Here is a 203984-nt window from a genome sequence, read left to right as displayed (position 1 = left end):
AAACCCTTGCCCTAAAAAACCCTTACCCTAATTACCTACATTGGGGCAGAAATGGCCGGCGGCGAGGTGTCCCTTGAAAGCTAAACGGCGGCAGCTCAAAGTCTGCGGTAAAACGGTTACGTCCACTCGTCCCATTCCTCTCTCTCTCCTCTCCCCACCCCAGCATGCCTCTCTCTCTCCTCTCCCCACCCCAGCATGCCTCTCTCTCTCATCTCCCCACCCCAGCATGCCTCTCTCTCTCCTCTCCCCACCCCAGCATGCCTCTCTCTCTCATCTCCCCACCCCAGCATGCCTCTCTCTCTCCTTTTCCCCATCCCAGCATGCCTCTCTCTCTCATCTCCCCACCCCAGCATGCCTCTCTCTCTCATCTCCCCACCCCAGCATGCCTCTCTCTCTCCTCTCCCCATCCCAGCATGCCTCTCTCTCTCTCATCTCCCCACCCCAGCATGCCTCTCTCTCTCTCCTCTCCCCACCCCAGCATGCCTCTCTCTCTCTCATCTCCCCACCCCAGCATGCCTCTCTCTCTCCTCTCCCCACCCCAGCATGCCTCTCTCTCTCTCATCTCCCCACCCCAGCATGCCTCTCTCTCTCCTCTCCCCACCCCAGCATGCCTCTCTCTCTCTCATCTCCCCACTCCAGCATGCCTCTCTCTCTCCTCTCCCCATCCCAGCATGCCTCTCTCTCTCATCTCCCCACCCCAGCATGCCTCTCTCTCTCCTCTCCCCACCCCAGCATGCCTCTCTCTCTCTCATCTCCCCACCCCAGCATGCCTCTCTCTCTCTCTCATCTCCCCACCCCAGCATGCCTCTCTCTCTCATCTCCCCACCCCAGCATGCCTCTCTCTCTCCTCTCCCCACCCCAGCATGCCTCTCTCTCTCCTCTCCCCATCCCAGCATGCCTCTCTCTCTCATCTCCCCACCCCAGCATGCCTCTCTCTCTCCTCTCCCCACCCCAGCATGCCTCTCTCTCTCTCATCTCCCCACCCCAGCATGCCTCTCTCTCTCTCCTCTCCCCACCCCAGCATGCCTCTCTCTCTCTCATCTCCCCACCCCAGCATGCCTCTCTCTCTCCTCTCCCCACCCCAGCATGCCTCTCTCTCTCTCATCTCCCCACTCCAGCATGCCTCTCTCTCTCCTCTCCCCATCCCAGCATGCCTCTCTCTCTCATCTCCCCACCTCAGCATGCCTCTCTCTCTCCTCTCCCCACCCCAGCATGCCTCTCTCTCTCTCATCTCCCCACCCCAGCATGCCTCTCTCTCTCTCTCATCGCCCCACCCCAGCATGCCTCTCTCTCTCCTCTCCCCACCCCAGCATGCCTCTCTCTCTCTCATCTCCCCACCCAGCATGCCTCTCTCTCTCCTCTCCCCACCCCCTGCATGTCTCTCTCTCTCTCATCTCCCCACCCCAGCATGCCTCTTTCTCTCCTCTCCCACCCCCTGCATGTCTTTATCTCCTCCTCCCCAGGCATCCAGTATTGAAGCGGACTGTCCTGTATTTGGACACTGCGCAGTAAAAAATGAAAGGTAATACTGGAAAGGTAATACTGTGAATACCGGTATTACCTCTCTAAACATAGTGACCTGACCGGCTTGGGGGGCCGCAGGATTTCCCTGAGCGGGAAGAGAGCAAGGTTGTTGCTAGGGGGCTGGGCAGCTTCCTCCATCCTGATTGGCTACAGCTGGCCCCTGGGGGTGGGGCCAAGGAGAGGCGGAAACAGCATGGAGGAGAGATAGGTGAGAGGTGTGTGTGTGTCTTGAGCGCATCGCAACTTTCCCCATTGTTTAAAGTATTTTTGGAGAAGCCACCTGGCAACCCTATCCCCAGCATGCTTTTCTCTCCTCCCCCACAGCATGCCTTTCTCTCCTCCCCCCCAGCATGCTTTTCTCTCCTCCCCCACAGCATGCCTTTCTCTCCTCCCCCCAGCATGCTTTTCTCTCCTCCCACCCCCCAGCAAGCCATTCTCTCCTGGCCCCCAGCATGCCTTTCTCTCCTCCCCCCAGCATGCCTTTCTCTCCTCCCCCCCAGCATGCTTTTCTCTCCTCCCACCCCCCAGCAAGCCATTCTCTCCTGGCCCCCAGCATGCCTTTCTCTCCTGGCCCCCAGCATGCCTTTCTCTCCTCCCCCCAGCATGCCTTTCTCTCCAACCCCACAGCATGCCTTTTCCTCCCCCCCCCCCCAGCATCTTCCTCCTCTAACCCCCCCCACCATGACTTTTTCACCTAATGTGGCCCTGTGTTCTCAACTGCTCTCCCCACGGCTCTGCCCCTTACTGAAGTTCCACCCCCACCATGCTAGGCACAGAGGAAGGGATTTCTCTCACTGCGCTGCCTGCAGATATTGAGTGCAGGGAGGAGGCCCCTAAACCCATTGGGCCCAGTACCTTAGTACTGGCTGCCCCCCCCCCCCCCCCCCCCTCCATGTCGGCGGCCCTGCTCAGAGTCATCAAAGTCTGCGGTATTATAGGCCAAGAAACCCCCCGTTATTTTTATGGCGCAAGTCATCAACCAGCAGCCGATTAAAAAGTCAGCAGCCGATAAAAATAATGGGACTGGCAGCAGAATACCACAAATAGTAATTTTGGTGCTACTCTTCAAGTCCCGACCCGGCCCAACGCCAAAATACACCGCATTTTGTTAGCACCTGCTCCAGGCTGGTGTCCACCTTGCCTATGTATATAATGGCCATTACATAGGCAAGATGAGCTAAACCAACAAGATCCGCCGTCCCTAGGCACTTACATGTGGCAGCCGCCTCCTTGCTGCCGCCCTCTTTCTCTTTCCGAATCGCGGCGGACGTCACCTACATGACGTCGCACGGCGTCACGTTGCCATGGCGTCATTTGACGCTGCAATTCGGAAAGAGAAAGAGGGCGGCAGCAAGCAGGCAGCCGCCACATGTAAGTGCCATCCCATCAGGCCCGATAGGCCTGAGATTGCAGCATCTGTAGATGGGGGCGGACATTTTTGCCGCCCTAGGCCCGGCCTATCGGGCCTAATGGGAAATCCGCCCCTGGGAACAAGTGACAAAAACATACCATATAACACACTTAACTACTGTGAGGATTGGACCTCGGACCCGCCCCTGCGACGCATTGGGTGACGCCCCTCGCGCGTGCACTGCTTGCGAGCGGCGCAGTACTCCTGCTGGCACCGGACCTAGGCTCCGTCCCCAGCGCCACATCCCGTGACGCAACAGAGATCGACACTGTTCCCACTTCACGTCAGCGCCACAATACAAGGGGCACTCGAGGGGTTAATGCTAACTCCCTGCATTACTCCACAGCTGGGATACACTCCGCCCCGGCCTATCAGTACTCAGTCTGTGTGTGATGACTCACTGCCCGCAGCCTTCCCATTGGCTCCCTGTGCTTTATATGCTCAGCCAGCCCCTAGGCTGTTTATGTTTCTAGTGCTCGCCACTAGCATCCTGCCTTGTTTCTCAGTTACCTTTGACCTCAGCTTGGACCTGGACTTCTACCTTCTCTGACCCCTGGACTCCGGCTACGCGCTACGACCATCCGACTTCTCCAATCTCCGGAAGTAGGGGGTCCCCGGAGCTGAAATCAATGGGGTTCAGCTCTGAAGACACCCTGCTTCAATGCTGTATTAAAAAATGTTACATTGTAAAAAAAATTAGCCGGCATGGATTGCTCATTTAAAGTAATTAAAAAAACAACACATTACCATTAAAAATTTACATTTAAACATAAACCCATTGATTGTCACTGTGGCTACCTAGGCCCCCTCAATGGCAGCATAGATAGTCACATTGGCAATCAATGGCAAGCTGTAAGAAAATTGGATAACTTACCCCACCATGGCTGAAGGTAATGCTCATCTTCAGGGCTGTAGCTTCCTGCAACGGATTCCAAAAACGACTAATGCTGAACCATAAAAACAATCCAAGGCCTGATGGCCCCCAAAAAAGGAAAAAATAAAAGCCACGTAAAAAAATCAAGCCGGGTCCGATGGCCTATTTGTAAAACGTGGCCTGCGGTGGCACTCCTAAACTTGACACACATCTATGGATCCTCAGGTGATTAAAGAATCTTCATCTGGAAATATTACAAAGACTTCTGCCACCAGATGTGGCCTCCGTGATGACTTCCAGCCGCCTGCGAGGGCCCTGGCCTTTTATAGTAGCTAGGGTCGTCACAGAAAACGTGCCGCCTTCTACTGAAGGCCAACCCGGAGGGAAAAAAATCCCTTATTTGGTGGGGCGTGGCGCGACGGCGTCTCCGGCATCCTGCTGACATTCCCCCTCCAACTGCAGCGAACATGGCTGTGTTGCCATGGCAACTGGATGCAACGTGACGTCATACGTGACGCCGCGTAGCATCCGGTTGCCATGGCAATGCAGTGTCCTTTGACGCCGCGCAGCCATGTTCTCTGCAGTTGGAGGGGGAATTGCAGGAGAATAACGGAGAATGCCGGAGACACCGCAACCCGTACAGGCAACATGCAACCCGTAGTCTGGAGGTAGGTGCCCGAAACTCGGAGCCTTCGGGTCAAACCCGGAGAGGTGGCAACCCTGAAAACGTGTCATAGGGACACACAGTATTAGAGAGAGTTGGGGTTCCTTAGTAGTAAAGATTAGTCTAAAGCAGTGGTTTCCAACCTTTTTTTGGTTGAGAAAACCTATGTGAAATTCTACGTAACCCCAACCCTCTCTAATAGCGCGAGTCTGAGATCAGATGCATTGTAAGGAGCCCCAACCCTCTCTAATAGCGCGTCTGAGATCAGATGCATTGTAAGGAACCCCAACCCTCTCTAATAGCGCGTCTGAGATCAGATGCATTGTAAGGAACCCCAACCCTCTCTAATAGCGCGCCTGAGATCAGATGCATTGTAAGGAACCCCAACCCTCTCTAATAGCGCGCCTGAGATCAGATGCATTGTAAGGAACCCCAACCCTCTCTAATAGCGCGCCTGAGATCAGATGCATTGTAAGGAACCCCAACCCTCTCTAATAGCGCGCCTGAGATCAGATGCATTGTAAGGAACCCCAACCCTCTCTAATAGCGCGCCTGAGATCAGATGCATTGTAAGGAACCCCAACCCTCTCTAATAGCGCGTCTGAGATCAGATGCATTGTAAGGAACCCCAACCCTCTCTAATAGCGCGTCTGAGATCAGATGCATTGTAAGGAACACCAACCCTCTCTAATAGCGCGTCTGAGATCAGATGCATTGTAAGGAACCCCAACCCTCTCTAATAGCGCGTCTGAGATCAGATGCATTGTAAGGAACCCCAACCCTCTCTAATAGCGCGCCTGAGATCAGATGCATTGTAAGGAACCCCAACCCTCTCTAATAGCGCGCCTGAGATCAGATGCATTGTAAGGAACCCCAACCCTCTCTAATAGCGCGCCTGAGATCAGATGCATTGTAAGGAACCCCAACCCTCTCTAATAGCGCGCCTGAGATCAGATGCATTGTAAGGAACCCCAACCCTCTCTAATAGCGCGTCTGAGATCAGATGCATTGTAAGGAACCCCAACCCTCTCTAATAGCGCGTCTGAGATCAGATGCATTGTAAGGAACACCAACCCTCTCTAATAGCGCGTCTGAGATCAGATGCATTGTAAGGAACCCCAACCCTCTCTAATAGCGCGTCTGAGATCAGATGCATTGTAAGGAACACCAACCCTCTCTAATAGCGCGTCTGAGATCAGATGCATTGTAAGGAACCCCAACCCTCTCTAATAGCGCGCCTGAGATCAGATGCATTGTAAGGAACCCCACCCCTCTCTAATAGCGCGCCTGAGATCAGATGCATTGTAAGGAACCCCAACCCTCTCTAATAGCGCGCCTGAGATCAGATGCATTGTAAGGAACCCCAACCCTCTCTAATAGCGCGCCTGAGATCAGATGCATTGTAAGGAACCCCAACCCTCTCTAATAGCGCGCCTGAGATCAGATGCATTGTAAGGAACCCCAACCCTCTCTAATAGCGCGCCTGAGATCAGATGCATTGTAAGGAACCCCAACCCTCTCTAATAGCGCGCCTGAGATCAGATGCATTGTAAGGAACCCCAACCCTCTCTAATAGCGCGCCTGAGATCAGATGCATTGTAAGGAACCCCAACCCTCTCTAATAGCGCGTCTGAGATCAGATGCATTGTAAGGAACCCCAACCCTCTCTAATAGCGCGTCTGAGATCAGATGCATTGTAAGGAACCCCAACCCTCTCTAATAGCGCGCCTGAGATCAGATGCATTGTAAGGAACCCCAACCCTCTCTAATAGCGCGCCTGAGATCAGATGCATTGTAAGGAACCCCAACCCTCTCTAATAGCGCGCCTGAGATCAGATGCATTGTAAGGAACCCCAACCCTCTCTTATAGCGCGCCTGAGATCAGATGCATTGTAAGGAACCCCAACCCTCTCTAATAGCGCGCCTGAGATCAGATGCATTGTAAGGAACCCCAACCCTCTCTAATAGCGCGCCTGAGATCAGATGCATTGTAAGGAACCCCAACCCTCTAATAGCGCGCCTGAGATCAGATGCATTGTAAGGAACCCCAACCCTCTCTAATAGCGCGTCTGAGATCAGATGCATTGTAAGGAACCCCAACCCTCTCTAATAGCGCGTCTGAGATCAGATGCATTGTAAGGAACCCCAACCCTCTCTAATAGCGCGTCTGAGATCAGATGCATTGTAAGGAACCCCAACCCTCTCTAATAGCGCGTCTGAGATCAGACGCATTGTAAGGAACCCCAACCCTCTCTAATAGCGCGTCTGAGATCAGACGCATTGTAAGGAACCCCAACCCTCTCTAATAGCGCGTCTGAGATCAGACGCATTGTAAGAACCCCAACCCTCTCTAATAGCGCGTCTGAGATCAGATACATTGTAAGTTCTTCTGTATTTGATACAATTTTAAAATTACCTGAAAATTACAGGGAACACTTTAGGGGATGCTCGGGGAACCCAAGGGTACCTAGGAATCCTGGTTGAAAAAGACTGCACCAAACGATTGCCACATGCTTTACATATAAAAATAATAAAGAAAATAAAAAAAAGGGGGTGGGGGGATGTAGTATTGCTGCTGGCTGCAAATCATGGCAAAACTGGATACAAAGCGGCACCAATTATATTGAAGAAAAACAAATGCAATGACTTCTTATAGATCCATTTACTTAATACTGAATAAATCAGGTGCTGTTATTTCGCTCCAGTGTTGCCCCTTTTGTAGCCAGCAGCCTTTGATGCTTAACCCCCAGTATTGCTGCCTGTGCCCTGGCTTGGTGTGAAAGAGGCGTGTATGCTTGTGTGTGGACAGGCGTGTCTAGATGTGACCTCATGCAGCAGGAGGGGCATCTGTCACAGAGGAAGCTCAGGCACACGGATCCTGCATCTTTTCCTGCTTCCCTTCTCCCAGAGGGTCCCTTTATTGCCACTGTGAGTTGTCATTTGTAATTTGTATTTCTGCAGCACATCTCGCTGCTGCTTTAAACTGCTCCCCTTTGTTGCGGCTGCCGGGCTCGGGGATCCTAACAGCTAGGCCCATGTGTGTGCTGCAGAGCTGCAGGAGAAGCAGCGTGTGTGCAATGCCTGCTATGCCAGGTGTGGGTTTCTAAGCATTGTCTGCAGGTCATGGGGGTGCTGAGCTGCAGGTCATGGGGGTGCTGAGCTGCAGGTCATGGGGGTGCTGAGCTGCAGGTCATGGGGTGCTGAGCTGCAGGTCATGGGTTGCTGAGCTGCAGGTCATGGGGGTGCTGAGCTGCAGGTCATGGGGGTGCTGAGCTGCAGGTCATGGGGTGCTGAGCTGCAGGTCATGGGGGTGCTGAGCTGCAGGTCATGGGGGTGCTGAGCTGCAGGTCATGGGGGTGCTGAGCTGCAGGTCATGGGGGTGCTGAGCTGCAGGTCATGGGGGTGCTGAGCTGCAGGTCATGGGGGTGCTGAGCTGCAGGTCATGGGGTGCTGAGCTGCAGGTCATGGGGGTGCTGAGCTGCAGGTCATGGGGTGCTGAGCTGCAGGTCATGGGGTGCTAAGCTGCAGGTCATGGGTTGCTGAGCTGCAGGTCATGGGGGTGCTGAGCTGCAGGTCATGGGTTGCTGAGCTGCAGGTCATGGGGGTGCTGAGCTGCAGGTCATGGGGTGCTGAGCTGCAGGTCATGGGGTGCTGAGCTGCAGGTCATGGGGTGCTGAGCTGCAGGTCATGGGGTGCTGAGCTGCAGGTCATGGGGTGCTGAGCTGCAGGTCATGGGGTGCTGAGCTGCAGGTCATGGGGTGCTGAGCTGCAGGTCATGGGGGTGCTGAGCTGCAGGTCATGGGTTGCTGAGCTGCAGGTCATGGGGGTGCTGAGCTGCAGGTCATGGGGTGCTGAGCTGCAGGTCATGGGGTGCTGAGCTGCAGGTCATGGGGTGCTGAGCTGCAGGTCATGGGGTGCTGAGCTGCAGGTCATGGGGTGCTGAGCTGCAGGTCATGGGGTGCTGAGCTGCATCACCTTTGTCTACAGCTGTGTTAAATAAAAACCTTCTAGCAGGGGGAAGGTGTTTGAGGAGTGCAGGGGAAATGGGGGGGATTGCAGCAGTGTGCTGTACATCAGCTACATTTCACCTCAATTATACTGTATTCAGTGTCGCCCACATCAAATTCACTGAAACCCCGTGCACTACCAAGCGGCAAACGTTCATTTGCTGCCACCAGCCTATCTCTCCCCGTGTTGCTTCTCATAACAAACTAGTTCTCCCCTGTTATATTCCAGGCCCGTGCATCCCCTGCCACTCTTTGGCTGCGCTTATAGTGACAGCGACGTTGCGTCGCGTCAAAACAAATGCATTGCCGCCGTCGCGTGCGCTTATAGCAAGTGCGACGGAGCGACGACTTGGTCGCGATCGCTGGAAGTCATCTCAATTTGATTTTTCCAGCGACCGTAGCTTGGCGTCGCGTCGCCGGCACTATAAGCGCAGCCTTTTGCTTTGTTTAGTGGATAACTGGGGTGTCAAAAGAGCAGCCTGAAAGTACAAGAGATGCCTGACATGCAGATAAGTTGCCAGTTATGGGCGGGTAACTATGCCGAACACTGGCCTTGTCAGTACATGTGCAGTGTTAATCTGTTTGCTGCTGGAAAGCTCTGTAATAAAGGGGTCAGGACATGCCCAGGTACTCCTTATTGTTTGCCTGGAAAATATTACGAGGGATAGGCTCAGACGGTCCTGATTATGCAGCTGCTGTTCTCTAATGAAGTTGGGATAGAATATTTGGATGGGAGATGTTAAACCAGGTCTGTCTCTGTATCATGGAGAATGGTGAAGGGAGTAACGTGTAATCTTGTCTAGGATTCTTAGTAGGTTATGTATCCAATGCAAAACATTTTTATTAAATTGTTATGACGCTTTGCTCTATTTCTGCTTCCAGCTCTTTAAAATGTAAAATAATTTCTGAAATGACACACAGCCAGGTAAGTTGACGCAATTTTAAACCTGACATTTTTTTTTTGTTACACTAATTATTAAATCTGAAGCACAGTGATGCTGAATTTGATACATCTCGGTATAATATTTACATCTTGTAACCCATCCCTCCTACTGGCATACCCTTAATCACAAGCTGATGTTCACAGGGAAGAGCACCTTGATATACTGACACTGAAAGCCAAGATGAAAATGCGTTTCGAGTCAATTTTGCTCCAAAATTCCCTTGACCCATCATCCCCAAAATGTGATTGAGCGTTAAACCTTCTAATGACAACTTTTTCTTTCTCTCAGGGCTGTGCTATACCATGGAGCAGAGATGTTTTTCAAGCCCCTATACAGATTACAACCAGCTTGTTTCAACATCCTTCAACTCCAAAGGACAGGTGAGACCTAACCAGAGAGAGGACACCTTTAAATATCCCGGTTGTATGATTATTGTGCCCTGCAGCTGTGTTGTGGCTCTCTGTATGAGAGTGGTGAGAGGTATGTGTCCTTGATGTATTTGCTAAGGGGGTGTGAGAGAGATATTTCTCTGCTGCCTCTTTAGGGGGTGTCCCTGATTATTTCTGACGAATGAAATGAGGTGCGTGTATGTGCCCCTGACAGGGGTGGACCTAGTCACTGATGGGCCCTGGTGCAAGTTTGCATCTTTTTCTTTTAAAGGCCCCACTTTTACCCACCATGCCTGTGTGGTGACGGAGGGAGCACACCCAGGAGGTGATTGCAGAAGTTGGAGCTAAATACCATGTTTGGACCATCTGGGTGGGCTCCTGCCACTACTGCTACCGCTCCACAGGTAGGGCCCCGGGCTGGAGAGGGGGCCTTTAAAATCCTGAAACGCTGTTCCGGCTGCTAATATTGGTGCCGGAACAGCGTTTCAGCATGTGGACAATGGACTCCTAGAGGTGGTGGACCCTTGTTCGGCTGCTCATATGGTAGCTCCACCACTGGCCCCTGATGCTATTTTTCTAAGAAGGTGTGTGATGGACTGTATGTTTCTCTATAAAGCCACTGTATGTATCATATTTATAGCTGACTTCTGACTTCATCCACTGCCTGAACAATAAGATCAAAGAACTTCTACAGCTCATGGAGAATGGACTCAAATCTGCAGACCCAGGAGACTGCACTGCTTACACTGGCTGGGCAGGTAAAACCCCACTTAGGAACTGATTGACCCCCAACAAAAGCAATCACAAATTACCTTTCGATTTAATTTTGAAATGCGTAGATATTACTAATATTACCAAAGTTGAATCTTAAATATAATAACAATTTTTATTAAGAGGTGCTATTAAAGCACGATCCATTCATGTCAATAAGCCATAAGGTACCTTTACAGCTTAGCCTCGTTTAGTGAATCTGGGTAAAAGTAACTGGCCCAAGATTACACCAGAAATTGACCGTGGGTTTCCAGTGCGGTGACCTTACTACAGAATTATGCTCCACGTGCTTCATCTGTGCTGAAACCTCTTCCAGGTATCGCCCTGCTGTATCTGCACCTCTCCGATGTGTACGGAGATCCATCTCTCCTGCAGAAAGCGCAGGACTACGTCAGCAGGAGCCTGCGCTGTTTAACCAAACGCGATTTTACCTTCCTGTGTGGGGACGCTGGACCTTTCGCTGTGGGGGCTGCTGTATACCAGAAGCTGGGATGCTCAAAGGAAGCGGAGGATTGCGTCAGGAGGTAACAGAGCATAGGATCTAGTGCTACTGTAAGTCGCAGACCGGTCCAGAACACCCATATTTTAAGGCTGTCACATTTCCTCGCTAGCTCTTGAAATCTACTAACGGCATGATTCTGTAAGCTCAGTGTGCCTTTCCATGCGGTCAGACCGCGCGAATCGGCGATCTCGCCGGCTATAGAATATGCCCCTGTGTTTTTATGGAGCAGAACAAAGAAAAAATTGCTTTGGATCATGGGAATATTGAAAAAAAAAAATATATATATATATATATATATATATATATATATATATTTCTGCATGTGGCTGCCATAACAACTATCTTTATTCTCACATTTGAGGCAGATTTGTAGCTGCGGGAAGGTTATTTAGATCTGACGAGGGGAAAAGTAAAGGACAGTTGCAGAATTGGATACTTCCCATTTTGGCATATTGTTTTAGTTATTCGGTGTCTGAACTTACAACTTTAAGAGGTTCCGGCAGGAAATGCTGCATCCAGAGTAGGTCATTGGTCAATCTCAGGCCCTCTTTGGTTTGCTTTCTGCAGCCTGCTCCAGATGCACCCGTCGGTGTTAAAGCTGGACTCTCAACTTCCCGATGAGCTGCTCTATGGACGCATGGGGTACCTGTATGCCCTGCTCTTTGTCAACAGGCAGTTTGGGGAGGAGAAAATCCCTTCCAGCTACATCCAACAGGTGGGACACCTCAAGGCTATCACAGACACCCGTCATCACTGTCTTATTTGTGTATAAGGGATTTGAGAGTCAGCTTTGCGTTGGTTAGGTTAAGTAGCACGGGGGATTTTCAATAAAGTTAAAGTACTCAACTGGTTAATGTCTTCTATACCATTTATATAAAATATTTTATAAGTTAGGATGTGTTTAGCGTAAACTACACTTTAAGTGTATGAAAGCAGCTTTCCAGTCGAAGTCTCTTTGCAGAGGCATGTTCTGTATTGGGTGTGCCTGTGACTGCGAAGCTTAATAGTTTCTCTTGCATAAGTTCAATTCCAAATGACCGGCACCAACGGGATGTGTAAATGTTTGACAAGCATCACTGACATAGCACATCTAACACTGATACTGTAGCTTTCAGGCGAAAGGTCCAGTTCAGGCTTAAAAAAGGTCCATCGGACTTGGACAGCTGATTTTAGTTACTGGAATTTGGGAGCGTTGGGATATGGATGGAGTGGGGCGCTGAGAGTTTTGTTCTTCTGTTAGGTCTGTAACACGGTGCTGGACTCTGGGGAGCGGCTGGCAGGACGCAGAAACCTGACATCTCAGAGCCCTCTGATGTATGAGTGGTACCGGGAGTATTATGTGGGCCCAGCCCATGGACTGGCAGGCATATACTACTTCTTAATGCAGGTGGGAGAGCTGACCTGTAGAGGGTGGGGCGAGAAGCGTGAAAGGTACCTACAGCCCAATGAGTTTGTACCTTCTATCCTGAGTGACATAGGAACTTGCAACCCATTAAGTCACTTCAGTTATAGTTTGACATGGTTTGTTCCTCTCACCACAGACAGACTTGTTATTCATAAGATTATATAGTGACACAGAGGAGATGTGGTGACTTCTTTAGTGTGGTCCTCTTGCAGCAGGATGACAAAGTGACGCACAGAAGACCTTTGGCTCATCCTGTCCCACGGCAGCATAAAATACTGACACAGGGTAGTCTACATACAGTAATATGCTGCTGCAACTGCAGCGATACAAAGTGGAACAAACTTAGGACAGTATGGATAACTTGAAATGAAAAGCTTCTCCTCCTTTCTCCCGCTATCCTCAGCCTGAGTGTAACGTCAGCCGTGAGAAGCTTCAGAGTCTCGTCAGACCCAGCGTGGAATACGTTAGCCACCTGAAGTTCCCATCTGGCAACTTCCCTCCCTGCATCGGTGACCGCAGGGACGTGCTGGTGCACTGGTGCCACGGAGCTTCTGGTGTGATCTATATGCTCATCCAGGCCTACAAGGTACTCTGATAAGTCACTCTTCCTTTCAGTCCAGCACAGCAACCAGCAGTATGGAATGTGACCGCCAACGTGTGCTAATTTCTGGGGTAATGTTCATATAACTGAGGCGATCACATCCCAGAAATGTCACACAGCAGTAATAAGAAAAAGGCTCAATTATCATCTGCTAAAAAATATTCCATCTAAAAATACTGTAGTAATCCATTATAATTTACATGACAAGGAGAATGAGCAGTGAAATGTAAACAAAGCCAGTTGGTAAGAAGAGTTTATTTTTGGACTAGGTAAGTGGAACAGCAGCTGGAAGCTCTGTGCAATAAAGCAGGAATCCAAGCTGCCGTTTTTGTTTTGTCCCCAAACCCACCCCCCCCCCCACTTTAATATGTGCAATTTAATTAGTTAAGTTGCTGCTCGGTCCGTTCTGCTGTGATCGATCGGCGAAGATTTGGCTTGGGGGTGTAAAGGAATATGTTTAGTAATAAGTTGAAACACAAACAATGGAGTAATTCTTCAGCTGGTTTACTGATTAGCAGATAGGGGCCATATCCAGGGATATGCTCACATGCGTTAACAAATAAATTGCAAACCGATATATCCTGCCGGATACAGGGGCGTGGCAAACATTTGGTAACTTGTGATTGGATAGAGTGATACCTCTGTGACTCATACTAGTGTCTGATAGAGTTTTCAACTCCTAATTTCAAATAGTACCGTGTGCAAAGAATATGTATGTTAATAGAGTGGCTTGTCTTATACAAGAAACTAAATTAAGTCATCTGCCCAAGTCCTGTGCCGTGTGCAAAAATAAAATGATAGTCCAGGAAGAAGAAAATGAATAAAAAGATTTGCAGAATCTAATTTCTTAAAGGGACGGACACTAAATGGCTGTCAGTGCAGCAGAAGAGGACCAAAGATGCAAAATGCTGAGGGGAAGATCATGTGACCAGGCAGTCACTAGATACAATTGGTGCACTGCTAGAGAGAGGGAAGGGCTCAAAAAGGGGTGTGCCAGAGCCTGTTTCAGAAGATGAGGGGGTGTGGCTTTGTAAATGGTTGCTAAAGAAACAAAAAAAATGCTTGTTACATTATAATATATAAAAATGTCATTCAGAGTTGTTCACTACAGAACTGATTTATTAAAAAAACACATGTAGGATATTGCTGGGTCTGCAGCTTTAAATACCGACACCACACAAGTGCAAAGTTAAGTACAAGATAGCTCTCTTGGTGTTATCCTGTACTATCCTTCTCCGTCCCTGTTAGGTTTTTGGGGAGCAGCAGTACCTGACAGATGCCGTGCAGTGCGCCGAGGTCTCCTGGCAACGCGGGTTACTGAAGAAAGGCTATGGGCTGTGCCACGGGTCAGCAGGAAATGCCTACAGCTTCTTGGCACTGTACAACTTCACCCAAGATATGAAGTATTTGTACAGAGCGTGTAAGGTGTGTTTCTATTGTCCGGTGGATAGAACCCCAAGAGATGAGGGGAAGCCATGGCTCATTCACTCTGTCCCTCGTATGGCAAAGTGATCTTGTGATGCAGGTTTGAGGAGAGATGCTGCGTATCAAGTCTACCGCAGAAGAGGACATAGTGGTATAGTCAGCAGGGATATGTAACTCACCAAATCTATCCACAGGAGAATGAGATGGTGACACAGTCATTGAGTCTCGCTGGCAATGATAAACCAGACTTGGTGTGCACCACTCGCATTTTAGTTATGCAATGGCACCCCCACTCTGGGCGACCCGCTGACCCTCTGTTCTTCTCATTAGTTTGCAGAGTGGTGCATGGATTACGGTGAGCACGGCTGCAGGACGCCCGACACTCCCTTCTCACTCTTTGAAGGTAAACGCATTGGAATCACAGTCCTCTTCCTCCTAAGAGATCTCGGCTGTAGAGTGCAGTCCATGCTACATGCACGAGGGGCGAGGAGGTACTTTTTCATTACCACTGGCCACTGGAGTGGAAAACGCTGGGAAATAATCACTTTATTTTTCAAAATACGTTGGTTCAAAATTCTTCTAGCCGTATTGGTCCTTTTACAAATGTAGTTTTGTTGCAAATATTGGCCAGATCATTGCCAACTTATTACTCATTAGAAATTTGCCAGCACAATTGGTGCCTTTCCGAAAATTTCGCAGAATGACACTCGGTAAGGTGGCCAAAGAAAAACGCATTTTAGCTTCATTTAGCCGACACCGGGGAGAAATTGTTGTGTTTATGGCAACGTTCTGCTAAAGCCAGAGCAAATCAATTGCAGGTGAAAATTGTGAAGATAGAAGAGAAACTTCGGCGCAACTGCGCATGACTGAATCAATGAGACTCCCGGATGATCTTCAACCAACTTTATTGACACCACACACAAGGGGGAGATCGCGGTGTAGCCCTTGTGTGTGGTGTCAATAAAGTTGGTTGAAGATCATCCGGGAGTCTCATTGATTCAGTCATGCGCAGTTGCGCCGAAGTTTCTCTTCTTTCCTGGCAATTCTAGATGGCAGCACGCAGGAGAACACGAGGTGAGCCGGCCCCAGCCCGGAGATGCAGCTGAGGTAAGAACCAATTTCCCCCTGCACCGGTCAACACTGTGGCCACGCAAAGCTCCCTCACACACAGCTCCATTGACTGAGACGCCTACGGTGACCTTGCTGTTCACACAGAAGCGCAAGACAGACTTTTGGCAATTGAAAATTGTGAAGAGTTTAACAATCCAAACAACAAGAAAGTCTCACATCTATCATCGTAACTATCCCGCTCCCTTGTGTCGGTACTAAGGGTCGGCACTTTAACAAGCGTTTCGGTTCTAAAACAAATGTTGTTTTTTTTACATAGGATAGAAGCAGGGGGTCTCCGGAGCTGAACCCCATTCATTTCAGCTCTGGGGACCCCCTGCTTCTGGAGATACTTACCTCTCTGTAGGAGGTGCCGGCAGCCGCTCCGCTAGCAGGGCTCACATAATGATGGAGTTTCTAAGCTCCTGCGGCCCAATGGGAAGCTGTGACATCACCCGGTGCGGCTTCCTATTCGCCTGTATGACGCGGGAACTTTAAACTTTGCTGAGATACCGGAACCCCCTTTGGAAGTCTATCTCGGGAAGCAGGGGGTCCCCGGAGCTGAAATTAAAGAGGTCCAGCTCAGGAAACCCCACTGCTTCAAACCTAAAAACGAAAAATCATTATAAAAATTGCATTCATTTTTCCTTTAACAAAAATTGTGAAAGGAAAAAAAAATATTTTAAACTTAACTTTTGGCAATTTTTTTTTAGTAATTTAAAAAAAAAATGAAAAGAAGAAATTGAAGACAGTAAGGGTGAGAGCCTTTTGGGGTTTGGCAAGTACTGTATTTTATATTTGGATTAAACAATGAATTCCAAAGTTTTTGATAGGAACCGAACACCTAAACTCCTGAATTTCGGATTTGAAACCTGCGAACGTGGCTTCCCATTCTTACTAAGTTTATCGTCTCACCTGGAGCTAGAAACCGTATATCTGGGGCGGCTGCTCCCTGCAAGCCTCGTGCACACCGCTGCTGAGATCTGGCCTTGTCAGTACATGTAGCTTCATAAAGAAGGTGTGAGCTGCAACAAAGCGGTTTTCCGTGTCCATGTAATAACCTGCGTGCAGCCCAGTCCTTTCCCATCAATCCGCTTTGGGGCTGGAAATTAAATCTGCAGGTTTGCTGTGTTGTAGTGAAGAAAAAGAAGTGTAAGCGCTAGTAACGCTACTCAAGGTGACAAATAAAACATATACTGTCCTTTACAGAAAGTGCAGCTCCCAGAGCAGGACTCAATCCCAGTCCAGATAGCAAGTGGTGAAAACAACAAGGGCGCAAATTTCATCCAGGACATAAAAGGAAATCTAAAATACAAAATAGTGCAACACTGTATATCAAAAAGGACACAGTATGGGTTAATCTTTGAATGTTAGACTCGCGTGTTCCACGTGATAAACAGGCAGTTTGGTTACAGTATATAGAGTGACCGACTTGAATCAGTCCAGGTGAGTGCGTCACACCGTCACAGATGATATCTCAGATGATCCATAGGAGAATAGAGGGAGGGGAACCCCACATACAAGAGGAGAAAGCAAATGTAGTGTAACAATGCTTTCATTCATATAAAACACAAAGTAATGCACTTACATAAGTGTCTTTGTGGTAGGCATTCAGACCACCCTGGGTCACCAGGAGCCAGGCAGAGGACAACCCCAAAACAGCTTCAGATCCTGCTGCACGACCGATAGGCAGTCACTGGGCTGAGTAAAGAAGTCCACCAGCAGTGAATGAATGTCCCCCAAAGTCTCTGTACTGCACGACTCCGCCCTACGCGTTTCGACTGTTCATCTTCCTCGGGGGGATTAACCCATACTGTTTCACTTTGATATACAGTGTTGCACTATTTTCTGTTTTATATTTCGGTGTGTTGTAGGCCAGAGCTGTTTCAACAACGTAAGTGTACTGACCACTTGCTTAGGTGACCCAAGCACCGAACTGGATGTAACCGCACCGGGACTGCGTTATTATTGGCGTTTATTGGTGAAGCGCCACCATGTTCCCCAGCGCGGTACAATGGGGGTACAGAGAGATATATATTACATAAACGGTTCCATACAAATGAGGTGGGACATGCACAATCCGATACAAAGGTAATGAAAGCCCTGCTCGTGAGAGCTTATTCACATTATTGGTACTGTATATTCTTGTTCTTTCATGTGCATTTTAATGTGAGCTGTTACACATACAAAAAGGGCTTCATTGAATGTAATAAAATTAGGAAGAGAATGGTTATGTTAACCCCTTCTGTGCTAGAGGCATGCAACATATTGCTGGGCAGAAAGTGCACACCTGTCCTGTGCTGCTGAGAGGGTCGGGCTCCGCGGAGCTCAATATATGAAACTAATGTCAACTGCGGAGTAGCGGCTTTGTCATATAAACATCATCAACGTAAAGCACCTAAGCAGGGCGTGCTCTATAGCTGGGGTGTGCAAAGTGGGGGGCGTGCCCCCCTGACATTTTCTGGGTGGGGTGCGGCGCGCTTCCCCACAACATTTAAATAACATGCATGGGAGGCGCGCAAGGCCTCTGTGTCTTACCTTCTCTCCGGCGTCGCCATGACAACGCGGAGTCAAATGATGCTGCCGATGCCGGAGGAACGGTAAGGTGGCGAGAGCAGGCAGGGGGCGCAAACAAAGAGGTTTGCACTGCTCTATAGGGAGGCCAAGTGAATTACGCTTACCTCCTGTATTAGTCCTTGAGGACCCCTGGAGAGCCAGACCCCATGGCAATCGTCGCGTCTCGGAGCACCCAACGGGTTATATGGGAATGCCCTCAGCGCTTCTCCTTTCTTCCCTCCCCACAGGTATGGCGGGGACAATCTACTTCCTCGCTGATTTACTAGAGCCCTCAAAAGCCAAGTTCCCTGCCTTTGAAATATGAAGCATCCCCTCTCCTGATGTACAGTACCTCTTTTGGTCCCAACGCTGGCAGCTTCGCAGAGTAATGCTGGAAGGGGGAGCTAGAGACACAGACAAGAATTCCTGTTACCAATGTTCACTTTGATGCTTTGTTTAAAACCCTAAAGATGAGACGAGGTTAAGGACCCATCGCGTTCACACTCACCTGTTCTTTGTTTGAATAGTTTCATATCTAACAAGCGCCCAGAGATTAAAACAATTACAACTTCTGACTATGTAGATCCGGGGTGGCCTCAAGGGCCACCAACAGGACAGGTTTTCAGGATATCCCTGCTTCCGCACAGGTGTGGCTCAGTCATGAGGAATGGCTGAGCCACTGAGACTGATATTATGACTGAGCCACCTGTGCTAAAGCAGGCGTATCCTAAAAACCTGACCTGTTGGTAGCGCTGGAGGACGGGAGTTGCCCGCCCCTGCTGTAGATAGTTACTTACAATGTTTAGTGTTCTGGCTGCTGCATGGACTACATTTTCTTCTATTGAAAAGGTTACCTGTTTAGCTAATAAAACTGCTAGTTTACATTACATCGTCATCACATCACTAACCTCTCCACAGCAATGCATTGCTGTTTAATAACCAGTACATATAGAAATAAAAGCAAAATACACTGATAGTGGTTTCTAAGCCATAGGATAAGCGTTTATACGTTTGGTACTTGAAGTATCGGGGTATGTTCTGTTGATTTCCGCAGGTGACGAAAAACTCTTTCTAGTTTGCTGAAAAGCAAAAGGTGTCAGAATACTGATTGAGAGCACTTTTGTTTATATTCAACAATTCAGGGGTGAGACGGAGGTGTATTCAAGTGCAATGGGGATGTCATTAAGCTATGTTAAAATGTCTTTACGTTACACCATTCTATGCCCAAAGTACAGTATTGCCCCGAATATAGTCCGGGCTCGCACATATTACGACCCTAAAGTTTTTCCGGTGTTCTCCATGAAAAATAAAAGGTGTTAGTTAGGCTGCGCATATAATACAGTCTTCAGAAGGACATTTTTAGGGGGAAAAAACCAGCACTATATTCAGGCCAATACAGTATATTGGTTCTCTAATGAGAAAGGAGACTGATATATACTGTACATATCTCTACCATCTGCAACACGCATGGCACCGCGGGTATTTAACAGAACTCAATGAGACTGGCGAGCCTCTTCCGACCCCCAGCCACCCTGGGAAAGAGCCATGCGCCACATTGCCCAGCAAAAAAAGAGGCTGGGGCTGGGGAGGCTTGAGCTGTTGATCCATTTAAATGTGTTTAACTCTTTCCTGTTCATCTTCCTCCCCCACCCGTTCTTTTACGGTCCCCGTAATCTTGCCTCCATCTTTCTTTGTGTGTTCCCTTTATTCCCAGTACGTCAGCCTCTGTTTCGTCCTCTGTAATCCGTTTTCTATTTTTTGTTGATATCCGTTTTCTCATTGTGCTTAATTGAACACATCACTCCAAAATAAAAAAATATACAGATTTATTTGTATGTTGATTTAATTGCAGCGAAATGTAACTTATATTTACTTCAATTATCATGAACAGCAAATATCTATAAGTCAGAAGTACAGGAGTTAGGTGACCTCTATCAGACAACAGATTTATATATTTTACATCTGTCCATCAATTCATTTGAAAACTACCAAATACAGAAGAATTTACAATGCATCCGATCACAGACGCGCTATTAGAGAGGGTTGGTGTTCCTTACAATGCATCCGATCACAGACGCGCTATTAGAGAGGGTTGGGGTTCCTTACAATGCATCCGATCACAGACACGCTATTAGAGAGGGTTGGGGTTCCTTGCAATGCATCTGATCTCAGACGCGCTATTGGAGAGGGTTGGAGTTCCTTACAATGCATCTGATCTCAGATGCGCTTTTAGAGAGGGTTGGGGTTCCTTACAATGCATCCGATCACAGACGCGCTATTAGAGAGGGTTGGGGTTCCTTACAATGCATCCGATCACAGACACGCTATTAGAGAGGGTTGGGGTTCCTTGCAATGCATCTGATCTCAGATGCGCTATTAGAGAGGGTTGGTGTTCCTTACAATGCATCCGATCACAGACGCGCTATTAGAGAGGGTTGGGGTTCCTTACAATGCATCCGATCACAGACACGCTATTAGAGAGGGTTGGGGTTCCTTGCAATGCATCTGATCTCAGACGCGCTATTGGAGAGGGTTGGAGTTCCTTACAATGCATCTGATCTCAGGCGCGCTATTAGAGAGGGTTGGGGTTCCTTGCAATGCATCTGATCTCAGACGTGCTATTAGAGAGGGTTGGGGTTCCTTATGCATCTGATCTCGGACGCACTGTTAGAGAGGGTTGGGGTTCCTTACAATGCATCTGATCTCAGGCGCGCTATTAGAGAGGGTTGGGGTTCCTTACAGTGCATCTGATCTCAAGCGCGCTATTAGAGAGGGTTAGGGTTCCTTGCAATGCATCTGATCTCAGACACACTATTAGAGAGGGTTGGGGTTCCTTACAATACATGTGATCTCAGACATGCTATTAGAGAGGGTTGGGGTTCCTTGCAATGCATCTGATCTCAGACGCGCTATTAGAAAGGGTTGGGGTTCTTTATAATGCATCTGATCTCGGACGCACTATTAGACAGGGTTGGGGTTCCTTACAATGCATCTGATCTCAGACATGCAATTAGAGAGGGTTGGGGTTCCTTATGCATCTGATCTCGGACGCACTATTAGAGAGGGTTGGGGTTCCTTACAATGCATCTGATCTCAGACTCGCTATTAGAGAGGGTTGGGGTTCCTTACAATGCATGTGATCTCAGACATGCTATTGGAGAGGATTGGGGTTCCTTATAATGCATCTGATCTCAGTCATAGGGGCTAATTTACTAAGCTTTGATAAGTGGCTTATAGTATGATAAATGCCCTTACAGTGCGATATTGCCTGTGTTGCTATTCACAAAGCTCCGATAACAGGGCAATATCGCACTAAAAAGGCTTTTTATAGTACTATAACACTGGCAAAAAAAACAAAATCGCATTTTTTGCCAGAAACTGCTATTTACTAAGCTGTGAGAAGCATATAGTACTATAAAAACTTGCAGTATTTTGGCACCAGCTAAAGGTATTGCAAGATGCATAAAAGCAGTTTCATTTAGTTTTACTGCACAGGATTGATAACGGAGGCCGGCGGGGACCCCCCGGGAACCCCCATAGATCCATAACGGGGCCTGTATCTCGGGAGGCATGGGGTCCCCGTGGCTGAAATCAATGCAGTTCAGGTCGGGAGACCCCCTGCTCCTGTACACTATTGTTAAAATGAATATTTAAACTGCAAGATCGTCTGTAAGAACCGTACACGGAGACGCATTGTCTCCGTGCATCTCTTCCAGGCTGCAGTTTCAAACGAACAAGTTGGGCAAGTTACTTTATCTCCCTGTGCCTCAGGCACCAAAAACATAGATTGTCAGCTCCACGGGGCAAGGACTTGTGCCTGCAAAATGTCTCTGTAAAGCGCTGCGTACAACTAGCAGCGCTATACAAGAACATGCTATTAGTATTAGTGAATTCCGTTTTGACACACGTGTTTTATAGTGCGGTAAGACAATGCAAAGTCGCTCGGTAATGCACTGCTTAGTGAATAGGCCCCATAGAGTCTTAACTCGGCACTGTAAGAATAGGTGGATATCAAGTCAAATTAGAAATTGTGTATGAGAAGGGGGGTGCAGGGGTCTGCTTTTCCTGACCATACTGTGACGATGATGATAGGAGGGAGGTCCCAGCTACGGTCACAGGGATGATGCCAAAGAACATCAAGGAACAGAGGGTAGCCCCGCAGCAGGACCCCCACGGACAGGTAGAGGAGCCTGTGGACAAGATAGGCAAAAGTATGTGAGAGGCAATATAGTAACCGAAACACCATACTAAATAGTCCTCACATCAACCTAAACCTAACTTTTGCTATGGTCCTGGTTCATGGGATCTGGGTGTATCTGTTCTGTACCAGACTATACAGTAGTCACAAGACAACTTCATGTGTGGTGTCAACCAAAACACTCAAGATCCAGGTCCTAATTCATCCCATGAGGTCCTTATCCAGAATGCTTCTCTCTGCTTCTCTCTGTAATAGCATTGTCTGCCTATTTCCCCCTGTTGTGGTCTGTCTTCTACACCAGCCATGATTTGGAAGCGTAATTGGCTAATGTTATGGCCTGCGTCTACAAATTGATGTGCTACTGGGGCCTCTACAAATGGCCTTTACCACTTCCTGTACCAGGTCTGAGTTAGTGTAAATGTAATCTGGAAAAAGCGCACGAGAGGTGCCCCCAATGGTGTAGTATTAAAACCATTTTTATTATTAAGATAAAAAGTAATGCAGTCACACATAAGCGTTTAAAAACTGGCCCAGCTGTCTTGGGGTGGGGGTGGGGAGGCTCCCATTTCTCAATTCTCTCGCGTTGCACTGGAGTCCAGCGGTAAGATGCTGTCGGATTCTCCAGGAGGATAGGACTGTGGCGGTACCTGTAACCGTGCGTGTTCCCGGTGATGTCACCCAGCTCGGAAGAACCTGAGACAACTCGGTACCGGATGCCGCCTGGGAGTTAGCGCATTGAGGACGGAAAGAGGAGCTGATGGGAGCCGCTATGCTATATAATTACTCATTTCTATTTTATTACCTATGGTTTATTATTTTTTTTTATTCATTTAGTCGTCTTTTTAATCTTTATTTCTATTTATTACCTCTGAAATTGTAGGGGTCATTTCAGGTTGTTTTATGTTTTTACTCCCATACATATATTTTCTTTTACTTTCAATACAATATAGTGTGTGCATTTATTGGTATGCTGTGAAGCCCAGGAGAATATTTCAGCCCCATTCATTAGAATAGAGTTGATCTCTTCTACAGCGCAGGGATAACGTATCAATCGCGGAGTTAACACGTTTTGTCAAATTCACGCTGTTGTACCAAGAAATAAAAGAGAGAGAACTTTTGTTGATCACCCATTGACTTATAGACCTCCCAAAACACTCCTCTGCATATCATGCAGAGAGATACCTGTCGCTCTCCAGCAAAAGCTCTAAAGAGGGCCTGTTATGCATGGTCAGCAACCTCATGCAAACGTTTTGTACGGTAGAGTTTTTGCCACTTTTTTACTCACCATAATTTGTTTTGTGTCTGGTTAGACCCACTACCAGCTTCACATTGCACACTATTAACCAACCTCAAACTGATGAAAGGTCCAAACAGCTGCCTGTGATTAGGGTTATTGGCTCTGCACTTCTTTAACCCAGGCTGTGCTGAAAAGCTGTGTAATTCGGCATGCATACGCTTGTAGGAGTCCATGTTAAAATGGACATGAAGCAAAAAGTGAAACACTGTGTGCTCATTTGCATGTCATTACCCAGAACCCTTTGCTGCAGTGGAAGCATTGTATGCTAAGAGATAATGGGGAAAGACAGGGTTGCAGACCAGTCTGAGACGTGCAAACGTGCTCACAAGTGATATTTTTGTTTGTGGTACATTGTATGGTGGAGGGTTTTTGTCACTCTTTTACTCACCATAACTTAAACATATCAACTAAAACAGGGGCGCGTAAACTGGGGGCGTGAGATTTTCTGGGGGGGGGGGGGTGCAGCGATTACAGAGGTTCCGCGCTCTACCCCAAGGCATTTAAATGAAATGCTGGGGGACTGCGCGAGGCCTCTGTAACTTCTGCTGCCTGGTATTCGGCGATGTGTCGCCATGGTAATCCGGCGTCAAATTACGACGCATTGCCATGACAACGTGACGTCACATGACACCGGAGGCGGGCAGGGGAGGAGAGCAGGCAGAGGGGCGCAGGGAGAACTTTGTTCACCCCTGTACTAGATAGAAGATGCAGATACTAATTTGTGTCTTCCAGCAGAGGGCGCAACAAAACACTTGAGTTTGTCTTTGAGAAGCTGGGTACAGTATATCATAAATCAGCTTCACTTCCAGTTAGGAGACCGTGTTCCACATGGAAAAACTGCAAATAGCGCAGTGTTTTCATTTCTGTATATAACAGGGTCCCCCTGGGTCCCGCTTACCTCCGCTAGAGCGGGTTGTTGAGCGGTGCGGGCGGCCTGGCCGGCGACTGCACAGCTAGTCCCAGAGTCCGGCGGCCATTAGAGATGCTGCGCATGAGTGGGATAGGCGCGCGAGGCGGCCAATAGAGGAACAGGGTTGCGGGGACTACAAACCCCATAATGCATAGGTGCCAGGCACCAGGTGTTGCGCTACAGCCAATGGGGCTGCGGATTTCCCCTGCACTAGTGGATACATTTCGCGGGCAAAAGACACACTTGTCAGTCGGAGCTGGGACGCCATCAGGGTAGGGTGTGCATGTTCAGGTGTCTGTGGCACCTGCACTAGGCCAGAGACCCCCATTAGGCCCCAGCTATGGCCCTGACTCCCCTCAGCTTGTGGTTGCTGCAGGGACAAGCCCATAGATAGGGCAGTGCCCCTGAATTAAAGTGAGCGACACAGCCAGGACGTGGCTGTATCCTGACCTCAGGTGACCTGGCACCAGACACCTGCAACAAAGAGACATTGCATACAGTGGTACAATCCCTGCGGGACCCACCCAACGTAGAGGCGGAGGCTTCGCGGTTACCGTCACTGGATCCGTGGATCCCATCAGCATCACTGCGCGCCCGGGTGTGGACACACCCAGCAGGTATCTCACCTCATCACGTGCAGCAACTCAACACTTTAGTGGGGCAGCGCTGTCTCACCCATTTGGGTGGGTTGGCTCTTGGGGGACATTGGGACGGTCCAGTGCCTGGAGCACCTCAGTACATTGGGGCAAACCCCACCGGAGTGTGGTCACAGTGTTGGGAAGGCACGGTGAGGGGTTGCGGCCCTGTGAGGCCCAGAGTCTCTGTAGTGGGGTTATGGTTTATGACTGTTCTATGAATACAGTAAATTGCTATTGTTTCACTGCATCCGTATTTTGTTCATACATGGTCCTGCACGGGGCTATCCCACATAGTTAGGATCCCGTGCAGGTGGAGGCGCTGTCACCCATCGAATCAGGTACACCCCAGGCTCCCAGCGGCGGAGGTTCAGGCCTTCTGCGAGCCCCAGGTAACGCACCACACACACCGTAGCCGGCCTATCTCCCAGGGGGTGGGGGGAAAGTGCGCTACATGTATGAAACCTTTCAATGCAAATTGGGGAATGCTGCACACCTATAAACACAAAACAAAAAATGGATGCAACTACCAGTGCTTCTGGTCCAGGGGTATCAGTGTGGTATTCCAAATCAGTATGGATAAATAGAAGAAGCAGGGCACTGCGGATTTATATAGTGAATTTATTGCCAATAAATCGACGTTCCGGCCTCAGCAGGCTTTTTCAAGAATGAGTGGCGTAGTGACATAGCACTAACACAGTGACATAGCACTAACACAGTGACATAGCACTAACACAGTGACATAGCACTAACATAGTGACATAGCACTAACATAGTGACATAGCACTAACACAGTGACAGCACTAACACAGTGACATAGCACTAACACAGTGACATAGCACTAACATAGTGACATACTGTAGCACTAACATAGTGACATAGCACTAACACAGCGACGTAGCACTAACATAGTGACATACTGTAGCACTAACATAGTGAAATAGCACTAACACAGTGACATAGCACTAACACAGTGACATAGCACTAACACAGCGACATAGCACTAACACAGTGACATAGCACTAACACAGTGACATAGCACTAACACAGTGACATAGCACTAACACAGTGACATAGCACTAACATAGTGACATAGCACTAACACAGTGACATAGCACTAACACAGTGACATAGCACTAACACAGTGACATAGCACTAACACAGTGACATAGCACTAACATAGTGACATAGCACTAACATAGTGACATAGCACTAACACAGTGACATAGCACTAACACAGTGACATAGCACTAACACAGTGACATAGCACTAACATAGTGACATAGCACTAACACAGTGACATAGCACTAACACAGTGACATAGCACTAACACAGTGACATAGCACTAACACAGTGACATAGCACTAACACAGTGACATAGCACTAACACAGTGACATAGCACTAACACAGTGACATAGCACTAACACAGTGACATAGCACTAACATAGTGACATAGCACTAACACAGCGACATAGCACTAACATAGTGACATAGCACTAACACAGTGACATAGCACTAACACAGTGACATAGCACTAACACAGTGACATAGCACTAACACAGTGACATAGCACTAACACAGTGACATAGCACTAACACAGCGACATAGCACTAACACAGCGACATAGCACTAACACTGTGACATAGCACTAACACAGTGACATAGCACTAACACAGTGACATAGCACTAACACAGTGACATAGCACTAACACAGTGACATAGCACTAACACAGTGACATAGCACTAACACAGTGACATAGCACTAACACAGCGACATAGCACTAACACAGCGACATAGCACTAACACAGCGACATAGCACTAACACAGCGACATAGCACTAACACAGCGACATAGCACTAACACAGCGACATAGCACTAACACAGCGACATAGCACTAACACAGCGACATAGCACTAACACAGCGACATAGCACTAACACAGTGACATAGCACTAACACAGTGACATAGCACTAACACAGTGACATAGCACTAACATTAGTGACATAGCACTAACATAGTGACATAGCACTAACACAGTGACATAGCACTAACACAGTGACATAGCACTAACACAGTGACATAGCACTAACACAGTGACATAGCACTAACATAGTGACATAGCACTAACATAGTGACATAGCACTAATATAGTGACATAGCACTAACACAGTGACATAGCACTAACACAGTGACATAGCACTAAAATAGTGACATAGCACTAACACAGTGACATAGCACTAACACAGTGACATAGCACTGACACAGTGACATAGCACTAAAATAGTGACATAGCACTAACACAGCGACATAGCACTGACACAGCGACATAGCACTAACACAGTGACATAGCACTAACATAGTGACATAGCACTAACACAGTGACATAGCACTAACACAGTGACATAGCACTAACACAGCGACAGCACTAACACAGTGACATAGCACTAACACAGTGACATAGCACTAACACAGCGACATAGCACTAACATAGTGACATAGCACTAACACAGTGACATAGCACTAACACAGTGACATAGCACTAACACAGCGACATAGCACTAACATAGTGACATAGCACTAACACAGTGACATAGCACTAACACAGTGACATAGCACTAACACAGTGACATAGCACTAACACAGCGACATAGCACTAACATAGTGACATAGCACTAACATTAGTGACATAGCACTAACATAGTGACATAGCACTAACACAGTGACATAGCACTAACACAGTGACATAGCACTAACACAGTGACATAGCACTAACACAGTGACATAGCACTAACACAGTGACATAGCACTAACATAGTGACATAGCACTAACACAGCGACATAGCACTAACACAGCGACATAGCACTAACACAGCGACATAGCACTAACACAGTGACATAGCACTAATATAGTGACATAGCACTAACACAGTGACATAGCACTAACACAGTGACATAGCACTAAAATAGTGACATAGCACTAACACAGTGACATAGCACTAACACAGTGACATAGCACTGACACAGTGACATAGCACTAAAATAGTGACATAGCACTAACACAGCGACATAGCACTGACACAGCGACATAGCACTAACACAGCGACATAGCACTAACACAGCGACATAGCACTAACACAGCGACATAGCACTAACACAGTGACATAGCACTAACACAGCGACATAGCACTAACATAGTGACATAGCACTAACATAGTGACATAGCACTAACACAGTGACATAGCACTAACATAGTGACATAGCACTAACATAGTGACATAGCACTAACACAGTGACATAGCACTAACATAGTGACATAGCACTAACATAGTGACATAGCACTAACACAGTGACATAGCACTAACATAGTGACATAGCACTAAAATAGTGACATAGCACTAACACAGCGACATAGCACTAACACAGCGACATAGCACTAACACAGCGACATAGCACTAACATAGTGACATAGCACTAACATAGTGACATAGCACTAACACAGCGACATAGCACTAACACAGTGACATAGCACTAACACAGCGACATAGCACTAACACAGTGACATAGCACTAACACAGTGACATAGCACTAACACAGTGACATAGCACTACGCCACTCATTCTTGAAAAAGGCCTGCTGAGGCCGAAACGTTGATTTATTGGCAATTAAATTCACTATCTAAATCCGTAGTGCCCTGCTTCTTCTATTTATCCTGTATGAAACCTCTGTCATTTTACACACAATACAAGTTAGATTAACACAACATAAAATGCCTGGTTTGGGTCCACTTAACACATTTAGCAAAGCTTTGTGTCACACACATACCTGTCCGTGGTGTCTCCTGCGATGAGTTATCTCATTTTACGTCAAATAAGTCAAGATAATAAATATACTGTATGTCAGGGGTGCTCAATCCAGCCCTCAAGCCTCCCCTTACCCCCCAACAGGTCAGGTTTTTAGAATATCCCAGCTTCAGCACAGGTGGCTCAATCAGTGGCTCAGTCAAGGACTGAGCCTCTGATTGAGCCACCTGTGCTGAAGCGGGAACTGATTGAACCACCTGTGCTGAAGCTGGAATATCCTGAAAACCTGACCTGTTGGGGGGGGGGGGGGGGGGCTTGAGGACTGGAGTTGAGCACCTCTGCTCTACGTTGTGAAATATATGCATTCATTTTGTGATTTTTATTTTTTAGCAACAGAAAAGAAGCAGAATTCGCAACTTTATCTCCCCAGAGCGTATAAATGATAACCGAGGCGTATTGAAAACACCTTTCTGTAATGCCCTAACTGAATAGACTGTTAGAGACACTCATTAGACTGCAATAGTGCCAATTATGACACAGTAGCACGGAAACTCCTATTGAAGTAAAAGAAAGTTTCCAGTCAACAGTGCCCCGATCGGCACTATCACTTTAATGCCCTCCCCCACCCCCTCCTCCCTTATAAATGTTAATGACTGTGATTCTATCCAGAATGCCCCCGGCGTTGGCGATTTCAGAAAACAATATGAGGGAGTTGTATAACAGGAAATATAGGTAGTGATGCACAGGCACAATTTACTTAGCGGTGCTACAGCATGCCTCCTTATGTCCCACTCGCATGAATAGGCAGTGAGGTCCCCCAGCCCCGAAAGTGTCTCATTGCATTGTACCACGTACTGTAGTACATATAAGCCAACATGTCCTTTATTTGCTGTGCACTGTACGGTGGAGGCCTTTAGTCACTTCTTCTGTACCCACAATAACTTTTTTTTATGTCTGGTTATACCCACGTACCAGCTTCACGTTGCATAACCAACCTCACACTGATGAGACCCAAGAGGTCAAAATAGCTGTCTGTGAGTCGGTTTGCTGGCTCTGCACTTCTTTAACCCATGCTGTGCTGGAAAGCTGTTTAATACGGCAGGCATAAGCTTATAGGGGTCCATGTTAGAATGGATAAGAGGAGTGACTCACTGTACTCATTTGCATGTCATTACCCAGAATCCCTGGCTGCAGTGGCTGTATGCTAAGAGATAATTGGGGAAAGACAGGGACCTGTTTGAGACATGCTAATGCACCACAAGTGGTATTTTTATTTACTGTTAGAAAGACCAAAAACGTTTACATTTTAAGCAAATTGAACAAAAGACACTAAACAGCACAACATCTACAACTATGGGACGTTTGGATAAATTGTTCAAATGTTTTTATTAGCATTTTTATACAATGCTAATATAGAATTACACAACATTAATCCATGAATATAATAATAATAATAACAGCATGTTCTTGTATAGCGCTGCTAGTTGTACGCAGCGCTTTACAGAGACATTTTGCAGGCTGAGGTCCCTGCCCCGTGGAGCTTACAATTTTTTTTTTTGGCACCTGAGGCACAGGGAGATAAAGTGACTTGCCCAAGGTCACAGGGAGCCGACACCGGGAAGTGAACCAGGCTCCCCTGCTGCAATCTCAGTGTCAATCAGTGTCTTTACTCACTGAGCCGCTCTTTCTCCTTCTCCTTCTCCCTAATATAAAAGTAAACCTTTTTCGACGTGCTCTGGTGAAAAATAGAGATTGGTGAATGTGTCAAAATTCAAATTGCGTTTTTTTTTCTCTTTAAATTTTCAGAACAATTTGAAAATTCTGAAATATTTTGAATATTCAAATCATTTTTTTCCATATTCGAAATAATATCTAGATTTTGAATATTCTTTCCATATTATTCCATTTTTAACATGGTTTCTCTGGTGGGGGGAGGAGGAGGGGGGGGAGGGTCGCATATTTTTTAATATTCTCCAATTTTCTTATTTTTTATTTTTCTCAAATTTTCAAAATCTTCTTCGATTTTGAATATTAAAATTTTAGGGGAACCCCCCCCCCCCCCCCCCCCCCCACACTAGTGGCAACTTTTTTTTCCCACCAACAAATGTGCGAAAATTAAAAAATGTGAGAATTTTTTTTTTCACTTTTACGGTGAATTTTGGCAAATAATTTGCCCCTCTCTTGTGAAAACGAAAACGGTGTCATGAACGAGAGGAAGCTAATGAGTGTCTGCACAAGAAAAGATAGATGGCAATCAACAGCTCTGTTCTCACACCGATATAGTGAGATACGAGAACAAATACAGTGAAAGTAATAACAGTATAATTCATACGGTGCTGCACAATGATGAATTTTACAGGTGGTATAGACTTAAAACCTGCAAGAAGCTGTGATAATCAGTGAAACGTGTGTCGGGTCTTAGACATGGCATGTTACACGAGCTGGAGTGGGAGATATATACTCGCCTGCGCCTGTGGGGGCGCTCTGAGGCTTGGAATCACATGTACTATCTAGTATCAGATATTATTCATTACTTAGCTTATACTTGGCACTAATGTCTATTAACTTAAAGATATCGAGTGATTCGTACGTTTGAACCTCATAGTGAAACTATATCACAGGGCTACTGATTTATATTAGAATAGATATATTTCATTAGTCCATTGTATTTGTGTCTACTTTCTGTCTTATAATGTTGGGCTGATCCAGCAGCAATTTACCTAACAGGGAGAAACATACAGTAACTACAATATCTATGAGGGATATACCTTAACAATACTGGATATACACACTTTCAGCTCATTTGCCCTTAAGTATATAGCAATCAGCTGCAATTACCATTTGAGGACTCGCATACTCCAGAGCAGGGGTGCCAAACTCCAGTCCTTCCAACAGGTCAGGTTTTCAGGATATCCCAGCTTCAGCACAGGTGGCTCAATCAGAGGCTCAGTCTTTGACTGAGCCTCTGATTGAGCCACCTGTGCTGAAGCAGGGACTGATTGAGCCACCTGTGCTGAAGCTGGGATATCCTGAAAACCTGACCTGTTGGAAGGACTGGAGTGGGGCACCCCTGCTCTGGAGGCAGCTCAGATTTTATATTTTTAATTCACTATACAGTATGTTCACTTTCGCGCAGGATTCTCGGTACACCCTGTCTGTATGCATGTGCATCACCTATTAACACAGCACTTTAATGACCACAATCAGCCTCCAATGTATTTTATTTACAACTATTAAAAGTTACTTTTTATTTCATGTCATTCAACATTTATGAGGTGTGTGCCACTATAGAATGTCATTTTCTGTGCTCGCACCAATCTAGTATTCTGGATTACAATCTAACTTTTTTACGGCCAGAGTTTCAAGGAGAGAATGACTAGCCCAAGGTCACACGAGCCAAGTCCCATGTGAGAGTTTCCCCAACTGAAGAGGAAACAATGTCACCCCAAATATACTCATTAGGGCTTCTAAGATGTACTAAGCCTCGCAAACGGCTTTCTTGGCCCAAAATTGGCACACGTGAGCGTCAGGTGTCCTGCTTATACACGCGCGTAAGGGTAGCTGAGCGCGCGGCAAGTATAGGTTTTTTGTTTACCTAAGCGCTGATCGCGGCTGAGCGTGTGTGCACGAGCGCCGCGCTCACCGCGTGAGCGGGTTCTTACATATATCTATATATGTAAGTCTCCTCCGCAAGCACCGCCTGCTCAGCGCTAGCGGGGACATAGCCTCAGTCTGCGCTACATCAGCATTGAAAAAAGGTTATGGGAGGCGTACAGAAATAGACTGTGCAAAACGTACAGATGTAAATAATATGTTCTAAAAAGGAATGTTTCTGTGCACCCCAAAAAATAAATAAAAGGGCATTACATTGTCTGCAAAGATCAACTTGGCGCAAACCCTAAAAAGTCTGTTTATATTGTTATCACGGAATGAATGTGTTTGACGCTGTGCGGATATATACAGATGTAGCCGGACTTCATGTTTGCGTGGCCGCTAGCGTGCGCGATCCCGTGACCATGCTGAATAAGTCCCATTGAAATGCATGGACCCCCCCGGGCAGCGCCATTGCGGCAGACGCCTCCCTCTGCGCCTTGGTTTTTCAGCAGGTGAAACGCGTCCACACAAAGTAAGTTTGGCTGCATCTGCAGGTTAACATATTATTTTGACAATATGTCTATTAGTAAATTGAAATGATTAATGTAATATTTGTAACACTCGTTATAAATTAAAAATACATGTAAGGATGTGCATATATATTAAAGGTTCCGCGCTGTCAATTACATAGGCAGCACCATATTGTCCCTGTTTGCCAGCGAAGTTACTGCGTACCAGTTGGGCTGCGCATGCGCGAGGGAAGCGCGCGAAGGGTAATCATAAGCAGAGACTTGGAGGGGGTTTTGAACTATGAACTCTGACTGTGAGAAGGTCAGCTGAGGCTGAGGACCAATGGGATGCGAGACTGTGTATGCAGGAACCGGATGCGTGTGGGCGGTGGGTCAGAGCAGCGAGGGAGGTGAAGGAGGAGGTTGGCGGAACCTCGTGTGCGAGAGCAGAGGGTCAGTGACCCGTCTGCTTAGGTAGGGTATGCCCACAGCCCCAGGAGTCTTTTCCCTGCCATCGTAGGGTGCTGTATTTGTAAGGACGCCCATAGTCGTCAGGGACGTTTCCCTTTAGTGAGGGTTATCTGCGGAGCTGCGGAGCTGCGGCCGCCATCTTGGATTTCCCATCTGACGGTGCTGCAGAAGGGAGAGACGGCGCAAGGCTGGATTAACACCAGGACCCCCTGTGGAGTGTCAAGGTCATCGTAGTGACCGGAAGGTATCCTTATCTACAAGTGCACCTACACCGGTCACCAGGCGCTGATCCCGCCTCCCACTAACTAATTGGGTTTCCTGAGAGAATGCATATGGTACCATACTTTACTGGTTATGAGACATACTCCTAAGGAGAGTGGCAGAGCCACCTATGTACAGGACATTATCCCTAATAAGGTGTGGCCGAGCCACGTTGTGTGTGTGTATGTAAATGTTATATGATAAGTCTGCATATCATTGGTTATTCATGTGTGATATAAAAAGGTTGCTGTTGCATACTGCTGTTGTTAGGTTCTTGCTCAGGGTATAATCTCTATAATGGGGATCCTGGGTAAGTGGAGGCGCTGCACCACAAGTGATAAAGGTATACCCCCAGGCTCCCAATATGCGGAGGCTCAGAGCTCCTGAAGCCACAGGTTTATGCACCGTAGTCCCTTAGTTCAGGCGTTCACAAAAAGGGCTACATTTGGAGGCGCTGCTGAGAGCTTAGACCTGGGGTGCCCCCACATTTTTTTGTCTCTATTGTGCAACCAACCCACATCATGTCGGTGCCCTCGGCGCTCGAGGTGCGCAAGTGGGCCCAACGGCGCGGGATTCCCTTGAACCGTGTTTTCGCGCTGGGCCATGTCCCCGCCATGATCTCGTTAGGCACAGTGACCGAGCAGGTCCGAAAGCTTCCTCTCCTGGACAATGCCCAAGTACAAGACCATTTTTATGACCGCGACCAGACCTGGCGCCGGATCTTGTATGCCACTGAACAAGATATATGCCCCGAGGCTTTGCCCCGTATACTGCTGCTGCCCGAGGCCCCGGGGGTGCGCTGTCCCCTAGTCCAGGCGGACACCCCTGCGCCCCTGGCCACTTCCACCCCCCGGAGAGAGTATACCCCCACCGCTGGCGCCGCGACGGGAGGCCCCGACCACTCCCCTGACCGTGGCCTGCACCCTCACTGGCCCGCAGCCCTGAGCCTAGGCTCCTCCTCTACCCCGTCCGGCCTGCGGGCTAGCCTCAACCGACTTAGCCTATCAAGATTGGACGCTTACCCCGCTGTCGGGGATAGCTTACCGGGAGACACCTCTTTGCCCGCCTTAGCTGCCATTATCCACAATACCACCCAGTCGCTCCAGTACAGGAAGTTAAAGGCCTTCTCCGGGGAGAAACCCACGCCCCAAGGGGAAGTAGGGATAGAGGACTGGCTGGATCATACCGAACAGGTACTACCTGAATGGACCTGCACGGACGCGGTCCGTAGACAGCGCATCGTCGAGTGCTTACGGCCCCCCGCGTCCCACATGGTGCACTACTACCGAGACGACAACCCGGAAGCTGATGCGGCAGACCTCATCTACTGCCTAACCAAGGCGTATGGAGCTCCGGTGGACATGTATACTTTGATGTCGAAATTTCATGCGTTAGCCCAGAAGGAAGGGGAGATGGTATCCGATTTTCTCAGGCGACTACACCTGGATCTCTGGAATATGGTCAGGAAAGGCGTGTTGCCACGGAAAGAAGCCAACGGAATACGTACCACTCAGTTGCTGAGGGGCCTCCTACCCCTACACCCCGTGTCGGTGCGGGTCAGTAGCTGCATAACGCCCGGGCAAGCCCTGTCGTTTCACGACTTAATGGATCGGGTCCAAGCGCACGAGATGGTGTTGTTAGGGCGTGACTTAGCCACCGGGAAGAAGCCACCGCCCGGGGGTAAAGAAGCCAAGAAAGTGGACCCAAAGCCCGACGTGCCCGAACCTGGGGATCCCGATCCCGAGGATGTCCCCACCCCAGTGACACCCAGACCTCGTCCCCCGACTGGGCGAAGTCCCCCAACCAGGAGAGACGAGGCTTACCTCAGCCAAATGCAGTGTTACGCATGCGGAAAGATGGGACATTTACGGGCCCACTGCCCCACCTCGCGGAGGACGTCGTCCCGATCGGCGCAATCAATGCCGTGCCGGCCCTTGGAGGATGAAAAGGTGTTGCCATCCTCTCCGAGCCCACGAATTGGCCCCGCCTCACTTATTCGAGTGGTTATTGAGGGCATCTACGCCGCCGCATTATTGGATACGGGATCCCAAGTGACCATCGTGTATCGGCCCTTCTACGACCAACACCTACACCAACTACCGTTGCTATCTGCGGATGCCTTGCGACTACGGGGACTGAGTCATGAAGATTACCCCATAGACGGAGTAGTAAAGGTGCAGTTAGATATTCTCCAGCTGAATACTGGTAAACATCACCCCATGGAAGTGGAGGCCTTAGTGTGCCCCGAGCCGCAGGACCACCCCAGCGCCCCAATCATCTTGGGGACCAACGCTGACATTGTGCGCACGGTATTCCGCCAGTTTTTGCAGGAAGCAGGAGAAGCCCCACTGCTGGCCCTAGCGGCCTGCCCCGCCCTCCAAGAGGTCTGCGGTAGAATTGCGACTGAGGAAGAGCATGGCGTCCTCTACAGCCAAGAATGGGGACTGACCCAGAATCCCCCGGGGGAAGGACGAATGATGGTCGCCGCTTGCCATTACCCCCGCCGACGGTCGGAGGATCAGCTCTTCACCTTGGAGAGTGTGGCCCAGGACGAACAACGTTGGGGCTACAAAGTACTAACCTCGGTCAAGGAATGGCCCGGGAAGATCCCGAAGCGCACCTGGGTGTATGTGCAGAATATATCCCCGTACCCGATGACTATTGACCGGCGGCAGACGCTAGGAAGGATATACCCGGTAACTTCCGAGGAGAAGGCCTCGACGGGACTAGCTAGGAGCTCGCCTACTACCATAGCGCCGGCATTGGAATTTGACTTTGGCGACTCGCCCCTCCCGGATGAGTGGAGGAAGAGGCTGCAGGATGAGCTACACGACCGAAGGGGTGTGTTCTCCACTGGTGATATGGATGTGGGGTGCAGTCGCAGTGCCCACCATACCATCCGAATGAGCGACGCCACCCCCTTCCGGGAGCGCTCCCGCCGGCTTGCCCCCAGGGATGTTGACGAAGTGAGGGGATTAATCGACGAGATGGAAACGGCTGGCATCGTGCAGGAATCTCGGAGCCCGTACGCCTCACCCATTGTGGTAGTCCGCAAGAAGAACGGGACGGTCCGTCTATGTGTGGATTACAGAACGCTGAATAACCGTACTATCCCCGACCAGTATACACTGCCTTGAATCGAGGACCTCCTGAATGCGTTGACCGGGAGTAAATGGTTCAGTGTGCTTGACCTCAGGTCCGGGTATTATCAAGTGCCCATGGGCCAGGAAGACCAAGAAAAAACGGCCTTCATCTGTCCATTAGGGTTTTACCAGTTTACCCGCATGCCTCAAGGGATCTGCGGTGCCCCGGCCACGTTCCAGAGACTAATGGAAAAAACCCTCGGAGACCTTAACCCGCGAGAGTGCTTAGTGTACCTGGACGACATTATCGTGTTCGGGCGGACTCTAGAGGAGCATTCCGAGAGACTGATGAAGGTGCTGGATAGGCTTGAGGGGGAGGGCCTAAAACTGTCGCTAGACAAGTGCAAATTCTGTCGGGCCTCTGTAACGTATGTGGGCCACATTGTGTCAGCTGATGGGGTGTCCACCGACCCAGGGAAGATCGAGGCGGTGGTGAACTGGCCCAGACCTCAAAATGTTCAAGAGCTGCGGTCTTTCTTGGGGTTTTGTGGCTATTATCGGCGGTTCGTGGAGGGGTATTCCAGCAAGGCCAAGAGACTGAATGACCTTCTCAAGGTGTATCCGGGAGAAACCGGGAGAAAGGGGAGCTCGGCGCAGACACCCTTTGGGAAGACATGGACTCCAGAATGTGAACAGGCCTTCAAACACTTAAAGACCAGCCTCACTCAGGCCCCCGTCTTGGCCTACGCGGATCCTGAGCGAGACTATGTCCTACATGTCGATGCTAGCCTCAGCGGGCTAGGAGCGGTTTTGCATCAGAAGTATGAGACCGGGCTACGTCCAGTGGCCTACGCGAGCCGAAGTTTAACCCCTAGCGAGCAGAATTACCCGGTCCATAAGTTGGAATTTTTGGCGCTAAAATGGGCGGTGGTGGACAAGCTGCACGATTATCTATATGGAGTACCGTTCGAAGTACGCACGGACAACAATCCCATGACCTATATCAATACGTCTGCCAAATTGGACGCCACCGGACACCGTTGGTTAGCTCTAGCCAATTACCGGTTCAACCTTAAATACAAACCCGGACCCACCAACATAGGTGCCGACGCTCTGTCTCGTCGACCTGGCCTGCAATCCACCCCTGATGAGGAAGTCTGGGAGGAGATACCGGGCCCCGGGATTCGTGCTCTCTGTTCAGTAGCGGCGATAGTCGATGACAACGTAGCATTCTCGGAATTACGGGTGGTTGACTCGTTGGGATGTCATTCGCAGGCTGTTCCTCGGGCCTATCAAGGTCGAGACGGGATGAATATCAATGAAGATAATATCATAGCGTGGAAGGATCTAGTGCATTATCAGACACAAGACCCCATAGTGGAGCTAGCCCGTCAAGCTGTACAGCAAGATAATCCGTCTATACTGAAGCGGGCCCCCAAAGACTTGGTGAAGCTCCTGTTAAATGAGTTTGGGAAGTTTGAAATGGACAATTGTTTGTTATATCGGGTGATATCCTATCATAACCATCCCGATCGGCGTCAGTTGTTTTTGCCGGAACGTTTGAGAACCCTAGTCCTCAGGGCCCTTCACGATGACCATGGTCACCTGGGCATTGACAAGACGTTTGGGCTACTACAGGATAGGTTCTATTGGCCGAGAATGAGGGAGTCCGTGGAGCAACATTGTCGGAGGTGTAATCGCTGTTTACAACGAAAGACACTGCCCACCAGGGCGGCTCCTATGGCACACTTGAAAAGCTCGGGTCCAATGGATTTGGTGTGTATGGATTTTCTCTGTATCGAGCCCGACAGTCGGGGAGTTAGTAATGTTCTTGTGATCACTGACCACTACACTAGGTACGCCCAAGCGTTCCCCACGAAAGACCAGAAGGCCGTAACGGTGGCCCGAGTACTATGGGAGAAATATTTCATTCACTATGGATTACCAAATCGTCTTCACTCCGATCAGGGCAGGGACTTTGAGAGTACACTGATACGGGAGTTGCTCACTCTACTGAACATTGCCAAGTCGCGTACTACCCCGTACCACCCCGAAGGGGATGCTCTGCCTGAACGGTTCAATCGCACTCTGTTAGATATGTTAGGAACCTTGACGAGCCCGAAAAAGACGGAGTGGAGTAAACACGTCGAAGCATTGGTACATGCGTATAATTGTACCCGACCCGAGTCCACCGGGTATACTCCGTATTTCTTGATGTTCGGAAGAGAAGCCCGTTTACCGGTGGATGTGCGCCTGCGGATATCTACCGATGGGGTATCCAATAGGACGCACTTTCGATATGTCCAGCGGCTAAGGGACAGTTTACAGCTGGCCTATAAATTGGCTGAACGGACGACTGCGCAATTGAATGCGGGAAATAAAAGGCGCTACGATCACAAAGTACGTCACAAGGAAATTCACCCCGGAGATGCGGTCCTCTTACGCAACTTAGGTGTTCCTGGGAAGCATAAATTGGCCGACCGGTGGCGGGAGGGTGTGTATGAGGTGGAGTCACAGATGCCTGGTCTTCCTGTGTACCGGATCAAGGATTCTGAGGGCCGCGTAAAAGTGTGGCATAGGAATCATCTGCTTCCCATACCTCAAGTAGGGACGGACGAATTGGAAATCCCAGCCACGCCCATACATGGAGAAGTTGAACACACAGAGGATGGCCCAGAGACTGTAAAAATTGCCACCTCTGAGGATCCAATGGAAGGAACCTCTCAAAGGGGCCTTCCGGCCGTGGAGGCATCTCCCGAAGGAGCCACGGGTAAAGACCCTCTTGGCCCGAACATTGATCATTTGACTCCCGCGAGTCAGCCTCTAGACCCACAAAGCCCATGTTTCACACCCCAAAGAGACTGTACTAATGCTGAATACCCCTCAAGGGTAGAGATGGAAGTACCAGTTGAGACTGGACACTCTGCAGAAGAAGCAGAGGAGAATCAACCCCGGCGAAGTCAAAGAAACAGTCAGCCTCCCATGCGAATGGCATATGATCAGTTTGGGGCACCCCATTATGAGGCTCAGCAGTGGGCTCGGCATAGGATGCAAGCTATGATGGTACTGTTTAATGAGATGTGTAACCTAATCTAGGAAGAGAGGGTTGTGTACATAGTTAAATATATATGTGGTTAGGTAGTCCAGCGGGGACGCTGGATTCTGGAGGGGGGAGAATGTAAGGATGTGCATATATATTAAAGGTTCCGCGCTGTCAATTACATAGGCAGCGCCATATTGTCCCTGTTTGCCAGCGAAGTTACTGCGTACCAGTTGGGCTGCGCATGCGCGAGGGAAGCGCGCGAAGGGTAATCATAAGCAGAGACTTGGAGGGGGTTTTGAACTATGAACTCTGACTGTGAGAAGGTCAGCTGAGGCTGAGGACCAATGGGATGCGAGACTGTGTATGCAGGAACCGGATGCGTGTGGGCGGTGGGTCAGAGCAGCGAGGGAGGTGAAGGAGGAGGTTGGCGGAACCTCGTGTGCGAGAGCAGAGGGTCAGTGACCCGTCTGCTTAGGTAGGGTATGCCCACAGCCCCAGGAGTCTTTTCCCTGCCATCGTAGGGTGCTGTATTTGTAAGGACGCCCATAGTCGTCAGGGACGTTTCCCTTTAGTGAGGGTTATCTGCGGAGCTGCGGAGCTGCGGCCGCCATCTTGGATTTCCCATCTGACGGTGCTGCAGAAGGGAGAGACGGCGCAAGGCTGGATTAACACCAGGACCCCCTGTGGAGTGTCAAGGTCATCGTAGTGACCGGAAGGTATCCTTATCTACAAGTGCACCTACACCGGTCACCAGGCGCTGATCCCGCCTCCCACTAACTAATTGGGTTTCCTGAGAGAATGCATATGGTACCATACTTTACTGGTTATGAGACATACTCCTAAGGAGAGTGGCAGAGCCACCTATGTACAGGACATTATCCCTAATAAGGTGTGGCCGAGCCACGTTGTGTGTGTGTATGTAAATGTTATATGATAAGTCTGCATATCATTGGTTATTCATGTGTGATATAAAAAGGTTGCTGTTGCATACTGCTGTTGTTAGGTTCTTGCTCAGGGTATAATCTCTATAATGGGGATCCTGGGTAAGTGGAGGCGCTGCACCACAAGTGATAAAGGTATACCCCCAGGCTCCCAATATGCGGAGGCTCAGAGCTCCTGAAGCCACAGGTTTATGCACCGTAGTCCCTTAGTTCAGGCGTTCACAAAAAGGGCTACATACACATCATTCTTTTTGCATTTAAATTGTATCCATGAGGTATTCAACGTGACGCAATGCATCAAAATTCATTTCAAACAACGAACTGTGCATCATACTGTATATGTGAAGCCTCCATACATACAACACACATTGTATGGAGCGTTGTACCACTTTTTAGCATTACAAATGTTACTAGAAATTCTAAAATGAACTTGTGTGCTCATTTGCTTGTCATGTCCCAGAATCCCTTGCTGCAGTGGAAGCACTGTATGCTAGGAGATAATGGTGAAAAGCAGGGTTGCAGATCTGCCTAAGACGTGAATGTGCTCACAAGTGATATTTTCATTTGTAATATGATATAAGCCTTAAAGTCTCAAATTGTCTCAATTTAGCCCTCCCTATCAGTGTGGAGGTTAATTAGCTCTGTACTGAGCAAACTTTGAGCAGGAGTGGGAACCCAATACTGAGCGCAGTGTACTTGGGAGGACTTTCTGATCTGGGGGCTTCTGTGATTGGCCGTCCCTTGTCGTTGTGCAGTCAATGGGTTTTTGTCGCAGTCTTTGCAGTGGCACAGAGGGGGTTGGCAGTAACTTAATACAGGATTTGGTCATCTAGCTCAAAGACGTTTTGGAGCTGGGCCCATAAATAGCTATAAAATGCTTCTGGAGAATGCAAGAGGTGGAACAAATGGCTTGAACAAGTGAAGGCTGCCGGTGCTATAATCAGCACCTTCCAGCTACTTTAGGTTATGTTTTCCCAGCTTTCAACTCAGCGGAGTGTGGTTCTTCTGCAATAATGGTGCATACATTCCACAACTCTGCAATCTCAATCGTGCACTTTCCAGTCTTTTGGGGGTCACTTTATCTGTAATCAAAGTGCTGAAATGCACACTCCATAGAACTGGTGACAACTGTAGCTACAGTGAATTGCTGAAGGACTTGGCATTGAATTACTCAGCATTGTGTTATTGTAATTAATCTAATTCTTATTGTAATATAATGTAAGGCATACGATTGTCATATAAACCAGCAGATCTACATTCAGTTTTTCCTGTCTACTCTGGTGAAAGATAGAGATGGATGAATGTGTCAACATTTGATTTGCAGGTTTTCTTTGGATTTCATGATCAATTTGAATTCTCTAAAAAATGTAATAATCAATTAATTTTTTCATATTCAAATAATATCTAATTTTCAAATGTTTTTTTCCAGATTTTTCAAATTTCAGAATATTCTTTTTTTTGTGATTATATTCAAATATTCTCACATTTTCTTTTTTTGTGGCTAATTTGTAAGTATTCTTCAATTTTCTGGTTTTGAATACCAAATGTTTGTTTGTTTTTAAACACACTAGTGGCAACATTTTTGCCCTAGCGAACTTGCACATATATGAATACGTCAAACAATTTGAATTTTGGCAAATAATTTACCCCTCTTTAGGGAAAGCGAGGGGATGCTAATGATGGGGTTTTACACAAGGGACTGTGGTCAAGTTATGCTCTGAGGGGTGCTTAAACTGGGGGCGCTGAACCCCCCCTCCCCCCCAAGAGAGGCACAATTTTTTTGGGGGGGCGCGGCAGTTACAGGGGCCCCCAGCTCTTTCCCAATGAATTTAAATTAAATGCCAGGGGACCGTGCGTGGCCTCTGTAACTCACTTACTGTCACAGGGGGATTAGATAAACACCAACCCACAGCCACGTGGCACGTCTGGAGTGTAGATTGGTCGAGGTAGCCGGGTCAAGGTGAAGATGGAACCCCTTTGAAGGCGGTCAAAAAGTTCAGAGATTAAAGGTAATGGGTAACGATTCTTAACGGTGATCTTGTTAAGATCTCTATAATCGATGCAGGGGCAAAGGGATCCGTCCTTTTTTTTCACAAAAAAGAATCCTGCTCCGTCTGGAGAAGAAGATTTCCGAATGAATCCCCTCTTAACATTTCCTTGAATGTAGGTGCTCATGACTTTCGTCTCTGGAAGAGAGAGAGGATAAGACCTTCCCCTAGGAAGAACAGAACCGGGTAAGAGGTCTATGGGACAATCGAAGGGGCGATGCGGTGGTAGGACGTCTTACCGTGCCTTGTTGAAAACATCACGGAATTCGTTATATACCTCGGGTAGGGAACTCGTTTCATCTCCAGGCGCAGCCAATCCGCATATCCTTTGGAGGGGCACCGAGCAGTTTTCTGCACAAAGAGTGCTCCACAGAACAGGTTCTTTATCGGTCCAATCAATTCAGGGATTGTAACGTTGAAGCCAGGGGAGGTTAAGGATCACCTCGACGGAAGGGGTGTGAATCACGTCCATATGGATCTCCTCCAAATGATCGTCACCTGTCTGCAAGTGGAACGGAATAGTCTGTAAGGAAATGAAGGCTGGTTGAAGTGGACGGCCGTTGATAGCTTCCAAGCCTACCGGACACTTCTTGCGGACGAGAGGGATGTTGTTCCTCTCAGTGAAGCCTTGATCAATGAAGTTACCTCCTGAACCGGAGTCCACAAATGCCAGGGCGGTGGTATGAAAACTCTCACCGTTCAGAGATACCGGAATTAATATCCTGGTTGGCAAGTTCTTCTTAGTGATAGGGGAGGTGGTGAGTGTTCCCATTGTGATTCCCCTGGACCTCATTGGGAGTTGACTTTTCCCGACTTGTGGAGACAATGGAGTGCCTGGTGTCCGGAATTGCCACAATACAAGCAGAGGCCAGCGCTGTGTCGACGTTGCTTCTCAGTGGAAGATAATTTGTTACCACCTAGTTGCATGGGTTCAGAAGAATCGACATGGGAAGATTTTGACATACTGAAGTGGAGAGAAGATGGTCTGATAGTGAGTTGGCGATGAAGGGATCGTTCAGACCTCCTTTCTTGCAACCTTTGGTCTACACGGATACAGACGGCGATAAGTTCCTCAAGGTCAGCTGTACGCTCGTGCCAAGAGTTCATCCTTTAGTCTCGGAGAGACCCTGCCAGACCTTGCGACCAGGTGCGTCAAAGACTCTTTGGAATTCCCTGGTGAATTGTCCAATATCTTGCGTTAGGTCCGGTCTTTGTTCCCAGATGGGGGAAGCCCAGGCCAGAGCGTTGTCAGTGAGTAGCGAAATAATATATGCCACCTTAGATCTTTGAGAAGGAAAACGAGAGGGCATAATTTCTAACTGGATGAAGCATTGGTTCAAGAACCCTCAACATCCATGCGGATCTCCAGCATAGCGGTTGGGCGTCGGGATTCAGATGTCGTAGTCAATGGCATAAGGGTTGACGTAGTAGCGGAAGGACCCGAAGGAATGGTAGTAGAAGGAGGAGCTTGTGCCTGGACAGTGAGAGACAAGAGATTTTGCTGTCCATGCATCGGTCGTTCTGTTCTAGGTATTTTTCTATCCTGGAGAACGTGTGCGTGCTCAAGACTCGCCCCACCTCGGCGGGGTCCATGTTTGTAGGGCTGAGCATACTGTCACGGAGTGCTCACCACAAACAAGGCGGGACCGCGGGGCAGAAGTGGGGATTAGATAAACACCAACCAACAGCCATGTGGGAACGTCTGTAGTGTAGATTGGTCGAGGTAGCCTGGTCGGGGTTAGAGAGTTACGGATAGTCGAGATACTTGCCGGGGTCTGGATTGGAGAGGTACAGATCGTTGCAGGTACTATTAGCCGAAGTCAGGGTTGGAGAGATGAGAGTAGTCGTGGAACGTTTGCCGAGGTTAGGGTTGGAGAGATGCGGATAGTCGATGGTAGTCGGGGTTAGGAGTACAGAAGAGCGGAGTCCAAGGGATAGCCGGTTCAGGAACAGAGATCAAGGAACAGGAGCGCAAGGCAGCAGGAACAAGGAGAGCGGAGAAACACTTTGCAATGACAAAGGGTTAGGCCGTGCGTATAGTGCCCGCGACGGGCGACGTTGCCCAAAAACAAATGCATTGCCACCGCGTGCGCTTATAGTAAGCAACGTCACGTCGCGAATTTTGGTAGCTGGCAATATTTGATTTTTCAAGGGCTGTCGCCTCATGTAACAGCCCCTGAACCAATCAAATGCCAGTACGCCCGCGATGTCGCCGCAAAGCGAAATCTAACTTTTGCTAGCGGCGATGTTGATGGGTGACGTCACCCGTCCCGTCGCCCTTTGCGGGCACTATACGTGCGGCGTTATGCTCAGCCGATGAGCCAGTGGGCCGGCTGAGCGTATAACAGGGAGGAGAGCCAATGAGTGTGGAGCAGAGCGGAGGTGCTCCGTCAGCGCAGGCTGCGATTGGTTGCAGTCACGCAGGAGACAGGTGAGAGTTGTATAGCAGCTGCGGGTAGATGACGCGGATCAGGCACTTGCAGAGCGTGCGTTACATCCGTTGCGTACGTCTGCAGAAACAATTGCTACAGAGCTTATTAAGGTATTTTCATGGGTTGGTATCCCCAAGGAATTACTAACAGATCAAGGAACCAATTTTGTGTCGAGACTTATGAGGGAGGTCTGTGCCCTGTTAAAAATACAGTCACTCAGAACGTCTGTTTACCATCCGCAAACAGACGGTCTGGTGGAACGGTTCAATTCTACCCTCAAACAAATGTTACGTACGTTTATAACAACAGAAAAACACAATTGGGATAAAATGCTACCCTATTTGCTCTTTGCCAATCCTCTATGGGATTCTCCCCATTTGAATTAGTATATGGGAGACAGCCCAGGGGAATACTAGATTTGGTGAAAGAAAATTGGGAGGAGCAATCTTGCCCAAATAACAATGTCTTACAGTATGTAATACAATTAAGGGAGCAACTTGACATCGTGGGAAAATTTGCTCAGACAAATTTAAATAAGGCCCAACAGTCCCAAGCATACTATTACAACCAACGTGCACGGTCAAAGGAGTTTCAGCCAGGGGACCAAATACTGTTACTCTTACCCAGTACAGAAAGTAAGTTGTTGGCTAAATGGCAGGGTCCATATGAGGTTGTAAGAAGGGTAGGGGATGTGGATTATTAAATCTTTCAGCCTGGGCGGAGAAAAGAGAAGCAAATTTATCATGTTAACTTATTAAAACTTTGGAAAGATGGGGAGAATTTGTTCATTTCTCCTAGAACAGAGGACTTAGATTTAGGTCCCGAGGCTGGGGCCAACAGCAGAAAGAAAGACGTGCAATTGGGAGAACAGTTAACCCCTCACCAAATTAAAAAAAAGTAGAGAAGCTGTTGAAGACTTTTAGTGACGTTTTGTCTGGAGTACCTGGTAGAACACATTTGCTGGCCCATCATACAAAAACTAAGAAGGATGAAGTTGTAAGACAAAGACCCTACCCTATCTCAGAAAAAAATAGACAAATAGTACTAGAGGAGATAGAAAAAATGCTCAAGTTAGGAGTCATTGAGCCGTCATGAAGTGAATGGTGTAGCCCAATCGTTCTAGTGCCAAAACTGGATGGTTCTGTAAGGTTTTGCATTGATTTTCGGAAAGTCAATGCAGTCTTAAAATTCAATGCTTATCCCATGCCAAAAGTGGATGAGCCATTGAACATGTTGGGTAAAGCCAAATATACTACAACCCTAGATTTGACGAAGGGATATTGACAGAAACTCCTTATTCTATCCTCAAGAGAGAAAACGACATTTGCCACACCCATGGGCTTATATCAGTTTTGTACCTTACCTTTTGGTCTGCATGGTGCCCCGGCAACTTTTCAAAGGCTCATGGACCATGTCTTATAACCCCATAGAGAGTATGCATCTGCATACCTAGATTATGTGGTCATACACAGCATTGGTTGGGAAGATCATCTGGACAATGTAGCAGCAGTACTAAGGTCACTGAGAGAGGCAGGTCTCACAGCAAATCCCGCAAAATGTGCAATAGGGAAATCTGAGACACGGTACCTGGGGGTGTATTTTGGGAAATGGAGTAGTAAAACCATTGGTAGACAAGGTTGAAGCCCTGGTTAATTCCCCAATTCTCCAGACAAAAAAACAGGTTAGAGCCTTTTTTGGTTTGGTTTAGTTTTCTACAGTGGCTGCCCCGTTAACTGACCTCACTAAAAAAAGGCTGATCCTAGCCGGGTGGTTTGGACACCCTCATGTACAGAGGCCTATGTTATGCAGCCTGTTATGGAACAAGAGCCACATTTCTGACTCACCCCCCTCTTTCCTTTGCAGTTTCTGCCTGTCAGATTTTATTCCCAGCTGCATGGAGTCTGCAGACACATACTGTGCCTGTGTGGCTTGCAACAATGTTGCACACCTTGCCTGCGAGCATGACATCAGTGAGCTGCTACAGCAGTCTCTGAGATCCTCACCAGAATGGGCTAGTCTGCCCCCCCTCCTGTTTGTTCAGACATGGTCTGCCCCTAGACTATTCCTTTACCCACACTGCACCTCACTTCCTTTTACCACCCTGGAGACAGTGAGTAAAGAACCCCTTCTCTGTTTATCCCCCTTGGTGAGGCCATCTCTTTTTACCGGTTCCTAACTAACAATCACCACTACAGACCATCCACAAGCATCTGTACCCTGCTACCTTTTCCCAATAAAGTGGAGGAAATATTACAGGACTTGGAGTGATTTAAAAGGGAACTGTGTTAATGCTATCGGGAGCCATTCATACCAACGTGACCCTGGCTTCAGAATAGTAAAAAGAGGACCGTGTGCCTTGGGAAATACACACAGAGGAGCTGCTACCCACAGCCTTTATGCTAAAGAAACAAGCAAGCAGCTTACATAGCAAATAAACAGCAGTCTCTCACCACATTGCACAAGCACGTTGCTACACAGAGCCACAAGCCTCTACACAGCAACCTACCACAGCTTTATGCAAAGACAGTGAGCAGCCTTAATTTGCTAATAGTACACAGAGCAGCCTCTGCAACTGCACAGTCTGCAGCTTTCACAGACAACCAGTAGCTCAAACTGCACAGCAGCCTTGCAACAAACAGTGCTTCTCTCACAATTCCTAACTGCCTTTTTCTCTGTCTGAGTCCACCCGCTGCTCAGCCCCACAGTGAGGAGCCAACGGACACCTGTAAGTACAGCTACCCCAACGCTGCACGCTGCAGGACACCGCTCGGCATCATCTGAGACAGACGCCCATCGCTGACAAGGTAAAAGACCGCACGCCACACGCACTGGCAAAAGGCCTACACACACCTACAGCATGGCAGAACTCAGAGCCTCACCAGACATCACGCAGGAAAGCGATCTCTCAGACACAGAGACCGCTGCGCATCTGCAACAGGCGCAGGCAGGCGCAAGGCCCAAACGGACAGTCACACTGACACAAAAGGCCCGTGAAAAATACGAGACTGACATTGAAGCACACCGCGCTAAATTAGAGTTGGCCTGGAACACTACCACACTTGGGATACGCAACATCGCCGCCGCTGGCAATTCTGTACAACAGCTCGAGCAGGCAATAACTCAATTAAAGATAGACCACTTATGCTACCAAGGGCTGTCAGAGGCATACGTCACTTACCTGGCCAGGGCTAATACCGGTGAAAGCCTGCATGAAAGGGACTTACAGCACAATACTGACTCGACACGTGATAGCCGCGTGCGAACCGCCATCGCAGACGCCCAAAGCGAGAGAAAAGAGCTCCTCCTGGAGACCGCATCGCAGCGCTCGAGCACATCCAGGCACTCATCAAGGTCAGCGAGATCAGCACAATCTCACGTGTCTAGCGCAAGCACAAACGCCACCAAGGTGCGAGCCACCGCAGAGGCCGCACGTGCCAGGGCCGCATACGCTCAGAAAGAGGCAGCCATGAAACTAGAAAGGGCCCGCATAGAAGAGGAGGAGCAGACCGCGGCTGCCACCGCCGCTGCGGCCACTGCCACCGCCACTGCCACCGCCGCTGCCACCGCCGCTGCAGCCACTGCAACCGCTGCACGGAAAAAGACAGAGGTGGACGTTAGCCTAGAGGCCCTAAATCAAGAAAGAGAAGCTGCTGCCGCTATAGCCCAAGCCGAAGTCCAAGAAGCAGCCGCGCAACAGGATGGCGGGGAGCAACCGTACAGACGGATCCAGTCCAACGCACCGAAGACTACGTAAGGAGCCTCTTCAGTGCAAACACCAGTGCACCATCTCAACACGGATGGAGCGACTCCACAGATACCGGAGACCTGCTAGGCCCACGAGGAGAAGATGCCGTTCCTGCAATGGCACATGCTGCCTGGGATAGCCACAGCCACAAGAGTGATCCACACGCCAGCTCGCACACGGATGCACCACAACAGGCTCGCAATCCAGGTACACCCACGCGGGAGAAAACAGCCCCTCACACTGGCCAGCAGCCATCCCGCATCCACGCCAAGGAAGAGGCGACCGCACAGACCGTCCCAGCAACTACCTCGGAACGGGACAAATGCGCCGATGTCTCAGGTCTGACAGACATAGCCAAGTACATGATCCGGCGCGACCTGGTGCACGCAGGACTCATCAGCTTCGACGACCGCCCTGAGAACTACCGGACGTGGAAGTTCACGTTCAAAGACGCAATCGACAGCTTGGACTTCTCAGCAAGGGAAGAGCTCAACCTGTTAGTCAAGTTCCTGGGGAACGTATCCAGGGAGCAAGCGCAGAGACTTCGGGCGGCAAACGCGCACCAACCCCAAGTAGGTCTTGACTTAGTGTGGGAAAGGCTAGAAGAGTCCTATGGCAGCCCCGAAGCAGTCGAAGATTCACTCTTCAAAAGAATCGAGAGCTTCCCCAAGATCACAACTAAAGACTACTCAAAGTTACGAGATCTTGGAGACCTGCTGCAAGAACTGGAGTTCGCAAGGAAAGACCATTCCTTAATAGGTCTCAACGCCCTAGATTCAGCTCGTGGAGTGAGACCCATCCTGGAGAAGCTACCCTTCAACCTCCTTTCTGGCTTTCACAAGGTTCCAAATACAAAAGGGAGAAGCAGGTTGTCTACCCCCCATTCTCAGTTTTCTTGAGCTTCATTCGCGAAGCAGCAAAGACAAGGAACGACCCCAGCTTCATCTTAGGGGCGCAAACCACATCCAGCGCCAGCCACCCGAGGAACGAAAGGTCAACAGCAAGGTACAAGGATTCCAGAACACCCATCTCGGTCCACAGGACGGACGTGCCCCCTACGACCCACGCGAGTCCCAGCCAGACGGCCGACAGGGACAAAAAACCAAGGGATCTTAACAAGTGCTTCGGATTCAGGATGAAACCCATAGAGGAGCGAAAGAACCTACTCAGGGAATGGGGAGCCTGTTTCAAATGTTGTGCTTCCACAACTCATTTATTCAAGGACTGCAAAGAAGCTATGAAATGCACAGAGTGCGATAGCGACAGGCACATAGCCGCTCTACACCCGGAAGCTATGAAGCCCAAAGCAAGCAAAGCCCCTAACCCTCCGACAAAGCAGGGCGGGGAGGAAGAAGTGGGAGACACACCCCCCCGACGTCAGTAGCATCAAAATGCACAGAAGTATGCGGAGAAGGAAACGACGGTAGATCTTGCTCTAAAATATGTCTGGTAGCAGTGCACCCAGAAGGACAACCCCAAAGAGCCAAACGGATGTATGCAATCATCGACGACCAGAGCAACCGATCGCTGGTCAGGTCAGAATTCTTCGATATGTTCAACATACAAGACAGTACTTCTCCTTACACTCTCAGAACGTGCGCAGGGCGAATGGAGACTACAGGGAGAAGAGTGAATGGCTACACCATATGCTCAATAGACGGCAAAGTGAGCATGCCCCTTCCCACACTCATCGAGTGCAATCACATGGCAGAAGATAGGACTGAGATCCCCACGCCAGACGTGGCGCGACACCATCCCCATCTAAAAACCATTGCCGATCATATCCCACCACTAGACGAAGATGCCCAGATCCTGCTGCTACTTGGCAGAGACATCATGAGAGCACACAAGATCCGCGAACAGCGAAATGGGGACCACAACGGCCCAAGCGCCCAAAGGCTCGATCTAGGATGGGTGGTAGTTGGAGAAGTATGCATAGACAGGATACGAGGACCCGACAATGTAGGCGCCCTACGGACGAACTTGTTGGAGAATGGTCGTATATCCCACTTCAAACCTTGTCCGAACCACTTTCAGGTCCACGAGAAGCTCGAGACCAAAAGGAACTATGGAGACGCGCCTGTGGCAAGAAAATACCCCAACGACCTAGGGAGTACAGTGTTCCAGACAACAAAGGACGACGACAAACAGGCGCCATCAATGGAAGACAAAGAATTCTTGAGGTTAATGGATAAGGAGCTCTTCAAGGACGAATTGGGCAGTTGGGTGGCCCCACTACCTTTCCGCTCGCCAAGAAGACGCCTCCCAAACAACAGAGACCATGCTATGTCTAGGCTCGCTTCGCTCCGCCGTAACCTACAAAGGAAACCGGAGACCAAGGAACACTTTGTGGCCTTCATGCAAAAAATCTTCCACAGTGGCCATGCAGAGTCGGCGCCCCCACTGAAAGAAGGCGAAGAATGCTGGTACCTCCCGTCGTTTGGGGTCTACCACCCCCAGAAACCTGGCCAAATCCGAGTGGTATTCGACTCCAGCGCTCAGCATCAGGGAGTCTCCCTAAACGATGTTCTCCTCACCGGGCCGGATCTGACAAACAGTCTTCTGGGAGTGCTGATCCGCTTCCGCAAGTAACCTATCGCCGTAACCGCAGACATTCAACAGATGTTCCACTGCTTCCTTGTGCGAGAAGACAACCGTAACTACCTAAGATTCCTGTGGTACCAAGATGACGACATAGAAAAAGAAATCACGGAGTACCGCATGAAAGTACATGTCTTCGGGAACAGCCCATCACCTGCAGTGGCAGCCTACGGCCTCAGAAGAACGGCCCAAGACGGAGAAGCAGAGTTCGGGAAAGACGCCAGGAGCTTCGTCGAAAGAGACTTCTATGTGGACGACGGATTGAAATCAGTTCCCACTGAAGAAGAAGCCGTAGATCTACTCAAGAGGACACAAAAGATGTTAGCGAAGGCCAACCTAAGGTTGCACAAAATAGCTTCCAACAGTGCCACAGTGATGAAGGCGTTCCACGCAGATGATCAAGCACCAGATCTCAAGAATTTGGATCTGGGGACCGACACGCCTCCCATACAGCGGAGCCTGGGGATAAGCTGGAATCTTAAAACAGACACATTTACGTTCCAGGTAGCCATCGAAGAAAAACCCTTCACACGTCGCGGAGTCCTGTCCACCGTTAACAGTCTCTACGACCCGCTAGGATTCGTGGCTCCTGTCACTATACAAGGGAAGTCTCTCCTCAGAGAAATGTCCTTCGAAAAACAGGAACGGGACACCCCACTACCTCCAGAAAAACGGAAAGAGTGGGAAATGTGGAAACACTCCTTGAAGGCCCTCGAGTAACTTCAAATCCCACGCCCCTATTCACCTATATCTCTCACCGCCGCACACAGCAAAGAGCTTTGCGTGTTCTCAGATGCCTCCACCAAAGCTATAGCAGCGGTGGCCTACCTAAAAACCACGGACGTGGATGGAGGATGCCACATCAGGTTAATCCTCGGCAAAGCTAAGCTGGCGCCACAACCCGATCATACTATACCCAGGCTCGAGCTGTGTGGTGCAGTGTTAGCAGTAGAACTGGCGGAGCTTATCAAGAACGAGATGGACAGCAAACCAGATGCCGTCAAACTCTACACAGATAGCAAGGTGGTACTGGGATACATATACAACAAGAAAAGGAGATTCTACGTATACGTAGCTAACCGTGTAGAAAGAATCAGGAAGTCAACCCAACCAGAACAATGGCACCACGTGCCCACAGAACAAAATCCCGCAGATCACGCCACCAGATCAGTGCCCGCATCTCAACTGCAGAATACGTCGTGGCTCACAGGACCAACGTTTCTCACGCAGCCCACGGAAACGCCACCAACCCAAGTTGGCGACTTTGAACTCGTGGATCCCGAGAAGGATACGGAGATAAGGCCCCCACAAGTATCCGTGGTTCTCACCAATGTATCGCACAAAAACGCATTCGGATCACATCGATTCCAACGCTTCTCAAGATGGACGGCCCTTCTGCGAGCAGTAGCCCATCTCGGGCATATAGCCTCCTCCTTCCGCCAGACACCAGATGGTAAAACTACCGGCTGCCACGGCTGGCACATCTGTAAAGAGCTGCGCACCGTAAAGGAAATTACAAAGGCTAAGGAAACTGTTCTCAGTCATGTTCAAAGAGAAACGTATGCGGAAGAGATCAATTGCATTCGCGGAAAGAAGAGTGTTCACAAAAACAGTCCACTCTGGAAGTTGAATCCCTTCATCGACAACGACGGCCTCATGAGAGTAGGATGAGGCATACTAAAGTGGGCAGTTGATGCCCTACGTTACTATTTATTGGGACGACACTTTACCCTTATAACTGACCATTCCCCTTTATAGTGGCTTAATACCATGAAGTCAAACAATGCTAGACTTACAAGATGGTATCTAGAGCTACAAACCTATTCTTTTGAGGTTAGACCTCGGGCAGGGGTTGGCAGGATGTGGTAGAGTTGTCCCAGAGGTACACTCTAAGGGGGAAGGTATGTAATGGGATTTACAAACCCATCACTTGCAAACCAGCAGTACTAACAAAGGTTTGGCAGGCATGCTGCCTGACTGCTGGAAACTCCCCTGCTCAGAAGACAGGCAGCTAATTAAGGCAGAGGGCTAGCACCTGCAGCCAATCTCAGGAGCTATATAGTCAGGCTTCTGAGAACTGATTTATTAAGTACAACAATGCCCCCCCCCCCCCCCCCTTGTCGGCCCCCTTGATAACCAGATAGTTGTTAGCCTTCAGTGCATTGATTGCTAATCTTTCACCTTGGGTAAGATTGTCTAACTTTTGATACAATGGCATAATTGAAAAAGAGTAGCCCTTAGCTAACAGAGTTAGGTCACGTTCAATGAGTTGCTCAAATGTACTTCGCAATTACCCTTCATATGTAGAGGATAAAACACGGATTTGTTTCTAAATCCCGAAGAACGTCTACCTAGAAATGTGGACGGAATATCTGAATCATCCACATTTTCAACAATAAGATCTCTCATATCTTGTAAACAACAATTCTCATGAAAACTCAAGGACTTCATCTTAACACAATCTTCATCAACAATTTGTGAAACCACATTATCAGTATCAGCAGTAGAATTTTTTTGATGGTAAAATCTTTTCAATGTTAGTTTGCGGATGTACTTATGAAGATCGATTATAGTGTCAAACAGTTTAAAGTCACTACAGGGGGCGAACTTCAAACCTTTATCAAGAACTGATAACTCATCCTGTTTTAGTGTAAAATCAGAAAGGTTAATTACTCCTGTGTGTTCAATCAAAAGTTCTTTTTTCTCTTCTGAGGGTTTTTTATGTTTCCTTTTTTGGCCCCTCCTTGTTCGTCTGTAGTGACCCTGTTTTTTGACCCGAAGAAGGTTCTGGATTCATATTCAGACTCCCTTTGATTCGTCTGATTGGATGATTCACCTCTATCTCTTTGTCTATCGCCCCCATTTTGATAACCAACACTTTCTCTATTAGTAGATGCCATTGATCTGGGGAAAAGTTCATTTTCTGACCCCTCCGAATCTGCACTTGCTGACTGTGAGAAAGATATATTCTTTTTCAGTATGGATTTCTTTTGTTGGCCTTTAGGTTTATTTGGTTTGTGGGGAGAAGAGGAGTTAAAGTTCTTAAAGTTGGGAACCTTTTGCCAAACGTAAACCTGGTTTCGGGCATAGTCTTGCTTATTGGCCATGGCCTAATTGAACTTTGGCATTTTTGTGTATAATATGATGCCTTTCTGGGACGTCATCATCCCCTGACGAAGTCCGCAGTCGCGCACGAAACGCGTATGGCTGACGTCACCAGAATCTCGCGACATATCCGCGATACTCTCGGAGAGATTACAATTGAACTTTTAGGAGCCTACTGATTGCCTGAATTCGGGTTGAGGACCCCGCGGTTAAGTCTGGGCAGTGCCATTGACCAACGAGTGCAGGCTGTGTATGGCATGGGAGACGCCATCTGCACAGTAGAATCGCAGTGAGTTGGTTGTGCCCCCATTTCATCCTTCGGTCGGGCATCCAGGCTCTCTAAAAGAAACCTTTATGTGAACTTTGCATATTTTATTCTTGTACGTGTGCATTGCCCACCACCTATTTTTATCAATAAATATTCATCTTCCTACTGTGAAGATAATGCACTAGGAGGTGCGCTCTTTTCTTTTCTTTTTAATTTCAGTTGTGGAAGTGATTCCTCCTTGGATTCGGCTGCCCCCCGCTTAAACAATTGGCTAACAGCTTTTCTCTGAATTGAAGCCTGGACATAACTTTTTACCTGGACTAATAAGTTTGTTTACAACAATTATTATACATTTCATGTGTTTATTATTATTTTATTATAATACACATTAATCAGTGTTATGTTTATAGTTTGAGGACGGTTTGCTTATGTTATTGCGCTGTTGTGTTGTTTTTTAATATAGAAACCATTGTATATATATTTCTGTTAAGAAGTATCTTTTGTAAACCTTATGTCAAAAAGTGCTTGTCCCAAGCCTATGAAGGCCTCGGACATGGTCAAAAAGACCGCGCTGAGGCGCGCTGAGGAGAAACATTATCCCTATCAGTGCGGCTTTAGACGGCGCTTCCGCAGGCGTGCGGAGGCGTGCGGAGGCGTGCGGAGGCGTGTGGAATTTCAGCCGACAGGGAAATTTAGATTTCCCGGTGAGCGAAGCGCAGGGCCGGTCACGTGACTGCCAGAAGCCAATGGCAGTCCGTGACGTCGGCGCCGTAACGTGGTGCGTTAACCCCGCCTCCCGCTCCGCCTCCCGCCCGCCTCCCACCCGGCACACAAGCGCGCTCGCTGGCACTCATGCAGGGACAAGAAAAGTCTCCTGCTTGAGCAGGAGAGCGTCAGCGCTGCCCAGCGCCGCTCCCTGCACCATGTCCCAGGCCTAAGAGGTATTAATGGACTAGACAATAAACTACTTGCCACTTCCATGGTTGCATAAGGACTAATTTTATTTATTTATTTATTTATTTATTTATAAAATATTTTACCAGGAAGTAATACATTGAGAGTTACCTCTCGTTTTCAAGTATGTCCTGGGCACAGAGTAAAACAAATAATACATGGTTACAAATACAGTTACATAAATGAACAAGGTATACATTTATATACAAGACATTGCGTGCACAGTTAAAGAAAATATATATTATGAGCTTATGAAACAGTTACAGACCAGATTAAAGTGTGAGACAGCCTTAGATTTGAAAGAACTTAAGCTGGTGGTGGATATGAGAGTCTCTGGTAGGTTGTTCCAGTTTTGGGGTGCACGGAAGGAGAAGGAGGAACGTCCGGATACTTTGTTGAGTCTTGGGACCATGAATAGTCTTTTGGAGTCTGATCTCAGGTGATAGGTACTGCATGTGGTAGGGGTGAGGAGCTTGTTCAGGTAGCTGGGTAGCTTGCCCAGAAAGTATTTGAGGGTGAGACAGGAAAGGTGAACTTTGCGCCTAGACTCTAGTGATGACCAATCTAGTTCTTTGAGCATTTCGCAGTGATGTGTGTTGTAGTTGCATTGGAGAACAAAACGACAAATTGAATTGTAGAGGGTGTCAAGTTTGCTAAGGTGGGTTTGAGGAGCCGAGCCATATACTATGTCTCCATAGTCAATAATTGGCATTAGCATCTGCTGTGCAATACGCTTTCTGACCAGGAGACTTAGGGAGGATTTGTTCCTGTAAAGTACCCCTAGTTTGGCATAGGTCTTGGTTGTCAGGGTATCAATGTGCATCCCGAATGTTAAGTGGGAGTCAAACCATAAGCCCAGGTATTTAAAACTAGTGACAGGTGTTAGGGTGGTTTTAGCGTTGGTTCTAATCAGGAGCTCAGTCACTGGAAGCTTTACAAATTTAGTCTTGGTCCCAAATACCATTGTTACAGTCTTGTCAGTGTTTAAAAACAGTTTGTTTTGGGAAATCCAGTTTTCGAGTCTCAAAAAGTCAGACTGAAGTATGTGTTGAAGGTCAGAGAGGCTATGGCTGTGTGCATACAGGATTGTGTCATCTGCATACATGTGTATTGAGGCTTCCTTACAAGCTGTGGGAAGATCATTAATGAACACTGAGAAGAGTAGGGGCCCCAGAACAGAGCCTTGCGGGACACCACAGGTGATATCCAGGGGGTTGGAGTTAGAGCCTGAGATGGACACATGTTGGGATCTTCCTGATAGGTAGGACTGAAACCAGTTTAAAGCATGTTTCCCTATTCCAGAGCTCTGGAGTTTGTTAAGCAGGATAGCATGATCAACTGTGTCAAAAGCCTTTGCAAAATCTAGGAATACTGCACCAGTGAGTTGTCCCCGTTCCATTCCACACTGGATTTCATTGCAAACTTTTAGCAGGGTAGTTACGGTGGAGTGTTTGGGACGAAACCCAGACTGGAATTGGCTAGGGAAATTTGTCTTGGTGTAGAACTCGCTTAATTGGGAGTGGACACATTTTTCCATAACTTTGGATAGAATTGGGAGAAGTGAGATTGGCCTGTAGTTTGAGACAGTGTTTTTGTCCCCACTTTTGAAGATTGGGACAACTCTGGCAGTTTTCCAGGTCTTAGGGATATGGCCTGCAGACAGGATAGAGTTGACTATGGACGCAATTGGTTTGGCAATGGCTGGGGCACCAAGTCGTAGGAACCTAGATTGTAGTAAGTCGGGTCCACATTGGCTGCTTAGTTTTAGTTTGAGGAGCGCTTGTGTAATCTCCTCTTCAGATACTGGGCTAAATTGAAAATTGTGGGCAGTGTTGGGAGGGGGTGGGACTATAGGGGTACTCCCAGGATGAGATTCAGGTTTGGGGTTTGTGCTGCGTTTCGCTAATAGGTTAGTGGCACACCCCACAAAGTAATCATTGAATGCATTTGCAATGTCAGTGGGGTTTGTCAGAGTAATATCCCCCTTAGTGATATTACTTGGTTGTTGATGGTTAGGAGGCTGGAATATATTGTTGATAACCTTCCAGAAATTAGCTGGGTTTGATGTATTCTGGAGGAGATTGTCAGAGTAATATTGTGCTTTTGCATGCCTTGTTTGCCTTGTGCACACGTTCCGCAGGCATCTGTAGTGATTGAGATCCTTGGTAGTGCCAGTTACTTTGTAGCTTTTCCACAAGGCATCCCTGAACTGGTAGAGTGCTATAAGGTCAGGTGTAACCCATGGAAGGTGGGCCCCCCGTACCCTTATTTTGCGTAGTGGAGCATGGGTATCGCAGAGTTTTAAGAACTCGGATTGGAAATAGTCGAGCGCAGAATCAGGGTCGGGAATTAAATCGATTCTGTGCCATGGGCAGTTGGTAAGGTCATCCAGAAACTGTTGTGGGTTAAAGTTTTTAAATGTTCTAGTGAGGAGAACTTTAGGGCTTGAATGGGGCGGTTTAATTTTCCTTACACAGTACACTATTGCATGGTCACTGAAAATGTCAGGAAGGATGCCAGAGGATTGGATTCTGCTGGGGTTTGAGGAGAGAATCCAGTCTAGCAAGGAATGGTTATGCGACTTCAGGTTTATTCGTGTGGGTTGGGAAATGAGTTGCGATAGGTTAAGTGACTTGAGTTGTATCTGGATTTTGTGGTTTTTAGGGTCAAGCCAATTGAAGTTGAAATCCCCAAGAACTAGCAGCTCACTCTTCTCATTCAGAGAGGAAATGGAGGCAAGAAATTGGGTGATATCAGTCAAGGATTGTAGAAGGGCTTTAGGGGGGCGGTAGATGCCAGCAAGCAAGATGGGCTTAGAAAAGGGGAGGCAGATTTTGCCAACTAGAGTTTCAAAAGAGGGTGGACTTGGTGGGCAATGTAGCAGTGTAAATTGTAAGGTGTCTGCAATATAAAATAACACCCCTCCTCCTCTCTTTGACCTATCTCTCCTAAAAATGGAGTATCCCTGAATGGCAATATTTGCATCAGGGGTTTTAGAGGATAGCCATGTTTCTGTAAGAACGATGGCTTTGGGTTTATGCATAAGGCACCATGCCCTTAGTTCGTCTAGTTTGGGCAGCAGGCTCCGGATGTTTATATGGGCGACAGATAGCCCTTTTTGGAATTTAAAGGTGGAATTCTCAGGGGCATGGGACAGAGCTGAAATGGGAGGACCTGGGTTAGTTTCAATATCACCTGCTAGAGAGAGTAATAGTATGAGAAGAAATTTGGGTAGTTGTTTACAAGTTGTAAATTTGTGGTGTTTTCCATTAGAGTGAGCAGTGGTTGGTGTGCTGGTTTTTAGAGTTCTCCACCAACATTCAGAAGATAGTGCAAGGCTTTTGAGTAGTCCAGGGTGTATGGTGATGTTAGGTGCGGGCCAGGATGGAGGAGTTTGTAGTGGATAGAGGGAGTAACATCTCCATGAGGCCAGGAGAAAGAAAAAAGTTAGAAGACATAGCAGGTTCATGATGCCAGAGGTAGGCAGTGTTGCATGGAGCTGTTATGAGCAGAGTGAGTGTGTGCAGACTAAACAGCAGGGGTGAACCTGTACCTTGTCATGTGTTTTGCTGCATTGCAATGCTAGGGTCAATTCAGGGTTTCAGTGTTTTGTGCAATCAGTTTTGGGAGAGGCTGCAGTGAAAGAAGTTGTAAAGGGGTGGGGGGTTAAACTATGCAGGCTAACAAGCATGGGATCATAGTGTGATCTGAATAGCTTACCATTTGTTGTCTTGAGTTAAAGAGTTTGCAGAAAGAAGCAGTCCCCAGTCACCTCTAGTCAAACTGTAGTCTAACTGTATCACTTAAAAACCTCACTTTAAATGCCTCACTGCCTAATGCAGTTCCATTCCATAATTATTGAACAGACTAAGGAAAGTTTTTACAATGACCCTGTGTGCTCATTTGCATGTCATTACCCAGAATCCCTGGCTGCAGTGGAGACATTGTATGCTAGGAGATAATGGTGAAAAGCAGGGTAGCAGACTTGTCTGACGGAAAGGGGCCAGGGACCAGTACAATAAAGGTTAAGCCCATCCCTGGTCCCTGTCCTTCCTGCCCTCGGGCTCATCTGGCCACCGGACCCCGGGGCAATTTGGTTTTAATGTACTGTGCTACCCCTGCACACCCTGCACACCCTGCACGCCCTGCACACCCTGCACACCCTGCACACCCTGCACCGTGATTCTTTTATTCCTGTTGGGTAAGTGTAACAAAGTAAAAAATATGATTCGTGCAACAATAAAGTAGAGCCAGAGAGTCCCTGGACATGCAAGGCCGAGAAACCCTTTGTGCAGATGGTGGCTGCTGCTGGGTCTGGAGGGGGAGGAGAGGGCAGGGGACAAAGGCACTGGTGTGCAGGGGTGCAGATCGGGTTAGGGGGGCATCCACCCAGTGGCGAATCTCCCATTAGGCCCGTTAGGTCGCGCTCTTGGGCCTATTGGACCTAATGGGAAGTCATTTTATCTGTTGCTGCCGGCTCCTTACCTGCTGCCCTCCTCCTCCTTCTGAACCGCAGCGACATCACCAATGTGATTTCATGGCATCTCGTTGCCGTGGCAACGCGATGTCGCAGCATCAAATGACATCATGACGCAGCGTTACCATGGCAACGTGATGCCATGCGACGTCATGTTGGTGACTTTCACTGCGTCATTTGACGCTGCGGTTCAGAAGGAGGATGGCAGGTAAGGAGGCGGACGCAACAGCTGTGCCTGAAGATGCCTCGTCAGCCAGATAAATCAGAAACGTAACTCATAGAAAAATCTGTAGGAGAGAAAATCTGAATATGATTTTTGGTGGTATTTTGGAACCAAGAGCTGTTTAGCTCTGTAACTGCATGCTGATCCTCACATCCGTTCCTGTGAAACATGTTAGAAAGTGCCGAGGAGAGGGTGCAGGAGGCGAGACGTTTTCACTTTCTTGTAACTCCTGTATATCTCCTTAGCTTTCTATCGTTTTCTCTGTGATGGTAACAGCTCCCAGGGAAATATCCAAATAACAAAATGTCAGCTGCACATTCTCCTAAGATAAGAAGATGACCCTGTGCTTATATAGAAATGGAAAGCATGCAAGGGCCAGGGAGTACTCAACACTCCAAAATGTGTTCCCTATATAGGAACCCATTAGGAAGTGGAGTGGAACGGGGGAGACCTGTCAACTCTCACCGATTTGAAGTTAGTTTCGCTGATTTTTCACCTCGGCAGTCTTGTAGCCTTCAATTGAGTTTTACTGAGCAAAGCAGTATTTTTCCATCAAAATTAAATGTTTTAATCAATGATTTTGTGTATGTCATGATAACGTAGCAGATCAAGGTTTCAAGACCAGATCCTCCGTTACTTTGGGCACGTCTCTTTTTCCATGGCTCTTATAGATTTGGAAGAAGTGTGGCATAATGGTTGAGTCATTAGCTTCAAATTGACAAACTTGTTGGTTTCAACCTAGCCTGTGGCACTTCTTTCTTGTCTGGGTATAGGACTCTTGTCCCCCTGCAGCTAGTGCACCAGAAAGGTGGTAGTAAGATCACCATGAATACTTTAGACTAATGGTGGTAGCTCCATCAGTTGATAGACAACCTCCGATTAATTTGCAAATTAACTGCAGTCTAATCTCTGTTAATTCTTTCACAATTCCTAAAAACTGGTCTGGTTGAGGTTATCTGAAAACGGCTGCTTCTTAAAGCACAAACAGGAGGCAAATAAGAAACCCCTGACAAAACCTAGGGGGGTTTGTATTAAAGACTCCCTGTTGCAAAACTGGTGTGAAAAAAACAGCAACACATTCCCCCCCCCCCCCCAAAAAAAACACTTTCAGTTGTTCGGTTTCCTTGCACCACCGTTGGCCCTGTTTTGTAGCTGGAAGTGATTGAACATAACCTAACAGTCACTGTGTTGCTGTATCTCAGGAATTAAGATTGTAAACTGTGAGAGAAAAGGGACTCATTGTTGCCTCTTGGACTCTAATATGGTCAGTGATGGCATCATAGAAATCTATTGTGATTATGATTATTATTACTACTGTGCTTATTGTTATTATTATCAATAATACTCATTCTGCTGCCAAATGGGGTCTCCATCATACTGTATTGCACTGCAACGCATACAGTAGCTTACCCTTCTGGCAGCACAGGAGTTAGCAGAGTGCTGCATTGACCAGTTCTGGACAGCTCCCCAGTTGGAGTTGGAGGTACAGTGAGGTACAGAGGGATGCCTGACACTCCCCAAGCTGCCGTTGCCGGGAGACACATTTCTCGGAGACTGAATTAGAACTCCTTGAGCAAAGGAGCCATAAGTGCCAAGTCAGACATGAGCTATTATGAGCCTCACCAGTTGTTATTCCTCTCTATCTTTCTGCAGCGTCCAAATGGACAAACTCATAGAGCCACCAAAGAGGCGAGAGACCCACAGGTTGGGACAATCTGCTGCATCTTACTATATAAAATCGAAAGGTTGGTGCTAGCTGCGGTGAATCTGATTGGTCCTCAGCCTCTGGCCAATCAGATTGGTGGCTCTATGACGTCACCCAACTGCCACTCTCTTCCCCCTCGGCCACACACACACTCTCTCTCTCTCTATCCTCTCCATCACCCCCCCCCATCACACTCACCCTCACGTGCGCCGCCCTGCACTGGCTCCCGGATGGAGGGGAAGCGCGGCGCGGCCCTCCTCCCCCAGCCGCCAACGCTCACTTCTCTCCCTCCCCGGCGCTCACTTCCCTCCCGCCGCTCACTTCCCTCCCTCCCCGGCGGGGGGACAGGCAGTGGGCAGGCAGCCTCCAGAAGGACCCCCTTCCTCCTGCAGCTGCCTCCGGTAAGATGGCGCTGAGTGGGCGGGCAGCCTCCAGAAGACCCCCTTCCTCGGCGGGGGGACAAGCAGTGGGCAGGCAGCCTCCGGAAGGACCACCTTCCTCCTGCAGCTGCCTCTGGTAAGATGGCGGCGCCGAGTGGCCGGGCAGCCTCCGGAAGGACCCCCTTCCTCCTGCAGCTGCCCCCGGTAAGATGGCGGCGCACTGCGGACAGGCGGGGGGTTGGTATTCAGTCAGGAGAGAGGGAGGGGGGGATTCAGTCAGGAGAGAGGGGGGGGAGTCAGTCAGGAGAGAGGGGGGGGAGAGTCAGTCAGGAGAGAGGGGGGGGAGTCAGTAAGGAGAGGGGGGGAGTCAGTCAGGAGAGGGGGGGGGAGTCAGTAAGGAGAGGGGGGAGTCAGTCAGGAGAGAGGGGGGGAGGGAGTCGGATAGAGGGTGGGGGAGAGAGTCAGGAGAGAGGGGGGGAGAGAGGGAGTCAGGAGAGAGGGGGGAGAGAGGGAGTCGGGAGAGAGGGAGTCAGGAGAGAGGGGGGGCAGTCAGGAGAGAAGGGGGGGGAACCTGAACAGCTGTGAAGAGGGGGGGAAGGGAGTTGAGAGGGAGGATGGGGGAGCCAGAACATTACATCACGGGCAACGCCGGGTATATCAGTTAGTTTAGAATAACTGTGTAACTATAGTATAATAGACATGCAATAGGCACTTTTTTGGTTTCTAATATATCGTTGTTGCAATGTATTGGCCTTTTACACCAATGTGCCCTGCCATTAACAATACTGAAATCAACAAAAACCAAACCATAAAAAAATGAGCAATCTATCCATCATTTTGAGCCCTAAAAATGAGATTTTGTTGGGGTGCTAAAATTCCTAAGGTTCTCTTGCCCGCAGGTCATCAGTATTTCAATTTAAAAAATGGAAAAGTAACCCACACACTAAAATGTAGAATGTGTTATAAGAGCATCACGTGTTCCACAAATACATATGATATGGTATTTGTGTATCATTTTACAACTGAGTAGATTCACACCGTTCCTGGAGCAGTGACCCTTTTAGTATAGCGTGCATCTTGTAACTGATCATTGAATTATGTCCCCACGGAGTTTAAACGCTTCGGAGCACACAGTACTGTACCTCTGTTCCTGTTAAACACAGTACACTTCTGCCCTCAAGTAGTAACAATCTATTTCTTCAATAAAACTTCTTGCCCATGCCTGGAGCTAGATATTAGACAAAAGCAGGGATGAGCATACTATTAGCGCTGCACCCCCTCCCCTGCCTGCTCCCCCCGGTGCTTGAGCCCCCCTACTTTGTTTTCTGTCATGGGTCATGTGATGTCACGCCATGTTGCCATGGCGACGGGTCATGTCAAATGGTCCCACAGCGTCATCTGACGCCACGTTGTCATGGCGAAGCGTCACCACGCTTCTGAATCCCGGTAAGTTGAGAGTTGCAGAGGCCTCATGCGATCCCACGGCATTAAATGCCTTGGGGAAGAGCGTGGGGCCTCTGCAACTGCCGCGACCCCCCCCCCCCACGGATAATCTTGCGCCCCCCCCTGGGGGGCACGCACCCCAGTTTGCGTACCCCTGGACTAAAGTATACACTGTTTAGAGGCTGGTGTATAAAGCTAGTAAATAAAAGTCCACTCCTACTGCACTTGTCACTCTGACTGCAAATACTTCATGGTCCCTTCTTTCACAGCAGTTTGAGAGACACCCTTTGCATTGGAGCTACTGGGAAAGGTTAAGCTGCTGTTTCCTCTCTAAAGCCTTGGGTTTTTACGAGCTATGGCAGCCATCAAGTAATGGCATCAGTGAGCTCTTTTAGATGGCAAGTGAGTGCTGAAGTGTTTTTATGGGGATTCTACAAGAGAATTAATTATAGATCGCCGGGCATGGGCCGGGTAAAACAGCCGAGTTTGGAAATACAAAAACTTTATGACTTGGTTACTGTGGGTTGTGCCCCGATCAGCACTATCATAGTTTAATGAATAAACCCCCTTAGTGTTGCATCTATGCTGCATTAAAATGATCAACGAAGGCGAGGAGCATGTTTTACTTATTCCTGCAGCGTTTGCTCCTATTACTGCAGGAACCAGGTTAATACGTTTCATGCTTTTTTTGTTTTTTACCTTCTCTCCAGCATCAGCGGCGTCATTTGACGTTGCAACATCATGTGACGTTGCGTTGCCATTTGACACCGCACCGTCATTTGATGCCACATTGTCATGGCGACGCATCTCCACGAGCCGGCTGAGAGCAGGTAAGAGGGACATTCAGAGGCCTCGCGCACTCCCTCGACATTTAATTTAAATGTTGTGGGGAAGAGCGTGGGGCCTCTGTGAGCCCCAACCCCCTCTCCCCCCAAAAAATATCACGCCCCCCTGTTTACGTACCCCTGCTTTGAGATAAAAAACTAATTTTCAGGTAAGTAACAAACTAAATGGTAACATAGCCAGCTCTTTGAGTTCCTTATTTCAGTTAATGCCAGGGCAGTTGCTTTAAAAAAGCTTCTGAATAAACAACCAAAGCACATTTTCGAGTCTTAAAGTTTGTTTCTGCTCCTCATTTTAAAATATGTCATGCCTCTTACCAGTGTCCCTGGTCACATTTTCACTACACGTGAGTATTATTATTATAATTTATTTGTGAAGCGCCAACATATACCGCATCACGGTACAATGGGGTACAGAGTTATGTATATTACATAAACAGCTACATACAAGTGCGGACACACATGCACAAACAGATACAAAGAGGTAATGAGGGCCAGGCTGGTGAGAGCTTACTATATAGAGGGAATGAGGGACAATGTTGAAACAAGAAGGTGAGGTGGCTGCTCATTGTAGGGTAAAATGTGGCTTAGGTTGGAATAGGGCCCAGCCTGATAGCTGAAACCATTAAGGGGGGGCAGAGGGGGTATGTTACATAGGGTAGAGATTGGTCTATTACCTTGTCTGGGGGTGTGGCTGAGGGAGAGACCACCATATGAGAGTGCAGCAGGAGAGGCGGTGTCTGGGGAGGGGAAGTAAGCCAGGTTTCTGTAATGGCTAGAAGGTAGTGGTAGAAGTATTGTTCTGAGATGAATCCCACTAAAGAAGCACACACACAATTACTGTAGCAAGTGGCCACATTGTGCCAGTCCTTTCTCAATATTCTCTGTCACCCACAGTCTTTAGTGTCCTCCCCGAGGAGAGTCCTCTGCTGAATTAGAACTTAAGTCAGGGTCCCGATGCTGGCTCCAGTCACTGAGATAGAAATGATGAAACCACGTTTCTTAGAGACCTTCATAACCTCCATGAAACAGGATACTGTGCTGGCCCACTGGGTGACACATACCACACACGCTCCAGATTGCAAAATGCATATGTTCCTAAACTAACTGGCCAATCAATACGCTGATTATACATTCATCTGGGTTCAGCCTTCGCAAGAAACATAACCAGCCTAACATTTTAGTTTAATACAAAGATGTTGGTTGGGACCCATGATGTGGAGAGACATTTACAGTGACGTCAGCTGTTTGGGGTTAACCCGTTCACTATCAGAAACACACACGCTGCTCCAATCAACCGTATCACAAAAGGTAGAGGTGCTTTCAAAATTCTGACTTGGTTAGATGGATTTGATACATCACTTTCATCGTTGGGAATTAGTTATGCGTTTAGCATGGTACAAGAGGTTTTTTTTTTTTTTTACAGATAAGTGAAATGAGTGGGTAAAAGGTACGGGGTTATCTATATGAGAACCAGAAGAATGATGTTCAGTAGCATGTTAAACTTATGACCCCCTGTTCTTATATGCCATAGAATACCCATTTATTCAAGTAGAGCACTATGATACTCTGCTGTAGAGTATACATGTTTTAATGTAGGGACTGGTATAAATGATCAAAGTCATTATCACACAATGTATGGAAGCCATAATGTTTCAAACAATATATAAATAAGATGTTATATGCCACGCAAAGAAAAAACAAAGCCTTGATTTTTGGATGAGTTATATAAGTAAAATCACAGAGGATTCCAGGAACACTTCTCTTGAATATCATAAATTACTGTACACATGCATTCGTTGAGTACTAAAACAACATACAAATGTTCCTGATAAATCAGGTTGTGAACAGAAATGTTAGTATGTTAATACACTGCTGTTATTCATAATACCTATGTAAAGCATTTATGATCGTTAATAAAAGTGTTTCCAGAATCTCCTCTTTTTTATTATATCTTTAATCACACTATATTTGTCTGTGGCAACGGCATTAATCTGCAGAGAATGATTGACTCGTAAAACAAGGTCTGCCAAAGATTGCCGAAAATAATCAAAAGCCCAGCTGCGGAAACACAGGAATCTGACATTCCTTCCAACCCACACGTAGAACCATAATGTGCGTGAAGAGCTCCTACTACAAGATCAGATCATGGAGGAACTAATTTAAGGTCATGTAATACAGCCAGTTACATGATGTGATGGGTTGAACCTAATAGTCGTAAGAACCAATAGGACAGCTTAGTAGGAAGGATAGCCAATAACATGGATTAATAGACCGAATAGCCAAACGACACCATCTAATCAAAGTGGCCGAAATGTGTAGACAGAAAAAAATGTTTGTTGATTGATCTAAGAAAAGATCTGGTGGCCAAGACTAATGCTAGGTGTCACGAAAAGTGGGAATCACTTCCTAGTACGTAAGAATCTATAACAGACAAGAACATGAGCTGGACTATATCATTTATACTTTTCACTAAAATATCTGAATTTTTATTTTCAGGATCGGGTCTGTGGCTCTCATTCTTATCTCCTCGCCACCTGAATGGTCCTGACTCCTGATTCAATATTGAAAGAAGTCAGTTAGTGCATAGTTAATGATGTAGTCATCTTCATTCAAATAGACATAACAGCATCATTAACTATGCTTTAACCTGCTTCTCATTGTATTGAATAGGAGAATATCTTAAATTAAAAGCAGATCACAAACTATTTTGAGATCAGAAACACCATTTACCTATAAAAGGCTTTCCACAGAGCACAAACAGCTTCACTCAACCCGTATCCCCTAAAACGCCTCAAACATTACTCCTGTGCCTCTTTCAGACTAATATTCACTTAGTCATCTTCGAAACGCACAATACAATCCTCAGATAAATATGTCCCCAACAAACTCGCATCAATCTCCCCCAGATCACAATCTTAAACACATTTAGAAGGCCATCACAATTCCATCTTCTGATAACAAGCATGTCAACAGCCATCGTGACAAGGTGAGACCCTGTAACAAACACTGCCCTCAAAATTACAATATGCCTAGCCCTTCATCTCCCTACCTTCCTGACTCTCTTCACACACCCACATATTCCCCAAAATAAAACACCTTTACACAATCTGACACATCTGAAGAGGAAACATGCGAGATCTTGAAAACTAGTGTACAACAACATCTCCGAGAAACTTAGTTCAATAAAATGGAAACTTCACTCAACCCATGCATCTCCATGACCGATATGGATATTAAAACACCAAGCTTTACAGCGACAAATCAATCTTCTCCAAAGATAACACCCATCTCTCCCCTCACAAACATGGCCAATCATTCCCAAGACAACAAGCCCCCCCCCTCCCCCCCACCACACACACACACACACACACACACACACACACACACACACACACACACACACACACACACACACACACACACACACACACACACACACCCCTTCCAGGTAGCATCTTATTCTCTCTCCGAGACCTCTACTTGGGAAGCCGATGAATGAATGACCCTGTTATATATTTAACCGCTGAGGTAAATACTACCCTTCCTCAGGAGCTAAAATAAGCCCATGTAAGGAGCAGCAGAGTTAATACGAAGAAGCAGTGAACATGGGGTGAGGGGAGGTTAAACAGAACAAGCCAGCTGCTCGGAGGGGTATGATTTCCTCAGCTGCTGCCATTATTTTCAGAAACATGTCCAGGTTGTCATGTCACACCGGCATGAACAGGGAGGGGAACAGTCTTCAAACTGTTTGGAAGGGACATCTAAGGCATGAGATGCACCCCAACCCCCCAAAAAAGACAATTGAGCAAACTTTATATTTTCATCCGCATTCTTTGTTTATATAGTTGGAATATATATATATTAAACTTTTTATTAGTTTTTGAATAATATGAAACAATATAAATACAATAATTAAACATACATAGTAGATATAATTTTGAAGCATTTCAAAATGTGTATTTTCAAATGTGTACATCTTCTTCTTGCAGTTGATTTAATTTTTTTGTTCAATTTGCCTTTAATATCACATTTTTGTCCGATCAGATCTTGCTTTTGTTTTACAATGTGGCCATATTGAGATAGTTTAAAACTGCTTTATATCTCAGCCCTTTGCACTGCAACTTTAGAATTGCTCCAACATATTTTTTTTTGTTAAGTACAAGTCCCCTACTAAGCTCAAATAGAAGTATTGTGTATTGTTTATTCTGTGATTCTTTGTATTGTTCTTTTCACGCAGCTAAAGTATATCCAATCATTAAACCATTAAACACTTGCTATATTGTAGAGATGGTCTTCTATCGCTGAGTGCTTTCATTTTCTTGCCAAGTGGAACTGCACGTTTAGAAGACAAACAAAAATACACCGCTTGTTCCTAATGTCACCTTCCAAACTTTATACAACTACCATTATTGCTGATGTCTACTCCCACTGATTTTCTCTGAGTCTAAATGATTTGGAGTCAGATTTTTAGCAGAAGCATCTCATAGGTGTCAGTGGAGTCTCAATGATAACAATGAACACTTTTTCATTCAAATGCAAATTGTTGGTCCAGAACTACCAAATGTCGCTGAATTGGCATATCTGTTACTGTCATAAGAGCACAGCTTGGCACCATATAAAATGTACAAGACAGACAGATAGTAAGCATCATGTTCATTTTCAGACAGTGAAATCATTTTCCCTATGCAAATGAACGGCGGCTCTCAGAAAAGGTTACCAGAACAGAGGCGCCATAGTAAAAGCATCGCTTCTCTGCTCAGGGGTCCTGCAATGCATTTATGGAAGTAAATGGGTTAAAGTGCCACTTTTAGGCCAAGCCCAAGTCTGCGATAAAGACTTGTTTGCAAAGCAACCCACAGAAACACTATTCTCTGGTGCAAAGTGTTTTCAAGTGGGTCGAAAAGCTGGCCAATTCTCCCACATCACTGGTACAAAATGACAACATGGGGGCGGAAGTCTTAAGAACCTGTCTAGGCCCTTAGTGATTTCGCTCTCTACACACACTCAAATTTGTCTTGTGATCAGAGTGTGCCCCATAATAATTTATTTACCTAAAATTCTTTGGACCAGTTACAGTTCCAGCTTTTAGCAACCACACAGGGCCAAAGGCAGCAGATGTAGATAAGGTCCACTTTGCCTGCAACAGTCTTCCAATTGTTCCTAAAATACCATCTGAGCTTTATCTACATTCCATTGATGTTCCCCGTGTATCTTCCCCAATCTGATCTGAATTCCATCACTTACAGTCCTTCCGTACATGCTCTCACCCCGGGGAGACCTTTAATTCCACTGTTATGTATTTATAATTCTTCTGCAGTTATACAGTGGCCACCGAGAACATCATTGTCAGTAAGCCAATTAATGAGAGCGCCACTACAGTACTTTCTTATTACTGATTGTCTGGTGAAAGATGAACCCCGAGGCAATAACGATGACACTGTTTTAATCTTTTTTTTTGTATTAGAGATTTATTTGAGAAGCGGCCATCACCCCTTCTTTGCCCGTTCTCCTGCTTGATGTTAGTGGTGCAGAACTCACAATGCAGCTCACAAACCTCACAGCTGCAAAACGGATTCAAATTTGGGTAAAAAAAAATTGCACCAAATTTATCAAAGGAAAAATTTGCTTTTAAAGGAATTCCTTTTCTTCTATAAATATGGGTGCTGTTTTTTTTGTTTTTTTTTAACATTGTTTTTACATAGCATTTCAGCTGGGAGACTTTAGTACATAAACCCAGAGAGAAAAACATCTTTAGAAAGTTCTACCAAGACAGTTAAAGGTGCTATCTCGCATACACGGGTTGAATTTCTTAGGGCCCTCTGAATGGGGAAGTGTCTGTCCATTAAGTGTTTTCTTTCCCCTTATCCCCCCCTGTCCTTATCAGAGTGCAAATAAAGATAAGAGGTGAGAGAGAGGGGGACTGAAGCAGTACAAGCACTTGCTGAACACACAGTGACATCATACAGTGACATCACACAGAAGGGAGTAACAAAAGGAAATCAAACCCCTTCCAAGTCTAACTGTAGAAAATACATTTTAAATACTTATAGATGCCAGATTTGTGTAGAAAAAAAGGTATCAATTACTCAGATGAGACCCCAAAACATGTCACTAGAATTAGTTCACTTTGGTCAGAGGAGGGATTGCGCCTTTAAAATTAGACCCACACAATTCAGAGACCTCATTGGTGCATAGATCCTTTAATCCCCTCTACCTGTGCTTCCCCCTAAAGTGGCAATATATTAAAAATAGACAAAACAATGGATTACAGGAAGACTAGACGCAGGAGGTGGACAGGTGTTTAGGTTAGAGAAGATTCATCTTATTTTACAGTAATCAGTGATAATCCTTCATTAGGATATTTCACTGCACTGAAATAGTTGAGTGTCACAATTTAGCCATTGCAAAGGATGTTCTGTCTGCCTCCAAGTTTCCCGATTGGCTGGAACCCTAAGTGCTAATTCCACTGTGATCCAAGGATATACACTGCATGTACAGAACAGCATTGTGGTCACTGTTCGTTACAAAGTCAAGCTATGATTGTTGATTGTCATTTATAACTGCACCAACAATTAGCCTAATTAAGTCAGCTGCAGACTCATCCAGGAGTGGAAGTAAAGCCTGTAATAAGTAATAACTATCTCTAGAAGGTCATTAAAATAATTCCATTAAAAACAGTATTGTTTTGTTACCAATACTTCTGATTTATGAAATGCAGTCAACAGAGATACAGCATGAATGAGGAATGAGCTGGCATTGCAAGTGCTTTGCCTACTGGGGATTGTTACTCAAATGTCAAATGACCTCAAGCTTTTAATAATGTTGATACATCTCTGAAACCTACTCACATACATGTATAAGTCCATACAAATTGATTCTCCTCAGTTCTTTGGCTGCTACTCAGTGTAATTATGGGATGAAAGTAACCATATTGTAGATCAGGGGTGCTTATCTCCAGTCCTCACGTTTATTCGCTCATCCCACAATGCGGAATAAAATATAGTGTTTTTCTAGTTCATGTTTACCAGAACAAGCAAAACTTACTATATTCATTAGGCCTCGGGCGTGGTCAGCGCCTCCGTGCTGAGTCGCGCTGATGCTCGGCAGTGAGCCCCTGCAGCCGCAATGTGAACGGCTTTAGCAGGGGCTCGCGCACGCTTCCGCAAGCGTGCGGAAGCGTAGTCGTTCATTTCAAATTTCGTTTTTCGCGTTCACGGGCCGGTCACATGAGCGTTTCGCCCAAAGAGGCCCGCCCGCCGACACGCCCCCGGAGGGCGCATGGACTAAGGCCAGGGAAAGCACCCGCTTTCCCTCAGCCTCCTCACGGCTGAAATCTCTATGGACTCAGCATTATACAGCACTTAAATCAAATTAAAGTGGTGTGCGTTTTGAAAACATTGGTGATGCTTTAATTATAAACTTTCCTAATTGTATCTTGCAGAGTATGTTGTCAGAGTTTCCACACCGGATCAAAAAGTGAGCACTAGCAGACAGTCCACAACAACATAGGCCCCATTGGAAAAAGCTTTCTCTTATATAATACTGACAGTGTACACAGCGCTGTACGTAGAGTTTTGCCGGCCCATTGAGTACGTGCCCCGAAGAGATTACAATCTAATTTTGGCGTCTGAGCCACTTGGAGATTTGAGTGACTTGTAGAAGGTCACAGGAGAGCCGTCACTGGGATGTAAAGCAAGTTCACCCATTTCCGAGGCAGTGACTTTACAACCGAGCTTCTCCTTCAGCCTTCTTCTGTAGGGGCCTGCACTTATCGCACCTTTAAGCTTACAATATGCTGGCAGTATTTGTCCCTTGTCCATTGCAATAGGGCAGAGTACTCCACATGATAACCACGTGTTATAGGATGATCTAATGTTTTCATCACAGCAGGTAAAGCGGTAGAGAGATGCACTGTATTCCACGTTTTGATGTATCTAAACTCCAGGATAAAGGCTGCAGGATCATAACTACACACTATCTAGCTGCACTCCACCCTTTGACTTATGATCCTGGAGGACAATTTAAACTCGCTGGACAGAAGGACATCATAACCACAAGGACCCCACAATTCTTTTCAATAATAAATGCACGGGTACAGTACATGAGTTACAATACTGTTCCCTTTTAATGTGAATAATTGGCGTGGGGGATAGTGGTATGGAGCTATTGAAGGTGCTATGGAGGTGTTTTTACATGATGCACATTTTATAATGGAATGCGTTGCACCAAAATAACTGTCTGAGTTCTTGTTGACCTATCTGTGGGAAATACAGGAAAACCTACCAGATTTCCAACATTTGATGTAGCTTTAAGCAGAAAAAGATTTCAATGTATATTTCAGTGCACCTTTTTCGAGCTTGCTAGATCCCATAAGGTCTAAGAAATGAGAAAAAAAATGGTCCACCGTTTAATTATTTATCTTAAACTGATTACAGAATTGGACTACAGATTTAAGGAGATACTGTACATAACTAATCTGCTGTAGCAAAAGCCTGTTAATATTTAAGCACTGGATGAGCCTGCTATGCAATGCCACGCAATGTTTCAAGCGCCTCAAATTACAAAACCACAAAGCCATTTTCAGGGATTTTTAAATGACCATATAATGGAAGAGTTACACAAGTTCACAGGTATCCAACACCCATTGGATTCCCCAAATGTCATTACGTGAGAGTTATACAAGTTCACAGCTATCCAACACCCATTGGATTCCCCAAATGTCATTACGTGAGAGTTATATAAGTTCACATACATCCAATGTTCATTGGATCCCCCCAAATGTCATTATGTGATTGTGACTCGGAGTAGTTAGGGTTGTCAAGCTTGCAGGTGAATAACATACTGTAGTGTTTGCCTAACTCATACATGGAGCGGATTTTCGTCTGTAGACACCCCCTGCTGTAGATACTTTGTTACTGAAAACTTGTAAAGACAAGACACAAGACATAGTAGGCGCTGCTCCGGGGCTCACCCTCAGATCCGCTAAACCCGTTAAAGGTTGTGTGAGCTGGTACCTAAATCATTAACTATCTCAGTGCTTCAAATTAGATTGTGAACTTTTTGAAATATTGAAGCCTATGTACAGGTTATATTTTTGTGTGCCAAAATGTCAGTGCTACAGAGTAATACAAACCTTCATAGAATGTGCATTGTATGTATAACTTCTTACATGTGACACATAATGTGTTGTTTTCAATTAGATTTGATGTCGAGTACCTGACTGATACAATTTACATTAAAACAGAATGAAGTTCTTTTTATTTATTTAACTTATATTTTTATTATTTTTTTTTTCACACATAAATGGGAAGGATACAAAAAATAAAAAAGGGGGGGAGGGAACAACTATTTTGTATCAAATTTTTTACACACAACAACAGTCACATTACATTTCATACAACATTTGGTAAACACCATATTTTACGTTCAGCACTCCCATATCCTCTCTCCCTCCGGGAGCGCGCCTCTATACAGCATCCCATGGCTCCCAGACCCCATCATAGTTCCTAGTGGTGTGAAATGAGGTAAGTTTCTCCGTCAATTGAATATCATTAATCGTTCTAATGACCTCCTTGCTGGAGGGCGGAAGTATCTTTTTCCACACCGCTGCTACAGCGCATCTAGCCACCGTTAGAATATGTAGAATCAATTTTTGTGTATAATGATTCACGTCTTCCATAGGTTTAGCTAGGATAATCAGAGTTGTGTCTAGTGGAATTTTGATGTCAGTCACATGTTTTATTAGTTTCAAAACTGTACTCCAGTACATCTGCATTAAGTGTAATTTTTTTTTGTAAAGCTGCAGTTCAAGCTGCAATCCCATTCAATATGCGCATCAATACAATCTGCACACTGACCAGTGATTAGCTAAGCTGCAGATCGATCCGTTCTCCTTTAATCAATCGCTTGCTCAGGGGTTATTTAATTCAGTTCTTGCACAGCATTGTGGGCAATGTAGTTCCTGGAATATGATTGACTGGGCAGTTACTAGATACAAATGGTTGACTGCTAGAGAGAGAGCGGGGCTCAAGAGCCAGAGCCTATCAGAAGGGGACGGGGGCTGTCACTTCCTACATTAGAAACATTCAAAATGTCTTTCAGACATTTTTTATTTAATTTCTTAAATGCTACAAGTATTTTCTCATAGTACAGAACTGATTTATTAAAAAAAAAAAAAAACACATGTAGGATATTGCTTGAACTGCAGCTTTAATGTACTGTAACTAGTGTTAGTAAACAGCAATTATTAGTGTGATATTATTTACAAGAGCCATACTGTGAATATAATAAATTTTAGTAACCTATATAATGAAACATCACTGCTGCATCAAATACATTTTTGGTTGATACTTAGAAAATTAATTCTGCGCTAACACTACTAAATCTTTTTAGGGTTTACAGCGAGTCGAATTGGGAGGACGATTGTGACACATTTTCTCCTTTGTTTTGTGCTGCCCAGAAACATTTGTTTTTAGTTCATAACATTCACATCTGTACAACTAGCCCTGTCTATTTCTGTTCACAATAGTAAAAATAATAATACTAATAATAATAATAATAATAATGCGTTTTGACACTGCTATTGCAGATGGAGACATTTCAGGTTAGTGCTACTGTAGCGCCGACGATTATTCTAAAACAAATCTGGGGCAATAACCAACAAGACCCAGGTACATGCTGGGTACATGCCAGGTACATGCTGGGTACATGCTGCAACATTTCAGTGACATTTCTGCAGACCGACTAATGGCCCATCGGATTAACAGCGGGGGTTCCTGGCAGTCCCATTCAAATTGAATGGGACTGCAAGGGACCCCTGCTGTGTTAATCCGATGGGCCATTAGTCTCTGCAGAAATGTCACTGAAATGTTGCAGCATGTACCCAGCATGTACCCAGCATGTACCCAGCATGTACCTGGGTCTTGTTGGTGATAGCCCCAGATTTTCCAAGGCAAGTTTAAGGCAAGTTTTAGAATACTCGTCGGCGCACCTGTATGTACACAAACGCAATATGAAATGACATTTGTGATGTCATAAAAGAAAAACCTAACTAAAACATACAAGCGCTAAGACCTAAATAATCTATACCAATGAAGTAAAAAGTGCCTAATGCACAATATGTGTGTACCAAGTGAATAAATCAAATGTGAATTAAAAGTGAAATATAAGTGAAATCCCTTTTTAAAGAGATATCCAAATAGAAATGGCTGCCCAGGGGATCCGGCACACAAGAGCTCTCAGGGGAACTTGTTACAATGAACAGAAAGGGGAGAAGTGCAGTCGTGCAGTCCCCGGCACACTATTATAGTAAAGACTAGCTGAGAGATCCGGCGTTGCCTGGGATGAGAATTTTGCGTTCCCTCCTCTCTCCAATCCCGTCTCTTTCTCCGCTCCCCCTCTCTCTCCACTCCCCCCCCCCCCCCTGCGCAACTCCTGTCTCCCGCCCCCCCCTAATAATTGTTTGTTGGGGTGGTGAATGTTGAGTGGGGGGGGGGGGTGAATCTTGGAATGGGGGGTGTGAATCTTGGGAGGGTGGGTGTGAATCTTGGGTGGGTGTTTGAGGGGGGGTGAATCTTGGGTGGGTGTGTGAGGGGGGGTGAATCTTGGGTGGGTGGGACTTAGTGTGAGGGGGGGTGAATCTTGGGTGGGTGTGTGTGGGGGTGAATCTTGGGTGGGTGTGTGAGGGGGGGTGAATCTTGGGTGGGTGGGTGGGTGTGTGAGGGGTGGTGAATCTTGGGTGGGTGTGTGTGGGGGTGAATCTTGGGTGGGTGTGTGAGGGGGGGTGAATCTTGGGTGGGTGGGTGTGTGAGGGGGGTGAATCTTGGGTGGGTGTGTGAGGGGGGTGAATCTTGGGTGGGTGTGTGTGGGGGTGAATCTTGGGTGGGTGTGTGAGGGGGGGTGAATCTTGGGTGGGTGGGTGTGTGAGGGGGGGGTGAATCTTGGGTGGGTGTGTGAGGGGGGTGAATCTTGGGTGGGTGTGTGAGGGGGGTGAATCTTGGGTGGGTGTCTTTCTCCGCTTCCCCTCTCTCCGCTCCCCCCCCCCCGCGCAGCTCCGATCTCCCGCCCCCCCCCCCCCTCTGCGCAGCTCTGCCCCCCCCCCCCTGCTCAGCTCTGGCCATCCCCCCCTGCGCAGCTTTGCCCCCCCCTGCGCAGCTCTGGCCCCCCCCCCCCTGCTCAGCTCTGGTCCCCCCCCCCTGTGCAGCTCTGGTCCGCACACACACACAGTGTCACACACACACACACAGTGTCACACACACACACAGTGTCACACACACAGTGTCACACACACAAAGTGTCACACACACACACACACACACACAGTGTCACACACAACCAGTGTCACACACACACACACACCCGCGCCCATCTCCCTCCCCACGCGGGCAAGCAAGGGAGCGCCGTGGGGAAGGGGACCAGAGGGAAGGGGGAGGAGCAGCCAGGCGGGACGGGTCACTGGACCGGCACGTCACCCGTCGCTGGGGGATGTAGTCCGGCAGCGGCTGTCAGTGTGTGCGGTTCCAGGGGGGAGGCAGCCAATCAGAGACACGCAATCAGCCAGCCAGAGACACACAATCAGGGGAGGTGAGCTGGGGGGGGTGATGGGTGGGGGGAGTCGGCGGTCCATGCCGCTGGGTGAAGAGGACAGTGGCCGGTGTGCTTGTGTGTGTGGCAGTTGTGTGAGGGCCAAGGGGGAAGGTGAGCTGCGAGTGAGGAGAAGAGAGTGGCAGTTGGGTGACATCATAGAGCCACGCAGGCCAATGAGAGGCGTGCGGGGGCGGGGCAGGGATACAGACCAATCTGATTGGCCAGAGGCTGAGGGACAGACCCACAGACCAATCAGATTCACCACATCTACTATCAACCCCACAAATTTCAATTTTATATATTAAGATATTTAAGGGTACCAATTCTGTGACGTAATGTTGGAATGAAAAAGTTGTTTGTGACGCTTAGTATATAGACCACAGAACTTCTATATAAACTGGCAATAGAGACTGATACAGACGGGCCCCGCTATTAACGGCGGGTTCCGTCCTATGGCCCTGCCACAAAGTGAAAATCGCCGGAAAGCAGAACCAGCGATTTTCGGCATCCCCTGCAGGTCTGTGCATGCGTAGACCTGCAATCCCCCCTTCTGCGCATGGCGCGACCTCAGTTCCCGCGCATGCGCGACCTACGTTCTGCGCATGCGCAACCTCCGTTCTGCGCATGCGCACACCCTCCGTTCTGCGCATGCGCAACCTCGGCACACCCCCCCATTCTGTGCATGCGCGACCTCGGCAGCCCCCGTTCTGGTGCATGGCAGACATGGCGGCCCCCTTCTCGGTACCACCGTATGAGCGGAACGCCGAAAAGCGGGGGCCCTAATGCAGTAAAATAAACACACACAGAAACGGTTGAGCAGGAATAAGCAGAGAAAAAGTTTGACCCTGGGAGAAAATTAATTTCACTAAAGATCAGCAAATATTTCCTCACTATCTGGCCGTTAGTGAGGCTGGCGCTGCCTGCAAAACTGTTATCATCCCTAAAAAAAACAATCACACATATTAAAATTATTTTATTAAACTTTAAAGGTGCTATATACTTCTTTACCCTTTATGTAGGGGGGGTGGGGGGAGTAGTTTTTAGATTAAGAAGCTAATTTGCATGTCATTTCCCAGAATCCTTGGCTGTAGTGGAAGCACTAAGAGATAATAGGGGGAAAAGCAGTGTTGCAGACCAGGCTGAGTGGTGTGACTGTGCTCACAAGTGATACATTTTAGATTTTGAAACAAAGCATATTGGCTGAAGGGAAAATTCATTGAGAAGCTTCAAGTTTTCCCTTACTATGTTTTACCTAATTAGCTAAAACACTATACGTTGCATGCCCGAAGCGGGACAGCCAATAGAAATCCTGGGGCCCAGGACAAATTAAAGGAGCAGCCCCTCTCCCTCCCTCCCCCCCCCCTTTAATAATCCCCCATCTCCCTCTGGTAATCCCCACCTCTCAAGGGGAGAGAGGGAGAAGGGGAGACAAGGAGAGAGGAGTGGGGCAGGAGAAAGAGAGGGGGGACGGGGGGAGAGGGGGGAAGGAGAGAGAGGGAGGAGAGAGAGAGGGGGGAAAGGGAGAGAGAGGTGGAAGGGGGAAAGGGGAGAGAGAGGGGGAAGAGGGAGGGAAAAGGGGAGAGTGAAAAGGGGAGAGAGGGAAAGGGGAGGGAGGGAAAAGGGTGGAGAGGGAAAGGGGGAGGCAGAAGAAGAGAGATGGGGAGATGGCTAAGGGGGGAGAGAGAGAGAGAGAGAGAGAGAGAGAGAGAGAGAGAGAGAGAGAGAGAGAGAGAGAGAGAGAGAGAGAGAGAGAGAGAGAGGGAGGAGTGGGGCAGGAGAAAGAGAGGGGGACGGGGAGAGAGGGGGGAAGGAGAGAGGGAGAAGGAGAGAGAGGGGGAAAGAGAGAGAGGTGGAAGGGGGGAAGGAGAGAAGGAAAAGGGGAGAGAGAGGGGGGAAGGGGAGAGGGGGAAAAGGAGAGAGAGAGAGAAGGGAGAGAGGGATAGGGGGAGAGAGGGAGAAGGGGAGTGGGGCAGGAGAAAGAGGGGGAAGGGAAGGTAGGGGGAAGGGGAGAGAAGGGGGAAGGAGAGAAAGGGAGAAGGAGAGAAAGGGAGAAGGAGAGAGGGGGAAAGGGAGAGAGAGGTGGAAAGGGGGAAGGAGAGAGGGAAAGGGGGAGAGAGGGAAAAGGGGAGAGGGAGAAGGGGAGAGGGAGAAGGGGAGAGAGGGAGAAGGGGAGAGAGGGAGAAGGGGAGAGAGGGAGAAGAGGAAGGGGAGAGAGGGAAAAGGGGAGAGAGGGAAAAGGGGAGAGAGGGAGAAGGAGCGATAGGGGAAAGGAGGAGGGAAAAGGAGAGAGACGGGGAAAGGAGAGAGAGGTGGAAAGTGAGAGAGAGCTGGAAGGGGAAGGAGAGAGGGTGAATGGGAGACAGGGAGAACCGGAGAAGGGGAGACAGGGAGAGAGGAGTGGGGCAGGAGAAAGAAAGGGGGAAGGGGAGAGAGGGAAAAGGGGAGAGGAGGAAGGGGAGAGAGGGAAAAGGGGAGAGAGGGAAAAGGAGAGAGAGGGATAAGGGGAGAGAGGGAGAAGGGGAGAGAGGGAGAAGGGGAGTGGGGCAGGAGAAAGAGGGGGAAGGGAAGGGAAGGTAGGGGGAAGGGGAGAGAAGGGGGAAGGAGAGAAAGAGAGAAGGAGAGAAAGGGAGAAGGAGAGAGGGGAAAGGGAGAGAGAGGTGGAAAGGGGGAAGGAGAGAGGGAAAGGGGGAGAGAGGGAGAAGGGGAGAGAGGGAGAAGGGGAGAGAGGGAGAAGGGAGAGAGGGAGAAGGGGAGAGAGGAGAAGAGGAAGGGGAGAGAGGGAAAAAGGGGAGAGAGGAAAAGGGGAGAGATGGAAAAGGGGAGAGAGGGAGAAGGGGCGATAAGGGAAAGGAGAGAGAGGGAAAAGGAGAGAGACGGGGAAAGGAGAGAGAGGTGGAAAGTGAGAGAGAGCTGGAAGGGGGAAGGAGAGAGGGTGAATGGGAGACAGGGAGAACGGAGAAGGGGAGACAGGGAGAGAGGAGTGGGGCAGGAGAAAGAAAGGGGGAAGGGAGAGAGGGGGGAAGGAGAGAGAGGGAGAAGGAGAGAGAGGGGGAAAAGGGGAGAGGAGGAAGGGGAGAGAGGGAAAAGGGGAGAGAGGAGTGGGCAGGAGAAAGAGATGGGGACGGGAGAGAGAGGGGAAGGAGAGAGAGGGGAAGGAGAGAGAGGGAAAAGGGGAGAGAGGGAAAAGGGAGAGATGGGAGGGAAAAGGGGAGAGATGGGAGGGAAATGGGGAGAGAGGAAAAGGGTAGAGGAGGAGAGGAGGAAGGGAGGAGAGGGAAAGGGAGAGAGGGAGAAGGGTAGAGGAGACGAGGAGAGGGACAAGGGGAGAGAGGGACAAGGGAGAGAGGGACAAGGGGAGAGAGGGACAAGGGGAGAGAGGGACAAGGGAGAGGAGGAAAAGAGGAGAGGAGGAAGGGGAGAGAGGGACAAGGGGAGACAGGGAGAAGGGTAGAGGAGGAGAAGAGGAGAGGAGGAAGGGGAGAGAGGGAAAAGGGAAGAGAGGGAGGGAGGAAGGAGAAAGAGGGGGAAAGGAGAGAGAGGTGAAAGGAGGGAATTTGAGAGAGGGAAAATGGGAGAGAGGGAAAAGGGGAGAGAGGGAAAAGGGGAGAGAGAGGAGGAAGGGGAGAGGGGGAAGTGGAGAGAGGGGGAAGTAAAGGAATTAAAGACTTTTGAGAGTAACTACATTTGGATACTTTGCAATCTATATCTATAAGTCTCAAATAATGTTTGTGTGTGTATGTCAGCTGGACAGCTCATTGGCCTGCGGGCCAGGCAGGTAGGAGAGACACACACGCACACTCTCCTCACACCGTGACCACGTGCGCCTCTGACACCCCCCCCCCCCCACACACACACACCCCCCCCACCCCCCCCCCGTCTCTCTCCCGGTGCCCGTCACTCGCCCCCGTGGATTATCTGGCCCCGCCGGACCGCAGCTCACCCTCCCCCTTCCTGGTGCCCGTCACTCTCCCCCCTCAGGCACAAATACCACTCCCCCCCCCCCTCACCCAAACCCGGACGCTCCGCAACATCCCCACCACGTGCGCCGCCCTGCACCTGCTCCCGGGCGGAGGGGGAGCGCGGCGCGGCCCTCCTGCTCAGCAGCAAACTCCAGGCTCCTCCCCCCTGGAATGGAGGGGAAGCGCTGCGCGGGCCTCCTGCCCCAGCCTGCCACTCTTGCCCCCCGCCCCCTCCGCCAACTTCCCGAACCCACCTGCCCCAGTCAGATGCCTCGGGGATATCAGTGCCAGGAGGGGAACCGTCTGCCGCCAGGAACCACCACCCGGTCAAGGTAAGTCTCCCACCCACCGTCACCCAGTCAAAGTCACCCATTTACCCACACACCCACACACCCACCCAGTCACTCAACCACACACCCACCCAGTCACACACACACACACCCAGTCACTCAACCACACACCCACCCAGTCACTCACCCACACACCCACCCATTCACCCACACACCCACCCAGTCACCCACCCAGTCACCCACCCAGTCACTCAGTCAGTCACCCACCCAGTCAGTCACCCACCCAGTCAGTCACCCACCCAGTCACCCACCCAGGCAGTCACCCACCCAGTCAGTCACCCACCCAGTCAGTCACCCACCCAGTCACTCAGTCACCCACCCAGTCACTCAGTCACCCACCCAGTCACTCAGTCACCCACCCAGTCACTCAGTCACCCACTCAGTCACCCACTCAATCACCCACTCACTCAGTCACCCACTCACTCAGTCACCCACTCACTCAATCACCCACTCACTCAGTCACCCACTCACTCAGTCACCCACTCACCCAGTCACCCACTCACCCAGTCACCCACTCACTCAGTCACCCACTCACTCAGTCACCCACTCACTCACTCAGTCACCCACTCACTCACTCAGTCACCCACTCACAGTCAGCCAGTCACCCATCCAGTCAACCCACCCATTCAACCCACCCATTCAACCCACCCACCCAGTCAACCCACCCAGTCAACCCATTCACCCACCCAGTCAACCCACCCACCCACACATTCACCCCACCCACCCATTCACCCACCCAGTCAGTCAGTCACCCACCCAGTCAGTCACCCACCCAGTCACTCACCCAGTCAGTCACCCACCCACCCAGTCACCCACCCAGTCAGTCAGTCACCCACCCAGTCAGTCAGTCAGTCAATCACCCAGTCAGTCAGTCACCCAGTCAGTCAGTCACCCACCCAGTCAGTCAGTCACCCACCCAGTCAGTCAGTCAGTCAACCACCCATCCAGTCAGTCAACCACCCACCCAGTCAGTCAACTAACCACCCACCCAGTCAGTCAACCACCCACCCAGTCAGTCACCCACCCACCCATTCCGTCACCCACCCAGTCAGTCACCCAAAACCACCCACCCAGTCAGTCACTGACCCCACCCACTCACCGACCCACTCACCGACCAACCAAAACCCACTCAGTCACCCACCGACCCACCCACTCGCCGACCCACCCACCGACCCAAAAAAAGGCACCCAGTCACCGACCCACCCACTGACCCAAAAAAAGTCACCCAGTCACTGGCCCACCCACCAACCCAAAAAAAATCACCCAGTCACCGACCCACCCACCGACCTAAAGTCACCCAGTCACCGACCCACCCACTCAGTCAAGTGTCACCCACCCACTCAGTCACCCACACACTCAGTCAACTCAGTCACCCACCTAGCTGTCGTCAAGGGGGGGGGAAGCCCAACCCTGTCGCTCGCCCCCCCAAAATTACATCCCGGGCAACGCCGGGTATATCAGCTAGTCCTAAATATATGTATCTTACTTTGGTTATTATAAGTCAATTAGATCATATATTCCAAGTGATAGTATGGAAATTTCAACACAAAAAAAATGATACTCTCAAATCTCTTTCATTTAATTAAAAACTTCGCCATTAGAAATACAATTTCTGTGAAGAAACAGTGACAAAAAACAAAGAAGTTTCACTTAAAAAGCGCGTGCTCGGCACACACACCCTTTTTAGCACTGAAATTTTGATGCATACAATTTTTTCTTAAATATGATTTTGGTACATAGGACCTGATGTTTTTATATTGAGAAATACTGTAAATATAGATTTATTGCATTTAACCTCTTCACTGTCTGTGCTGTAGACCCATCTGTGTGCAAAGAGATTAAAGGCAGGATGTATAAGGGTTACAAAGAAGATGTATAAGGGTTACAAGCAAGATGTATAAGGGTTACAAACAAGATGTATAAGGGTTACAAACAAGATGTATAAGGGTTACAAACAAGATGTATAAGGGTTACAAACAAGATGTATAAGGGTTACAAACAAGATGTATAAGGGTTACAAACAAGATGTATAAGGGTTACAAACAAGATGTATAAGGGTTACAAACAAGATGTTGGCCTAAAGATGCCAAAAGAGTTTTCTAAATATAAAACCTTTCCCGGCATGGATTTACAAGGACATAAAATTAGAAGTATGTGATTGCCAGTGCGCATATTAGTGGCATACAATATACAGCTGGACTCAGCAATCCTATTTAAGTGTGGGATTTTGTCCCAAAGTCACCAGAAAATTCTCCATCCTGTTGGAACTAGGGAGCTTTGGTAAACCTCTTCTTTCATTTACAGGGTGGTGATCAGGCTGAATGGATTTGGCAGAAATCTTTAAACCTATAGTTCAGGAAGGGGAGGTGATTACACAAATGAGAGAGGAAATTAAGAATAGATGTTTTAGAAAACTTACTCACCTGTGGAACTAGATCTCTTAAACCGTATTTGGGGGAATTCAGTGGATGTGGCTTTTTAGAGATCTAGAGAAAGTTATTGGCTAATGACGTGAATAAAATAACATTGCATAGCTACAAAATATACTCTCGGTTTACATATTGAGAAGCCCACACAATAGACAGCTGAAGGCATCAGTGGGAGAAAAGAAAAACAGGTTAAATGTAAGCAGATATTGTAAGGTAAAGAAAAGTATGAAAAAACACCAATAAGTTAAACTCTGGGGGGGAGGGGGTGTGTGTGTGTGTGTGTGTGTGTGTGTGTGTGTGTGTGTGTGTGTGTGTGTGTGTGTGTGTGTGTGTGTGTGCGCGCGCGCGCACACACACACACAAACACCCTAACACATCAGCTAGGCATCAACTTCCCCCAACTTTTTTGTGTTAAGTTGGGGGAAGTTGATGCCTAGCTGATGTGTTAGGGTGCAGCTTTTAACTCAGCTCCCTTCTTCAGGGTTTTGCATTGTGAATCTAATAAACTCATCCTCTGTGATCGGAGACTCGAAACATATTACCTCCCTTTCGAGGTGAAATGAATATACAAAAGCAGGCGTCGGATAGGATGGGGGCTCTGTGCGTACAGTACATTCTCCCTGAAACAGGAGGAGGTGACAAGGACGACTTGCCATATACGTCTGCTTTTATTTTTAAACCCTCTGCTTGATCAACACTTTTCTGCAAGTGAACGGAAGAGAATTGGGGGAGGGCAAATAGAGATGATGTGAGAGAGGGGAGTTTAAAGGGGGAGGGAGGGGGGTGTCTCCATTAAGATTACGGTGCATCCCTACCCTTTAAGTCCAAAATTCCAGCTTGAAATAAAACCCATTGGAAGTCCTTGGAAGGGGGGTGGGGAGGGCACAATGTATGATTTACTGCTATGGAATAAGTAAAATTCCACCAAGAAAAAACAGACAGGTTGCCCCCATCTACTCCAAAATGTCAACAAGAAAACTCGAGGCTTCTTTGTGTGTCCTTTCCACTTATCCCCAAAAATGCAGGAAGGTTAAAAAAAAAAAAAAAAAAAAAAGTAGTCCCCTGGTTTGATGTAGACCTGACCCCTTATATTCCATTTATAGTCTTAGACCTCATGACATCCTCCTTGCCTGGGGAACTGTCCAATCCAGCAGCATGTATGGAGATTGTATTAGGTAGTAAGCGAAATATAAATATGCCCTTATAGTGAAAAACACACTGGGTTCCACTTCTAGGCTCTGAGGATCGTCCTGATCTTACCTCCTCCTTCGAGATACACTCGCAACTGGTTTCTTTTGGATCCTTTCTTATTTCTATCCCCCCCTGTTAAACTAAAACCACCAGCACAATGGCACCCAAGAAGGATGTGAAGAAAGCTGAACCCAAAGCTGCAGCTGCAGCTGCACCTGCCCCAGCACCTGCCCCAGAACCAGTAAAACCCAAAGAACCCGCATTTGATCCGGCCAGCATCAAGGTAATAAGGGCTGCAATAGGACGTGCTGTGTATGGTCACTGGAAAAGCAGGGAGGTGAATGAGAAGGGGGACTTGGGGACGCTGGCTTCCCTATTTCAATACAGCCATTATAACCCCACCAGAATTACATTCTGCACTCCAAATTTAGTGAGACAATTGTGCTTGTAGCAGATAACTATCTGTTATTTCAACTTTATTACAATTTTGGATTTGAATTTATTTTTTTATTAGAATGCAAATCTTGTGGGTTTTTTTTTTTACCTCGGTTTTTAGGCTTCATTTTAGGGTTAAGCACTTCATTACTGAGAGTTTCAGTAACGTATTAAGCCATGCCCACCCAGCACTAAAAGTTATAATATAATTCCTCTGTGCTAAGCAGTTTTCCTTAAAGAGAAATGTGTCACTAATATTGCCACTGCACGGTGGCAGACTAAACATGACACGCTTATTGGTCAGCAAATACCACTATATAATTGTACCTCTTTGTCTGTGTGAGGGATTTAGAAAGCCCTTTTACTTACCCCTCCTTAACAGCTACATGCAATGTTACAGTTAATAGAGCCTCATGGCCACTACATGTGCTGGTCATTTAATTAATGTTCTCCTTAACCTTAGCAGTAAATCAAAATAGTGTTGTAAATTGATTCAGCAGCAATGTAGCTTGTATATTCCAGTGACTGTACCCATCACCTTTCTATTGCAAGTGTTTGTTTGCTTTTCTAAAAATAATAATAATAATAATAATAACTGTTACAAAGTTGTGCCTGATCTTTGGAAGCTTGCTCCTTGGAGTACTAATGAGAAGATCACCAGGACTCTTTCTGAATCAGTACGGTGAGGTGCCTAGCTAGTTACAGAAACTATCAGACATTCTACCCCCGCCTTCATGAGCATCTGGTTGGTCTTTAAATGAGGATCACACAGTATCAGAAGGGGGATTGCCTAATATGGGAAATAGAGGGCGTGGTCTCCAGTGCAAGAACAAAGAACTTGTGAGACTCAGCAGAATGCATCCTCAATTGGGAGTGGGGGGCTCAAATATTGCCATATAGTGGACTGTGTTTTTGCTATCATTTTTTATTTGATGATAAAGCAGGTTTATTTTCAGTGGGACAAAAAGGAGCTGGCTTTGGTCATTCGTTTTGTTTTTATTCTATTAAAAACAAAACTAGTTTAATACACTAATATTTGGATCTGTTACTAATATTTGGATCTGTTGGTTGGCATCTTGACTTGAACTCTTTCACAGTTAGCTGTAATGAATTGCAAATGTCATGCCATTTATGTTTCAGCGTTTAAAATGATAATGCACGGTGTGTCTGGGACATTGAAAATCCTAGTGATTAGACTGGTAAATAGTTTGAACATATTTAAATATATACGAAAGCCAGACACAAGTGTAACCACATTACAAAACTTAGCATTATTTATGTATACAGAAAACATGTTAAACATGCCTGTTATGATTATTCAGGTGATCAAACACTAGAAAATGTCAAGTTATGAACCCACTGATTTCTACAACATCTGCTTCCTGATCTCAGAAATATCAGATAGCATCAGATATCAGTGTTTTGCCTGGTGACTGAGTCTGATCTTGTAGTATTTCCAGAACTGAAAGAGAACGTCTCTCTTTTCTAATTTGCTGCTCTATAATTATTAACTGTAAACTTCACATTACAGACAGTCCTCGTTTTACACAGCTTCGCTTTACAACGAATGGCTTATCCAACGCTATGCAATGCATACCTATATTCATTTTTACAACGCCAAAACGGCTTATCCAACGCTCTTACAATGCTTTGCAAAGTTGTTTATGTGTAGTTAATATATATTATATAATATTATATTATACTATATAATATATTATATTATTATGTTTTATGTTTTATTATATATATTATTATATATATATATATTACAGTATATACACTATATAATTTGTGTGTGCTGCATATCTTATTGCCTGCATAAAATATTTTGTGTATTGTTAGCATTAAAAATGCCTTCAGGAACGGAACCTTTCATTTAAACAGTGTTCCTATGGGAAAACGTGTTTTGGTTTAAGACGTTTCGCTATCCAACGCCATTTTGAGTAACGCATTGTGTCGGATAACCGAGGACTGCCTGTATTGTTGGAAAAGTTGTATTGCTGGGTGCTTTTGGCCTTCACTTGGATGTTTAGAGATCAGGAAGTTCTATACTGTATGTCCAATATGCATCTATGGTAATAGACATATTGTAATGACATTCATTCTCAAAAGCTGTACACCCTATAAAATGCTACAGTAAATTACTTATTTGGGGTGGAATTATAATACCATGCCAACAAAAACTCTTACTACAATTAGAAATGGTGATGAGTTTGTTCAACTCAAGAACAACATTGTTAGGGAGTGTACTGTAGATATCACAATATTTAAGCACATGAATGTAACAGTCTGATCAGTGTCAATAGCAAATCTGTGCCACTCTACCGGGATATACCGCATTACCATTTGTGTGTCATTAATGCAATGTCAGTCCTAATGTCAAATCATATCGCTATACTCCGGGTTGGAGTGTTTTAACCTTTTACTTAATTAGCCTAATTGCTTCTGTAGGCATCTAAAGTGCAGGGCTTATAATACACAGTGGCATATACAGTGCACTGCAATGTGCTAACACTTTTAATGAGCATAGCCCACACACACAGTCATTAAAACATTAAAGGGCAGAGATTCAGGGTAGATGCAGATTTGTACCAAACATTTTGTCCCTTCGGTTACAAATTGGATAGTTTCAGTGATAAACTAGTGAGTGTGCAACACATTGGTAACTACTGTACATTCATTTCTGTTTAGCCCCTGTTACTACTGAACTGCATATCCCCTTCTTCCACACCCAAATAGCTCAGGGATCCAAAGGGCTCTTCTCTGCACTCGCACAACATGCAGAGCGCGCCATCTGCTGGCTGTGTCCTGTAGTGCTCATATCGTTGTACTTAATTTTTTGTCAGTAAACCTTTCCACATTAATACACGGTCCTCACCTTTCTCATCCCTTTTCTTCCAGCACAGTAATAATTAGCGTGGATGTTTTTAAATCAGTGAGTTATAAAATTCAGTAAAACACACTGTATGCCCTTAAATGCTGAAACATACAGATGTAGCGAGGTCGTTGCACCCGCTTGACCCCTATAGAGGAATATTGTGTGGTATTCAGAGTGATCCATGTGATTGAATCCTATGGAAACTCTGCGATATTCTGCATTATAACGTGATCTTCTGTGTTACCAGCGGGTGCAATAACCGTAGCTATATCTGTAAATGCAAGTAGAAAATTGGACCCCAACATGTTGACATAATCCTGTAACCTATTTACATCTAATTGTATTTATCCTGGAGAAAAATAGATTATTTGTAACCCTGTATACTTTTTTTTTTGTTTGACCTACAAGAAAGACATTTAAACAGTTATCCATGAGCTTTAAATCAGCTTTCAATACTATTAAAAGTGCCTCATTGGAAGTGTATAAACAACAACTAAAATATGAATAGTTTGTCCCCTTAAAGGTAACACAAGCTACAGCACATTTCTCTGAGTGCTACATGCGAATTCCATGTCCCCACAACATGATTTCTCACTTCCCCACCTATAAACTTAAATACATTTGTATAAAAGCTAGATTTATGAGAACCAGAGCGCATTGCACTGGGAGATATAAACCATGGACAGGACTCCACATCTCATTCTGACATGGGTTTGGCAGTAGGGATAATGATGTGTACAATGTTAAGCTTGGTAGCAGAACAAAAACTAGCTTCAGATTTCATTTCTTGAAACTGTGCTGTAGCCACAGTGCCGAATTCTTCCCCTCCACCCTCTACAATCACAAAAGATAAAGTGCTGGGAGAAGGGATTAATATGTACTGCATGTGACAGAGGTGCACAACTCCAGTCCTCAGGACCCTCCAACAGGTCAGGTTTTGAGGATATCCCTGCTTCAGCATAGGCAGCGGCGGATTTCAAGATCAGCCGCTCTTAGGCACTTACATTTGGCGGCCGCTTCCTTTCTGCCGCCTCCCTTCTCCTTCCAAATCGCAGCATCAAATGACGCCGCAGACGTAACCAGCGTGATGTCACATCACATTGCCAGGGTAACGCGACGTCATTTGACGGCGCGATGTCACGTTGCCATGGTAGCGAGATGCTGTGTGGCGCCACGTTGGTGACGTCCATGGTGTCATTTGATGCTGCAATTCGGAAGGAGAAGGGGGGCAGCAGCATGGAGGCGGGCGCCACAAGTAAGTGCCTTCCCATCAGGCCAGACAGCGCGGCATCTGTATATGGGGGCGGACATTTTTGCCGCCCTCAAATGTTGCCGCCCAAGGTCCAGGCCTATCGGGCCTAATCTTAAATCCGCCACTGAGCACAGGTAGCTCAATCAGTGGCTCAGTTGAAGACTGTGCCACCTGTGCTGAAGCTGGGATAGCCTAAAACCCTGACCTGTTGGGGAGTCTTGAGGACTGGAGTTGAGCCCCCTGCTGTATGTGACAGTTACACTATGCATGGACTGAGGTCCATATAGTTTCCTATCACTAGCAAATGCTAAGGCTTTGTCCGTGCTTAGTAAAGCAAAGAGCTTGTCTCTCCCCGACAACACAGGAAACACCATCATTACTATATAGCCGTATAATGTACTATTTTGTGCATTGATGTGCATTGCTTTGAGAAAGTCTGACACTGGGTAACTCTCCCTACTTATCAGACAGATTCCATGACAATTAGAAACGCGTTTAATTTTCCTACTTTCTCCCAGACGTTTCCTATGTATGTATATCTTTATTTATATAGCGCCCACAGTGTACTCCGCGTTTTACAAAGACAATACAGTGCAGGGAATTATAATACAGTAAGCACAACCAAGTCAGTCAATAGGAAAGGACCAGTGCACCTCCTGATAGGAACATTTTCTTGTTTGCGTGTATATTCTGCCGTTTGTAAAGCATGACATGTACCAAGTGGTGCAATTAGTGTTTTTGTTAATAATTTGCAGTGTGTGGTAAAAAGCATAGCAGGATTTTATTTGATATGTGGTTTTACGTGCATGTTTTTCTTATTGAGCATGGAATGTACCTTTATCTTTTTCAACCAGTTTACTTGCCAGACAAACCTTCGCTGATGGAACACTGCAAGCCTGGTAACAAGAGAGGTATTACAGTATTAACACAATGGGGCAATGCATTGACAGAACCTGTGGAGACAGAGAGAAGAAGTTACATGTGTTACTTATCCAGACACCAGGGCAGCATCCAGGTGGGGCACAGGCTACATGCAGCGGTAGATACGGAATTCAAGCAGAAATAAGGCTACCTTTGAAGAATGACTCTGTCTAGACAGTTAGCTCCAAGTGCTCCCCTGTCATAGGTAAACTTCATATAGGGAAAATAAAAGAAAACACATTTTTGGTGCAATGATGAGAGGTAAGAAAGTAGCTAAATTATGAAACCAATAACACACACAGCTTTAGTGTTCCTCGATTCAAATTGATCAAGTTTGGGGGGGGGGGGATAATTATCAGTAGAATGGCACAGGCTCTGGAAAAACATCCCTATCAGGAAAGTACCCACTTTAAGCCTCAATTATACCCGATGCTGCAGAGCAATCCGGATGACGTCATCGTAGCGACGTAGCGGCGCTACATGTGCACATGCAAAAGCGATTTGTAGCGCTACTGCAGGGAGACATGGCCAGATATAAAAAAAAAAGTGTGTGCACACATTTTAAGTTATGGTGGGTGTAATAGGCGACAAAAAACTCCACCGTTGTTAGCATATAGCCAATAAAGAATATCACTTGTGAGCACATTCACATGTCTTAGACAGGTCTGCAACCCTGCCTTTCACCATTATCCCCAGCATACAGTGCTTCCACTGCAGCAAGGGATTCTGGGAAATGACATGCAAATGAGCACACGTGTCACCTTTTACCTGAAATCCATATAAATGAAACCCATATAAGCAAATATAAGCAAATGCTCTGCTATTCACACAGCTTTTAAGCACAGCATGGGATTAGCTAATCACGTGACGCTCCGTCGTCTCTGAAAAACAAATTCTCAGATCTCCTCATGAGACAGAAGCTTTGCAGTATGTCGCGGTGCTACAATTGGTGTGTCCGCTTTCATTGGATTCTATTGCTTTGTTTTGAAGCTGCGTGGTGTCGCGCCATGCAGTGGTGCAGCGATTTCTGGTATAATCACGACCTAAAGCAGCCATACTACAGTCCCCCCTTTTCTTCTTCTTATGTTAACATGTAAAGCATGTGACAATGTATAATTCTACTTTCTTACCTAAGCTGGCAATCGATTGGGGCTCATGTTATAAATCTGTAAAACTCCTGTTTGTGTGTCTAAGGAAAGGCCGCCTTTTCAGGTTTCTTAGCAGCTACAATGTATCCTGATATTACTAAGGTAACTGACTATTGTTATAGTTTGCAGCGCAAACTGCTGGGAATATTGGCAACAAGTGATCACAAACAGGAAAGTGTTACAAAGATCTGGCACTGCTGGGGAGGTGGGCTAAACCTGCTATAGAAATCAAAGGATGTGCAGTATATTAAAACTCATTGCATTGAGTTGAAATGGATTAAAAAAACAGTCACAATTATCTAATACTACAGAACTGATTTATTTAAAAATATATACAAGATTTCACATGTTTTGCTGCTTTAAAGTAGCAATCAATGCAATATCCTATGTGTGATTTTTTAAATGAAATCAGTTCTTTAGTATTAGATAATATGTACCACATGTTTTTTTTTATTCAACTCTTAATGACATTTTTAATGAGTTTTAATATACTGCGCATCCTTTGATTTCTTTAGCAGGTTTTACCACACTTCCCCAGCAGTGCAAGATCTTTGTAACACTTTCCTGTTTGTGATAATTTGTTGCCAATGTTCCCAGCAGTTTGAGCTGCAAATTGTAACAATAGATAATGTTACCGTAGTAATATAAAAATACATTGTAGCTGCGGAGTTATCCTGACTGAAAGATTGATTGAAACTGAAAGGCGGCCATTTAGTGAACCCTGGAAAGCAGGATTTTTGCTGATCGATCAATGGAGAACTAGTCGATTGGCAACTTAGGTACTTGGTTTTCAATAAAGGTAATCAAAGGCTGCATATCTATTTATTTTTTTTAAGTGCTGCTTGAATTGCCTTTTTAAGACCCCCCATTTTCTGTGCAGCATTTGGGCACAAGCCTCAACTGCTAACTATAAGAATGACCCTTTGGGTTGTCTGCCTGCTAAAAAAAAAACATTGATTGATTACCGTCACCAAAAATGGAAAGGTCAGGAGAGAAATGGTTAATTTAGTTGAAGTAAGTAACCCAGGACTAAAAATAGCCTTTCTCTGCAGCTATCTCTGATACATACCAGCAATTAGAGAGTAAATCTCTTAAGACCAGCGGCTTCTCCTTGCATTTTTCTGCCAGTTATCATGGCCAGTAGGTGGCACCTCCCATGCAGGACAAATCTCCCGGGAATTGTGTTAGGTGGCCCTGGCTGCAGTTAAGCATTCTCCACATGGTAGAGGGTGAAGGCAAAACAAAACTTCCTCTTATTATCTGTTTCAATAGGAATAGACTGTACATACAGAGCTGGGAGCTGGGTTGGGAAGTTCGTTGTGCATGTTTGCATCTCCCGCACTGAAGTGCTTCATCTATAACCACCAAGATATTCACAGCTAGGGCAATAGGTTTAATACTTAATGCTGCTTTATGTTCTATACTCCTCCTTAAAATAGGCAAATAGGACATAGGTGCAGCAAGTAGTTTTTTCAGGATATGTGCAAAATATAAAGCAATGTAATTTGCCTCTCCAGGAGAAAATATGAACATACTGTACAAAGACAGATTAGCACAAGCAGCTATAGACTGGTGATGCATTATCATAGAGCAGTAACTGAGTGTGTTCAACGTGGTTAAAAGCAGTCAAGTAAAGCTACATCACATTTATGTTATACTGTAAAGTTGGCAACTATATATACACATGACAAATGAAAGAAGTGTCATTATCTTGATGGCTTATGCCAGTAATTTGGACCCTATGTGCTTTGAAAACTGACCAAGCTAAAAACAGCCTGAACACACAAACCAAGCAGGTAATGTTTCCCGGAGACAGGCTTTGCGCTTTAACATTGTAAGGGGGGAGAAAAAAGGGGGTGAGCACTCCCCCAAAAACAGCCTAAAAAGTGGTAGAGATCTAGCTATTGCGATACCCTCCTTCTTGGTGCAAAAGCGCTGACAAGTTTTAAACTCATTAAAGTATGACACCCCCCTCCCCCCCACGTTCTAAAAATAGCCCCCAAAGTGGTGACTCTGGGAAGAGATCCCTCCTTTCCCTTTGCCCTAAGAAAGCTAAAAGCTCACCAGGGGGTGGGACCGCCTCCCCTTCTGACATCTGATCTGGGCAGCAGTGTCACAGCCCCCAGATAAATAAGAGGAGCAGGGCCAGAGCAGAAGGACCACACAAGCCCAGGCCATCCACCGGACGACTTCTCAACTCTCCGCTCAGCTCCCATCTCAGGCTCAACATGGTGGGTGTCAATTTACTTTTCCAGGACCCCTGCTTCACTCAGTAGCGCCTCTTTGCTACACCCAGTGGGTGGCAAACGGTTTAAGATATTGGACAAAGTACTAGTGGGAAAGAAAAATGTCCTGTGTGAGTGTGGCTGTTTATGAACATTGCTATGTTTATACATTGCTCACTGGGATTTTCTAGAAGAAAATAGGACTATTACCTTGTAGTACAGAAAGCCCTTTTAACCCCTTCAGTGTCCGATCGGTGCATTGGAACACACTTTGTGGCGATGAGGGGCTTAACTATTTCATACTTGAAAAGTGCTTACAAGTGGATTGTGTGCCTATGTTTGCACTTGATATACAGTAAGTTAAAGCATTTGCTGATGTAAAAGGCAGCTGCTGCTTGCTTACGTATTTGTTGCTGCCTCCCAAAGCGGTTAAGGAATTCAAATAGAAATAGTGTTATGCTAGAAGGCTATATATACTGTGTTTTGATTTATCACACAGTTCAGTATTGCATTGATTGAAAAGTTGTGACGTTCTCAAGACATTTATGTAGTAGCCATACTGGCCATGAGAACACTGGGTATTTTGCAGCAAATGATATGAGACTAACATGAAAGTGTCCAGAGAGGCCTTGCATATTTTAAGCTGAAACCTCTGTGATTACAAAAGCTCCTGCACAAGCACCTAAGAGATTTCACCTTGGTCTAATAAAAGATATTAAGACATTTAAGATGTTGTTCTGCAATTAATTAAAGGGGGAGGAGCTGTCAGGACACAGAAAACACATACATGCAACGCTTCTTTTTGTATAGTGCACAGCACATTCACTTTGCAGTTTCAGACAGCCATTCAGTTACAAGCTTGTATTTCTCTTCTGTCAATGCATTTGCAACCATACTAGTGGGTGTTTTTATCTTTCTTTCCCTTGCAGTCTTTCTCTGCTGAGGAGGTTTCTGGTAAGTAAAATAGAGCTCCGAGTTTATCTCAGCTGGAGTTGAAGCAATGCCTTTGCACCCATTTGGGGTTTTCATCCAATAAGGAACATATTCTTGGTCTTCGACAACCACTGAAAGGAATCACTGCCTTCCAAAATCACTGGAACCACTGCCATCCAAAATAACGAATATTGTAGCATCCAGGCACTTTCTTCATTCCATGTCTTGTCTGGGGTTCCAGCTGTTTGTGAAAATCCCATGTGCATGTTTTTTTTAGCTGGGGTTCTTCACAAAGTAAGCTGGAAACCAGAAAATCCAAACAGGCCTTTAATTGTAGTAAGCTTTTTTTTTTGTGCCCAATTTTCTTTTAACAGATCGACTTCTCCCAAGATCAGCAGGACGGTAAGTTGAGAGTGAGGCTGAGGGACCACCCCTTGTATTTCACATTCTCATTCATCAACTTGTGCTACAACCTGGTTGGTTGTCACATAGTAGATGAGGTTGAAAACAGACATATGCCCATCAAGTTCAACCTTTGCTAAATGTAGATGACAGATACTTTATCCTATATTTGGTTGGTTAATTCATTTCACCTCAAATGGATTTTTAAAAAAAAAAAGAATTCATCAAAACATTGAGGTTTTATCTACTTGTGCTTACTTATAAAGCAGCCAGACAAGTTCCAGCCAGACGTAAATGGAAGTTACAATGCATTATTTAAATGGTGGCTATATTGCTGGAATTAAAACATATATTCAAATTACATGGACAGTTTTTCTACTTTCCTAGATTCAAGGGGGGGGGGGGAGAAATGTTGGCACTAATGAATTTTAAATTATAGAATGATCTATTCTGACTTCATGTTCAAATATAATAACGTCATGTCTATATTATACATTTGCCCATATTTAATATGGTGTGAAACCACTTCTGCCTGTACCCGAGAAGCCTCTGAGTTTCATTTAAAATCAGGGGTGCTTAACTCCAGTCATCAATTGCCCCCCCCCCCCAAACAGGTCAGGTTTTCAGGATATCCCAGCTTCAGCACAGGTGGCTCAAACAGAGAGGCTAAGTCAAAGACGGAGACTGAGCCACCTGTGCTGAAGTAGGTACTGATTGTGCCACCTGAGCTGAAGCAGGGATATCCTGAAAACCCGACCTGTTGGGGTGTGGAGGGGGAGGGGGGCTTGAGGAGTGGAGTTGAGCCCCCCTGATTTAAATGATATTGAGAAGGGGCTTGACAACACGTTGAATAAAGGCCACTGAGATATAAAACGGTAAAGATCAGAATGTTAAGATTGAGTAACTGGGCATACATTAAACCATAATAATCTGGTTGAGTTAGTGTGGCAATGTGGGACACTTAACCCCATCACAATCAGCGGGACCTGCAGAGCTTTATAGAACAAGGTCTTCTTGGCAGTGTAAGGGCTAATAGGCATAACACAAAAGGCACCAATATACCTGGGCACAGATTTGGAGACTTAAATAGCTAAGGCTTCAGTTTTATAATGAAGATTGCTCCTTAGATAGTGTAAACTGCATTAGGTTATTAAATACCTATACTGAATAAGACAGTTTGGGTGTTCTGGTGCCAAGTGGTAACCCAACGCCACAGGTCCTCTCCTGCGAAGGACTGAGTGCACTGCACTAAGCATACACTTGGAAATCATTTTTTTGTTTTAATGTAATGATAAAAAGGCCAGGTAGACCTAAGTATGGGGTGAAAAAACAAATAAGATACTTAAATAATTAGCTAACACCTGTCTGGTTGTGATGTGAGAATTAGTATTTTTTTAAATTATCTAGCCATTTAGCAGGAATACAGGATTGTACCCATACCTCTACAGTCTATTACATCAGGGGGGCTCAACTCCAGTCCTCAAGCCCCCCCCCCCTCCCCAACAGGTCAGATTTTCAGGATATCCCTGCTTCAGCACAGGTGGCTCAGTTTAAGACTGAGCCTCTGATTGAGCCGCCTGTGCTGAAGCAGGGTCTGATTGAGTCACCTTTGCTGAAGCAGGGACTGATGGAGCCACCTATGCTGGAGCTGGAATATCCCGAATACCTGACCTGTTGGAGGGGGGCTTGAGGACCGGAGTTGAACACCCCTGTCTTAGACCAGAGATCATTTCATATGGCAATGGCACAAAAAGTGCACAGCCGTCAGCTATATATAGGAGTTTTAAAGCTTTGAACAGAACTGAGCTGTTAGACATATGTGGGAGCTCGTATACTTCTAAAAAAAAAGTAAATTATATCCAGTGAGTCTAAAGTGTCACAAGATAGGGTTTGATTAATTTCATTTTAAGATAGATAATGTGCTACATACAAAAGAGAAAGAAAAAGACAAACCCTAAAAAAAAGTGCAGTCTTCGATGTCTATTAGACATAATATGAAACATTAACTCTGTGTATATCAAATAGAAACTAGTCATCCAAAATACTTCTTTACAAGAGCTAACTTTTATTAAGTAATACTTCAAATAATATACCAGTCACGATGTAAAACAATATATGTAGCCGAAAACTCAGTTTATTTAAAAATGGGGGATAGAGAGGGGAAACGGAAGAAAACCCCCAAACCTGAGGGATTGTATGAGCTGTACAGCTATTGCAAACTCGAATATACTGGGATTGGTGGTCAGTTGCCTCAAGTTACTTGTATTTCCTATGCCGGGAATTTCAATACCCCAGTATGCATACGTCTAACATATATATAGTCTCTAATCTTATAGTTAACTCAGGGAGGCTCAACTCCAGTCCCCCCCCCCCCCCCCCCCAACAGATCAGCTTTTCAGGATATCCCAGCTTCAGCATAGGAGACTCAGTCGAAGACTGAGCTTCTGATTGAGCCACCTGTGTTGAAGCAGGGACTGATTGAGCTACCTGTGCTGAAGCTGGGATATCCTTAAAACCTGACCTGTTGGGGGAGGGCTTGAGGACTGGAGTTGAGCACCCCCGAGTTAAAGTATAGAATACTTCTATAAGGTATATAATATAGGATAGATACTGTACATGTATTAGACAGTTGGTTCACCCAGTGAATCAGGTTGTATAAAGTTATAACAGAGGGCCATTGGCAGCAGGGTGTTAATGTGGCTAACATTTCTAAGCATAGAACATTATTTTGGTCAGAGGTACAGTAAATGAAGCATTAACTTGCAGTGCTCCCATTATATGCTAGCCTCTCAATACTGTAACTCCATACCATAATTACCATCAGGCCTTATCCACTTTGAATATGGAGGAATGAAGGTCTGGATGTAAATGACACTGATTTGCAGTAATAATTAGATCTCTTTGAGAATGAAAGTGCCAGGTGCACCACTTTATACTAGGGGGAGCTAAATGCTGACAATATAGAGAAGTCTTCTGTAGTGACAGGTGTGTATGTTAAGTACTGGAGCTCTCTGGCAGTGGATGGGTTACAAGGCTTCACACATTGTACATCTGTGGTATTAGTACTGGGGGGGATCCTATTACAGTAGGTTTGACCCTTCTCTATCATTAGCAGTTTATACAGTGTGCTTGTAAAACCCTCTCTGGCTTGATATGGAAACCCGTAGCTGCTACCCAAAATAACCAAGTTTCAAATGTCCCTGTTTAAAAGGAGCTGGAACACGCACACAATCTCTCCTCCTTCTCCATTTTGATCTTTAATTTAATGCAAAGATGAACGCAGTCCTCTTTTGTGCCACTTTCTATATTCTAGCTTCAATCCCTTCAGTGCTGGAAGAGCTTGATTTCTGAAGCTTTAATAATAACCTTAGGTCATATAGCACTTTTCTCCCAATGGGACTCAAAGCATTTCACAATTACAGTATACTGTAGTAGTCCCTGCCCGTACAAGCTTGCATTCTACGATTTTGGTGCCTGAGGCACAGGGAGATAAGGTGACTTGCCCAAGGTTACAAGGAGCCGACACTGGGAATTGAATCAGGTTCTCCTGATTCAAACTCAGTACTATTGTTTACAGTCAGTGTGTTTACACACTGAGCCGCTCCTTCTCCTTTGCAGCCGAAGGTGGTTAACAATCTCAAGCACAAGGCCTCTGTATGACTTTAGCTGGTGTCAACATGTTATCCATTAATCTCTTCAATGCTGGAAGACTGGCAGCACATAGCTCTGGCAAAGATACACATTACAGTCCTTCCTGGAGTGAACAGGTTAATACAGAATTAGGGGGAGTGACAAACCACTTTTGTTGCTAAAGAAGCTTGCAAGTTAGGTGGTTCAAGATCCACCAAGAAAAGTGGGACTGCTGGTCAACAGTTATCATTGTATTGTGCTTCTATCTTCTGGCTTATTGTTTGACCTCCCTTCTTTTATTGTTTCTTTCTGCAGACTTCAAAGAGGCTTTCCTCCTCTTTGACAGGACAGGTGAGAGCAAGATCACCTTTGGCCAGGTCGCTGATGTCATGAGGGCTCTGGGACAGAACCCCACAAATGCTGAAGTCAAGAAGGTCCTGGGCAACCCTTCTCCTGAGGGTAAGTACAGACCACAGTAATTTGACCTTCTGCAAAGGGTAACCTTTTAGAAACCATGTATTTGATGAGATGCACCAAAGAATGTCTTTATCTGAAAGTTGTTTATCTTAGGATCATCACTTTAAACACATATGATGTGTAAGACCCAAGATGATGGTCAGGGTTAACATGTCTTGATTTTTTTGAACGGTATAGTAGGACACTTGACCTGGTTAGTCTTTCCTACGAGGCTGGTAATAAACAGCAGTAATATTCACGCTGTACACAAGCATCTATACATATGCTATTATTCCACTAACTGGGAAAGGGAATACTATGACAGACATCAGTATACTGTACACTTGGAGGTGAAGCAAAATCTGTAAATCAGCAAACGACAAAACAAATAACACTGTAATTCACAGCAGGAGAAATACAATGATGACATAAAGCAAATGACACAAATGTATGTTTGTGTCAGGCTAATTCTTCTAAGATGATGAGGAAATAATTGCCATTATTACAGAAGTGATAACAGTGATAAAGTAGCAGCAAACTTTAAAATTTGTCTTGAAGGGATGATGTTCAGTCTAATTAAGGGTTAGCACGGCAATTTTGAAGCAGTTCTCATTAATGTAATAATAATAATAGAAAATATTATACTTAAAGCTGCAGTTCAGTCTTTTTATTTTTAATTATTTTTTTTACTTCAATAGTTTCATGTGGGCAATCTCTAATTACCTAAAGAACTGTATAGCTGCCGGTCAATTCGTTCTCCATGTATTGATAGGTGAAATTTGGTGACATAATTAGAGCTGGCATATGTTTTTATTTGCTTCTTTCAGTCAGTGGAAGCTCATGAATATTCATGAGCACTCCTGCACTGACATGTGCTAGAGGGAGGGCTGGGCTGACAAAGGGGAGTGCCAGGGCTTGTGACAGGACATGAAGGGGCAGTGCCTTTGCAAATGCTTGTTAAAATAGAATACAAGAAAATTGGTCTTTCAAAGTTGTTTTTTTAAAAACAGAAAATTATAAAAGTATTTTTTCTTACTACAGAACTGATTTATTAAAAAAAACACACATGCAGGATATTGACTGAACTGCAGCTTTAAGAGAATGTACAAAGAAGACCAGCAAAAGGGGTTTATAAAACAAGCTTTATGAGGGTGTCTTTGGAGGGTACGAGGGCTAGTTATTATAAAAGATTCAAATACAGAAGTAAATACAGCAGCGGCAGCTCTTATTCGAGCAAAAGCCGCTGGCTGTATGTGGCTGGGAAGCGGGTAGCCGCGGCGCGTGGCGGCGCACTGTGACGTCACAGTCACACGCGCGCCCGGCTTCCCCGTCTTCCCCGGCTTCCCCAGGCTTCCCCGACACCCCTGGACATCAAATTAAGGTAAGCGGGGGTGCGGGGAAGCAGAGGGGCAGAGCAGAAGCCGGGCTCGGGGTCCGGAAGCATAGTAAATTGCGCGCGAGTTGGAGGGGGGGTGCGTGGGGGAAACGCGGCGGCGCGCGGTTATAACTGGCGGCAGCTGGGGTAGATCCCGGCATGCCGTCGGCATTCAGTGCGATAAAGTATGTCGCTACTGTATTTGCTTGCTGGCACAACACGTTTGCTCACAAATTGCCTTGATACATCTCCTCCAAAGAATGGCACACAAGTCTGAACACTGAGACAGAATTACCAAGAACCTTCAATCACATATACTTTTCAAATATGTAAGTAATTATGCAGAGTGGTTTCAGTTCCAGACTGAGGTACCAGCTCATTACGGTTTTCTTCCCTTACTCAGAGATGAACGCCAAGAAGATCGAGTTTGAGCAGTTCCTGCCCATGATGCAGGCTATTGCCAACAGCAAGGACCAGGGCAGCTATGAGGACTTTGTTGAGGGTCTGCGTGTCTTTGACAAGGAAGGCAACGGCACTGTTATGGGCGCTGAGCTTCGTCACGTACTGGCCACACTGGGTAAGGACTTTCTTCTCAATCTGCCATATGACCGTTTTATAAACGTTCAAGCAACAGGGAAGGGGCTAGGCCACATTTAATATTTTTTATGCTTTAGGGGCCATCAACACATTGCATAGTCCTATCTAGTAGTGAGGAGACGGACCTGCCATAATTCATTGTTATGTTCCTACAGGTGAGAAGATGAAGGAGGAGGAGGTAGAAGCCCTCCTGGCAGGACAGGAAGACTCAAACGGCTGCATCAATTATGAAGGTAAAAACGGAATATCTAAAACTCTGCAAAAATCTAATTGATTTTATGCTAATGGGAGGCAGAGCCCTTTCTGAGAATTTAATATGTGATTAGTCTTCCCCTCTAACCCTCCCAGTAACAGCTCCTCTGTGAAATGTTTATGCTGACCCAAATAGTACTGTAGTGTATTGCAACTCGGAAAGACTTGTGCTACTTGTACAGTAAATTATTGATCGAAAGACCACATTGTCATTTTAATTGCATGTCTTCCTGCCATTAGGTGTCGCAGTATGTGATTGATGATTACAAAAATATATCTGGGGAAGCTCTATCTACATTTTTTTTTGTAATTGAGTAGCTGGCAGTTTCTACAAAGTCTCTTTTATCTTTCCCTTTACAGCCTTTGTGAAGCACATCATGTCCATCTAAACGGAAATTCCAAGGTAAGTGTAATTGTTCTTCACTTCTAAAAACTTTGCCATGCAAACATTTTAATGTATTGGTATTTATTCACCACCCTCTGTTCAGTGGTTCTAATAATATCCACAGCTGCAAGTGATTCTCAATCACTCTCTTGGCTGCTGAGGCATTAGTCAATTGGATGATGGCCAACTGCAGGGTTAACATAATGGATGTAAAATATTGGTGTGATGTATGTATATATATATATATATATATATATATATATATATATATATATATATATATATATATATATACATACATCTCAAATGGAAATATTACAGTATGCTCATTTGCATGTCTTAGACAGGTCTGCAACCCCGCCTTTCACCATTATCACCCAGAGCTTCCACTGCAGCAAGGGATTCTGGGAAATGACATGCAAATGAGAACACAGTGCCACCTTTTGCTTCAAAACCATATAACATGGTCCCCTATAAGCTTATGCTTGCTGCATTTCCCAGCTTTGAGCACAGCCTGGGTTAAGATGCATAATTATATATATATATATAAATAATTATAGCCATGTGTATTAGCATGTTTATCATGTTTATCAGTCCCTCCATAACAACTTAAAAAATGCCTATTAAAATCATAAAATAATAATGTAACTGCATATACTTAATTTGTTTTACATCTGCTAGAGTAAAACCTCTCAAAATGTTGTTGTGGTGACTGCTGTTTAAAAAAACAAAAACAAATGAAATACTCAAGCTTATAATTATTCTGAATTTGCCTTTTCCCCTTTAGCACTGTCTATGTCTCGAAAGACCTGGAGGCATCCCAACCGTAAGAAGACCAGCAACTGGTTATTACCAACTCTACGGAAATGTACTGTACAATACACGCAACAATTTTTTTTATTTTCCAACACTGGAATTTCCTCGCCTCCGCCCATGAACCCTGCCGTTATTTAAAAAGAAGAATATCAAACAGGATGTACCACCCCGGCGAAGCTAGCGGTGGAAATCTACACCTTGCAGGAAAAGCCACATAAGCCTTTCCCCTGTGTATCTTGCCCTGGAGCACTGTAAAAAGACATCACAATAAAACACCTTTGTTTAGTCGGTGGCAGCAAAGTCTCTCTTTTCATTTATCTGCTCAAAGAGTTGGATCAGTGCATCAGAGAAGAATGGCACCCTTCACTGCCAGGGGCACCAGTAACCTCATGTGTAGCTGGTACCCCTGACAGTGAAGTGGTTAATTTATTATATTTCTGTATTCCATACTGTCAAAACAATAAAAATGTTATTGAAAGAAATATCATGTCTTTCGTTGCGGAAGAGGTCACATCAGAAAGGAAGGTTGGTCTGGTTCTTCTAAGACTACCACAGCCCTACATTTCCTTCTGCTTTCTTCCAAGGGAACTGTAGAATAAATATAACGTTCTTCTAATTGTTGTTCTGACACATTGAGATTCCTTCTGAATATTGTTAACATACTATATATATCTAATACACTTTGCAGATGTTTCATCCATTTTAATAATGGAACAAGCAGGTGCTCCCTTTGTAATATTTAGAATACCGCTCAATTCTTCCTCGAGGGTTTTAGATAAGGAAGCTCTTCTAAAACATTGATCTGCGCTCGCCGTTCTAAGGTAAACCAAGGAAATATGTCGCCAGTACTGCTCTATCACATGACAAAACCACTGTGACTGCAACACAATTGTGTAGCTGTTAAGATCCATGAACTAGAAAACCTGATGGGAGTGGGTTTAATGAGAAACAATCCTCTTTTGGTGTTAAACTGCAGTTGAATTTGTGACACTAAAATGAGTGAGTATGTCTGCCAGTGAGTGACATTCACTCCTAATGGAAGACACTTAATATTTTGTAACAAGTGGTACAGCTCAACCCCGTTATAGCGCGACCCATTATACCGCGATGTGAGTGCGGCTCCCAATAATATGTAGTACTCCTACCATGCCATTTTCCAGCCTCTCCTGCTATGCCCTACTGGGGTGACCAGGGCTTGCTGGCTGCCTGCGCCATCCCTCCCCCAGCGTCAAATGACGTCGCTGGGTCACGAGACGTCATGTTGCAATGGCAATGCGGCGCCACATGACACTGCGGCAGCATTTGACGCTGGTTACCATGGCGACGCGTCGCTCTGATGCTCTCATACCTCCAGCCCCTTCACTGATTTCTCCACGGCAGGAGCACACCCAGTGAGTAACAGAGTGAGTAACTCATACAGTCTTTTACATTAATTTCACCACGGACTGCAACACACACAAACACACTGGCTCTGATTTTCCTCTCCTGTCAGCCAGAAGCTGACAGCAAAAGCAGGGAGAGGAGAGAGCTGCCAGCTCAGTCCTCTGTGGGGGTCCTGCTGCAACACCGGGTCTGGGTCAGCTGGGAGAGTTTTCCCAGCTCACCCCCTCCTGGGGCCGCGGAGCCCCTGAGGGGTGCAATTCTGGGCAATTTTTTTTATGCGATACGCTTATATAGCGATGTGTTTCTTTGTACCACAAGCAACGCGCTATAACGGGGTTGAGCTGTAATTAGTTTTGCAACCATGCTCCACATGTTCTGAAGTGGCCCAGCCCCTCAAAATGGCATTGAATATATAAAAGCCCTTAATGCAGTGTTTCTCAAATCTCCCCTTGGGACACCCCACCAGATTTAATGATACTAACTGTTTAATATATCGCTTTTCTCCCAATGGGCCTCAAAGCGCTTCACAATTCCAAAATAGCACATGGTATTCAGCGCTATACATATAATATTACAGGAAGCCATGACAAGCTTACAACCTGTGGTGTCTGAGTCACAGGGAGATACGGTGACCTGCCCAAGGAGCTGACACCAGGATTTGATCCAGGTTTCCTTGCTTCAAAGTCAGTGTCATTATTTTCAGTCAGTGCCTTTACTAACTGAGCCACTACTTCAGCCCAGATTCAGGAATAATCAATTAGTCACCAAACACACCCCCTAATCTTAAACGTGTCATTAGCTGGTATTCCATAAACCATAGCCTGGTGTCCCATGGAGATGGTTGAGAAGCACTGTTTTGATGGCTAATGTTTCCCTTTTAATATGGATGGTGGCCCCACAACTATTTCAGACAGCTTGACAGTGAGGCAAATATTACAGAATTGGGACTTTAAAACCAAGGCAGGCTCTGTTGTGTCTTGGCAACTCTTATTGGACAGTTAGCTTTGCGACTAAAAATATATCCAATGCTCGAGTATTAAAAAAAAACAGAAAGTTTATAAACTGGAAGCCCTCCACCATGTTTCATTCCATTTCTACTGAAACATCTACACCTCAAGTAAAATACCCAAACCATGGCAGCTAACATTATTATCGTAACTTCTAGTGCAAAATCTCAGTCAAATAAAGCTCATCGTTAAACTCACAGAAAGACTACGTCAGTTCACTTTCCCTCACATACAAAAGAGCCAAGAAAAAAAACAGTAAGCAGTAATGAAGAAACAAATGAAATGGCATTGCTTATGTTAAATATCGTTTAGAAATAAACCACTATGAGAGAGCCAGTGGAAAAGGTGTAACCCAACTAACTGATAGCGCTCTACCTTAGAATAGTGATGAAAATATCTAGTGGATATAAAACTTTAAAAAAAAAACAATACAATGTTTACGTTGACAGTGATAATGTCCCTGGACCTTATAGTTGCTGCCTGGATCACTTGCAGACTCTCTCAAAGTCTGTATGTTGATGGAAATTGGAATGTTTAACGTTCTCCCTGGCGCACAGTCCTGGGAGTTCTCAAACCATGTAAGAGGCAAACCCTCTGTTCAGCTGTCCTCCACTCAATAAGTGCATGAGTGGGGAAAAAAACAGACACAGTGTAACAATGTAAGGACTATGTTAGGCAATTAACACAGAATCTTGCTGATTTGCAACTCACATTTGATGTGTCTTTCAGCCAGCGTGTGGTTAATATTGAGAGTGGTGCCATTCATACCACTTTCAACCTTGGATGTTGCGACTAGGCTAATTGCTTAAAGAATCTCTCCCCATATAAACAAACATGAACAGGAATCTGGTGCAATACGTCTTGATTTAAAAAATAAATAAATGTAAGCATCGATAAAAAAGTAAGTACCACACACACTTTAGGCATTCTTTTAGGCTTCAGGATGAGAGAGCCAGTACAGTCCTATGCTTTGATGAGGAAGAAAGTCCACCTGCTCAGACTCAGCTGTTCTTCCTCCCTCAATAATGAAGGCTGCCAGCTGCCGCTATTTCATTAAAATAAAAAACACAGTTGATACTGCATGGTCTATATTTAACCTATAACATAAAAGAAGAGAATGGGCACTTTGGATTTTGCAGCAATTTTGTATTTATTATGCCATAGCCAACATGAATGGCATAATAAAGAATAATTTGCTGCACAATCTGCACTGCCCCTACTCTTGTTCTACAGATACAGTACCCCACAAGATGAGAGCATTGGTCAGATGCGTTTGACTCTTAAAGCTGCAGTCCAAGCAATATCCTAGGCTTGGTCCCCGGTAGTGGCGGCAGCGGTGAGCACCGCACACCAATCACTCACCTCAATAGTGGCAGGCCCCAGTGTCTTCTTGCGTGTTGGCTCACGCAGTGCGGTGGCGCGTCAGCAAGCAGGGGATACAACAACGATTGTGTTCCCGTGTGGCGACGCGGTCACGTGGTGCGCTGGGAGCCAATACGAGGGCAGATGGCTCGGAACAATGGGTGTGCATCTACTGTTGACCAATGGCCATGCCGCTCCCCCCCCTATTTTGGCCACGCCCCAGCACCTCGCATTGCTGCCTACAAACCGCAGATCACGGTTTTAAGCTGTGCAGACGCCACCAGCCGCGCGTGCAGCAGCCTCCACCAGGAACCTAGCCCTACATGTGGTTTTTTTTTAAATAAATCAGTTCTGTACTAGGAGAAAATACTTGTGGCATTTTATAAAATAACAACAACTCTGAATTACATTTTTAATGTATTATAATGTAACAAGCACTTTTTTGTTTCTATAGCAACCTTTTTACAATGTCACATTCCCTTCCTCTTCTAAAACAGGCTGTGTCACACCCCTTTTTGAGCCCTGCCCTCTCTCTAGCAGTGCACCCATTGTATCTAGTCATTGCCTGGTCACATGATCTTCCCCACAGAACTTTGCATCTTTGGTCCTCTTCTGCTGCACTGACAGTCATTTAGTGAACCCCCGAGCCGAATCTTCACCGATCGATCACAGGAGAACGGATCGATCGGCAACTTAGCTAATTACTTATCATTGTGGGGATTGTATTGATGCACATATTAAAGGGAAGAAAGAAAACGCAGCTTGAACTGCTGCTTTAAGCTAGGTAAGGAGTGCACAAGAATATTCTATGTTTGTATTGAACCTATTTCATGCTGGAAAAAAAACATTTAAAACAACGGTGAGATTAGGCTACGGCAGTGGTGAGCAGCCCTACAGTCCCTAAGCAGTTGGGCTATGATCCTTTTTAGCCTAAATCCATGCAAATCGCCATTTATATCGCATTGTTCAGTTACTACAGTGTGGTCCAAACTCAGTCCCACACACCTCTTTAAAACTGCAATCCAAACCTGCAGATTTTTTTTGCATAGGGTGAACCCCGTTCATTTCAGCTTCGGGGTCCCCCAGCTTCCGGAGATACTTACCTCCGAATTCGATGTCGGTAACCTCTCTCCTCGGCTACCAGCAATACAAAAAAATCAGCACACACAAGGAGAGGTGCAGTAAGAGCAGGCACCCACTGTTACAGGTGCAAAATAGGGCAATATTTCAAGGCCTCCTTGCCCCTTCGTCAGCCTTCTGCTAACTTATCCTTTCCTTGTGTGTTCTGAGTGTTTCTGTGTTGCTGCTGTTTAGTTTGGATACAATAAAGAAGAAACTTGGTGAGACAAAAAGGAAAACGTACGTCTATCATTTTCTCTTATTTATTTTTTCAGTGCTGATCCAGTAGGGTATTTTTTAAATTGAGTGGCAAACTAAGGGTCAGACTCACAGGTCCCGTTTTTACCATTCTATTTTTACGATACAACAAAAGAGCTACAGATCCCTGAATGCATTGAGAAGGAAGTTAAACATATATACAGATGGCATCTGAATGGTACTACCTGTTAGTAACTCAACTCCTGCATATCTAGACGCATTACACATATATATGGGAGCACTAGGCTGAGCTGCATTTGTATTTTTCCATTTGCATGCCTACATCAAGCCCCCATATGACATTGTTGCTTCCTTCATGCTCATATGTACGTTAATTAGTGTTGATAAAGCACTGACTCCTTTTATTAAACGCATACACTGACACGCTCAAATCTGTGTGAGGAATTCGGAGACTGATCTGAATTTCCGTTGGGTTTAAATATGACTAAACAGCTGTCACTTTTCAGTAAGTGTAAGAGATGCCTGCCTTTTCCCCTAAGTCCCGCAGAGTGTAGTGCAGCTGTTGTTGCTCTGACAAATAATGTGACATGATGTTACATTAAACAATATGGTTTGCAGCAGAATTAGTAATAAGGGGAACCCTGGTTCCAAAATCACAGCCAGCCCTGGTTTAAATAAATAATCAACTCTACAGAATTCTGAGTGCAATCTTAATAATATGCTTGGGTTTATGAAAGTGTAATAGTGCTATTTAGGTAATACCACATGGAAAATCCCATTGACTTGAATGGGAGTTTACGCGTGGTAGTGTTCGATTGGCACGATCACAAATTAATCAATAACCCCCCTCTGAAGCAATCTGATCTCTCTAAATAGGGTTAGAACTGTACCTATTTGGAGCAGAAGGATCCATAATTGTAGGAATTATCAAAAACACAGCAACTTTATTGCACATTGTAACAAATATTATGTTTCAGGGATTCCCCTGTGGTGGAATCCTGGCAGATCATTTCTGGTGTTCTGGTCTCATGATGTCTCCAATGGGGAGAAAAGGAACAATGTTTTTTAATATACTTATTACAATAATTAAAATAACACTGACTGATCTAGTCCAGATCTTTACGGCTCACAATAGAATGAGAGGGCTTTAAATGACGGGGTGCTTTGAGAAAGAAATAAAAAAGCAGGAGTGGATTAACCTGCCACCCTTAGATGGATCCAGTTGGTAACGCTGGTTACTGTCCATTACCAAGATGAAATGTACGTGGAAGACCAAAGGGAAATAAAGCACGTATTCCGCACCTTATGTAGTCATTTGGAAATCCGGGTGCAACAAGACAGTCCGACTATTTTTTGACAGTTTCAAAATATATCTTCAGCATTTATCTGGTTTAGAAAAAATCCTTTATTGCATAACAAGAAACATGCAAAAAAAAACGGCGATGTTTCAGGCAATCAGCTCTTCGTCAAACCTACAGACGGGTCGGACAAAGGGCCGAAACGTCACCGTTTTTTAGTTATGCAATGGAGGATTTTTTCTTAACCAGGGAAGTGCTGAGGATATATTTTGAAATGGTTAAGATAAAATGTATATCAGGGTATGTGATTTCTAAAGTACAGTACAAACATAAGGTAAGATGATCACCTAATATTATTTGCAAGTGGCAGCTTACCCAGGTCCTAGTTTTACAGGCTACACTCTCTTTTGCACTCAGTGCAGTCGCTCTTGGATAAATCTATTTGGGTGATATATGTAACCCCCCTTTTTCCCTGTACAGTATATATTAATATGTACGTGTACGTGAGAGACTATTCAGCCTGCAAAGAACCGGATACAGTCAGACAACGCAGCGGGAGACATAGCTTATAAATAATAGTACTTTATAGGTAGGGATCACAGGAATCGCATGCAGTGGCGTTCAACTTCAGGATACCCAGAACAACAACACAAGGCAATATACATATACGGTGGTATAACCACAAACCTCATTGTGCAAATATCACAGAGTCACTTGTTCAGTCCCGTTGTCCCATGTGCTGACTAAAAGTGCCACTGTAGATGCCGGCACAGCGTTAGAGCTCGTGTAGTGTTGTGTAGTTGAAATGGTTGCAGGCCTGTTACTTTACAATGGGTGTCATTGGTAGAATCCCAGGGGGGAGATGGAGGCCGTGTTCTCCTTGTCTTTTTCATACATGGGGATCTGGTAGTAACAACTTCAAAGGTCGAGGACTGAAAACAACTTGCTCCCTGTGACGCAATCGAACGCATCTTCTATTCTGGGCATAGTATACTGGTCTGGGTAGTCTGTTTATTTAATATGCGGTAATCGATACACATTCGCACTGCTCCACTTTTCTTCCGGCCCACCAAAATTGGACAAGCATAAGGGCTCCTTGACTCTAATCTTATACCTGCTGTCAGTAACTCCTGCAGGTGACGCCTCACACCAACATCAGCTGAGGACAGCCTCCTTGACCTCTCTCTAAATGAATGGGTATCATGTATAATTTCTTCCCATCTTGCTGATACATCCCCCTAAACAGGAAGTAGAGTTCTTCTCCGCTCTCCGTGGCTCCAAAAGTACTCTTTAGGGCCTGCAGATACTCAGCAGGGGTGACAGCTTCTCCCCCCCTCCCGAACCACTAGTACTATAGCCAAAGTGGGCCCTTTAAGACTCTCAAAGACTTTCTTATCCTGCTCTGAGCCCTACCATTCTCGCACCATTTGGGTGGCCTGCTCTATCCACCTCTCAAAATAATCCTTCCCATCTGTTAAAGTCTGCAGCCGCCAATAGTAATTGTCCCCATTATGAGATTGCATGGACTTCTCCACTAGCCGTTGGAGCTCATGTAGTGGAAATGGTTGCAGGCCTATTACTTTGCAATGGGTGTTGTGCCCATGGCACATAGAAAGGATACTGATGTGTTTGCAGGAGCAATCTTCCAACTGCTTTCTGGCTTTATGACTCACAGCTTTGAACCGCAGCTTGCACAGTGTAACGCTGTGCTCACCACAAACAAGGCGGGACCCCGGTACTGACGTGGGAATGGGTATAAACACCACCCACAGCCACGGGGGCACGTCTGGAGAGTGGATGGTCAGTCAGCCGGGTCAGGATTGGAGATATTGAGTAGTCTTGATACTTGCCAAGGTCAGAGGTAGGAGCCGATAGAATGGCCAGTGTCCGATAGTCGTGGTCGGGGTTGGAGCCAGTAGGAGCATAGAAGTCTGTAAGCCATGGTCAGGATTGGAGAGGTGCGGATTGGAGAGTTAAGCCGGGGTCGCTAAGCCAGAAGTGCGGAGTCCAAGAGTAAAGCTGTGTCGGTACACAGGAGATCAATCTGAAAGCAAGGCAACGGGAGACAAGACAAGGCAGGACAAGGAACCAGGCAGTGGGAGAAAAGCGCTAACTGGAACTATGCTCAGCCAAAGTGCAAGTGGCACAGCTGAGCATATATGGGAGAGCAGGACCAATGAGAGAGAGGGGAGGAGTAGAGTTGCGGCCTCAGTGGAGGCTAGGATAGGTAGAGTGGTGCAGGAGTCAGGTGGGCGTGATGAGGATTGTTGTTGACGTGCAGCGGTAGAGCGGTGCACACGCGTCACGTGAGCGCTCTGCGCACCGTAACCGGGGGGGTGGAGCCAGACCCCGCGATGTCCATGAAGCTCCTGCGTGAGTGCGCGCGCTGTAAGGACAGCGCGGTTGCGTGAGACATCAGGTAAGGAGGAAGTGTCCTGCTCTCTACGACCTCGCTGTCTTGGCTCCTCAGGAAAGGTCCTCTCTCTTCTCTCTCTCTCAGGTCTTCTCCTCAGCTCACTCCTCCCTGCCTGTGTATCTCCACACCCCTGTTGCCATGACGTCTTCGCTTCTTGGGGTTCAATGGGCTTATCGTTTTCTCCTGCTCTCAGCCATTGGCCAGAGAGTATGTCTATCAATATACTTGGCACCATCGTATGCAGAGCAGATTTACTCCCTGTACAGGCGGTCCTCGGTTATCCAACGGAATCCGTTCTGGAAGGAGCGTTGGATAGAGAAACCATTGTAAAGTGAGTCCCATGTTAATCAGTGGTGGTGAGTGTTGAATAACGCATTCCAGCGTCGAAAAACGGCCCACAGGGTTGCATTGTAAAGCGTTGGATCTGCCATTTGTTGTAAAGTTAAACATTGGATAGCGAGGACTACCTGTATATCCACCGGGGGCCAGTGTGTATACATAAATGTATACTTAGGGGTGTTACATATACTGTATATAAAATTTGGACTACTCAAGCATTCCCCTGGAATCAAATGGTCACTGAATGCATGTGTTGTAATTTACAAAATGCCACAAATAAATATATCATGCGTGTGTATTTTTATTTAAAAAGCAGCCGTACCAAAAATAGACATTAGATTATAGGGAAATACAGTATAATAGAATAAGTGAAACCCATGTACAAATACACATCAGGGAAAGAAGCTCCTGCCTCAGAGAGCTTACAATCTAAGGACCAGATTCCCTGAAAGGTGCTAAGCTTTAGTACACATTAACTCCCAGTCATTTCAATGGGAGATAGGGTGTGCTAAAGCTGATCACCCTTTAGTGAATCTTGACCAAGTATGTAAAGTTTCCAGCAGGGCCGCAGACAGCTTTCCTGGGGCCCAGGAGAACAGTTTGCACTGGGCCCCCCACCCCCCACCTGCCCTCAATGTCGGCGGCCTTTGCAAGACTCCCCCTCTATATCTCACACTCCCATCTCTTCCCTCCCTCCACACCCACTACTCTCTCTCTCTCCCCCACACACCCCGCCCCTCTCTCCCTCATGCCCCCACCTCTCTCCCTCTAACCCCCACCTCTCTCCACATCACACACATAATACCTTTCTTGCATATCACCCCCCCTGCACATCACACACACCCCACCCCTGCACATCACACACACCCCACCCCTGCACATCACACACACCCCACCCCTGCACATCACACACATCCCCACCCCTGAGGAAGCGCACTGCGAAAAGCATTGGGCTGTCACTCACAGGCCACCATAGACCTTTTTCTCAGCGTGAGAATCAAACTTGCTTGTCTGGCACAGTCACTTGCGGACATCACCGCACAAATACGAATGCGCCCTGGAGGAGACCGCCGACCCGATCTGCTCTCGACTGTGCACGAGCCGAGGGAGGAGAGAGGAGGCAGCGAGACCTTCTCCCAGTGTTCCATCTTGGAGAGGCGAACGCCACCGGACCACGAGGCGAGCCACTGACAGAAACCCCAAAAACTACGGTAACGCGAAAGACAGGAGGAGGGGAGATTGAGATCACTCAGGATCACCTGTATGCTCGAAAGCTTTATATTCAAAATGTGCAATGAATAGAGGCATTTATTGCATCTATCTGCTGAGTCTATGCGCCAGAGGACCTCTTTTTTCTCCAGTACGACTTTTGGAGGGACGTGGAACTCCCTCTTTAGACTCTAGCAGCTGGACTTAAGTATTGAATCCAATCTTGACTTGGAATACGGGACAATTGACAGGATTGTATTTTATATTTTTTCAGGCTCTGATGATTTTCACATATTCACTTACTACTGCAAACGAATACATTTGTTGTTTAACACAAGTTTAACACATATTGTTCACTATTTTCACATAGCCCTTAATTATTATACACATTAGATAGTTAGTGGTTAGCGCTTCTTTTTCTTTTTTCACATACCCCCCTGCGCATCACACCCCCCCCCCTGCACATCCCATACATCCCCACCACTGCACATCACACACATCCCCACCCCTGCACATCACACACATCCTCACCCCTGCACATCACACACATCCCCACCCCTGCACATCACACACATCCCCACCCCTGCACATCACACACATCCCCACCCCTGCACATCACACACATCCCCACCCCTGCACATCCCATACATCCCCACCCCTGCACATCCCACACATCCCCACCCCTGCACATCCCACACACCCCACCCCTGCACATCACACACATCCCCACCCCTGCACATCACACACATACTCACCCCTGTACATGACACCCCCCTGCACATCACACACACCCCCCCCCTGCACATCACACACATCCCCACCCCTGCACATCACACACATCCCCACCCCTGCACATCACACACATCCCCACCCCTGCACATCCCATACATCCCCACCCCTGCACATCCCACACATCCCCACCCCTGCACATCCCACACACCCCACCCCTGCACATCACACACATCCCCACCCCTGCACATCACACACATACTCACCCCTGTACATCACACCCCCCTTGCACATCACACACATCCCCACCCTTCCTGCACATCATACACGATCCCCACCCTGCACATCACACATCCCCACCCTACACATCACACACATCCCCACCCCTGCACATCACACATATCCCCCCTGCACATCACACACATCCTCACCCCTGCACATCACACACATCCCCACCCCTGCACATCACACACATCCCCACCATTGCACATCACACACATCCATATCCCTGCACATCACACATATCCCCCCTGCACATCACACAACGATACACCGCTCCTGCACATAACCCCCCCTGCATATCATACACCTTCCCCCCTGCACATCACACGCATCCCCACCCCTGCACATCACACACATCCCCACCCTTGTACATCACATACATCCTGTCTGCACATCACACCCCCCCCCCCCCGGCACATCACACGCTTCAACCCCCATGCACATCACACACATAATACCCCCCTGCACCTCCCATTGTGCCCTCCCCTGCACATCACACGCACACCTTCAGTGCTGTGCCTTCAAGCTGCTGAACTTCCGGCATGGGGGTGGGGCCTACAAATGAGGCCGCAACAGCAGCGGAGAGAGGCCTGCTGCACAGGGGCGAGGGGGGTGAGGGAGGGGGGAAAGCTGGGGGCCGGCAACCAGATGCGGTGCCTCCAGGCCCGGGACAATTGTACCGGCTCTCCCCCCCCCTCCCTGTCGGAGGCCCTGGTTTACAGTTGCACACTTCTGCTATGTATACCATAATATGAGTAATGTGTATGGCAGGGTCCTCAACATTCCAGTGCCCAAGGGCACACTTGAGAGTTCACGAGAGAGTGGTGGGCACCAACCAATTAACACACACGCAAACACACACACAAAATACACTTATCTTGGGGGGAAGGCCAGTCCCGCTCGTGGATGCAGAAGTCGGGCCCCACTTCTGAGCAGGCCCGACTTCTGGAGAGGACCGGCATGAGCGAGAAACCCGCAACAGTGGGCGGCGGCACTGCGGCAAGCTACTCACTGGCAGCCGGCGAGCTACCGGTAGCTCGCGATCGACGTGTTGGAGATCCCTAATCTACGCCGTATTATTATTAACTGGTTGGCCAGTCAATCGTGGGCACCCATAAAAGGATTGGCGGGCATCATGGTGCCCGGGCACTGCGTTTGGGGACACATGGTATCCATATACCTGCAGACCATATTTTCTTGGTAGGGCTATTACACTTTTAACACCACAGTTACATTGGGTTTCTATGTTAATCAAAACCAGAAAGGACATTTGTGACAGTGTTAGAGTGCCCTCTTATGGCCCTTCCAGTGCTTCTTGTATTAATTAAAGAATGCCAGAAGCTGTCTGTAACAGGGACTTATCACTGTTGGAAAAACTTGCCTCTAATCCAGCAGTGTGCTGGTTAATTGCACACCAGCAATCAACCAGATCTGGCTGATTAGGACTGTCAGAAAAAACCTGTTCTGAGAAACAGGAAGGAGGTTTTCTTAGCCCACAACTAGGGCTGACCAGAGGAACAGATGTCTTGAGCTGCAGAAGGCTGTATGCTGATAGCAAGACAAGGGGACCAGACCTTCTATACCTGGACACAGGCATATCCATAGCACACAAGGCTGCTGACCCAGGAGAACAGAGAGGCCTTCCCCTACAGCAACAACAAACAGATAAGAGACTTTCTTCTGGGCGCGTCTAGAGTGTAGGATAATCTTGCAGGCCGTGTCAGGGTTATAGAGGACAGCGTAAACGTGGTACTTGCCGAGTCTAGGAGTGTAGAGTAGCGGATCGTTGGGGTACGTAGCCGGGGTCAGGATTGGAGAGAGTAGAGTCGTCGTATTCCAAAGCCAGGGTCAGTGCAGGAGAGAGCAAGATCGTCGTATACCAAAGCCAGGGTCAGTGCAGGAGAGTATCACAGGGTCCAAAGTCCAAAGCAGGGTCAGGCAGCAAGAGAAAGGCAGGCAAGGCAGAGTTCAGGATTGCAGTGAGATGCAGCGTCACAAACCAAGGTTATGCTCGGCAAAGACTGGAAGTTCAGACAGGGCATTTAAAGGGCCTCCCACCAATAGGAGGCATCCAGGAAGCAGTGGCACCCTCACCGATAGGCTGCTGGATCACGCAGGTGCGCCCTATTGTGCAGCCGATTAGAAGTGGAGGTGGGGCCATTAGTGACTGCGCGTGCACCGTGCGTAAGCCGCGTATCAGACTTGCGACTCGGTTGCGCGCCACCCATGCGCGCCACGACACCCGTGTCAGTGCAGGGGTGGAGACTGGAGGCGGGACACGAGGGGAGATGGGAGTCCCGCTCATGAACGCTGTGCCGTGTACCTCTGTCATCAGAGCGGAGTCGGGGGCGGAGACCACAGGGCGCCGAGGAGAGCGCAGACCGCACATGCATCCCGCGTCATTGGGACAGGAAAGCGTCCTGGGAACGGGACCCGCGGAGACAGACGGAGCCCGCGCACTGTCCACGCGCCACATATGCGAACCGCCGCTGAAATGCCCTTTCTGAGTGCCTCTGGATCCTGACGGACAGGTGAGGGTTAAGGGGTTTGAACCGCCGGAATGGCGGATCCTCACACAAAAAGAGAAAATACAAGGTTGAAAGAAGAAAATTCTGATTTAACAGACCACGTTGATGAAAAGAAGGAAAAGCTGCACAAGCTACAAAAATTAAAGAAACTATTGGAAGATGAAAACTTTGAAGCATTAGAGCAACACACAAAAGCAGAGCACCTTTTGCAGAACAAACTGCAAGGTCTGTGTACGCACCTCAAGAATACCGAGAAGCAGCGATCTCTGCAGGAAGAAAATCTGCAGGCTGCTAAAGAAGTACAAGTGCTGCAGGAACGTCTGATTACCCAGTGTGTTCCAGCAGAGCAGCATGAGAAACTGAAGGCTACCATGAGCATCAGTAGAGCAACGCTAGAGGCCAAGGTTAGAGGCCAGGTGACTCGGTACAAGAGGGAGCACAAGAAGGTCCAGAAACAGAGGCAAGCAGCTGCGGCCCTAACGAAGAAATTCACAGTGCTCCACAATATAATGAAAGATACATGGAAGCAAGCTCAGAGAAAGCACAGAGAAGAGATAAAGACCCTGAGAGGAGAATTGCAGGATGCACTCAAGAAACAGGGATCTCTCGTGGATGAATTAAACTTGCAGAAAAGACTACAAGTGGAAGAGCTTGAAAGACTGAGAAATAAGATTACAGTACTGCAGGGAAAGAGAGAGTATGCAAAGACTTTACGGTCAGTGGTTAAAACTTTGGAGTCTGAAAAGATGGTTGGAGAAAAAGGTTACAGAATTAAAACAGAGTGAGGCTCTGTGGACCAGTAAAGTACAGGTGTCTCCTCTGCAGAAAAAGGTATTGACCCTGCCCAAGCGTCGGTATCTCACAGCGACTAAAGCCCATGAAGACAAGGGTATAGTGAGAGCTGGGGACAACGCTCAACTGCAAAACGAGATTGCAAAGTTTGAACCGCCTGAGCATGCACTAGCTAAACCTTGAGCTGCCCAACAAGCAACAAACAAAGGTCTGACTGCAGAATCAAAACCAGAAGAATCCTTATCTGATGAAGCTGAAAAGATAAGACGTTCTCTGGAAATGGATGTGGAATCGAAACTCAATTCCAAAGAAGCTGAACTGACAACTGCATTGAGTGGAAAAAGAAGTGCAGAAGGACAGCTTCAAGAGCTAAAAACTCAAATAGCTATTCTTGAATACTCTTTAAGTGATACCATGAAATGGCACGAGTCTAGGATAGTAGTAAAAGATTCCGGACATCAGAAAGAATTCAAAAGAAAGCTGATTGAGGCTTTGCAAGACCTGAGCAAGGGTTACAAGGAATGGACATTTAGTGCTAAAATGGAGTCCATGGAAAAGATGGTTAGAAAGCTATTTGCGTAAACACTCTGCAACTGTCGCCATACAGTCTGGGGACGCAGGGGATATCTCATGAGCACGCGGTCAGTAGAAAGACTGTACTTGGAAAAAGTTCTCCTTGAGCGACTGAGGAGTGCTGATCTCAAGCACCTTCTGGAGGAGACACAAATAACCTGGAGAAAGGGCTCCAATCCCAGCGGGACTGAGGGTTCTCATTCTCCATCCACTCTCATTCGAGTCGCAGGAATATCTTGAGTGAGAGTGGAAGGATGGGCTTCGGCCGTGGTAAGCCGAGCTTCCCACAAACAGGGGAGGTATGTAACAGGGATTTATCACTGTTGGAAAAACGTGCCTCTAATCCAGCACTGTGCTGGTTAATTGCGCACCAGCAATCAACCAGACTCCACCTGGCTGATTAGGACTGTCAGAAAAAGCCTGTTCTGAGAAACAGGAAGGAGATTTCCTTACCCACAACTAGGGCTGAACAGAGGAACAGACGTCTTGAGCTGCAGAAGGACTGTATGCTGATAGCAAGACAATGAGACCAGACCTCTATACCTGGACACAGACATTGCCATAGCACACATGGGTGCTGACCCAGAAGAGCAGAGAGGCCTTCCCCTACAGCTATAACAAACAGATAAGAGACTTTCTTCTTGGATTGTTGTATATCTATCTATATGTATATATGTTTGGGTTTGGTAACTAGCTTAGCTACCCACCTGGTTCGAGAGGGATGGAGTAAAGGTGTAGATATTCTCCAAAGCGGAGTAGGCCTTTATTTTGTTTACCAGAAAAAGGGGTTATTGAGCCGCGCTCATCCTTCCTACAGTCTCTGGTGTAAACCAACTCCTTTCATTTGTTGCTTCTGTGCGTGGAGATATTCCCCTTCTCCACTGAAGATCCACTGAGGATTATTCCACAGGTAGACCAGTCATAGAAAACAAAAAGCACAGAGCGCACCGAGGTTGAATAGTATTACAATAAAAGTGAATACAAATAACAAGTATCAACTTACATATAATGAATCTGTTATCCAGTGAGATCTTAAGTGGTACAGTCCATGCTGCCCCGTCCGTGGGTAGAAGGGAAGCAACGTCGAGCTCGACCAGTTTATCCCGCGCGCTGGGATCAAGTAGTGTCTTACGTGGTAAGAGCACTGTGGGCACTGCGTGCAGATCAGCCCCTTGGCTAATTGCCACTTGAGAGAGAGAGACTGTGAACTTGGGAGACGTGCGCACAACAGCACATGGACCGCGCGGTTCTGTGCATACCCGGAAGTAGCAGTGCAGAGCAAGACGGAGACACTACTTGATCCCAGCGCCTGGGATAAACTGGTCGAGCTCGGCGTTGCTTCCCTTCTACCCACGGATGGGGCAGCATGGACTGTACCACTTAAGATCTCACTGGATAACAGATTCATTATATGTAAGTTGATACTTGTTATTTGTATTCACTTTTATTGTAATATTATTCAACCTCGGTGCGCTCTGTGCTTTTTGTTTTCTTTATTTTGAATGTTTTTGCCATGTTAAAGGAACAGGCGCAATAAAGCCTCATTTTAGTTTCACCTTAAAACGGTCTCCATTGTGTTCCTCTGCACACATCTCTTACACTGTCATTTAATGAAATCAGACCACGTGGCTTTCAGCTGCTTATAATACTACTGTAAAGGGTATTAAAACTTCTTTGGACACATGAAAGAGCCCTCTCCCCTTCCTTTTGTGCTGCATGACAGTCATAATGCTAGTGACATCATAAAGACACAGGAGCCCAAGTACCAAACGTCACAAATGGCATTTTAGGCATAAAATGTACACAGAAATTTCAAAGGTAATTGAACTTCCATGTGTCATGTAGCTCCTTTTCCTCAATCTGCGCCTTAAGAGTCAAAAATGGTTTTAGTCAAATATTTTGGCACACAGAAATGGAACGTGCTTCAAGATCATCTAAGTTGAACCTGGAGTACATTCTAAAAAGTACGTTTATATCGTTACCGAATAATTAACTTGCTATGTATCAACCAAAAAATTAGTTGACGCATCAGCTGTGAGGGAGAGAGGGATAGACGGGAGGGTGAGGGAGGGATAGAGGGGAGGGAGAGAGAGGGAAGAGAGGGAGAGTGATAGAGTGGGGAGAAAAAGGTGGAAAGAGATTGGAGGGGGAGATAGAGAGAAAGGTGAGGGAGGGAGAGGGGGAAGAAAGGGGAAGTGGGGGCGGAGAGGGAAGGAGAGTGGGGGACGGAGGAGAGAGGGGGGAGGGCAAAAGGTTAAAAAGAGGGAATGAGGGAATAGAGGGGGAGGAGAGAGGGGGAGAAGAACAATGGGTAGAGAGAGGGAGGAGAGGGATAGAGGGGGGAGGGATAGAGGGAAGGGGGAGGAATAGAGGGGAGAGTGTGAGAGGGATAGAAGGGAGAAAGGGAGTGAGGGGTGGGGGAGCGAGAATGAGTACAGGGGGAAGGTGGTAGAGAGGGAAGGGGATGAAGTGGGAGGGGGTTAAAGGGAAGGAGGGGAGGAGTTAGAGGGAAGGAGGGGAGGGGTTAGAGGGAAGGAGGGGAGGGATAGCTGGATGGGGGAGAGGGGAGGGTGAGAGAGGTTGGGGTGGGGAAAGAGAGGGGAGAAGGATGGTGAGAGAGGATGGGGTGAGAGAGGATGGAGGAAGAGCGGGAAGGGGGTAGATAGATAGAGGGATGTGGAGATGGAGAGGGAAGGGAGGGAGGAAAGAGAGGAGGGGGAGAGGGTGGGGGGGAGCGATATAGGGGATTGGGAGAGGGGAGAGGGAGAAAGGTAGAGAGAGAGAAGGGGGAGAGAGAGAAATGGAAGGCTGGGAGAGGGAGAGAGTGAATTAAGGGGAGGCATAGATGGAAGGAGATGTGGTAGATTGAAGGGGGATAGGTGAGTGAGAGTGATAAAGGGAAGAGAGGGATGGGGAAATAGGGTTAGAGGGAGAGAGGATGAGAGGGAAAGGGTAGAGAGGGTGGAAGAGGGAGAGAGAGAAGGGGGAGAGATATGGGGAGACTAGAGAGATATGGGGATGGGGGAGAAATATGGGGGAGGGGGGAGAGATGGGGGAGGGAAGAGAGAAGATGGGGAAAAAGAGGGATAGAGGCGAGGTGATAGGGAGAGAGGACCAGAGGGTAAAGGGGAAGGGAGGGAGAGATGGGTGAAGAGGGAAAGGAAGGGATAGATTGGTGGGAGAGGAAGAGGGGGGAATGAGGGAGAGGGACAGAGAGAGAGAGAGAGGGGGGAGGGAGAGAGGAAGGGAGGGGTGAGATTGAGACATGGAGAGAAAGGGAGGGTGGAGAGAGCATGGGGAGAGAAAAAGAGAGGTGGGTGGAGAGAGAAGGGGAAGAGAAAGAGAGAGGGGAGAGTGTGAGATAGAATGAGGGGTGAGAGTGAAGGGAGGAGTATTTGTGAGAATTAATAATACTGTACGCCGATATTGAAGATGCTGCGTTGTATAATGATGTTGATGATTAATACCTGATAACAACGGCGCTGTGTATGCTGATAATGTATCTTTACGCTGATGAGATATACACTGTAGTTTGTGTAGCTCTCACTACGCACCACGCCATAGCACAACGCAAAAGATAATAGTGAGGGAACCTGCTGTTAAAAATAGGAATATCTTCTAACTTATCTGAATTTGTTAAACCACTATGTCATTTTGGTTCTCTTCCTTTCAGGTAAATTCAGAGTTCCTCTGTTAGAAAGCATAATTGTTACGGCTTCATCATAGTGTCATCAAATATAAACTTAATATGTCATCTGAACACACTATACAATGTATCAATTTGCCTGTTACAATAAATAAAGAATTGTGGGGGAAAAAAATAACATTTGGAATATCAACCCTGTATACAAGTCTGCACAGTGACAAGAAAGTTCATTCAGCTTCTTATTGTAGTACTATCATTCTCCCAGTAGCACAAGCACGATGTCTAGGGGTCACACTCGACTACAGTGACCAGATGTCCCGGTTTAGCCGGAACAGTCCCGGTTTTTAATGAGCTGTCCCGGTGCCCCAAAAATTGTGAAAATGTCCCGGTTTTTCTGGGCAGTCCCGGTTATTAATCAGCCGGTGTCCTCCCTGGGTTGGGCAGGTGGGAGGAGTGGATGTCGCTGCGGAGCTGGTCACATTGGGACAGCTGTAGCCGGCAGGAGGGAGGAGAGCAGGCTGTCTGGCTTCTGGGCAGCAGGTGGCGCTGCAGAGCCGGTCACATGGCAGGAGGGAGGAGGAGAGCGGGCTGTCTGGCTTCTGGCAGCAAGTGGCGCTGCAGAGCCGGTCACATGGCAGGAGGGAGGAGGAGAGCGGGCTGTCTGGCTTCTGGCAGCAAGTGGCGCTGCAGAGCCGGTCACATGGCAGGAGGGAGGAGGAGAGCGGGCTGTCTGGCTTCTGGGCAGCAGGTGGCGCTGCAGAGCCGGTCACATGGCAGGAGGGAGGAGGAGAGCGGGCTGTCTGGCTTCTGGGCGCTGCCGAGCATTCCTGCTCTGAGCAGCTCCTCACTACATCTCCCTGTTCAATGTGTGTCTCTGTCAGTGCGTGTGTGTCTGTCTGTCCTGGCAAGTGTGTGCGTGTGTCTGTACTGGCAAGTGTGTGTGTGTGTGTGTGTGTGTGTGTGTGTATGTATCTGTGCTGGTAAGTGTGTGTTTGTGTGTGTGTATCTGTGCTGGTGTGTGTGTATCTGTGCTGGTAAGTGTGTGTGTGTATCTGTGCTGGTAAGTGTTTGTGTGTGTATCTGTGCTGGTAAGTGTTTGTGTGTGTATCTGTGCTGGTAAGTGTGTGTGTGTGTATCTGTGCTGGTAAGTGTGTGTGTTTGTATCTGTGCTAGTAAGTGTGTGTTTGTGTGTGTGTATCTGTGCTGGTGTGTGTGTATCTGTGCTGGTAAGTGTGTGTGTGTATCTGTGCTGGTAAGTGTTTGTGTGTGTATCTGTGCTGGTAAGTGTTTGTGTGTGTATCTGTGCTGGTAAGTGTGTGTGTGTGTGTGTGTGTATCTGTGCTGGTAAGTGTGTGTGTGTGTGTGTGTGTGTGTATGTATCTGTGCTAGTAAGTGTGTGTTTGTGTGTGTGTATCTCTGCTGGTGTGTGTATCTGTGCTGGTAAGTGTTTGTGTGTGTATCTGTGCTGGTAGGTTTGTGTGTTTGTGTGTGTATCTGTGCTGGTAAGTGTGTGTGTGGAGAGGGAGGAGGGAGAGAGGACGGAGAGGGAGTGGAGGGGAGAGAGGATGGAGTGGCAGTGGGGGGGGGAAGAAAGGATGGAGAGGGAGTGGGGGGAGAGAGGATGGAGAGGGAGTAGGGGAGAGAAAATGGAGGAGGGTAGGAAGAGAGGATGGGGAGATAAGATGGGCGAGAGAGAGGATGGGGCAGGTGAGAGAGGAGGAGGGAGGCGTGAGAGGATGGGGGGAGAGGGATGAGAGAGGATGGGGGGAGAGGGACGAGAGAGGATGGGGGGAAGGACGAGAGAGGATGGGGGGAGGGACGAGAGACGATGGGGAGAGAGGGAGGGGAGGATGGGGAGAGAGGAAGGAGAGGATGGGGGGAGAGGGAGGAGAGAATGGGCGGAGAGGGAGGAGGAGAAAGGATGGGAGGATGGGTGGGAGGAGAGAGGATGGGGGGAGAAGGAGGAGGATGGGAGGATAGAGGATGGGGGAGAGGGAGGAGGAGTCGAGAGGATGGGGGGATAGGGAGGAGGAGAGAGGATGAGGGAGAGGGAGGAGGAGAGAGGATGCGGGGATAGGGAGGAGGAGAGAGGATGGGAGCATGGGTGGGAGGAGGAGAGGATGGGGGAGAAGGAGGAGGAGAGAGGATGGGAGGATAGAGGATGGGGGAGAGGGAGGAGGAGAGAGGATGGGGGGATAGGGAGGAGGAGAGAGGATGGGGGGAGAAGGAGGAGGAGAGAAGATGGGAGGAAAGAGGATGGGGGAGAGGGAGGAGGAGGAGAGAGGATGGGGGGGATAGGGAGGAGGAGAGAGGATAAGGGAGAGGGAGGAGGAGAGAGGATGGGGTGAGGGAGGAGAAGAGAGGATGTGGGAGAGATGGAAAGGATGGTGGGGGGGGGTGGCGGGATAGAGGATGGTGGAGGGAGGATGGGGGAGAGAGAAAAAAGCAAAAAAGGGGGAGCCCCGTTTGATTTAATTTGTTTTCTAAATATTTTTTTTAGTGTGTCCCGGTTTTTACATTTGAAAATCTGGTAACCCTACACTCGACTCCTCCCTCACATTCTCCTCTCACATTCAAAAAGGTAGCTAAAACCTGTAATTTTTCCCTCCGCAATATAACAAAGATACGCCTTTTTCTCTGTTGCTCTACTGCTAAAACTCTGACTCAGGCCCTCATTCTCTCCTGTCTTGATTACTGTAACCTCCTGATGTCCGGCCTTCCTGCCTCTCACCTGTCTCCCCTACAATCTATCCTAAATGCTGCTGCCAGAATCACTCTACTCTTTCTTAAATCTGTCTCGGCGTCTCCCCTGCTGAAATCCGTCTCCTGGCTTCCTGTCAAATCCCGCATCTCGCACTCAATTCTCCTCCTCACTTTTAAAGCTTTACACTCTTCTGCCCCTCCTTACATCTCATCCCTAATTTCTCACTATGCACCATCCCGACTCTTGCGTTCTGCTCAAGGATGTCTTCTCCCTACCCCCTTTTGTATCTAATGCCCTCTCCCGCCTTAAACCTTTCTCGCTGACTGCCTCGCACCTCTGGAATGCCCTTCCCCTCAATACCCGACTAGCACCCTCTATCCACCTTTAAGACCCACCCTAAAACACACCTGCTTAAGGAAGCATACGAGTAGCTCCATGACTGATAATATACACCTCATACATAAGCTTGACTCCTTACAGACGCACTTACCAGAACTCCCTCCTACTGTCTCTGTACGTTCTTCCTACCAACCAATTAGACTGTAAGCTCTTCAGAGCAGGGACACCTTTTCCTAAATGTTACTTCTACGTCTGAAGCACTTCTTCCCATTATGTGTTATTTGTATTATTTGTTATTTATATGATTGTCATGTGTATTACTGCAGTGGAGCCTATGTACATTAATGACGCTATATAAATAAAGACATACATACATACATACAAACATACATACATAGTACTGCGAGTAAATAGTTAATTTAATTAGCCTTGTTGTCAATCAAAGAAGCAGTGTAGGGAGGCTGCCTGAGCTTCCACAGAAAGCCACTAGTGGGCGACTATTGTGTCTAGCAAAGGAAACAGGCGGTGCACAGTTAGGGCTAAAAGGCATCAGTCTCCTCCTCCTCCCTTTCTCTTTTTTTCCCCTCTTCCTGCCTTGCCTTACATACACCCTGTCACTGTTGCAGCTTTTAACAGAGCAATCTCCACCATGGCTACCAGGCTGCAGCTCCTAAGGAAAACAGCCAAACACCTTAAACGCATCTCTTCCAAGCATGTCCCTTGTGCTTCTGCAGGGACCCCTGTGTGGACTGGAGTACAAGTCAGGTGAGTCCCTGTTCCTTGTGTGGATCTCATCTCATGCATCAGAAATAGCTTATTTTCCTCTTGCCCACTGATTATAGTGCGGGGTCCCCCTCCACAGTTCCAAAAAATATCTTTCAATTCAGCAGATAACAAGCAGGACACCTTCACCACAATTCACAAGAAGAGAAAGAAGGAAAACTTTAAGCAATGTATTTACAACTCCTTGCATCCACGTCCATGTCTCTTTGTACACAGTGCTGGAGGGGTAATCTATGCTTGAACACATTGCTGTTATCCATATGTCCTAAGCTTACATGTTCCTTTTTTTTGCCTCAACTTTCAAATGCCTAATATTGGTTACTGATATTTGTTGGGTTTAATGGGTTGTTATTGGGGTTAATTTTTTAGTGTTTTGCAAGCAAAAGTAAGTGTGCTATCATCTGTGAACTGGAGTTAATGGTTGATTTAAGGGCCTCAAGTATTTAAGACTATATGTACTGTAGGCTTCCATAAGCCATCAAACACCAATGCTACATTGTTGATTCCCCCCCCCCCCCTTGTAATTAAACATCTGAGTTTAAAAGGCACGACAAAGTAAACTTTAAAAAATAAAATGTCAAATAACTACAGCAAGGGGGTCAGGGCACACTTAAGCTGCTTGGGGCCCAAACACATTTCACATTCTGTTTTTATATCTTGCTCTGTCACTGCTCTGACCTTTGTCCCACTTCTGCTGACATTGAGAGTGCCACATAGGGGAAGGCGGACAAGCTTGCTGCCGAATGGGCAGGAATGAAACTTCAGAGGATTGTGTTGGCACCTAAGCAAGAATACTGATGAACAAAATGCCCTGTGGCTGCCCCACACAATGTCCCGTATAATCTAAACTGATCAAGGATGGGTGTAACTAAGGTAGTCGTGAAACATTCACATGGAAAGGACAAAACCCTGCGCAGTGGACATCCTCCTAATAATAGACTCAAAATAATATCCAATAAAATGTTATCAAAACTCAATATAAAACCATAATTTAAAAAAAAACCTAACTGAGTGAGTCCATTATTTTGGAGGTTTTCCTTGAGTGCATTGCATAGGGTTCTGTTCTTTCCATGTGTGGCCCCTAAGCATGTCCTGCTCTTCTTCATTTAATTTGTTTTTACAATGATTTGATAAAATCTCTAGGTTCTGGAGAGAGCTCCATTTTAACCTCCCGGACAGAATGGAACACCAGATTTTACAAATAAACCCCGTTGGAAAGGGCAAAAAGAGATCTTTTAAAGTAAGTTTAAACTAAACAAGAAAATGAATTAAATGACGATCAGCGCAGATTGCTGCTTTAAAGCAGATCATGTTAAAATGGGAATTAACATGCTAATTTGTACGGTAAACAAAGTAATACTTTGCATTTCCTACCTCCCACAACCGATCGTGATCAACATGGCAATAGTGCCAAGCTGCAGATCAGCTCAAATGTTGATTTGGTGTGGTGTCTAAGGCCTTTGACATGGTGCAGGGAGCGGCGCTGGGCAGCGCTGACGCTCACCTGCTCACGCAGGAGATTTTTCTTGTCCCTGCATGAGCGTCAGCGAGCGCGCTTGTGTGCAGGGCGGGAGGCGGGGCTTGGGCGTCACGGCGCCGACGTCACGGACTGCCATTGGCTTCTGGCAGTCACGTGACAGGCCCTGCGCTTGCATGAGCGGCAAAATTTAAACTTGCCTGTCTCCTGCATTTCCACACGCCTCGGCACGCGTGCGGAAGCGCCCTCTAAAGCCGCGCTGATAGGGATAATGTTTCCCTTCAGCGCGGCTCAGCGCGGTCTTTTTGACCATGTCCAAGGCCTAACACACTATATATAGCCCAGTGTTTTATTATAATGTATCTTTCATGTTACAATATCTTAAAGCTGCAGACCAAACAATATCCTACGTGTTTTTTTTTTTTAAATCAGTTCTGTACTATGAGAAAATACATTTTTTTAAAAATAACTCTGAAATACATTTTTAATGTATTATAATGTAACAGCCTTTTTCGTTTCTATAGCAACCATTTACAAAGTCACATCCCCTTCCTCTTCTAAAACAGGCTGTGGCACACCCCTTTTTGAGTCCTGCCCTCTCTCTAGCAGTGCACCAATTGTATCTAGTTACTGCCTGGTCATATGATCATTTCCACAGAACTTTGCATCTTTGGGCCTCTTCTGCTGCACTGACAGCCATTTAGTGAATCCACAAGCTGAATCTTGATCGATCGGCAACTTCGCTAATTACTTAATCACTGTGTGGATTTTATTGATGCACATATTAAAGTGGGAAAAAAACAGCGGTTTGGACTGCTTTAATTTTCTTTAAAGCTATCACACACAGCAGGCGTGCCCTTTGTTTGGAGCGTCTTGTAGGTCAATTTATTTAACTATTTCTGGAATCGATAATTACTTTGGCACTCAAGAGGGGGAACCCGTTAGGTCTTCACAGCTCTGTACACTATAATTGAATCTATAAAGAAGTCCCCTATAAGATACCCCCAACCTGCAAGGAATATACACTTCTTCAGGACAAATGTTTATGACAACATTGAACTATAGTTGGTATTTCAACAAATAAATACAAGGTCATTTACAAGCCTGCAGTTTTCTCCAAATATTCTTATTTGAGGTTCTGATTTTTCTGAATGTGCCCAGCATTGCTACAGAGTGATGGTAAGATTCCCGGTAACGGATACAATTCTGACTTCTGATAAGCGTACTTTTTTTGATAATCTTTAGATCTTGAACAGACCTTCACCAAGTGTCTTTCCAGGTATCAGCACAGCCAGCCCCGGGCCAGCGATGAGGCGTTCCGTCAAGAGACGTCCCATGCCAAGACCTTGATGGACATCGGCACGAGACGCATCTTCTCCGGTGACCATGACATCTTCAGGCAGAGTGCCAGGAGATTCTTCCAACAGGAAGTAGTCCCTCACCACACACAGTAAGTAACGTGTGGACTGGTGGTTACCTTTCTTAATACCCCACTGCTCACTAATGGCATGGCTGGGATTTCTCCACAGACTACGTTGAATTTGATCATTAATACCTGATTTATTTGCGGGTGACATTTTTTTCCCTCTGCCCCACCCCCATATCTTTTTTATTTTTTCCTTTTTGTTTTAAACAATCACATTTACTGTACACCATAGTCCATGAACAGTATGCCTGCTGCAACAATGCACTTTGACCCTCCTGAGGTTAAAGCCCAGAACGTGAATGCTGTTTTTTATCACCTGTATCCCCGTGACAGGGTCTCAAGGTGCGGTTAAGTGATTAGTTTACTCAACAATGGCTAAAGGTTCTTTGCTCCTAGGGTAGGGTTTTCCAGTCTGTTATTCATTATTATAGGCTAAAGCTGTAAAATTCCGGGCATATTACTGAAATCCCTGCTCGCTGGTTAAAATTCCAGGCATTATTCTTTCAGTAATGCCCGGAATTTTTGGCAGCTTCAATGTTTCTATTTCCAGCCAATCAGCTTTTCCTTTTGTCAGAACAGCTCTGAGACAGGGCAGGGGATTGGCCAGGAAGCAGCAGCAGGCAGTGACTCCTCCCCCTCCCTCTGTGAACACAACTTCATTTTGAGTTGAGGAGAGAGTGTGTAGCTGCAAAGTAAGTGGCTGTCTGCAGTTTGTAGCTTGTGTGTGTGTGTGTAGTGCTGCAGTGTGTGTAGTGCTGCAGTGTGTGTAGTGCTGCAGTGTGTGTAGTGCTGCAGTGTGTGCAGTGTGTGTAGTGCTGCAGTGTGTGTAGTGCTGCAGTGTGTGTAGTGCTGCAGTGTGTGTAGTGCTGCAGTGTGTGTAGTGCTGCAGTGTGTGTAGTGCTGCAGTGTGTGTAGTGCTGCAGTGTGTGTAGTGCTGCAGTGTGTGTAGCGCTGCAGTGTGTGTGTGTAGCGCTGCAGTGTGTGTGTGTAGCGCTGCAGTGTGTGTGCGTGTGTGTGTGTGTAGCGCTGCAGTGTGTGTGTAGCGCTGCAGTGTGTGTGTAGCGCTGCAGTGTGTATGTAGCGCTGCAGTGTGTGTGTGTAGCGCTGCAGTGTGTGTGTGTAGCGCTGCAGTGTGTGTGTGTAGCGCTGCAGTGTGTGTGTGTAGCGCTGCAGTGTGTGTGTGTAGCGCTGCAGTGTGTGTGTGTAGCGCTGCAGTGTGTGTGTGTAGCGCTGCAGTGTGTGTGTGTAGCGCTGCAGTGTGTGTGTGTAGCGCTGCAGTGTGTGTGTGTAGCGCTGCAGTGTGTGTGTGTAGCGCTGCAGTGTGTGTGTAGCGCTGCAGTGTGTGTGTGTAGCGCTGCAGTGTGTGTGTGTGTGTAGCGCTGCAGTGTGTGTGTGTGTGTAGCGCTGCAGTGTGTCTGTGTGTGTGTAGCGCTGCAGTGCGTGTGTAGCGCTGCAGTGCGTGTGTAGCGCTGCAGTGCGTGTGTGTAACGCTGCAGTGCGTGTGTGTAGCGCTGCAGTGCGTGTGTGTAGCGCTGCAGTGCGTGTGTGTAGCGCTGCAGTGCGTGTGTGTAGCGCTGCAGTGCGTGTGTGTAGCGCTGCAGTGCGTGTGTGTAGCGCTGCAGTGCGTGTGTGTAGCGCTGCAGTGCGTGTGTGTAGCGCTGCAGTGCGTGTGTGTAGCGCTGCAGTGCGTGTGTGTAGCGCTGCAGTGCGTGTGTGTAGCGCTGCAGTGCGTGTGTGTAGCGCTGCAGTGCGTCTGTGTAGCGCTGCAGTGCGTGTGTGTAGCGCTGCAGTGCGTCTGTGTAGCGCTGCAGTGCGTCTGTGTAGCGCTGCAGTGCGTCTGTGTAGCGCTGCAGTGCGTGTGTGTAGCGCTGCAGTGCGTCTGTGTAGCGCTGCAGTGCGTCTGTGTGTGTGTAGCGCTGCAGTGCGTCTGTGTGTGTGTAGCGCTGCAGTGCGTCTGTGTGTGTGTAGCGCTGCAGTGCGTCTGTGTGTGTGTAGCGCTGCAGTGCGTCTGTGTGTGTAGCGCTGCAGTGCGTCTGTGTGTGTGTAGCGCTGCAGTGCGTCTGTGTGTGTGTAGCGCTGCAGTGCGTCTGTGTGTGTGTAGCGCTGCAGTGTGTCTGTGTGTGTAGCGCTGCAGTGTGTCTGTGTGTGTGTAGCGCGGCAGTGTGTGTGTGTGTGTGTGTGTAGCGCGGCAGTGTGTGTGTGTGTGTGTGTGTAGCGCGGCAGTGTGTGTGTGTGTGTGTCTGTAGCGCGGCAGTGTGTGTGTGTGTGTGTGTGTCTGTAGCGCGGCAGTGTGTGTGTGTGTGTGTGTCTGTAGCGCGGCAGTGTGTGTGTGTGTGTCTGTAGCGCGGCAGTGTGTGTGTGTGTGTCTGTAGCGCGGCAGTGTGTGTGTGTCTGTAGCGCGGCAGTGTGTGTGTGTGTGTGTCTGTAGCGCGGCAGTGTGTGTGTGTAGCGCGGCAGTGTGTGTGTGTCTGTAGCGCGGCAGTGTGTGTGTGTCTGTAGCGCGGCAGTGTGTGTCTGTAGCGCGGCTGTGTGTTTGTGTGTGTGTCTGTAGCGCGGCAGTGTGTGTGTGTCTGTAGCGCGGCAGTGTGTGTGTGTCTGTAGCGCGGCAGTGTGTGTGTGACTGTAGCACGGCAGTGTGTGTGTGTGACTGTAGCGCGGCAGTGTGTCTGTAGCGCGGCAGTGTGTGTGTAGCGCGGCAGTGTGTGTAGCGCGGCAGTGTGTGTAGCGCGGCAGTGTTTGTAGCGCGGCAGTGTGTGTGTGTGTGTGTAGCGCTGCAGTGTGTGTGTGTGTGTTTAGCGCTGCAGTGTGTGTGTAGCGCTGCAGTGTGTGTGTGTAGTGCTGCAGTGTGTGTGTGTAGCGCTGCAGTGTGTGTGTGTAGCGCTGCAGTGTGTGTGTGTAGCGCTGCAGTGTGTGTAGCTGCAGTGTGTGTGTGTAGCTGCAGTGTGTGTGTGTGTGTAGCTGCAGTGTGTGTGTGTGTAGCGCTGCAGTGTGTGTGTGTGTAGCGCTGCAGTGTGTGTGTGTGTAGCGCTGCAGTGTGTGTGTGTGTGTAGCGCTGCAGTGTGTGTGTGTGTAGCGCTGCAGTGTGTGTGTGTGTAGCGCCGCAGTGTGTGTGTGTGTGTAGCGCTGCAGTGTGTGTGTGTGTAGCGCTGCAGTGTGTGTGTGTGTGTGTGTGTGTGTGTGTGTGTAGCGCTGCAGTGTGTGTGTGTGTGTGTAGCGCTGCAGTGTGTGTGTGTGTGTGTGTGGCGCTGCAGTGTGTGTGTGTGTGTGTGGCGCTGCAGTGTGTGTGTGTGTGGCGCTGTAGTGTGTGTGTGTGTGGCGCTGTAGTGTGTGTGTGTGTAGCGCTGTAGTGTGTGTGTGTAGCGCTGTAGTGTGTGTGTGTAGCGCTGTAGTGTATGTGTGTAGCGCTGTAGTGTGTGTGTGTGTGTAGCGCTATAGTGTGTGTGTGTAGCGCTGCAGTGTGTCTGTGTGTGTGTAGCGCTGCAGTGTGTCTGTGTGTGTGTAGCGCTGCAGTGTGTCTGTGTGTGTGTAGCGCTGCAGTGTGTCTGTGTGTGTGTAGCGCGGCAGTGTGTCTGTGTGTGTGTAGCGCGGCAGTGTGTGTGTGTGTGTGTGTAGCGCGGCAGTGTGTGTGTGTGTGTGTCTGTAGCGCGGCAGTGTGTGTGTGTGTGTGTGTGTGTCTGTAGCGCGGCAGTGTGTGTGTGTGTGTGTGTGTGTGTGTGTGTGTGTCTGTAGCGCGGCAGTGTGTGTGTGTGTGTCTGTAGCGCGGCAGTGTGTGTGTCTGTAGCGCGGCAGTGTGTGTGTGTCTGTAGCGCGGCAGTGTGTGTGTGTGTGTGTGTGTGTGTGTGTGTGTCTGTAGCGCGGCAGTGTGTGTGTGTGTGTGTGTGTAGCGCGGCAGTGTGTGTGTGTCTGTAGCGCGGCAGTGTGTGTCTGTAGCGCGGCTGTGTGTTTGTGTGTGTGTCTGTAGCGCGGCAGTGTGTGTGTGTGTGTCTGTAGCGCGGCAGTGTGTGTGTGTGTCTGTAGCGCGGCAGTGTGTGTGTGACTGTAGCACGGCAGTGTGTGTGTGTGACTGTAGCGCGGCAGTGTGTCTGTAGCGCGGCAGTGTGTCTGTAGCGCGGCAGTGTGTGTAGCGCGGCAGTGTGTGTAGCGCGGCAGTGTGTGTAGCGCGGCAGTGTGTGTGTGTGTAGCGCGGCAGTGTGTGTGTGTGTGTGTTTAGCGCTGCAGTGTGTGTGTAGCGCTGCAGTGTGTGTGTGTAGTGCTGCAGTGTGTGTGTGTAGTGCTGCAGTGTGTGTGTGTAGCGCTGCAGTGTGTGTGTGTAGCGCTGCAGTGTGTGTGTGTAGCGCTGCAGTGTGTGTGTGTAGCGCTGCAGTGTTTGTAGCTGCAGTGTTTGTAGCTGCAGTGTGTGTGTAGCTGCAGTGTGTGTGTGTGTAGCTGCAGTGTGTGTGTGTGTAGCTGCAGTGTGTGTGTGTGTAGCTGCAGTGTGTGTGTGTGTGTAGCGCTGCAGTGTGTGTGTGTGTAGCGCTGCAGTGTGTGTGTGTGTAGCGCTGCAGTGTGTGTGTGTGTAGCGCTGCAGTGTGTGTGTGTAGCGCCGCAGTGTGTGTGTGTGTAGCGCCGCAGTGTGTGTGTGTGTGTGTAGCGCTGCAGTGTGTGTGTGTGTGTGTGTGTGTGTGTGTGTGTGTGTAGCGCTGCAGTGTGTGTGTGTGTGTGTGTGTAGCACTGCAGTGTGTGTGTGTGTGTGTGTGTGGCGCTGCAGTGTGTGTGTGTGTGTGTGGCGCTGCAGTGTGTGTGTGTGTGGCGCTGTAGTGTGTGTGTGTGTGGCGCTGTAGTGTGTGTGTGTGTGGCGCTGTAGTGTGTGTGTGTGTGTGGCGTTGTAGTGTGTGTGTGTGTGGCGCTGTAGTGTGTGTGTGTGTAGCGCTGTAGTGTGTGTGTGTAGCGCTGTAGTGTGTGTGTGTAGCGCTGTAGTGTGTGTGTGTAGCGCTGTAGTGTATGTGTGTAGCGCTGTAGTGTGTGTGTGTGTAGCGCTATAGTGTGTGTGTGTAGCGCTGTAGTGTGTGTGTGTAGCGCTGTAGTGTGTGTGTGTGTAGCGCTGTAGTGTGTGTGTGTAGCGCTGTAGTGTGTGTGTGTAGCGCTGTAGTGTGTGTGTGTAGCGCTGTAGTGTGTGTGTGTGTAGCGCTGTAGTGTGTGTGTGTAGCGCTGTAGTGTGTGTGTGTGTAGCGCTATAGTGTGTGTGTGTAGCGCTGCAGTGTGTCTGTGTGTAGCGCTGCAGTGTGTGTGTGTGTAGCGCTGCAGTGTGTGTGTGTGTAGCGCTGCAGTGTGTGTGTGTAGCGCCGCAGTGTGTGTGTGTGTGTGTAGCGCCGCAGTGTGTGTGTGTGTGTGTAGCGCTGCAGTGTGTGTGTGTGTGTGTGTGTGTGTGTGTGTGTAGCGCTGCAGTGTGTGTGTGTGTGTGTGTGTGTAGCACTGCAGTGTGTGTGTGTGTGTGTGTGGCGCTGCAGTGTGTGTGTGTGTGTGTGGCGCTGTAGTGTGTGTGTGTGTGGCGCTGTAGTGTGTGTGTGTGTGGCGCTGTAGTGTGTGTGTGTGTGGCGCTGTAGTGTGTGTGTGTGTAGCGCTGTAGTGTGTGTGTGTAGCGCTGTAGTGTGTGTGTGTAGCGCTGTAGTGTATGTGTGTAGCGCTGTAGTGTGTGTGTGTGTAGCGCTATAGTGTGTGTGTGTAGCGCTGTAGTGTGTGTGTGTAGCGCTGTAGTGTGTGTGTGTGTAGCGCTGTAGTGTGTGTGTGTAGCGCTGTAGTGTGTGTGTGTAGCGCTGTAGTGTGTGTGTGTGTAGCGCTGTAGTGTGTGTGTGTAGCGCTGTAGTGTGTGTGTGTAGCGCTGTAGTGTGTGTGTGTAGCGCTGTAGTGTGTATGTAGCACTGTAGTGTGTGTGTGTGTGTAGCGCTGCAGTGTGTGTGTGTGTAGCACTGCAGTGTGTGTGTGTGTGTGTGTGTGTGTGTGTGTGTGTGTACACAGAGGGGGCGGCAGTGTGTGGATATAGATAGCTGCAGTGTAAGTGTATAGAAGTGCTTTAATATATTTATCATTTTATTTTAATTAAAACAATCTACAGGCATACCCCGGTTTAAGGACACTCGCAAGTAAGGACATATCGCCCAATACGCAAATGGCAGCTCGCGCATGCGCCTGTCAGCACGTCCTGAACAGCAATACCGACTCCCTTCATGTACCAAAGCTGTGCGCAAGCGGGGAGACTATAGAGCCTGTTACAGATGCGTTATTTACATCAGTTACGCACGTATATGATGATTGCAGTACAGTACATGCATCGATAAGTGGGAAACAGTAGTGCTTCACTTTAAGTACATTTTTGCTTTACATACATGCTTCGGTCCCATTGCGTCCGTTAATGCGGGGTATGCCTGTATATAACTATACAAAAGTGTCTATTATTTATGAAAAATGCCTACATTTAGCCTATAATAGTAATAATCCCCTCAGAACAGGGCATTACTGGCCAATTATGCCCTGGCTGGGTTAAAGTCCCACGGCTTCGCCTCCGGCCTTCAACTCTTCCAGCCAGTGCATTATTGGCCAGTAATGCCCTGTTCTTTGGGGATTATTACTTAATCACATCCCTTAGGTCAAGGGTGCGCAGACTTTTTGTTGTTGTTTGTTTGCGCCCCCTGCCTGCTCTTCTCCTCTCTCCCCCACACCCCCCCCACACACACCTTTTATCCGCGTTGTCGTGGCGACACGTCACCAGAAGCCCCCGGCATTTTATTTGAATGTTATGGGGAAGAGCGCAGGGCCTCTGTAAGCACCGCACCCTCCTCCCCTCTCCCAGAAAATGTTGCGCCCCCAGCCCCCCAGTTTGTGCACCCCTGCCTTAGGTCACTATTCATTATGCTGCCATGTCAAGCTGGAGAAGGGATCAACAATGTTCAAACAAAGGAGACCAAAATCTCAAGCACGGGGAAGTGAATTAACAGCATATTCAATGGAGGTAGTTGATGAGCAGGAGTTAAGGGAGCTTTAGTTTTAGACTGAGTGGTTAAGTGTGTGATGAAAGGATTTGTCACGGCCCTGGATATTGCATGCTTATTAACCTTTGCTGCTGTACCTGCATTTTATGAGTTTAATCCATTCTGACTCTACATAGATTAATCACTGTGTATGTAGGTGCATTAACTTCTAAACACAAGCAATGAGGTGCATTGCATAGAGCAGCAAAATTACTAAATGCTTAGTTTAATTTTACTTATGTCTCTAACGCAGGGGAGCACAAACTTTTTGTGCTGCGCTTCCTGCTGCGCCTCCTGTGCCCCCCCAGGCCCTGATTATCATTGAGTTTTTTTTTTCTGGGAATAGCCAGAAAGCAATGAGTATAGGATTTAACCCTTCCATTCAAAGAGCTATATGGTAATCACCAGGGCTTGAAAAATGCGGTTGCCCGGGGCGACTGCATTGTGGCCGCTGTCGACTGCTTACCAGTGTCCCTCGGTCTTCTCCGTCTTGATCTTTAAAATCATGTTTTTCTCCTGCAGCACTATTCAAAATGGCCGTGCAGCATCATATGACGCTGTGTTGCCATAGTAACGGGACGTTGTGCGACATCACGCGGTGCCACGAGACGTCACAGCGTCCCTTTGCCATGGTCATGGCCGCGCTGTCATTTTGAATAGTGCGGCAGGAGAAAAACAACATGATTTTAAAGGCGACAAGACAGCAGAAGGCCGGGAGACGCCGTCAGGACCCCGCAACCGCACCCCGCCGCAGGTAAGTGTCGGGAGGGGGGCGAGTGACTTTTTTGTGGGGGACGAGTGGGTTTTGGCCCAGTTTGTCGGGCCCTGGTAATCACTCTTGTATGTACATATGCAATCATATAAATATCTGAAACACACTATAGTTTGTGATTAAAGTGATATGTTTGTGTGAACTAATATGGTATATAATGTAACAATTACTGTATTAAGTATGTGTTTACAATAATGTACATCCATACATACCTCAACAATATTCATTAATATTTCATTTTGATGTACAATTAAAATGAAGGACACGACAAATAATGGAAACAAAATAAGTGTTAATGTAACATCTCATTATTTGCATTGGCTTTTGATCACGCACATGAGAAATGCGTTCTTAGTGTATGCATTAATAACAGCGTTCAAGTTTGACCAATGCGCATGTGCAGTGTATTTCAAAACACGCCTCCGACATGAAGGTCCCCGTTACTAGTGCTGGTACTTTGACGACTGGACATTCATTTTTTTTTTTTGCGTCTCGCTAGCTTTGTGGATCCCCGTTAAGAAGACTAAAAATAACATCCATTCCCAATTTCGGAAACGTCACGTTTTTAGTGCAAAAGCGGTGGACTTCTGTGGATCTACCCCATAGAAGGGAGAAAAAAAACCATATCGCTTTGGGGGGAGGCGTTAAGACGCTGGTTCGAAATCCTATGTGCCAGATGAATGATTTGAAAAATGAACTATCTGTGTTATTGCTAAATACAAGTGTATGCAGATGATCTCTGACTACAAGACTATTCTGTTTTAATTCATGTGGAGGTTTTACAAAAGTTTCCACTTTTTTCCCCCCCTTAACCCTTTCATTGTTTGTGCCCGAAGCAATGAGATGCAGTCGCTTCTCACAGTGAAGGTTTTATTGTCTGTTTGTACTTGTAGATGGGAGAAAGACGGACAGGTGAGTCGGGAAGTCTGGGAGAAGGCCGGACAGCAAGGGCTTCTGGGCACCAGTATTCCAGAAGAACATGGTGGCATTGGTGGTGATATTCTGTCATCTGCCATTGTGTGGGAGGAACAGTAAGTAATAGAAAACCTTATTTTTTTGGTCACATTAAAACAACTGTAATCTATACATTCTGCAAACAATTATTTGGGTGATTAGAATTGAGTTTTAGACGTGCACTTTTGCTGCTTTCATCTCTTGCACATTACCATGTATATCTTTATTTAGCGCCCAGTGTACTCGGCACTTTACAAAGACTGCAGTAACTGCTAACACCTTGGTAAAATGTCCTTAAACCCTGTCTTCAACTGACTCTGCAGTGAAAATGTTTAGTAAATTCAACTGCTAACACCTTGGTAGGACAACAGTCTGATTAGACATACAGTACCATTTGTTTTAATGTGCCTCATGTTAACTGAGCTGTCTAGGTAGAACTTAATTCAGTCAGGTGACTTGTTAAACATGTATAACTAGAGACACACACTGGGGGAGCAGCCTGCATGTAAAGCGTGGGAGGCGGGACCAGGCTCCGTGCAGCAGCTAGAAGAGCTGCGGGTACGCGCGCGCTCTGTAATGAGAGCGGGGGAGCGCGCATGGGCAAGAACAGTGGCCACGGCAGCAGGTAAGGAGGGAACACGCTGCAAAGGACGTGTTTCCCCGATTCCTTACAAAGTACCCTCGCGAGTAAGGACATATCGCCTAATAGGCAAATGCCAGCTCGCGCATGCGTCTGTCAGCACGTCCTGAATAGCTCCCTACCTGTACCGAAGCTGTGCGCATGCGGGGAGACTATAGAGCCTGTTACAAATGCGTTATTTACATCAGTTATGCACGTATATGACGATTGCAGTACAGTACATGCATCGATAAGTGGGGAAAAGGTAGTGCTTCACTTTAAGTACATTTTCGCTTTACATACATGCTCCGGTCCCATTGTGTACGTTAATGTGGGGTATGCCTGTATTGCTGCCATGCCGCTGCTACTATTTATATTTGCTCTGACTTCATTTCTTTTCAAAACACGCGTTTCTTTCTACCAGCCTCGTTAGGTCTTTCTCTATTCATATGTCTCGATCTCTCCTTGCTTCGCCACTTCTCAGTTCCTTTCTTACCTGCGCCCTCTGACACTACACAGCTATACTCCCTGCACTAAAACATGCCCCTACAAATCATCCTCACACATTCTTTCTTTCCATGCTTCTCCTCCTTGCTTCTGGGGATATCTTTCCCAATCGTGGTACCTGCTTTATTTCTACATGTCCTCGCCTCCCACATGCAACCTCTACTCCTTCTGGTGTCAACCCCTCCAACCTCATACCCATCCCCTGCCACCCTCCCTCCTCTCTCCCTTTCTCCTGTGCCCTTTGGAATGCTCGCTCCCTTTCTAACAAGTTCCTCTCTGTGCATTACTTTTTTTTCTCCGTCTCTCTGCTCCTTTTTGCTATAACTGAGACTTGGCTCACTCAGTCTGGCTCTGCATTGGAAGCTGCCCTCTCTTATGGTGGCCTTTCTTTCTCCCACACCGCACCCTAATGGCAAGGGTGGAGGCGTGGGGCTCCTGCTCTCCTCTCTCTGCCATTACAGAACCCTTTCTCCCTCTCTTGCCTTTCCATCCTTTGAGGCTCACACTGTCCAGCTTTTCTCACCTCTCCCTATCCATGTGGCGGTAATCTATCTCCCACCTACCTCTACTCAGCCCCTTCTGCCTTTCTCTCTCACTTTGAATCCTGGCTCTCTTTCTTTCTCTCCTCAGACTCCTCTGTTCTTCTCCTTGGGGACTTCAACTGCCACATTGATGACCCCTCTCTCCCTTGGGCTTCCCGCTTTCTCTCTCTAACCTCTTCTTTTGAGCTTCAACAGTGGACTGAAGCTAGCACCCACAAGGATGGCCACTACCTAGACCTGGTTTTCACTAAAAACCTCACTCTGATTTCTCCATTTCCCCCTTACCTCTCTCTGACCATCACCTCATCTCATTTTCTCTCTCTCACTTCTCCTCTTCTCCACCTCCATCTACCCCTTATTTCTACAGAGACCTGCGCTCTATTAACCTACCAGATTTGATTCCACTTACGCTCCTCCCTCTCTCAGCTCTGTTCCAGACCCTGATAACCTGGCCAGGAACTACAACTTTGCCCTATCCTCTCCCTCGATCTACATGCTTTCTCTCTGTCATTCTCGCTCTTCTAACCCGAGACACGGACTACATTTTCACACTCTTGCAGTCTTCCTTCACTACAAATTTATGCTATCCTGATTCAACTCTGCCCTCTCTCAGGCTAAACAAACCTACTTTTCTTCACTAATCAACACGCACAAGTCTAACCCACGCAGACTCTTCTCTGTCTTCGACTCCCTACTCAGACCACCCTTTGCTGTCTGTTCTTCCTCCATCTCACCGCAGGACTTTGCTGACTATTTCAAGGAAAAGGTGGAATCCATACGTCAGGATATTCCCTCTATATCCTCTCATCCTACACCGCTTCCTATCTCTCCTCCTGCCTTCCTCGAGTATTTACGCTGTCAGAGGAGGATGTGTGTTGCTGATCTCCTCTTCTCCCTCTACCACGTGCCTGCCCTCTTGGTCCAATTCCCTCCCATCTCCTAAAAACTCTTGTTCCTACTAGAATCCCTACGCTCACACACATTTTTAACTTATCTCTCTACTCTGGTACCTTTCCCTCCTCCTTCAAACATTAACAGTTATACCATTACTCAAAAACAGTAAGCTTGACCCTACCTGTCTTTCTAACTATCGTCCTGTCTCCCTCCAGCCTTTTGCTTCTAAATTCCTTGAACGTCTTGTATTCTCTCGCTTGCTCCATTTTCTCACCACCTATTCTCTCCTAGACTCTCTACAATTTGGCTTCCGCACTGCTCACTCCATTGAAGCAGTCCTCACTAAAATAACTAATAACTAATGACCTCCATGCTGCCAAAAACAGAGGTCATTCCACTATGCTAATATTACTTGACCTTTTTGCAGCATTTGATACTGTGGACCACCCTCTACTCCTTCACATTCTCCATACTCTTGGTATTTGTAACAAAGATCTATCCTGGATCTCATCCTACCTCTCCCATCGTACTTTGTGTCTCTCTTGCGAACACCTCCTTTATGTCTGCAGCACTTCTTCCCATTATGTGTTATTTGTATTACTTGTTCTTTATATGATTGTCACATGTATTACTGCTGTGAAGCGCTATTTATTTATAAAATGTGTTACCAGGATGTAATACATTGAGAGTTACCGCTCGTTTTCAAGTATGTCCCAGGGCTATGTACATTAATGGAGCTATATATATACACACACACACACACACACACACACACACACACACACACACACACACACACACACACACACACACACACACACACACACACACACACACACACACACACACACACACACACACTTATAATAGAATAAGTGCCACAGTCAGACAATAGGAATGGAACTCCCTGCCCCGGAGAGCTTACAATCTATGTGTATATGAATCATTTCATTTTTGTAATGGTGCACAGTGGCCTTTCTGACATCTTTAAAAAAAATCATTACGACACATCAGCGGTTTATCATTGTTGGGGATACTGGCAATTTCCTGCTGTGTCTGTGTGTCTGTCTGTGTCTGTGTGTATTACAAAATGAAGATTTTCTTCTTTTCTCCAGGATGTATGTGAACTGCACAGGCCCGGGATTCAGTCTTCACTCCGACATAGTGATGCCTTATATCTCAAGATACGGGAGCAAGAGCCAGGTGCAGCGATACATTCCCGACATGAGTGCAGGCAAATGCATTGGGGCCATTGCTATGACGGAGCCAGGGGCTGGCAGGTAAAACACACACCACAAACAGTGCAAAGGCACATGCATTCCTTTCAGCTATATCAATATTGCATATGTGGACTTCTATTATGCTAGCCTATTCAGCATCATTTACAGAGTATAGTGCACAGGGCCAAGCAAACTTGAGTCCAATTTGGCAAGATGATGATGTAATCGTTCGTGTTGAGGTCTTTTCTGTGGCAAGTAAAATATTTCCCTAACGAGTTTTCTGTTTTTGAGATGTGAAGTTGAGAAACGTTGACAATCTGCAAACACTAAGGCCCAGCTCTACAACAGAGGTGCTAATCTTTAGCACGCCTCGCTTCCCATTCATAAGAATGCAAGTGAAGGCGTGCTAAAGATTAGCTCCCATTTGTGGCTCTGGGCCGAAGAGTAGCTGAATAGATGCAGCCCATCAAGTGGAAAATGGCTTTAGTCATGAGCAGGGTCGCAGACAGATTGCCCAGGACTAGAGTTACGTCCGGCCCCCATGTCACGGGAGACCGGGAGTTTATTAACACCTTTTATACCGGGATCATTTGATTGAGCAAGACAAAGCAGTAAAATTAAATTGTAATTTATTCCACGATTAGACATACACCCAATTTGCACTGAAAACACATTTACTGGGAACGGGGCTAACGAAATAAATCTTCCTTGGAACGAAATGTTAACAACCGACATCTGTAGGAGCCCTTTCCAATGACTGGGAGGTACTCACGAAAGTCCTGGAATGCAATTCCAGCCGCGACCGCTACGTCCCTGAAAAGCGGGACTTAAAAAATTACTTGAGTAAAGATCTCTGAAGCCGGCTCGCGTCTTTTTCGTAACTTGAATTTGCCGCTGATGGTTTGACGCTTGGAATCTGAGGTCCTGATTGGCTGCAGGGTTTCTTATAGGTTTTAGAGTCCCATTCAGAAACCACTACAGCCAATCAGCGCATGGGAATTCTGCCAGCCAATCACCGATTTGCCGGTATGCTGAAGCCAGGTGGGTACAAATTTGGATTCTGCTAAGGGGCATGCGCCAACATGCCTCTTAGCATATCGAGCCCACCCGCTGTCCAGGCTCCGCAAAGTCTGGGGAAGGGCAAATGGTCGCCGGATAGCCCTGTGTTAGACCCGGACAGAGGTACTCAGAGATAACTACAGTACTCCTCCTGTGCCAACACCTTGGCATCCCTGAGGCTTTCAACTCCGGGCCCCGAGCACACACAGTGGCGCCAAGCTTGGTAGCCATCTGGTGTCTCAGAATCACGGACTTGGAAATCCCACAGTCACATCTACAATGGTGCAAGCATATACATTTATTAAATAAATCAGGGTAGGATTTTGCCGGAGCACTGTGCTTCAATGTGCCCGAATATCTTGCCTGATTCCCGGGTGCATCTTTGGGGTATCCCATAACTCGGGAACTACATGGCCACAATCTGAAAGAAGTTTCTCCGCAAAACCTACCCTCAAACTCCCAGCCCCGCAATCTCTGCTTGCTAGCACTCCTGGAACGGCAAAAACACAAAAATACTGTATTGTCACATAATTCATACACAGTCTCAGTGATGCATATACGACAGTCCGGTCCAAGAGCTGACAGTCTAGGACCTTTACACACGGATCAGGGGTAACCAAGTGGGCTTAACCTTTTATTATTGAGCTCGGTTACCCCCTCACTGTCACTCCCCCGGGCCGCCAGCACAGTACCGGCCGCCGGGCCCCTCAGAGGCAGAAGACCCGGACGCTTGTCCCTTGTGCCACCCTCCCCTGTCGGCGGCCCAGGTCATGAGCGTGGTAGTAGAGAATGAAATGAAACTGAGTCCGGCTGAAGCTGCCTAAAATAACTGCTTTCTTCCTGTGTGTGTCTTCCAGTGACTTGCAAGGGGTTCGTACTAATGCCAAGAAGGATGGAAGTGACTGGATACTGAATGGCAGTAAGGTGGGGTATTGTTACTGCCACTGTTCCAATAGTCCAAACGTTGGGAGCCCTAACAAGGAAAAGGAAATATCTAATCATGTTATATTAACATTTTCACTGCCAGCAGGACTTGCATTGCTTTGAGTAATCTATTGTTCAGATTACTTAGACACAGACTCTCGCCGAATACGTATCTTTGCATCACACTTCTGAAATGATGAATTTAGCAGGTTTACAGATGAACAATTGTAGTGTTATAGTGCCAACAGCGCTTTTCCAAAAACTGCCATACAGGGGAAATAAAGTAAAAACTATTGGAGTAGAGCAGCAAGTGAATGACATTGGGCAGAGTGAGACCTTGTCCCGAAGAGCTTACAATCAAAGAGGTATATTGGGAGACTTGCAGACACGGTAGGAATTAAAAGTGAATAGACCGCCAGTCCGGGAGGTCAAGGGCATCTGGAGTCCGTACTGTAGGTGCAAACAATCTAATGAGGTACATTTTACAGCTGTGTTTTAAAAAGGGAGTACAGGTGCTTGACAAGTATGGAGTGGGAGAGTTAACTAGGTAGGGAGAGATGTGAGTGGGCTGTAGAGGGTAAACGGTGCCAAGACGAGGCGTACTTCCGTTAAGGGTAAGAAGCAAGTAGAGGTGTAACGAGAGATCGGAGTACAGATCTGTGGGGGTGCAAAGTAGAGCCTCAAAAGGGAAGGATGAGAATTTGATCATTGATACGGAGATGAATAGGAAGCCAGCAGAGATGTCAGAAGCACAGGAGATGGTTTGAATCTCCTAGAATAGCGTCTAGAATAGCAGGCGCTGATTTGAGCAGCGGCATTGTGAATGGATTGTAAAGGACAGAGGTGGGAGGCCAGATAAAAGAATATTGTTTTTAGTGCTGTTAACACAAATTGGTGCTGGGTTGACATTTCTTAATCTGCCAACCTGGATGACGAGAACATCGAGGTCATCTAATGGTTGAACCAAGATAAAGGACCTTTCATACAGAATGCATGACGGGGGAAACGGCCAGCTCTGCTTTTTATTTATTTATTTTTTAATACTGGCAACACAAACACTGTCATTAATTTTTTTTACCACTGTCTTTTGCAGGTATTCATTACTAATGGCTGGATGAGTGATGTGGTGATTGTCGTCGCCGTCACAAACCGCGAGGCCCGCACCCCCGCACATGGAATCAGCCTCTTCCTCGTGGACAATGGCACTAAAGGTTTTGTCAAGGGAGGGAAACTGGAAAAAATTGGGTTGAAGGCGCAGGTAGGTGACGTCTGCGCTACTGACTGCGTGACGTGTCAGTATGTTTTAGGCCAGAGGTGCGCAAACTCGGGGTAGCAATATTTTCCAAGGGGCGCGGCGGTTGCAGAGGGCCTGCTCTCTTCCACAAGGCATTTAAATTAAATGCTGGTGGATCGCGTGAGGCCTATGCAACTTTCCTTACCTTGTCTGCTGCAACGCGTCAAATGACGCCGCAGTCAAGTGACTTCACGTTGCCATGGCAACGTGCCATCACGTGACCCCGCAGTGTCATTTGACGCTGGAGACAAGGTAAGGAGGGGAGCTCGAGCAGAGGGCGAGCAGGGGCAAAAGTTTGCGCACCCCTGTTCTAGGCAGTGAACATTCTGTGGAGAAGTTTAAGAATAACGCTACACCTGAGGATCGACCGTAAGAGGACCTGAGATGAAATACCTTTTCTTATCTTTTAGATGTAGACAGTGTTATTAATGAATTTGATGGACGGTGATGTAGAAACATGTTAGAAAATGTAAATTAGTTCTCGTTTGCTGTTTGTTTGAAAGTATTTTTTATGACATCCTCTGGGTTTTTGTGTGGCATCAGACATTTCAAAAACTGCTGGAAATAGATTAAAAAATAAATAAAAAGTTATTCAATTAAGAGTGAATGAATTATGAAGCTGAATTATACAAGACGTATGTAAAGTTATTTATCCAAGCATAAGATTGTGTGTACTAACATATACCATTTTGAAACTACCTGTAGTTCTAATTTTTTTTTTTTTAAATATTGTAAGATGTTATATTCACCACTAGAATTATACACCATTTGAAATGTCTTTAATTATTTGATAACATCAAAAAGCATATTAAACTTTGCTTCCTGACCAGAATCATGGGATTAAAGCTTATTAAAGTGTTTTTTTTTTTTTTTTACCTATAATAAATATAACACAAATACCTGGTTGTAACCGTTTCCTCAAACATGCTTGTTCTCTTGTTCCAGGACACCGCAGAACTGTTCTTTGAAGATGTCAGGCTTCCGGCTGAAGCTTTATTGGGAGAGGAAAATAGAGGCTTCTACTATTTGATGGCAGAACTTCCCCAGGTGAGTCTACCCAAAAAAAAAAGTTTTTTTAGGTAACAAAACCAGGGCCATTCAATCTTTTGTTAAGTTAACGTGTATTTACACTTCCGTTTGGAGAATCTTTTTAACTAGTGTTTATCCTGTCTGCCGAGAGTGAAGACTGGGGCGATGTTGGAGAACAGAAAGGCGTTTAATTCGTAGAGAATTCTGCCTTACTACTTGCAGATTGGTGTTCCATCTGTTAGGCCTGTACAATAATCATACAACTTGGCATTTAGTTGGGCTCTCGCTTCCCAAATTTCACGATGCACACTCCCGTTGGGTTGGTGTGCTGAAGTTTACTTCCTGCTTCCAAGTTGCCCAAATCAGACATGGCAGTCTGTCAACTTTTCATTTGTAATGTTGTGCTTAATCATGGAATTGGACTCTTGTTTGGTTATGAATACAAGGGGGAACCACTGGTTTGCCTATGGTAAGGTTATGAGGGGAAACTACAAACCACAGTGACACTTCTCCCATCTCTTTCTTTCCAGGAAAGGTTATTGATTGCCGACATGGCCCTTGCCAGCTGTGAGTTCATGTTTGAGGAAACCAGGAACTACGTCACACAGAGGAAGGCATTTGGAAAAACCATTGCGCACTTACAGGTCATTCAGTTGGAGCCCTAACTATCCTGCTGATTACATCACTGCTGGATGCTTGTGTGAGAGGGTTACATATGAACACTGACCGTTTCACATTTTAAGCCACAAATGTGCCAACACTTAGTTTTTGGGGGGTTCAGCAAACTTAGAATAAAGCCTACTTAATTCCTGTTTAGTTGGTGCAAGTGCAGTAAGTAGGGCCAAGTGCAGGCTCACTCATGTAAATGGTATAGCCCAGGGATGGACGATCTTTTGAGTAAAAGTAAAACAAATAATGCAGTGCATATTTTGAGTGCCCAGTAACTTTACTTCTTTTGGCTGTAACCATGACAGCAGATATGACACACGCTACGCAAGAACCTCTTGCGTGATGAGAGCAAAGCAACGCTGGTGGTGGCAGCAATCCTCACCCTCTAAGCTGCTGGTATCGTACCTTACATCCAGCTGTAAAGCATGTGACGCAGTGAGCAAGTCGGATGACCGACTTTTAATGCCACTTGAGTGTCAGTCTGCAGGAGCCTTGGCGATGCTCTGTTTATTTGTTTATTTTTTAGTTATAAAAATGTTTTACCAGGAAGTAATACATTGAGATTTATCTCTCGTTTTCAAGTATGTCCTGGGCATAGAGTTATAACAATACATCTTCTAATAAGTGGAAAGAAACTAGGGCGCTCCAATAAAGCTCACTCTGGAGAGAAACGTATACTCTAATGTGTCTGATATGATATACAGACACACACAGTGGGGCAACGGAAATAAGAGATAATACTGGCCGTCGTAGGTAATGCTGCTTGACCCGAGGAGGTTCGTCCCAGCGATCCTCAGTGGATAGTAGGAAGGAGAGTAGGGGAGCGCAAAAAAAGAAATATGAAAATATAGAAAAAAATGAATAAAAAATATATTAAATAATGAATAATATTAACTAATAAACTAAAAGCAGACAACTGGTATATTATCAGCGTACAGAAAGGCTGGGGATGTGTGAGGGAATGACACACAAACCTAATGGCTATATAGCACAATACTATCCACCCTAGTGTAAGGGGAATAACCAGGGGTGGTGGGGAAATGATAGCTATAAAGTAATAAGGACTCACACGGCCATGAGTGAATCTATGCCATTCAAGGCGTCTTTAGCACTGGTGAACTGGCGTCTCGTCTTTGTACCACTGTACATTCAGCGGGACGAGACGTCAGTTCACCAGTGCTAAAGACACCTTGAATGGCATAGATTCACTCATGGCCGTGTGAGTCCTTATTACTTTATAGCTATCATTTCCCCACCACCCCTGGTTATTCCCCTTACACTAGGGTGGATAGTATTGTGCTATATAGCCATTAGGTTTGTGTGTCATTCCCTCACACATCCCCAGCCTTTCAGTACGCTGATAATATACCAGTTGTCTGCTTTTAGTTTATTAGTTAATATTATTCATTATTTAATATATTTTTTATTCATTTTTTCTATATTTTCATATTTCTTTTTTGCGCTCCCCTACTCTCCTTCCTACATCTTCTAATAAGACAGCTAATGCCAGAGAGAGGCAACATATATACCAGCAAATTTAAGTACAAAAATTAATTTAAAACCTCACCTATATATCTTAATCAATATAAGGATTTCATAAAACACAATATTGTATACATGGGATACATTGTGCACATGGGACTTTTATTTAATTAGCTGTTCTGTGTTTATACAATATTGTGTTTTATGAAATCCTTATATTGATTAAGATATATAGGTTTTAAATAAAATGCTGTACTTAAATTTGCTGTTATATATGTTGCCTTTCTCTGGCATTAGCTGTCTTATTAGAAGATGACTTTTCTCAGGTTGTCTGTGTGCCAGAGTTATTTCCTTTTCCACATTGTTCTTTGGAGCCTGGGATCCCCATTTTTAACACAGGCTGCAAGATAAACTGTTTGCCTTACTGGGCTACCTCTTATCCTATAGATACACTGTTCAGGATCACAGCAGTGCCCCTTTTTTTGTCTCTTATAAACAATACATGGCTACATTAAATGAACAGGGTTATACAGTCAATTCACAGACATTTCATGGTCAGAAAGAGTTAGAAAACTGGGTACAGGGGCTAAAAGGGCTTGTGAATTTCAGATTTGAAATAGAGAAGCTTTAACATCACCAAACTGCTCACACCCTTTCGCTGCACCAAAGGCTGTCCGCCTTTGGGGCGATACAGATGTACACTGAAGGGGTTCAGATTGAATGCAGTTTGTGTAACCATGCTGTGGCAAGCAAATGTCTTGTATGCCACGTTGGCATGGGTGCCACACAGTAAGTTTTTTCCATACGTGGCACAGCCTTTTTTTTATTTTTTTTTGTTAGGAATTAACAAAAAAATTATTTTCTTTGACTTTGTTCAAAAACTTTTTAGAAATGGGGAACATCCACAAAAAAAAAAAAATGTCATACATATACATATTTCAACTAACAGAATTCAAAAAATGAAATCTAATAAGCATGGTGCTAGTGTCAAAGGTGGGGGAACCCCCTCCCCCCTAGACCACCTATTTTATCCACAATATAAAAATACAATGACACAGCACACTCCAAATGCTTGATCAAGAAATGTACAAATGGCTTCCTACCCATGGAAGAGAGGCCCTGACGTTTCGGGGTTCCAACCCGTTCATCAGATGTCCTTATCTGATGAAGGGGCTGGTATTCTAAAAACGTCAGGGCCTCTCTTCCATGGGTTGGATGCCACAGTCCTCCTTTTTTTTTTTTTTTTTTTTTACATTTTGGGTTCTGTCTGTCTTTACTTGGGCACGTATGTCTGTATATTTTTTACATGCAGATCAAACCTTTCTTGATAATGACACTTGCACACCAATGCTTAATCGGTCGTTGTTAGTCTTATTTTATTTTATTCCCCCCCCCCCCCGTTCCTCTTAAGACGGTGCAGCACAAGCTGGCAGAGATGAAAACGCAGATCTGTGTGGGCCGCTCTTTTTTGGACAACTGTCTTCAGCTTCATGCAGAGAAACGCTTGGACTCTTCTACTGCTTCCATGGCAAAATACTGGTATGCATGAGAGGCACTTGTATTGGAGCATAAACAAGCAGGTTATCGCGGGATGCAACATGAGACGCAATATATTTCAACATTGTTCCAATACCATTAGGTATTCCTTGTGTTGGGAAGATTAAACATATCTACCAGTATTCTGACAACAGAAAACCTCATGTCTGAAGTATATTTGTTGTTTAGACTTTCAGCCTACACCTGTGGCGATCCTGTACTGCTGAATCACAGTATTATTCTGAGTAGTGTTGTCAAGCAGAAAATATGTACTTTACTAGCTAATTCTTCTAATTGTTGGACATGATCTCTGACTGATCCTTTAAAGTAAAAGGGCTAAACATCTGCTGAAATTGTAAATTATTAGCCCAGCATTACTGAGCTGACATTAAAGTGGTAAAGCAGTTTCACTGCTGTTCCTGTCTCCATGGTGCCGTCCTTCCAGCCCTTTTAAAAGTTGGGTGTTTGTTTCCACTTGATCTTTCAAAGCATTGTCTACTGAAGGGAAAGTGGATGTTAAAATTCCACTGTGATAGGCATATAAAGCAGAGTTCCATTTAACACTGAAGTATGTCTGCTGACAAATGTGGCAGACACTTTTTGAACTTTATGGGCAAATTCCTGCAATTTGTGATGGTTACTTTAGACTGCCTGGCTGTAGTCACAGAAACCCCAAAAGGTCACTTTCTGGAGTAGGGAGGTGAGATTGCCTCTCCTTTCTTTTGGCTAAACAGGATGCATACTGTATGTTAAGAAAAGTACCAATATATTTATTTAACTGCTGTTTACACTTTTTTTTTTCCATGTATAACTTCTCCAAAATATAACAAATGGTTTAAAAAACAAAACAAATCAAAACGCTGCCAAACCTTGCTGTCTGACTTTTGGTTCTTCCCCAAAATATTACACCCTCTTCACAATGTAATTGAGACTATATAGTGCTTCCCGTTGGATCCAGTGTTGTACAGGTTTTGGGTTCTTGTATTCAAGATGTGCCATGTTTTGAGACGCCCGCTGTTCTTCTGTTGCAGGGCATCTGATCTCCAGAACACGGTTGCCACACAAGGTGTCCAACTTCATGGTGGTTGGGGCTATATGTGGGAATATCCCATTGCAAAGTAAGTGTGAATTCATTTCAGTATCCCCTTTCTAACTGGATCCATTTTCATTATGTTCTTTATCATTTGAATAAAAGCCATACAAGCACTTCATTCCACATATCTTATTCTCTTGCTTTCAAATCTCTGCAATGGTTTGAAGCTAAAACGGAACATTTCTGACTGGAAGCAAATTCTCACTCTCACTGCTTTTGTGTGCAACTGGTGGCCATTTTGCTTCTGGTTGGCTGTAAATTGTAGGAAAGGCAGGACCCTAAAGTGGATCCTGGACCATGTGGCAAGGAAGTGTTGATGCCAAGTAAATAAAAATCCCACTTGTGGTGCATTAGCAGGTCTCAGACAGGTCTGCAACCCTGTCTTTCCCAATTTTTGCTTCACAAACAGTGCTTGCACTGCAGCCAGGGGTTCTGGGTAATGACATGCAAATGAGCACAGTGAGTCACTCTTTACTTCTCATCCATTTTAACATGGACCCCTATAAATGGATGCCTGCTGTATTGCACGGCTTTTCAGCACAGCCTGGGATAAAGACGTGAATAGTAAATTTACTCTCGGACAGCTGATTCGACCTTTTGCGTTTCACCAGTGAAGCTGGTACGTGGGTATAACCAGACATTCAAAAGGTTATGGTGGTAAAAAAAAGTGACACAAACCCTCCTCCGTACAGTAAATAAAGATACCACATCTGGAGCATTTTGTATGTTTCGGACAGGTTTGCGACCCCGTCGTTCCCTGTTATCGCTTAGTAAAAAGATGCCAAGTAAGAAATATATACTTCCCCTGTTTATTTTATTTTTGCAGAGCTTTTGTGGATTCCCGTGTTCAGCCAATCTACGGTGGCACCAATGAGATTATGAAGGAACTTATCGCAAGAGATATTGTAAAAGAAAAGTAATCCTTATTTGTAGAGGGAAAACTGTGCCTGTACCTTACCCTTGAATGTTTTTTGCATTTTTGTTAAGGATTCCAATTATTCATATTGGTCTCATGATTTAGGGGGGGGAGGGGGAGAAAAAGAATGTAATGCTTTATGTAAACCAAAATAAAGTCATTTAATACAATAGTCTATTTACTTTGTTTTTTTTGTTTGGTGTGTTACCTAATGATAGAAGTTTATTCCTCTGACTGACATTTGCAGTCCTTTTTATTTATTAGAGGAGATCACAGCACAAAGAATAACGGTGGAGAAAAGATGGCAAATGCCACAATTAGTGGTGAGAGCGCTGAATAACTTTGGTGTCATAGGTAAATACATTTTGACTGTAGGAATGTTGTAATCAAATGAAAGGCACAGTGGGAAGATTCAGTGATTTGGATCGCGACTGCAGAACTTTTGTGCTCCTACATCTGCATGTTTCATGGATGAGTGTGCATCCAGCATGTTCATTGCTGGTTGGTGATTTTATATTTATATATAGATCAGGATACTTGCCTAGCTTTAGTTACTGGGGGGGGGGGAAACAAACGTTTCTGACTCTCTTTAAGATGGTAAGTGAGCTTTATTACAAAAACAGTTTGCACTTGCTTTAAAAATGACCCATTTATTACCCTGCAGTTTCAGTGTTCTACCTTTTATTTGACCCCATTTGCTGCTAGAAAAAAACACCTAGAGCCTGAAGAAAAGGGGTTCTTCTTAACATCCTTTTACAGATATTTGCCGGTGTGGATTTTCCTATTGGTTAACACTTTTAGAGATGTGTACTGCTTAAAAAAAATAAAATCTCTCCAGATCTGAATTTAATGTTTTATTTTAACCCCTTCAGTGCCCTGCAGACATCATGAAAGGTGGTACCCTGACGGCCCTTATGATACACTGTCCAACAACAGGGTTTGCTCGCTTTTGATGGGGGCGGTTTGGGATCTCGCTGCAAACTAAGGCTGAGCTCAGACAGGCTGGTACACTACCGCGCGTCTGTGCCTCTCTGCTGGGCGATGTGTGCTCATCCCCAGCAGACAGAATGATGCGATTGGAGGCGGGACATTAAAAAACAAAAAAAAAGACTGTGTGTTTGTGATTGGCTGGCGAAGTACACGTAACGCGGCTGCCGCTTGAAATTACAACTTCATTTGTCTTCAAGTGCAGCGGCGTCAACGCTGTGCTTCGCCGCTGGGTGTCGTTTTCAGTTTGAAAAACTCCCACCCACCAAAGCAAAAGAGTGGCGAACGTGCGCGCGCTTATCCTGTCTGAACTCACCTGAAAGGGGGTGGGGAAAGTACGAGGCCATGGAGGTGCTTGGGCACCTGGGTTAATTTGACCAAATCCACTTGCATTTATTGAAAGTTTTTTTTTTCTTCCTTTTTTACACAACAGGTTAACTAATTTTCTATTTTAGAAGCATTGTGATGATTTAGGTACATGCTGTGTACAATGACTATTTACATGTTGTGTCTGTATATATTATTATTATAATACACTAGAATGGCTATTAGTAGAAAATTGTTCATGTCTTTTTATGTAGTACAAACTGCACTCCAGCTTGTTTTCAACATTGTAGTTCCTGGTCTGAGGAGCTTACAATTTAAATGCACCCTGTATTAGGAGTAAAATTAAATCACTACTACTACGTATGTGTCGGATTGCTGTAACAGGTCTTGTGATGGGTTTGCAGCATGCTGACGTCACACTTGTTGACTTTCCCTCCCAAGTTTCCCATTCATAATATTCAATACCCTGCTATTACCTTCAACCCCGCCCACAAAGCACTATGCGTCACTAGACAAACCCCACCCATCCCACATTCTTATTCGCCGACAGCCAACCGACATTTGCTTACGCCAGCCCACCTCTAACGCGATTGGTTGAAAGAACTATTCCCCCTCAGCCCAACGCAGACTCAGGATTAGTTGCCAAATGACGTTCCCAGCTCCACCCATCATTGTACGTGATTGGTCAGCCATGGTCAGCCGGCGGTTCTGATTGGACAGCTGCTTTCCCTGGCGCACCACCCCTCTTTCAGAGCTGTTGGTGAAAGGAGTACCCGCGGGCGGCAGTTGGCCAGCGTAGTTTTGTCAGGCTGGGGAGGGGAGGAGTAAGAGGCGGGCATTGGAGTAAAACAACAACACGAGAACGAAGGGCGGCGTTTGCATTCACTCACCGAGGACCCGTGAGCGGGGAAGGGAGCTGCTTCGCCGCTGCGGAGTACAGTCAGCACCCGCCGCATATATCCCGTCTCCTCTTCGATTCCGGTGGAGAGGTGAGGCCCGTATTCATCCCACCTCCCTCCGCCGTGGTTGTGTGTCTGTGGCGCGCGGCCTGTGCGCGCGCTCCAAAGGGCGGGAAGCGCACTGCAATAGGGTGAGAGGCGCGAGACTCGGTGCGGTCTCCGCGAGGGCAGGAGGGGGCGGTACGTGATTGGTTACCGGGGAAAGTGGGAGGAGCTAATCGCCCAGCATCGCGCGGCGGTGGGAACCCAACTGAAATTGGGTTGGTTGAGGGAGGGGCCTGTGGGACATGTCCATTCTTTCTGTGTGGACCAGTTACATGGGATTGAGGGATTAGAACATATAGGAGCAGATTCCTGCTAAAATAATGTCTATTGTGTGTTTAGAAATATTTTGTGTAGATTCACATAGGAAATGTAAGTGTGCAAATTATTTAGTGTATGTTTGTGTGTGTGTGTGTATATATATATATATTAATAATAATACTACTGAGTTAAATTATGGTGAGTCAAAAAAGTGACAAAAACCCTCCACAGGAAAGCATAAAATCAACCCCACACTGATGAGACCCATCAAGGTCGAAACGGCTGTCTGTGGGTGGTTTTCTGGGTATGCACCTTAACCCTGGCTGTGCTCAAAGCTGTGACCATGCAGCAAGCTTAAGCCTATAGGGAACCATGTCAAAAATGGTTTTTGAGGCAAAAAGTGACACTGTGCTCATTTGCATGTCATTTCCCAGAATCCCTTGCTGCAGTGGAAGTGCTGTATGCTGGGTGATAATGGGGAAAGGCGGGGTTGCAGACCTGCCTAAGACATGCAGATGAGCATACAGTTGTATTTGCATATATATATATACACACACACGCGTGCGTGCGTGCGTGTGTGTGTGTATATATATACACACACACACAAAAATATCACTTGTTTGTGATTATATATATATATATATATATACACACACACACTCACTCATGCATTCGCTACTATAGCGCGCAGTGTACCGGTGATCTGTGGTCCACTTCTGGCAGTTTAACCCTCCCGTGCATTCTGTCAGTTTAACCCTCATTTGAATTCCTATAGTCAGCTGACTGTGCAGATCAGTTTAAGCCTCTATAATGTTGTTAAAACATTTCTATAAAAATATCATCTGCAAAGAAGACAGCGCAGTTGCATTTTTACGCGAAAATAATCTTCTGGATGTACCACAAGAGTCAGAGGCTTGTCATCGATGTGGTTGTGTAATGCAAGAGAAAAGAAACCGCGACAGAGGTGGGGAATACAGACCTGTATTTCGATGTGTTCGTAAAGGGTGCCAAACGTCACGTTCTGTTCGAAAAGGAAACGCATTTTTCCATTATTCGGACATAAACCAAAAATTACACTGCAACCTACGTTTGTGCGAAATTTTAGAACTGGTGTTCTTTTTTTGTCATGGAAATACCTATGAACACAACAGTGACTCTTACGGGTCATAATAAAAACCAATACATACCTTATTGTTCCTTTGTTTAGTAGATGAAGTAGACTGCACGCTATAGTAGCACATATATATATATACACACACACACTATATAATTTGCACACTTACATTTCTATGTGAATCTACACAAAATATTCTCAAAATACACTCATAAGTGATATTTTTGTGTGTGTGTGTGTGTGTGTGTGTATATATATATATATATATATTATATCATCCTTTATATGTAAAGCTCTAACATTCCGCATTGGGGTACAGGGTGACTTCATTTTAGTGCAAACAGATACAGAAGGTAATGGCTCTGCTTGGGAGAGTTTCCAAGGATATATATTACATACACACACTCATCCACTCATCTACCCGCCCCCCCCCCCCCCCCTTTCTCCAAATATTTTTTTTATTTAAATAGGAAGTGGAACTAAAAACTTGTAGTAGTAGTCAGTACCTGCTAGTACCTTGGCTGCGGGTAAAGATTTATGTTCCAAATTCATTTAGGGCAAAAGTGTCCAAAACATATTAAATGACGAGAGAGGCCACGGTAATAAAACATCACAAACCACACTGTTTGGACAGTTGGTAGGAATCCTGACCGCAAGGTTGAGAATTTGTGTGATTTTTTTTTCCCCATCAGTTTAAGCATTAACACACTTATTAGTCATTAACTTTAACCTTTTTTTTGTTTCTGGAGGAAATTAGTAGTGGGAATTTTACTTTAAACGAAATGACCGTAGTTTAAAAATATTTCCATGCCAGACGTGCAGTTCAGACAATGTTCTAGAATCCTGTCCTAACCAGACTGTTGATGAATTGTGTTTTTTTGCAAGTTGTGTTTTATTTTTAACTGTGCCAACAGCTCCTTTTGTATGTGAACCTGCTTCTGAAACCCTCCTCTGCAGTGAACTTTTTCCATTGTTGTTTTACTAGATACCAATCAGGTTGGAATGGATTCTACAAAAAAAAAAACGCACTATTAATTTGATAAAATTGTGCCTCCCCTTAAAATTCAGTTTTCTTATAATAATTGAGAATTAGAAGCATAATCTGCCTGAATTATAGTGTTCGATATTTAGTTTTTTTACTTTATTTTGCCATGTTTTGACCTACTGTATTACGAGAAACATCCTTCACCTTTTCCAAATCCTCTGTAATGATGAGAAGTTGCCTTATTTAAAAAAATACATGAGTTGAGATTTTTTTCTTTTCTTCTATAGCCTTAAAGTAACGAAGATCAATATTTAGGTCTTTCCAGCAGGAAGTGGAGTTTATAGTCAGGATAATTTCACTTTAATGTTACATTTCTGTTTTTGTTTCTACAGAACCGCTACAGCTCGCCATATTCAAGAGCCAAAATGACCCCGGCTCTTACAGAAGCAACGACACAGGGGCCTGGGAGTCACTTTTCACCTTCCCTGTCCTTAAGGAGTCTGAACTCCGAGACCAACCTGTGTGTGGAGAATTCCAAAGCGATGGAGCAAAGCAATCTCTCAAAAGCCAACGGCTCCAATGTGGTGTACACTGACACAGAGCAGTGCCTCCAGAAGGACTTAATGAGCTTAAAGCACTTTGCCTCTCAGTCCTCCGCACGTTATCAAACAGTCTTGCTTTTGACTTCCAGCGCTGCTTTAAATCTGCAAAATAAAAGCAGTACTGCGTGGAAGATGGAGGAGAGAGACACTTGCAGGCAAAGGCTTCATACAAACAAAGGTCCACACCCTCTGCTCGCTGGTGTGAGTTTTCAGCCCGAAAGGAAAGTCAAAAGAGAACTTTTCCCAGGCACTATGAGCCAGCTTTTAGCAGATGTACACAGACTCTGGGATATAACTGTGACAGAGGCTGATGGCATAGATGGAATGCACATTCCTAAATGTATGCTAAATGGAAGGAAGGAGGAAAGTTTGGGGGATGCTCTTGCTGGTGACTGTCCCTCACCTGTTTTAAGTGGCCTTGCAGATGTGTCCAAGAACACATCTGCTAAAGAAGGTGAGGCGACTTCACTTTTAATGAGATGTCTAAACCAACAGCAAGTGCTCCTAAACAGGGCAAAAAGAAATCAGAAGCGTTTGCATGCTCTCTTGGCAAATCATGCTGCAGAACACTGTAGTCAGCAGATAAGATGCTTTGTGAATCACCGGCTACAGAAGGTGAAGGTCCATGGAAAGCCGGCCAGACTTCTGGACAGCCGTCCAAATAAAGCTGCCGAGACCAATGTAGAGGGTGGCTCATGTAGTGAATTTGAAAATGGAGTCTGTCACACAACATCAGCCGCCGTCAGAAAGTTTACTGTGTCTGCCACAGGGCTTCTGGGGCATATCGAACGGGAGCTGGATTCTGATGCCACAGAAAGCAGCTCTGAGGAAGATTGGGATGAAAAACCTAGAAGAACTGGCGCTGAAGAGTAAGTGGATATTGAAGTGTTGAGGGATCTTGCTCCATGAATTGGCATTACATTTGATGCAGGGAAGTTTGAGCATGGTTAATATATATATATATATTGGATTTGGTCCACTCATTTTTTTATTTTATTTTTTAAAATCTACCTTTTTATTGTAGCTATATTTACTAACATTTCAAATGTAGCCCCGACAACCAGGGTGTACACCTTCTAAGCTGTTATTATCTGCTTGTAAAGCCTATGTCTAACAAAGGAAATAATGCAACGATTCAGGAACCTATGATTGGGTATGTTTCATTAGTGCTTCTAATGAACATTTACAGGAGTATAACAATAGAGTCTGTTAGGCTGAAAAGGAAAAGTAAGGGGTATTTGCAAATGGTAGGTGTGTGCTTTCTCTCAAGGTAGGGTTTAATAGTGGCGTGGGAAGAGCAGGCACTTTAAGGCAGTATTTGCAGCATGTAAAACATTCGGAAGTTGATTTGATAATGACCTGGTTTACACCAAACCTGTGATTTAAATCCCAGTATTTCAGTGACTGTGGGGAAAACATTGCACATGGCTCTGCTCGTCCCGACTCCTGCTGTAGGATTCTAATTATAAAATGTTGTTTACCAATCTCGCCACCTGTTGATTTTCTTCTGGGTTAATATAATCCCGGTGTGCAGGAGAATTGAGGACGGGAGTCAGATAGTATTGTGCCTTTCTGCTTTCATCACGGTCAATGAAACAGGCAGAACATGGATTGTATTACTCCTGGCGAGATTGCAGAATTAAATTACTTCCACAGATTTGATGGATTTAGCGCTTTGCAACTGAAATGTGATGCTCTGGTTTCTGTCCCTTCCAAGCGAGAAATCTGTAATCGGGCTGCCTACATTGAGGCTGAAAGTTTTTGTTTCAGACAAGTTTTTGGGTTGGTTCCCAAGTCTGAAATCTGATGCAATGGCACTGCAGGGCCCAGCTGCTTTGCGATCCACCCCCATGCTCCTGATTCTGTAATGTTGGTTTGAATGTGCACAATTAGACTACTATGGCAAGTTTCGGCCTGCATGTAGTCATGGTGTATTAAGCAAAGTTCACTTAGCACAGCAGAATCTCTATAAAGCAAACAGCCTCTCGCATACCCAAGCTGGCTTAATAGCGAAGTGATGAGCCAGTATGTTTCCTATGTAATGATCTGCTGACCCCTTCAGCAGGGGAGCATAAATGTATACTGTAAATCTAAATATCCGGCTGCAGCTGTTTTACAGTAAATCTCATTAGAATTATTTTCTGTTCGCTGATTAGGTATTTCAGTTTGCTTTGCAAGTAGCAATGTTTTTAACCTGCCATACCTACAAAATTAAACCTACTGCACCATAGAAACCCCCCGATTTATAATATATATAATTTTAAACACTACACCTCAGGGGTCGACATCCCGTGTTACGTGAACAGATTTTGTGTGGCACCCTAATCCACAGGGAAAAAATAATAAAACAAAAAAAGGAAAATAAAATAATTATCCCACATCAGGCTGACTTTTTTTTATATATATATATATATATATAAAATCACTTTTTTCCTAAACTCAACGGATGAAATTAATATAACAACTCGCTGCTCAGACTGTAACCTTGGCCTTGAGCACGTCACAGCTGTGAGAAGCCCCTTCTTGCTGTTCTGCCTATGTATGACCAGAGCTCTATTGAAGCAGTGATAACAGTGTTGTTGTCTAAAACTGGATTAGAGTTGTTTCATTGTTTTGAAGCTATTCAATTTACCCTAATTTTAAACAGTCACAGTAGGGGGGGAAAAACAAGACTTTTTCAGGAGGAATGGAGAGACAAAGACTGTTTTGTACAGCAAGGTGAACGTTTGTACCTTATCTTGTGAAAGTATTGTTGCAAGTACTTCTAGTGTAATACTAAGACCTAAAACAAAACACGAATCATCCTTATCACACGTCAGTGTTGAAGGTATAGCTGATCATATTTTAAAATAAAAAATAAAAAATACTACACACACACCATTATAATATTGTAACCTACATTTGGAAAAAAATAATGGTGGCATGCATGGAAGGTCTTAAAGTTTTTGAATATTGATAAGTGGCACTCGAATAGAAAAACATTACCAACCCCTGTTACACAACATTGTAAGCTTTCCAAGGCAGCTTTTCAATAAAAAAAAAATACAGTATCTGTGACAAAGATATAGATCATTAATCAGGGGTGACCGAAAATATTAAAACCGTAGGAGTCAGCCAGAACTTTAGGAGCCAGCGTTTTAATAGGCGTGGGTGGGACACCAAACACACTGACATTGACACACACACTCTCACGCAGACAGACACACACACACACACACACACTGACACTTCTATATGTCTGTTTGTCTAAGCACCTTCTCTATTCTGTCTTCGTACAGCATCCATAATGGTGACTGTTTGACTTGCAGAATGGTAAAAAGCACATCTTTGTCTTGGTAATGGGCTTCTGCACCAGTGTCTCAGCGTGCAGTGTGATCACTTTAACACTGATGCATACAAGTGTGTTGTTACATAATTGGGCTCTGAGGTCGCATTAAAAGTGCTTACCAGTGTATGAATTCCCAGCTGTGAGCTGGGCTGTGTAAATTTCAGTGCCATGGAAACCAAGTTATCTTTCAGTACACCGCTGGATATGGGGTTTGTTATCCAAAGCCAAATGCTTTATTTTCTCTGTATAGTGTCCTTTCTGATTGCCCAAGATAGAGCCAGCTAAAGGGAGTTTCATGTTTTTCGCAGGGCATGGCAGTCTAGGATTTTCACATGGATCTAATTTTATTTATTTCATCCTTGGTTTCGTTATGCTTATGTCTGTGGTTTAATTCCTAATAAATTAAATTGCTCTTGTTGGAACTGAGAAATGTTAGATCAGTGGTTTCCAAACAATTTTACATTGTGCACTCCCTACTAGAAAATATTTGTACAGTACCGAAAACTCCTAATTAATCTTATCAGCTAGTTGCTAATAAAACAGTTTGACTGATCCCAGGCAGTATAGAGCTCATGGGAAGAACACGCATAAAGGAGCAATCCACGCTCTCTTCTGTTTCTACATCATTTTTGTTTACATAGATTCCAAGCAGGGGGTCTCCGGAGCTGAACCCCATTCATTTTAGTTCTGGGGGCCCTCTACCTCCCGCGATACAGACTTCAAAAGGGTGTGCCAGAATCTTTGCAAAGTTTGAAGCTCCCGCTGGCCAATAGGAAGTGGAACCTGATGACGTCACAGCTTCCTATTGGCCCACAGAATTTGGGAGCTTTGAAAGCGGTCATTAAGTGAACCCTGCTAGCAGAGTGGCTACCGGCACCCAATATGGAGGTCTATCTCCAGAAGTAGGAGGTCCCCGCAGCTGAATTTAATCTGGTTCAGCTCCGGATACCCCCTTCAATCCAGTTGGGGGGGGGGGGGGGGGAAGGGAGCACTTGCATTGCTGCTTTAATAAAGCCCCAAACTGTCCCTCAGTATGTGCAGACAGTATGGTGGAATAGCTGTCAATCACTGCAGGAACTTCTAAAATCACGCCCCACAATGCCTAGTGGGAACACTATACTACTGCCTAGTATCCAGCCTTACATTATTTTTTGGGTGAAACCCATGGAGACACCTCACGCCCCATGTTGGGAATCGCTGTGTTAATTAATGATATTGACTTGTGAAGGAAAATTCTGCACTGGCGAATCAAGTGCTAACATTTAAATTATAGTAACTAAATGTATATTTTAATAATGGCCACAATTTTCCTCAAATGGCATGAACAAACTTTATTTGTGTAGGCTGACCTGAATACTTTTCTTTTGTGAATAATTCCGTTTTAAATAATAGGACAAATTAATCTCTGGGAATAACATTTACAGATCCTACTAGTCTTGAAATCAGTGTTGCATTTTTCAGTCCAGTGCCTTAACCTCTTTAGTGTGAAATAGGCTGGAAAGTGCACAACAATTTTAAATGTAATATTGGGGACTAAGCATGTGTATACCGAAGTGTTTTACTATCTTAACAGTTGCCCCATGTTTTGATCCATGTGTGTCTTGTTCACAGTAATGCTGAATGGAACTGGCTTTCAGGCAGAGCGAGAGTTGGGAGCTGCTGGACGTGGCTTCAGGCTCAGATTTCTGAGTTGGAATACAAAATCCAGCAGCTCACGGATCTTCACAGTCAGATACGCAGCACAAAGGTACTGTCTGTTCTCTCTGTAATACGGTATTATTCCCTTGCATGTATGTATCTCTATACAAGTCATTTTGGTACGAGGCATAAATAGAGACAACTTTTCCTGCCCAGTGTTACCAGGGCTGTACGTCCCAACTACATTTTTACGTGTGCTTTAATGTCCTCTTATAGCTTTTTTTTTTTTTAACGCCTGTACCCTTTTTAGGCAACATCTAAGGTTTAAATGCAGCTAGACCCATGTTTACTAAGCTGTGCTATTCCATAAGATGCCTTCCAATGCCAGAAGATACCTTTTGTAGCCCATTCACCAGAAGGTGTCCTATGGCAGGGGAGCGCAAACGTTTGCTGCTGCGCCCCCCCCTGTCTGCCTGCTCCAGAGCTCGCCCCCCCCCCCCCCCCCGGCAGCTTTGTCAAATGACGCTCCGGGGTCACGTCAGGTCACGTGACCCATGGCGTCATTTGACGCTTTGATGCCATGTCGCATGACCCTGACGCCGCGTTGCCATGGAGGTGCGTCACAGCGTCTGAATCCCGGTAAGTTTTATTGTTACAGATGCCTCATGCGATCTGCCCCGGCATTTAATTAAAATGCCTGGGGGAAGAGCGCGAGACCTATGCAACTGCCCGTGCCCCCCAGACAAATCTCCCGCCCCCCCACTCCCCCGTGGGGGGCGCGTCTCCCAGTTTGCACACCCCTGTCCTATGGAATATCACTACTTCGTAAATATGGGCATTGGCTCTAAAGGTGATTTGTTTTCATGATAGCCAACTTCCTGCAGTGCTTTGTAGCTAACTGACACAGACCTAGACCTTCAGGTGTTATGGAAATAAATGTCTTAATAAGGCTACTTATTAATCTCCCCTCTCCCCTTCCCTCCCTGCTCTCCCTGCTGCTGTGTGTTTGACTTGTGCTTATCTGCAACCACCAGTTGCACATGACTAGCACTGTGTAATGAAAACATTGATTCATGTTTTGTTGGTACATACATTACCAGCTTGTTGTCGGGCACTCCCCTCCCACTTCTACTGGAAAATGGAGACCCAAAGATATAATTGTCATATTTTAAAATATCTACTTTAAAGCTGCAATCCAAGTACTTCAAAAAAAACATTTTTTTCCTGGTTGTCCCCATGGCTGTGGTCACCAATGGGTTAAGTTCCACCCTCCAGCTGAGAGAGGACAGAAATTTACCTGTGGGGGGACCATAAATAGCACCTCCTTTCCTCCCCAGGTAGTCCTTTTTTTTTTCTCTCCTGTACTACCTAGCTGAGGTAGAGGTTAGTATTTTTCTGGAATATAGAGGAGTTTACCTGACTACTTAGTAGTTGATCCACGGGAGTTGTCTGCCTCTCTCCCGCTGAATCCTGGACGTTCACACTCCACAGGGTTTGCTGTTCCTGGGGCCTTCGTAAGGCTATGCTGCAAATAGCAGCTAAAGCTCGCAGATCCTGAAGCCGCTTGTGCAAGCGGGCGCACAGGTACCAAGGGGAACGCTCTCGCAAGGCTGTGTGTCGTCATGGGGGGAAAAAAGTTGTGTGTGTGGTGAGCATGCGCATTTTAAGTGAAACTTCTTTGTGTTTTGTCACTGTAATTGTAATCTCAAGTCTTTCATTCAATCAAAAACATCGAAATACAATTTCAGTGACACGCCACAAAGAAGTTTCACTTACAATGCGCGTGCTTGCGCCACACACCCCTTTTTTATTTTTCTGTGAACACACCTGCAATTCATTTTTTCATAAAAATGATGGCTTTGAAACGTACTGAGTAATGTCAGAGTAGCTGAAAAATACATCATCACTTACCTGCTGTCAGCGACGGAAGGTGAGGAAGACCCATGAGGAAGACGGCGGCAACATCTAGGAAGGTCAGCAGTGGTCCTGTGGTGGTGGCAGCATCAGAAGTGTGTGTTCAGCCGGCGCAATCCATAGCAGTGTGAGCTGGGGAACCACGTGACCGAAGCAGAAGCGTAGAAGGCACTTTTGCCGAGGTCAGGGTTGGAGAGTGGAGAGTGGTCGAGGTACAATACCGTGTTCAGGATTAGAGAGGAGCAGGAGCAGAAGCGTCCCTATTGGACAGCCGGCTCTTTCCGGATATCTCCTACGTTGAACTCGGCAAGTATAAAGACTACTCTGATCTCTATATCCCTGACCCGGCTGTCAAGGCAAACCTAGACTCCGGATGTGGCCCCCGTGCCTGTGGCTGGTGTTGTTTACTACGCCCATCTCAGTACCGGGGCCTCGTCTTGTTTGTGGTGAGCACAACGTGACAGCAACATACTCGAAAGGTGCCAGACAGCCCTGCGCATACGTGAGTGGCACCAGTCAGTTCTGCGCATGCATGGTGGCTTCTGCGCATGCGCACTGCAACGGTTGCTTCTGCCAGTGCAGAGACGGCCTCATCTGCCAGTAGTGACGTCACTTCCATAACCTACTTCCGTCAAGAAAAAGCGATTTGGTCCCAGCAAAGCAGTTTCATTTCAAAAACCTGTCGCTGCACATCTACCCTGAGGAAAGCTTTAGGGACGCGCTGAGGATGGCACGCGCTGGGAGGCTTGCTCAAGTAAGGTGTAACTGCTGCAAGCCTACCTAACTATATAGGCACTGCTTAAAAATACTGCATGCCTGTCAGGACCTAGCCAGGATACGTCATGGATACAAGCTATTCAAAAAGTGCTGTTCTTAAAGTCCAACGGTCAGCCCCAGTGAGATATTAATGGTACTTTTTTGTGATTTTTGTTTTATAAAAGAGATGGCTATAATTATGGATATTCATATGTCAGTACTCCACGGCTCCAACAGGAGGATCCAGTGGCCAGAGCACCAATAGGACCAACGTTTAGGAAGAAGGTCACGAGGAAAACAAAACATTGTGCGGCTTGTGAGAAGCCTGCATTGAAAAACAAAAGACTTTGTGAGGATTCTCTAAGAGACACGGCAAGGGACCCAGAAGAGGGCAAGATCACATACTAGCCTGGAAGGACCGCAGGATTCCTCTTCTGAGAATTCAGAGGACAAACAATTCCGCTGGATGGAGCTGGAAATGGATTCTTCAGAGAATTCACTTTCAACAGAGGAATCGCCCACTTTTGATTGAGAGCTTATAGACCCACTTCTCAAGACAATAAGAGAAATCTTTGCAAGTTAGAGATCGCCTATTCAGGAGCCTGCACAGGAAGCCAAGAACCTTACTGGTACACGATGTGGTGAAGGATATGATTAGCCAAACTAGGACATTTTCAAGAGTGTATCCATTTGAGGAAAAAGTGGAAGCATGGAATTCTCCCTCAGGTGGATGCGGAGGTATCAAGGTTGACCAGAAGAACAACCCTGCCTGTAAAGGATGCAGTCTCCTTTCAAGATGCTAGGGAGAATGCGTTGATGGAATTGTTGACAGCTGCTAGCGCAGCTTGCAGGCCTTCTATTGCCATAACATCTGTGTCGAGCAATGAAGTTATGGATTGCTAATGTGGAGGAGGAGGACCTGGAAAACGGGGTTAAAAGATCCCAGATAGTTGGAGCACTCTCTGAGCTAAAACTGGCAGCAGACTTTGTAGCGGAAGCATTGCTGGATTCAGTTGGGCTGGCAGCAAGGTCTATGGCATGGTCTGTCGCTGCCAAAAGGGCACTTTGGCTAAGGTCTTGGCAGGTGGATTCATCATCTAAGAACAATCGGTGTTCAATTCCTTTCAGAGATCATCATATGTTCAGCGGGAAACTTGTTTCCATCATTGAGAAAGCCTCTGGAGGCAAAAGTCTATTCCTGCCACAGGAAAGGAAGAGAAGATTTGATGTCTCAACTTAAGTATGACTGAGAGGGCTAACAGATGAGTTATGAGAGCCTACAGCCCCAGAAGGGGTTACTCAAGAGCAGCCCTGGCGTGAGGGTCAGAGATCTTTTTTTCATGGGCCAAGAAGAGGTGTACCCTCATACAGAGCGGCTGGGAAGTTCACATGAGATGAGGGGAGCTCGAACATCCCACGTTGGAGGAAAATTCCAGCAATTTTGGGACATTTGGGAGCAAACTATTGTGAACTCATGGGTGCTCAACGTTGTCTGCAAGGCTTACTGTCTGGAATTCAAAACAATACCTGGAAGGCACAGGTACATAAGATCACAATAACCGGGAAACAAACTTGCCAGACAGGCATTAACCAACCAGCAGCATCCAATAGCTTATTAACAATTTGTGCAATTCAACCAGTTCCGCTACAAGAAAGATATCAAGGTATCTACTCGGCAACGTTCCACGTAAAAAGGCGAATGGAACATTTCAGGTGTATTCTGGATCTAATCAGAGTAAACAAACTGCTCAAGGTAAGGAATTTCAAAATGGAATCCCTCAAGAACATTTTTGCTTGTATCAGTAGGCCTAAAGGATGCCTACTTCCATATCATAGAATCTGGCAGCAATTCCATCTGTGGTATGAGCGCCAAGGTGTAAGCTTCTTGGAACCACCTATTCCTGCAATTCTGGCATTTTTTTCAAGAAGGTCTAGAACAAGGGCTCAGCTCTAGCTGACTGAAGGTTCAGGTGTCCGCATTATCGGCACCAATAGGGATAAATTTGCCCGCCATAGATCTTACAAGTAGATTCTTCCAAACTTTGAAAAGAATCAAGCCTGGAAACCAGGATCCCAGTGCCTGCTTGGGATTTACCGTTGGTATTAGGGTTCTGACAGATGCCCCTTTTTTAACAACTTTCTCAAACTTAAGACATGGATCTAACACTAAAGACAGTACTGTTGATAGCAGTAACGTTGGCATGCAGGATTGGTGAATTATAAACTTTGTCCATGAAAGAGCCTTTTCTTATTTTTCACCAAGACACGGTCGTCTGGAGACAAGTACAGCTTTTCTTACCTAAGGTTTCAAAATCCCATCTCAACCAAGAGATAATACTACTTCATTTTGCCCAAAACCGGCAAACAACAAAGAATGGATTCTAAACGCTTTAAATGGAATGAGGTGCTTAAAGCTCTACCTTTCCAAAACAGAAGGATTTAGGAAGTTAAATAGACTGTGTTTTATTCTTCCAAAGGGAACAATGTAAGGGCGAGCAGTCTCAAAAGCTACCATAAGTTAATGAATTGTAACAACTATTCAAAAGATTCCAGCCCCAGTGCTGGTAAACAGGAAAAAGAAGAATGTCCTTCAGCGCGCAGATTCAAGCAGAATTTCCAAACATAGGAGAGATACAAGGAAAAAAATATATTAATAGACAGATTTCTGTGATTGACAATTATTGAGGCAGGTGTATTCACAAATCAGCCTTTGTTTTCACTCCGTCAATACAGATCTTGCCCAAATACGAGTCAATAAATTACGACAGAGTAAACTTAGATTTAACAAGGTAAAAGTTACGTCTAGTATAGATGACTCACACCTGATATGGTGACTTCTAGGGATTTCCTCATATATTCCATTGTCAATCACAGAAATCTGTCTATTAATATATATTTTTTTCCTTGTATCTCTCCTATGTTTGGAAATTCTGCTTGAATCTGCGCCGAAGGACATTCTTCTTTTTACTGTTTGGAGGGATGTGAAAATCCCTCTTTGGACTCTGGCTGCCAGACTTAAGTATTATCCCATTTGGGACAGTTACTACCTCGTGATAATTTGGTGTGTTTTCACTTATGAGTTTCACCCATACACACATTAATCTTTAACCCTACACTAGTATTTATAATTTAGTGGATAGCGCTGCTTCCTTTTTTCCCCAGTGCTGGTAAAAGCACATTTGACAAGGTCCATGGGCGACAACGAATGCACGCAGGCTTCCCCCGCAGAATTATGCAGGACGGCAGTATGGACTTCAATTAATATATTTATAATGTATGTGTATCTTTATATAGCGCCATTTATGTACATAGCGCTTCACAGCCGTAATACATGTGACCTAATAATATAAGTAGCAAATAACACATAATCGGAATAAGTGCTTCAGACATATAAGTAGCATTGGGAAAAGGAGTCCCTGTACTGAAGAGCTTACAATCTAAGAAGCATTCTTTGGGCGTACAGGCCTCACCAGATGCATGCTTTGGCAGGAAGGTCCTGCAGTTAATTGTCACAAATAAAAGATAATATTTAAGTGTCAAGGAGTATGGTGTTTTATTCTAGGACCCCCACCCCACACCCCACCCCTTTTTTTTTTTATGTGGATACGGCTTTGGCAAGTCACATTGGTGGCCACGAGGACAACCAGAAAAATAGAAAATTGATACCCAATTTACCGTAATCTTCTTTTCCTAGAGAGTCCATCCATGGCAGTGCTCACCAATTCCCTCCCAAAGTTTATATCTAAGATGATACACATTTTTCTAGTTATATATTCCAGTTTTTGCACTGAGATTACCTGGGGAAGAAAGGAGAGGCTATTGATGGTCCTCCCACAGGTAGTACAGAAATCTATCTCGGTTGAATGGTGGAACTTAACCGATTGGTGAGCACTGCCATGGATGGACTCTCCAGGAAAAGAAAATGACGGTGTGTGTATAAATTGTCTCTTTATACAGGATTGAAGCAGGGGTTTCCCAGAGCTGAATTCCATTATTTTCAGCTCCGGGGACCCCCTGCTTCCAGAGATGCTTACCTCCGTAGTAGGTGCCGGTAGCGGCTCGGCTAGCAGGGATCACGTAATGACCGCTTTTCAAAGCTCCCGCAGCCTGCGGGCCAATAGAAAGCCGTGACATCATCAGGTCCGGCTTTCCATTGGCCCACATGGCATGGGGACTTTAAACTTTAAAACCCAGCTAGGTCAGCCGGAGCGGCTACCGGTATCTACTACGGAGGTAAGAAGCTGGGGTCCCTGGAGCTGAAATGAATGGAGTTCAGCTCTGGAGACCCCCTGCTTCCATCCTGTGTTATAAAAAAAATCAATTGGATTGCTCCTTTAACCAGTGGATGAATCCTCACTGTCCATCCCTAAAGTCACAAAACTCCTTGTGGTCTGCGTTCTGAGGCTACTTTAAAATTTGTTTTTGTTTTTAAGGGTCTTTAAGTATATAGAAATTCTCATTATACAGTATAGTGATGTATGTTCTTTTTTAACAAATAACATACAATTTCTGTACTTTTCCACCAAACAGGAAATGCTTAATATAGGTATGAAGCTTAAGTCGGTTTGGCTTGTATATGCAAAATCTCTGAGACTGTACAGTATGTCTCTTCAATCCTTAGTAGCCGATAACAATTTTTGTGCAGTGTAATATGGAATCTTTGCTGATTGATAAGCCCCTCACAGCAAGACCAATCATCCATGGGGGGGCTGGTCTCCTTTATCCTAACTGCAGCAAGATGTTCCATAGCTGCGGCATGGAAAAAAATGAACACCCCCTCCAGAAGAACTGTCACTAAACGAATAAACAAAGTAATGTCGATAGAAAGACTAAGAGCCCAACTGAAACAAGCTACTGAACAGTTTGACAAGACGTGGGAGCCATGGCTCCAGAGCTAGGAAAACATAGAAACCAGTAAGAGGTAAAAATGATCATTCAAAAAATAAAAACTGTAGACCCATAAAAATAAGAAGCTGATCGGAGGTGGGCGAGGTGGAATTCCCTTCTCTCCCCACTCTACCATGCCTCATCCCCATCCCGCCTCTCCCCATCCCTCCCTTTCTTCCCCTCTATCTTTTTCTTCTTCTCTTTCTCTATCCACTTTGAAACTCACTCAGATTTGCAGATCTGGAGATCTTTATCGCTAAACAAAGGGGTAAACGGGTTTATAGCTCCTCTGATCGCTCAACTACACAAAATATGGATAGAAGCTAACCCTCAATGTCAGTTGTTTATTGTACATGAAAATGCCAAGTATACTGTTGTTTGTTCCCAGTGTAATGCTCCCCCTGTAATGTAATGTAATCATCTGTATCTCTCTAAAAACTCAATAAAAAAAGATTGAAACAAGAAAGGTTCAACCATCCTTTAACAATTCTACTTAATTGGATCCTATGAAAAAATTGAATGTTTATTTACTTCTACTAAATTCCTGTATATCCGCTGATCATGCTTAACTGTTTGCCTAATCATGGCATCATACTTCATTTAGTGTTCTTGCTCAAGAACATTAAATAAATATTGTGAACACCTTTCAAAGTATTTGTTTATTTTTTTTGTAAAAAATAAATAAATTATACTTGTCAATCTGTTATATTTAACCTGTTTAGCATGCAATTTTCCTTAGTTCCCACTTGTCCTAGGAAGGGCTACCTCTTTGAGGAATTACTTTCTGGCATCATTTAGGATTAACCCCTTCACTGCTAAAGTGGTCAGCCTTTCTTGTAATTAAGAGATTAAAGCCACATCCTGGCTGAACTAACGCCAATATCTTTACCAGGCAGTTCCCAGAGCTGAAAATAACACGGTTCAGCTCCAGGGACCCCCTTTGTTCTGATCCTGTACGGGAGGTTAGGTAGGGGGGAATTGCAGTTGATTACCGTGCTTAACCAGATGGGTTTTATTGCTGTCTCCTAGGGGACAGTGCGGTTTCGGGAACCCTCCAAAAGCACTTATAAGCAGGAGACACGTCTGACACATCCAGGCACGTTATTAAATCCAGCAGGAAAACTCCCAAGACCCCCTGAAGGGACAAATCCGTCCCCACCAAAGGATTTTGAAATGTCGCCGAGCAGCCCAACCCTGCTCCTGAAAAACATAGAGAAGCAGGTAAAGTAGCATCAGAAAATACATGGACAGTTGTTCCTAGTGTAGCAAGAACGTGAAAAGCCACAAAGGGGGTAATTCCGTATAATCCAAAGTGATTTGAATGAGGGCTTGTGAGTATATTGAATTACCCCCATAATTGTAATGCACAGAACCGTAGAGGTATTTCACCTCCTCAGTGGGGAGAGCTCACTGCTGTGTGTCAGGTCACTGTTGATCATCCATAGAGATTAAATATTAACTTCCACTGCTTTGCTGCAGACTGAGACATTATCAGGCTGGCAGTAGTTTGCTTCAGAGCCAGCATGAATTCCACCTTACCAGTTCTTTTCTATCGCAAAATAATTGTGTTTGACATCTGCTCTTTCATCTTTACAGCAGCCTTACAAAATACTAAGACTAGCTCTAGCCCACGGGCAACTTGCAGGGCCTGCTTTAGAGACCATTGCATAAAACAGTTGGCAATAACTTTTCTCCCTAGAGAGCTTTGTGACCGAAGTCTTATGTCTTCTAGCTGCTTGGTTTTTAGGATATTGTTAAAGATTTGTGCAAGACTCGGAGAACAGAGTTTGGAAGCATTCTGCTGTAATGTAGTTGTTTGTTACAATTATTACACCCACTTTGTCTAGCAAATGTGCCCTCTGGCAGTGGGTTTGGTTATAGCTTTTTGTTTTTACTCCTAATTATTGATATGTGTTACTATATTGTTTGTGTGCACTTGTATTTTTTTTGTTTGCACAACAAAGCACTCCAGAGTTGGCAATTTTGCTTGTAGCTGTAACCTTGAAATAACCTTTTTAAGCTGACTAACAACCCGTTTCCCATCCACGCTAAATACCGGTGTAACCTTGTTAATGGTCAGCTCAGCGGGTCTTGCATAGTTACTCGCTGGATGTGGTCACATAGAGGTATGTTTTTATTGTCCTACATTCAGGCAGTGTTCAAGTTTATTTATTTAATATTTCAGACTGTCACAGGGACCTGTAGCCAGCAGCAAATATGTAAAGTGCTGTTGCATGTTACTACTCGATGAGCCTGGTTTGTGTTGGTGCAGACGAAGGCTACGATTTTACCGTATATGGTCCGTCCTGTAAAGTAATTGTTTTCCCCCTAATTATTAGTGACTATCTGCAAGTTTCCAAAGTAAGTGCTGAATCATTGTTCAATCCATGACTGTAGGGCTAAATCTTACTTCTGACAGGGCAGCCTTGCTGCACACGTCTGTACATTTTTCTTGTTGTGGATTATAATCATACCACCTGAGTATAGATCTTGGAGTGAAGCAGGGTGTTGGGCAGCGGAATCTCCAAATTCAATCTGCATTTAAACATACAATGCTGCTTTTACATTTTTGTCTCGGGTTGTACATATAATGCAGTAGTTCTTGCCAGTGTTATTTATTAACAGGAAATCAATCATCCTCCCTGCCCCCTACCAAGTTGCTCTGATTAATTTTTTTAATTTAAGTTTTCAGCGTGGAGCTGCTTATTAAATCTAAAGCAGTAATGCTCACTCATCTAGAAGAAGGAATGTATTGTGGTTCAGAAAGCATGGTGATCGTAGTTTTATCAGATGTCTGGAGGAATTTTTTAAAAGGGTATTTGTTCTGCAACTGGCGAAAGGGATACAGGCGGTCCTCGGCTATCCACCGGAATCCGGTCTGGAAGGAGCGTTGGATAGTGAACCTGTTGTAAAGTGAGTCCCGTGTTAATCAGTGGCGGTGAGCGTTGGATAAAGCATTCCGGCGTCGAAAAATATAGGGTTGCATTGTAAAGCGTTGGATCTGCCATTCGTTGTAAAGTGAAACGTTGGATAGCGAGGACTACCTGTATTGTTTTCTAGAAGGAAGAGAGTAGTGTATTTTCCTTGCGTTCTGCTGCTGGCAATCAACCAACACCGAGTCTGACCAGATAACCATTTACCATTAGCAGAGACCTTACTCTTATTGTGGAATTGACTGTAGATTTTTGGAGGGGCTAGAAGACATTAGTGTCAGACATTACTTGTTTTACATTTCAATGCAATATGGTATCTGAATATGCTGCAAGTTGTATCAGTCTGTGCCTTCACCTCCCAGACGTACTGTGTTGTATTGCAGAGTGCTCAGCTGACAGAAATGGTCAGCAGTCTGATAGTCCCCACCAGCCTCTCCCCTACCCGCTCTGCCAAGTCCTGCGGGCATAAAAGAGTGTCCAGTGGATTCACATCCAGGTAAGTTGACTGTCTGGGGGCAGAAAACAAATATTGTAATAGTGGATCCTCTGACATCTGCTGAAGCAAACTATACACCGTTCTGGCATAATCCTATCTTTGTAGAAGCAGTATGATGTACTAGCTGAAAGTACCAAGCGTTGCTCGGGGATTCTAAGAAACCAACCTCCTTCCTCCTCTTCTCTCCCCCCCCTCGTCATCTCTCTCCCTCCCATCACTTTCATGTAATACCTTATGGTGTCCCCAATTCTCTCTGCCTCTCTCTCTCTCTCTCCTCCTCCAGCATTCTTACTTTCTCCTCTTGTGCCAACTTCCTCTCATTCTTTCTTCGTCTGCTTTCTGTGTAAGCTATAACTCTCACCTTATGATGTCACATGCCAGATACATAGCCTACCAGCAACATCCAGTGGTTGACTTGCTTAAGAAATTGTAATGACTCATAGACTTAAAAATAGAAAACATCCAAACAGAGAAGAACCTGCTCCTTGATCATCATGCAAAATTTGGTTATGATATCTTCAGAGGTCCAAATGCATAGCGAACAGACTAACCATTTTCCAAAAGTAGATTCCAACGGTCAGAAGCCCGGTCACAGATATATTTTCTTTCTTCTTAGGTTGCTGATCAGCACAGAACCACTCTATACTATGTATTTATTGTTTGGCTACCATGTGTGTTAGCTAAAAGCTTTCTAAAGCTTACCTTGAAAAAGACAAGCCTTTTCAGGGTTGTAACTACATAAAGGATCCTTGCTTATACAATATGTAACAAGAGCAGCGGTGTTCGCAAACTGGGGGGCGCGGGATTTTCTAAGGGGGGGGGGCGCGCGGTTGAAGAGCCCCCACGCTTTTCCCCCAGGCATGTAAATTAAATGCTGGGGGAGGCGCGAGGCCTCTGCAACTTCACTTGCCTGCTCTCAGCCGGCGCTTCCCTGATGCGTCGCCATGACAACGCGGCGTCAAATGGCAACAAGTCACATGACGTTGTGACGTCATATGACGCGTGGAGCCCGAGGGTAGGTATGGAGGGGGCGTAGGCAAGGGGGAGCAGAGACGGGGGGCGCGAACTTAAAAATTTGCACACCCCTGCCTTAGAGGATCTAAAAGCGGAGCTGGCCAGAACTACAGCAGCAAAGCTCTATCTAGTGCAGTGTTTTCCAACCAGGGACCATGACCCTCTGCCGAGGGTGCATCGGCCCCAGGGGATAAACTCAGCTGGCTGCTCAGTGGGTGCGTCTTGTGCTGCCTGGAGATGGAGAGGCTCTCTCCTCTCTCAGCCTGACACAGAAGAGAGAGGAGCCTCTCCAGCTCCAGACAGCATGTGGTGTGCCCGCTGAGCAGCTGACATGTTCGAGGTGTGGGAAGGTGGGAGAAAGAGGGAAGGAGTGTGGGCCTTGTGTGTGAGTGAGTATGCGTGTAAGCGAAGAGGGAATGAGTAAGGTCTGTAGAGCAAGGGTGAAGAAGATTTTTTAAAAAATCTTTCAGGGGTGCCCCTGCTTAAAAAAAAGGTTGCGACCCACACTGTGTAGTCTAATCCAGCGGTGCGCATTGTGGGGGGTGCGAGATTACCGACGGGGCGCAGGGTTTACAGAGGCCCCGCGCGCTTCCCGAAGGAACTTAAATTAAGTGCCGGGGGAGCTGCAGGACCCATGTAAACAATACTTACCTTGATTCAGCTGGCATCTGGAGACGCGTCGCCATGGCAACGCGGCCGCGGGGTCATGTGATGTCACGTTGCTATGGCAACGTGACGTCATGACACCTAGACGCCGGGAATCAAGGTAAGGAGGAGGAGGGAGGGGGGCGCGCGGGGAGGCGGACAGCTGGCAGGGGGCGCAGGGAAAAAAGCTTGCGCCCCCGTGGTCTAATCCCATGTTCAAGCATCACGGAGTATAGACCCTTGTTGCCAAAGTGGTGAACTAAAGACACAGAAATAACTTGGGCCCTAAACCTGTCTGTAATACATAATAAAGATTTTGCTGTTCTGATTGAAAACTGCACACCTGCTTGCCCGCTATATCACAAAGCCTTATGTAAAGTAGCAAAACGTGTGAAAGCTCATTCTGCAGGTATTGTTCTTGCTTACGGTTTCATGCCCTTTTAGCACTGCAAGGCTACATGAAGAAGGATCCCTCTCCTTGAACGGCTTTTGTGAGCAGCAGCAGGTAAAGAGGAGGAAGAAGAACCGTGTCAGAGCCACTTCTGTTCCCAGGAGTAATACCAGCAGCTCAGCCCGGACGAGACCTCTGCAGGCCTTCCACAAACGAAAGCTCTACAGGCCAAGCCCAGATTGTCCCCCTGTTCACTTGGTGAGATGTGTATAGCAGAGTGAATACAAAGCGTTAGCTATGGGTAGCGGGAATTAATTGTGTCTGCAATGTGTTGCGATATTCAATATATGTTGGTAGAATAGAATGTGAAGGGGCCTGAAATAGTACCAAAAATGGCACTATGGCAGTAATTTCCAACAGAGGGTTCGGGGACCCATAGGAGTATGCACCTCCAAGGAGTTTACTGTGATGGGGGGGGGGGGGGAGAGTAATGGTGGGCCCCAGGCAGTAGAGTGGGTTCCTGAACTTGTGTAGGACTGCCCACTTAAGAAGGTCCCAAACTGCATCTTCAAGTGGATGGTATAGCTGTCAGTTACAGTAGCATGTTTTGCATCCACCACGCAAAGCATTGCGTGGTGTGACTTTGGAATCTTCCGCAGTAATCGACAGCTATCCCACCCATGCTAACAGCAAGAGGGTCAGATGCACCCTCTCACCCAGGTGATATATGGAATGAAGCAAGAACAGAGAACACCAAAAATAGTATGATACATTTCTGAGAGTAAAAAATGATGCTATTACTCACATTTTATGTGAGCAATATAGGCTTTTCGGTTATTATAGAGTAACCAACTCACTATGTAGATTTTCTACTGGATGGACAGGATACTCCCAAAAGAAAAGAGAAGACAAAATAGTGCAATACTGTTGTGTAGTAAAATCTTAACAGTAAACAAATAGTAATATTACTCACATTCTTTGTGAGAAATGAAAGCTTTCCAGTTGTTATAGAGTAACCACCTCAATATGTAAATATTCTCACTGGAGGGACAGGATACTCCCAGGGAAGAAACAAAGGAGAGGACAACGGGATAATGTAGAAAACTTTATAACAAATAGTAATAAAAACATACAACACTTACAAGCACGTAAGCCAGACTGGGCAGTGGGACCCCCCTGGGTAATGTAGTGAGGAAGAAAACTCAAAGAATAGCCATTTTACAGCAACCCTCTACATCAAATCACTGCCTTTGGGGGTTCAAACGTTCACGGTGAACTTCCTCAAACCTCTGCTCCAATAGCTTTGTCAAGCTTCCAGTGTCGCCCTGCGCGTTTCGTCACATAGTCTATGTTTATTGTTTATGTTTATATTCCATATATCACCTGCATGCGAGTGCGCACCTGACCCTCTTGCTGTTATCTCTATAGTGGATTTGGGCCGAATCCACCCAAGTTGCAGCACCCATTACAGGACAGTACATTGAATTTTTTTATACTTTGAATTGTTTTAATACACAGTATCTTGCGCTCGTACCCTTTGTCTTCATACCACCCATGCTGTCTGCACACACTGAGGTGGAGTTTGGGGCCTTATTAAACATGTTTTCACCCCACAAATTCAGGATACTATATATGTCCTGGGATTGGTCAAACCATTTTGTTAGCAATAGTCTGAGTAGACAATCGGATTTAATATCAGTTGTTTGAAGAAAAAATATTTCCTAGCAGGGAGTGCACAATGTAAATAAGGTTGGGAATAGAAATGGGCAAACTGGTCTGAAACCATTCTGCAGATTGAATCAGTGATTTTTTTAGACCAAATTTTATCCGCACACCACAATCCGTTGGAGGGGGAGGAGAGGTGTAAAAACATTTTTTGTACTGTTAAGTACTTGAATCATTCAATAGCCACACCATGGCCAGGGACAACAATATATATACACCGTGTCATCTGCCAAACACACAACTGAGTTAAAGTAAAAATAAATAAAACTCTACAAACTGCAGGAAGTGATTCCTCTAGCTTCCCGCAGCGCACAAGGTGCTTTAGACTGGTCAACCCAATAACACTTTGAGGAATGGGATATGGTGTTAGACCCAACAGGATCACAACCCACACAACCTCTATTATTCCGGACAACAGCTCTTGACGTGTGAGCTAAACCGGCTGATGGATAGCACCACTGTCACAGCATACTTTTCAGCTCTACTTCTCACTGAGTGCCTGTCCAAAGCACTTTACCCTCTACTGGGATAGAGAACAATATCAGGTATCTCTACTCCTACCTATTGCTGCATTAGCAATACTGCCAAATATATGCCTTTTACCTTTTCTTACTAAATGTAATCGCTGAGCGATCGTATCAGGAAAATAAAAGCAGAGGATACTTAACTCGACTGAAGTATACAGATTTTTGATCAGGTTTTGAAGAGGAGGAATATATGTTACGTTTTACAATAGACTATCGCATTGCTGTCAATATAACTTTAAAGACTGCATCTATTGTAGTCAAATTAAGGGGAAGATACATCTATGAGCCTACAGTATATCTAAGGCTAAGGCCTCGTTCAGGGTGCCAGAGGCAGGAGTTGGAGGGCGGGCATTCGGGAGGGAGGGCGGCAGTCTGCTGGGCGATGTGTGTTCATCCCCAGCAGACGTTTTCAGGAGGCGGGGAGGGGGCGGGGCTACAGACCTGAGGTTAGGGATCCAAGTTGCAGTCATGAAATCATTCTCAAGAATGATTTCATTGGCTGCCGAGGTCCCAGTGACGCTGCTGCAGCTTCAAAAAACGATTTTTCTGTTTATTGAAACTGTGGCCAGCGTCAACTCCGGGCTTCGGAGACAGGGCAGCTGCTACCCTGACAACCAGTATTCAATTTGAATACTTTGTGTCCCACGGCAGCTCGCCCTCCCTCTGAAGCCTGCACCCTGAACGAGGCTCCCTCAGTCAGCGCGCCCGCACTGCAGACAGGCGGCGCGCTGACAGGCAATTGACCGCTACTTGCGGTCTGTAGGGAGCGGGAGATACAAATTTTCTGCCTCTCGCGCATCACCCCTCCCTCCTCCCGAGCCGGCCAAAAGTTAACAAAAAAAACCAGGACACAGACCTGCAGCTCCTTCCCTGCTCCCCTCCATTCACACACACACACAGGCAAATACACACGGGGGGGTGAATCAGAGCAAGGAGGAAATCGGAACGGGGATCGGGCAGAGGGGGGAATCGGATTGGCTACTGGGATGTCACGTGACGCGACACTGGCCAAAATCACAAGCTCCTTGTAGCACTGGCTGGCTTACGCGTCACAGCACGCAGTCAGCCACGCCGGAAGGAGCCAGCGGGGGCATCTAGAACGGGGGCAAGCAGCTGGTGGCGCGAGGTCGCGCGCGCCACCGGCCGCAGCAGGACCAAAGCCTTAGGCCTGATGATCAGAGATATAATTACACCATCTCAGCTGGTCCTCCGTATAACACACTGCAGGTGTAAAGCAGGGCCAGTCTATTGGCTGTATTACCAGCAAGGGAATCTCCTCTCCTGCACATTGCTACAGGAGCAATATTGCCAATATATTTATTTATAAAATGTTTTACCAGGAAGTAATACATTGAGAGTTACCTCTCGTTTTCAAGTATGTCCTGGGCATAGAGTTATGGTGACAAATACATAGTTACATTAAGTGAACAGGTTTTTACATTATCTACAAGACATTGCATGCACAGCTAAAGATAATATATGCTATAGGCGTATGTAACAGTTACAGACCATATTAAAATGTGAGACAGCTTTAGATTTGAAAGAACTTAAACTGGTGGTGGCTGTGAGAGTCTCCAGTAGATTGTACCAGTTGTGTGGTGCACGGTAAGAGAGGGAGGAGTGGCCGGATACTTTGTTGAACCTTGGGACCATGAACAGTCTTTTTGAGTCAGATCTCAGATAAGTGCTGCCTGAGGTAGGGGCGAGGAGCTTGTTCAGATAGGCGGGAAGCTTACCCAGAAAGTATTTGATGGCAAGATAGGAAATATGAACTTTGCGCCTAGACTCAAGCGATGACCAATCTAGTTCTTTGAGCATTTCACAGTGATGTGTGTTGTAGTTGCATTGGAGAACAAAACGGCATATTGAATTCTAGAAGATATCAAGTTTGCTAAGGTGGGTTTGAGGTGCCGAGCCATATACTATGTCTCTATAGTCTATAATTGGCATTAGCATCTGCTGTGCAATCCACTTTCTGACCTGAAGACTTAGGCATAGGTTGTGGATGTCAGGGTATCAATGTGCAACCCAAATGTTGAATGGGAGTCAAACCATATGCCCAAATATTTAAAACTAGTAACAAGGGCTGGGATGATATTAGCGTTGGTTCTGATCTGGAGCTCATTCATTGGAAGTTTTAGAAACGTAGCCTTGGTCCCAAATACTATTGTTAGTCTGGTCAGTGTACATTATATTCCTTCTTTTTTATCTTATCTTTCTTACTAATTTTCATCACTTTGTGATATCCAAGAAGTACCGGCATTCAAAGTATACCAAGCTCTACTAATGGGTGTAACCTCATGATTATACTCTGAGAGGGGATATATCACCTTATATTAAAACTAATATCATATTGCTGTCAATGTCATTTAATAGACCGCCTTATCTATCCTCATAGGCGGCTCATTTTTAGCCTGTATATTATAATCACTTCTAGTAGTTGATCTATGTCACCTTGTTTTCGTTTAGTCGTTTTATATGCTCCATCAGAGCAACGCTGCGCAATCTTTCCTGCTTGCGCCGCCCTCCCCCCCCCCCCCCCCCATCTGCTTCCCTCCCTGCTCGCGACCCCCTCCCTTACCTCCTCTCCAGCTCCCGGCATCAAATGATGTTGCGGGGTCACGTTGCCATGCCAACATGACGTCACATGACCCCGCGGCTTGATTTGATGCTGCATCGCCGAAGAAAAGATAGGTGAAGTTGCAGAGCCACACGCAATCCCCCAGCATTAATTTAAATGGCTTGGGGGCAGAGTGCGGGACCCCTGCAACCGCCGCGCCCCCCCCCCCCTGAATAATCTTGCACCCTCCCTGGGGGGCACGCCCCCCAGTTTGCGCACCACTGCATCAGAGAAAGAGTATTGTGAGCACAGTTGTATGTCTCCAGTATTTTAATTATTCTAAATAAAAGCTATTTATGTAAATTGTCAAACTATGGCATAGTGTGCGCCACCAAAGGATCTCCTTCGTGGGGATTCCCCCACCCAATGTTTTGTTTTAGACATATATACATATACACAACTTGAGACACTACTACGTTGAACTCCTAGCCTCAAACCTCCTCTCAAATCTGCCTTTTTAAGACTAATCCGCGGCTCAAAGAAACTAGCCAACACGTTTTGGTGTTAGGCGGAAATTGTGCCCGTCTCTAGTTGGGAACCACTGCACTATGGGAATCTGTTAGATGCAGATTAACTAGTATGAGCAGCATCGTCCTTGACCTCCAAACACTGGTGTCTTTCATATACAGTAGGGAAATTGGCCGTTTAGTTACATCAGACTTGTAACCATACGGTCATATTAAACTCCTAATTGTCCATCTATTAAATAAATACTTTGAAAGTCATCAGTGGGGGTAAAAGATCCAGCTACCTTACTGAAATTCCCATCATCTGTCTCTCTTCCTCTCCCTGTTCTCAGTATATTTATTGAAAATATACTGGCTGTTGCCTGCTCTGGAGCAGGTGAACTTTACTGGCGTTAAGCTTCTTTCACTGCCTGTCTCCAGCAAACAATGAATGCAAGGAATGCTCTGTCACTGCCAGCTCAATCTCCTGCATTCACAGTATAAGCTCTAGTTACATTTGGCCATGCAGGAATTCTTCCAAGATGACGGGCAAATACGGCATATTTAAGTAATAATCCCCTCAGAACAGGGCAGTACTGGCCAATAATGCCCTGGCTGGAAGAGTTGAAGGCTATAGGCGAAGCCAGTAATGCCCTGTTCTGAGGGGATTATTACCATTATAGGCTAAATTTAGTTTTTTTTTCATAAATAATAGACACTTTTGTATAGTTATATAGATTTTTTTCATTAAAATAAAATGGTAAATACATTAAACCACCTCTATATACACTTACACTGCAGCTATCTATATCCACACACTGCCACCCCCTCTGTGTGTACACACACACCAGCTCTACACACAACACAGCAGCTACACACACACAATCTGCTGCTACACACAAACTCTGCTGCTGCTGCTGCTATACACACAGCACACCACACGCACGCACACACACAAACGCTGCTGCTACACCCATAAACGCTGCTGCTGCTGCTGACACACACGCTGCTGAGACACACAAACACTGCTACTGACACACACACACACTGCTGCCACACACACACACACACTGCTGTTGACATCACACACTGCTGCTGACACACAAACACACACACTGCTGCTGCTGAGACACTGACACACACACACTGCTGCTGCTGACACACGACACTGACACACACACACCCTGCTGCTGCTGACGCACTGACACACACACACACTGCTGCTGACACACACACTGCTTTCGACACACATACACTGCTGCTGACACACGCTGCTGCTGCTGCTGCTGCTGCTATTGACACACACACTGCTGCTGCTACTACTGATACACACACACAATGCTGTTGACACACACACGCTGCTGACACACCCACACACGCTGCTGCTGACACACTGACATTGACACACACACACGCACTGCTGCTGCTACTACTGACACACGCTGCTGACACACACACACACACACACACACTGCTGCTACTGACTCAGCCACACACACGCTGCTGCTGCCACACTGACACACACACACACACTCTGCTACTGACACACACACACACTCACACGCTGTTGCTGCTGCTCCTACTGACACACACTGCAGCTGCTACTGACACACTGACACACACACACACACACACACACACACACACTAGACAGAAACTGCAGCCACAAACAAACTGCAGGCAGCCACTTACTTTGCAGCTACACACACACTGCAGACACACTTACTTTGCAGCTACACACACACTCTCTCCCTCCTTAACTCAACTAAGTCTGTCAGCTCTGTTCATGGAGGGAGGGAGAGGAGTCATAGCCTGCTGCTGCTGCTTCCTGACCAATCCCCTGCCCTGTCTCAGAGCTTTTCTGACAAAAGGAAAAGCTGATTGGCTGGAAATAAACACATTGCAAGCTGCAAAAATTCCGGGCATTACTGAATGAATAATGCCCGGAATTTAAACCAATCAGAGAGCAGGGATTTCAATAATGCCCGGAATTGACCAGCTTTAGCCTATAATCTCAACAAATTGCGATTTGTCGGCTTACTCCTGTCTGGACTGTGCTGGGCTTTTAACATTATCAATGTTTGCTTTTTGTTCTTTACTCAGTAGTTGTTTTAGATCCTTGCTTTTTTATTTTTTAAATTACTGTTGGTTAACTGTCCTGGTATTTGAGTGCCTTTATAAGTACAGAAAGATTCAACAATACCTTAGCAATGCATGCTTACCCTCATCTCCTGTGCATACTGTGGCATTTTCTAGCCAATGGAAACATCACGCATGTGTTCCTGAAGACTGGTGTAATTTACATGTTTCTCTTGTTTCTTAACAAACTAAACTTATGTTGTTTGTGATCACTTTGCTGCAGGCTCTGTCACCCCCAGAAACTGTATGTCAGTATGATGAGTTACTGCATCGCACAAACTCATGCTCCACATGGATCAGTTGTGGCAAGCGGCGAAGGCCCTGGCTAATGAGCCGAAATGTCTGGAAGATAGACCCATACTTTCACCCTGTCTTGTCTTTGCCCTCTGGTAAGCAGACATGCTCTGTGCTATGTCCCTGATATAAAAATAAAGGTATTTTTATTTGCATGCCATCTGCTGGTCTAGATCTCCACTCTAAAAAACATTAACTTGTCTTCTAGACCTCCCCCTTCATATGCACTTTGAAGCATTACTGAAGAATAACCATGATATTAAAGGAGATGTGGATAGCACAGCACTCAAAGAAGAGGGGGATGTATCTCCATCACACGGTATGTCAGTTAGGTTATATTTGGGTTACAAGATCTGAAAAGGTCATTGGTTTAAAGAATCAACAATACCTTCTGCTTTGTCCAAATATATCTCTATACCTGTGCATGTATCTTTACTGTTCTTTTACTTATTGGATTATTTTCTTAATGTAAAACTAGCCATTAGTATTCAGTTTTAGTTTTTGAGGGGAGAAACTAAATCTAATCCTTTCTCTTCCGCCCCCAAAAGAAGATCTGTGGGGAGGGGTCAAAACCCCACTACCCTACTGAGTACTGTTGCATAGTATTTTTTAAGGGTATTGTAATGATAATCTGTATCCTCATCCCATCCTACACCTCTTCTTAACTCCTCCTGCCTTCCTTCCTTGACTCTTTTTCCACTGTCTCAAAGGAGGATGTGTCGTTGTTGATCTCCTCTTCTCCTTCTACCACCTGTCCTCTTGACCCCATTCCCTCCCATCTCCTAAAACCTTTTGCTCCTACTATAATCCCTACGTTCACACATTTTTAACTCCTCCCTCTACTCTGGTACCATTTCCACCTCCATCAAACATGTAACCGTTAGACCATTACTCAAAAACAGCAAGCTTGACCCTACCTGTCTTTCTAACTATCGTCCTGTCTCCCTCCTTCCTTTTGCCTCTAAACTCCTTGTACGTCTTGTATTCTCTCGCTTGCTCCATTTTCTGAACACCTATTCTCTCCTAGACACTCTACAATCTGGCTTCCGCACTGTTCACTCTACTGAAACAACCCTCACTAAAATAACTAATGACCTTCATGCTGCCAAAGACAGAGGTCATTACACTATGCTAATATTACTCGATCTCTGCAGCATTTGATACTGTGGACCACCCTCTTCTCCTTCACATTCTCCATACTCTTGGTATTTGTAACAAAGCTCTATCCTGGATCTCCTCTTACCTCTCCCATCGTACTTTCAGTGTCTCTTTTGCTAACACCTCCTCCATTATCGATCTCTCTGTGGGGGTACCCCAGGGCTCTGTCCTGAGACCCTTTCTCTTTACACACTCTCTCTGGGTGACATAATTACATCTCATGGGTTCAAATATCACCTCTATGCTGATAACAAACCAATTTACTTTTCAACCCCTGACCTTACACCTGCTGTATAGACCAAAGTTTCTGAATGTCTCTTTGCGATATCATCCTGGATGGCCCTCTGCCGACTTAAATTTAACATGTCAAAAACAGAGTTCCTCATATTTCCTCCCAAACCTGGCCCTACTACCTCCTTCCACATTACTGTTGGAAGTTGTATCATTCACCCACAAGCACGCTGCCTACGGGTCACACTTGACTCCTCTCTCACATTCTCCTCTCGCATTCAAAAGGTAGCTAAAACCTATCATTTTTTCCTCCGCAATATTACAAAGATATGCCCTTTCCTCTGGTGCTTAACTGCTAAAACTCTGACAGAGACCCTCATTCTCTCCCGTCTCGATTACTGTAGCCTCCTACTGTCCGGCCTTCCTGCCTCTCGCCTGTCTCCCTTACAATATATTACAATCTAAACGCTGTTGCCAGAATCTCTCTACTCTTTCCTAAATCTGTCTCGGCGTCTCCCCTGCTGAAATCCCTCTCCTGGCTTACTATCAAATCCTGTATCACACATTCAATTCTCCTCCTCACTTTTAAAACTTTACACTCTTCTGCCCCTCCTTACACCTCAGCCCTAATTTCTCACTATACACCATCCTGGTTTTTCTACGCTTTGCCGTGCATCTCTCCTCAAAGCAGTTTAAACATGTCGATTACTGTGAATATTCAACGAACTATTTTTCTCTTATAGCCCTGATCACTTTAATTTTGGATATAGTATCCATCCATGTATTGGTTAGAAAAGAACCCATATGCTGTAATGGGGGAGATTAGCTAATTTCTCGCTATACACCATCCCGACTCTTGCATTCTGCTCCAGGATGTCTTCTCTCTACCACCTTTGTATCTAGCGCCCTCTCCTACCTTAAGCCTTTCTCACTGACTGCCCCACACCTCTAGAATGCCCTTCCCCTCAATACCGACTAGCACCCTCTCAATCCACCTTTAAGACCCACCTCAAAACACACCTGCTTTAGGAACCATATGAGTAGCTATATGGCCTACACTATACACCTCATACATAAACCTTGGCCCCTTGCAGACACACTTACCAGAACACCCTCGTACTGTCTCTGTATGTTCTTCCTACCTACCAATTAGATTGTAAGCTCTTCGGAGAAGGGACTCCCTTTCCTAAATTTTACTTTTATGTCTGAAGCACTTCTTCCCATTATGTGTTATTTGTATTATTTGTTATTTATATGATTGTTAAGTGTATTATTGCTGTGAAATTATTATTGCTCTATGTAAATAAAGACATACAACCTTTTAAGCCCTACATGGTCATAGGAGCCTGCAACGTATTGTTCTTCATTCAGTAGTTAAAACATTTTTGGGCAATTCCTGGTCAGGTTTTTTGTTAAGAGTTGGAGACCTAGGATTCGCCACCGGAGAATGCATTGTGATTAGATTGATGCTGTATCGCTCTTTGTTTTACCAAATTAAAGAAATGCCTATTAAAATTTGTAGCACCTGCACATTGGAGCACAGGTTACACGTCCAGCTGCAGACCGCAGACGCGCTATGAAATGCGGAGGCGAGAAGGAAGGGAAAGGAGGCACGTGAGCGAGACTGAAGCCGGTAAAAGCTTTGCCCTGGGAAAGGATGTTGCATTCATGCAAATAGCCTCTCAACAGAGGTGGTAGAGGCTAATACAATAAGGGAATACAAAAATCCTTGAGAATTTAAGCTATCTTATATATACAATAAAAGCCAAACATTCAAATGGAGTCTTGAGATTTTAAAAGCAGATAAGAGAAGGGACATGCAGGGTGGGCAAGTGGTTCCCGTGTTCCATCAAATTCCATGTAAATCCTATAAATGGGAGGGTGTGTATCATGTCCCAGCAATTCTCTGATACATATCTCGCTACAAGGTCCATTGGTTTATTTTCTCCCTTTCTGTATCACAGAAACCTGTATCTCTATGGCCTTAAACTCCTTCAGTGCTGCTGCTGCTGCCGATATTAGCATGACACCTACATCTGCACAGAAATCTTGTGCACGGGTAAGTCACACGGAGGCAAGTTGTGTTTTGTGTATGTCCTGTTCATTATCAGTGACCTCTGCGAATTCACTTATGATTGCAGCTGCAGGTTCTGGACACCTGTAGATAAATATATATATATATAAAAATACATAGTGCTAAAGAATATTATATTTTATTTTCAATTACAGCGATTCCTGACACGTGATCCTAGCAGGCGCAGGTTAAGGAGTGAAAGCTCTTATGATATCGACAATATTGTAATTCCCATGAGTCTAGTCGCACCCACCAAGGTGGAGAAATTGCAGTACAAAGAAATAATTACTCCCAGGTATAGTGTTTGCTGATTACAGTTCTTTCTACATCCACAAGAGTAATGCAGAGATGGAGAACCGTGTTGCAAGTTCTGAAACCTGTGAGCAGACCAACATAATAGTTGAACTTAGTCTGCATCTGAAAAGGACACTTGAGGGTCTCAAAAAGTCTTCATAGATGTAGTTGTACAAAAGCTTTAGGGCCGCCTTCTATATGGCTGGATGTGGCTGTTCTGTCCTTTTTTAGATGAAAATCCCTACTGAATTCTATGGGTATTTTCAGTCTAACAGCCTCATCGGACGATATGTAATAAAGCCATTGATGTTGATCCTTTTAAAAGGCAAAAAAAAGTTCATTATAACAAAATAAACATTAACACCAACAAAAAGTGACCAATATTAATCAACCCTCTAAACTTCCAGATGAGTGCAACATAAATTGCTTGAATTGCTGTCTTCTACTGAAACATGCAAATATTCTCATGTGGTATGTTTATTTGCTGTACACTGCACAGTGGAGGGTTCTGGTCACTTTTTTACTCACCATAAATTATTTTGTCTGGTTGTAGCTACTACCAGCTTCACATTGCAGAGCCAGTAACCTTTCTCACATTGATTGAAAGAGCCGTATGTGACTAGGTATTACTGGCTATGCACTTCTTTAACCCAGGCAGTGCTTAAAAAGCTGTGTAATACGTCATTCATGACCTCATAGGGGTACATGTTAAAATGAACAAGAAGCAAAAAGTGGCACACTGAGTGCTCAGTTCCATGTCATTACCCAGAATCCTTGACCGCAGTGGAAGTACTGTACGCTAAGAGATGATGGGGAAAAGGCAGGTTTGTGAACCTGTCTGAAACATGTGAATGTGCTCATAAGTGGCATTTTTATTTTCTGAACACGATGGTTGAGGATTTTGTTCACTTTTCTACTCACCAGAACTTATTTTACGTCTTCTATTGGAGAATTTCCAATCGCGAACTTGGTTAAACGCCATTGGTAGCTATTTCACCCGGTTTCTCAAGGACCAATATCACACTCTCAAAGCCTTGATCTTTAGAGATTTGTACAGGGTTCCAGTAAAGAAGGACCCTGAAACTTAATACCCCGAAACGTATTGTTTTTGTCTTGTTAGGTCCATGTTCTTGTATTCTCCTGCTAATAACCTCCTTTCTCGTTGACAGTTGGAAAGTGGTGGTACTTGAGCCGCTGGACAGCATTCCTGAAGAAGTAAGTTATTGTTTAGTACAGTAGTAACCTGTCCTACTAGGAGACAAACTGTAGCATACGACACACATAATGTGGATACAACAAGAAGAGAGGTTCCTTCTCAGAAAAAATGAATGGGCGTAATTGGAAACACCAGGGAATGTTGAATGGTAATAGTTGAAGCTTTTTACTAAACTTATAAGCTTATTGCTGTTGGAAGTTTTGGTTGAATATGTGTGGACAGCAGTAAGAAATTCCTTCCTTCATTCCTGAAATCTAAATTCTTTTTGATCCTTTTGGTTATAAATAGATCAGATGTAATTTAAGATAGGACTGCTTCAGCAATAGAGAGCACAGAACTTGTAAAATGCTGAACTTCCCCATTGACTTTGTACTCATCTGATGGTGTGGTGTACAGCAAAGTGTGTGTATGTGAAATTGAACTTGAAACAATCTTTCCAATTGCAGCTGGAAGCCCTGTCTGATGAAGCCTATTACTCTCGCCATGAGAAATTTGAGCAGAGAGAGAAAGCCCGCTGGTCTTTGTGGGAGAAGAGCACGTGGCCCAAGAGGAGCAGGCAGGTGTTTGAGACTTCTTCGCGAGCATCATAATCTCATCCGTAGATTCCTTACAGGGAAAAACTAGTATTGGACAAAATGAAAGTATAGAGGGTTCTGGCAGCACAAAGCTGACCCATTTTAGGAGTCTGAAAGCTGCTAAAGCAAAGAGATATATTGGTAGACTTCTCCTTCTGTTATCTCAATGAGAAATCCAGGCCTGGGCAAACATATAATACGATATGCATATGCACTTGCACTCCATCAGTCATCCACTTTGTTTATGGAAACTGAATACAATTTACTTCATGTAGAATTTCTGCACTTGCTATCTTAACTCTGTCCAGGTTAATGGAAGGTCCAACAGGTCCTCTGGTCGAGTGACCCATGATTTGTGTCTTCTTCCGCACACTTTGCCTCCACAGCTGATGGGTTTAGAAATCTCAGAAATCCTAAGCTACAATACTTCAAAACCTTAATATTGCCTGCTATATGATTGTGCCCCTATATTTTCAGATCTGCAAGCCAATGCATAGATGTTTGGTCAGAAAACATGTTGGCGTGCGCTGAAGAATGCAGCACTCCCAGTTTCTTGTCATATGGTCCTCTGGACACCGTGTCACCTGATAACTGTTCGAGTACCCCCCAATCTGCAGAGGAGCCTCAACAAGAGAAGGTAGACGGGTTCTATTCACTCTTTGCAATCTTCAGTTCCTTTCAATGATGTGCATTGCACAGGTTCTGAGGGTTTATAATATCTCTGTAACACATGCAGAACATCACATCTCTCCTTGAATCTGCTTCCGCACAGAACAATGGCCCTCATGGCTGGAAAGGCTAGAATTTGAGGGCAATTTCCTTCCCTCACTGTTGCAATTGGAAGAGGTCCTGTAGCTTAGGATGAGATCTTTAAAAGGACATCTAACCCCCTTTTTAAAGTATTACATCAAGAAGCTGTTTTTTTATTTTTTAACGTCTGCACTGGCCTGAATGATAAAGTCTTCGTCAGTCTTTCATTTCGTTTGATATTTTACCATAAAATGAAACTTGTCCTTGCAAGATCCACTTAATCCACACATGTGGGATATTGCTTGGTCAACTGCTTTAAAATGATAAGCAATTTAATAGCTTTGCAGTTGTAGACCCAAGTCTTTGTGCCAACAGAAATCACTGAATATTTTGATATTGCAAGTTTTTTATGTTATACCAGCAGCTTATTTATTTATTAGCAGTTGCCTCTGGAAATCTGTATACTATTCATAGGTTTAATAATGTAAATGTAGATTTTCAACACTTGTATGGGGTCTCTTCCTACTTAAATGCTTTACCGGATTCTCTCCAGTACAAGGTGAAAAGTGAGGTCAGTGACTGACCCCGAGAGAGGCTGTTGTGGCTGAAACATTGGTCATACACTGTAATTTGATGGAAATTACTGATGGCTGTTACTCCATCTCTGTGAGCACCTAGTAACCTGTCTATTTTGATTGATTCTGAGTGCACAACATATCCTATTATTGAAAGCTTTCTTACCTGGTTCTCAACATACCTGTGTAACTGTTTGTGTGGGAAAATGCTATAAATGAATGCACGTTTAACACCAAAAATTAAAATGTTAAGACTATCACAATTCATACACTATATTTTATTTTTCCAAGAAACGTCCTAGTTTCAGTGGAATAATGAAAGTTTAAAACTCTTGGTACTTAGGTGTTGTTCACCGTGTCTTGTCTGACAGCTCGAGCAGTGGGAATGCAGAGTCTTCCCACTGACAGAAGCAGCTGCAGCAGCGTTGCTGGGCAAAACAAGAATAACCAAACACGCGCCAGCTCCTTCCAAAACCTCACGGACCCCAACACCGCCAGGAGAGTCGGAGCATGAACATCTTCACTCAATTGGCCATAGAAGATGACAAGAGAATCTGTTTTGCACTCTAAGGCTGTACGAGCGTTGGAGGAGGAATAAGGTAAACTATAGGTGTGGCTGGTGTACGTTGGCATGTTCATGGCATTAACTTTTTGTGCTGAGGACCCTAAGAATACTGAATTCTGCTTTGCGCTTTCCTCTAAATGTACCCGAACATGTCCCATTTCTGGCAGCAAAAGGATTACCTATAACTTGTAATGCGCTTTGTTCTGCAAATAAATGCACAGGCTAACTTACTACATTTTAGAAAAATCTGATGCTATCATACCTCGCGCGCCGCCTGGAGCTGCATGGCGGCAATTTAAAAATTGAACATCTTCAGGCGCCGGCTGCATTACGGGGGGGGGGGGTGGAGGGGGGTGCGCAGCGCGAATAATTTGCTCACTATATATATATATATATATATATATATATATATATATATATATATATATATATATATATTATACACTACAAAAAGGACATCCCTAGGAACGTTTTCAAGCAGTATACAAGCATACCCCGCATTAACGTACGCAATGGGACCGGAGCATGTATGTAAAGCGAAAATTTACTTAAAGTGAAGCACTGCCTTTTTTCCACTTATCGATGCATGTACTGTACTGCAAACATCATATACGTGCATAACTGATGTAAATAACGCATGTGTAACAGGCTCTATAGTCTCCCCGCTTGCGCACAGCTTCGGTACATGTAGGGAGCCGGTATTGCTGTTCAGGACGTGCTGACAGGCGCATGCGTGAGCTGCCGTTTGCCTATTGGGCGAGATGTCCTTACTCGCGAGTGTACTTAAAATGAATGACCTTAAACCGGGGTATGCATGTGCAGCATGCTTTCTCACACTGCTTTCATTGTATGCAGCAGTTTATCATGCATCTGATGTTGCGGTGCCTTTCTTACAGGAAGATGCAGCTGGAGCAAAGTATCCAACAGGTCAAAACCTGTAAATGACCTGCCAGCATCTTTGTGCCCAAGAAGTGTTTCTTCATATCGCCATGCGCGCTAACCCAGCTGGCTGGGGTTTCAAAGAAAGCAATACTGTATCACGCTTTCCAATAGCTGCTGCTGGATAGTGATATAGAATCTGTTAAGTGTCTTGTGTACTCTCAAATTGATCCTTCTCTCTTCCCCCCCACCCCCCAACAACCCGAGCACTTGTTCAGTGTAAGTGGGTGCTAACAGTAATATTCCATATATGAGGCTACTTTGCCTTTGCTCTTACCTTGTTAGCCCTTGAAGCTCCTCCACTGTGGGAATTTCCATTTAAAAGAAATTCCAATACCCCACCTCCCTTACAAATATTTGTATTAGTGAGATGCTTTTCACATATGGGAATACTTACATGTTAGATGCCAAATGTGTTATGAGACAGTTGAGGTAGTGAAAGTATTTGTTTATCCTGCCAGTAGGGATCAGCTTGCCCGTATACACAGCCCATCTAAACTGAGCAGTATTGTACCATGGGCATTTAATTTGTGTTTAACCATTTTTGTCTGTTAAGTACGTTCCACCACTGTCATCTCAGTTAGTTAAACAATGTGTTTGCTGTACTATGTTTAAAATCAGATGTTTAACTCCTTCAGGTTGTTTTACTGCAGTGCCTTGTTGGCTAATCTTCAGCTTTATATAGAAACTGGGGTCATAGGATAGTTTGCAAACTACAATATACCCACAATTAAAACCCCAGCACTGAAGGAGTTAAGCATGAGTTACTAAGGGAGCATTGTAACCTTGTCTTTCTGTAGTGACCCAGACCGGAAACTTGTCCACAGGTTTTCTTTTGTATTAAAGTTATTTCTGTAGGCGGAGTGTGGGCTGACATCAATGGAGATTGCACCTTCCCTAATGAGAGCTGTGTGTTACTAGGAGTTCGTATTTCAGTCTCTTTACCATGCTTTAAACAAGCAGAAGACAAAATATACACAAGGGTGTATGACCGTAAATGTGACAACGGACAATAATATACTAAGAGTAAGATACAAAATAGGTGTGAAGCAATCTTATTAAAGGCTTCAAACACATTGCAGAGCCATGCACGAAAGCAGGTCGCTTTACATTCTATTCACAAAGTAATTCTAACTTTAATTTGTTCCCCTGCAAACAGGAAAGTAAACTTTTAATATTTTCAGAATGTAGTATTAGCAGAAACAAAGTTGACAATGCATGCAATAAAAAAAAAGTGGTAATTATGGGGGAAATAATTAATGCATTTAACCCCTTCCCCAAAAGGCACAGTCTCTATATGGGAAGGGGTTAGACATTGCTCCAGGAGGTCGGCACAATGCCATCCTGGTCTTTGTCCCGGGCCTGCTCTTTGTAACTGGACAGGGTCCACGATGCAGCAGTCTGGTATCAACATTGCATGGACAGGGCTGGAATGATGACTTCCACACTCTCCGAGCTTCACCGGTCTAACGAGCGCTTCTGAGCAGCTTCACAGCAGACGTTCCTCAGGAGGTTGATGACAGACCGGGGATCCTCACTCTTCATGATGGCACTGCCAGAGACTATCATGTTTGCCCCAGCCTAAGGAACAGGCAACATATTAGTAAGGCCTGAAAGCCACCAGCAGAGGCCTGAAGTGCGAGCCATAGTTACTCCAAACAGAAGGCATCTGCAATGATTTCCAGTGCTCATTTTAAAGGACTATTCCCATCATGATCCCGCAGCCACTTAGGAATATTAATTGCAGGTAACAAGCACAATTTCAAGAGCAGAAATCACTTCTGTTCAGTCTAGTTTGATCAGGATTAGAGAGAATTACATTTTATGGTGGTTAAAATGACCGAGGCCAAACTTCCTTGCCAGCAGATATCAAAAGTAGAGCACACTAGAAACATCTGAGTGCATAGTGAGACAAGACTCAAACTAAATGTAAAATAAATTAGCTATAGGATAATGTGGACAAGGGTGTCTAAAGGTCTGGAAGCCCTAGGGTTGTGTGTGCACGGGGTTATTTAGCATGTGATTCTGGTTGCCCGGGGAGCTCGCAGGCTGTTTCCAGGACCTTCAATTCTCACCTCGGCACATCTGTGAATGTTGTCTGGTCCCACGCCTCCGTCCACCTCAATATCTAATGAAGGGTACTGTGACCTCAGCCACTGGACCTGAAAGCAGATAATAAAATGTGAACATCTCCAGTGGCTAAGCAGGTCTACGCTGCCACGTGACTCAATGGCAGCAAAGCCATCTGGGTAACGTGTTTTGTAATAGTTATGTTCGCAGACTTGCATGCACATAATTTCATTCAAGCACAATGTTTCGGTGGAAACAATACCCTGTGTCAGGTGTAGATTGTTTCCCCGAAATGTTGTGCGTGTCCTTTTTCTAGCAATTACATTTCTTTTGAAATGCCATGGTGACTTGGATCCATTTTATTTCCGAGTGCAAGAGAGATGCTGGTTGCCAATATTTATATACACTCAGTGGGCTTTGGGATGTGCCCACTGTATCTCGACCAGCACCGGATTTACAACAGAGAAGTGCCTCTAGCTTTTTGTTTTATAGGCGGTTATATTGATCAATTAACTTTATCCGGTTAATAAATATAAAACATTGCTCCTTTGTAGATATTATGCAACAAGGGCAATGCATGCCAAGCCCTTTAATCAAAAAGAGCTAGTCAGTGCAACTACAGGGTCATTGAAATAAGTTACCTTTGGCATCATATCCTCCATAAACTTCTGCCCTCCAAAACCTGGCTCCACCGTCATAACCAGGGCAATATCAATTTGGCTAGCCCATGGGGCCAGATATTCCACAGTGGTGTTTGGTTTAATACCCAGCCCCACCTTGAGGAGACGGGAAAGGGAGTCAAGTCTCAAGCTAGAAGTCAAATACAGTATTAAAGACAAGAGAGTAGTAATAAAATGCACTTTTCAGCCCTCTGAGTAATTTACTTTATTGTGCAAAATGAAATCATTTCTGTGATGTAGGAACTGGCAATAATCGCCATTTTTCTCACTTTGCGAGTGACCACAGCCACTCCATTTTATCACTGGCACAATTTTATTTTTGTTACCTAAACCAAGCCAGTTGGGGGCTGATAGCTTCTTAATAAGTCTCTCTCTTTCCTCACCAAGGGAGCTAAGAAAACCATCAAAAAAGTTATAAAATGTATACGATGTATAGATGTACGGTGTATGTATGGTCTAAAACAGAATGCATTGCTGACCACTTTCTATTTATTTATTTTTAACTTTGGAGACCTCATCTTGCTTTTTTCAACACTGTTTATTTTGAAAATCTCACGCTCCGTTCAGGAGATCTAAGCATTTGAAATATTCAGTGGCAAGGAGTTAAAATTAAGCTCTCCCGCAGAGACCAGCGCAGTCTAAAAGTTACCATGGTAACCGCAGAAGCTGGAGATTCAGAAAATCAGGACCAACTAGAAAAACTTTCTGAAAGAGCAAGACTCTAAGAACAAATAGGTTTTTGGGGGAATATTTTGCTTTTAATGAATAGTAGCACAGGATATCCCTCACAAGGTGAGCATCACTGATTAGTACTTGTGTTATATTTACAGTGGTATGTACTCCAAAGCAGTGCTATGTTGGGTCGAGAAACATAAAAATTGTATTTTAGGAGACGGCGTCCTTAGGCGCAGGTGGTGGGAGTGGCGTTCTGGCTACCTGCCTCCGGCTTTGTGTCACTGTATCTGTGACATGTGTGTGTGTCACACACAAACACTCCCCCTGCCACGGTGTGAATTGAGAGCTGAGGTGGGCAGAGTACAGGAGGGCCCTGACCACCCCCAGCCCTTGCACAGTCTCTGCTCTCCGATTCTCTCTTTTCCCCCTTCCCCCAAACCCCTCTAAATTAGCGGTGAGGCGCTGACGTCCTGTCAATCACTGCCACTCCCAGCGCACCAGGTCTGGGTTTCATGTTGCTGGTCGCAGCAGTGATTGACAGGTCAGTCATCACTACGCATAGCCGAAGCACCGGGAAGGGAGGGGGGTTATAGTAATGATAGAATGAGAAACATTGGCAGGAATTGAGGGGAGGGGGGTGTAACTACAACCAACCAGCATCACCACATAAGAGTTGCTCTAGTTCTTCAACTGACCTTCATGCCACTTTCCCGGATTTCTTTAATTAGGGCTCCGGGGTTGTCTGTTGCCTCCAGGTGGAAGGTGTACTGGTTGGCACCAGCAGCGGCCATGGGTTTCACCCACTGCTCTGGTTTAGCGACCATCATGTGCATATCTTTTAGGGGGGGGGGATAGACAGGTAGGCAATGAGATAACTAATTTACTTTCAGGTCTAGTATTCAAAAAGGGGCTAGAAGGAAATAACAGGATATAGTTTAACACAGAAGGCAACATATTACTGCTATCCCCTAGGGCAGCAAATATACAGTGCGAGAGAGTTTTTGAACCCCAATGATAATTACAGAAATACCATAGTTTTTCCATGATAACCTTCTTGAATAAACACCAGTCTTTTCCAATAGGGTTCATATTAACCAATTCCATGTCTTTTGAGACAAAATGATGTATGACAAACAATGAGTAATTAAGAGTTAGTGTATTTGCAAAGGTAAGTGAACCCCTGGTTTTATCAGCTAAAATTAGAGGGGATTATTAGAATCAGATGTTTAAATAATTGGGTAGCTCTTCAGGTGTGAGTTTGGGAGGCCCCACCCTATATAAAGATCAGAAACTTTGTGAGTTTGGTATTTATTATACAGGTGTGTGGAAAGACCATATGCCACAATCAAAAATCTCTGAGGACCTCAGAAAAGCAGTTATTTATCTTCATCAGCCTAAATGGTTACAAAACCATGTCAAATGATTTGGGGCTCCAGCAATCCACTGTTACAGTCTACAAATGGAAAAAGTTCAAGACCACAGTCACTCTACCAAGGTGTGGTCGTCCTACTAAAATCTCTTGGAGAACAAACTGGCAAATCATTAAGGAAGTCACAAAGAACCCCAGAGAAACATCCAAGGATCTGCAGCCTACTCTCGCCTTGGCTAATCTGTGTCTTTATGACTCAACTATCAGAAAAAGACTGAACAAGAAGGGTGTTTATGGAAAGATAACCAGGAGGAAACCACTAAAAAAAAAAAATTGCCTGAAGTTCGCCAAAGAGCACATAGATGATCCACAAGACATCTGTCCAGAGAACATTGTTCCAGACGAATCAAAAGGCAGAACTTTTTGGCCTCAATGACCGGCATACAGGACAAGGGTTAATACACAGCTTGCAAGCTGGCCCACTTTACACCTTCGCAACGGTCCCTCAAATTAACAATATCTCCCCTCAATTCATCCCCATATAGCATCTGTCACGAACAGCACACAAGTGGACACATGACTTCGATACGCATCCAGGGTTAATGCAAACGGCTACTCTAGCCAACTAACCGTTCTCCTAAGCAAGGTACTTTCAGGAGTTAATATTAACCCCTTACTCAATTGCAATAATATCTATACGCTGCCACCAGAGAAATTATGCAAAATATGTCATTAGCATATCTGCCAAGGTCTCAGGACCCAGTTTATTATAGAAAAAAAAAAACTATGTACTTAACACACATCTGTTGTAACAAAATGTGTTCGAAAATGTAAATACTCTACAAAACGTGCAACAGTTCATTCAGATCCCAAAGCATTATCAAGTATTGTTTAATATATATCAAAATACAGTGCATAGACTACTAAAAAAGATAAAATTACAGTAAATGCAGAACAATTTCTTAAAATGTTATTTCTTAAAATAACAGGATAAAACAAAAAACAGAAATTCCTATACCGTACATTACCACATGCCATAGGTTTTCCCCCCCAGAGAGGTTACTGGCATAGAAATATGAAAAAACGTGTTTGGTTTAAAACACACCTCTGTTGAATTCTGATGTCCTAACTCTATATACCATTCTTCTCCGATTGCAAACTGCATCAGCCCACCCATGTCATAAATCAGCTGCTATGTTGACGGTTTTCAGACGGGGGAGAAAAAAAAAGACGTTTAAGTTCTTGCCTCAGTATATAAAGCCCAATCAACAGATTGAGACGATTATGACATGTGTAACAAGACTCATTTTGATCATCTTGCTCCTAAATTTGAGTGACAAAAGGATATCTGTTCTTGGCACCTCTTACCCATGTAGTGTGTGGTCTTATTGCAATGATTACAGATATCTGAGTATTATACTTTAGGGTAGAGGTCATCACCGGATATCCTCGTTTAAAATAAAAATAAAAAAATATGTCATTCTTTTGTGAAATACTTTTATCACGCCCCCTGAACCTTGCAAAACCCTCCAGAGAAGCTTTTGAAAGTACCTCTGAAAGGGCCCTGTTTATGAAGATGTCACTACCCATATTTTAATCCCATCTCTGGCAAAACATATACCCTTATCAAGATTCTATCAGCCCCATACAACACATCTTGTACTTTTAGTGGGCCATAATTGATAACCCACCAATTAATCACTCTATGAAGCTCTGGACAGACCAGTGACCGGTCATAAACCCATTTTTTTTTTTTTTTTTTAAACAAATGGTAACCACATTAACTTAACCCATGAAGATTTATTAAAATAGTTATGTTCAGCAAAAATCAAACACTGCGTTCGAACAGAAGAACCACATTCCAACCATCAAGCAAGGTGGTGGGAGTGTGATGGTTTGGGGCTGCTTTGCTGCCTCAGGACATGGACAGCTTGCCATCATTGACACAACCATGACTTCTGCATTGTATCAGAAGATTCTAGAGGAGAATGTCAGGGCATCTGTCCGTGAGCTGAAGCGAAAGTGGATCATGCAGCAAGACATTGATCCGAATGGCCTAGTCAAAGTTCGGACTTAAACCCCATCGAAATGTTGTGGCAGGACCCGAAACGAGCAGTCCATGCCAAATATCATGGAGTTGAAATAGGAATGGACCACAATTCCTCAAAACCGATGTGAGCGACTGACCAGCAGTTACAGGAAACGCTTAGTTTAAGTTATTGCTGCTCAAGGTGGCACCACCAGGTGCTGAATAAAAAGGGTCACATACTTTTTCACACATGAATATTGAATGTTGAATCATTTGTGGATATATACATGTTGAAAAAATATGTTTTTGTGTAATTTGTTTGATCGGGTTATCTTTATTATTAGGACTTGGATTTAAGATCTAATAACATTTTAGGTTTCAATGTGAAAATCCTAAGGGGTTCACAAACTCTTGCCACTGTATATATGTTTTCTTTATTAGAGTAGAAAGCTTCAGTCCCACACCTGTCTGCCATCCCTCCCTGTTCGCTTACACAAGAAAAAAAGCCCAGCGCTACCAATATGATATTTGAAGTAGTAAATAATGCTTAAAAAGTCAAAGCAAGTCCTTAGTGACCTTATCTACATGTGCTTTTGTGAACTAAATATTCGGCTGTAAAAAGAATGTGTTATGTCTGTAATGTCTATATAGGGTGATGGGTACCAAGCACTGAATACAAAATAATCATTTCAGCAGCCAAATTCACAGATGTGCATTACAGGGCATAGACACACACTCTTGTTTTTGAGCAGCTAAATTACAGAGGTTAGGTAAACACGGAGCCCAAGCACACAGCTACCTGGTCTGCTATGTGCCACCATTGATTGGTAATACAGGGCTACAAAAACAGGAATTCTTACCGAAAAATGGGTCTGGTCCCAGTCGCGTCCGCAGACATTCCACTACCGGATGGCCAAACGTGATATTGGGAACAAAATGCCTGTAACCGAAAGGAAGAACTGAGAATTTCCACTTGCATGCAATTCCTAAAGTAGCAGTTAAAAAAGGTGCAATTGTGCTGGTTTGGCACAACTGCATGGATATAACCACTGACTTGAATGGGGCTCTCTGTGCTGTAGTGGTATTATCACACTTCGTTGAATATTCAAGGGATTGGAGCAAACAGATAAGCAATGTTTACACAAACAAGCATAAATAGTCAATCCAAAATGTTGCCGATTAAATGCCGGCCATATTGATTTATACATGATCTTGGCGCCACCATATGTACAGGCATGATAACTACACATGCAGAGATTTTAATCTTCACTGTGGTACAGTAGTTAGAAGAGATCAGCACGGCGTATGTATTAAAGGATTCACCTTCTCCCATAACCGCACACACACCAAAGCAGAAATTAATGAGAACATTTATAGTGTGCCGATTAGAACAGGATACACTGTGGGGAAGTGTTTTTCTTTTTTTATTGCCCACGGACACTGGGATAAGATCTACTTTAGCACCCACAGAATGGGCACAAAAAATAAAATATTCAAAAGTGGTCTAAGCAGCTATTCATACCCAACGTCAGGTGATATGCTGTGCGCCCCTATGTGGCAGCACAGGGGTTAAATGTTGAATATCTTTATGCACTTAGTCTGTTCAATTCATTCAGTGCAGAACTTGTACAATAGGCAAAGAGCATCTTACAAATCTAAAGAGGACACTGGTGGAGGTCCGTAGTGGTCCTGATGTGCAAATCGGTTGTTCAACCTGGGTATAGGGGCTAAAGACCAGTCAAACCATCTCGTAAATGGTTCCCTCTGAAGTTTCCCTACAAAACAACAGAATGTCTGACTCCATTATTTCTACGAGGTGAAATTGTGGTGTAAGGTGAATGCGGCTATGCGGCTAATAGGTATAGCATAGGCTCCGGCTGCTACCTCTTCCTTTGTTCCCTAACAGTATAAGTCCTGCTAGGGACAGGCACCTGAGGGGTTAATTCCTCATGAAGGCCTAGTTTGCTATTGCAGCCTTGGATACACTACATCTAAGGGTGGGCTTAGCAACAACCTGAGCGAGGATACTGGCTGGGTTACATGCAGTTGATGTTATGCCTGTCAGTATCAGACCTGCCCTGTTATGGGGCAGGGTTACAAGCCCAACCCCCCAGGGTATATACTTGCACTCTCCCAGAAGTCAGCGTTTGTCTCATTCCTCCCACTGTGGAGTGATAATATCTACCCTGTATCCCAGTAGGGGATACAGGAGGGGCACCAGAAGGAAACCTAGATGGGCCTCAAGCCTTAAGGTAACCTTCCAGAGAATGTGGACTGCTGTGAGTTCTGGAATATGCAATAAACATCTGTTGAACCATCTAAGTGTGTGATTCACTGCCTTGGGATAAGAGAAGCGTCAGCATGGACCATCCTGCAGATCCAGGATCCTCGCTGAATGGAGGCTGCCAACTGAGAATGGGCACCCTAAAGCCTGTCCTGATTCTCCCAATACCACCGCGGAGCAACTCAGAGCCTCCTGTATTACCAACAGGTATGCACAGCACTAGGAAACAAAGGTAGTGACCCAATCTCACATAGGGTGGGAGTAAAGGTGCTACATAGGCATAAGCCTTTAAAAAAAAGGGAAAGGCCCCCAGCATGGAGCTAGCTGCAACCTGGTACAATGTCAGACACAGCCTCAGGGGGGCTTCATAGTTGGTCAGCACCCAGGAAGTACTGCCAGCCGTTTGGCATGACTGCGTGCTATCACATAAGGCAAGAACTGGCAAAACAGTCAAATAGATCATTTTCTGTGACAACATTGCGGTTCCATAATCAATACCAGACTAGTGGCCGCCATACACAGGCCATAACTAGGCCGGTCTGAGTGCTCTCGAATAAAACGGTCACCCTACATATCACCAACAGTATGAGCAGGGCCGCAGACAGATTTCCCAGGGCCCAGGACTAGAGTTACATCCCCCCTTCTGTCGGCAGTATTGCGAGCCCCCCCCCCCCCATTTCACACCTCACGAGCCACCAATCCACCCCTCTTCCCATGTATTTATCTCCCCTGCGGCTCACTCTTACTCCCTCTTTTCCTCACTCACTCTCGCCCCCACCGTCTGTCACTTATCCCAGTCTCACTCAATCCACCCCCCCAAAAAAACAATATATTATACATATTAAAAAGACCCTCACCCGCCCCAATTAAAAAGACCTCCCACTCCCCCCCCGAATACATATTTTAAAAAATAGACTGACCTTGGGGATAGTCAGGCCCGATGGCTGCAGGGGGCCTGGCGGCCGGCGCTGGAAGTTGACCAGCTGTCGGTCGCGGCCGGGCCCCGGCTCTCCATCAGCCTCTTCCTCACTGTCCCACGCCGATCAGCGTGTACCAGAAGCTCAGGCCCAGCTTACTTCCAGCGCATTGAGGCGCGTCGCGCCGCAAGCATTGGCGGCTCGGCATGGGACAGTGAGGAAAAGGCCTGCAGCTGATGGGAGCCTGGCCAGAGGTCGGGACCAACATGCTGCGCCGGCCACCTGTAACCCCCCCCCCCTGTCGGTGGCCCTGAGTGTTGGTGTGTAAAATGAAGATGTGCCTAATAAATATATATATAAATGTAAATACAACTGTATGCTCATCTGCATGTCTTAGGCAGGTCTGCAACCCCGCCTTTCCCCATTATCACCCAGCACACAGCACTTCCACTGCAGCAAGGGATTCTGGGAAATGACATGCAAATGAGCACACAGTGCCACTTTTTGCTTCAAAAACCATTTTTAACATGGTTCCATATATATATATATACATATATATATATATACATACATACATACACACACATCTTTATACAAAGTCTATTCCTATTAATCTGTGATTGTTAAGTCACACCAGGACTGTCAGAGCCTATAATATATATATATATATATATATATATATATATATATATATATACATATATATATATATATATATACATATATACACACACACACACCCCCCCCCCCCCCCCCATATTCAGATACACACATATACACACATACATATCACACACGGGCAGCATCACACACAACTGATTAAGCATGTCCCTATTAATGTGTAATTGTATGTATATCTTTATTTATGTAGCGCCCACAATGTACTCAGCGCTTTACAAAAGAGAAAATACAGTACAGGGAATAAAAATACAATGAATTGCAACAAACACGCAAAATCAGACAATAGGAAAGGAAATTCCTACCCTTGAGATCTTACAGTCTATGTAATTACATATATTACAATGTATACCATTGACAGATTTCAGATAGTCACAAATACAGAATATACTGTATATTGTTTGAGCCTGTCCCTATTTAAGAGATTGTCGTTTATGTCACTTAGAGGGGGGGGGGGGGTTCCCCTTCCCTAACAGTAGCACTACCCGGCCCTCACCCATCCATCACGTCCAGGTGCAGGTAGTCGGCCCCGCACTGCATCATGCGCTCACACTCCGCTGCCAGGCGGGACAGGTCGCTGTTTAGGATGGACGGACCGATCTTGCAGCCAGACGACATGATGAGAGCCTAACCACTACCGCAAAGACTCACCACGTGTTCTCTCTCACTACCCCCACCCCAGTGAGAGCTGGGAGTTGTAGTTCTAATGGGCGTGGAAACCTTCTCTAAATGCCCAATGGACTACAACTCCCGGCATGCACAGCGGATCATTTAGTGATGCGATTGAAGTAAAGGGGTACTGGTAGCAGCAACAGAGTAGGATCTCTCGCAACGACTTAATAATTAATAATTCAATTTGGGGTGGTAGAGGGGAAACTTGTAATGAAAGTAATGGTGCCGTCCACAATCTAAATGTGTTAAACATTGGTCAAAGCTCTTTGGACAGTATTTTATTAGGATTTGTACAAGAATAAAAGGGTTCATTTTTAAATAAATCCCCCTTTTCAAAATGTAATTGCATGTAAATAAAACTTACAAGTGGGGGTACTCACCATGTGTCCCCCAGAACCATCACATCTGAACCACAGCTATTTATGGATACAAACCCATCAATTAATTGGTGGTGAGATCCACAGAAGAGCATGTCGCCGGCACTATAAGCGTAGCCTAAGGTTTGCCCCCATCTGGTAGCCCAGAGCTGCTTTTGTAAACTGATCTTTAAACAACTCACTAGTAGTCCATTGAGTTAGGAGAGAGCCACCTGTCTCTTATCTCCCCCATGTCCAAAAATATGAGCCCAGAATGGCATCGCTGTCCTATCATGGAAGGAAAATGAGTGACATTTGGAGTATGTATGGGATATTTCAATAATACAGCACAGGCCACGCTGACTGGAAAGGACACCGCTTGCCAGGGGCTAAGACTCATTTCAAAGGAAACAGGCCGGTGTTATAGCTTATTGCAAATGATTTCTAGACTGCCAGCTCTTCAGGCAAGGATTGACCACATGCAGCAGTGTGCCAGTACGATGCATAATTTAACTGGTTGTATACCTTGTCAGTATGAATCAAAGTACCGTAGCATCAATCAATTCAGAGTCTGGATCCATGTCTCTAAACACAAGCACAGCTAGGTGGTAGTTTTAAATATAGCTTTATTATTTAAACATCAAATTCTCACATATAACCTCTTTTCTGTCCCGTCGCAACTTCTGCACACTTTCAGTAACATTTATTTCTTTTTGGCACTAAAGAACTTACCACCTTCACGTTTCACCACTCAGCAGTCGGAGCTTCCTGCAATTCCTGACTTAAATGGATAGTGTTTATGTAGTTTGAAGGCATATGGGGTAATTTTCATATACCCCGAACCACGGCTGGCCACTTCGGGGGGAATTACTGAATTACCCCATTGAGTGTTAGAGACCATCCGACATGTCAGGTTCCCCGTCTGTGCTAGTATATTATACAACATAATACACTTCTTAGGCTGCGTCCACACTGCCGTTGAGCGCGCTCATGCTTGAGAACGGTGATATCACCAACTGTCCAAGCATGAGCGCAGGCTGTCCTGCATAATTTTGCGAGCGGGCGAGGGTGTGTCATTGGGTGGATCGGGGCTATTTCTGTGTGTAGTGTGTGTTTGTGTGTGTGTGGCTGTGTGCTGTGTTCTTTGTGCATTGACTGCTGCTGAGCGCGCTTCAAAATCAATTTTATCTGTCTCCCCAAGCGCCGAGCTTGGGAGAGCGTACGTGCACGATCGCTCGCTGCATGGCCGTGCAGATTTACATTCACTGAAGTCAACGCGCCAAGCGCGCTCAGCATGGACGCAACCTTAGTGAGTACAAAGATTCTGCCAGGC

General features: G+C 45.9%; 5 protein-coding genes and 1 long non-coding RNA gene across 13 annotated transcripts; 4 read left to right on the top strand and 2 right to left on the bottom strand.

Moving 5' to 3' along the window:
• The first annotated feature begins 7288 nt into the window (after positions 1 to 7288).
• Positions 7289 to 20009, top strand: LANCL1 (LanC like glutathione S-transferase 1). Its single transcript, XM_075607199.1, has 10 exons — positions 7289 to 7401; positions 9713 to 9804; positions 10454 to 10571; positions 10901 to 11108; positions 11654 to 11801; positions 12327 to 12473; positions 12895 to 13077; positions 14341 to 14517; positions 14848 to 14920; positions 18429 to 20009. The coding sequence occupies exons 2-10, from the start codon at positions 9727 to 9729 to the stop codon at positions 18503 to 18505; spliced, it is 1209 nt and encodes a 402-aa protein (XP_075463314.1). The 5' UTR covers positions 7289 to 7401; positions 9713 to 9726; the 3' UTR covers positions 18506 to 20009.
• A 53430-nt stretch (positions 20010 to 73439) lies between these two features.
• On the bottom strand, positions 73440 to 153952 carry LOC142498779 (uncharacterized). Its single transcript, XR_012802550.1, has 3 exons — positions 153719 to 153952; positions 91065 to 91125; positions 73440 to 73526 (listed from the first exon to the last, which is right to left on the bottom strand). It is a non-coding gene; the product is annotated as an uncharacterized LOC142498779 (long non-coding RNA).
• On the top strand, positions 85676 to 103657 carry MYL1 (myosin light chain 1). 2 transcript variants are annotated; one of them, XM_075607201.1, is made up of 7 exons: positions 85676 to 85947; positions 95831 to 95858; positions 99804 to 99947; positions 101723 to 101896; positions 102072 to 102149; positions 102529 to 102571; positions 103341 to 103657. In XM_075607201.1, exons 1-6 carry the CDS (start codon positions 85822 to 85824, stop codon positions 102555 to 102557), a joined length of 579 nt encoding a protein of 192 aa, XP_075463316.1. In that variant the 5' UTR covers positions 85676 to 85821; the 3' UTR covers positions 102558 to 102571; positions 103341 to 103657. The 2 variants fall into 2 exon arrangements, with proteins under 2 accessions (XP_075463316.1, XP_075463317.1); XM_075607202.1 differs by lacking the exons at positions 85676 to 85947; positions 95831 to 95858 and adding exons at positions 94391 to 94529; positions 95453 to 95477.
• On the top strand, positions 125888 to 151686 carry ACADL (acyl-CoA dehydrogenase long chain). Its single transcript, XM_075607197.1, has 11 exons — positions 125888 to 126079; positions 128854 to 129024; positions 137670 to 137807; positions 141408 to 141572; positions 143429 to 143495; positions 144589 to 144753; positions 145735 to 145836; positions 146349 to 146462; positions 149381 to 149508; positions 150537 to 150623; positions 151425 to 151686. Exons 1-11 carry the CDS (start codon positions 125964 to 125966, stop codon positions 151516 to 151518), a joined length of 1347 nt encoding a protein of 448 aa, XP_075463312.1. The 5' UTR covers positions 125888 to 125963; the 3' UTR covers positions 151519 to 151686.
• Positions 153585 to 191778, top strand: KANSL1L (KAT8 regulatory NSL complex subunit 1 like). Of its 7 annotated transcripts, none has more exons than XR_012802547.1 (16): positions 153585 to 153817; positions 156582 to 157660; positions 161731 to 161866; positions 170344 to 170535; positions 172631 to 172743; positions 174847 to 175051; positions 182474 to 182639; positions 182753 to 182863; positions 185456 to 185566; positions 185898 to 185992; positions 186163 to 186302; positions 187471 to 187516; positions 187964 to 188073; positions 188570 to 188729; positions 189761 to 190016; positions 190879 to 191778. XR_012802547.1 is itself a non-coding variant. In XM_075607196.1 (15 exons), the coding sequence occupies exons 2-15, from the start codon at positions 156615 to 156617 to the stop codon at positions 189960 to 189962; spliced, it is 2805 nt and encodes a 934-aa protein (XP_075463311.1). In that variant the 5' UTR covers positions 153585 to 153817; positions 156582 to 156614; the 3' UTR covers positions 189963 to 190017. The 7 variants fall into 7 exon arrangements, 1 of the variants encoding a protein (XP_075463311.1); XR_012802544.1 differs by having other exon boundaries at positions 153586 to 153817; positions 189789 to 190016; XR_012802545.1 differs by lacking the exon at positions 153585 to 153817 and adding an exon at positions 154085 to 154201 and having other exon boundaries at positions 189789 to 190016.
• Positions 191779 to 191960: 182 nt separating this feature from the next.
• RPE (ribulose-5-phosphate-3-epimerase) lies at positions 191961 to 203187 on the bottom strand. Its single transcript, XM_075607200.1, has 6 exons — positions 202120 to 203187; positions 198605 to 198684; positions 195042 to 195181; positions 193633 to 193767; positions 192997 to 193083; positions 191961 to 192502 (listed from the first exon to the last, which is right to left on the bottom strand). Exons 1-6 carry the CDS (start codon positions 202239 to 202241, stop codon positions 192380 to 192382), a joined length of 687 nt encoding a protein of 228 aa, XP_075463315.1. The 5' UTR covers positions 202242 to 203187; the 3' UTR covers positions 191961 to 192379.
• Between the last annotated feature and the right edge of the window lie 797 nt (positions 203188 to 203984).

The sequence above is a fragment of the Ascaphus truei genome, chromosome 7 (assembly GCF_040206685.1).
Source record: "Ascaphus truei isolate aAscTru1 chromosome 7, aAscTru1.hap1, whole genome shotgun sequence".
NCBI classification, from domain to species: domain Eukaryota; kingdom Metazoa; phylum Chordata; class Amphibia; order Anura; family Ascaphidae; genus Ascaphus; species Ascaphus truei.
Note: the sequence above shows the minus strand (reverse complement) of the source record. Positions and strands in the feature narration are given on the sequence as shown.

Coding starts and splice junctions, on each gene's coding strand:
- KANSL1L (XM_075607196.1), top strand. CDS start 156,615: ATGACCCCGGCTCTTACAGAAGCAACGACACAGGGGCCTGGGAGTCAC. Junction 175,052..182,473: donor ATTGTCCCCCTGTTCACTTG/GTGAGATGTGTA, acceptor ACTTTGCTGCAG/GCTCTGTCACCCCCAGAAAC. Junction 188,730..189,788: donor AGGAGCCTCAACAAGAGAAG/GTAGACGGGTTC, acceptor CTTGTCTGACAG/CTCGAGCAGTGGGAATGCAG.
- MYL1 (XM_075607201.1), top strand. CDS start 85,822: ATGGCACCCAAGAAGGATGTGAAGAAAGCTGAACCCAAAGCTGCAGCT. Junction 85,948..95,830: donor TTGATCCGGCCAGCATCAAG/GTAATAAGGGCT, acceptor TTCTTTTAACAG/ATCGACTTCTCCCAAGATCA. Junction 101,897..102,071: donor TCACGTACTGGCCACACTGG/GTAAGGACTTTC, acceptor ATGTTCCTACAG/GTGAGAAGATGAAGGAGGAG.
- LANCL1 (XM_075607199.1), top strand. CDS start 9,727: ATGGAGCAGAGATGTTTTTCAAGCCCCTATACAGATTACAACCAGCTT. Junction 9,805..10,453: donor CCTTCAACTCCAAAGGACAG/GTGAGACCTAAC, acceptor TCATATTTATAG/CTGACTTCTGACTTCATCCA. Junction 14,921..18,428: donor TCCCTTCTCACTCTTTGAAG/GTAAACGCATTG, acceptor CCCTCCCCACAG/GTATGGCGGGGACAATCTAC.
- ACADL (XM_075607197.1), top strand. CDS start 125,964: ATGGCTACCAGGCTGCAGCTCCTAAGGAAAACAGCCAAACACCTTAAA. Junction 126,080..128,853: donor TGGACTGGAGTACAAGTCAG/GTGAGTCCCTGT, acceptor GTGTCTTTCCAG/GTATCAGCACAGCCAGCCCC. Junction 143,496..144,588: donor GGATACTGAATGGCAGTAAG/GTGGGGTATTGT, acceptor TGTCTTTTGCAG/GTATTCATTACTAATGGCTG.
- RPE (XM_075607200.1), bottom strand. CDS start 202,241: ATGTCGTCTGGCTGCAAGATCGGTCCGTCCATCCTAAACAGCGACCTG. Junction 193,768..195,041: donor TCCGGGAAAGTGGCATGAAG/GTCAGTTGAAGA, acceptor CGTCTCCTCAAG/GTGGGGCTGGGTATTAAACC. Junction 193,084..193,632: donor TGGAGGATATGATGCCAAAG/GTAACTTATTTC, acceptor ATCTGCTTTCAG/GTCCAGTGGCTGAGGTCACA.